The sequence below is a fragment of the Vanacampus margaritifer genome, chromosome 3 (genome assembly GCF_051991255.1).
Source record: "Vanacampus margaritifer isolate UIUO_Vmar chromosome 3, RoL_Vmar_1.0, whole genome shotgun sequence".
In the NCBI taxonomy this organism is placed as follows: Eukaryota; Metazoa; Chordata; class Actinopteri; order Syngnathiformes; family Syngnathidae; genus Vanacampus; species Vanacampus margaritifer.
Window position 1 is genome coordinate 874,299 of NC_135434.1, and position 215,515 is coordinate 1,089,813.

At 41.6% G+C, this 215,515-nt stretch overlaps 4 protein-coding genes across 5 annotated transcripts; 3 read left to right on the forward strand and 1 right to left on the reverse strand.

The window, feature by feature from the left end:
• Positions 1-1,611: 1,611 nt before the first annotated feature.
• LOC144048876 (uncharacterized) lies at positions 1,612-8,549 on the forward strand. Its single transcript, XM_077561311.1, has 6 exons — positions 1,612-1,755; positions 5,096-5,347; positions 6,489-7,472; positions 7,544-7,624; positions 7,709-7,795; positions 7,975-8,549. Exons 1-5 carry the CDS (start codon positions 1,711-1,713, stop codon positions 7,769-7,771), a joined length of 1,425 nt encoding a protein of 474 aa, XP_077417437.1. The 5' UTR covers positions 1,612-1,710; the 3' UTR covers positions 7,772-7,795; positions 7,975-8,549.
• Positions 8,550-8,887: 338 nt separating this feature from the next.
• Positions 8,888-33,645, reverse strand: gak (cyclin G associated kinase). The gene is made up of 29 exons (XM_077561309.1): positions 33,147-33,645; positions 31,386-31,447; positions 31,225-31,284; positions 31,021-31,135; positions 30,209-30,351; positions 29,422-29,547; positions 27,873-27,962; positions 26,763-26,898; positions 26,575-26,687; positions 24,682-24,805; positions 24,125-24,242; positions 21,773-21,822; positions 21,529-21,677; positions 20,751-20,873; positions 20,536-20,669; positions 20,238-20,432; positions 19,355-19,472; positions 19,004-19,083; positions 18,067-18,260; positions 17,753-17,920; positions 17,023-17,189; positions 16,219-16,417; positions 14,853-15,026; positions 14,651-14,788; positions 14,482-14,568; positions 12,949-13,227; positions 12,717-12,865; positions 11,638-11,814; positions 8,888-10,840 (listed from the first exon to the last, which is right to left on the reverse strand). Exons 1-29 carry the CDS (start codon positions 33,286-33,288, stop codon positions 10,739-10,741), a joined length of 3,912 nt encoding a protein of 1,303 aa, XP_077417435.1. The 5' UTR covers positions 33,289-33,645; the 3' UTR covers positions 8,888-10,738.
• A 3,098-nt stretch (positions 33,646-36,743) lies between these two features.
• aacs (acetoacetyl-CoA synthetase) lies at positions 36,744-66,750 on the forward strand. Its single transcript, XM_077561503.1, has 18 exons — positions 36,744-37,007; positions 38,006-38,109; positions 38,353-38,473; positions 40,202-40,315; positions 42,142-42,239; positions 42,542-42,656; positions 42,820-42,901; positions 43,901-44,054; positions 44,709-44,789; positions 44,859-44,983; positions 50,287-50,351; positions 53,465-53,587; positions 60,668-60,781; positions 61,165-61,290; positions 62,593-62,662; positions 63,668-63,726; positions 64,017-64,219; positions 65,218-66,750. The coding sequence occupies exons 1-18, from the start codon at positions 36,881-36,883 to the stop codon at positions 65,353-65,355; spliced, it is 2,019 nt and encodes a 672-aa protein (XP_077417629.1). The 5' UTR covers positions 36,744-36,880; the 3' UTR covers positions 65,356-66,750.
• An 18,904-nt stretch (positions 66,751-85,654) lies between these two features.
• Positions 85,655-212,368, forward strand: LOC144048811 (transmembrane protein 132B). 2 transcript variants are annotated; one of them, XM_077561191.1, is made up of 16 exons: positions 85,655-86,205; positions 137,022-137,437; positions 138,131-138,699; positions 158,837-158,980; positions 185,649-185,835; positions 194,881-195,024; positions 202,201-202,418; positions 203,790-203,853; positions 204,168-204,299; positions 204,890-204,967; positions 205,250-205,312; positions 206,582-206,719; positions 209,495-209,623; positions 210,011-210,307; positions 210,519-210,787; positions 211,767-212,368. In XM_077561191.1, the coding sequence occupies exons 1-16, from the start codon at positions 86,121-86,123 to the stop codon at positions 212,365-212,367; spliced, it is 3,534 nt and encodes a 1,177-aa protein (XP_077417317.1). In that variant the 5' UTR covers positions 85,655-86,120; the 3' UTR covers position 212,368. The 2 variants fall into 2 exon arrangements, with proteins under 2 accessions (XP_077417317.1, XP_077417318.1); XM_077561192.1 differs by having other exon boundaries at positions 210,014-210,307.
• The last annotated feature ends 3,147 nt before the right edge of the window (positions 212,369-215,515 follow it).

Sequence of the window (215,515 nt, forward strand, 5' to 3'; positions counted from 1 at the left end):
CTGGAAACTCGGAAAGTAACGATATCCAAACATCACAATACGATAATTATCACGATATTGCAGAGAGGTTGGCGATATAAAAAAAAAAAAAGGTTACAATATTGTAAAAAAAAAAAAGCTCATACTAAAAAGAAGCATAATACGGTGCTTTTGTGCATAACGGCAACGCATATCCAAACCATCTACAATCCGGAATAAGACTTAATATTGAGGCCGCTTCACTTGCTATTATTGCACGCACACACATTGAGTTCTTCCACATATCGACTGGCTTCACAAGCAGATGACGTTCCCGTAATCTGACCACGAACGTGGATTGGAAACGTAAACATCGCTTGTGAAAATTAAACCGCACAAAAAAAAAAATAGCCACCAGAGGGTGCTAGATCTGCACAAATGGAAATCAACTTGACTTTTGAACAGATGTGCTGCTTTTAATGTCGCCACGTGACGATATCGTGGCAGTTTTAATATCGCGATATTGCCGTTATTCTTTCATCCCTACCGGAAACGCACCAAAAGGAGGCCGAGGCGATCGGCGGCAGTTTTTTCCTCTTTCTTATTCCCAAATGATGTTCAAGACAAAAGTGGAAATGGCACTGAAATGGGCCAATATTATTCAAACGGCTTCTAGCTTTCAACATTTATGTAGGAAAGGAAATATTTGCAGCGACCTTGTCATGCAGATTGGGCGGTTTCATCGACCTTCGCCGCCACAGAACTCTTTTGCCGGCAAAAACGCTTCATGACTAAAATGTGAATTGACGTTTACAAAAAAAAATTCCCCCTCAATGGTCAGTGCAACGTGTTTGTGAAATCACAAACAGCCACTAACTATGGCCAGCAGATGGCAGTATTGTATCTCTTTTCAATGGGCTCCTGGTAGTATGAAATTACAATGAAACATGACGAATCTGATGAAATTGAACGTTTTCAAGGATGACGTGAATGATCAAAGCCTTTGTCACATTAAATCGAATTCACAGAGCTTTAGTGAACAAAAATTATTCATGTCAAAGTCACTGTTGTGCAGAAAACAGCTTGTTTTCTTCTTATCTTTTCAATTTTCAAATGTAATTAGTAAAGAACGGAAAAAGGTAGAAATGTACTTTTTTTTCTAATGAAAGAATGAAATGCGCTGTCACTGTCAAGGTTGTTTTTTGGATAATGTGTGGCAGTCAAGATAATAAAGCCCCCCCAAAAAGGGACAGCAACAAAGCCAAGAGCGCTTTCAAAGCATCCAAGACGATTTTGAAGACGATTTAGCTGTCAAATGAGCATCGCATACGTTTTCGGAGCCATCCAAGACAATTGAGCGCGTTCAACGTACGTTATTTCTCGAAAACACTTTGAGTAAACATCAGTCACCATTTAGACTAACCTACTTTTTTTTTTTTTTGTAAATCATGCGACTTATTGGTGTTTTCAGAATACAATCGAGTTTTTCCCAAAAACGTCAAGAAAAATCACAAGCTTTGTTGTCGCCACGTGCAAGCGCGCATGCACGGCCCGAAGGAGAGAAAGAGTGTGTGCCACTTTCACACACGCACACACATTTGGGCCCTATGTAAGAAGCGGAGAATGTGTGTGCGCGCGGTGGGGGAAGGGGGGCTTGGGGAAGGGGGGGGGGGGGGTCATTGTATAAAGAGTGTGCTCTCTGAGGCACTGCTTTCACTCGATCATCTTCGGCGATCGTCGCACGCTCACGACATGCCCAGCAGGAGGAAGAAGAACCAACGTCGCAGGAGGCGAGTGGTGAGTCAGCGCAAACACGCCGCGTTTGCGCTCGCAACCATTCGTGGCGCCGACGTTGACCATCGTTTGGCAGTTGTGATGTGGGAAAGAAAAAATCTTTTTTCAGCTTGTTGTTTGATGCTTTTATGCAAATTGCGCAACGACACTTTCCTCTAATATAGTTTGCATATTTCAAAAATATTTGTGAAAGTTCTATTAAAGAACGTTTGCGCTTAAGTCAAGTCGTCCGTCACAAAGCGCTTGCCTCAAAACATGAACAATAAGAATCATAACAAAGCAACAAATGTTTGTTTTTTCTTTCTTTCCTACACAAATTTGATGCCGCGTTGTAGAAGGGAAAGGAGAGATCGAATCTTCTTGCAAACGTTGTTTCGAAACGTCTCGATGTCGGCCCAAACATGCGCGATGTCACCCCTAAAAATAGCATTTGTGTGAGCATAAAACATTCTTGTTATTTTTAAGGAGACCCGCAGAAGCAAGTCGGCGACTTTCTATTTTGATGGTGGAGAAAAAACAAAACGTGCCGGCTTAAGCGGAGAATGTGAGTGCGGTTTAAATAGCCTGACATTCAGGAGGCTCGCCAGGCCATGCTTTTTTTTTCTCCTCCGCTAAACCCGGGTGCGAATTCCTGCCATACGAGAGCTTCCACGCTGAGTCACGACGCCAAATCAGACGCCAGCGATTGACCCGTGACCAACGACGGATGAACTCAATTGCAGACATTTCGTTGCTTACAATTTAGTTTCCGTCGGGCTTCACAAACATTACAAATTAAAATAAGTCTTCACCAAAAAACCGACGGACGTGTTTTTCAGAACTGACTTTGTCAACCCAACAAGAGGGCTTTGTGATTTCTCTGGGCGTCCCAATACTTTTGACTACATAGCTCCCGTGGTGAACACGACCAAATATGGTCGCGTGTCCAAACGGATCGGACGTCTGCACAGCGTCGTCGTCTTCTACGGGCGCGACAGCGGGGCTGACGCGCCGGCAAAAAAAAAAAAAAAAAAAAGTCTTCTTCAGTTATCAGCCGGCGATTTGACGGCGCTGCGACGTTGTTGAAGGCCGCGGACAAAAACGCTTCCCAAATTCAATAAAGACGATTCAGAGAAAACAATTCACTACTCGATTCGACTAGCGTACGTTTAGAAAGCAGTAAAAACTATTTAGACACTTTGACTAAACGATACTACGTGTTTTATAAACATTGTCGTCAACATTGTTACATTTTTGTAAACAAAGACAATTTCGAGAATTTGGCAATCTACAAAGCTAGCGTTTTGTTTTTATAAACATCGAAACGATTTCGATTTTGACAAAGCTCAAACATTTCGTCACTATTTCGTTTCCAACAAACTTAAGCTACATTTAACATTCCGTCTGACATAGCTAGCGAATGTGTTCTTGTAAACATCGTGAACGGTTTGGTTTCAACAAACCAAAAGTACATTTTTTGTAAACGTTTAAACAATTTAACGGACGTGTTTGTGAAAACATCGGAAACTAACGTACATTTTTTTTGCTAACATTAAAGACAATTTAGAGACGTTGGTGAAGCGAACACGTTTTGTAAGCATTGTGAATTTGGACAAACATACTATTTTTTTTTTAACAGTAAATATAATTTGTGAATGTTGACAAAACTAATGTACATGTTTTTGTAAACATCACAAACAATTTAGCCTTTGTCAGAGCTAATGAATGTGTTTTGTCGAACATATCCAAGTTGGTCTTTAGCACAGCAAAAACGGTCTTTTTGTAAACATCGGAATCGATATGTGGTTGTTTTTGCGAAACATTTGAACCCGTTTCGAGTCACTTACAAACCTGAGGAAAGTTTTGCGAAACATTAAAGACAGTTTGAAGTCAAACATTGTGATCCATTTGGCGCCGTCCGGCCACGTTTGGACGTTTTGGTGAGCGAAGGTTTTGTTTGGACGGCGGCCAACAAAAGCATTTTTGCCACCCGCGATTGTGTTGCGGTCAGCACGCGGCGGTGATGCGATTAGGCTGGCGTGCCGACGGGCTGGCGGGGGCCCGGGGGGCGGGCGGGGGCCCGGGGGGCTGGCGGGGGGCCGACGGGCCGGCGTCTATGCAGCTTCTGCTGACGGTCACGCTTTCACGCTCATCGCACCCGGCACGACGCTTCGGGTACTGACCGCTGCCGTTGCTCCAGTCACGTAACTGGTGGGCTCGGTTGATGTTTTTGTCACATTTGATGGCTAACCAGCGAAGGGGACGATGCGACTTCCAGCACACTTTACGATGAATATGCGGGTTTTCGGAAAATACCATTTAGCCTATTTTTTCTTTCTTTTTTTTTTATAATTTGAAACAATTCAGTCAAAAAATGCGCTTTTGTAAACAACTAAAACTGTCGAGGACAAACTGGCCATTTGGGGGTGAAAAACTTTGTAAAACAAATTGCAAGCAATTTTGTCTTTGATTTAAGTATTTTTTGTAAGCAGTTAACAAAAAATGTTGGCACTGCCAACGTACGCGCTGGTAAATATAAGGTGTGTAACAAACTGATTTGAATCGGAAAATCGGTTTATACAATCATATTTTTATAGAGATGGACACACCAACTAAATAACCAATTTGCTCCCAAAAACATATAAATACGTTCTATTTTAAATGTTTTAATGTTTCATACAGAAGGTTTTGATGCAGCCTCTCAACTGCAAAGAACGGTTGAAGAAAGGGTAGTTATTACAAAAACGGCCAACAGGTGGCAGCAGAGCAAAAGAGATCAACCAGGGCCGTGTAGAAAAAAAGCTCAATTACTCACAATTCTAAATAGATTCGTGAATAATGATGAAACTTAGCTATATTCTAATGCTAATTGAAGCAAAACGGAAACTGATATAAAACGAGACTTTTTTTTTTTTTTTTTTGGGCCTTTTAAAATCAGTCCAAATCCAGTAAAACAGCCGGGAGCGAAGGGTGTTGCTTCAGTCAAAATGAGTTTAAAAAACATTTCAGTAAAGTCAATTTTGTTATTGTTGAATATTCAGTCAGTCGCAGAGCGATTATACGGCACACATTTTCGTAAACATCGTTGACATTTTAGTCGCCAAAACTTATGTACATAATTTTGTCAACATTGTAGACAATCGAGCCATCAACAAAACTATCATCCAAGTTTTTGCAGTCAATGTTGGCGATTTAGTCTTCAACAAAGCGAACGTATACGCTTTGTAAAAATCATAAACTATTGAGAGACTGAAATCTGTTTTTTTTTCTCGAGCTATCGTAGACAATTTCGTCATCTCGGATGCCACCGTGCAAGTTTTGTTTGTTGTAAACGTCACATTTGCGTTTGTTGTTCCATTTGCAGCAGAAGCTGCGGCGAGCGCTGGAGGAACACGACAGCTGCGGCGAGCCCGCAAAAGCCTCGCCCGCAAAAGCCTCGCCCGCAAAAGCCTCGCCCGCAAAAGCCTCGCCCGCAAAAGCCTCGCCCGCAATCGCCCCCAAAGAACAAAAGAGCAAAAGGAGCGCCGAGGTCCAACCTGAACCGCCGGCCCGGGTTGGCCCGGAGTTGCCGGAACCGGTCCCCACTGAGAAGACGCATGGAAAAGCAACAAGTCAGGTCAGAAACCAGCACAGGTGATGTTGATTTGCAACGTCACGCAGTGAAGCGTCAGAGACAATCTGTCATTTCTCATACTTTTCACACAAAACCCCGCAAAGGCGGTCAATCTCTACTTACATACAAAGATACACCAAAAAAAAAAAAAAAAACTGAAAGAAAGGAAAAAAAATTTGTCAGCGAAATCCGTCAAATCAGGAAATCTTCACTCTTACGCAGAGATCCTGTAAAATGACCACATCAGAATCAAAGTCCAAGATCCGGCATCGCGCATTTGTTTACAGAGCCCAGGAAATGCGCAATGCTATTTTCCCGCAAAGATCCTGCAAAACTACAGCATTAGAGTCAACATTGAAGTCCAGCATTTCATAACTTTTAAACAGATGCCAGCGACAGGCGTCAATTCCCGACAGAAAATTGTAGCGTCGCAGCCAACATCTGGTAAAAGTCCACTTTTCAGAGAGATGTGAAAAATCAGAAGACCAACATTCACACAGAGGTTCTTTTTTTTTTTTTTTTTTTTTTTTTACACAGCAGAAGGGCTACATTTCTGTTTTCACGCAGGGACCCCATAAAATTCACAACTGGTCATATATAATGGAATATATAGATTTTTTTGTAAAGCAGTTTCTTCCTTTCAAGATGAACACCAGCCCCGCACCCGTACCCCCCCCCCCCACCTGCTCTGCTTTTTCGGCATCCATTTTGGGACGTGAAGCTTAGCTAGCCTGAATTAAAGATGAATGGCAGTAAAATGGATGAATTATTGAATGACAGACTGTGCGAGGCTTGCAATTATTCATGTGGCCTCAAACACTTGCCCGGGTGGGAGGATGTGGGGTTTGGGGGGGGGGGGGGGGGGGGTTGGGGGTCCTACCTAAGTAACAAGTATCCTTCTTTGGTTTGCGTTCCAAATCCATCTTTCTCATTTCCCAGTTAACAACCTTCATTTTTGGTGTCTGTCTACCAACAAACGGATTTTTTTGGCACTCATCTACCTCCCTGGCATCGAACCTTCGTTCGTACCGATCTGCCCAACACACCTAATCCACGATGCAAGTCAGCGGTTTGGTTCCCAACTGGAACCCAAGACAATCCAAATTTTGGACTGGATGGCTCACGTTTGTCTTCTTCTCGACAGGTCAAGGCCAAAGTCTTGGCGCCGGAGCCCGTGGCAGAAGCAAGTGAGCCCGTTTCTGCCACTGCACCTGAACCTGAACCAAAAGCAAAAGCAAAAGCAGCTGCCAGAAAGAAAGTAGAACCCAAATCAATGCAGCAAGTGGTTTCCCCTGCACCAGAACCACAAACTGTAACCAAGGAAAGAAAGTCAGATGAGCAAGTTGTCACTAGCGTACCAGAACTGGTCAGCTGCACCTTCGACCCACAACCAATCCCTGAAACACAACCGGCCGCTCAAGGGGAACCCAAAGCAGATCCGGCTGTTAAGGTGGAACCACATTTGGTAGAGGAGGTCATCGTTAGTGTACCAAAGCTGGTCAGTTGCACCTCCAAGCCAGAACCAGGAATCAAAGCAGAGCCGGTTGTTCAGGTGGGACCACAATCAATTCAACGGGTCGCAACCAGCGGACCAGAACTTGTCAAGTCCACCATCGACCCAGAACCAGCACAAGTGGCAATCCAAAAGGTGGCAGAGGAGGTCATCTGTTGCACCTTTGACCCACAACCAGTCATCGAAGCAGAACTGGTCGTGAAGGTGGAATCAGAGTCGGTCGGACAGGTTGTTGCCAGTCCACCAAAACTGATCAGTTGCACGTGTGACCCAGAACTGCTAGAACCATCTGCTGCAACTGAAAAAGAACAGGTGAAACCCAAGAAGATCCCTGAAGCAGAACCCAAGGAGAAACCTGAAGCAGAACCCAAGGAGAAACCTGAAGCAGAACCCAAGGAGAAACCTGAAGCTGAACCAGTTGCTGGAGGAGAACAGACAGTCGGCTGCTCCCTCAATCCAGAACCGGAAGCAGTGCAGGTTGTCCTCGTACAGGAACCAGAACCGGAGGTTGCTTCTTGTAAACCTCAAGCAGAACCACAAGCAAAGGCTGCAGCAGAACCGGTTGCTGTTCAGGTAGAATCCGAATCAGTAGAGCAGCTTGTTGAAATCCAAGAGGTGCGTACCAAACACGTTGAGGTCCGTCTACGATCTTGCTGGGAGACAAATGGTTTTTTTTTCCCCCCCAGGACGGCGTCTCCGCCAACCCGAAATGTCCCTCGGAAGGGAGCAGCACGCCGTCGCGGCAGATGCACGCGGGATCGACGAAGGTGAGAAGGAACACGCGCGCGCGCCATGTGTGAAAAACACTTTTGTTTCCTGGTACGTCGATTCAAGACTTTCTGTGTGGTCAGGAAACAACGTTGGAGTCGGCGATGAAAGGTCACGTCGGACCCGAGGTCACCATGGAGGGATAGACGCTCAACACACTCCTCGTCTTGGTACATTTTCTTCATCCATCTTGACCCGTCTCGCTTTCTGGCTAACAAACATCCTTCCCGGGTTTTCTCAACTTTTCTTCCTGGGTGACAAACTCCAATCTTGCTATCGACTTCACTTCCTGGGTGAAGTTTTGCCTCCATCCATATTTTGCACCGTCTCCTCTTTTGTCTTCCTTCAGATGCTTCACCGTCATTTGGTGGCCTGGAGGACTTGCGGCAGATGGACCAGATGACTTTGGTTTTGTTTTATATTCAGGGCTTAGAGCAGGAAATGGAAGGGACATCCACATTTTAAAGTGCCTTGGTTTCCTGTCCAGACTCCCCTGACCCGACCCCACCCCGGTCCCTCCCCTCGTCCTTGTTTCAGTGCACACCCTCCAAACCGCCAAAGGCCAAGTGTGCCCAAGTAGAACCACATTGCGGATCTTTTGGCGTGACAAACATGCGGCTCTGGTGTGTCCTCGAAAGACTCGGAGGGACATTCAAGCCTGGGTTCTACCGAGCATGACAGCTCGGTCCACTTACAATTTCGAGGTTTACATCAACATCCACCAATGATTTACCGATGAATGCCAATCTCAACCGGACCGATTGGCGGAACCGAAGCTAACGAGGATCACTTTGATGGTCGACGATCCCATTTCTTTCTCCACCTTTTCTACTTCCTTTTGTATCACGTGATGTGTTCTGTTGTTGGGGGCGAGGCGTTGAGTGCACCCGAGCACCACATATTAAATAAAGCTGTAAAAAGGTGGAGATGCTTTCTTTTCGGTGTTGCACATTCAACATGCTCACTCAGAGATGGCGCTAGCAGCAGATGTGGACAATCCATTTTTTTTTCTCTCTCATGAGGCTCGCAGTTAATCCATCGTTGGATGATGATTAGACGTAATGACTTTTGGACGGTACCACGTTCAATTAGCTTCATTTTGGGAGGTAGCTAACCGAATGCTCTCACTATTTCATGAATAGGTTCAGGAAGTGCAGTCTGTTAGCTAATTAGTGATATAGCATGAAGCTAAAGCCACTTGCCTGAAAATCTTTGTGCTCTCAGTAAAAAAAAAAAAAAAAAAAAGAAGAAAAAAAGACATATTCCCCTCAGAACTTTTAATCGTGCTTTTTCTACATTCATATTCATTAGTGATGACAATTTGTTTTCCATCCTTATGATCATACTGTCAACTCAAATTAGGAAATAGCACAAAAAAGCAAGTAAAAAAAAAAAAAAAGAGACAAAGATGTATAACAAGATAGAAGGATATATATATTTATATATTTGTAAAAAGCACATTCATATTAATAACGACCTTTGGAATGAAATCAAAGAGGTCCGCCCCCCCCACACACAATATATTATGTGAAAATTTTACTTCTTTTTTCCTTCAAATTCATATTGTTTTGAATCAGGCATGAAGGGAATGTCAAAGAAAAACTGATAATAATAAATAAGAAGATGATGATTGGCCCATGAGGTAAAAATGTGAACTAAAATGACGTCAATTAACAGCAGCGCGTGATGTTATTCTTAGAAAACACACACACACACGCACACGCACACACGCGCACACAAGGACCTGTTACTCAAATGTCATCGTCACAAAGTCACTTGATGGATGTTTTGTATTTACAAGAATTACGCACACAATGGACCCCGCCTTCCTGAAATACGAAAAGCCAATCGATACACGCACCCTGTTCCGGTTAATAGATGTCAATCCAAAAAAAAAAACATTAGCCTCACCCACTCGCAAGTTAGCAAGCGATACTAACAAGTGTGAGCTCGTGCCCGACATTCAGTGTGTGTGGTTAGCATTAAACTATGCTAGTTTGCCAACTTCACACGGTCTTTGTCGGGTGGTTAGCGTCATAGCGTAGCATTAGCCTAACTCAATGCTTTGCCTCATCAAAACTAGCCTGACTGTTAGCGTGGATGTGGCTGGCGAGTTAGCACAGCATAACGCTAACTGACAACGCTCCCGTCAACATTAACTGCTTCATAGTCGGAGTGCATCGAGTTAGCGACAGAGCATAGCATGAGGCTAAATTGTTGGGGTGCATGATGTTAGCGGGCTAGCATAGCGTGATGCTAACCACATGCACACCCCTAAGTAATTAGCATGGATTGCCATCCTCCTTCTTTAAGAGCCTTATTTTTTGCGGTTAGACACGGATTACAGCACGAGTGGACGGCCATAATAATAACAATAATAATAAAAAAGAGCACTTTTGCTTATGTGGGAGTTGCTTTTTTGTCAGAAATTAGCACAAGGCTAAAAAGGGCATGCACAGGGATGGGGAATCCAGGACCAGAATGTAAAAACCCTGAAACAGTTTGACTTTTAGCCAAAGGTGCTTCGACTCAAATGGCAGGTAAACGAGCTCGTCGCCACCTGTTGAGTGGACGTCGTACCCGCGGCTAAAAGCGAAAACTGGTTCAGGGTTTTTACATTCTGGTCCTGGATTCCCCATCTCGGCATATGTACGAGTGTGAATGTCACAATAGTACCCGACAGACGCATCACATTAAACGTTTGGCAGCCATTTTGGATGCTTGTCTGCAATACTGACAGCATTTGAGACTTTGTTTTGTTTGTAAAATTCATGACAATTTCTCAGTATTTGAGAATTCTTCGTTCTCTCCTCGATTGTCACACCTTGAACGTTTGCAGTGTCAACAGTAGAGTTTTTGTTTTTCCTTTCGCGAACGTAGCAAGGACGTGGAACGACAGTGAAGGGAGTGAAAGAGGGGACACCTCCCAGAGGTGTGCAACGCCGTCCATCCTCGCCCCCACCCAAAAGAAAACAAGGCCCAATGTGGGCTCCGTCCTGTCCAATCAGGCCCCAGGGAGCTCGATATTAGTTCAGATGCAGCCTAGATCCAGACCGTCTCTTTTTGTGTGTGTGTGTGTGTGTGTGTGTGTGTCATTGTTGTTGTTTGTCCTACTAAAAGAGCGCTTTGGATCCCTGATTCTCAAACTCTGACCAGGCGTCGTTCAGCTCCATGAAGATCATCTTTGCGTAGTCCTCGTAAGGCTTCCCTGTTGCCTGAAGTCGAAAACAGGGAGGAGAATTAATTTGCTCCCAAAAACGGATAAATACGTTCTATTTAAAATATTACAATGCTCCCAAATACGTATTTATACGTTTTTTATGTTTGTTTTTTTAATGCTAGAGCATACAGAAGGCTTTGATGCAGCCTCTGAACTCAAGAGATTGCTTGAAGCAATGGTAATTATCAGAAAAACGGCCAGCAGGTGGCAGCAGGGGGAGATCAACCAGGGCCATGTTGCAAAAAGCTCTTTCTCCCAGTGTTTTAAACAGATTTGTGAATAATTGCTGCAAAATGGAAACAGATAGAAATATTCATTTTCCCTGATGAAAGAAGAGACTAATCTTTCTTTTGGTAGGTTCCATGTTTTTATAGGAATAGAACACAATATTCCGTGGGCCTTGAAAAATCAGTCAAAATCCAGTAAAACAGCTGGGAGCAAAGGGGGTTGCTTCAGTGAAAATGGCTGCGAGTGAATATGTTTAAAGAGTGGCTGTCAGAGAACTAATCATACATGAAATTAACTGTTGAAATGAAGATGAATCTGCCTTGTTAAATTTAAAATGGTCCAAATCCTCAGATTCTCAGCTTTTCAAAAGTAAATATTCATAGATTTCATAGATTTGTAGTCCTCCATTAAAGCAGACTGATTGTTTTTTTGTTTTTTAAAATAAGATGTTCGCAAAAATCATCATTATTTAGTCTGGTTAGCATTACGCTACCTTATTGAGGCAACTGCGTGATGTGCACGCGGTTGGCAATGTAGCATAAAGCAAGCGTGTCCCGAGCGCACCTTATCTGGATGGACCACCAGGACGGCCTTTCTGTAGAACTTCTTGACCTGCTCGGGCGTCACCAAGTCGGCCATGCCCACCGGCCTCCAGCGGCTCTCGCCTTCCCACAGCACCGTGTGCAGCGTCGACAGCAGCGCGCGGATGTTCCGCTCCTTGCCCTCGATCCAGTCCAAGATCTAACGGGACGGAGGACAAAATGCTATCGGAATGCACGTGGCCAAAGCAAAGCCAAGAGTTACAAGCTACTACAGCAAACAACAGCATTTCTGCAGGTATCAGCAAGTCTAATTTAATGCAACAAATGCAATGCCCACGTCGTACTTTATACACACACACATGTATTGTACATACATGCTTATATATTAGGGTTGTCAGTCGATTACAATTTTTAACCGTAAATAAGTGCATGATTTTCATACTTAACGTGCGATTAATCGCAAATTAGTTGCACATATAACATGTTTTGAATGTACTGAAAATATTTGTTCACACTCTTGTTAATTAACATTAAAGTGGACAAATTTGATTACCAAATGAAAATCTGGTTGTATCTTTTCAAACACTGTTAGAGTAAATTTATAGTAAGTCATTCAGTTATTTGAAGTTAAAAAGTCATTGGAGTGTAAAACATTAAGTCACGCATTTGTGTTGAGATCATTTTTCTGCCACTCGATGGCATTAGTGTTTCATGCTGGACATTGGTGACAGGATCAGTACATTTTTCCTTTCATGCCTCTTTTCGACCAAAAGTCACTTAGAGGAAAAAAAAGAGATCACCAGTAGAAAATGTGATACTTTCAAAAATAAATAAATAATTTTTTTTTTAACTCAATGACAGTCAAATTTATTTCTAGTTTTTAAAGTAATCAGCAGTAGAACATGGGCTTGTTTCATCAAAAGCACCGTTTTTTTTTTGGACTAAAAGAGATGAAAATGAGCCGTTTGAGGCATACTGTATTTTTTGTTCCCCTCAAACTCTAAAACCACAGAAGCAAGACCGAGAAAGGGATTTGGTGGCAAAATAAAAACATCCCCGATTGAATGAGTCAACCGAGCGCATCCCGGCTGGGTCGCATACCTGCAGTTTGAGGGGATCCATTTCCTTTGTGATCTCCTGCCTCCTCATTTCCGCAATGGTCCTCTGCTCTTTTTTATCCGTCTTGGAGGAAAAGCCCTGAGTGGACAGCAGGTCCCCAAAGTCGTCCTCCTTGACTTTAGGCTTGGGGCCTGCGTCGAGACAACACAAAGTGTGAGAAACAAACATCTTCAAACGGCATTTGCGACACATAAACGCGACGTCGGGGAAATACCGAATCCTGGAGCTCGAACGCCTCTTTCCTCGCGGCCTCCGATGACGCTGGGGAAGTTGAGGTTGTAGTTGGGCTTGGTGGCCTGAGCGCCGGCGGACTGGGGGGCCGACGACGCTTTGGGCGCAGACCCGGGTCCGGACTGCCAGGGCTTGGTGTGGCCCTGGGGGGCTTTGCCGGATTGCCAGGACGACGGGCATTGAGGCTTAGTCGAACACGAAGAGGACGAAGAGGAGGACGCTGGAGCCTTGGTAGGCCCGGAGACGTTAGTGTTGGCAGAACCTGCAACAAACAAGTTGGAGCACTTGAGCTTCATTTCAAGGTATTCACTTCAACAGTGTACCTGTGTTGTATCAACTCATATTGAGATTCAGTTTTAGCATTAGAATTGCAGTGAATCGTAATCATCCTTTAATTAAGAGTGAATTGTACTGCATTAAAATTGGAGTGAATCATATTCTTTACAAATTAAATTGAAACATACAAAATCATGATGAACTCATTTGCTCCCAAAAACATATCAATACGCTCTATTAAAAATATTACCATGTTTCCAAAAATATATTTGTACGTTTAAAAAAAAGAAAAGTTTTTTTATATGCTAGAGCAGTTGTCCTCAACCCTGATCCTCAGGGACCGGTATCCTGCCTGTTTTCCATGGCTCCCACAGCCAACACAGGTGGAGATCGTTATCAGCCTTCTCCAGAGATTGCTGATTAGCTGATGATATGAATCACCTGTGTTGGCTGTGGGAGGCATGGAAAACAGGCGGGATACCGGTCCTCGAGGACCAGGGTTGAGGACACTGTGCTAGAGCATACAGAAGAATTTGATGCAGCCTAAGAACTGAAGAGAATGCTTGAAGCAATGGTAGTTACGGTCAGTAGAGTATAAGAAATCAACCAGGGCCATATTGCAAAAATCTCTTTCCCCCAGTTTTAAACAGATTTTTTAATAATGATGAAACTTATTTTAATGCTAATTGCTGCAAAACGGAAACAGATGGAAATATACCTTTTTTCCTGATGAAAGAAGAGACTCTAATCTTTCTTTTGGTAGGTTCCATGTTTTTAGAACAATAGAACACAATATTCTGCGGGGCTTGCAAAATCAGTCAAAATCCAGAAACCGGGAGCGAAGGGGGTTGCTTCAGTATAAATGGCTTTGGGTGAATGAGTTAATAGTATTGAATATTAATTGTAATTAATTACTTTGAATCATAATTGTAGTGAATCACATTGATTTGAAATTAAATTGCATCATACTGAACTGTATCATAATTGTGAATCGCATTTTGTCAGTGATTAAAATTGTATCGTAATGATTGTGAATCGTATCGGAACATAGTGTAATTGAAATATTAAACAACTGAAGTGAATCAAACGCTGTTCAACTGAATCATACAGTACGGTAACACGGGTCAATTGTGTCAATTTGGAGTTAATCCTTTTTAAATTGGTGTGAACTGCATCGCGCCGCAGTTCAGAATTTCAGACATCATCAGTATGAAATTCAAGCGGACATGTTGACACTTACTTGGTAAATTTGAGCCCAAGTTTCCCAAATCAGCGAAGGGATCAAAGGTCTGAGACTTTGCCTTGGACATTGATGACATGCTAGAAGCTACGAGTACACAAATACGAAAGTGAGCCAGAAAACAAACAATCGTGTTTCAGTATTTTTAAATATGTAATCCCATTGTCACCTGCGCTGATGTATGCGGGCCTGCTGGCAGCGGCGTTCATACCCGCAGACGTGCTCGGCGCCCAGCTGTCCCACCCGCCCAGGAGGTCCGGGTGACTGGCCGACGATGTCATCTTGGGAGCGTTGTTCACTAGCTTATCTGAGAGCGACAACAAATATGAACACGCCCGCATCGGCGCAATAACGCAACCGCGGTAACTCACTGAGGTTAAAAAGGCTGGCGTTGGACGTCGGAGCGGCTTTGCTCGGCGCCGAATTCTCGGACCCCATCAAATCTCCGAACAGGTCGGGCCCGGAGGCCTGCCGGGACGAGCCCACGCTGGAGCCCACGCCGGAGCTGGAGCCCATCCCGAATGGGTCAAATGGGTCGCTAATGGCTGCCCCACCCCCCCAACATTTTTTTTGGTCAAACATAGAGTACAATTTCAACAAACAGAATGACCAGAAACTGTGAACAAGCTTTCGTTCTTTCTTTTCTTCAAATTTCTCACCTTTACCCTCCTGTTAGGTTGGCTTCTCAAGAATTATGTTCGCGGGTCAATTTGACCCAGGCTATATTTAATAATAAAAACGCTTCTCAATAAACATTATTCACAGCTTTCATTACAAATATTTCAAATTAATCTTTTTTTTAAAGTTTCATCTTAAAATAATACGATTTGTAGTTCTTTAACTTTAAAGCAGATCATTTTGACTCGGGCTATGTTTAATGTTCCAATAGTGACCTAATAATTTATTATAGCTTATAGTTTTCAAGGCAAATATGTCAAAATGAACCATTTTAATTGACGAGAAGTTTCATAGGGAAAAACTACTCATTTGTATCTTCGACGTAAAAAAATGGGTCAGTTTGACCCGGGCTACGTTTAATATTCCAAAAGCATTGTGACAAAAATGTAAGATTTTAATTGGCAGTAAAAAAAAAAAAAAAACATTTCATAACAAAAAAACTATTTATTATGTAATGGGTCAATTTCACCCAAAATGTTTAACATAAAAAAACGTGTTAAACCAGCTAATTATCAACCACTTTCATGCATCCAAATTAAAAGTCTCTTGATTTGAATGTTGGGTCAGCTTGACCCCATTACATGCTTAATGTTCCTTTGAAATATCTACAGTTTTTTCAATTGACTGTTGGTGACACGTTTGATGGCGAAAAGCTAACATTTGTTCTTTAAATTGAAAGTGGATCATTTTGAGCCACAACATAACAGGAAGGTTTAAGTATCGTGACTGGAATCAACAGACTTCACAAGCAACTGAACATTGGAAATGAGGCCGATATCAGCCCAGTACTAATAGCTGGTATCAATTCTTGCACATTCCCAAAAAATCGCCAAAATATTTCCAACCACTGTCATGCAAGTCAATTAAAATGACTTTGAACACATGATGTTTTGTTAAATATCATTGTGCGGCTCTAGATCTCCAACCAGGGAGCATCAGTAAAATGGCCTTTGAGTTGCACAATTCAGAGTTGAACCCAAATTTCCTGGAAAATACACATTTCAAGACCCATAAAAACTGGAGTTGGAATCACACTTCAACACGAATCTTCTTGCTTACGTTTGGAGCCGCCAAAGAATAAGTCCTCCTGGGTCGCCGGCGCGGGTCCGGCAGGCGGGGCAAACAGGTCGTTGAGGAGGTCGCTGTGGCTGGACGACGCCTTCAGGCCAGCGGAGGACGACGCTTGGGGTTCCGAGTTCAAACCTAACAGATCGGCTGTGTTGTCGGCGGGGGAATCCTCGGCGGTGGGGGGCGGAGTCTTGTTGGAGGGAGAGGGGGACGGTGTTGCGTCAGACAGCAATATGCAAATACGGCTATGCACAGTTCACAACTATTTTGTTCTGTCTCCTGTTTATTTGGGGTGTAATTCCACTGTGGACCTCTAGATGGCAGCACACTATTTAGTTTGACCTTGAGGCTTAAACTAGGAAATTCAGTATTTCAGGCTGAAGATGATTAAATGTTAAATCCACTGCGATCCTGCTTTCTACGCCTACAGAAAACAACGGCTGCACCTTCATTTTAGAGTGTACAGTGCTTCCTCACTTTTCGATGCTGATACATCCCATTACTTGTGAATTTTTAGTGACAAGATTCATGCTGCCAGTAGATTCACAGATTCAAATTCTTGAAGACGTCACAGTCTGACAGCCTGAGTCCACCCTCAATCGAAACAGTCCTATCAGCGTCGTTCAGAGGGAAACAAAATGTTTAACCTAAACTGGCTCCATGCCAAAGTGTTAACCGTAAAGTGTTAAAAACAAAATAAATCTAGAAATACCAACGGGTATCAAATGACTTGGGCACGAGCTCAATGGTAAATCTGCCTGGCGAGGAAACAGCCACATGTTATTCTTGGCATACCTGGAAGTCGGCGTCAAAGAGTTGCTCGCTGGTGTCCCGCGACAGAGGCTCCCCGCTGGGGGCCGAGTACGAGTAGGATTCTCCTTCCGACTGGTCGCTCAGTTCTTCCTGTTCATTGGAGGAGCCTCCCGTTTGGACAGCCGACGCGTCCTGAGGCCCGCCAACATCTGAAAACAAAAAAAAGACAAGAGGCTCCATGGAATCCATGTCATCGGTTCTTGAAAGGGTTCGGTTTCCATTGGAAGTGAAGTTTGGGAATTTTGGAAAGATTCCAAATTGATGTCATTTAACTGGTAATACGAAGTCAACCATGCAAAACTGATGACTTTTTCTTTGCCTACAGAATCCAGCTGTTTAATTCCACTGGCTGGTTTTTCAAAGGGTCATGTGGAAGAGCGTCTCGCCAAACTTATCTGCGAAATTCAGGGTTGGAAACAACTGGAAGTGGAAATCTGGGTCATGTTCTCCAAAATCTTGAACTTGCACTGAAAGTTCTGTTAGTAATTTTAGTCACCGTTTATGTACTTTTTATTTCTTTACTTTGCTTTAAAATTTCTTTTACTCTTTGGTTTTCAAATGCTGAACTTGTTCTAATTATGTGAAGCACGTTGAGCTGCCAGGTGTATGAAATTCGCTATTTCAATAAATTTGCCTATGTAGGAACGGAGAAATAGATTTTGTTGATTTTTGTGGGTCGCACAAAATCCGTCAGGACTGAATGAATTTGTACCTTCCCAATCCAGTGTCTGGAAGAAGTTGTTTGCATTGGTATCGCTGCTCACGGGAGATTCCGTTTCCGAGGCGGTCGAGCTTTCCGACGTTTGCGCAGGCTGCTGTGCCGGTAAACTGGAGTCATAGAATGCTGACGACCCCGGTTGACGAGGCAGTTCCGGTTTACCTAGAGGTCAGAAAAGGTCAACGAACCCTCCGGCATTCTTCTACTTTCAAACTTAAAAAAAAAAAATGGTTCAAAAATGGCCAGCAGAAAGCCCACAGAGTTGAAAATGGAGATTGCTCCTAAAATGTGCAAGTGGTGCCACCTACCAAACTTGCTGAGGATCTCCTGCTGCTCGTCGCGAGACGAAAAGAGGATCTTGGGGTTGAGGCCCTTGGTTTGGAAGCCGTCCCACGGCGGGGTTTTGGCGCTGGGTCGGTCCCGAGGCTCCACGTCGATGTCCAGGTTGACCTGGAACAAGTCTGGATATTTCTCCTGGATGTCGCAGGCGTCCAAGTCGTACCTGCCCATAAGAAGGGCAGTGGTTTTTGAGAAATTTTCCAAAGGACGACTTCATACAAAACTAAACAACCAGCACAAGTAATGGGAAAAGTGCTGTATAAATCAGATTTATTATTATTATTTTTTGTGTAGCCCGAATGTCACAGGAAGCCAAAAGTAAACTATTTCCCCCCAAAATAAGACGTAAATATATTATGACGCTAGGAAAAAAGAAAAAAAAAATTTAAACTGGAAATCTGTTTTAAATTGCTGAGATTAAAGTACTGTAGTATATTTACAAGAAAAAAAAATCTAATTTCTTTATAAGCGTAAAAATCTATTTTGTTAAGATAAAAAAAAAACTAACTTTTTTTGAGGATATAGAAATTTTTCCGGGTACAAAATTGCAGCAAATTGATACTTTTGTCGAATTTTGTGACTTTGAAAAACAAAATATTCTTGTATTTTGATTTATGACTTCTACTGGAATAGATGGTTTTGTTCTATTAAAAATAATAATAATAAAAGCTAGGACTAAATTATTTTTTTTATTTTTATTTTTTTTAAATAAAATGGTACTTTATTCCTCTAAGGGAATATTTATTAGTTATATATGATTTATTTTATTGCCGCATAGGTAACCTTATATGTATGCAAAAATAATAATAATAATAATAATAATAATAAACTAAGCTTGATAGCATTTTGCAACCAACGATTTTTGCTTCTAAGCCGAGAGCGAATTCTTTATCGTTGAATACTTACTTGGCAAACTTCACAGTGGTGGCATTTCTGGGGACGAAGCCCGTGTGGAACTGGATCTGAAACATTTTCATGGAGGCCATCTGAAACAGCAAAGAGAGAGGAGAGCAGTCAATGTGTTACTCCACCAAGGAAAGGAAGACAGAATTCTTCAGAAATTCAGCGCCTGGAAGGTTGTTTCAACAAGGAACATTACAATTAGTAGGCAAGTCTATCATGAGTAGACGCACACAAAAAATACATCATTGCTTGGAAGTGGACATTTTTGGGACATTAACTGTTAGAAGAGCTTGAGCAAACATTGTCAACTTTTCTTTCTTCATTTTCTTTAAAAGTTTGCGTATCCTAATAGACCTTAGCCTGCAGACGACCTCCCAGTGTCGACCTGGCGTGGTAGATAACAACCAGCACGTCTCCTTGGACGGTGACGTTCAGGGGAATCTCTGCTCTTCCGTCCTCCATCTTGAAATCCCTGCAGACGGAAGACAAAGCGATATACAGCGTGGGGCAAAAGTAGGTATGCACTACTCAAATATTTCATTAGAATTATATTTCATAAACAGAGCTTAAGAATGGAAATGCTCAAAAAGTGCCCTTTCAAAAGAGCACCACTCTTAAAACTTCTCCAGAACACTGCAGGAAAGGATAACACTGTCCCAAGCAAAGGTGAAGTCACACAAGCTTCGCAGGAGGACATGGATCAATATTGGAGCAGCGTTAATATTGGAGTAGGTGGAAAAACCGAAGAGGATGAAACGGGACCCACAGCTTGCTTTCTTCTTGCTAAAACGGTAAGACCTCGTCACCAAAATGCAATAGGGTCTATTTATGATAAGCAATGCACAATAAAACCACCACTAACTAACGTCTCGGCACTCTGGCCGCGTGCACGTCGCTGGCTTCCATTCCGCTTTTCGCCAGAGGGGTCGCAAATCCACAAAAACTCTGTGACTTGCGACATGGACCTTTAAACTTTCACATTTCTTTGTTTTAATGTTGAAGGAAAAAAATGTTTCAGGGTCCCAGAGTCATCGCTGATAAAGTTAACTGAAAATTTAAGTAAATAGTTCACCGAGATTAAAGTGGTTTTAGATTTATCTTTTATTGGCTGTCAGATAAAAAAAATATTTGTCAAAATGCCTCTCCCTAACATTTACATTTATAACGTGTTTTGCATCTTGACATTTTTGAATCAAGAGGAAGTTGCCAGAAGTTCTGAAAAGAAAAGCAAGCCTACTTCATCCTATCGTACTCCTGCGAGGTTGTCAGGACTCGCTCGTCGCCGACGTAGACCTCACAGAAGGGACGGCAGCCGTTGCGCTGCTTGTTAAACAGCGGCACAGGCGTCATGGTGATGGCGCGGATGACCACGGGCTTGCAGTGCGGGGTGATGGGTTCCTCCGCCATCATGTCACACATGTACTCGATGTACCTGCATTTAAAAAAAATAAATAAATAAATAAATCACACACACAGATGAGAAAGTGACTGCGGTGTGATTTAAAAGAGCCACAAATGCGGGGAGGTGTCGGCACCTCTTGTGTGATGGGGCTATGCCAGGCGGGCATCGTTTCATGGAGAACATGTAGACCGCCGCTTCGGCCGTGGTGAAAAGGCGGCAGAAGCACAGGAAGGAGCAAACGGCCACCGCGGACGCTGCTCTGCCGTCCTGCGGCAAAAACGGACAACGTGAAGCCGCGCGCTCAAACTGAGCGCGGCCAGCGCCGCCACACTCGTCTGCTTTTCGTACCAGGCAGTGGACCACGCAGATGTTCCTCTGGTCCTGCTTCAGCCACTGGTGCATGTTCTTGCACACGCTGTAGAGACTGCGCAGGTTGGGAGAACGACGCACCTGCCAGTTGCATTCGGACACCTGGGCCATAACAGACGCACGAAGAAACAGCACAGCAAACGCAGGCGCTGATGTTAGCGAGTCAGAGTGGACGTTCGTGAGAGGCGACAATGGAGGCGAGTGACGGGAAGCAGATGTTTGCGTGACAAAGCACGTGGATCCCAATACGCCAATTTGAATCAAGTACGGGTGTTCCATATCGTACCTTCTACGATATTACCGGTGTATTTTTGGGGGTGATAAAGACACTATCTAGTGATTTTTATGTGGCGGTTTTCAAACACCACACACACAACTGGTCTATGACGTTTGCGCTTCTTTTTAATACGATCACTTTAATAAAAGTGTCAAAGCAACTACTGTCAACCGAACGTCATCTTGACGAATCATATCATGTTTACATTCATCTTCCCATGTCACACACCCGTAAAATTGCCGTTGTAAAGCACCGGATTGAAATCGGTCACATAACATTGCGTGGTTGACCACAGATCTTCGGTCGCAATGACCAAAAAAGTCTGCAAGCGAGCGGTGGACGTTAGCGAGTCAAAGGATGCGAGTCGCAGTGTATGTTTTCAGAGTCGGAGAATATGCTTAAGCGTCACAGTGCACTTTTGATGAGTCATATTAGATACTAGCAAGTCTGAGTCATCAAGCTGCCCACACTCACTCGTACCCGGTTGTGGAAGCGGGACGGCCTGTAGGCGCGTCTGGAGAGGTTGTAGACGGCGTAGTGTCCCGGGTGACGCGAATCCAGAAATAGGCGCACGTCCTCGATATTGTTCTTTATGGCCGACTCCACCCCTTCCGCCGGGAATGACATGACTGCACACAAAAAGACGCATTCAAATCTTTCCACATTGACGGCACTTGTGAAGGACGGAACAAAAATGGTGGACAGTTGCGGTTGAGATGCTCACCTGCTATTCTGGACGTGATGTAGGATAAATCCAGGTCACCTTTGGCGTAGCTGCAAAAGAAATTGCAGGTCAGAAAAACATGCTCTACATATGACGGCAAGCATATTTAATAACCCTCCCGATATGTTGCTGGTCAAATTGACCTGTTTGGAAAAATTCAAATGAAGAATGTGTATAAGTGCAGTGGCAGAAACCTCCTGTTATGTTTTCTCTAGAGTAGAAAAAAAAATCATATTTCAATCTGTTTCTAAAGAAACAATCCAAATAACCACTGTTTATTTCCTATAGTTATTATCATTATTTAAAGCTGCAAAGATATGAAATTACATGTTGTCATTGTCTGAGCTGTTTTAACTGATTATGGTAAGCCGAGGTTTTATACTGACAAAATGTCTTAATATGTGTAATCAACATATGAATTGAAAACAGTTCCTGTAAATCCCACAAATCCACAATAATGTCTTGGTTTCCATTTGGTCGAATGATTTGACCCAGAAAATAAGTGCTGTGTAGAAGGTGCGTGTTTTATGTCTTTCATGCTCAAAAGTTTTAACAAGCTTCTTTATCATCCGCTAAACTAATTGATGCTCTGTTAGCGAGCATGTGACGCTGGTTAGAACGCTGCTTAGTTAACAATCAGTCATGCAATGACAAACTTCTCTGATTCGTTTTTTAAAAGGGGACACATTATGACGTTTCATTTCAAACACAGCATTTAAATGATTGGCGCTCATTATTATGATTGCCATGATTAAATTTTTTCCAAAATATTTCATCTTGGAAAAACAACAAGATACATATGCAGTGGATTCAATAAACAAAATTCAGGAAAAAATATATACTGCAAATAACATGGAATGGGTTCACTGTACACTGCTTATTAAGAGATGAGGTACATTAACAGCTTCTTTCTTTCTTTTTAGGAAAGGCCAAGTTAGTTAGTCTTCTTCAGTAAAATGCAACAGCAGCAGTTGCCTTTTTATTAAAGGTTCAAATTCAGGGTTTAAAAAATGCAACCGTAGCAGTTTGTCTTTTTAAAATTCTTTATCGGAAAGTGTGTCAGGAATCTTCCTGTCCTTTATGCAATAAGGCCTGTGTGAGAACTTGCTTCTGGAAAAAAATAACTACGGTACTTGTAACGTTTCACCAACTTATTACAAGTGTTGATGCATCTGATGGTAAAGCTGAGATCACTGCTAGCTTTTTGGCTTTTGAAAGAATAGCGCACCTTCGAGCAGGCAGCTTTCCATAATATGTCCCCTTTAATTCAACGGCAGGTGCCATATTGAAAACAAGCGTATTAAATGACGTGTATGCAATTATGCTCGTGTGGGAATTCAAGCGAGGATGGAACACGTGATGTTAGCACAAATCAGAAGTTATTTTGCAGACAAAACAAACGCAGCAGAGTTGAACTCCTCTAAATCAAACACAGAAACTACAGGAGCTTGGCCGAGGCTCATTGTTTACCTTGGGTTGCTAGGAGATGGAGACAAAGTGAGGGATTGGACACAGAGGAGAAAAGAAAAACAAAATGACCAAAACAAATACAAAACAATGAATACACCCAAACACATGGAAAAAAATGGAAGACTCCAACACCTCCACTGTCATTTTTAGACTTTTTTTTTTTTTAGGTAGAAATCTTCAATGGGAATTACCAAGAATTTATGGGAATAAATGGTTAGGAAATTTGCAAAACTGAATATTTGCAACACTGACTGACCGCATGGCTCCAATTGAATGTCGGCGGGCGGCTTTATTTATTTACATGCGCTCATCATTCACTCTGAACCTCTCTCACGATTGCGAAAGTACAAGGCAACATGAAGAACCTCACAATTTGATTTCATTCTGATTCTTTACATTGCAATATCATTTAATTTTGACTATTTAGGTTGTGATTTGATTCAGCATTGATTTAAATGCTTTGATATCAATTCAGGAAGATGAATTTATTTCCATGCCCATGTGAACATGGGGCATAATGTTATGTCACATTTTTGGACTAAAACATCTACAAAAAATGTACAACAATAACCCACTTGTGCTTATGAATTACAAAAAGAAAAAGAAAGTCAGTCCTGTTCAAACACACAAAAAAAACTGCATGTAATGTCAAATAATATTTCTGTCTTCCAGTAAATTGAAAATAGTTAATTTATCGATAACGCTCCATTCATTTGGAACCCCGGTCCTTTTCAAATGGCTCACAATGCAATTGCAATCAAAAGAGATCATAACACAGTACAAGACAGTGACAAGAGTGTTAATGTTGGTCGATATAAGACTTAATTAGGACTGACGGAAAAGAGACGGAACTGCATACTATGTGGAAAACAAGCATCTTACCTGGCTACAGACTGGATGACCTTGGAGGAGGTATCCTTGATGTTGGTCAGGAAGCGCTCCGTTCCTCCCTTCAGGATGTCCAGGAAGCCGCTGCCTGACTGCTCGGGATCGTAGATGCCTTTAGAATATGATTTTTAAAGAAAAAATTGTGAGGATTTTTTTTTTTTTTTAATTAAAAGAAATATTTTGTTACCGTTAATATGGAAATGGGGAGGTACATTTAGTTTTACTTTATAAATGTATTTTCATTTTTTCATTAAATGCATACACATTTCATTGAGGTTGGTTTTATTCTTAAATCAATTAACAGTTAATAAAAAATATATAGAATTATTTTGACCATTTATTTGAAATTCATTCAAGTAAACAAGTAATATTGTTTTAAGTCTTTTAGAAATTAGTAGTTGTAGCGCAAAAACCAGCAAGCCCCATTAAACCGAAATAGGGCCACGCCTAACAGCAGACTGAGCATCCTCGTCATGATCAGCCGTCATTTGGGGACCTTTTTCAAAATAAGGGAATCGGTTCATAGATAACAACAAAAAAAGGTCACTCACCGGCATTGCTGTGAACATTGTGTTGAATGTGCACAGGTGCCGCCGCCACCGCCGCCACCGCCGTGGTTGTCGTCGCCGCCGCCACCGCCCCGTTACTTCCGAAGCCTCCGTTCTGCTCCAGGAGCTGCAGACATTCATAGCCGTCATACACGGGACGCCAGCAGTAGTACGCGGTCAACATCATTCCCTTGAAAAATGTTTTTCAAATAACAAAATCCCAAAAAGAGGACCCGCATTATCTACTCCGTTTTCCGTCCGGTCATGCCTGAGGTCGGTGGACGTCTGCGGAGGAAGTTCAGAAGGAGGCGGAGGACAATAATCTTCTTACGGCCAGCAGGGAAACCCCTTCTTAATGCTAATCAGATTAGCCTTCTTCCCCTCGACACACACTCGCCGCCCTTATTATGGAAAGCAGTTGCTGTTCAAACTGGGGAGCCTCCGCTTGGGGATTCCTCAAAACAATGCGGTGTCTTGAGATACAAGTGACCCCAATTTTTCCACTTATCAGCGGACGTTGACCCTCAAACAAACTCAACAATTACTCGTATATTTAAAACAACCCCATAGCTTTGCTTTAGGTAAATCTGTTTAGCTTAATGCTAACAAACAATGCAAAACGCCATAGACGGGCTAAGCAATAGCATCAGTCTTAAGTTATTATGGTAACTCTTTAGGGAGCTGATATTGGAACACAATATGTTGAGTAACACATGTAGAGAGACAATTTTACAATACACACTAAGCATATATTCTTTATCTTCTATGAAGAAAAACACAACTGTAGCTGACTGAGAAGTATTGGCCATCTCCATGTATATCTGTTTGTCTGTCTGTGCAAACACCAGAAGGAGATGCCCTATGTCCATAGAATCACAGCAAAAAATGTGGGGAAAACGGTTTAATTCTTTACATCCTAGTTAATCGCTTAATTAGTATATACTTTAATAAAGTAACACTGTCTATTAGAGTCATAAGTAATATTTCTCTTATTAAAAACTCAGTGTAATTTATTTATTTGTGGGAGGGTGGCGGGAACGGGTTGATTACATTTCCATTCATTTCAATGGGCAAAGATGATTTGAGATATGACCATTTTGATGAGTGTATTAAAAAGTACATCATTTCTAAATGCATACACTAGGAATCGCTGACCCAATAAAACCATTCAATAAGTTTAAATGTGTTTTAATGAGTTAAAATGTGTTGCAAGCATGTGGGATAGCAAATGAATTCTGGGCTCTCTCATTTGCTGATTTTCATTGGTCATGGGAGCCACCGCTGTAAAGTCATTTATTCTGATGGCAACATCCAAGCAGACGACTGTGGATATAATGGCTACAAAATGGCAGCTTTTTCACCTTGAAATCAGCTTTGAATAACTCGCAACTTCGGAGGAAGATTTGCTCATTAGTGGCATTATTGGGGATAAGGATTGGGACTTAACTGCTCAATGTGAGGCAGCGTGCCAGGGGGGGCGCCAAGGCGGGGGCTCAAGTGCTGATTTGCTTTCATTTCGGTCTGTCTGGCTAACGCGGTTAAGTCAATAATTCCACGCTGGTGACAAATGACTCCGCTCACATGCTGGTGCAGCGCCATAACGTGACAGAACAAGTCAATCCAAACATGCTAAACTACGCTTGCCCCCAGCGCAAAAATCTAAATGTGCCAGTTTTGACGGCGAACGACGTGAGGTCTTTATATAAAAAAATAAAAATAAAAAAAAGAGCCAAATGTGTATTCTGTATTCCACTGGATCTCGATTTATACGTGCAAATGTTTATTTTTTGTTGTGAAAGGTCATGTGATATGATGTGGTCTCGGATTGGATATCCCAAGTGCAATTTAAAAGTATCGTCCACTCACAGGGCGGAGAATGCAAAAGGTGACACCAACCTCAGTGATGGGAGACTTGGGGTTGACGTTCCGCGCCGCCGCTATTTCCTGAAGCTGGTTGACCAACTCAGTGATGGAGAGACGCTCCACGGGGTTCACCTTCAACATGGAGCCTGCAAAGAACGAAGGATGACGAACACAATACGTCCACGCATTGGCGGTATTGGCTGCGGACGTGCCGCGCTTACGGATGAGCTCGTGGTAGACCGTGTACTTGGTGTCGTTCTGCGGCATAGAGTACTTCCCGTTGACGATCTGCAGCTTGGCGCCTTCCTCGAAAGGGTGCTGCTTGAAACACAGCAGGTAGAGGATGCAGCCCAGGGCCTGCGGAGGACGGGACAGATTTAGGGACGGGAATTCATTGGCGGCTCATCAACCCGATTCCTCAACGATTTTTATTGGGTGAGGATATAAATATATATATATATCTGTTGTATATAGATATATATATAAACACAAATGGGTTTGTATGCGTTAATATTAGCGACGAACGATTATGGAATATAGTCTAATTGCGATTCCCCCCCCCCAAAAAATTGCGATTGTGATATCATATGCGATTATTTTTTTCAAGGTCATTTTCAAATTATAATAAACAAGATCAGATCTATTATACATTACAGGACCTTAAAATAAAGGCAAATGAAGCCATATATACATCACAGTTTTTTTCTACTACAATTACAGTTATAGTTACAATTTACCACTTCAACATGTCCAACTTTTCATGTCGCATGAAACATGGCATGCAAACACAAATCAGTAAAGAAATTCAATATACATATCAAAAAAATAAAACGTAGTAAGCAAAATTATACCTGCTTATATGACGTAACATTTTCCGAGTTGATTTAAAAAAACTACTAGCATTCTGTAGCAATCGTTGTGGGTGAGTCGCGGGTTGCGTAGTTTCCCATGGTCTGGACGGTCCGTGAACGCAACACAGACTTTTGCCTAAGCGGATTCGAAGCTGTTGTGTTCTGGCCGACAGTTACTTGCAAATTGTCATTAAAGAGTTGTTGTTTGTTCGCCGCTTGGCCTGATTAGTTCACCAACGCTACAATACATGTAGACTACGGCAGCGGCTCCTAAATGACGGTGAGTAATGACGAGCAATAATCATTTCGTTCGTCCTAATTTTCATTCATGAAATCGGGCGACGCAACATATGGCTTCATACAGACCAAACGTTTTGAGTTTAGCAAATATTGGTATCAAGCCAAACATCAGCATCTACTAGTATTGTGCTAAGCTAAGCTAATTAGACACTACATAGTACAGTGAAGCGGAGGTCGAACCCAGATGTCTTGCTTCTCATTGATTGGGTAGTTGGAGTAGAGGTCGATCATTTCTGGGGTCCGGTATGCTGGAGTGGTGTTCCTTGTGATCTATATAAAAAAAAGGGGGGGGGGGGGCAGAGAGACTTCTACAATGTTAACAGAAGCTATGCCATCACATAAATCATAACATGTACATAGATAGGGGATTAGTTTGGTGAATTTGGTCTTGGAAAATCTGAACGTGATCATTTGGGGGCTGTGAAAAATAATAGCTAGATGTCATTAATGAGCTAAATGTGGACAGAATAGCAACAACGGTAAAATAAATAAATAAATAATTGGCCTAATTTGGGAATTTCGTCTTGGCAAATTTGGAAATGTGACAATTCAGAGAATGTAAAAAAAAAAAAAAAAGTTTTATAGGTGTTCTGAAAAGGGTGACTTTAAAATTGGAATGGTTTGAATCGGTCAAGAATTGTGGATAGATTAGGTACAAATGTATAGTTTTGGAATGTGAGAATTATTTCCTGAATGAACTGAAGAGTCTGAAGTTGGAAGGATTTGAACAAGATGAGAAATGTGGAAGGATGAGGTCATTTTTTTATTGGGATATTTTTCATGGAAATGTTGGGAAAGAGTAAAAGTAGAATAAATGATGACACTTTTAGGATGGGCAGAATGGGCACGTGAACATCCAATAAAATAGGCGTTGTAATACACGTGGTGGTCATTAGCGTGACGGAGGTGATCGGGTTTACGAGGCCAATCTCTGGGGCGCATCTCATTGGAGTCAAAGCCCAACAAAACATCCTGGACTGCCGCTTGATTATTTAATCAAAAGCGTCTGGTGTCTGTCAAAGTCATTTGCCAACCGGATGCAGTCATGAAAAAGGCAGAAGAAGAAAAAAAAGGCTTAATGGCCTTTTAATGGGAACGAAGCCTTGAAAGAAAGGCCTTATCTTGGCGTATGTATTTCAACACTATAAATCGGGGGGGAAATCTATTTACATCCTTTTTGTTACATTGTTTGTTATGTATATTCAAATATTAATACTTTAGATTACAACACTAAGAAATGGAATCAAATCAAATAAAAATAGAGTGAGGAATTAGAATACATAGCTTGAATTTCAAAGAATAAAATCAAAGGTACCTCATTATAATCATGACATAATTAGATTTTGATTTCTAAAATAAAATCATATTTAAAGTATTAGGAATTTAGAAGGAAATACAATACACTATAATAAAACATGATAAAATACAAAGTAGACAGTCAATATTTATAATTATGCAATTCATTCTGAATTAAGCAATATCTATATTTTAATGCGTGCATAAAATGGCATATTAACAATTTCATATTTGAATCAATATTTCCCTCAATCCAGGATTGTTGTCATTGATGCCTTTTTGTGTTCGCTTCTAGCGCCACCTGTTGCTTGAGCCTTTTCAATTGGACTTTTCTTCTTTGGAATTCATTTGACAGCCTCCCCAAAAGACAAGCGTCAATTCTGAAAAGGCCCCTTTTTTTTTGCGCCTAAGAAACGTGATGTTGCGCACGTACCTCGTCCTCCACCATGGACCGCTTCTGTGCCGACCAGCTGTAATCGGGGTAATGAGCCACAGTGGTGGCGCTGCCAAAGTCGCACAGTTTGATGGTGCCTTGGTTACTAATCAGCAGGTTCTCAATCTGTAAGCCAGAGATAGCGGCACAAACGTCAGCTCAACCTTTTTGCTGCACCACCACAATTACGTAGCATGCAAAGCGGTCAACATCCATCGATTGGCTGCGTTGAGCAAAAATGGGGACTACTTGACTGTGCACATGTGATTTCTTACTTTTTCTTTAACGAATACGTTTGCAGAAATTACGATTTTTTTTTTTTCATGTTGTCAATATGGAGGCATAGTGTGTACAATTTTGAGGCAAACAAAAAAAAAAGTATTTAATTAGAGCTGTCACTATCGTACGGAAGAGGATTAGGGCCAGTGAAGAGAGAAAAAAAAGGTTAGCAGGATTCTGAATTTATTCTCAGAATTCTTACTTTAAAGTCTGAATTCCGACATAAAGTGAGAATTCTGCCTTTAAGCTCAGAATTCTAATTTTAATCACAGAATTCTTACTTTATTCTCACATTTTTAAGATACATCGCCCGTGATCCTTGTTGGTGTTTATGCCGCTAATTCAGCTACATTAAAACACACAGCAGATTGGCATTTTAATAATCAAGTGCCATGTTTACATTTTTGGGATTTCACAAAAACGAGTCCTTTTGGAGCTGCGTGACGTTTTGCATGCAAACATGATGTGGTTCTTGCTAAAAAAAAAGAAAAGAAAACGTGTGGCCCACCTTGAGGTCTCTGTGTATGATGTGTGGCTTCTGCTTGTGCAGGTGCTGCACGGCGCGGCACGTCTGGTAGAAGACCTTCAGCACTGTGTCGCAGGACACGGGGGCGCGCTGCTCCACCCGCCGCAGGAAGTCCACCAGCTGACCTGAGGGTGAGAGGAAACGTTTGCGGGGTCCGCATCGACCCCATCACAACCCGTACTCAAAACTGCCTTAGAACTTCGAGATGTATTCTTTATCCTCTGCAAAAAACAACCAGCTAATCACTTGCTTGATTTAATTGGACAATAGCAACCCTTTTCACATCAGCAAAAATCAACAGATTTTTTTGCCAATGACATTATTATTATTATTTTTTTTTTTTACACATTACTAAGACAAAAATGACAACATTCAAACAACCATTATAAACAATCTGAAGACAAAGGAACAGTTTTTGCTGATTTTTCTCTGTTGTAAACAAATACTAGAAGACAAAGTATTGGTAAATCAGCCAAATGTGTTGCCTGTAATTTACAACATTATTGTTAGATGTGTTAAGTAGGACCCAACCGATTAATCGGCAAACGAGCACAATGTGGGCGCTGCTCTATATTCGTGGTGTGTTCAATTCATTTCAAACAGAAAAAAGAAAAGAAAATGTTGCCCAAGTACAAGCCTTGAAAGCAGTCGTAGTAAAACACCCGAGTGAGCAGACAGGAAGTGGGTGAAGGTTCAGCGAGTCCGTAGACGGACAGGAAATGGTTTTGTCACCGTTGCCTCTGAGCAAAAAGGCACGACTCAGCGCTAACTACGCGCCGCCGCCATGAACGTACCTTTGCAGAGTTCCGTGAGGATGAGGAACTCGGCCTGTCCCGTGTCCGACTCCTCTTTGCCGATGGAGGCGGCCGAGCAGAACTGGACCACGTTGGGATGTCCCGACAGCTTTTTCTGCATAGGTGGCACGAGGGCGAACGTTTTTGAAAAAATACCAAATTAACACAGAAAGACGGTGTCAAATGAAAACGGGCAAAATGTACCATGAAGCAAACTTCCTGGATTATTTCCTTGTTCTTCTCATCCTCGTTGGACAAAAGTCGCTGGAAGCAAACCAAAAGAGAAGAATCTGATGTGTTGTGCTCACACACAAAAGCTGAAGGAATAATAATTAAAGCATCCAATTAAACAAGTTTCCTCTTACCTTGAGAGCGTAATCTTTTCCATTGCTGATGTCCTGGGCTTCGTAGACAAAGGCAAAGCCACCTGAGGTAAACACAACGTTAACGATTCTCCCCACGTTCTTATTTGTTACTTAAATTCTTATCATTTCTCAGTTACATTTGTTCTGCAAGGGAGAAATCCAGCCGAAAAATGTTGTTCTTGCTAAATCTCTTCTTTGTTGCTTTAATTCTTATTGTCACCTGGCCGTTTGTTTCTCAACACTAACTTCATCTTTATTATCACTTTAATTCTTACCATTACTCTGCTTGCTGTGCTTGTTCCTCAAGGAAAAAAATCTAACCTTTTTCCTGCTTTAATTCTTGGATTTTGGTTGTTTCGCGCCTCTCGTCTTTTTAGTTGCTCTAATTCTTACCGTTACCTGGGTGTTTGTTTCTCCCATCTTCTTCTTCACTATTGCTTTAATTCTCACCTTTACTATTGCATTTGTGCAAAGACAAAGTACACCATTAACACCGACATTAACTCAGTGCAATAAGATATATACATATGGTGCAATGTTGTGTACATACCCATGTGTGTGTATATATATATATATAGAAGTGTGTATATGGATGTGTGCAATGTACTTCTCTACACATGTATACTCCTGTGAAGACTTCTGGGAAGTCTTCTACTTATTGCTGCACTTCTTATTTATTTAATTTTAATTTCATCTCTTTCTATTCTGTTGTTCTCTTTACTGTAAACTGCAGCTGGACGGAGTCCAGGAAAAAGTTCCCCACGGGGAAAATAAAAGTATATCGTATCGTATCGTATAAAACGGTGTCGCTGACTTATTTTTTTTCAACTTTCTTTGTATTTTTGGTTATTGGTTATGTTTGTTTCTCCCCTCTATCTTCTATGTTGTTTTAATTCTTATTGCTATTCGACATATGGTTGCCCAAGAGGGGATAATTACTCAAAAGATGTTTACAACCTTGTTGCTTTATTTCCTATAGTTTTTTTTTTTTTGCCCTGTAAGGAGAGCTTCATCGTTGTCTCCTTGTTTGTCTTGCAAGTAAAGGACCAGTTGAGAAACTTTTTTGTCTCTGTTAGTTTGTCACTTTATTTCTCATAAATACTGTTGACTTTGCGCCAAGGAGACTCCACCCACTTTTTTCTTTACTGCTTTATTTCTTATCTTTTATTACTCAGTTGCGTTTGCCCTGCAAGGAATAAATACAGTCGAAAAAACTTGTTTGATGCTGTTTCTTCTTCGTTGTTGCTTTAGTTTATATTGCAGGTGCAACGATTAATCGACAATTAATTATCAAATTGATGGCTTATTACGCTTAATAACTAATTAATTGTTTAGATAGTCATTTTTATTTAAAATTGTCCAACTGCTCGGAATTTCAGCTTCTACTTTGTTGCTTTTTTTGCCCTTCTTTCTTCTTCAGTTCCTTGGCACAAGATTGCACGAGATGGTGTCAAAAGCAATACTTTACTCTACGCTAACCACATAAGCAGCGACTGCTTGAGTTTTGCACCGAAATACAGATTAATTCATCTTCTTGCAAAGCGCAACAACATTATCTTTAGTTTGGAGATTAACGTAGCCATCCAGTCGCACTCCTGCTTGAAAATATAGTGAAAGCAGTGGAATTGCACCAGAATGTAATTGATTGATAAATATCGTGTTAAGTGTTTCTGTCATTGGATAACTGTTAGCAAGTTAGCTTCCCCGCTGCTAGTTAGCACCAGCTCCTTGTCACCGAACATGAATCTGTCGCCCTTTTACCTTCCGCAATCACCCTCTTGATCCGCAGTTTCATGTCGCCCAGCTCGACCATCTGCCCCACAAAGTCGTTCTGGTCCCGGCTTGCCGCTCCGACAGAACCGGGCCCGGCGAGGAAATCCAGCGCCGATTGGAACAGCGACATTTTTGAACGTTTTTTTGGGGGGGTTGTTTTTTACTTGCTTCTTCTTCCTTCTAGCCTGGCCTAACGGACGTTGGCAGCTCCGACCGGGATCCGAGTGGACTCGTTGGTAGTTCGCTTAGAAGAGTTGCAAATGTTCTAACATTTTCTTCCTGTTGTCGGGATGACGACGAGAGGCCGCAACCATCATTTCATTCCAGCTAGCTAGTGCCTACTTCCGAGTTGTGTGGTGACGTCACGGCACCAGCTGATCACGTGAGAGGAGCCGGCGCAATAAAAAAAAAATACAAATAAAAAAAAGGAGCCGGTGTACTGTCAGATCAGCATACCCGTATAGTAAACTGAGCTCTATCTATTTGTAAACACACCGCATCCTAAACTCAAGCTAACAGCCAACCTGTTCTTACTCCGCGTGACCTGTTCTCTACAGCGCATGCACGGAAGTGCAAGGTATGCTACTCTGACGGGAATGCTGTTTTGTCGAGACACCGGTGCTAACAGAAATTATTTCAAAGTGTTTTAATGTTTTCAAGATGCAAATACCTCAAGGCAAAGCCACACATCAACAGTTGGAAGAACAATCTCAAACTATACAAAAAAATAAAAAATAAAAATAATGCTTGTATTTCATGACATGCAAAAATGCCCAGAGACTATTTTCTTTAGTTGACCTTTTTGCTCTTTTAGAAAGACATTCTAACAATTTTATTTTATTTTATATACTTTTTCTTTCCTTATATTTTATTTTCTTCCTTATTATTTTATGTTTGTACTGTATATTGAAATTGTGATTACAAAAAAAAAAAACAGTTGCAGTGTTTTCTTTTTCTGAGTGGTTTATAAAAGTAAAAAAAAAAACGGGATCCGGCACTGGTTTCTGGGACAGACTGTGGCGTCAAAGTGATGTGACCGGAAGTAGGACAAATAATCCATCCATCCATTTTCTTAAATGCTTGTCTATAGCAGATTGACAATAGCTAGGTTATGACTTTATGCTTCTGAACTGGCCCTTGGATCCAACCAAGCACTGAGATCTTGCTGATCGCAATGGAGTCCACCAGATAACAGTCAGCCGGATCGCAACACAGATGTGTCATTGATCGGAAGTATGTCTCATTAAAATCTGGCACATTTTTGTGTAATTTAGTCACATGGAAATAAAAGAATATGAGATGTGTGTCAACCAGTTATCATTGTGCTATCATATTGCAATAAAAATAAGTTATATCTCACAGGGAAGGTGCAACGCTATCATTCCACACCGATTTTGAGTCCACATGTCACATGACCTGCAAGGTATTGAGCTAAAATGCTCATTGCTCATCAACGTAAAAACTCATAAAAAATATTGAAAGATGTGAAATTGAAAAACAGGAGGCGTATTTCATGCGGGAGGCCCAGCAATACTCTCCCACACTGATTTTAAGTCCACAGGTCACATGATCTGGATGCTATTGAGCTAAAATGCTAAATTTTACATATAAAAATTCATAGAAAATATTGAGACATGTGAAATTGAAAAACAAGAGGCGTATCTCATGCGAGAGGCCCAGCACTACTCTCCCACACTGATTTTGAGTCCACAGAACACATGACCTGGAAGCTATTGAGGTAAAATTCAAATTTTATGTATAAAAATTCATTAAAAAATATTGAAAGATGTGAAATCGAAAAACAAGCGGCATATCTCAGGCGAGAGGCCCAGCACTACTATGCCACACGAATCTTGAGTGCATAGGTCACATGACCCTGAGGCTATTGAGCTAAAATGCTTATTTTCATGTTTAAAAATTCATAAAAAATATTGAAAGATGTGAAATTGAAAAGCAAAAGGTGTATCTCAGTATCTCATGCGGCAGGCTCAGCACTATTATGCCACACAAATTTTGAGTCCACAGGCCACATTACCTGGAAGCTATTGCACTAAAATGCTATTTTTTATATATATACTATTGTTCAGTCCACACGTGTTTCTACAAATTATTTACCAAGCTAAAGTGCTGAAAATGGCTTGTTGTCTTGGATGATGCATCGTTAATGGCTGAACAAACACGCTGTTTTGGGGGTCTCCTGAAAAGTGACAACGTGCAATGTTTAGGTCTGACCAGCCGACACCAGCTATAATTGAGTATCAAGGGATCTAAGATGATCTCAAATGTTCTTTTTGATGTGGCAAAAGTGAATTTCAGATAGCAACAAATATCCAGTCTGGCTGTTAAATATGGAGAGCGCTACATTACAGCAGGCCACATGAGGCGGCTTTGTCTCCTTGCCTCCTGATAGGGCACACCCCTTCAGCGGCACGTCCTCCTCGTTCTCCGATTGGCTGCCACCGGGGAAACATGGCCCGAGCTGGAAGACCTCCCGCCCCCGGCTCCGCCCCCAGTCTCCCTCTCCTCCCCAAGAATGAAGCCATCTGTCGGCTGATGTGGAACCAGAGCCGCGAGGACCAATCCTAGCCCAGCTCTCTTCTGACAAGCAGGTTGGGCGGCGTGCGCGTCAAGGCTGGCGTGCGCGTGCACGTTGGGGAGACGTTCAAGACATCAAGCTGTAGGATTAGTAAACATTTCAAATCAGTGCATCTGCCTAAAAACAATACATGTGTAAAATAAAATAAAAAATCGTTCATACTGTGTTGCTACTTTTCTAATTTACTATATATCTAAAACAAGGTAATATTTTAGAAAGTAAAGTCAATCAATTTCATGTGTTTAATTTGCAACAAGTCATTTTTATATAAATGTGCATAAACAACAATGTATATATATATCTTTTGGAAACATCTACAGGAGGTATTTACCTTCAACAATTATATATATAGTTTTATGCATAAATACACAATATGCAGTTGAGGTGCATATTTTTTTGTCTAATGTAGTTTGAATGTGTGTGGCTTAAAAAGGCGGGGCCTGGTCTGGTGAGTGATGTGGGTTGACACGTTCCACATCTTCTTTTATTTTTCTGTGTGAAATGAGCCCAAACTTTGGACATTGTCTGTCTTTTATGCACTCGTAGTGCGAACTTATGTCTATGTGGAAATGCTGCAAAATATCATGATGTAGCTTAAACCATGTGACAAATAATGCAATTGTCAATACCGGGGGTATTGTACATGTGAATGTGAAGAGCCCACAACAAATGATTAGGTCCGGTCGACCAGTGCTGTTCAACATTGTTCCCAAGAATAAATAAATACATGAATAAAAAAAAAAGCGAAAATAGTCAATCTTTGGAAACATCTACAGAATTTTACATGCTATTATTTATAATGAGTACGATTATGAGTAGAGCTAAATAAATGAATTACAACGTAGTATAAATTAATAAAACACGGATTAGCGTTGCAAGAATGGAAACGTTGCTAAAACAGGAGCTGCTCTTGAAGATGCCGCATTTCGTGACGTCGCATCACACGCAGCTGTCGTCTCCTTCCAGGCCCCGCCCCGCCCCACGGACACACTTCCTTGACAGCCTCGCACACGCGCGAGGTTCCCACTGGAGTTCACGGACGAGGCGGCCAGCTGACTGTTAGCTTAGCTTTGTAGCATTTAGCGCGAACGAGCGAGTCAAGTGAGTGAAGGGAAAAGACGCCAACATGTCCAAAGACAAGAGCGACACGATCATGGAGACCAACAAGGTGCTATGGTACCCGGACTCCAAGAGGGACACGCGGATGGACCAATTTAGGCGGCAGGTGAACCGCGAGCACGGGATCGAACTGGGTGAGTCGGTCAGTCAGTCTTGTGGATCGAATTGTCTTAAGTGGCTTTAACTTCGCTCTCATCGTTGTGGGATTACTGGCCGGAACGAAGCATGCAGGACAAGTGAGCGCTCTGTACCTCTGCCATGGCCGGCCAGTGGCAATGTAAAGGAACAGGTTTTTCCAGCATCCCAGCAAAAACAGACAAGCATTCATTGCTTTCGGTTTATATATAATAACTTCCTTTTATGAATGACAATAACATATATCAGGTAATGATCCGTTACCATAAAAACGTGCATGAATTTGTACTCTGGTCAAAGCCATGGACACCCAGTTTTCAAAAATGTCTGAAAATGTTCAACTTTTACCTTTCTTAGTTGTAATTTGTACAGAGTTCCCATAGTCAGCAGTATCTCTTAGCTCAAGTCAACTGAAAAATTGAAGAAATATTTCCCTGAAGTTAACACTTTTTTTAAATTGTCGGCCAAATGATTCTTCAAAAAGGCCGATATTCGTCAAAATGCTGAATATTGGCACCGATAATGAGCCTGGCCGATCACCAGTCTATCCGTACACTTGTCAGCAGCATATACCTGCTTTTTCAATAATTTTTGTGGCTAACATAAAAAATCCTACATTTTTTTTTATATCACCGCACTGCAGTTATAATGTGCATCAATTATATGCAGATTTTACCAATTGGGAGGCTGCCCCCACGAAAAGCACGGTCCACTCACTGTATATTACAACTTTTGGCATTTTGGTTGCCAAGGAAATAAAAAAAAAGTGCTTTGTCACTATTTTGTGGCATCAACAGCAAGTACTGTGTCACGATATGTTTGAATATTTTCCCATTTGATAGAAGTGCAGACCAGAAGTGCACGGTAGCCGTTAGCATGTAGCATCATTAGCCTTCACAAAACCTTTACAAGTGTGAACTGTGAAGTAGCGAGGGGGCAATTATGCAGTTGCGATTTTTACCGTTTGACCCGGGATGTTTGTGTCTCTTACCGCAAGTCAACTATGGGGACTTGTACCAGTGGTCGGTGGACAGGTACGCTGACTTCTGGTCTCATGTGTGGAGCTTCTGTGGCGTGGTGAGCTCCCAACCCTACCACCAGGTGAGTGGCGCTAACTCTCCTTTAAAAAAAAAAAAAAATCCTCATTTTGAAAAAGGATATGACAATATTTATATTATATTGCAACTGTGTGTGCCATTGCGACTTACCATATTTAGTTAAAACAACCGTAGTGGGCAATCTAGTTTTGTCTTGTTGCTTTCAAATGATCAGTGTATGTGTGTGCGTGTGTGTCCATGTGTTTACGTCTGTTTTTGTGTATGTGTTTGTGCTTGTGTATTCCAGGTAGTGGACGTATCCAAGCGTATTTCGGACGTTCCCGAGTGGTTTTCTGGTGCCCGCCTGAACTACGCGGAGAACCTGCTCAAACACGCCGAGCAGGACAAAGTTGCCCTTTATGCCGCAAGTGAGTTACTACACACACTGGAGAGACACATTTCATTAGAATTTTTTATTTTTTTTGGCTGGGTGGTGTCATTTTTAATATTCATGCACGACTCGGTCCGAGGAACACTATTTATTTATTTTTTTTAAATTGCAGAATTTATTTTATTATTATTATTTTTAATGATTTTGCATTTTTCATTATCTGTTGTTTCTAGTGTTTCACATTTTACCATTGCTTTTCTATTGAGGATTTAAAAATAAAAGTAATTATTAATTTGTATTATCTGCCAGTGCTTTTAGGCTACGCGATCGATGTACGTCACCTTTATTACATGACCTCACTCTGGAATGAATATGCGTGAGTGCATGTGTGTGCGGGCCGACTAAAGATAGCTAGCACGAGTGCCCTCCCTGTGAAGCTCTAATGTAATTATGGTTCCATCAATTGTCCGCTGTTACCCACCAGTGCCGTCCTGCCGCACTTGCTTGCTGTCTGTTTGTGTTGTTGCCGGCAATACTTGGCTTGTATAAACAGTGCAATAATGGTTGATGCTTTTGTGTCAGCTACTCTTTCGTCTGCACTTTCATCAAATACTGTATCTGCAAATATGAATTTTTAACTAACAACCAATTTTTAACTAACAACAGGGATGTGATTTTTCCGCTAATTCGCGGAATTCCGCTTTTTTTATCTCCCCCCCCAAAAAAAAAAATTCGATTTTTTTTATTTTTTATTTTTTTTTAGTAGTTCATTGTGTATGCACATGACTCCGACAGATAACATCTTCTGCTATAACAAAGACATTTGTGGTATGCTCTAATATGAGTTACTTTTCATTTGGTCATGATACAATTATTTGTTCATGAAATTTGAACTCTTCAACATTATTTATGTGTTAACTTAGTAATCACATTAGTTAGATATGATGATATTCTCAGTGATAGTTTTTAAAAGCAAAGGCAGTCCAATGTTTTTGAATGTGACTGATTTTGAGTTGACTAAAACTGCCATTTTATATGGGATAGTTCAATATACATTGAAAATTGATGCTCTTGTTTTGTCTATTTCTTTGTCATGTGAGTGCATTGAAAGTACTTAAAAACACAGAAAACCCATGAGCTCCGGCCCTTGTCCCCCCACCAGGGCACAGCCCTGGACCTAGCTGGGTGCCAGCGGCCCCCAGACCCCCGGCTAAATTTTCAGATAATTTCACTTTGGTCAAATCACATCCCTGTAACAACCAAAACTGATGTAGAACTGATGGGCTTCATGTTGGAAAATTCTAAGCTAACTGAATGAGGGTGACAATATACCCCCAAAAAAGAGGACCTTGAAATTGTTGTACCAGTCGCGGTTAGTTACACAGTGCACTTCACCTCCTATTAGTCACACAATGCCAACCTGACATTTTCATGAATTTATAAAACCCCTGGACGCCCGAACAGGACGTAAGAAAATGATCTGTCCTTCTAACTGTCCTCCCAAAGGAGAACTTTTGGTCACCCTAACTCGGGGGTAGGCAAGTTCGGTCCTAGAGAGCCGCAGTCCTCCATGTTTTTGATGTCTCCCTCCTCGAACACAGCTGAGAGGCTCCTGCAGAACATAATTATGAGCTGATGATTTGAAACACCTGCGTTGGAGGCAGGAGACACTGAAAACATGCAGGACTGCGACTCTCTAGGACCAAATTTGCCTGTCCCTGCCCTAACTGAATGATTCATGGGGAACAATTTTTTTTTTTCCCAGCCGAGGCTAACGAAGAGATTGTGAAAGTCACCTTCCGGGAACTGAGGCGTGATGTGGCGTTGTTTGCTGCAGCCATGAGGAAGATGGGTGTCCAGACGGGAGACCGAGTTGTGGGTGAGTTTCCAGAATGCTAATGCTGACGCGAAAAACAACACAAACAAAAAGAACAACTGATGCTGTCATTGACAAAATGTGTTAACAGTGCTAAAAATGTGTCCGGCAGATATAGCCTACGCGTGGGGTCAATTGATCCTGAGGTCCAAATAAGTTGAGAAGAAGCTAACTTTTAATGCTAATGCTAAAAACAAAACGAAAACAATCAATTGAATTTTTGACAAAATGTCCGCCATGTTTGAAGTTGATCTTCAAACACATTGAGAAGAATCTAACTCTGAATGCTAATAATACTAGTAAAAAGAATCAATGCAGACAAAATTGACAAAACAAAAACCGTCAAATGAAGGAGGGGCCATTTGAAACAACAAAGACGATGACTTTGTATGCTAATGTTCAAAATAAACCAAGCAAAAACAGTGTTGTCCTTGAAAAAATGTCGGACACACTCAAAATGTATCCGACAGATGTACGACGGGTCATCTGAAAAACAAACAAATTAAGATGGAGCTGACTCAGAATGCTACTGCTAATGCTAAACGCAAAACACAAAACAAAGCTAATGTCCAACACAGTAGAAATATATCCGGAAGTTCTCTGAGCTCTCATGTGAAACAACAAACAGCCAAACAAATTAGGGTGATGATTCGTTATGCTAATACTAATGCTAATGCTAAAAACAAACCCATCAGTGTTGATGATGAGATTGACTAAATATATGACATGCTAAATTGTGCACGACATATCAATGAGCGGTCATCTCAGAAAGCTAATGCAAAAAACTAAACCAAAACAATTTTGTGGTTAACAAAATGTCTGACGCAAATATTTCAGACGACGCGATCACGTACACAACAAATAAAAAAGAAGCAGATTTGAATTGCTAATGTTAAAAACAATGCTAACAAAAATGTGGCTCTGTGATGTGAGTCAGTTTTGTTGTTGGCACATGTTTCAGCGCACTTCTCGACGTGGCCGTTAATATTTGTGTTGGGTGGGATTTCTATGGCTGGCTTAACGCATCCGGTACGAAAGGAAAGTTGCACCCTGCACTGCCGGACGGTGAGCAAATACCATAAACGTGACATCAAAGCAAAAGCAAGAATTAGAACAGGAGAATGACACAAAAGCTGTTAAAAAAGTTGTGTAAAGGTATAAGAAATAAAAAAATATATATATAAGAAATTAAAAAAATCTTGAGTGTTTATCTTTATGATTTTATGCAGTGATGGAATCCTCTGAATAACAGGGGGGGGGAAATGTGCTCATGTAGGAAGCGTTGTCTGCAATGTCCTTGTCCTTCCTGGTTACTATGGAGACGATATATATGAGCACTTAGCTGATAAGCTAGCGCACACAGACACGAGGGTGCGTGCGCTATTAATTGTGTCCGTAAATCATTTATGACTCCACCTAGCAGAATGGTGGCATTTTCATTCCATGCAGTAGCACTTCGCTCGCATGGCGTTACATTTGGCGTTGGGACACCCCAGAAACTGGTTGGAAACGGTTGTTTGTCAATGTAGATAAAATCAAGTAAGATAAGATAGACGCCATGGAACAGAAGCTAAGCTGCTTCTGTTAGACGGACCCGACTGAATCACCCTCACCCATAAAAAAACAACAAAAAACAAAATGGAAAACCCCCCCGAAAGAGGCAGGGTTATAATAAAAGAAAGAAACCTTGTTTAAAATATGCAACATCGATGAAACCCCTAAGCATAACTTCTGTTTTGAAACATCAACTGCTTTGTATGAAGCGCAAATAACGTTGTTCTTGTTTTTACTTACTTGTTTTTTGTATTGATGTCAATGTGTGCTTGTAGGCTACCTTCCCAACGGCGTGCACGCGGTGGAAGCCATGTTGGCAGCTGCCAGCATCGGAGCCATTTGGAGCTCCACCTCTGTCGACTTTGGAGTCAATGTAAGCAAGTACCATTTTTTAAAAATCATTTCTTTTTTAACAAACAAAAATTGTCCTAGCATTTTAACGGGCACCATGGGTGCTAGCTAGCTAGCTAGCTAGCTTCCTAGCAGGTAAACGAGCACCATGGGAGCTAGCTAACTAGCTAGCTAGCTTCCTAGCAGGTAAACGAGCACCATGGGAGCTAGCTAACTAGCACCTGAGGCTAAAGCCAAACTGTGGCAGGATTTTTACTTTCTGGTCCTGTATTTGGCACGTCTGAGCCCCGACACACCCTACCCTCCTCATTGTGGTGTTGTCAGGGCGTTCTGGACCGGTTCTCGCAAATCCAGCCCAAGCTCTTGCTGTCTGTCGCCGCTGTGGTTTATAACGGGAAAACTCACGACCACCTGGAAAAGCTCACCTGCGTCGTTAAAGGTTTGGAACACCAATTTGAAGCCCTAATCCTGACTCTCACCTTTCAGTTCCTGCTTTGAAACCCTAACCCTGTTTTATAGTTAAAAAGTAAAAAAATGCCTCGCACGCAATGCTGCGTGTGTGTGTGTGTGTATGTGTTGACGTGCGTGTGTGTGTCCCGTAGGTCTTCCTGACCTGCAGAAGGTGGTGGTAATTCCATACGCTCGTGACCAACAAGACGTCGACCTCTCCAAGATCCCCAACAGGTTTGCTCACATATAGTCGCAAAATACAGACTACGTTGTAACATCAATGCAAATTTCTACTAGACTAAGTGCAATTTCGGCATAAATTGCGTGGGAATGCTGAAAGCTGAATGCTAATAGCTGAATGCCAAGCTCAATGCTCATGAAGCAAATTGAAAGATACATTTTGTGAAAATTACAAAGTATTAATTGTAGTTGAAAGATAAATGAATAAAAAGAACACTTAAACCCGGGTGGCGTGAATTTTTGAAGCAAGTTGAAATTTGAACGGTGTAAATCATAAGGATCATGTGGGAGTTGTTTCGCGGCCAAAAATTGTGGAGAATAAAAATTACAATAACATACAGTATGTGGGAATGCTACAGTACATGTTAGCATTAAGCTAATGGACTTCAATTGAATATGTTGGTGTTTGTATACACCTGTGTGTGTAAAGTAGCAGTTGTTTGAAGGTTTATAACGACTGTCACTTTGATGCTAATTCCCTTAGCGGCTAAAACAGCATTATATGTTAGCATTAAGCTAGTGGACTTTTTTTAATTATAATTTTTGGGTGAACACTTTGGTGTGTAAATGTACAATTTCTAAGTGGCTATTTTTTGTATGTGTTGCTGCTCTGTGTGGGTAAAGTAGCAGTTGTTTGAAGGTTCCGAATTATCGTGACACTTATGCAAACTTCCATGAGCCCTCTCCATGGTGTTTAGCATTGTAGCTTGCATTAAGCTAGCAGACTTTTAAAGGGATAGTTTGGTTGAACTTTTTGGTGTTTGAGAAATTCTCTTTCGTTGTACAGTTTACTTTTTGCATTTATTGCTGCTCCTGTGACATCTACGCTAGTTTCCTTTAGCCTGTCGATGGCACTTCACATTATATGTTAGCATTTAGCCAGTGAGCTTTTGTTTTGAGACATGGTTTGGTTGACTAATAAGCTGAAGTGTGTTTCAATAATCACTAAACTGTATCTATTTTGTGTGTATTTATTTGTATTGTTCGGTCTAGTGTGTTCATCGGCGACTTCCTGGTGTCCGGTCGCGGCGATGGTGATCAGCTCCCCCAGCTGGAGTTTGAGCAGCTGCCCTTCAGCCACCCGCTTTTTATTATGTACTCATCAGGAACCACAGGAGCTCCCAAGTGTATGGTCCACTCGGCCGGGGTGAGAAAAACACAATTGACACACCAACAAACACCCCAACTATGGCTTCAAACCCTACTTTGACACTCTAAACCAGAGGTGGGCATCGAGGGCCGGAGTCCTGCAGGTTTTGCATGTTGCCCTTCTCCAACACAGCTGAAATATGAACAGCTCATCAGCAAGCTCTGCTTGCGCCTGAGAACGATCCTGTTGTTTGGAATCAGCTTGTGTCGGAAGTGAGAAACCTCCAAAACTTGCAGAACTCCGGCCCTCGAGGACCCAGATTGCCCACCTCCGCTGTAAACCAAGCTTTATGGCGCTGGAGCGTCTGTGTGGAATTTTACTGCCATTCTGACATCTTCCACCAGAGGGCAGCAGAGTTCTATCAGCACATGGGAGGAGGGTTGAATAAGTGACTACATAGCCTAGCTTAGCCACACACAGACACACACACACACATTTGAAACTTCACAAACGGCCCACAAAGTTCATTTTGTGGCTACATTTTGTGTTGTAAAATTGGATTACTTCAAAGTACAAGCGGTATCGGTATGCGGTATCAGTGAGCACTCAGAGTGACTACACATCTTGGTATCAGCCAGAAAAAAGTGTTTATCAAACAAACCTGATTATAAAATTTGGTGTGTGTGTGTATGTTTCCATTTCTGTGTGCAGGGCACCCTCATCCAGCACCTTAAAGAACACATTCTGCACAGCAACATGTGCAGCAGTGATGTCATCATCTACTACACCACCGTAGGTTGCCACGACGACGGGGCCTCATTGCCATGTTGTGTTTTTAAACGAGTGTATGTGTGTCATCAGACGGGCTGGATGATGTGGAACTGGCTGGTGTCATCCCTGGCGGTGGGCGCCTCGGTGGTCCTGTATGACGGCTCGCCCCTCATGCCGACCCCCAACGTCCTGTGGAACCTGACCGAGACTCTGGGGTGAGTGAGTGAGCAATCCAGCCACCTCACTTTGACGTTCGGGGTGTAACTGGAAGACATGGAGTCATGTGGGCGGGGCCAATGAAAAAACGGGGGAATGGCTCGAATGATGCTTGGTGGCTCGCTTCGTCAGTTGAAATGAAATGATGTCACTGATTAACCAACAAAAGATGGAAGTAGAAACCAACTTTTTTTTTACATTGAAGGAAAACATTCTACTTTGTTAGGTTGAGTGTTTATAGTCTCACTGAAACCTGAATACTATGTGGGTCAAAATGCTTTTAGAACAGCTGGCGATATGGAGGGGCCCTCTGCTTTCCTACATTTTTTTTAGAGCCTGACCAATTAATCGGCCAACTATTGCCCTATTTTCCCGTTAAAACGTAGAAACCTAGAATAAAGACGAAGTTTCCGATGCTGTGAAATGACCCTGAATGCACCATTTTGCTTGCGTTGCATTAGCAACTAGCAAGTGTGTAGCATATCTTGTGCTGGTTATTCTGTTGTTCCTAAGCGTCCTTTAAGCTGTTGGAGTAAAACTAAACACATGACGATAAGAATTACATCCACCGTATATTTAAATGCAAAACATGCTTCGTTTTTAAAACATCGCTAGCCTAGTGCTAATGCTAAAAGCGAAGGGAAGATCCCATTTAAATGCTAACAGGAAGTTAGCATCGACTGTTTTTCTTTCAAATAACGAATATTCCCACACAAATGCTGTTGGAACACAATTTTATACATCAAATATATGTTTTAATCGACAGATTCTAATTGGTATAATTGGTATTTTTTGCTGCCAAAAATCGGCATCGACCTAAAAAAATGCATATCAGTCAGGCCCAATATTTTTCGATTGCTGTGATCAGTGTTTTTTCCCACCTTATTAGACCACAACATCACAATCAAGATGTTAAAGGGGAAATCAACCCCCCCCCCCCCAAAAAAAAAATTCTTGACAAAAACATGTTCTATGCAGTCTAAATATGGTATTCTGGTTATTATTGTGAAAGTGGAATATGAGTTAAGCAGCAAAATCCAGCAGTTTTTATCAGTATCAGAAGGCGGCCATTTTGCCACTTTTGCCACAGGGAAATGACATCACAGTTGCTCATGTCTCAGGTAACAACCACAGCTCAACTTCAGAAAACAGTTGAGCTGTGATTGGTCGTTGCCTGAGCCCTGAACAGCTGTGATGTCATCTTCAGTCGACAGCAAGTGTCAAAATGGCCGCTCCCTAAAATGAATTAAAAAAAAAAAAACTCATATTCCCCAAATGTAACATATATCAGAATGTCATGTTTAGACTAGTGAGGTAACATATACCGTATTATTGTCAAGAAATGCTTAAGGTTGACTTCCCTAGTTGACTGTTGTTGCTGAATAAATTTTGACAAATTACGGAACAGAAAGCTCATATCTGTTTTAACATGCAGAAAATAAGAGTAAAAAATCAACAGAAAAACAAATATGGTACAGAAAACTGAAAAATGTACTTGAGCTTAGTAACAAAGTATTCCTTTGTACTTGGGCCCACTCAGGGGCGGGTGTCTGCTCAGTGCACTTGTTTAAATACGAGGTGAGGCGTGACCGGGACGCGCTCGCTGGAGCGTCGGGCGGAGAAAGACCAAAAGAAAACAAAAAAGCCAATCGGGGCCATCGGCTGTGGCGCCGAGCAAACAATGTAAAGTCAAAGATAATGCCGCTTGCGTAATGCCTCCTCTGATCATCCGGAGCAGCTTCGATCGCTATGGTAACCACTAATGCCCCCCCCCCCCCCCACCGCTTAAAAAAAAAAAGACGAGACATGCGTCCCTTGGGGGAGGCAAACAGCAGTGTGGACGCGGAGTGATGAGATTGACTCTGTAGGTTCAAATCGATCCATTTTTATCTGAGCTGTTGATGGGGTGAGAGTGCAAAGGTCACCACGAGTTCCATCACAAAGTGAAATACAGTCGAAGTGAACACAATCTGGTCAGGGACGCTGGACCGAGCATCCATTTTTCAGGAAAATTGCTACATTTATCCCAGGTGAGTCCTACAAATGGATTTTCTAGAGGAATATTTAGATTTTCAGACCCCCAAGGCAGCATTCGGTCGGCATGTCTATTAAGAGTAGAAAGTCTCTAGAAGCCGTGCCTGAAAACGGAAAACGATGTCAGCCATTTTAGTTCAATGTGAGCATTTTAGAATCATTTTGAAAAAATGTGGCCAGTTCCGCTTGGCAACGTGACATTTTCCAACAGCAAGTCAGCCATTGAATTTTTGGCGGCCATTTCAGAGTTATTTCCAGCGGTTATTCAAAGACAAACTCCTCTTCTAGACATTTTTAAATTTCAACCCCTGAAGCCAGTTCCCGTTAACACCATGTCATTTTGTAAGTACAGTATATCTTTCATGAGTCGACTAACCAAAAGGTCTCAACAAGCCTGAAAACACACAGGAAGTCAGACATTTTAGTCCAAAGTGAGCACTTTAGAACAATTTGGGACATTTCAACGGGTCCTTTGAATTGAAAAATGTGGCCAACATGAAATTTGCTAGATATGTTTTAATTATTTATTTTTTTATCATGAGTCAACCCCCCCGCCCCCCCCCCCAAAAAAATGTTTCAATAATCCAGGCTTAAAATGCACAGGAAATTCGCCATTCTGGTTTGAAGTGGCCATTTTGAAGTCATTTCCAGGCGTCTTACGAAGTTGAACTGAAAAATTCAGCCCTCACTTTACTCAAGCAATGGAAACCTTTACCATGGGCAGGCCTCGCAAAAAGTCTCAAGAAGCCCTGCCAGAAAATGTACACAAAGCCACCATGAGAGTCTTTCATTTTGGTTTCAAGCAACCAGTAGAATCATTTTGGCCATTTCCAGATGGATGACATCAAATTCCCGATCACGGCCGAGCGTGGCGGCCAAAGTTGACGACTGGCCATGAAACAGATCTCGACCCAACGTTTCTCGTGTGATGAAGATCGCGCTATGTTTATGTTAAAGATTTTGACGTTAAGAGATTCCCATCTACATGCGTGGCAAAAAGAAACGGCGAGTAGCTGCAAATGCCAATTATAGGACGTAATAAGGCGAGCGGACCGGTGCAAGTCCAAATCAAAAGCCAGGAAGCTTCACTGTGAGTTTAAGCCTCTCGGAGACTCTGACAGATTTAGCCCCAATTAAACGCTCCAGCCTGCCTTCGCAGGACCAGGGTGTAAAAAATGTTCTTGTCAGCCGCTCCCACAGGGCTTTACCCCCCCACCCCCGTGGCGGCACTGCGATGTGGGAAATGTGTCCTAATTGGTTAAAAAAAAAGAAAAGAGTCTCTCCCGCTTTAAAAGCTCCAATCTGTCTTGGTGCCGCGGCAGCAGCTTCTCTCCGTGGCCGAAAAGCCCAAAAGTCCGCACACCTTCACCTCCCGTCGAGTTAAAGTTCTGTCATCGTCGTAATCAATTAAAGCAGCAGCAGCTTTTTGAACAAGTCGCTTGCGATCCTATCAAGATCCAGTACCGTAAATCCAGAAATTCATATTTCCTGGTGAGATGTGAAAGGAGCTCAATAGTCAGCAATTTTCATTCTCCCGCCACAGTTTGCCGTCGGCGTCAAAAAGACGGCGACGTTCTTTTGCTGACGGCGACGTGCCATTTGGAGCGCGCCACCTTAAATCGTCACACTTTTGCTGACCGCAGCGCACATTTTAGTCGCGATTCGGAAGCTGAGGTGACACCATCGAGATGAGGCTCTTCTGGGGAGGGGGGGGGGCTGACACAATCCGCAATAGTATCCCTCCCCCCCCCCAAAAAAAAGAGCGGAATTTATTTTTAAAATTTTATAAGTGTTGAAAAACTGAAACAAATAGAACAACTTATTTTTTCCTGATGAAAGAAGAGAATCGAATCTTTCTTTTAGTGGGTTCCATGTTTTATAGCAATAGAACACAACCTTCTCTGGGCCTTGCAAAATTTGACAAAATCCAGTAAACCAGCTAGGTGCGAAGGGGCTTGCTTCTGTGAAAATAGCTGGGCGTGAATGAGTTAAATAAAGATTTAAAAAAAATTCAGCTCCTGAAACGGTTTTCCCCAAGAAGTCTCAAGATGCTCTGCCAGAAAAGACACAGGAAGTTTGAAGTCGCCGTTTTATGCTTATTTTACAGTGGAAAGTAAAAAAAAATGAACTCCTTTCGAAGTGTTTTTCAGAATTCGTCCCGTTTCGCTTAGCAATGTGACATTTGGTCGACATGTCGATCATGAGGAGATCCTGAAAAAAAAAAAGCCTCCGCCTCAGAAACAGGCGGTTGGTTTTAAGTCGTCATTTTGAAAATCCACCGCGCGAAGGCACTTTCAGTTGTCAAATGTGACTTTGGAGCCACAAAAAAAGTCTTTGTCTAAAAAGTCACATGACGTCGGCCATTCTGGTTTGAAGTGACCGTTCTAAGTCGTTTCCAGGCAAAGATGCCGCAAGAATCTTTTGAAAATTCAGCCGCTGAAGCGCATGCCGCTGAGCAGTAAGAAATTTGGTCGGCATGTCAATCATGAGCAGACCCACAAAAACTTCTCCAAGCCTGCACACAGACAGGAAGGCAGCCATTTTGATGAGGATCACAACCCATAATTTCCGTCTTATTGAAGCTGTTTGCAGGGTTTCTTCAACCACAAACTCTGCCTCGAGGTTTTGCTACCAAATTTTAAGCTCGTGTCCTTGAGCGCTGGACGAGGCTCGACCCCGATGAGTTGGAAAAGGGGCACCTCTGAAGATGGAGCAAAAAAGAAAAGGCGCATTTGGAACATCATTGCCGCGTTTGATTCTTCTGATAAGCGTTAAGGAAACTGATAAACATCCTGGGAGAGATCATTTGTCTTAAATGTTAAGAGTCCATCCAAGTGAAAAAGTTGAAAGTGTCGTCGCGACGCTTTGAAAGGCTGAAATCGGCAACATCAATGTCAGCTCTCACGCCTCGTTTGCGGCTTTCATCGCCGCTCGTTGATGTGAAGTTCACGTTTGGGAGATTTCAAGAGACAAAATGGCAGATCAGGTGCAGAAAAGGCGGTTAAATAAGGTTAGGGTTTCAAAGTAGTTTTCCAAATGAGGGATCCGCTTTTCAGTTCATTTAAGCCAAGGTTATGAAAACTCGAGCTTTGAAATGTATTGTTGCAAATCAAAACTGAGTTAAGGCATGTTATGCTTTCAAATCCAGGTGGATGCGGTTGACAGTTGGTGTCACAAGTGGGATGCTTTCAGTTGGTATTTTTACTGCGTGACCAATTTTAGAAAATGTCACCTAATTGAATCTTTTTTCTGTCCTCTTGTTATTCAGCATCAGCATCTTCGGCACCGGAGCCAAGTGGCTGTCGGTGCTGCAGGAGAGGAACCTCAAACCTGGTCAGTTGCACGCACGCACACAAGTAAAAATATGGGTTGTTTGTACACCCTAGATTCCTGGTGTCAGAAGTGGGACGGTTGGCCGTAAGGGCAAGATGTGATCATCAACCCATTGTGTCAAAAAGCCTGGCCTTTTTGGTGTCGTCATCTATAGAGCCAGCTTTTGATCGAGGTTGTACGTACGACTTCACAGATGTCTCTGGCATTTAGTGTAAGAAGTGGGATGCATTGTTTCCATGATCATATAGATGCAAGGTGTTTGGCGTAGGCAAGGGGCCCGCCTGAAGGTGTGCTGAGGTGACTCGCGCTCAGCCTCCTGGTGTCAGAAGTTGGAAGTTCAGTCTCGGTTAGTTACGATCATGCAGACCATGCAGTTACGACAGTTAAGTGTACGAAACCTGCTGACTTTAATCCCCCCCCAAAAAAAAACCGCTACCGCTCCTCATCCATGTTGTGACCAGTTCTTCAAATGGGTTGAGCACTTTCATTTCCTCATCAGCAGCAATGAAAATGAAAGAATGGGTTGTGCGAAGTGGGACACCACTAGCCTGTCTCAAATCTCTTGTGTAATGAGGAAGGCGGAGCTTGTTTCCTGGCCGCCCCAGCGGAGGGGCCCTTTTCCCCGGGCTGACATTTGGACTGGACACCTGGTGGCACCGTGGGGGGGGGTGGGGGGGGGGGGGGAGCAAGTCTTCCCGCTCTGCGCTTCTCTCCCACTGTGTGTGTGTGTGTGTGTGTGTGTGTGTGTGTTTTTCCAGGTTTAACTACCATTGTGGGGACCGACTTGAAATTGGGGGACATTTTGGCGGTTCCCAAAAGTTCAGACCTCTTTTTAAGGGTCAAGACTTGGTTTTAGAGTTAAGGTTTGAATTGGGTTATGCTTGAGGTAAGGAATGAGGTTAGGCAATCATTTTTCATGGTTGGGGTTGGGAAATGCATCATGTCAATGAGATGTCCCCACGATGATATAAAGGCAAAAGTGTGTGTGTGTGTGTGTGTGTGTGTGTGTGTGTGTGTGTGTGTGTGTGTGTGTGTGTGTGTGTGTGTGTGTGTGTGTGTGTGTGTGTGTGTGTGTGTGTGTGTGTGTGTTTTTCCAGGTTTAACTACCATCGTGGGGACCGACTTGAAATTGGGGGACATTTTGGCGGTTCCCAAAAGTTCAGACCTCTTTTTAAGGGTCAAGACTTGGTTTTAGAGTTAAGGTTTGAATTGGGTTATGCTTGAGGTAAGGAATGAGGTTAGGCAATCATTTTTCCATGGTTGGGGTTAGGAAATGCATCATGTCAATGAGATGTCCCCATGATGATATAAAGGCAAAAATGTGTGTGTGTGTGTGTGTGTGTGTGTGTGTGTGTGTGTGTGTGTGTGTGTGTGTGTGTGTGTGTGTGTGTGTGTGTGTGTGTGTGTGTAGTGGTTTTCTGACACCACAAATCCCTGCAGTCGTCGCCACAACCACAAATTTATTGTTTCCACCCACGTCCCACATTGGAGCCAATTTCACAATCCATTCAATGAACATCCAACTTCTGACACCGTTTTGAGTCGCTTACACCCGTAGTGACGGTCACACTTTTAACTTCCAGCCTGGAGCACGTCATTTTGTTCATCTGTTTGAATCAAGCGCAACTCAAACCGCCCTCGTCAAGAGGCACCGGTGACTCATTACGCCCCTGACGGTTTATGTAACCAATTTGCCGCATTTATGCTGATTTGTATTTTTTTTTTGCTGGCAAAACAAGGGCAACGACGCGGCCGTTGGCGGAGAACGAGGACTGCACGTCAGGCTAGGCAAGCGGGGGGGCAAAGGTCGTAAGATTAGCGGGCCGGCTAATAAGCAGCGACGGCGCTCCCATTACGAGCGCCGGCCCGCTTTCCACCTCGAGAGAGCCGCAACACTAAAAGCAATTAGCCGGCGCTCCCGGTGACTCGTGTGAAGACGCGTAACGGGCCCTTTTATGGCCGTGATTTAGTGTCAAGCGCGGCTAACTGTTGCTTTCGCCGCCTAAACGGCCGAAATGACATTAGCCGGCCGTGCCCCTCGCCGTCGCCGTCGTTAGCGTTATCGTGCCCATCTGCTCTTTTGTACAAGCGCAAATTTACTGCCGACGGCCGTCGACTGCTGCGTGTGGGCGCGCATTCAGGAGTGGCTCAGTGAGTACTTTTGTGTATTTGTGTATGTTTGTGTTGCTTAGCAGGGTTGAGGTTCCTCTTTGCTGGACAGCACAACCTCTCTGTGCAAGTGTGCACGTTGCCCGTCTTCTAGATTTGTTTCTGTTATAAAATGTATTTTTTTATTAATATACAAGTGCAGGCCAAACGTTTGGACACGCCTTCTCGTTCAATACATTTGCTTTATTTTCATGACTATGTACATTGCAGATTCTCACCGAAGGCATCAAAACTATGAACACATTTGGAGTTTATGTACTTAACCAAAAAAAGGTGAAAATAAATACATACATAAATAGCCTGCCTTTTCTCTGACCACTTTTTTGCACTTTCTTGGCACCTGAAAGGGTTTCCCAACAGTTTTTAAGGCGTTCCCACACGTAAGAATGAGAAAAAAGTAACCAGAGCAAAGGATGGCTATTTTGAAAAAGCTATAATATAAAACATGTTTTCAGTTATTTAACGCACAAAGGTTCATTTTGGCTGCAGATAATTCTTTAGCTGACAGCGGATGGTTACGTTAAAGCTTGTACAAGTTGCGTTAGAGCAACAAACATAACTACATGCATTTAATAAATGTTTGTGAATGACATCCACAATATTTGTTTATGTGAAAATATTGGGGCCATTTTCCCCCCATTCTGAATTATTTAACTGATTAGAAAAAGAGGAAGATGTGAGCGTGCAGTGAATCCCAAAAATGTTGAAGACGTCCTCATAACATGAGATGTCGCAAGAATGAACACATCACGGGTGCTCGTCAACATTGGCGTGCAAAAAATGTTGATAAAAAAAACTTTGGAATGAAGTGATTAATGAAAATTCTAATATGTAATGAATCTGATTTAAAAAATGGAATCGTTTGACAGCTCTGATAGATTCCGTCTTAATTTCTCAATTGAATCCGAATATCTTGTCATCTTTTTTTTTTTTTTTTTTTGCAGTGGAAAGCCACAACCTTCAGTCTGTGCACACCATCCTGTCCACGGGCTCGCCCCTCAAGCCCCAAAGCTACGACTACGTGTACCGCTGCATCAAGAGCGACGTGCTGCTGGGCTCCATCTCGGGTGATTTTTCTTTTTCTCTTTAAATCTCTTTTATTCCCCTCCCGAGTGGTTCCCCACACACCAGCTTACAAAAAGGATTGACACATAAAGGCAAAGATGTATAGAGATGTACATTTTTGCACACACGCACCCACCCAGGCCCTTTCAGCCCCATTGTTGTGTTGACAGGGCGGCAGAATGCTATCTGTCTCCCAGTGTAAGCTCTGAAACGTTTAACATTTACTGACTGGCACATTACACACGCACACACGCACACACACACACACACACACACACACACACACACATTGAATGGCGGAGACGTGAAAAGAGTAAAAGGCTCTTACACATCCATAAATAGATTTTCCCTTGGACCAAATACTGCACCGAGACATTTTCGATGTGCTATTTACAGTTTTTTACACTTGACTTTACAATAGAGCGTTTTTGAACAATTCAGCCCCGAAAGTGAGTTTCACTTAGCAACATGGAATTTGCTAAACTTGTCGTTAATCGGTAGACTAGCAAAAAAAATTGAAGCAGCCTTTCAGGACCATTTTTTTTTGCCATGTTTGCCATTTGCACGGATCCCTCCAATTGTTGAAAATTCAGTCTCACTTAGCCACATGAAATTTGGTAGTCATGTCTGTTATTAGAATAGACGTAACAATTCTCAAGAAGCGTTTCCTGAAAAGTTACAGAAAGTCTACTTGTTTATTTGATTTGTTTACAGCAGTCACTTCAGGACTTTTTTTTTTTTTTTTGCCATTTCCAAAGGTCCCTCCAATTGTTGAAAATTTCGACCCCAGAAGTCTTTCTCACTTAACTACGTGGAATTTGGTTGCTATGTCTATCATGAGCAGATCAAAAAAATCTCAAGCCAGAAGACAAAACAAGTCTGCCATTTTGGTATGAAAACACAATTTCAAGGCCACACCCAAGCTTCCGTCAAGCCCTCAAATATGAACTAAAAATACAGGAAGGCCACTATTTTGGTTTGCAGCAACCATTTCAGCGCCATTTTTGCTATTTCCAAGGCTCCCTCCATTTTTCGGTTCACTTTTTTGCCCAACTTCATTTTGCCCAATTTTGTTGCGATCCACTCACCGCTCACATGTTCATTTGTACCCATTTCAACAGTGAGCCGCACCCCGTTTGCTTTTCCTCCTCGTTGTCAAGGGCAACAGCAGGCTGCGATGCTATTGGCTGCCAGCCCACCTAACCTTGACCCCCGAGGCCATGACTGTGTATGTGTGTGAGGATTTATCCCGGCATATGTGGCCGACCGGTGGTCGCTGTGACATATGCCACGGGACCCCTTTGCCCATTTCACCCTGACAACACACCCTCTCTGCATAAGTGTGTGCGTGTCGCACTGTGTGCCTGAGAGAGAGAGAGAGAAATCATTTCAGCAGGTGATGTGAGACCCCCATGGCTTCTCACTGGGGGGTTTTAACACTGACTGCTGGGTTCACCCCATCCTGGTTTCAGATTGTTTGACTTGCCATATGTCACTCTCTCACTCTGCTTTCGTCTTGTTTTGACATACCGTTATTGTTTTTGAAAATTCAGCCCCTCAAACCGATTTAAGTTGGCAAAATGAAATTTGGTAGACATGTTCATCATGGGTTGACCCACAAAAAAGTCTCAAGAATCCATGTCCGAAAAGCAACAGGAAGTCTGCCACGTTGGATCAAAGTGGCCAGTTTAGCGGTAAACACGACTGCTCCTTTGACCCTTTGTAATCTCTGAAAATTCAGCCCCCAAAGCCGCTTTGACATAGAAACATGACATTTGGTAGACATGTTCATCATGAGTTGACCCACAAAAAAGTCTCAAGAATCCATGTCCGAAAAGCAACAGGAAGTCTGCCACGTTGGATCGAAGTGGCCAGTTTAGCGGTAAACACGACTGCTCCTTTGACCCTTTGTAATCTCTGAAAATTCAGCCCCCAAAGCCGCTTTGACATAGAAACATGACATTTGGTAGACATGTTCATCATGAGTTGACCCACAAAAAAGTCTCAAGAATCCATGTCCGAAAAGCAACAGGAAGTCTGCCACGTTGGATCGAAGTGGCCAGTTTAGCGGTAAACACGACTGCTCCTTTGACCCTTTGTAATCTCTGAAAATTTAGCCCCCAAAGCCGGTTTGACATAGAAACATGACATTTGGTAGGCATGTTCGTCATGAGTAGACCTACAAAAAAGTCTCCAGAATCGATGTCCGAAAAGCAACAGGAAGTCTGCCACGTTGGATCGAAGTGGCCAGTTTAGATCAATGTAACAGCGGTAAACACGACTGCTCCTTTGACCCTTTGTAATCTCTGAAAATTGACCCCCCAAAGCCGGTTTGACATAGAAACATGACATTTGGTAGACATGTTCATCATGAGTTGACCCACAAAAAAGTCTCAAGAATCCATGTCCGAAAAGCAACAGGAAGTCTGCCACTTTGGATCGAAGTGGCCAGTTCAGCGGTAAACACGACTGCTCCTTTGACCCTTTGTAATCTCTGAAAATTCAGCCCCCAAAGCCGCTTTGACATAGAAACATGACATTTGGTAGACATGTTCATCATGAGTTGACCCACAAAAAAGTCTCAAGAATCCATGTCCGAAAAGCAACAGGAAGTCTGCCACGTTGGATCGAAGTGGCCAGTTCAGCGGTAAACACGACTGCTCCTTTGACCCTTTGTAATCTCTGAAAATTCAGCCCCCAAAGCCGCTTTGACATAGAAACATGACATTTGGTAGACATGTTCATCATGAGCTGACCCACAAAAAAGTCTCAAGAATCCATGTCCGAAAAGCAACAGGAAGTCTGCCACGTTCGATCGAAGTGGCCAGTTTAGCGGTAAACACGACTGCTCCTTTGACCCTTTGTAATCTCTGAAAATTCAGCCCCCAAAGCCGCTTTGACATAGAAACATGACATTTGGTAGACATGTTCATCATGAGTTGACCCACAAAAAAGTCTCAAGAATCCATGTCCAAAAAGTAACAGGAAGTCTGCCACGTTGGATCGAAGTGGCCAGTTACTGCTCCTTTGACCCTTTGTAATCTCTGAAAATTGAGCCCCCAAAGCCGCTTTGACATAGAAACATGACATTTGGTAGGCATGCTCGTCATGAGTAGACCTACGAAAAAGTCTCACGCATGCATGCCTGCAAACACACAGGAAGTCTGACATTTTAGTTCATAGTGGCCATTTTAGGCTGAATTTTGCCATTTCAAGAGGTTTTGAAAATGCAGGCTCCAATTCCAGTTAAACCTGAAATTTGGTAGACAGGTCTACCGTGACCCACAAAATGGCTGAAGGCTTTACACTGTACTGCTTGGATTGTCCCGTCCTTTGTGTTTTGTGCACATCTTATTATCGGCTGTAATGTTCTGATTCGCCGATCTGATCCATTTGAAATCGACATTACAGCCAGACCGTATCTGTGGCTAACCACCACAAACGTATCCTGGCAGCCACCTACAGGTTTTGGCACTTTCTTTGATTATTTATTTCTTAACTTGAATTGATCCACGGAGAAGCTTTTTTTTGCTCATCGTGTGCTCTTTGCGTGGCTCTGCCAATCGATGCCAGTCGCGCTTTGCTTTGTGGTTAAGATACTGCAAATACGGTACCTTTAAATGACTGAGTATCAAACGTATCATGATACAAGGTTGAGAATCCATCTGGGTGGCATCAACAGCGCAAATAGTTTTTCCATCCATCCGCGCCACTCGAGCAGGCGTCATGGCCGTCTCCTCGTCACCGTCGCAGCACATTTGTTTTTTTTTGGCTGGGAAAAAACAACTCAAATATTTGCCGGGATATTCTTAGTTTGGAATTCCGTTTTGTGAAGCAAAGCAGTCACAAGCGCGACTCAGAAATCCACGAGTTACTGTAAGTTCTTTGTTAAAATACTTTTGAAAAGGTTCCAACTAAAGTCTTAAGTCGTATTTATTTTCTTGATTCCATGTTTTGAAAGCAGCTATATTGTGACTAAAAATCAAGATCTGTTCATGTGTTAATGAAAAAATGTTTTACATTCAAGTGACACTCGTTTTTTTTTTCCCACCTTGCGGCATTTTAAAGATGACTAAACATTGAAAATGCTCAAGAGCACTTCTGTTTATAAGCAAACGCTGCACAAGTATGTGCAGTAATGAAACATTTTATTTGGACATTTTTGCTCCATCTTGTCGGTGATCAGTTGTCACTGATTTTGATTGGCTGCCATTTTGGATGAAGTGGCCATTTAATGGTCATTTCGGAAGTCTTTCATAGAGGACTGCCTCCTTAGAGATTTTATCCAACTGCTACCGATTTGGACTATGCGTACCAGTAGAGCTGTCGAAATTAATCCATGACTCAACAAGTCATCGATTATTAAATCAGGGATGTGATTTTTCCGCTAATTCGCGGAATTCCGCTTTTTTTATCTCCCCCCCCCAAAAAAAAATCAAATTTTTTTTTTTTTTTTTTGTATTTCATTGTGTATGCACATGACTCCGACAGATAACATCTTCTGCTATAACAAAGACATTTGTGGTATGCTCTAATATGAGTTACTTTTCATTTGGTCATGATACAATTATTTGTTCATGAAATTTGAACTCTTCAACATTATTTATGTGTTAACTTAGTAATCACATGAGTTAGATATGATGATATTCTCAGTGATAGTTTTTAAAAGCAAAGGCAGTCCAATGTTTTTGAATGTGACTGATTTTGAGTTGACTAAAACTGCCATTTTATATGGGATAGTTCAATATACATTGAAAATTGATGCTGTTGTTTTGTCTATTTCTTTGTCATGTGAGTGCATTGAAAGTACTTAAAAACACGGAAAACCCATGAGCTCCCTGGACCTAGCTGGGTGCCAGCGGCCCCCAGACCCCCGGCTAAATTTTCAGATAATTTCACTTTGGTCAAATCACATCCCTGTTAAATTAATCAACTAATTTAATAATAGAGCAATTGTTTGGAGCCATTTTTTAATAAAATTGTTTTTCAAATCCTAAATGAATCCGATGAATGGGTTAAATAATCAGTAGATTAATTGATTCTAAAAATAGTCCATAGTGACAGCACTGCATGCTAGACAAATGGGCATGCAAAAATCCTAAAATAAAAATGAAGAATCCCATGGATTTTGTCCGTTTTCAGTTTTTCTCTTATTTTCACCTTCTGTAATTCAAATGAAGCCTCTGCCTCGGGACATGGCCGCCGACTCTTCACGCAGGTTGTCAAAAGTTCTCTCACATGAGAAACATTGAGATAAATGCAATACACACATGGGAGGATCTGCCACATTCTCAACTTTCACCTGCACACGACACCAAAGAAAGCAACAGCGCCTAAAATACTCTGCGTGTGCGTGCGCCCGCCCATACAAGTCGGCACAATAATGAAATAATTGCGCATCTTCCCACTCGTGAGCTTTTCGCGTTTAATCAGAAGTTTTCGGTTGGGCCCCCGTGGGATCTCATTAAAGCGCTCTACGAGAGCCTGATATCATAAAAGTGAGGCCCAGGGATTGATGAGAAGAAGAAGAGGAAGAAGAAGAGATAGAAGGGAAGCAAGGAAGGGCAGAGAGCAGCAAACAAGATGGATGACGGCGGCTGCCATGCATACCAGGTAGACGCCGAACAATGGCAAGAAAGGAGATGAATGGGAGACGTCAGGAACAGCACATTATTGCAAAGTACAAAGAGACAAATGGGAAAAAAAATCTGCCCCCGAAGCCATTTTCACTCAGCAGCATGAAATTTGGTGGGCATCAGTAGACCCGCAAAAAAAAAAAAAAAAAAAGTCTCAAGAAGCCACACCTGAAAAAAGACACAGGATTTCTGTCATTTGAGTTTGCGGTTGCTTATTTTGGGGTCACCGTCATCATTTCCAAGAGGTCAAACAAACACAAACTTGTTAAAGAGTTTTAAGGTTAAACCCCGGATGACCGCTTCGCTTCCAAAGGCCCCGGAGCCGGTCCGTTTGGAAGTCCCCATTTTTAAGGGTCGTTTTTGGCCTTGAGATTTTCCACAAATTCAGTTTCACTTCGTAACAGCAAATTTAGTAGCCTCGTCATGCCCGAAAAGTCACAGGAAATCTGCCATTTTGTTTCCAAGAGGTCTGCAATGACAAACCCGGCAAATAGATTGAACCCGTTAAGGCCTAAAGCGCCCGGCAGAACATGTGTCCAAAAAGATATCTCAGCCCCTGAAGCAGATGGAAACATCGTTTCAAAAACATTTCTGAGCTCACACGTGTGGCGTTCACACAAACATAAGTTTACCTTCAATATAAAAAAAAATATCAACAAACAAATGTCGCATCTGCGGGTATATAACGCCAAATATATTGACCTTTAACACTGGAGCGCATAGTTGGAATAAGCTCGGGGAATCCAGTGGTAATTATTCGTCGTCCATTCCGTTACAAATCCGTCAACATTTTCAACATCCTCATTGGCTACAAACATATTTCTTACCAGTATGTCACGGTCCACTCGTTACACTGATTGGAAGTCCCCCCGCGTCGTCGTCCATCGCGTCGTTTATTTCATAACTCCCACCAAAATGCTCAAATCAAATTCCCGGACATGCTACGAGGCCCACGTCGCCCTCTGGTGTATATTCGGATGCATTTCATCGGCTAAGAGCCTCAAGAAGGAGTCACAACAAAACAAAAGGACTTATCCGCTCTCCCGGCCTTAATGTGGAAACAGAAGAGCCAAAAAAGTTGACATGGCGGTCAAGTTGGATGACTTAAAACCATAAACCCTGAAAGTCAACTAATACAAGCGCAAGATTTGATTTGGAGCTTCCGGAAGTTCCCTGGAAGCAGTTTCACTTGGCAGCGTTCTGTTTTCTCGGCAACTCACGAAGATCGAGATGATTTAGAATGAAATGTGGTAAATGTCTGTCATAAGGAGACCCACAAAAAGTCTCAAGAAGCCACGCCCTAAAACACAGCAAATGTCCCGTTTTGCTTTTAAAAACGGGACATTTAGGATCCATTTGCCAAACTTCCAGATATTTTCTCTGAACCGTCCATCTTAATGAACAATTTACTGTTCAAACTGACTTTTTTGTGTTGTCTGTCCACAGGCGGCACAGACATCGTGTCATGTTTCATGGGTCAGAACCCAACCGTTCCGGTGTATCGGGGCGAGATCCAGACCAGAAACCTGGGCATGGCCGTGGAAGCCTGGAACTTTGAGGGTGAGCAGTCGGAGCGGGTGAACAAACGATTGTTTTCGGGGGGCCGGCGTGAAAAGTTCACCTTGGGCGAGTTGCTGTCACAACATCGCACACTCGTTCTCCCGAGTGGACTTTTTAATCCAAGAGTAATTAGGCGGAACATTCCCAGGGTAAACTCGGCGGGGAAAAAAAACACAAGCCAATTTTTTCATGAGTTTTTATCTCGCTTTAAAGCGCTTCTTGTTTTTTTTCCCCCCACCCAAGTGCCCTGCTGGCCAGTGGATCTTTTAAAGACACTTTCTGTAAGGAAAACGCTCACTAAGCCCCTTTCACACCGTCCTGAGGGAGAAGACGTGCGGGATATGCCAGCAGGTGTGTGTTGAATGTGTGTGCGTGTTGCGCAGGTAAGCCCGTTTGGGGAGAAAGCGGCGAGCTGGTGTGTTTGAAACCCGTCCCGTGCCAGCCCACGCATTTCTGGAACGACGACAACGGCAGCAAGTACCGCAAAGCCTACTTCTCCACTTTCCCGGGTCAGTAGAAAGTTGACGTCGCCTCATTGTCACGCTTTGAAATGCCACAGCTCGTTTGGTTTTTGGAAACGTGGCACGAAGGGTACGAATGACGCACACCGTCATGAGTTTGCTCGCTGCTGTGCAAATGATTTGCCACTAGTCGTAACATTGACAAATATTCAATGGAAACAAACATGGATATTAGGAAAAATGCAAAATATTAGACTAAAAAAACTTTTTTAATACAAAAATACTAAAACATTAGAAATTAGAAATGTGTTCACTAATATTACAAAACTAGAGTTGTCAGGGATGTGATTTTTCCGCTAATTCGCGGAATTCCGCTTTTTTTTTATCCCCCCCCCAAAAAAAAAAAAATCCGAATTTTTATTTTTATTTTTTTAGTAGTTCATTGTGTATGCACATGACTCCGACAGATAACATCTTCTGCTATAACAAAGACATTTGTGGTATGCTCTAATATGAGTTACTTTTCATTTGGTCATGATACAATTATTTGTTCATGAAATTTGAACTCTTCAACATTATTTATGTGTTAACTTAGTAATCACATTAGTTAGATATGATATGATATTCTCAGTGTTAGTTTTTAAAAGCAAAGGCAGTCCAATGTTTTTGAATGTGACTGATTTTGAGTTGACTAAAACTGCCATTTTATATGGGATAGTTCAATATACATTGAAAATTTATGCTGTTGTTTTGTCTATTTCTTTGTCATGTGAGTGCATTGAAAGTACTTCAAAACACGGAAAACCCATGAGCTCCGGGGTGCCAGGCCCCCCTTGTCCCCCCACCAGGGCACTGCCCTGGACCTAGCTGGGTGCCAGCGGCCCCCAGACCCCCGGCTAAATTTTCAGATAATTTCACTTTGGTCAAATCACATCCCTGAGTTGTCCAAGTATAACAATTTCTAAAGAAGACACACTAATGTTAAAAACATCGAAACATAATGAATTCTAATACAATGAATACCAATTTTAGAAACAAAGTATTAGTAGCAAAATAGAATGTATTATTAGCAAAATACACTAATATCAAAATACCACAATATTAATGGTAAAAAAAGAAAAGCTTGTTTTTTGAGGGGTGCTGTCGGAGCTGGTCCGGTGTCACACGGTAGAATCAGGAAAAAGCGCCAAGTGCAATAAAGGGCTGCCAAATTGGAGCTAAATATTGATTTTGAGTACTATTGAACAATGTGCGAATTGAACTAAAAAAAAAAAAAAAAGAAGAGGTTTGCCCACCCTGGTCCATTTGCAAGAATACCCATTTGTGTGCTTGTGTTGGTGTTTTTTTTAGGCGTGTGGGCTCACGGCGACTACTGCAAAATCAATCCCAAGACGGGCGGCATCGTCATGCTCGGCAGAAGGTCAGTGAAGTGCGCCGGCCGCTCGTCTCCCTTTTTAAAGGGGCCGCCTCACCCAAGCATTTATGCTTCAATTCCACTTTGAACGAGTGTCCAGCGCCACACCTGGACTTTCGGCTGTTTTCTTACTCGGCACTATGTTAGAAACCACACTTGGAAGGTCACTAACCTGAAAAGAACCTCCACAGAATTTTTGGTTCAAAACATGCTAGTGACATTTTTTTGCAGCCTTAAAATTAGGCTTATGGTATGTTTAATGAAAAACACTCAAAAAAGTGAAAGTTAAAGTTGCGTTTTTTTCTTTTTAGGAAAGTCGTGTCTTGTACGCACGAAATGAAGGTAACAAAATATTTTTTGGGGGAAAAAGAAAATAAAAATCTTGTATCATTGTTAGAAAATAGTTCAAAAATCGAGGATAAATATATACAAAGGCTTACAGAAACTACCAAAAATGGTCCGAAAGCAAATAGTAAAAAAAAATTGGGGGAAATGCAACAATAATATGTATGAAACACTATGGAAATGTTAATATTACACACAGATGATGCACTCCATAGAAGTATTAAAATTACTCAAATATTAGAAGAAATGGAAAACTATTAAAATAAATAATTTCATAAATGCATAATAACATTCAAAAACAAAGGGAGAAAATAATAATGTACTAAGAGCAATTTAATATTAACATACATTTTGTATTATACTATTAGGTACATGTTACTAAGATGGTAGACTTAAAAAGAAAATATTTTTAAATATTACTACATAATTGAAAAAACAAACCAAAAAGAAATTAGGGCCTTCAAACATTGCAAATGATTACACAAACACATTAGATAAAAAAAATAAATAAAAATAATGGACAAAAAAAGACTCAATTGTCACATATTGGAAAAAAGAATATGAACTTCTTTGATCAAGAAAACAATGGCGGCTTGTCTTGACAGTATTTTTAGCCCCTCCTCCAAATAAACTAATCATGATTCTTGTGCCGTATTTGCCCCGCAGTGACGGAACGTTGAACCCCAACGGCGTTCGCTTCGGCAGCTCGGAGATCTACAACATCGGTGAGCCTCGAGGAGAATCAACTTTGACGTTGATAAAAAAAAAAGAAAAAAAAAAAGGGCAGTCCTTTGGCAGGTGGTTGCTTCCTGAAAGTTAAACACAATCGAATCAAAAGAAAAAAGTGCAATGTGAGATGACTGCAGGAATTGCAATTGTTGCCTACAAGAAGAGCAGGACTTAGTTTGGGGTACTTTTACATGGTCGCCAGTTTGTGCACATTTTTGGGGACAAGTGAAGAGGGGTGTGTAGACTTTTTCTAGGCAGTGTCGTCTGACTTTTGCATGCATGTCAGTGGAGGCCTTCGAGGAGGTGTCGGACAGCCTGTGCGTGCCTCAGTACAACGCCGATGGTGAGGAGAGGGTGGTCCTCTTCCTCAAGATGGCGCCCGGGAAGCCCTTCACCGCTCAGCTGGTGGCCGACGTGAAGGCGGCCGTTCGGAAGGCGCTGTCCGCTCGCCACGTGCCCGCCGTCCTGCTCCAGACCGCCGACATTCCCGTAAGTCAAAAAGCAGACCCGTCGGTCGCTGCGACGTTTATGCACAGTTTGAACATGAACACGAACAATCCTGAAATGTAGAAAACTCATTGGAATTTGACCAATGTCACAATGAAGTTCAAATATATTCAATGTAAAAGAAAAAAAATCACCGTGATGAAATGCAAAAGTTTTGGACTTAAATGGTAAATAAAACGCAACTGCATTTTTAATTGATTTACATTTGAAGAAATGTTAAAAATGGAACCCTGCGGAACACCATACTCCGATATGCAGGTCAATTCATATTGCACATACTTGTCCCACCACTTTTTTTTTTGTTTTTGCAAGTTAATATGAAGGGATTACAATCATAAAGGAATCACACCACGACGTACCGTCACAACAGCCACAAGTCGACTAGTGAGCGCACCAAATTCCCCGCAGCACCGATTTATTTGCCAAGCGATGAATTACTGAGGCGGACTCACGGAACCCCACGTTAAGAATCGCTGCAATAGTTAGTGACCTTTTTTTGTTTGTCTTGAACTTGACAAATACAATCAAATATATATTTAAAAAAAACTCATATTAACTCTTTGACTGCCAGACGTTTTCAGAAACGGGATGCCGTGGGTGCCAGCCGATTTAAGCATTTTTGACTGATCTTTCAAGGTCCGCAGAAAATTATGTGTTTGGACTATGGAAACACACATACTACCAAATGAAAGATTGGACTCTCATCTTTCATCAGAAAAAAAAGTTTGTTTCTACCTTATTCCGTTCTTCAGTAATCAACAATAGAAAATGGTTAGTTTCACCTCTGTTTTGAAAAAAAAAAAAAAACGTCTTTTAACGTCTTTGGCACTCCTCCATGGGATTTTACTAAACGTTATTTAACGTTTTTGGCAGTCAAAGAGTTAACTTAACAAAACAAACCAAAATCAAACAACAATCAGAATTGGTGACAACACCGCCATCTTGTTGTCTGCGTTCTTCTCCATCTTGTCGTCGTTTAGTACACGCTGAGCGGGAAGAAGGTGGAGCTGGCGGTCAAGCAGGTCCTGGCGGGCCGCGAGGTTCCCCAGCGAGGGGCTTTCTCCAACCCCGACTCTCTCGACCTCTACAAGAACATTCCGGAACTGCAAAACTTCTGAGCCACGAGGAAGTCGCAAAAGACAATCCCGTTCAGCTGCTCAATTAAGCGCAGAGCCGCCAACGACCGCCGCCGCCGCCAACCAACAAAGGAGGTACTCTTAGCTTTGACATTAGCATTAGCACTTTGGTTTGACATCAGCGGCCATTTTTTCACCCGCTTTGAACTTACAGAATCACGCTAAACATTCTAGATGGATGGTACAGCAGTTAACGATGAACTTGAATTCTTATTGTTGTGGTCTGATAAGACAAGATGGACAAAAGTATGTGGACAGTTTCTATTTTCTATAGACCGTATGCACAGAAGTATTGGGATATCTTTCGCTCTTCTGGGAAATCCTGGCGAAAACTGAATGCTTAACATTTGAATGGGTAATATTGGACTGGCTTTGAACTTTAATTCTTATTGTTGCGGTCCCATGAGATGAAGTTGACTAAAGTATTGGAACAACTACAACTTGTTGGGGTGGGAGACATGTTCAATCATATTTGATTAAGATTTGGCTACAATGGATGATGCAGCAGCTGGCTTTGTGCTTTAATACTTATTATTACAGTCTGGTGAGACTATGAATAAAGTTATTGGGACGGCTTCTATACTGTGAAATGCCAGGCTAACAAAAATCTTGTTTCACATTCGAATGATTTCCAGTGATGGACAATTGGCTTTGAACTTTAATTCTTACTAATGCGCCTCATAAATACATGATTGGGACTCAAAGTGTTGGGACAGCGTCCAATCTTGTAGGACATGTTGATTTACATTGTAGTGGTTAACAACAATGGATACGTGGCTTTTAACTTTAATTCTTATTATTGCGCTTTAGAAATAGACTATTTAGACACAAAGTATTGGGACAGCGTCCACTTTTTTTCCTATGAATTGCTGGATAGGAAAACTTGAATTTAACATTGTAACAGCTACCAGCAATAAAGTTGAGTGGCTTTGAACTTTAATTCATACTACTTTTGTCAATATGGTGAAAAGAAAGGTTTGGACATTTAAATGTCAACTTTTTAAAATATACATTTTTTTAACAAAGGTCGTGGTGTGACTTTGGCCATTTGGTTCCATGAACCAGACAAGGTACCCACTTAGTGTCAACCAAACAAAAAGTGTGTACATATTTGTGTCCCAAAATGTGAAAATATGAGCATAAATATAGCATTTTTTATTTTTTTGGTCCATTCCATGCAGACATGTCAGTCAAGTCCAAACGTCAGACATTTCTTGTATATTGATGTTGAATATTTGTTAAAAGGCTTGGGACAAACTCCATTTTCTTAAATCTGGATTATGAATGTTGTCCTTTTGCATGCAAGTGGAAACAATATTTATATTGAGCTCACGATATGTCAATGTCCAAAATAAAACAAAATATGGGGGACAATTATTTAATTTAATGACAGTGTGTTTATTTTAATGTATTTGATTTATAACATGCTTATTCATAGAAATTGTTTGTTTTTGTTCATTACCATTTTACCAATTTATTCAATTTAAAACACACAATTTAGTATCCATTTGATTTATTTTGTTGTTTTAAATGAATAAGATTTAAGTATACAGTTCAAATATGACATTTAGAATGTAGTTACATAATAGTTGTTATTGATGTGCAATTAAAGTCATTTAAATAATTCATTTACTTCAGTCTATGAAATTTGTAATAAATAATGATTGTATTATTCAAATATGTAATATTTATAATAGTAATGTCATAATTAGTATTTTTTTATTTTTGTAATATTTTTTAAAATGGTTCGATTCCTTTGAATTGATTACATTTTGCCTTCATTAACTATTATGATTCATGAGAATGTCTAATACTTCAATTTTGTAATCCTGTACATACATTGAATATGTATCGGACTTATTAAAAAACAAAAAACTTTCAGTAGAATGCATTGAAGAAAAATGACATTGATCCTATTCAAATCCTATCAAGATCTACATCACGTTATGATATTAAAGTAGGAAATAATGGGATCAATCATTTTTATTAAAGTTGGATTTTTATACATATCCAGTTATTGTACATTTAGAACAGATCCAAAGTGTGTGATTGATTTGCGATTCATCGCAATGACAACATCGAATTGACGAACACTCCGAATTAAAACGCATATTTGGTTTTGTTTGGATAGAAAACTTTGCATTCAAATAAAAACAGTAGAAACAAATGTATTGGAAGAAGACATTTTGTGTGCGTGCCAGCCTGTCCTTTTGATGGACATGTGGTTTGGTTTGCCTTCAATCGGGCTCTGACAAACTCCCGCTAAAATCAGCGAGGGAACCCAAAAAACGAAACCCAAAAAGTTGCACACCAACTTGAAATTGTTTGCATTTTGTTGAGGAAATGAAAGGAGCTCATGTTGAAAGTTCTTCACGAGTGCAGTTCTTTTCAAACAATAAGCACTTTATGAGACTGAGCGCATTAAATGATACAATAATCACTAATGACGCCCTCGGTCGTATGTTGGGAATCGAGAGGCTCGTGTGAGCGCCTTCATTACGCCGTAATCGCAAGACAAATTCCTACGGTGGCACTTTTGCCCATAGATTGTTTTGGCAATTGCTAAATAGTGAGGTGAACATTTTCTTGTGCTTTTGGGCTGGCAAGTCGAGCATACATACATCGTCCAATATGTAAAAATCCCGATGTGGTTGTTTAAGGAATGGTTTCCGCCCTTGACTCGACTATACAGTATAACCCGTCGTTTTAACCGTAAAGTCAACTATATAATGTACACTATTAAAATCCCTATTCAAGAGTACAGGTATACAATTAATCGCTCAACTATAGTCCACTACATACATGAGTATTCAATGAATTGTTTTTACTTGAGACTCAACTACAGTATGCTCCACTATTGTAAAATCCCTTTTGTACTAATTAGGGAATATTCGATTCATCATTTCTACCCTCGAGTGCGGTACATTATGTAGTCCACAATAAAAAATAAAAAAAATCATATATAGCTATCTAATTAATTAGCCAGTCAGTCAGTTTCTGTAGCAAATTAGTGCAATAGGTTGACTAACTAGTGAACCGGTGTGATACTCTGTACAGTCTTTAGCTAACTAGTCTAGTTAGTTAATTATGAAGTTGTTGCAGTCAATTAGCTTGTGTGTTCTTGTCAGTAAATTGTGTGTGTTTTTAAGTTTTGTCAGTTTTCAGAGTTGTTGACAATTATCAGAGTAAAATTTGTACTGTTTTTTAACTCTTTGACCGCCAAAAACGTTAAATAACGTTTAGTAAAATCCTATGGAGGGGTGCCAAAGACGTTAAAAGACGTTTTTTTCCAAAACAGAGGTGAAACTAACCATTTTCTATTGTTGGTTACTGAAAAACGGAATTAGGTAGAAACAAACTTTTTTTTTCTGATGAAAGATGAGAGTCCAATCTTCATCTATCATTTGGTAGTATGTGTGTTTCCATAGTCCAAACACATAATTTTCTATGGACCTTGAAAGATCAGTCAAAATGCTTAAATGGGCTGGCACCCACGGCATCCCTTTTCTGAAAACGTCTGGCAGTCAAAGAGTTAAACATTTTTTTTTTAGGGCAATTAGTTCTCTACTTTGCGTGTCAGATGGCTAGCTAGTACATTTGACTTTTTTACACGGTGCTTGCTTGCTATCTAGCTCGCTAGTTGTTGTGGTTTTCTTTGTTGTGTTTAATCAGTTTCCTAACTAGGCTGCTTGCTTGAGAGTTCAATTGGGATGTTCGTTTGCTAGCGAGTTAGTGTAGTTAGCAAAAGAAGATATGATCGTGATAGCAGGAGAGCCGAACGATGTGATTATCTCGCTAGTAACAGCGATGGCGGCCACGTCTTCTCCTGTGTTTGTCACACACTTTACTGCCCCCTACTGGACTGCAGTGCAAATTTCACAGCTTAAGATTCCGTTGTATTCGTTTCAAACTGCGAATGGTGCAACCGTTTCTGGCGTTGGAGTGGAGTGCAAATGTCAAATCTATAAATAAAAACACTTCAGCAACACTTTTTTGTTTGTATTTACCAATTCCACGTGTCAATCACATGCTTCTTTTTGTGGATTATGTCTCAGCAGGAGGCGCCATCTCGCACTTCCACCGTCACAGCTTGATTTGTGTCCTGTTTGCGTTCTTTCTCTGCCAAACCTGAAAGTTGACTGTTGCCGACAAAAAAAAAAAAAAAGCATCAAAAAGAAACTTCTTTCATTCACACTCTTTCAGGGATTGAAATACCGAATCCAGTTGAAATGAAATGCTAACAAGAGGAGCAGTTTTAGAATATGGAGAAAAACAATAAATATTTAAATAATTGGTTAATTAGTAAGTTTGCCTCTTAGTCAGTCAATGAACAGCTTCAATGGGGAAAAAAAAGAAAAACAATATTTATGGCTATTTAAAGGAAAGTTGTTAGCTAGCTAGCTAGCGCTAGCAGGGGTTGGCCACAACAATAGTTTTACGAGTGCCAAGAAATTCAATAGTTATTTTTACGGAAAGTTCTCCGGAGGACGCTTGCTTGCTTGCTTAGTTAACAAAATCTAACAATAACAAGAAATGAAGTATTCACTGACATTTTATGGAAAGTTTGTAGGAGGTTGCTTGCTTAATTAGTGAGTAAGTTAGTTAGCAAAATGCAAGAATAACAACTTTACAAGTGCCAATCAATTCATTATGTAATGCTGTTTTAATAAAAAGAAAGTTCTTTGTTAATTCCTTGGCACAAGCTAACGAGGGTAGCTACAAAAAACACATTGAGGGACACTTAAATACTTTTAGCTAGCTAACAAGAATAACCGCTTGAGAAATGTTTAGAAACTCAATATTTAATGACATTTTAAGGAGGGTGCTAGCTAGTTAGTTAGTGAATAAAATGCAACAAGAGCAACGTTACAAGCTAACAAGTGTAGCAACCCAAAAAACATTTAGTAACAACTTTTAGTTAGAGTTAATAACAGTTTTAAAAGTGTTTGGAAATCCAATATGTAATTATATTTTTAGGAATTGATTAGTTAGTTAGTTAGCAAGCTAGCTGACTTGGGAAGGATTGGCTAACACTACTTGCTTCAATATTGGCAGAGCTAATTGATGAGCCTAGAAGATAAACATTGTCACTTGTTCAAGAGTCGTTCCAATTCTGACGCCAACTCTTTTCACTTGAAATGTCAAACGGCGTACGTTCGCGAACATGTTTTTAACCTGCAGCTGGTCAACACTTTTCAGCGCTGTTGCAGTTTGCTGGCGCCAGAACTTGATTGATTTCGGACGGCCGGTGGACTTTCAGCGTGTTTATTCAAACAAGACGTGCGCCCTTGACAAAATCAAATCCTCCTCCTCGCTCTCTTTACTTCTTATGACTTCTTCTTGCTTACTTCAATCTTTCCCACGCTCGCGCTCCATTAGCGCGCTAACGCATCGATCCGCACAAGCGCACACGCGGATATATACGCGCAAGCTGGGCTTCCACTCTTGCTATTGACCCACTGACTAAACTAAACAGACACGCACTCCAAATTTGCTTGCTACTGTGTACACACGCACACGCAAACAAATACAGAGTGGCCAGTTTCTATCTATACACACACACACAAACACACACAAGCTTGTGTGACGTGTCCTTGCGTGACCTCCGATTTTGTCCGCTTGCGTACGCCCACTGGCCACTTCATTAGGTACACATCCTCATCAAACTGCCAGAGAGGGATGAAGATAAAATTGGGAAACAATTGCAATTGTGTTTGCGTTTCATTTCTTCTCAATTTTATTTCTGTGTTTGTGAAAATAATTTAAAAGGCATTGACTTTGTTATTTAAGGAAATTAAAATATCTACAACAATGTCAATCAAAACTGAGCATCTTTGTTGTGGCAGATTTATTCTTCATATAATTCAATATTTTGTTGTATTTGAATTTTTTTCCCATTCAAATTTCTTGTATGTAATATGTATATTAGAACAAATCCATCTAGTTCAATAATACACTCGTTTAATATAGACTTAAAAATGTTTAATATGTGATTTAGATCATATATGATGTAAACTGTATGTTGAGATTTACCATAGATTTAATTGGATTTAAAGCATTTGATTGAATTTCAAGTTATTATAATTGGTTTATTTTACAGAGGAAAAATTACAGTGCATTACAAAGGATATCATGAATTGATTGACAAAACAGCATTTTTCAATTTGTTTTCCATTTGAACGTTCATATTTAAAAAAGTACAGAATCTCACAAATATTTGATTTGATCTTTTTATGCGGCAACACAAAATGAATGGCAACAAAAGTGCGTACACCCCTTAGTGAAAATGTCCAACTTGGGCCCAATTAGTCAACGACGTCATTGTCATGACATTGCAGCAAAGGTTTGTTTCTTCTGTGAAAATATAGAATCAAATATTTCCAAAAGTGTGACGGGGTGTGCACACTTTTGTGAACATGCAGCAGACAATCTTCTTGCCATTTGAAAGCAGACAGTCTGGTAATAAGAAATGAATCCATACGTGATAATAACATCGTGATCCCTCTTGTGGGAGTTTTTCCCAAACGAGGCGCAGAAATCATTAGCGCACGCGCGCGGCTAAATATGTCGGCCATATTAATCCGCTCGGCATTGTGGGAAGATTTTCAACTGGCCCATCGACCGTCTGCGAAATGAGAACGCGTCACCTCTCCCGGGACCTTTTGTCTACCAAGCTTTTTCTTCTCAAACTTATTAACAATAACGCGCAATAAACGACTGCAGCGCCGAGTTTTAATTTGGCCAAATGAGTCCGTGCATTCTTATTACTGACGAGATTATTTTGTCACTTTTTATTTTATCTTTCACGGGGATGTCAAGGCAAAGATAATATGTTCTAATTGCCCCGGTTAGTCGAACTCGAACCGTGCTATTCTGATGAGAAGTGCGTTTGTGAAGTATGAATTAAGCAAGAACAACTTAGCTGTCATCTCAAGGGGCGGCCATTTTGCGGCATGCCGTCGACTGATGATGACATCACAGTTGCGAGAGTCCGTCAGACACGTTGGCGCCACTATATAAAATCAGTAATCGCACCTGGACTCATTTCCTCATTCTCGTCCTCGTCGGCTTCGACCTGCGGCGGCCGCACGCTCCGATTGGACGCGGCCACAAAGAATGGCCGGATGGAAGGATGTCCCTTTAACTCTTTGACTGCCAAAAAACGTTAAATAACGTTTAGTAAAATCCTATGGAGTGCCAAAGACGTTAAAAGACGTTTTTTTTTCAAAACAGAGGTGAAACTAACCATTTTCTATTGTTGATTACTGAAAAACGGAATAAGGTAGAAACAAACTTTTTTTTTCTGATGAAAGATGAGAGTCCAATCTTTTCATTTGTAGTATGTGTGTTTCCATAGTCCAAACACATACTTTTCTGTGGACCTTGAAAGATCAGTCAAAAATGCTTAAATCGGTTGGCACCCACGGCATTCCTTTTCTGAAAACGTCTGGCAGTCAAACAGTTAAGTGGGCCGGGAATTTTTTTGACAGGAGCAGGAAGGAGGATGTTAGTTGAACGGAAGTTCTCATGCCTGTCGTGTTCAGACCAACAACGACGCTATCTGAACAACTGTGGATTGAGTTGGTTCTAATATTTTTATTGTTATGATAATAATAATAATCAGGGCAGGGTTATTGTAGTTTTGGAATTTTCATGTTAGTTAGTTTTTATTTCGTTTGGAGTCTTTTTTTTAAATTATTATTTAGTTCGTTTTAATTAGTTTTCAGGGTGCTTCTGTTAGTTTTTATTAGTTTTAGTTATTTAAAAAAAATGCTTCGTTTTAGTTTAGTTTAGGGTTAGTTTCAGTAAAAGTTTTTGTTTTTTCACCCGTTTTTTAAAAATTGTTATAAAGTGTGTTACTTGTGCGTAATATTTAATAAACATCCTGGTAAAATGAAAAAAGTACCCCATTTCTGAGCTGAGCCATTGGCAGGCAAATTTATCGCCTCGGAGTGACGTCATCTGCTTTTCTATTGGCTGCTGCTTGATGATGTCACTTCCGTGTAACACACTTTCAAATGTTCTTATTTCGGTTAATATTGAAATAAAAATACTTAAAATCACATTTAAAATCCACCCCGAAGGCACGTGCATTAAATTAATTACCAAAGACCCAAATGAAGGACAATTTTGCTATAATTATAGTTACAAAAACATAAAATTTAGTTTTTGTTTATTTATTTATTTTGTTTTTATTTTATTTAGTTAACGAAATTGTTTTTTGAATTAGATTTTTAGTTTTTTTGTTAGTTTTCGTGAACTAAAATAACCTTGGCCTCTCGCCCATTGACAACTGGGATAGGCTCCAGCATGCCCGCCACCCTGGTGAGTATAAGCGGTTCGCAAAATGGATGTATAATAATTCTTATTATCGGCTGTGCTATTATGAATGTTGCCGTTGGTCACAATGCTATTGAATTCTGCTGCTGCTGCGTTGTTAGCATTAGCACGATTTCTCCCATTGGTCTTTGGATTCACTGAGAATTGTTAGCATTGTTAGCGCTCTTCACAGTTTTCATTTCAGACGAACAACTTGACTCCACACGAGGTCAAGATGAGAGTTGCTTCTAATGCATTTATTGTTATTTTTAGTTTTAGCATGCGGGATGGCCCAGTACCGATTCCAGGTAACAGTATCGGGCCCATATCGACTTTTATTTTAAGGTATCGAGCGATCATTGAGGCTGCAGATACCAAACAAAAAATAAATAAGTCCTCCTTAGAACTACACTGCGGCAGATTGACGCATCAGCAAATCATCATCGGCGGAAATGTTTTTTTGTCAGAAGGTTGACAAATTGTGGAATTGACAAATGTTGATGCTGTTCGCAGTCGTTTTGTTTTTTGGCAGTAAAACGAATTGATGCGATTTAGAATGTCAATGAAATATGTGCTGGAAATTCAACAAATGAATTGTTAGTCTCGTTATAGAAATGTTTGCATTGAATTGATCACATTTTAATTTGTTTGATCAATTAAATCATGAAATATATTCTTATCATTAAAACACATTACATTTTTAAAATGCTTTTTTTTTAACATTAAAAAAAAAAAACATCTTACAGTAAATCAACTTTTAAAGTTAACTCGCCAGATTTGATTTGGTCTGTCTTGCACACGTCTCTGGATTTTTACAATTTGATTAAATTAAATTTTTGTGGCTTTAACTTCATTCGCTTAACGTGCGTGCGTGCGTGCGTGCGTGCGTGCGTGCGTGCGTGTGTCCAGTGAGTGGTGAGATTAAAGCAGAATAATGACTTTGCTGTTTATTTTCTAATTTATGTCACACACACACTCACACACACGCACACACACTCACGGTTTGATCCAGGCCAGGAGTGCAACAGCTTGCTATGAATATTCAGAGAAGGTGTGTGCGTGTGCATATGTGTGTGTGTCTTTCCATTTGTGTAATCCTACTCAACAGGAAACATACACTCCTGGGACGGGACATTTTGTTTGCCGCGTGTGTGTGTTTGTATGTGCCTCAGGGACACACAAGGGTGGGAATTAAGCAGGAAATGAGTGTGGCATCATAACACTTGCACGCACGCACTCACACACTTAGAAATCATCGTGTGTGTGTTAGCACGTCCCCTCAGTTATTGTCTTTTGTTTTTGACAAGCTGCTACAAGACAAATGCCTTACATCTGTGTGTGTGCGTGTGTGTGTGTGTGTGTGTGTCTCGCAACTTGAACACACGCTGCATGCATCTGAGCAAAAAGTTTTAAAATGACACTTTATTTTGGGGGGAAATGTCCTGACACGGTGCCCGAAGCAACGTAAAAAGTATACGACAAGAAATAAACACGTACTGTTGATAATTTAGCTTGTATGCTAACATGCTAACATAATATAAGTGCCAAGCCTTGACGTCATTTGCGTGTTGTCATTTTCCAATTTGGAATTGTGAAATGACAAACGCTAACAGGGCTAATGCTGTGAATTTTACCTTTTAAAATGTTGTCAACCCAAAACATCGGACTTTTTCCCCGCCAAAAGAAAAAGACCAAAATGTGCAATCGTGGACTGAAAAGCGATGATGTCGCCAGAAGATCGAGATTTAAAACTCAATGTAGTTTTTTCATCTTGTTTTCACTGCAAGATGAAATTGTTGATGTTTAGCTTAGCATGCTAACCTACTAAGACTTACTGTATGTTTAATACTATTAAAATATAACAACAGGTTTAAGTTGATATTTTTGTCCAGAATGAATTTGATAGCTTCAGTATTTTTCATTCCCTTAAAAGCAAATGTTTGCATTTTCTGTCGACTGAAGATGACGTCACCTGTGCTGACAAAATAGGTCACGAGCATCATATTTCCTCATCACCGGCGATTTCATCTTCAGTCGACAGCAAGTGGCAAAATGTGTTTTTAAAGGTTTGATTGTACAAATTAATTCTGCACAAAAGATGAACTTTTTACTGCCGAGTCAAGCATCCCTTAAACGTGTTGTCATATTTAAATGTTGATATTCAACTGACGTGCTGTTTTATATCTTGTTTGATTACATGTCATTTTTAAACCTTGTCTAAATTGTTGTTCTGCAATAACAAAATGGCAACTGTGCTAACAATGCTAATGCTATTTCCTTTGAATTTTTATGGGCTGTTTTTCTCCACCCAAAAAAGTTCAACTCTAAAAACATTTCTGTGTACCACTAATGCCATTCATTTTTATTTTTTATTTTAATTTCTATTCATCCTGAAATATATTTCATTTCATTTTTTTTATATGTTTTTTTTTTTCAAGCAGACACGAACCGCCAGTCTATGTATATGTCTTTGTTCCGCGTGTTCTTCGAGGCGGCAGCTTGACGGCCACAGCTGTGGCGGTTTAGCCGTTCTTTGCCGGAGGATTAGCGGCGACTTGACGGCAGCAGGCAGATGACGGCAAATAATCAGACCCCCAAAAACAAGACCAAAAAAAAAGAACCCTACAGTAGAGTTGTTCAGACTCAACGCCAAGTTTTAAACTGCAAACTTTTTTGCCCACCTCTGGCGCTAGCTGCGTTAGCAAATACAGTAACTAGCATGACATCATCGCTTAGCCACTTATTGCTCACAAAATAAAATAACAAAAGGGAATTAATACAATAAACAAAATAAGAATTTAGTAGTTAGTATATTAAAAATATTTTTGATTATTATATAGTTATGACCAATTTCAAACCACTAAATATTTTTCCAAAAATAAATAAGTCCAGTAATAAAAATAATAGGATTGTGTGGGATTAGTAAAATAAAATAAAAATGGAAATAATATACAACAAGCAGAAACAATTCAAAAAAGTGTAAATGCTGAACAGTAATTAGACATTTCTCTTCCCACGTTTCGCTTTCTGTTGGTGGAATGTAAAAAGAAAATTGTTAGCCTAGCATAGCTGACTAGCTAGCATAATTGCATAAAAATGTCCTTTTATTTCAATTTAAACTTACTGTCACAATATTAATAAGAAATGTAATTCTGAAAAAATTCTGTCTGGACACTCAGTCATCTGCTTTTGCTATCAACTTTTTTTTTTTTTCCTATTTTCTGAATAACGTTTAAAAAAAAACAGCATAGCCGACTACGCTAGTTGGCTACCAAAATATATCCGTCTTTTTTTTTGGTCAAGCGAGCGCAATGGACTCTCAACTTGTCGTTGACGTGTGAGCTGGGATGTAAATAAATCGGCAAAGGAGGATTTAATAGCAGCGCAGAGCTTGTTAGCCTCCACGATGGCGAACGTGCACGCTAACGGCCTGCGTGACTTTGTTGTCCTTCAGCATTATTTGCGCGCGCACTCTGCGATGGTGCGTGTGTGTGTGCATGAACGTCAGTTTCCACTTTGATTGTGTTCACAGTGTCAAGCGCTCAGTCTGTAATTAGCACACAGCAGCCATCTGTCCAAACAAACGGCGTCCCGCTCGCTTCGCCGCCATCATCCGCGACGCCGACGCGACGCTATTTGCTGTTCGCTCGCTCGCTCTCGTCGTCTCCATCTGCCCGTCTGCCTCTGTTTACAAGCACATGCGCCGCCATCTTTTACCTTTTTTTTTTTTACACGTACACCTCACTTTTTATTGCCATCTGTGTGCCGCCTTTGCACATTTTTTATGATTTTTTTGTCCTTATTTAGATTTAGTTTTTAAAACATTATTCAGAAATATATTTTTATTTTATTTTGATGTATTATTAATTTTATTTGTGTTTGTAAATTATTTTTGTAATGTTTATTTGTTTTTATATATTATTATTATTAATTTTCATTCATTTTTAATTTTTATGTTGTTTATTTTTATTGTTGTATTTTGTCAAATAATTTACTTTTTAAAAAATATGTTTTTAGTCTGTTTTTTTTTTCATATTTTTCCACATTTTTAATCTGATTGCGTTTATAAAATATTTTTTTTTTTACAATTTTATTTTTCTTACATGTACTGTATGTTTTCATTTACTTTAATTTTGTAGTATTTTTTTTAATTATTATTATTTTTTTATTGTATTTTATTTCCACATTTAAAAAAAAAACAAAAAAAATTGTTACCAGTTTTGTTGGTGTGTGTGTGTTTTTAATACTTGGAATTTAATGGATTTGTGTAGTTTTTTTTGTGTGCAAAAAATCACAAAAGTGGGCTAACAGTAATTTAGTAGTAGTTTAGATTAGTAGTATTTGTTTTTGTAATTGTTATCCTCTTATTCGTAACGTTTTTCTTATTTTCTAATTTTGTTAGTATTTTGTGTGCATGTTTTAAGCACTGCTTCCTTCATTTAGATGCTCACCTTCCTTTCTTTTATATTTTTACAATATATTTTTGTATTGCTTTTTTTTTTTTGTTAATTTAAAAAAAATGCTATTTTTTTTTACTTGATTTAATTTTTCAATATTTTTTTGATTTCAATAGTATTCAAAAATGACACTTAACAGTCCTGTACTGCAAAAACAAAAAACAAACAGTTTTGTCTAACCTGCAAACTGTTTTTGGCCCATTTTTTGCTTTTGTTTTATGGACGTTGTGCTGCTTCTTGCAATGTGGGCCTTGGCCAGCAGGGGGCCTCGGCTCTTAAGTAAGACACTGTCATTTTTGTCATTCTTGGCAGAGGATAAAGAATATATACAGAGTCCCTGCAGTTTAAGGCTTGCATTCAAGACATTTTAAGATTCTTGATGTGATTTTTTTTTTTTTTTCATATACAAGACCATCTTCCCATTGCTCCATGTTGTCCAAAGTTGCTACAGTGCTCTTAAGAGTCCTGACTAAAGTGACTGTTATGCTATCACAATTGCATGATAGTACTGCAAAAGTCATTCTGTAATTATTTTTATTTTTTTTTAAAGGTTGTTGATTTATTTTGACATTTGAGACTGTTCACAATCACAACATTTTCAAAGACTAAAGCGTTATTCTGTGACACAACCGGAGCTACACATTAGCCTGCCTATGGTGTTTCTTATTATGAGTTAGCATTTAGCTAGCAGACTTCAAGGCAAAATGTGGTGCTTTTTAAAGCCACGTTGTTGTTTTTTGGGGGGGGACATTTACCATCAACAGGAAGTTGCAAGAGATGGCTTCTGAAGCCTCTTTTTTTGTTTTTGAAGAATTGTTTTCAAGTTTTATCTGTGGGCGTGTACCTCATGTTTGCGGCTGGACGAGCGCAAAATTGCAAATGCGAAGATGACATCTGCAACAGCGACTCAATGATTAGCTGCGACGACTAATTGCCGCCTTTGGTCCTAACGGGGGAAATGATCCGCCATGACAATATTCTTAATTCAGCATTTGGGCCGAAGAACGCTTATTATGTGTGTGCTCGCGTTTGTGTATCAAAGCGTGTGCGCTGGCGTTTGCGGTTTTTGCACTCCTGTGGGGCACAATCACATTGAAATTAGTGTAATTAAGTTGCCGGTCGCAACGGGCTTCTGTGGAGAATTAATATTTACGGCGGCGCTCGCTCGCGCGTGTGTGTGTGTGTGTGTGTGTAAATGTATTATTCTTTTTTTTTTATTAGCATCTCGCTGATGAGTCGCCTCCCACCTCCTCTCAGCGGGGTAATCGTCCCGGCAAATTGGATGTTTGTTGGAATCGTTATCCAGCCCAGGACGCTTTGTATGCGAGCGCGTTGGTAATAAAGACAGATTGACGAACGCTCTTTGGTGATTAGTTTTACTTTTACAGGGGAACGCGTCGGGAAGAAAACGGCACCCCGATGTATAAAGTGTTTATTTAATGTCATCGCGGAGTCTATTATGTTTATTTGGATTTGTTTATCGATTCAAGAAGCTATCAGGAACAACACGCCTAATTCAAATAAATCTTCCGGGAGAATATTTAGGAGATGAAACGGACTCGGACGCATTTTGTCAAACTTTCCGAAACGAGCCTTTCCACCAGCAGGGGGAGGAGCCGCCATTTTCACCTCCTAATTTTGCTTGGCCATCAGAATTCACCACGCGGATCGGATGTAAAAAAAAAAAAGAATAAATGCGTAGCTAACGCACAAACCCGATTCCAACAAAATTGTGTTAAAGAGAAATAAAAACACAATACAATGATTTGAAAATGATCTTCAGTCTATATTTGAATACAAAGACAAGACATTTCATGTTCAAACTGATCAACATTCCAAAAAAGATGACACAAGGTCTTGTTTACATCACTTTTTCGTTTAACAACATTTGGAAAGCGAGGACACGAATTGGTGAAGATTTCTCGTCAATACGACGAAGTCGGAATGGGTACCAAAGACGGTACTTTTTGCGGTATGGACCGATTTGGGTCGGTACTTCCTAGCACCGATTCACGGCAAATTAAACGGTGCCAAGTTTTGGTTCCGAAGCACGTCTTTCAAAGTTGAGACCGTGCGGGAGTAGAAGAGTTGAGGATTTTCCATGTCGCGCTTGAAGGTGACACGCACCCGCGTACTGACGTCACCCCCCCCCCCCTCGCTCAGGATTTCACGTGCGAAGAACGAGGCCGGTTGAGTACCGGTATGGATTCCAAGGTACCGAGTCTTGGAACAGAACCAGTTCAAATGTTCCCTAACGCCAAGTATTTTCTGCTCCCCACATTTTTAATGGCTGCAGGTCAGGACTGCGGGCAGGCCAGTCTCGTACCCGCACACTCTTACTACGAAGCTTCTCCAAAACCTGCAAGTACCTTTCAGCCGCCATCACGTGTATAATGTAGGCTGAATCCTAATTATGGGGAAAAAAATGCTCTTTTTTTGTAACATATTCGTTTGAATGTCGTCACAAACACATTCGAACCGACGTATTGTTTACTCCACATTGGCAGTTCCACACTTGTTCACACAGTGAAGGCAGATTCATTTGATTTTGCAACACTTTGAGGCTGAAATCTGATTGGACAAAGAAAAAATGGCGTCATTGGCTTGAAATTGAAGGAATGCAGTCACCAAACAAACACAATTTGGGACGACGTGAACATCAGTTCAATTTCGAATATTGCAATTTTGGTGTTTAGGCCAACAGATGTTGGTGTGACTGGAAATAAATCCTTGGTGGAGGTTCTCCCCGTGGACGTTTGCCCTGCGGTCTCGCTCATGCACGCGATGTCATAATCTCCGCAGATTCCCCTTTCACAGCTCGCAGCCTCTCAGCCACGTTTGACATTCCCGGCAAAAACCTTGCGGGGCAGCTCGAACCGAGCCTCCACCTGTGCGAGACCCCCCCCCCATCGAAGACCTCCATCGTCTGCCTTGTGATGATGACCTGAGGAAGTCGGCCATTTTGCTTGGATTTTATTGTCGGCCTACTATACAATTTTCTAAGATTTGTTTCTATCGTGTTTACTTTCCGTTCTCGATTTCCACATTTGCTGTCAATCATTTTTGTCAAGCTTGTTCTCAATCCAATCTCTTCCCCCGTCGACCCCCCTCCCCCCCCACCCATCCACGCGCTCCTGTCGACAAAATGGCCTCTGACGCAACCAATATGGAAATCTGCATCAGCGGGGGCAAGACTTATGGCCAACACCACCGCTTTGTGTGTGCGTGTGTGTGTGTGTGTGTGTGTGTGTGTGCGTGTGCGTGTGTGTGTGTGTGTGTGTTGCCTCTCCCTCAGATTCCTCGCCCGCGTGTAATAAAGTGACGTGCGTCCGATCATTAAGTGTTGCCGTGTCTGCGTTTGGCGAAGGAGTCGATGCCAAATTGACATGAAATGGTCCAAATTAGCCCCACTTGTTTGCATTGATTTCCGAGCGGCCCAGTAAATCGCACTACGGGCGGCGGCGGCGGCGGCGGCGGCGGCGGCGGCGGCGGCGGCGGCGGCCAGCGTCTCCGTCATTGATCTCCGGTGGTCGATTGGGACGACGAGCGCGCCTTGTCCAACATGGCCGCTCGCCGCTCGTGTGTCCACAGTGTGGTTTGATCCGCATCAGGCAAAGTCAAGAGTGATGTCGAAACGGCACGCCGCGTTTGCTCGCACGCGCAATCTGCCGCTAGGAATGAACGCAAGTTGGGAGTGGAACAATTTCCGTGATGGCTGCGAAGGCGTCCATTCATTTCATTGGTCTCCATCACGTTTTGACATCGTGACACCGGGACGACGCATAACAATCGACGAAGTGGACGAGCTTGCGGACGAGAAGTGGCCGCCGATCGTAGCATGTCATCAGCGGGTTGTAACGAAGATCCAGAGGGACTGGAAGAGTCACAGAAAGGCATAGAAGTGGATGCTGTTTGTTGCTTTAGAACAGCGAGTTGCAAAAAAAAAATCATCAAATCAACATCAAAAGAATTTGTCTCCGCTAGTTTGAGCTGCACAAAAATCGCAGAAACAAGCAACTACGACACGACACGACACGTCGCAACCGCCGGCTGTGAACGTCACCTTTTCTCTCTTCGGGCCCGCGCGCGAGTACGTTTAACGCAACGGAAGAATCCTGCCAGGGCAGAGCGGCCATTTTGGAATCCCTGAACAGATTTCATAATTTGAAGCGCGTGTGCCAGACAGAAAAGCCAAAAAGCCAAATGGCGAAGAAGTCGACTTTTCATGCTTGCGTGTTTTGGCGGGTCGGCAAAATTGGATGACTTGCCACAAATCAAGAAACGGTCGCAGCTCGACTACCGTCGTTTTGGACAATTCCCGACCCTCGAGTCAGTTCCACTTAGCAGCGTGAAATTTGATCAGCGTGTCCATCGTGAGTGGACCCGCCAAAAAAGTTTACAAAGGTAGTCAGCCATTTTTGTTTGAAGTTGTCATTTTCGAGTTGTTTTGGTCATTTCCAGTGGACAAACTCCCTCTGGAGTTTTTTTTTTTTTTTTCCAAATTCAGCCCTCGAGGCCAGTTCTGTTTAAAAAAAAAAAACTGCCAGCATGTCTATTTTAAGTCGAGCCACAAGAAAGTCTCAAGAAGCCAAGCCTGAAAAGGGACACAAAATCAGCCATTTTGGTTTTCAAGTCGCCATTTTATTGACGTTTTCCCGGAGTCCCTCGAAGATGAATTCGTCCCAGAGATGTTGTTGAATTGCGACCAAATGTGAAGTGGACGATCGACAGCAACGAACCCAGAAGAATTTGAAACCCAAAATGACCATTTCAAAGCAAAATGGCAGACTTCACATGTCTTTTGGGTTTGGTTGTTTACGACTTTTTTTGTGGGTCCGCTCATGCTCGATGAGTCTACCAAATTGTATGTTTCAATGTCAAACTGGTTTTGGGGGCTGAATTTTCAAAAACTCTGTAATTAGCGTTTTTTTGGACCTGACAAAACGACCCAAATGATCTTGGAGTGGCTTTTTGAAACCACAATGGCTGACATCCGGTGTCATTTTGTGTGTGACTTCTTGAGACTTTTTTTGTGGGTCCGCTCATGTTCGATGAGTCTACCAAATGTCGTCTTTCGAAGTCCTGCTGAATGATTAAAAACTGTGCCAAATCACTTGTGAATAGTCGTCGTAATCGTTGGAATAGCTTGTTGTTTGTTTATTTCAACTGCTGTATTAATATCAAAAAACGAATGAATTACATCATTAAAAATAAAAACCTCAACTCCAGTGATCAATCTGAGTACTTGATAGCGATTTGCATAATGCTCATTCATTACGCATTGGAAAAAGAAGTCATCCATCACCGTCGTTGGTCATAACCCGGCATAGATTTGTGATAAGAGATGACGACGCACTTTTCAAGTCGTCCGTAAGCCAAACTCAAAATGGCCGCCCTCCTCTTTACTGTCGCCCCGCAGTGTAAGGTTGACCGTTTGAGGCACAAATTGAAACGAAAATGGTGGCAGAAACCTCCGGCAAGGTCCAAGTTTTTATTTGAATGACAGACGCTCCAGCTCGGTCCTGCCAGTCATTCGGAGGCGTTCCTGTTGCTACGGTAACGGATCAAAGAATAAATCATCTCAAATAATAAAATATACGTCCTATACGATAACAAAGTCTTTCCAGAGAGTTTTTGAAAATTCTGCCTCTGAAACACGTTTCACTGATGAAATGTGGTTGACATGGCAATCGTGAGCAGACCCACAAAAAAGTTTCAATAAACCAAACTCACAGGAAGTCGGCCATTTTAGCCATTTGCAGGTGCCTTTTTTTTTTCCCATCCAGCCTCTGAGGCCATAAAGAAAAACATTTAAAAAATGTTTGCCCTCCTCCCACATGCTTACAACACTTTTAAACTCATTAAAGCACACCTTTCAAGTATTTTTCTGTCTTTATTCCTAAAAATGAAAAGGAGACTTGAAATGAAAACACTGGCAAGAAGAAGACACTCTTACTTAGATGGCCAGCCAACTGGACTCACTTGGCCACGCCCCTTAAAGGCACAAGTCAAACACGTGGATACTACAGTAGGCTGTTAACCCCCCCCCCCCCAAAAAAAAACAACAACACACAAAACAAATAAACACTTTCCTTCTGTGACTAATTAAACAAGACGAAGATTGCTTGCACACCCGATGGCCACCAGGGGGCGCGCTCGCTCCTCTCAAAAAGATTCCCCAGAGTCAACCCACATGCGTGCGCGCGTGCACACGCGAGTGCGAGTCAATTGAAAGTGGATGCGTTTTATTACAAAGTGGTTCTCCGGAGCGCGGCCACGTGGTGCGCGTGCGGCAGGGGAGTCTATCGATTACACGGAGAACAGGTGTCGCGCGTGTCAGTGGATGAATAATACACGGAGGGCACGCACGCCACTCGTGCACGCGCACGCATTCCTGAAGACTCGATTGTCTTATTGATCTTTAATGGACGCGTGACTGGGGACGTGTTTAGACTTTTCAAATTAATGATTTAAAGAGATCTTCCAAAAATATGACCACAAATTACATGTTATTGGTAAAATATAAAATTAGAAATGTAACACATAGCTTTGCTAAACATTTATTTATAATTAAAGAATGATAAAAAAATATATAACATTTATTTCTAATTAAAGAATGATTAAAAAAAAAAGAAAAAAAAAAAGAAAAACCTATAGGCCCTATACTACCAATAGAAAAAAGAATGTTAAAATAAAATAATAAAAAAATAAATTTAAAATAAAATTCCTGCATCTATGATAAAATTGTAATACATTTCAAGTGTCAATTAAAATACAAGTAAAATCAATTAAAACATAATAATAAAAAATACATAAATTAAAATCGTTTTTTAAAAGAATTTTAACTAAATAGTATTACAAAATGTTTTTTATTTTGAAATGAAATACCTAAATATAACATACATGTTAAAAACTACCAATCAAAATTATAAAAATAAAACCCATATATGTATATTCATAATAATATAGAGAACTATATAGGACCATTACATAAATATGAGTGCAATTAAGCATAATACAAAGATGACAGAGAATACAATAAAACGATGATGAAGATAATTGAATGTTAATTAAATATAATACAGAAGCCAAACGTTATACGTGTCGAACACAAAATACTGTACACGTATACTAATCACAATTCTTGAATATTAAACAATGAGCATGCTGCATATACTATTACTATGGAATGCGTATAAACAAATATATGAAATATTGCTGAGTAAGCAAGTAACCCCTTCGCCCCCCCTTCGCCCCCCCAGTCTTAAATGTCAGTCAAATTGCCAAATCCCGCCCCACTCATCACCACATGCACCCTCCTCTTCCTCCCCCTCTTCCTCCTCCTGCTTCCCTCGTCCGATCCACTCTCAACTTGATACCCCGACCCCCCCCCCCCCCCCCAACACACTCACGCACACACACTCACACGCACACTCACACACAGTCTCTCCCTCTTACACACGCGCACAGAGTTATAGTCAGAGCCCCGCGCTGGAGCAGCGCAGTGTCTGCTGGGTGGCGAGGAGGAGCGCATCATCTTCATCATCATCATCATCACCATCACCACCGAGAACCCCTTTGGATTTATTCAAATCACGTGACTCACTTTTTTTTGCGGGAGTTGAAGACTGGACTTGCTTTATTTATGTATTATTATTATTATTATTATTTGTCATCTAAACTTGCTCGCAGGTGTTGAAACTTGGGATCGTAAGAGCAAAGAATGAGCAATTGACGCGCCTTCCCTGTTCCACTTTCCCCGCCCCCCGATTTCGGATCCTAATCACTTGCACTTCGAGTCCGCCATGAGGTCGCTGACGTCGCCTTGCAGCTCGCCGTAGTCGCCGCTCGGGTCACGAGCCAGCGACGAGACGAGGCGAGGCGAGGCGAGGCGAGGCGCGTTTCCTTCCCTCACCCCGGAATCGGGCGCCCTCGCCGGGGGTGAATCGCGTGGCCTCGGCCCGAGGCAGGATGGAGGCTCCCCGGGCGACTGGAGCGGCAGCAGCCGGAGGACGCGCGCGCTTGTGGGGGACGCTGCTGCTCGTCCTGTGGGGAGGTACGAAAAGTTTTTCTTCTTCTTCTTTTGAAAAGAACAAAACGTCTTTATTGTTGTGCGTTTGAATGCTTAGCGAGTCGTTGCGTTGAAGTGAAGCCTCCATATGCAACACGTGCCACTTTGGGATGAATTTCACAAGTTTTGTCGAGTCATCTGTGGGCTTTTGCTGCCTTTTGAAAACGTTTCTGTGTAAAAATCAAGCAGAAAAAGCTTTTACTTCAGCTGTCACAGTCCCAAAAGTAAATGCGCAAATGCCGACATTGACTTTGACTCTGCTGTTTCTCAGGAACAACAATGAGGTTCCCGGGGGCTAAATGATAAAAACACATGGCAGATATTTCAAATGAATCTTGAAAAAATAAAATAAATAATCATGAAACGCTACTATTTATACTTCTTGCAATGTCCCATGAGTAGCTCGGGTTAAAGTTAAATGTTCCAAAAGCATTCCAATAAACAATAGTAACCATTTGTCATTGAAAATATGGCAAAAGTGAACCATTTTAATTGCTGAGAAGTTTCATAGCAAAAAAAACTACTCATCATTTGTATCTTTAAAATTTTAAATGGGTCAAATTGACCCACGCTCTGTAAAATTTTCTAAAAGTAGTACAATAAACATTTACCGTTTAATCGAAAATATGTCAAACATAAAACATTTTATTTGTCCACCAATGAGAGGTCTCATACTAATATTTATACTGTTTCACTCACCAAATGGGTCAATTTGACCCGGAATGTTTAATATTCCAAAACCAACCCCAATACATATTGTTAAGCATTTTCATTACACATAAATCAAATGTAACCGTCTCTTATTCTGTTGATCTGAGGTTTTATAGCAAAAACAATAAATAATGTTGGGTCAATTTGACCCGGTTTTTGCTCAACGTTTTGAAAGCATCTTAACTGCTTTCATTGCAAATGTGTCGAAATTCAGCGTTTTTTTTTTCCATTCTCTGTTGGTGCCAAGTTTGCTGGCTAAAAGCTAACATTTGATCTTTAACTTGAAAGTGGGTCATTTGGACCGAGCCACGACGTACCACAAGGCTTTTTATCACGTCAGTGATTGAAATGCACACAAAAGCACGATTACGGCAAATTGGTACGAGCTCAGGCCACTGACGTCGTTGTTGTCACGTGGTCCCATGTGACGTTTGTGTGTATTTGTGTGCGTTTGGCAGAGATTTTTGCATGTGCCGTTTGTGAGGTTCTTGTGCGTGGATTGTGGGAAGTAATCAAGTACATTTACTTTGTTATTGTACTTGCATACAATTTTTCAGGTGTCTTTCTCGTACTTGAATATTTATTTTTTACTTTTGCTCCCTGCATTTGAAAATATAAAAAATATGGAAATATATAATATATACTTTGTCCAGTGTTTTTTTTTTTATCTTGAAAATGGAGATTTTATACATTTGGGAGTAAAAACAAACCAAAAGACTTTAGTCCTTGGCAGCTGTGGACGTTTCTATTTATCATTCCAAGCGTCCACCAGCGAAGAACCCTCTGATGCTAAACGGCGTTTCCTGCTTGCAAATAGATGACAAGTTGGACATAAAAAGTCTTGTTTTTGTTCTTTCCTCGTTTGAGGTTTCCCAAAAGCAAAATGTTTGAATCAAAGTCGCTATTCTTTATTTTTTTGGTCCAAAACGAGTGTTTGCGGTGAAACTAACGAAACCACGTCGGACTGCTGATTACTAAACAACAAGAAAAAGCTCCAAGCAAATGTTTGTTTTCTGGTCTTTGTCTTTTTTGTATTTTTGATGCTCATTTTGTTCGATCTCGACTCGATATCCTGCGGGTGGCGAGAGATCAGCCAAATTGCTTTTTTTTTTTTCTTCCCTTTTTTTTTAATTTTATTTTTTTTACACAAGTACTGCATCTGCACTGCTACCTCGATACAAAGACTGCTTTTGCCACCCCTCATAACTGACAGTAAAAGTTCAGTTTTATTTTTGTACTTGTGTACATTTCAATTTTAAAAGCTTTTACTGAAGTCCAAAAAGTATGTTTTTATCGGTTTCCATTTTGCAGTTCCAAAGTTATTCACATTGCTGTTGACAACACTGGCAAAAAGAGCTTGTTTGGCCCTGGTTGATTTCTTATACTCTGCTGCCACCTGCTGGCCATTTAAAAAATAAATAATTACCATTGCTTGGCTGCAACAAAGCCTTCTGTGTGCTCTAGCATTAACAAACATATAAATACGCCCCCCCCCCCCAAAAAAAAAAAAGTTTTTCTTTTGTCCATTAATACATTTCTTTACTTTCACTTAAAGGTGCACGTCGCAATATTGAGGCAAATTGTTAAAATCACCCTATTTTGCACCCACACATGTTTTAAGAATTGTATAATGGACACGACTGCGGCTCAACGGCGGCTGCCCGCATTTTTCTGTACAGCGAAATAATGACGGGGTGTTCAGGAAGGAAACTTCTTCCGTCTCACTCTCGCTCCGCGGACGCGCTGGCAAAGCGGAAGTGTTCGGGGGGGGTGCGGACGAGACCGTGGAAGGACGTGTGTGTGCGCGCGACAGCGGATATAAAAGTGTGTCAAAATCATAATAAATCGACCGCTAACGTACGTCTCTGGCTTCCATTCTGCTTTTGGCCAGAGGGGGCGCAAATGTGCAGAAACTCGCTAATTTGCATTTGCTACCTTTTAAGCATAAGAGTTCAAATCAACGCAAATATTTTTACCCGATTGTTTTAGTCACAAATATTTGTACTTCAAACAAAGAGTAAGAAAGAGTACTTTTGTACTTTTCTGCTGTCCTTTTAGTACATTTCAAGGTCTGCACGTTTTACTTTTAATTCATTATTTACTCGCGTACTCGTACTTGAATGCAGAGCGCGAGCGTTTCCGCCACCTCTGTTGTGTGCGTGTGCGCACATGTGCAAGCGTGTTAATCAAACCCGGCTCACGGTCCGGTGAAGACTTAACGGGACGTGCTGATGTTCGCTGGCTCGAGACAGGAAAAGAGTGCAGCGATTACACGGGGGGAAGGGAGGGGGGGGGGGGTCTTTGGACACTGAGGTTTAGTCGGGGGGGGGGGGGGGGGGGCGCACTGAACAGCTGGGGCTGAGTTGGCACAAAAAAAATAAGTTGAGTCACCAAATATAAAATCAGGAACATCTGAGGTCCATTTTGGCTCGGCTGCTCGTTTGAATTGGCTAATTTGTCTTCGTCTAATTGACTCGAACCTGTTTGGATTTGCAGAATTGCTTTGCTTTGTAATCTTTACAGTTTTTACAGTTTCAAAAAAATCTTGGTGGATTCAAAATCAATTTCTGCCCAATCCTTATGAAGGGAAACTTCATTTGGTTTCCATCTACATTATTGTGCCTCGCTTGCAGTGTAAACATGACGTCAAGTTGAATCCAGTTTGGAAGCAGATTCGCTTTGTGCAGCAATGTAAACATGACAAGTAATTAGGATCAAATCAAGTTGAATTCAGTTTGTAACCAGATTCGCTTTTGACAGGCGTGTGAATGTGGCAACCAATTTCGCAGGTTTACACACTTCAATCCTCATTTGCATTTCATTGATTTCTAGTCTTTATGTAGCATCCTATTAGCCACAAGCTAATTCTGGTGTGGTAAAGGATTTCGCAGGTGACCAATCTGTACATTTTTGTGTGCTATAAGTGCGTGCAAAATTGAATTCGGTTCTGATCTGGATTCCGCATTTGGCAAGCAGCAATTTTACTTCTACTTCTTTCCCAGGTTGGGGTGTTTTTTTTTTTGAGGTGTTGTCACCTCCTGTTTTGTGTGTGTGTGCGCGTGCGTGCGTGTGCACGGTGCATCATTATCACGACAAGATGACTCAGATGGGACTCATAATGGATTAACATTGAATTTTAATCTGACATCATTTGTCAGCGTGTGCGAGTAATGACCACGCGCGCGCACGTATGCGCGCGCGCGTGTTTTAGTGATTTAAAAGCTACGTTGATGAAATGTTGCTGGCCGCACAATCTCTCAATTTTATTGCGTTTGTTTCAAGAACAACAACAACAACAACATCAACAACAACAAACAGCTGCACGACAGAATTTCAACGTGACATTTGGAATGACGTCCTGGTACGTTTTAATGTCGCCGTCGTGCATGGAACACAAACAGGGCAGCAACAACTTGCACGTCGAACCCTGCACGTGGCCATTTGCAGGTTGGCATATGTTTCCAAATCACTAAATGGCGCCTTGATTTCAGAGATGAGGAAGGAAAAAGGCAATTCCCAAACGATGTTCCTATTGGGGCGGGGGTGGGGGTGGGGGTGGGGGGGGTCCAGATACCCTGTCCGCAGCACACCTAAACTGTCAACAAAAGGGGCGGGGATAATAAGGTGTGTGCGATCATAGTGTGTATGCGTACGTCTGTGTCGTCTGGCACACCAAAAACGTTCTTCTTATTGCCACAAAAGACTTGTAGTGAATGTTGATCAGTGTTTTGTTTTTTAAACATTTTTTGAGGTTTCATTTTGTAATTGTTTTAAATTATGATTTTTTTTTTTTTTTTTTAAATATATATAAAGATTTTTTGGGGATTTATTTTATAGTTTGAAGAATTGAAAAAAAGGGATAAGTCATTTTTATTATAATTTTAAAGTGTTTTAAAAGATTGTTTCAGGGTTAATTTTATCGTTTTTAAAATCAGAATTTTAAATGATTTTTTAAAAAGATTTTTGGGGATTCATTTTATAATTTATTGATATTTATTTTTAAATGTTTAAAAGATTTTTGGGGGGCATGGCATATATATATATATATATATATATATATATATATATATATATATATATATATATAATTTTTTTTTAAATAAAAATTTTGGAAGTGCTTTCCCCTAAAAAAATTTTTTTTGGGGGGGGTTAAGTTATCATATAGGCTCCAGTGCCCCCCCGCAACCCTTGTGAGGACAAGCAGTTAAGAAAATGGATGGATGGATGGATATTATCATGTTAATTTTTTTCCCCACCCTATGAATTTCAATTGGCACAATTATTCACCGATTTTTTTTATTAGTGCCGTACTGATGTGCTGGAGAGGAGTTGATATGTTTTTTAGGATTCCCACGCTTTGCGATGTGATTGGAGCAGCCAATCATTTTGCAGCAGGCAGGAGATGTCGTGGGCCCCAAATTCAGCTCAGGAATGTCCACAACGTTGTGTTCCTCCAACCACGTGGCACATTGCCGTGCTGGCAATCTGCTTCTGTAGGGCGTCAATTCTTCATGGAGGTTTGTTTGCGGCGGTCCGACCCGGTCCCGAACACCCCCGTCGATCGCGGCACTTATTTCTATTTCCATTATCTGCTATGGGAAGAAATCAGAGCGCCTCAGATTGGACACTTGTTTACGATGACCGCAAAACGGCAGACTATTGATTTTTACACGCGCGTACGTGAACGCTCGCATAAAAGCGAGAAGCGCTTTCAGGGTTGCAAGGCCAGATGAAGGTTTTCAATTTGATTAGCGTCATCAAATGGAAACGCTGTTAACAGACGCAGGCGCTAATAGAAAATCATTTAGATCTCGCTCTCTCACACGAATGTTTTTTTTCTCCCGCGAGAGGGGGAGGACGGTGGCAGGCGGACGAATGTCTGCGAGAGGCGGACACAAAATGGATGAATGAGAAAAAGCGGGATGAAGGCTTTTTTTTTTTTCCCCATCTGATGAGAAAAACATGAAGATAAAAGACGAGATGGCAAAAAGCGCAAGATAAAGACGGATAACCTTTTCCTCCTCAACGTCAGCCACAAACGTTAACATGCAAGTATACAAAAGGTGCAACACAGATGTAGCGACCCCCCCCCCCCCCCAAAAAAAAACATGCATTTGAGACAAATTGAAAAAATTCCCAAAATAAATTCAATACAAAAATAATTGACAAAACTACTTAAATAATAAAATAAGACACAATGTTAGCCTGAAATACAAAATATATTGGCTTAAAAATGACAATAAAAGCAAAAATTGAAGTACAAAAATGTTGGAAAAATTAACATAATAAAAACAATTTAGACAAAAAAACGTTTCTGCAATATTATTCCATATTACACAAAAATAAAATTTACAACATAAATATTTTAAACACAAAATAAATAAAAAAAGTAAAACAAAACGACAAAAAATAATAAACACTGATGGAAAAGACACAAGCGTCCCTTAACAAGCAAGCCATTGTCCCCCCACCCTCCCGGAAGTCTCGTTTTCCTCCCCGGAAGTCACAAATGACGCTTCTGCCGTTGCCAAACGTGCGCTGGCTTCGTCCCCGGGTTCAGCACGTCCGCAAATGTGAAAAATGCGCAAGGGTGGCACAATCTAATCCCATTTGGGGAAGTGTCCACGCTGTGGTATGAATGTGTGTGTGATGTCATTCAGCTCCTTGTATTTAAGCGAAGGGGTTGGGGGGGCAGGGGGTGGGGGGGGGGGCTGTTGCCGGGGGACACGGGACAACACTCGACGGCATCCGCTACATTCCCACAGCGGCGAGGGAGGAGAAGAAGGAGAGTGTGCGGGGGCCATTAAAAGGCCAGACGAGGCCAACGAGAGCAAGAAGGAAAAAAATCGGGATGAAGCGAGATGATGTTGTGGTGTGAAATGAGAATTGGGGCGGCGGAGGAGACCAGTCAAAAAGAGAGAGAGAGAAAAAGAAAGAAGATTGAGGAGGAGGACCGAATGGGAAGCGAGGAGGATGCGTAAAAACAAAAGCAATGAGAGCAGCAGCCCGCAGGCCTCGTGTTTAAACACACGTCATCTCCGCCGTTTACACACGCTCGCCTTGCGGACAACGAGGCGCACGCGCACGCGCACGCGCACGCGCGCACGGTGGAGGAACGGGATGAAAGAAGACTTGAAATGAGCCACAAAGTCAGGAACGTTTCGGGATTGCTGCGATGCATTAGGTCAGCAACTTGCTCGGGAGAAACGCGCGCTTAGTTATGAATGACAGCGGTTGTCTTGCACAATAGAAATGACGACCTAACATTCCATCAAAAGCACCACCGTCACAATAGAAATGCATCACCAGCTATTAGTAACCACCATGCAGTTCAAAATCTGCGCTCCGTTATTGATAACAGCCACGTTGCACAATAGAAATGCATACCCAGGTATTAATGATAACCATCAACTTGCACAATAGAAATGATCTGTTAGGTAACAATACATGTACCTAGTTAGTCTCAATCAGCACTTTTCACAATAGAAATGCACCAGGTTAATAGCTTAACCACCATGCACAAAAGAAACGAGTGCCCAGCTGTTAATTATGGTCTTGCACAATAGAAATGCGACCCGCCTTTAGAAAATATTACACTGCTACTAACACTCACCACCTTGCACAAAGGAAATGATCTGTTAACTAACAATACCTACCACCCTGTACAATGCAAATTTGTAGTCAGTTATCAATAATTAGCATTATGCACAATAGAAATAAGTTCCCACTGCCCAGCTATTAACTCCCACCTTGCACAATAGAAATGCATACTCAGCTACTAATACCACCAATGATGTACAGAAGAAATGCATACAAAGTTACCAATGATAACCACCACTGTGCACAATAGAAATGCGTACCCACCTGTTAATAATCACCGTCTTGCACAATAGAAATGATTACACAGTTACTAAGACCCATCACCTTGCACAATAGAAAAGATCCATTTATTCATGATCATGCACAATAGAAATAAGTTATGAATAACTCCCACCTTGCACACTCAGCTACTAATGCCCCCAACGTTGCACAGTAGAAATGCATCCCTAGTTACTGATAACCATCACTGTACACAATAGAAATGACAATAAAACAAATAAATCTCCCACTTGCATAGCCACCGCCTTGCACAATAGAGGTTCTCATCCTGTTTCCATTAACGGCACTCTTGCCTAATAGAAATGCATAGCCATGTATTAGTAGTGACTGCCGTGCACAATAGAAATGTGCTTCGTTTTGATTACCGCCAATTTGTACAATCAAAATTCTGGCTGCGCACACCACATTTTACATGAGAAATTCCAACCCAGTTTTTACGAAGCTAACTTGCACAATTGAAATGATTTCCAATTCCTAAATGCTAATGGCTACCTTACACAGTGGAAATGCACAGCCAGTTCTGAAGGATATTGATGACTGTGCACAACAGAAATGCGTACCCACGGGCGGTTTTCCTTCCCGCCCGTCTTCCTGCGCTCGTTTGTCAAGGAAGCCAGAAAGTGATTAGCATCCCGCTAACCGTGCGCACGTCCTCCTTAACCAATTAATGAAGCCCGAGGGCACGCCGGCCGCGGCCTCCTAATTAGATGCGCAAATAGGGGAGCTCGTTATGCAAATAGGGGAGGGAGCTCGTTATGCAAAACGCTGGCGGCTTTACCTGAGACGGCGGCAAGTTGGAGCGCTTAGCGCGCCGGCTAAAAATAAACAAAGTGGACTTTGGCGGGTCGTCCAGAGGTTCGTTGTCAAGTGTGTGTTTGTGCTGTGTGTTTGTGTGTGTGTGTGTGTGTGTGCGCGTGCGCCCGTGTGCGTGTGGTCCTGGCAGCACCGGCTGAGTTTGATGGTTTTGACCTCGCCGCGGCAACTGATGGATCGCCGTGCGCTCTCCACCACGCACGCTAACACACACACACACACAAACACGCACGAGATATACTGCACGTGCCGTGTTGTACGGTGCGTTCCTGAAGTTGGCAAATTGTACACTTTTTTTAAATGAACAGAGGAGGAAGATGAACAAAGATGGTGCGAATGTAAGGAAGGAATCAAGGTTAGAATGAAAGGATGGAAAAAAGGGAGGAAGCAAAGAAGGAAGGAAGAAATGGATGCAAGGAAATGGAAAAAGGACGGCATAAAAGGGAGGGAGGAAGGAAGGAAGGGATCAAGGATGATCAAGGAAGGAGATGAGAAAAGAAGGGTGAAAGGATGAAATTGAAGGCAGAAGTGGCAAATCCAGGTCCGGAAAGTAAAAACCCTGCCGCACTTTGGCTTTAGCACCCGATGCTAACTAGCGCCCCAGCAGGTAAACGAGCACCGTGATAGCTAGCTAGGGAGTTAGCTAGCTAGGGAGTTAGCTAGCCAGCCAGCAAGTGAAAGTAAAAACCCTGCCGCAGTTTGGTTTTAGCCCCCGATGCTAACTAGCGCCCCAGCAGGTAAACGAGCACCGTGATAGCTAGCTAGGGAGTTAGCTAGCCAGCCAGCAAGTGAAAGTAAAAACCCTGCCGCAGTTTGGTTTTAGCCCCCGATGCTAGCTAGCACCCTAGCAGCTAAACGAGAACCATGGGAGCTAGCTCCCTAGCTAGCACCTGGAGCTAAAGCCAAACTGTGGCCAGGTTTTTACTTTCTGGACTCGCCGCCTGATTGAAGGAATGAAAGGAAGGAAACAAGGATGTATGGAAGGAAGGAAGAGGAAGGAATAAAAGAAGAAATATAATGTTAACGGAAGCAGAAAAGAGCTGTGTGAAGGAAGGAAGGAAGGAAGGACACAAGGACGTACGGAAAGAGTGAAGGGAGGGAGGGAGGGCAGCGGTAGGGAGGAGAGATAGATGGAAGGAAGGAGGGAAGGAATGTGGAAGATAAAATTGTATAAGGTAAGACGGTACCTAGTTTTGCACACGCGCGTTTTCATTGTCAAGTTAAAGAAAGAACGAATGTGTTGAAAATGTCCACGTTTTCCTTAAAGAAGTTACATTTGTTCCGCATGTCAAAAAGTCTTTAGTTGCCAGTCGTGAAAAAAGAAAAGGTAAGCAGAAGAAAGCAAGAAAGTGTTGTTAAAAAGGCGTTTTGTGTCATGGCTGCCATTTTGACGAACAGCTGACCTTTGCCTCTTCCCTCCATCAGATGCATTACTAACCTCTGACATTTTCACACGTGTGTGTGCGTGCGTGAGTGTGTGTGTGTGCGCGTTTGGGCAGTGGTCCTCCTCCCAGCTGACATTTTGTTGGCTGCAAATGCTTTTTCAAATGCCTCAAAATGGCACCTGTTGCTCACCTGTGTGTGTGCGTGTGCGTGTGCGTGTGTGTGAGTGAGTGAGTGCATTTGTTTTGCTATTTGTTGACGACACGGGTGGGCGGAGCGGGGACTGGTATTTTTGGTCTACAAAAAGAATATTTCACAGTTTGTTTGTTTTTTAATCTGCATTTCCCCAAAATTTGACATGATTTGACCAATTGAATTTGATTGTTCTGCATTTATAAGAATGATTAAACAAAAAAAAAGACAACTTTTCTTTGATTTGGTTTATTTATGTTTTACAAGAAATTACACAAGAACATTCATGTTTTGTTTTTTTAACTCACAAAATGGTAATTTAATTATACTGTACTTGGATTTTTTTTTTTTTGCAAACGAATATTTTTTTCTCATAAGCTTAAATTTGAAAATATTTTTGTTTACAAAAATAGGAAATTTGACCATTTTCTTTTCTTGTACAAACAATTAAATTCAACAGATTTTTTTTTTTTGGGGTGGGGGGGCAGACATGCTAACAGAAATGTGTTTAAATCGTAAACTTAAACCTTCAAACAACTGCTACTTTACACACACATGGAACAGCAACACACACAAACAGCATGAATGGAAAAAGACATAAAAAATTATATTTATAAACACATTTTTGTTAATGAAAGTCTGCTAGCTTAATGCTAAAAATGTGCCATAGACAGGCTAAAGGAAATGATTTTCGATGTTACTTTTCACTTGGAGCATCGACACATACAAACGCTGCAGGCTTCTTCTACGTGTGTGCTCAGTGCTGCCCCACATATTGTGGCACATAGCAGTACTGCGCTGATGGCTTGTACATGTCCCAATACTTTTGTCTTGGGTTTAGTGACGTTTGTTATGTTATTATGTAGCTAATGGCTAACGCTCAATAGCGTCATGCTGATGAATTTGTGTGTGTGTGTGTGTGTGTGTGCGTGTGCGTGTGTGTGTACGCGCGCGCGTCTGCGTGCACGTGTGACTGGAGGGCAGGCAGATAAAGGTGTCTGCTTTTTTCCGATAAGGACTCCCACCTCCACCTCTTCATCACGTCGGTGTTCTTCCCTCCTTCGTCTTCCTCGTCTTCACCCGCCGCCATTTGCTTTTCAAGCTTCACCTTCACTTTTTCCTTTTTTAATTACATGATGTAGTATTTTAATTGATTTTATTTATTTTTATTAGTATGAGTTCACGTTCAATATCAAAGATTTTTTTAAATTGTATTTAAATACTTACAAAAATTAAATAGTTGCTTATTAATTTTTTAAAATCAAACTTTTGGGGGTTTAAATTCTATTATTATTATTATTAATTTTATTATCATTATTTTGTTCACACAAACAACACAATACACATGAAATAAAATATTATTGAAAAAAACATTCAAATACGAAAAATATAAATAATGAATGAAAGTTAAATTAATTTATATTAGAAAATTTTTACCATGTCAGACAAATTTTTATTCTGTAATTTCATTTTATGTTCTTGATAAAAAAAATATGCAAAAATTTATTTTTAGCATAAAACTAAAACATTTTTTTTAAATTGATGTAGTTAGTAGTTTTATTTTATTTCAATATAAATACAGTACTTTTTTTTCAAATACACATACTAATATTTATTTATTTATTTGTTTGTTTGTTTACATATTTATTCATCACTACTAATTGCTGAGCTCAGGGATTACTGCTCTACTCAACTGCAGAGGGTATAAGAAGTCCACACTATCTTCTATCCTACTTTTCTTTCCATTTTTAAGGTTTCTCTCTGTTCGTTCCTTCCTTCCTTCCTTCCTTCCTTCCCGCATCCTTCCTCATCCTCCTCTTCCTCCCAGCTGGCTGTTTAAGAGCGCTTTGTCATCTGATGTTCTTGGGAGAGGCAATTCAAGCCTGACTCACGCACACGTGTGTTCTTCTAGTTTCCCTTTTTTTTTTTTTTGCGTGCGGTGAGGTTAACGACTTTGTTGCGTCGCCGTTCTCCAAGACGCTCAAAGAGGTCTTGATCACATGGCACAATTGCTTCTTGTCTTGTCCGCCTGCCGCCACGCTTGTTGTTGTCATTAGTCGTGTTCCAGCCACGCAGACGCTCGTCCATCACAGGCGCGTGCGTGCGTGCGATTGTCTTTTCATCTGTTCTCCTGCTGCTGCTACGGTTTGTTGTGCCGAGATGAGAAAGCAAAAAAAAAAAAAAGAACCCAAAAAGAGACAATTTCTTATGCTAGCATTAGCAACTCTGTTGGGTAATGTCACTTTGCAATGCTTTCCTTTCCAGACAAAGATCAAAATACAGTTAGAAAGCAGGCCGGCACGCAAAAAGTGAAGATTTGAATTCTTGTATTCGCAGGAAGATGCTACCAATAAGTGTTTTCCACAAAAAAATGGGGGTTGACTCACAAATTCCAAAAAACAATGAAAAAAATCTGTGAAAATGTAAATCTGTGAATGCCAAACAGCGACGATGCTCTCCACTCTCTGTTCATCTGAGATTAGAAACTGGCTCTGATTTATTAAGAAAAACTAAAATGTTTACCAAAAAAAACCCTAATAAATTTTTGACACAAAAGTTCATTATTTATCTCTCTAAATTCAATATAATTATTAAATACTATAAACTCAGAAATTTGTGTTTTCAATGCAAGTGCGAAATCAGTTGTGTTAATGTCAGTTGACAGCAGAGGGCGATATTTCCCAAAACGGCTGCCTCCTCAAATATATGAAATTGTTGAATTAATATGTTTAATTCTTGTTCCACGAACGCAATATTCATCAAAATACAGTTTTATCTGGCACATAGTGTGTATTTTTACCCCCCAAAATCAAGTCTTTTCTTCTCCATCGCTAGATTTAGTTGTATTATTAGTAATTTGGGTTCTTTTTGGGAAACGATGCATTCAAGATGAGTGCAGCAGCCTGCAAAAAAACACAATTTAGCAGCAAAATTCTTCTTAAAAATGCCCAAAACCTCGAAACAAACAACATGGCGTCTGTAGACCATGTGACACAAACTTAATTTATGCGCAGCAGTGGGCTCAATACAGAGTATCCAGAATGACCTGCGTTACCTTCTTGCCTACCTACCTATATAAGCTTGCTACCTACCTAGTTATCCACCTAGCTAGTTAGCTAGCTAGAAAGCTATCTACTGACATATCTATATACCCAGTTGCCTCGTAGCTAACTACTTTGCTATCTGAATGCCTCTATAGCCATCTTCATCTTCTTCCTAGCTAACTAGCTAGAAAGCTGTCTACTGATTTAACCAGTTAGCATCCCACCTAGCTACCTCGCTTGCTATCTAGCGACCTCTCTAGCCATCTTCTTAGCGACTAACCTACTTACAGTACATCCTACGCTTAGTCTTAGTCTTTCATAGTGTTGTATACAAAACCACACCAATCGAGACCAAGACATTATCGGGACTGGAGTGTTCGTTCTTCCTTTGTGACGATGACGATAAATAAATATTCGGAGCAATTCTGAGGGTATCGAGACTGAGACGAGACCCAAATTGTGTATATCAAAGAACACAAAGACGACTATCTTTTTTTCCTTATTACATTTGCAAAAAAACAAAAAAAACAAAACCAAAAATTCTGGTATGTTGTTTTTAAAAAAGGGCAATAAAACAAACTTGAAATCAGCACTCCAGGCGATGACAGGAAGGCAGCAAAGCGTCGGCATTCTGCGTTTCTCACTGATCACAGTATTACTGGCTGGGTCTCGACCGGACTTGACCCCAAAAATCCACCCTGTCCGAGAGCCAGTAAAAATGCCTTTGATTCGGAGAAACGGCGACCTTTAAAAAGCGGTACCATCTCGACTCCCAGAACTCTTGACGTTACCTTGGTCTTGCCGAGTTCTGGTCTCAGTCGAGTCTTGGTCCGAGATAGCCTTGTAGTAGTGGAGAGTTTCAGCATGTCTGGCTGAAGACGGCGCTGTGCAGCGGATGCTACGAATTGTAAACGGTTGATTGCAATGTTGCCCTCCGTCTTTGCTCACGTGAACCCGGCGGAGCCTCCGGCAGAACCTCCGGCAGAGCCGCGCTGCTACAGTAGAGTGCCGAGTTCACTTCCCCCACCAAGACCAGATGAGCCGCGAGGTGCCAGTGGTTGTCACCGTGCAGATTGGAGAAATGAAACGGCTAACAAGAAGAATGGCGCCAGCGATATTAGCCGGGGTGAGCGCGGGGACGAGCGCTTCTTCATTTCTTTTCTTCTTTTTTTTTCTATCCGCGCTTCTGTTGCCGCCTTGGCAGGCTGCGTCGCCGCTCGTCTTTTTTATTTTGTCTTCCTCTTCATTGCTTGTGTTAGCGTTAGCCTTCAAAAGCACCTGCGCTAGCTAATCCTCCCGCATGATGACATCTGTTGATTAGCATTCCGAGTGTGTAAGACAAAGTGGCAGCTTAACCCGCTTGAAAGGTTCATCGCGTAATGCTGGTGTAACGCGAGCCACAAAAAAAGAAAATGGACTCTTGGATTCACGCGACTGGATTGGACTCATTTGTCAACAACAAAAGTTATTGCGTCTTTCTGCCAAGAGCTCAGTTGAAGTTTCAAAGTAGAGGAAGCAGTTTGTTTTCGACATTTTTTGATTCAAATACAAGATAATCTGATTTGGTGACTTTTGGCCAACTTGGATCTCAGTTCAAGTCACTACTGATTCGCGCTTTATTTGGTACGACGGTCACCGATTTGTTTCTAATGAATAAAAAAGGGAATCAAATGTATTCTATAATTTGAAATGTTTGGCTAATTTTATATAATCAGGCAGTGCTTTTAATTAATTAATTTTTTTACATTGATTATTAATTTAAAGTTAAATGAAATACAATAATAAAATAAAATTCATTGAAAATTTTTTTGGGCTTAAATAATAACAAACATTTTAAATCACCAAATGATAAAATTGTATATTAAATATAAATATGACAAATTAATTGAAAAAAAAATACTGAATACAACAATATGATCAAATAACAAACTGAAGGAAATTAAATTATTTAAAGAATCCTATTCAAATCAAATTTCTTCTAGTTAGAAAAGTGATGACTTTATTTAAAAGTTTACATTAAAAATGAACAAAATGTATATTAAAACAATGCACATGAAAAATTATGAAAAACATTTTTAAAAATTCAGTGGCATGTAACAATATTTTGTAGATCATTGTTCAAATAAAAATAGCATTAAAACAAAATACAAAAAGCGAAAATTAGAAAAAATATAACAAAGTGTAAATAAAAATTCTGTACTGTATATTTTCTTTTTTTTAAATGATTCATTTTAGACAGAATGAGATGTAATAATATCTCATAAAAGCAAAATAAAATGTAAATAAAACAAAAATATTTTGTGGGGATTGAATTAAAATAAAAGATCAAATTCTAGTTTCAATTAAAATACATTTTCCTTGGCAATTTCAGCGATATCAAATATAAAATTCTTGTTGAGCTGGAAAAAAAAAGCTCTCATGGCGCGTGAGTAGAAGAAAAAAGTCAATTTGCTGAAACGGTCGTCCTCGCCGCCGAATCAACATCAAGGCACGTTGTCGCCACGAGTGCGCGCCTGCCTGCGTGCGTGCGTGTGTTTGGACAGGAAACATCTGGCGCGGGTCGTCGCTGGCGGGCCCGACGACCCGTTTATGACGCGTCATGAATTCTTCATGTGCCCAAATTTCAAGAGGACCGTCGGCGGCTTTTTGCGGCCGCCGTAATCCTTTTAGCAACTGTCAGACCGCTAATGCGGCGTGGCGCTTTTGCAAAGTGCTCCTTGAAATGATTTCTACAACCTTCACACACACACGCACACACACGCACACACACACACACACACACACACACACACACGCACACACACACACACACACACACACACACACACACACACACACACACGCGTTAGCTAGAAAAAAAGATGGAGACGCTACACTGGTTTTGATTACAATCGTCAAAGTGTGGCACGACATCAGCGTCAGGACATCTGTTGACAGTCGCAACTGGTAGAAAGATGAGCAACTTTTAGAGAGCAAAAAAAAGTTCATACTAATAAAAATTGCGTAGCTGATTGCACACTGACTCGTGGACCATTCGCGTCAAATAAATACACACACAATCAAATTCAATCCAAACTGTCCTACCTTTTTGCTAGCAAATGACAAGCACATGGCAGCTAGCATGACAAGCTAAGTGCGCTAACAGATGAACTCAAATTGCAGCGTAGCCGTCATAGCCCTTTGTTTACAAAAAGTGGCTAACATGACATCATCTACAACGCGGACAAAAGTATTTGGACACCTGCAAGTGGTTTCCGCTCGGCGAGCGTGTCACTACTTTTACCTTTTGTAGCACGTTTGACGGCCATTTTTCTGCGCATTCAGCAGCTGCCAGGCTGAATTGTTCTGCCTGCTGTCAGACGCTGACACTTTACTAGGAACATGTCGAGATACGCTCTCTGTGTGTGTGTGCGTGCGCGCGCGCGTGTTTTGTGTGTAAGTCCGAGCGAGAGAGAAAGTAAATCTGTCTTCCCGCTTCTGCCGACAGCCCGGGGAGAGGATGAAATAGATTTAATACCTCTGCCAAGGTGATGCCCTACAGTGCTGCCTGTCTCTCACATGCTCGCGCACGCACACGCACGCACGCGCACGCACGCACGCACGCACGCACAGTTCCTCCTCCTGTGGCAAAGTACAACACAGTCCACTAGCAGACATTCCGAACTGTCAAGCAAAGTACACACGCACGCACACACTCGTTTGACAGTATGAATCTGTGTGTCAAAGACATCCAGTCAGATAATTGGGATAGCCAAATTACATTGAATCATTTTTTTTCCAAATAAAACTGACCACCTTCAAACATTTTGCTAGGGTTGTTTGATACAACTTTTTTTTTTTGTTCAGACCGATACCAGTACGAGAACTCAACTCTTGATACCAAGTACTGATACCACTCATACTTTTGCTACATGAATTTCCCCCCAAAAAGCAATGATAGAAAATTTGAAGGAGAGACTCTTTTATCCCTTAAAATTGCATGAAATTAATGGCATTTTTTTTTTTTTTTTGCTCTAATTTCTAGTTCCTGATTGTAAAACGACCACAAGGAGGCGCTAGTCCTGATACCTTGAAATATAAGACCAGTTATAGGCCAAATACGATTACCTGGTATCATATTCGCTCATCAATACCTAAAAAAAAAATAAAATAAAAATTTGTTACGAACTTCTGCTAAATGACAACAAAATGTTTTTGTTTTTTTGTTTTTCAAAAAAAAGTGACATTTGAAAATTGTCTTTTCTGTTAACATGTTATAATATTGTGCTGTACAAAAACAACATTTCTTTCATTATCACATTTTAAATTTTTTTTATTATTAAAGCAAAAAATTGATCTTTGACCCCAATTTAATTTTTTTACTAACTCAAAATCGAAATTTGACCTTTTTTTGTGAGTCGGAGCTTCTTTTTTAGCATTTAAAATAAATAAAAATAATAATATATGTATGTTTGTATGTATATTTTTTTTTTTTGGGGGGGGGGGAGGGGGGTCAAAAGGTGACATTTGAAAATTATTTGTGCGAATATAATTTTGAAGTTTTTTAAGATTTTTTACAAAAGATAACATTACGCTGCATAAAAAAAAAAATTGAGAAAATGTCTTCAACAAGTTTACAGTATACCCGATTATGGCGTGTGTGTGTGTGCGTGCGCGCGTGCATGTTTGTATACACTTTCAGGCACTTTGAAAGAGGAGTTTGAGTGTGTGGGTGTGTTTTGGTGTGCATTTTTTTCAGTGATGAGCCAACTGTGCGCTGCCATCTTTTATCCACAATTAGGAAACTTCTCTGACAGACTGGATGTTCGCACGCACGCACACAATGATACATTGGCATCATTACTCGCCATCCCCTCCCTCGACAGCTGTGCAACACGCGTGTATGCACGCACACACCGGCGCGCACACTCCCTGACACCCTGCTGAGCGTGCAGACGCAACACGTTCGAGGTGAAAGTCACGAGAAGAAAAAGAAAAAGTGAGCAGGTGGCGAGGCGCCTTGGAGGCCATCTTGCTTCCCTGTGACCTCTGTGTGACCTTCCTGTGAAACCGACTCAATTCAGTTCATTTAAACACCAAAATGTTGCACCAAATGTTTTTTTTTTTTTTTCCAACGGATGCCTGCTAGCTCGACGGGAACGCATATTGCGAAATGCCAGAAATGAGCATCGATGCTTCGGTAATTCCAAACCTTCAAACAACTGCGAGTTTCATTCGTGCAGTTGCAGCAACACGTACAAACGACACCATATAGTGCTCGTAACTCCAATATTTGCCCACAAAAAAACCATAAAAGTGGCCAAATGACTGCTGGAAAAAGTTGTTGGAGCGCTCCCAAGTCGTACAAGTACGTAAAACCAAAAACTCTATATGTATATATGCATATATAAACAACTTGTTTCACCAAATAAGCTACCACTAGCTTAATGCTAACACATATTGCAAAATGCCATAGACGAGCGAACAGAAATTAGCACCTATGTTTTATTAAAAAATAAATAAATTTGTCACATCTTTTTGTGGTTGGGGGGGTCTTTTTTTTCCAGCTAAGTAATTTGTATTTTTTTCTAGTTAGCATGCGGGTTAGCATTATGTTGATTAAAAAAATAAATAAAAATCCTGTCAATTAAAAAAAATAATAATTTGATTTGTCAAATTTATGTATATATATATAAATATATATATATATATATATATATATATATATATATATATATATAATTGTGCCTGATATGTTTTATTTGAGATTAATTAAATATGGTCATGTCAATTAAAAAAAAAATCTGACATCTAATACAATGTCAACTTTGTAAGCAACATTTGGCTCAACATTAGCCACCCTCGTCTCACAAAATTCTCTTAGCTTAATGCTAACATAGAAAGCAAAACACGATAGACGTGCTAATGGAAATGAGCATCGATACTAATTGACATTTTTTTTCCTCTTTGCCATTTAAAAAAAAATCGCCATCAATTGTGACGTTTTCGTGAGCTCGTTGTCGAAGTCTAAATGCGGCATAACAGCCACAAGACGTTGCGTACTGCATTCCGTGCGTCTCATGGCAATGTCGCCGCTTTCTTGCAAGCGCAATGTCACCTCTTGCTGTTTTCCGGCGTTTATTGCAGCGCCGTGGAACAAATTGCGGGTCGATTGCGACGTTTGGCGTTTTTTGCAGCTAGTGGGCGAGGAAGACGAGGAGGAAGATGAAAGGAAAGCGTCTTCCACCTGCTGGGCTCCGTCGTCCCTTATCAAAGCTCCTGGCTTTCTTCATTTCTTCCTCATTTCCTCTGGTGGCCGGCTGGCCGCCTCTCCTTCATTGACTCTCATTTCCTCGCGTTATTGTGGCGGCGGGCTCGGCTTTTTTGGCTCCCTCGCGCTTTCCCCTCCCCGAGCGGCAAAAGGGAACAAAGAAGGTGGAGGATGTTCGTGAAAAACAGCATCTGACGCCGCGTCTGCTCCGTCACTTAGCCAAATGCTAGCTTGTTAGCCGACGCCGCGTGCGCCTGCTAGCCTGGCCAAACGGCAATTTGCCTGTCGTGTCAGCTGAGATAGATATATATTTAAAAAACACGCTTCGAGTTTGTGCAGAAAAATTTCAGAATTGTCATCATATTTGATGCATTGTTACATATCTATTTTTTTATGTTACTGATTTGTCACTGCTATCAAAATGTCAAAAAGATGAACAAATTGAACATCAAGTTGAGTGAACTTTTTTTTTTTTAAGACAATTAAAGAAATGTAGTAGAATGCTATTTCATTTACTAAAAGATGTTCTCAAAAACAAAATGATAAAAACAAAGTTGTTGCCAAATTAAACTAAAACATTGTCAAATGTTTGGCAAAAAAAAGTCATATTTTTAAAAAAAATTTGATTATTTTTTTCTTAACTCTTTGACTGCCAGACGTTTTCAGAAACGGGAAGTCGCCACTGCCAGCCGATTTAAGCATTTTGAGTGATCTTTCAAGGTCCACAGAAAATGTTGTGTTTGGACTATGGAAACACACATACTACCAAATGAAAGATTGGACTCTCATCTTTCATCAGAAAAAAAAGCTTGTTTCTACCTTATTCCGTTCTTCAGTAATCAACAATAGAAAATGGTTAGTTTCACCAAAATGCTCTGTTTTGAAACAAAAAGCGGAGAAAAAGAGCTTTTTGTGAAACGATGTTATTTCATGCACTCTAGTGCATTTAGGTGTTTGTGATGCCACAAACACCAAAATAGTGCTTTACTTCTGTAAAACGCTTTCACCAACAATGAAAAAGTGTTTTTGGATTGCAAAATACGTTTATTTCCATTCAACAGTGTAACAATTTGACAAAACAATTTCGCAAACTATTTACAAATGTGTGCAACTGTGGTACTACTTACAATTATGTGGATGTTTCAAATACAGTTTTTCTTTTTGTAACACTGCCCTGCGTGCAAGGAGACGCAGCAGGATTTGCACAACAGATACGTTTCACTTCGATTGTCCGTTTCGCGTGCAGACGTTACACTTTCTTGACGGCCTTTTTTTCCGGGGAATAAAAAGCAAGTAGCAGACTGTACACACTTCCTCCGATGAATATGCATTGGACTCGGGGCACTCTTCGTCGTCCGATCGAACGTCCGCCTGTGCAGAAGTGCTCGGTTGTGCTCCGCGTTTTCCGGTGTTAGCATCGCTAGCCCGTGAACCTTTATGACGTCGTCATAGCCGCCGCGTCAGCGCTTCCAACTTCGGCGTCAACCTCGGAGTCACCGTCATCATCATCGATGATGATCATCGTCGTCATCAATGTGCTCTTTAGCATTGGTCGATGCTTTTCGTCTTGTTGCTCGAGCGTGAGCTGCTTGCAACCGGTCGCCATGTTCTCTTCCCTTCCCCAGCCATTGTCCCCTCTAGCGCCGCCTCACGTCTTCTACTGACGCCTACCCAATCTTGTCAAAAGAGAGTCATTGCTGCCATCTAGGGGCCAAAAATAGTCATTAGGCTAACTAGATCTGCTTGAAACTTTCACCACAGCTGGCCAAGGCTTTCCTCCACCCGTTTCCAAAAAAATAAAAATAAAAATTAGATGACGTCTTTTAATGTCATTGGCGGCCCTCCGTAGGTTTTTACTTGACGTCTTTTAACGTCCATGGCAGTGAAAAAGTTCAACACAAACTTTGTCAAATCATTTTCCCTATAAAATGACATATTTTTGGTGAAAACAAAACTTCTTAAGAAAGAAAATAAAATTATTATTGTTAATTATTTTAAAAATGGTGTTAAGATTTGTTAAAGAGACTGTAGACTTTAGTGCCATCTAGTGGAGAACTAATAATTCATTCGTTTTGATAACCCACCATTAATTTCAAGAAATTAATAATAAATGTAAAAAAAGTGTTATCACATGAATGTACATTTCCTTGATGTAATCGTAGGTCTAGTAATCGCTAATTGTATAATTGTATAATTGTACAATTGTACAATTGTACAATTTTAGTGAACGTAATAATTGACAAGTGTGGTCTCTCTGAAGCGCATGCTTCCCATGTAGGTCACTGCATTCTGTTAGTTCACCACTAGATGGCCTTAAATTATTCACACTGTAGCTTTAAATGTCCCTTTCCCTAAAATTGAAAGTACTTTTTTTTGTACGCAAGTCAGAGGTCCGTTTTCCTTTAATAAAATAAACGTTCTATTTTTGTTCAAGTCAAATATCTACTTGTGAAATAATCCATTTTGTGCAAGTGGTGTGTTGTAAATGCGAGGTCGCCACCGGTGAGGCGTGTTCTTAGCATGTCTCGCGATTAGGCCACGCGTGTGCACGGATATTTTTAGCTGTGGCGACCAAGCCCGGCGCATCTGGTACCCCTGGCCCGAGGGAGGCCACGCGCACGCACACCCTGGGCCGAGCGCACTCCAAACGCGTCCAACAATAAAACGTCAAAGCGTCTCGTCATTTCACTCGATTGGCATTTTTTGTGTGCTTGTTGTTCATTTGGATGTCTTCTCGCCGCCGCCGCCGCCGCGTCAACTCGGGCTGAACTTTCCCGCCAGAAAGTGTCGGCAAAAGTTGTCAGCGTCGGATGTGATAAAAATAAGACGAGGAGTAGTTCACAGGAAGTGGTTTTGAAAGCACACGCCGCCGACTCCTCCTTGTTAGCGCAGAAGAAGCAGCTGTCGATTTTTTTTTTTTTGAAACCATAACAAGAAATTTGTCGCGTCTTCTCCTCCCTGTTCTATTTTTCCGGATTTTGTTGCTGTGATTGACAGCAGAGAAAACTTTGTGTTGATGCTGATTGGATTTTTGTAACCTGATTTCCATCACACAAGCTTTAGAGGCTGTTTGCATTTTAACAAAACAGGAAGTGAAGTTGTCTCCTCAACTGAAAAAGGAGTTCTCAATTATTTTTCGTTACCCCTCCCAGAAGAAGAAAATATTTTGCTGTTTGCTATTAGCCGATCACAATGGGTACTCCCGCAAGCCTCTGGCTAAAAGTTTTCAGACTGGATTGTCTTGCGTTGTGCATGTGTGTGTGCAGTTTCATTTTTCAGCCACAGGTGGCAGTAGCAATTCGAAGTTCAATGTTCTGCATTCAGCAGCTTTAAATGTTCAGTAAAAAAAATGTCAACTGAAAGAAGAAATTAAAGCACTTAACTTTTGGATCATTTTCTTTTTGCCGTACATTTAGCTCAATGTATTTAATAATTTATGTTTTTGTGATAAAAAAAATCCAACTTTTAGTCATCAAATGTACCCAACCTCCCCCCCAACCCAATTATTTAAAGGTGCATTGTGCCATTTAAAAAAAGACATCATGCATGCTCCACCAATGCCAGATGAGTACGAAGAGCCCTGACTGTTTTACTCTGACTGCATCTATCAGCTGAAATCTTTATAGTAGAGTGCGCAGACCCTCAACACTCCACAGTTTCTTTGGGGAGGGAAGGGGCGGAGTTTTTCTTACCTCATTTGAAGTCATCTTTTCGTTTGTCATCTGTGGCTGTCGCTTTAAGAAGGCGCACGTACTCGCACGCGCGCCACGAACGAGCCTGACACGGATGCTGCAGTTACGCTTTGGGCCAGAGGGGGCAGTCGTGAGTCCAAAAAAAAAAAAGTCACAAACTGCGCAAAGATCCTTTAAATCTTTTAATGAGAATTTTTACAAAATTAAAGTGTATATATATATATATATATATAAATAAAATTATTGTAGAACAAAGTCAAATTCACAAGCTTCGTAGTCAAATGTCACTTTTCTTTCTCAGGATAAAACTTATTTAATTGTGTTTTAAGTTTGATTTTGCATTTTGTAAAATGGTTGACATTTTGAATTTGAAAAAAAAAAAAACACCAACAGCACAACTTTGGAAAAAGTCCTTTAGATTTACATTTGCTCAAATGTAATGTTATTTTCAGAGAAAAAAAAGGACAAGTTCTTATTTCGGATCAAATTATAAAAAAAAAAATAAAAAAAAATCCACGTCGTCAATGGCCACGCTAAATATAGCACAGTTAGCATGACCAGCTAACAGTCACCAAACAGGAAGTGACAAGGAGAGATTGACTTCCTTCCTCGGCAGCCATGTTGAAATGCGTGGCTGTCAATCAAACCGTCGATGAGGTCGTTTAAGAACATTTTTCCTTTCTTGCTCCCTGCATTCTTGGTTCCTCGTTTTTTTTTCCTTCCCGTCCTGGTTTTGCCACCTCCGCCTCCCTTTGCAGCTTGCGTGTCGGCATGTCTGTGTTTTGGCTGCGTGGGCACCATCCTGTCAAAGCCCTGCTGTGCGTGTGTGTGTGCGTGCGCGCGCGTGTGTGTGCGTGCGTGGCTGTCAGGTTTGATAAAAAGCCTCTTGGTCGTCTTCTTTTTCTTAAATAAACAGCTTTTCCCGCCGCATGCGACGATGTCCCTTTGATGGATTGCCTTCCTCCAATCCCGTCTTTGATTGCGTGGCGTGCTGATCAATGGCTGCTCGTACGTTTTGTGGAGCACTTCAAACGGCGCAAAAGTCAAGTGGCGGCGCGCCGGGTTTCCCTCAGCGGGCGGGAGAGAAAGTAACTGAGTAAAAATCCTTGGATGAGCTTGCGTTTGCGTGCGGCGCACATTTTTTGGCACGCACGCCGCCGCCGACAATTAGGGCAACGTTGATGCTAGCTTTGTTAGCACGTCCCGACGTTGGAACGAGGTCTGAGAATTTGCTTCACGTTCATGCAACTCAGATGTGAAGCAACTTTGATGAAGTGCTCTTCTTGTACACGGAAATATTTATTGGGCGAGTGTGCGGCAGTTTGCGCGGGTTTCAGACCGAGTTTCAGACCGTTTGGCATCCGGCGCTGTGAAAACGCAGCCAGAGTGCGAATGAACGAAAGAACGGCGGAGCGGAAACGCGTGAACGGGATTAAGTGTGTGCGTGTTTTAATCAGCTTATTTGAGACCACCAGGCTTTGCTCGTCTCTCAAACAGGAAGTGAAGGAAAGGACGAGAGCAAGCGAGAGCACAATGAAGACATGTCTCAGCATTCTTCCACGTTGAGCGCTTGATGTCCCAGCACCGACTTTTCGGCGCCTCGGTATCTCGGCAACTTTGAATTTGAGCGTTTGGGGGCCTTGACGTCGTCCCGCAACATCTTTGCATCTCCACATCGTGGTATCGTCGAATCTTAAGCGTGTGCCCGCTTCTATTGACATCGCCGCATCTCAGCGTGTTTTCATCTCAGCATCTTCGCATTTGTTTCTCAGCTTCTTACACTCTTAGCACGTGTCCATATTTTTGTTTCAGCTTCTTAGCGTCTTTGTATCTCTGAAACGGGACATTCGCATCTCAGCATCTTAACATCTTTCCAACTTTGTCTCTCGGAATCTCCAACTCCATCTTTCAACGTCCGTTTGCGTTTCCGCATCATGTTTTGTGCTTCGCAGGCTTTCCGCTGGTCATTAAAAGTCATGATATGGATTTTGCTCAAATTAAGACCTTAAATGACATAACGAAGCATTACATAAAAACATTCAAATACTTGCTCATGCTTTATTTTGTATCGAATGTTGTGGAAAGGAGTCGTCGTGACACGAATTAGCATTCATTTGTGGGATTAAAATGTGTGTTTGAGGGTTCTGGTAACTTGTTGTAAATTTGGAAATGGCCACGAGTTGCTTCACGTTCCAAATATCAATTGCTCTGAATTTGAAAAGAAAAATGTCACGTTGCTGTCACCAACGTTCGACAAGAGACAAACGCCACCGAGTGGCAGGTTATTACAAACACCGCAAATCGATGACTCAATGTTTAAACGCTGCTTTCAACCGCAAACTGTAACTTCACGAATGGCCTACAAAACGATTGCGTCGATGAACTACACGACGCAAAAGCATTTGTATTTGGTAGCCTTATTTGTCCACTTTTATGTTCATTAACAAGAGTATGAAAAACAAAAGTATTTAGTTATCGTGTTCATTTGCAATTCATGACAAATTGACTGGAAGTCATACGATTCCTTCCGATCATCGTAATCGACGGACAGCCCTCGTTTAGAAGCAGCGAAATATGCATCTGTAACGAGAGCGTTCGTTGGCGGTTAATGGAACGCTTTTCATGAAATGAGAAAGCAGGATGGAGATGCATTTCTCCTGCAACGACGCTGTTTACTAGTCACACAAGCAGCTGCAGCGACCAATCATCAGCTGACCAGCACCAGCCAACCGGGAGCTTGCGAACTTTAGGTCAACGCAAGTGAATTATCGCAGCATCTTTGCACCCTGGCAACTCGGCGTGGTCCTGTCTGGGTAGAAAATGCGTGTGTCTATAAATAGATCCAGCTGAGCAATTAAAGGAAGCTAACGAGGGGAAGTGCAGCTAACGACAGTCACTGGCCTTATTTGTGTGTGCGCATGAGTGTGTGAGTGTGTGTGTGTGTGTGTTTGTGTATTCAGTAGTGGGGAGTCTTTTAAAAGGCATATTAGCGAGCGCCTTGAAAGCCGAGTGGCAGCTTTAATACTCCCTCGTAACCGCACACACGCGCAGTTTTAATCACACACACTGTGTGTGTGTGTGTGTGTGTGTGTGTGTGTGTGTGCGTGTGAAAGGCTGCTTGATGTTGATAATAACAGCAGCGTAATAGATGTGTCATTCTGCACAATTAAAGCAGCACACTGACTATACAATTTCAAGAAGCTGTATAAGCGCGCGCACGCACACACACACACACACACACACACACACACACACACACACACACCCCGTTTATTTGGAGTTGTAAAAAGTGTGGTGCATTAATGAAGGATTAGGTCACTGCCTGTCACATTTGCTCCTCTCTTGTAATTAAGCCTGACGTGATGTGAGACACGCACACACACACACACCGCACACACACACACACACAAAGTGTCCAACCAATCCATGCAACCAATAAAGTCCTGTAGCTTAATGCTAACATATATTTTGGAACCTCATAGACAGGCTAATGGAAATTAGCATCACATTGTTCCAACGGCTGCTAGCACACAAACGCGCGCGTAAACACACGTACGTGCGCACACACACTTGAACACACTAATACAAGTACATACACAGGTATACACACACACGATTATGCACACGCTTTTTATACACACGCACGCACACACACGAACAAAACTACACACTTGTACTTACATGTACACACTTCGGTACATTAAATGCACACCCATTTAAACACACAAATACAAGTACACACATATACACAAAAACGACATGCACGTTTATAGGCACACACACACACACGCACACAAATACACGTTGGCACTAGTGTTTACGTGTATAAGTAGCGCACATACCCAATTATACACAAAAACAACAAACACACATTACACACACGTGCGCTCGTGACGCAGCCAATCAGATGACGAGATTTGGGATTTTTGTGATTGGCTGTGAAATGCGAGCCGGCAGCCCCAAAAATTGCAATTTGAAACTGCGTTCAAATCTGTGTGTGTGTGTTAGAAAGACGGAAAGACGCAACGCGGTCCGCCTCCAGGCGAAAGAAAGTTGTTGAATTATTGAGGTGACGCCCGCAAACGAGACGTTACGCACACGCGCGTGTTGTCGTGGGCGGCCATTTTTGCTTTTAAGAGCAACGTTGGCAGCCAAAGATCTTTCACGAGAAAGATGAGCCCATTGGAGAACAATTTTACATTTTTAAAAACAACATTAACTACTTATCTGAAAAAAAATGCATTTTTCTGCTGTCATGTTTGGCTTCTGTGGGTTTTTGTTTATGGGAGTTCTTGTTTTTTTTTCTTTTTCTGGGGTTGGTGTTTTTTGTCTTGTGTTCCTGGTTTCATCCCGTTTTGTTATGTTGAACCACGTCCACCTGTGTGTGTGTCTTCCCTTGCCCAGGTGTGTCTCATTAGTGTTGGCGTATTTAGGCCCCGCCCACACCAAAGCCAGTTTCAATATATCCTCACAAGTTTCTTAGCATTGAGGCCTTTCGTCCACAGGGTGGCGCCGTTTCGAAAGCTTGAAAGCGATGACTTTTTTGAAAGCGGGCTCCGGAGTGGAAAGATTTCAAAAGGCGTCCGTCTGGACGCCATATGCAGGACGCTCCTCCAGTGATGGCGTCACGGTCGCAGCTCCATGACCACGCATTGTCGCAGATTGATGACGTATGCGCCAATTCTCGCGGGACTGCGCGCGGACCGTCAGTCTGTCAACAACGGTGTCGTAGTCATTTTGCGCAAAATATTTTGCTTTTTTATTCCCACGATCAACAAACGGTGATTCAAGTGTTGTACTTGAATGACCCGCCATTGTCACTTCTCCTGCGTTTTTCCTTTTTGTGTTGTTTCGATACATGCAAAGCCATGTTTTTTCTATAGATTGCAATAAAGTTAGAAAAAAAAAGTCTAGTCTAGTCACGTCCCGTCCAGTCATCGCCACAACCAAGTCAACATCGCCACAGTTGGCCAAGTCGTCACAGCCAAGAAGCCGAAGCTCCAGCCAAGTCAAGGCAAATCAGGTCCTGCCACGTCACGCTCGTTCCAGTCATGGCGACCGGTCTACTCATGTCCTCTCCAGTCACGGAGACCCGTCCAGCTAGCAAAGTCATCATCGCCACAGTTAGCCAAGTCGTCACAGCCAAGAAGCCGAAGCTCCAGCCAAGTCAAGGCAAATCAGGTCCTGTCACGTCACGCTCGTTCCAGTCATGGCGACCAGTCTACTCACGTCCTCTCCAGTCATGGAGACCCGTCCAGCTAGCAAAGTCATCATCGCCACAGTTAGCCAAGTCGTCACAGCCAAGAAGCCGAAGCTCCAGCCAAGTCAAGGCAAATCAGGTTCTGTCACGTCACGCTCGTTCCAGTCATGGCGACCAGTCTACTCACGTCCTCTCCAGTCATGGAGACCCGTCCAGCTAGCAAAGTCATCATCGCCACAGTTAGCCAAGTCGTCACAGCCAAGAAGCCGAAGCTCCAGCCAAGTCAAGGCAAATCAGGTTCTGTCACGTCACGCTCGTTCCAGTCATGGCGACCGGTCTACTCACGTCCTCTCCAGTCATGGAGACCCGTCCAGCTAGCAAAGTCATCATCGCCACAGTTAGCCAAGTCGTCACAGCCAAGAAGCCGAAGCTCCAGCCAAGTCAAGGCAAATCAGGTCCTGCCACGTCACGCTCGTTCCAGTCATGGCGACCGGTCTACTCACGTCCTCTCCAGTCACGGAGACCCATCCAGCTAGCAAAGTCTTCATCGTCACAGTTAGCCAAGTTGTCAAGAAGCCTCAGCCAAGCCAAGCCAAGTCAAGTCAAGGCAAATCAGGTCCCGTCTGTCACGTCCAGTCATGGCGACCAGTCCGGTTACGTCCCATCCAGTCATGACTGTCTGCTCACCTTTCCCCCTACAAGTTCCTCATATCGCACCTCATTCCTGTCTGACTTCCCTGCATTTGGGTCCCTCAACCACTCGCGTCCACCCTGGCATGTGCCGTGAAAATGTTGCATTTGGCCAAAATGTTCGACTTGATTGAAGCGGATTTTCGACCTCGCGGTCGCTGAAGCCGACTTTGCCATGCAAACTTTTTTTTTTTTTTTTCCATCTGATGACTCGTTTGTCCTGCCAACGCTCGTCTGCCAGGTCAGCAACTGTTTGTGTGTGCGTGTGTTCATGCGCGTGTTGATGCGAGGTTAGCGGCGTAGAGGACGGCCAATATCAACGTTGCAGGAGACCCCCCACCCCCCCCACCCCAAAAAATACGCACTGAGCCAGAATCAGTTTGGCCTGCGAGCAATTTTTTCCCCCCTTCTTTAAAAAAATAAAATAAAAAGAATAATCCAAGGAGGTCTACTTTAAAAAAGCGCTTTTTGATTTGTAGCAAGAAAGACAAATAAGCAAGCTTTTGAATCATTTAGGCGAAACAAAGGCTAAGCGTTCTTTTCTCGCAGCCTCGCTCTCAATAATTTAGTACCGTGCGTGTGTGCGTGCGCGTGTGCGCGATCTTCTTTGGATTTGGCGTCAAAGATCAAACAAAGTTCCAAACGTATCGACGATGATGAACGCATCACAACGTTACAAATATGAATGGACTGACAAAACCTCTTACTTGCCGTAGCGAGAAGTGAAGCCAGTGGCGGCCATCTTGCATTGCCACTCGCTTAGCGCACCGAAGTTGAATACATTGATTGTTTTTTCGCATCCAGTGTTTGATTCACGTCACTTTGTGAGGTTTTGGCCCAGCGTTGTTGCGCTGACCAATGCGGAAATGCGCCCGAAACTCAATAAACCTCCATTATTAGACCGGTATTTTTTTCTCTCCCGCCATTTCCATTTCTTGAAAGCGACAATAACGGAGTTAACCCACTGTTGTTGCTGGAGGCCGAATCTGTTTGGGTGTTTATTTCGTCATCCGCACCAAACCACGTCGGCCTTTCTTCGTCATCTTACAACATTTCAAGAGCTCATTAAAAGCCTCAAAATATCCGCCATTCACTTCAATAGGCTCCATTTGCTATTGTTGCACGTGCACGTGTGCGTGCGTGTGTGTGTGTGTGCGTGCGCCCCTCAGCATGCCACTGTGTGCTTTTGTTTGCATGTGTGTGCGTGGAGGAAAGGTAGGATTACCGTCTTGTTGTTGTGAGATAGGCTCGGATTACGCGAGGGTAGCGACACACGGGAAGGAGGCGGGAAGTGCGACACAAGTAATACGCACACACGCACGCACGCACACACAGAGGAAGCGGAGATGTGAGGTGCGAGTGAAAGGACGACAAGATGAGGTCGGCAGAGGTCGTCCGAGTCGTCTTCGAGACCAAAGCACTGAAGGGTCGGATGGCAAAGAGCGCAACGCGCCATCTTGCTTTCTGGATAGTTGCACCTTAAACGACACACACTTGAAAATAGGCAGGCTACTTTATGGTTGGTTGGTTACCTAGTCAGTTCATTTGAACTTTTTTTTCCAGGTTATTGCAAGCCAAGATCAAAGCAGTGGGTTTTGTAAGGATCTGTGATTCGTTGGTTCGTTAGCTAGTTGGTTGGTTGGTTTCTGGGTTTGGAAGTTGGTTTGACTTCTTTCCTAGTGTAATCATCAGTAGTCAAGAGCAAAGAGGAGGGTTTTGGTTGGTAGTTAGCTTGTTTTCTAGTTGTTGTGTTTTTGTTTGTTTTGTTTTTTAAGATTGTTGGTTAGCTTGGTAGTTATCCAAGAGATTTTGCAGAAGGAGGTTTTGCATGGATCTCCGGCTTGGATAGTTAGCAAGTTGCTTAGTTATATTGTTTGTTATACTGTTGGATAATTAGGTGGTTGCTTGGTTAGTTCTCCGATTTTGATCACAATTAATCGTAAGTAAAGATCAAGGCAGGTTTTGCAAGTTTCTCTGGTCGATTGGTTAGTTAGACATCGGCTAGTTAGCAAGTCGCTTAGTTATATTGTTTGTTATACTGTTGGTTAATTAGGTGGTCGCTTGGTTAGTTCTCCGATTTTGATCACAATTAATCGTAAGTAAAGATCAAGGCAGGTTTTGCAAGTTTCTCTGGTCGATTGGTTAGTTAGACATCGGCTAGTTAGCAAGTTGCTTAGTTATATTGTTTGTTATACTGTTGGTTAATTAGGTGGTCGCTTGGTTAGTTCTCCGATTTTGATCACAATTAATCGTAAGTAAAGATCAAGGCAGGTTTTGCAAGTTTCTCTGGTCGATTGGTTAGTTAGACATCGGCTAGTTAGCAAGTTGCTTGGTTATATTGTTTGTTATACTGTTGGTTAATTAGGTGGTCGCTTGGTTAGTTCTCCGATTTTGATCACAATTAATCGTAAGTAAAGATCAAGGCAGGTTTTGCAAGTTTCTCTGGTCGATTGGTTAGTTAGACATCGGCTAGTTAGCAAGTTGCTTAGTTATATTGTTTGTTATACTGTTGGTTAATTAGGTGGACGCTTGGTTAGTTCTCCGATTTTGATCACAATTAATCGTAAGTAAAGTGGTTGATCACTTAATTATTGCTAATGTATATCCTCATTGATTGTTCAGTTAGTCGTCCGGTGAGTTGGTAGTGAATAAGTTGGTTTATTGAGTGGGCTAGTTAGACGGTAAGTGGACAAGTTTCGCATTTGTGTGAGTCCACGGGACGTTCGCAGTCTTGCGGCAGACGGAAGCTTCCCTGCGAACAACGTCATTATGAAAATGAGGCAGCCTGCAGCTTCTTATTAATGTTTGTTTATATTTGGCTGCAAAGTGACACGAATGCGGAGCCTGGCGCTAAAGGTGCGCCGCGGGTCGCCGCGCTGCTATGCTAATACGCGCATGCACGCACACGCACACGCACACACACACACACACACTGGCTGTTCAATGTCATCCAAAAACGTACACTTTTTTTTTTCACATTCCGCAGGAACTTAAATAATCACCAATAATCAATATGTTTATACAACGTATTAAAAAGTCACAACAGTTATGAGTATTGAATACTGATATTGTTTTTACAGTTTGACGTTTCACTAATGACAATGTCTGTGTTTTGAGCCTTAATGTTTGTTTAGTCAGCTCATTGGTTAGTATGCAGTTTGCTAGGTCAGTTAGTCAGTTTGTTGGTTTGTTAGATGACGGTTGTCTAGATGATCAGTTTGTTTGTTGTTTGGTGGGATTTTAAGCTGGTCAGTCATTTGGTAAGTTAGTAGGTTTGTTGGCTGGTATTGGGTTAGCTAGTTGGCTGGTTTGTTAGCTAGTTAGTTGATTAATAAAAAACTCTGGCTTGCCTGGCTTGCTTGATGGGTTGGTTAGTCAGTCTGCCAGTGAAACTATTAGTTGGTTGGTTGATTTTTTCTGGCTGGTCATTTGGTTGCATAGATGATGCTAAGCTTGGTTGATCATGCTAAGCTTGTTTCTGAGTTGGTTGGCTCGTCGTGTGGTTGTTAATCAATTAGTCAATCAGTTGTCAGAGTTGTTAGGCAGTTGCTTGGTTTGTTTGCTTGAATAGTCTGGAAATGAGTTGGTTCGATCAGTGTTTGTGTGGCTATTTGGTTGTTTGGTGCATTGTTAAGCAATTTGGGGACTTATTTGTTGATTTTCAAGACTTTATGAAGTAGTGCCACATTCCAATGAAAGATAAAATGATTCCTTTTAATGTGGATTTTTCCTTTTGTTGCCATTTGAGCGACAAAGACGACAAAAGCTCATCTCGCTCGATTGCATGACTAATTCCTTGTTTTTAACGTGACGATGCTGTCACCTAGTTTGTGTTTTTACCGTAACCATGGAAACAAGGAAGCGTTAGCATTTCACGCGCACCAAATTTAACAGCACCAGTGTGTCATTGCATGTTTTTTTTTTTGGTGGGGGGGTTAAGATACGCACACACATGTATGCACACGCACAGTCACTCACATGTCACACCTGCAGGTGACACACAGACGTGACAAGCGAGTGATCCCAGCCTCTGTTGCAGTTTGGGAAAGGTGAGATTTGGGAAAAAACAAAAAGAGCAACGTGTGACTAAAAGTGTTTGTGTGTGTGCTCACGGTTTATGCATTGTTTGGAATTGGAATACGATAAGCACCCCCCCCCCGCCCCCCATAGGAAATAATAGAAATCGAAAATGAGTCCGGAAGCAGCAAGATGGGACAGAATCATTTGTTTTTGACATTGCATCACTGCTCTGTATGAAATGTAAAGAATGTATCACAGTACGTCACAGCTGTGATGTTTAACACATTCACTGGCGGCCATTTTGTCTGACCTTTCCGTTCTGTGACAACACGAGCCTGCATTGTAAAACTTCACATTTCAGAACTTCAAGGCTCAAAGCACCCAATAAATATTTGTAAAAGAAATCAGCTTTAGCGGGACCGTTTTTTCGCCTGTAAAAGGGTGGGACGCTTTATTGCCGTGGCAACCTTGCGTCCTCGCACCCTCCTGGCCCGTTTAAAGACACACGCGTGTATTTTTAACAGCCTTTATGTGAGGGCGTGTGCTGACTACTGTAAAGTCCAAGTGGCACCCCATCTTTCACACCAACCCCCATCCTACGTACACACACACACACACACACACACACACACACACTTCTGCGTAAGCACTAACTGTCCCGTTAATGAAGTTTAATGAGCACAATGTCGGACGTATTTTTCTTTTTCTTTTTTTTTTATCCAAGCAAAGATGCTCACCTGCCTCGCACTCACAAGCCGCTATTACTTACAAGCCAGTGCAGCAAAGACACGACAATGATTTCCCTTGTACCTTGGCTGAAAAATTGTGAAGAAGCCGCCATCGCTGCTGCACTCAAGACCGCTGGGATTATGGTGTAATATGAGTTATTGGAGTTTCCTGCTTTACGGTGAATCATCACATTTTGCCGCTGTGCTCTGCTTACTCGCAGTGACTAAAACCGCTTTTTTATTTTTTTTTATTTGGCATGGTCCATCTGTTTAGTAGATGAGAATAAGCAATCAGGCACTTTTGTCTTTGAAGGACCCCTTGAGAAGGGGCAGATTGACCCCAAAACGGTAAATGGTAGACATGCTGTGTCTTTTCTCGCATGACTTCTTAAGACGTTTTTGTGGGTCTACTCATGTTAAACATGTCTACCACATTTCCTGTTTGTAAGTCAAACCGGTTTTTGGGGCTGCATTTTCAACAAACAAATTCTTCATCTTGGTGCCAAGAGAATCAAATGTCCTCTTGACTGTCTTTGGGCATGCTGTCCCAAGACTTTTTTTGTGCGTCTCCTCATGATAAACTTGCCTCCTAAATGTAATGTTGTTCAGTAAATCAGGCCTTGGGTGCTGAATAAAAAAAAAAATATATATATATATTAATAACAATTTGCGCTTGAGAGACTAAAATTGTCAGGTTCAGTCAACCCAGAACATTTAATAAACAACAGACAAAGAAGGAAGACAAAAGACTTTTGATTATTTTTGCTCGCGAGGAGAACGGACAGAGATGTGCACAGATTACAATCTCCTACCCGTTCTGAAGAACCCTCCGCCGAACCCTCTCTTTTATTGGTTAGTCTCTGGTTTACGTAGCCTATTGCTGCTGCTAAAGGGTTTGGGGAAGCAGCAGCAACGTGACAATCATCCTGGGTATGAGTCGTTGCGCAGACAATAATGCCGACGTTTTTCTTCAGCGCTGAAATTTTCAGTCAAAGTTCAACAGTTTAACCGCAAAATGTTCCAGCCACTATCTTGTAATTATGTCACAGTTCCTGTTTTGCAGCTGCAAGAGCTTTGCAATACTAAAAGAGTAAATATATAGATACAAATAAAATAAAACTTATTTACATTTATTCTAACAAAAATTACCCTAAAACCGCCACTTTAAACCAAAATGGCCTTCCTGTATCTTTTCAGGTTTGGCGACTTTTTTGTGGGTCTCCTCATTATAAACACACCTACAAAATTGAATTTTCAAAAAGTCTCATAGTGAAGTTGATCTTTGGGGAGAAGTGAGCCCAAAATATCTGCTTCAAAGTAAAATGGAAACCATGTCGCAAGATGCGGTTTGAATTTCAATCAGGCGGAGTTTGTCTTCGAATGGTAAACAAAATTCAAATGGCTTCTTCAAACCAAAATGGCGGAATTCCTTTCTGATTTTGGAGCTCATCACTTGATTGGTCGACTCATGATCGGCAGCCCCACCAAATTTGAGATGGCCTGGCGACGTTAAGAGTGTGCAGAAACTCTCGGAGGAGTTTGTCTTTGTCCAACCTCAGGAAATTTACTTTAAACAACAACAACAAAAACAACAACAGAGCCCTTTGATGCATGCTGATTTGGATTTTTTTATTTATTTATTTTTTTGCTTTCAGAAAAAAGACAAATCGCGCCACATCATCAGCATCTCTTTAGGGACTCGCTGACTCTGACGCTAATTAACGTTCCTGCCGTGGTTGAAATCATCCATCAACATCAGCGCTGCCTAGCGTCACGTCTCGGCCATTTTTGAGGGATTAGTCGAACATTAGCGTGCGAGCGCGCGCTCGCGCACACACACACACACACACACACACACACACACACACACATAGTCATGCTGTGCATTCACAAGTGTGACGCGACTGTGTGACTACAAATCACAACCTCTGTTTCTACTTCTCAAACACTTGAAGACCCCCCCCCCCCTCCACCCCACCAAAATAAATGGACTGCAATACAATGTATATTTTGTATTTAATACAGGGTAAGTGATTGGACTTTTTGGAGCGATTTCCTCAGCTTCATTTTAGGGGCTAAATGAAGCCTAGAAACACGTGACCATGAAAATAATTTGGTTCAATTGATCTGGGCTAGTGCATGTTTTATATTTAATACAGAATAGTGATTAAGTTATGAAATGATCTTTATTTAAATTTTTTTTGGGTGTCATTTCTTTATTATTTGTATGCCTGTCGTCAAGTGATTGAACAAGATTGTTTGATTTTAATCTTTACCTTGGTAGGATTTCTGCCTAGCAACAAGTGACTGTGAAAATTGTTAAATGTTATTGTTTTGCATTAATACAAAGTAGTGGTTCAAATCAGGACTCCGTTTATCAAACTTGTCTCATCTGAATTGCGATTTATTTGGAATAATTTCCTTGATATGATTTCTACCTAGCAACACGTGACTCCAATCAAAATTTGAGCGATTCTGTTGGACGACGTTGATGAATCATTTATATTTAATACAAAGTAGTGATTCGGATGTGTCAAAGCACCTTTATTGTGATTCAAAACAAAACAAAAACATATTTGATTTGCTGCATGGCAACAAGTTATTCAGCAATTCTGTTGGTTTGCGTTGATTTTTTACTCCTACAAAGAAGTGATTTGTGGACTTGTCTAGTAATATTTTTGGGGAATAATTTCCTTGGTATGACCCTGATAATAATTTGAGCAGTTGTCTTGGTTACTTGTTTTATATTTAATACAGAGTTGTAACTTGGAGGCATGGTATTAATTCTGCCTAGCAACAAGGAGCCATCAAGCGATTTAAAAAAAATATATTTTGATCAGTTTTAATGCTCATTTGATATTTTCAGGCTATGATTGCATCCTAATAAGTCGAGCTGAACTACATCACACATCCAACTTGTATTTCTGCTCACACTGTCAATCAGCCGGCTAATTATAAGTGCGTCCTATCATGTCCGTTTAGTCGCCGTGCCGCTCGAAGGGGAGGCAAACAAATCAACGCGAGCCGTGGCTAATGTGACGTGTTAGCTCACACCTCGTGTGTTGACGTTGCCCCCGGGCCACGCATGTCATTGTGATGCATAAAAATATGTCTTTTTTTTTTTCCCAGGCTATGTGAAATCGTTAAATCCATGCTGCAGATTTCTTTTGGATGAGGTAAAGGTTATGATTGATCGGGTATGAATGGTGTTGTCGGGGCAAATGTCAACTTGTAGAAGTCGATGCAAGGTCCTCCGTGTACTTTTGCAAATACGCTGACAAAAAGGGCATGTCGAGCAATTGCGAGTCAAATAGACTTCCTTGCTTAGATGGGCTGCATGGAATGCATGTTACCACCACCGACAGGACGCCAGTGGAACAGGAAGTATCGCCTGCTACTTCATGATTGGTCAATCAAACAGACATGTTATGCTGAACAGAAACTAAGGTGACATTTTGAGTGAGTCACATGCTATGTCGAAGTGTCGGGCTGCGTGCAATATATTTGACGGCCACCTAGAGGACTGGAATGGAACGGTATCGCCTGCTATGTTGTGATTTGTCAGTCAAACAAATCAAACGGATGTATTGCTAACCTAAACATGAATATAATCTACCCGCTTAGATGGACTGCATAAAGTCTGATTTACTGCTACTGTACCTAGATGAATGGAAAGGATGAGTATCGCATGGTTTGTCTGCTTAGACGGGCTGCCTCTGATGCACGTTGCTGCCACCTGCCAAAGTGGACTGGAACACAATCGCCTGCTAGGTCAATCAAGCAAGTCCAGCAGACATGTTTAGCCAAGATGGCATTTTAAATGACATGCGCGCTTAGACGGGCTGCAATTAATCAGAGTTATCACTACCTGCAAGACTGTAATGGGAATGTGTTGTCTTCCACGGCGTGATTTGTCAATCAAATGGCCCGGTTTTGGTAAGCAGACGCTAAGCTGACATTTTAAGGGATGTAACCACTTTAGACGGGCTGCGTTTGATGCACATAACTGCTACCTGCAGGACACAAGTGGAACGGTATTGCTTACAGCATTTTTTGTTCATCAAACAAGGCAAACTGACATATTTAGCAGTGACGATAAAAATGTGACCTCTCAACTGACATACGCGCTTAGACGGGGTGCGTTTAATGCACATTAGCGTCACCTGCTAATGTACGTTGCAATTTTTCAAGCTAACGGACATGTTTTGCCAAGCCAATGTGAAGTTGATATTTGAAATGTTGTACGTGCTTAAGACGGGTCTGCCTTTCATGTGCATTGCCTGTAAAACCTGTAAAACTGCAACGGAGCAATAAGTCTTGATTTGTCGATCAAACGGACGCGTTTTGCTAAGCGGACAGCAAGCTTACTTGTGTACGATGGACCCGCTTAGACGGGTTGCCAAAACATGCAGGAACACAAATTTCTTCGGCAGCATTTTGCGGATTTTCTTTGAAAATTCTGCCCTGCAAGCCAGATTCAGTTAGCAACGTTGGTAGCCACGTTTCTCATAAGTCGACCCACAAAAAAGTCGACGGATGCGATGCGATGAAAATGCACCGCAAGTCTGCCTTTTTTTTTTTGCCTTTTCACTTTTTTTCAGGAGTTGCAAAATGAATTCCTCCTTGACAGTGAAAATTCAGCCCCTTTAGCCAGTTTAACTTAGCAATATGACATTTGGTGGAAAATGTCTATTATAAGCAAATCCACAAAAAAAAAGCCTCAGGAAGCCGCGCCCAAAAAGACACCCAATCTTGGTGCCAAGAGAATCAAATGTCCTCTTGACTGTTTTTGGTAATGCTGTCCCAAGACTTTCTTTGTGCGTCTCCTCATGATAAAATAAAATAAATAAATAATATTAATAACAATTTGCGCTTGAGAGACTAAAATTGTCAGGTTCAGTCAACCCAGAACATTTAATAGACAGACAAAGAAGGGGAAGACAAAAGACTTTGATTATTTTTGCTCGCGAGGAGAACGGACAGAGATGTGCACAGATTACAATCTCCTACCCGTTCTGAAGAACCCTCTGCCGAACCCTCTCTTTTATTGCTTAGTCTCTGGTTACGTAGCCTACAAAAAAAAAAGTTGACGGATGCGATGCATGAAAATGCACCGCAAGTCTGCCTTTTTTTTTTTTTTGCCTTTTCACGTTTTTTTCAGGAGTTGCAAAATGAATTCCTCCTTGACAGTGTTTGAAAATTCAGCCCCTTTAGCCAGTTTAACTTAGCAATATGACATTTGGTGGAAAATGTCTATTATAAGCAAATCCACAAAAAAAAAAGCCTCAGGAATCCGCGCCCAAAAAGACACCCAACATCTGCAATTTTGGTTCAAAGTGGCCCTTTCAGGGTTATTTCCAGGGGACTCGGATTCCAGAGTTTGTGACAATGCAGATCCCGGAGCCACTTTCACGTAGTCACATGAAACTTGGTAGACATGTCTTTAATGAGACACAGATAAAAAATTCAGGAAGTGATGCACGAAAACGCACCTTTCTGGCTCAAAGCGGTTATTTTCAGGAGTCCTCATTTAGATGGTTTGAAAATTCAGCCCATTTAGCCGGTTTAACTGAGCAACATGACATTCGGAAGACATGTTTATTATAAGTCGACTCACAAAAAATTCTCAAGAAGCCATGTCAAAAAAGGACACAGGAAGTCGGGTTGAATGTGAGTTATTGCCAACGAGAGACTTTTTGAAAACGCGGCTCCCGGAGCCGCTTTCCCGTAGCAACATGAAACCTGCTGATGAGGAGACCCACAAAAAAAGTCTGAAGAAACGATATCTGAAAAAAGTCGGCCATTTTGGGGGCTTTTTGGCCCTTTTTTTTCTGGTGCTTCAGAGACAAACTCCAATTTTGTCTGAATTGCTATCAAACAAGACAGAAGGCCCCAAAATAAATTGGGAAGAATTTCCATCCTTCGTGGACTTTCCTGCTATCTTTCATCTGAATGTGATTGTGGTACATTAATTGGATTATTGTGACCGGATTAGGGTTGTAATACAATAAATGCGGGATTACGGCTTGGATTTGCATAACGCTGGCAAGAATTTTGTCGATTCTGCTCTTTCAACATCTCGGTGGTCGTGAATGCTTGAGTGGTGGCCATCACTTCCTCCTCTTCCTGGCTCGCTTCCTGTTGGTCCATTAAGTAGCTCCAGGCTGCGGGAACCTTTTTTTAATTTTTTATTTTTTTTAACAAGCAACTTTTACAAGTTGGCTCTCGCCAGTGGAGATGAATGCTGGGTGTTTTTTTGTTTTTTTCCCATGTGATTCACAGCCAGCCAGGTGATCCCGGGCCCGACCCACTCTGCTCAGCTTGAGAGGTTCTCTCTCGAGCCGCCGCGTCGGCTGCCGTGTTTGTTGGGGCCTGAGACGCTGTTGGCTCCGTTTATGACACTTTCTCCCGCCGCGGCAGAAATCCTCCCGAGCATCCCGGCGAGCTTGTTTCCAAAATGCGGCCCCTGAAGCCTTCCGGATGTGGCAACATGACAGCCGGTGAGCGCGTCTGTCATGTGCACACTCACCAAAACGTCTCAAGAAGCCTCGACATGGCGCGGGAAGCCTGACCTTTTGGTTCCAAGCGAAGCCATTTTAGGTCATTTTTTGACATTAATCAGCACTTGCTTTATTAAAACAAAGTAATGACTATTTTGTCAGCGAAATGAAGGAAGCAGCGAGTTGTGAGTTACATTGAGATTTGGTCTGCATGGGTTGTTCGGGTTGTCATGTTGATCATATGTTACCCAACATTGTCAGCACACTTGGTTTGCTAAAACAAAGTAACGTCTGTCTTTGAACAAAGTTCACACAGATCAAAACAATAACTTCATTGATTTACATTTGGTCTTTGGTGATACTTGAAAATGTTGAGCTGCCCAAATTTGCCAGCAATTGGTTTGTTAAAACAAAGTAATGACACGCTTGTGATGAAGTTCAAAAGAGTGGATAAAAATGCATGATAAAAAGTCCACAAACATTTCATTCCAAATCAAATTTTGCGGAGGAAGTAACTGGTTCAACCATTTAGTGTTATAATCATTTAAGTATTACGCAAACATTGGCATCAGCAAGGATGAGATGGAATATTTTCATAGTTCTAATTCAATAATTTAAATAAATAAATAATAAATTAATGTAAGAAAATATAGGAGAAAAAGAACTATTTTCTTCTAAATTTATGGGAAAAAGAGATATTAAAATCAATTCATGGTTTTATGAATCAATATCAGGCTCGAAAGGAAAATCGATTCGATATCGATGATTCGATTTTTTAAAACCCAACCCTATTCACAATCATTTGTCCAAAATTTGGTTAATTCAAACAAAGTAGCATCAATCTTGTAAAGAAAAAAAACACAATGTGATAAATGTAGTCTTTCTTGTTCAAAGTTGTCACCACTCGATTCATTAAAACAAAGTAATGACATCTCAAAACGAATTGTGCTCTATTGTTCATGTTATATAATCAATACACGCGCCGCCTTGTTTGGATGCGTAAAAGAAACCTGTGAGGATTTTGTGCATTCAATTTGATGAAACTACGATTTTGTGTCGCGCTGACTCTTGGGCGACACTCATTTTGTCACCCTGCGGCCGCGCTCCGTCTCTCGCTCTCGTATGGCGAGCGAGTCGCCGACATGACACTTAAGTGATGGCTCGTGTGATTGCTGATGACACCTCACACCCCCTCGCCGCACACACACATTAAGGCGCAGCCATGTAAAGGTGCTGCCGGGGCACACTGGGAAGCTGCGTGTGTGTGTGTGTGTGTGTGTGTGTGTGTGTGTGTGTGTGTGTGTGTGTGTGTGTGTGTGTGTGTGTGTGTGTGTGTGCGTGTGTGTGTGTGTGTGTGTGTGTGTGTGTGTGTGTGTGTGTGTGCGTGTGTAGGTAGCCGGACCGTGTCTGGGGAAATGTGACTGCGCTGACCCACTGACAGGCGCATCAATCAACAAATGTAGTGTGTGCACGCAGCAAGTAGATAAACATAAACGACTCGGGTCGGACACTCACGCTGCATTTTAATTGTTGACATGTTGCCCACCTTGTCTCTCACACTCTCATCTTTGGGTTTTAGTTAAAAATAGCATTTTATAGTAGTCATCGTCACAGCTAACCAATTCACGGCTAACAAAGTCGTCCTCGTCACAGCTAACCAAGTAGTTATCATCACAGCTAACCAAGTCGTCATCGTCACAGCTAATCAAATTGTCATCGTCACAGCTAACCAAGTCGTCAACATCACAGCTAACCAAGTCACAGCTAACCAAGTCGTCATCGTCACAGCTAATCAAATTGTCATCGTCACAGCTAACCAAGTCGTCAACATCACAGCTAACCAAGTCACAGCTAACCAAGTCGTCATCATCACAGCTAATCAAGTTGTCATCGTCACAGCTAACCAAGTCGTCAACATCACAGCTAACCAAGTCACAGCTAACCAAGTCGTCATCGTCACAGCTAATCAAATTGTCATCGTCACAGCTAACCAAGTCGTCAACATCACAGCTAACCAAGTCACAGCTAACCAAGTCGTCATCATCACAGCTAATCAAGTTGTCATTGTCACAGCTAACCAAGTCGTCAACATCACAGCTAACCAAGTCACAGCTAACCAAGTCGTCAACATCACAGCTAACCAAGTCACAGCTAACCAAGTCGTCATCGTCACAGCTAATAAAGTTGTCATCGTCACAGCTAACCAAGTCGTCAACATCACAGCTAACCAAGTCACAGCTAACCAAGTCGTCAACATCACAGCTAACCAAGTCACAGGTAACCAAGTCGTCATCGTCACAGCTAATAAAGTTGTCATCGTCACAGCTAACCAAGTCGTCAACATCACAGCTAACCAAGTCACAGCTAACCAAGTCTTTAATGTCACAGCTAACCAAGTCGTCAACATCACGGCTAACCAAGTCATCATTGTCACAGCTAACCAAGTCTTTAATGTCACAGCTAATCAAGTCGTCATCGTCACAGCTAACCAAGTCACAGCTAACCAAGTCTTTAATGTCACAGCTAACCAAGTCGTCAACATCACGGCTAACCAAGTCATCATTGTCACAGCTAACCAAGTCTTTAATGTCACAGCTAATCAAGTCGTCATCGTCACAGCTAACCAAGTCACAGCTAACCAAGTCTTTAATGTCACAGCTAACCAAGTGGTCCTCGTCACAGCCCCAGCCAAGTCCTGTCACGTCACGCTCCGTTCCAGTCATGGCGTCCAGTCTACTCACCTCCCGTCCAGTCATGGTTGTCACCTTTCTGTCTGTCTGCTATGGTTACTAAAATAGCGCATTGCACTTGATTCCTGTTTCAATGCATTTCGGTCCTCCCACCCTCGACCACTCACGTTCCGCCTCTGCCAATGTGTGCTTATATTCGCATCCAAGCCGATTCTTCTGGCGACTCCGCGTGAACCCTCCTAATGTAAGGTCTTATTTCCTATCGGCCGCTTCCGCAGGATAACATTTCGCTTCCTCTTTGACGTTTTGCCATCTTTCACGTGAGTCGAGAGCGTAAAGAGAGAACGAGGACGGCAAAGGAGACGGCCAAAATAAACCCCCTGATAAATGCCGGGCTCCGAAATAGAAAGTCCATCCTTCTCTCCATCGCTCTATTATCTTTTTTGCCTTCCTCTCACGTGGAACGCCGTCGCAACCGCCGCCGCCGTCTCCGCCGCGGTGGGAAGTTTTGCAGACAGCGCGGCATCTGCGTGATCAATGGACTTCATTCTTTCAAAGAACATCGGGCCGTGATGGATCTTTTCATTGGCCGTTCCCAGTGCGGCGCAAACTCTTCTTTCCCGGGCCAAGGTGATGCTCTATTGGGCCATATTTGACCCCAAAACACACATTTGCGCATCGTTACAGGACATTTCCGTCATCCTTCATCAACCAACCGTTGAAATCAAATAAACCTAAAAAATGAGAGCAATTTGAGTAGGTCAACTTTGACTGCATTGTTTTTAATATTGTGACTTGTTACCTGAACCCGGCACCAGATACCGAACCCAACAATTGTAAAGAAGGGAACCGAATGATTTGAGAATCTAATTGCGTCATTTCCCTTCAATTGTTGCTGCAGTTTGATGTTGTTTTTCCTTTTTCGCCCTCCGAAAGCGCCTATGACATGATTATTTTCAATAATAAGACAATCAATCACTGAGAGTGAAGTGAATCGAGCTGATCCATTTGCCACTTGCAAATGTTTCCTCCAACGCCAGGTCCGGACCAAACGAGAATAGAAAATAGAAGTAAACGTTTGTAGGAAGTATGTCAAATTTTCCACAATATTGTGGCTTGATATACAATTTCAAACTGTTGCTTGTTTTTTTTCTATTCCCACTTTGATCATACTTCAGAAATCTCAGACTTACCTTTTCTCTAAATCCGGCACACCGTTGTAACCAAACATCAAAAAGGAAATTATTGTAAAATTGGGCAGAATTAAAAAAAATATTTTTTTTAAATAAAATAATTGCAATTTTGTGATTTTGGAAATGTCATAATCCTTGATTTTCCTGAATCCAGCATAAAATCCATTAAAATAGATGTTTATCTATATGTGTGATTTAAAAATTATTATAATTTTTTTTCCATTTTATCCTGTCCAACTATCCAACAACACTTAAAAATTGCCAGTTTCATCAACCACAAGATCCCCCAAACTATGGAAATAAATTCAAATTCATGTTATTTTTGCATTTGATTTTTAGTTTTACATTTATTCTTATTTCCGCAACATCTATAAAATTCCAAACTTCCAATTTTTCAGAATCTGGCACAGGGTCCCAGCAAAATCTGAGTAATAAATACAAATTCATGCACAATATCATTTTAAATGGTAACGTTTCATTTCATCCTGTTTTGTAACAATAACACATACGAATACTTCGACCAGCGGTTTACTCGAATCCGGCACATGATCCCAACTAAACGTGTGTGATTTCAATTTTAAATTGTGTCATCTCAGACTTCCCACTTTTCCTGAATTTGGCACAAAATCAACCATGTTAACAAATATACTTTATGATATCAAATTATATTGTTTATCCCAATTTCCCCCCCATGACTGAACGTATACAAATGTCCGACTTCGCAGTTGACCTGAATTTGGCACCGGACCACAACCTGCAATGCACGCAAACGTGTGCAATTCACAAAACTGTATTTATTTATTTTTGTTCACACCCATAAAAATCTCTCACTTCCAGTATTTACCTGAATTCGGCACCAGATTCCAACCAAGCATCTGAATAGAAGTCAACGTAGATCAAAAACTGATAAACATGTTGTTAAATGGATCTCATTAGATAGATAGGGCGAGAGTGTGTGCGTGTGTGTGTGTGTGCGTGTGTGTGTGTGTGTGTGTGAGCGCTCGCAAAATTGGACAGGAACACAGCCAGATGTACAGATACGACTCGGCCCATCTGCCATTCTTCTTTTCTTCTCTACACCCCCAACACGCGCACAAATGTCCATTCTGTTCCATTTCCCAAGGATACACACACACACACACACACACACACACACACACACACACACACACGCACACAAGCAGCCGATAGCGAGAGTAAGCACAAAGTGATACTCGATGCTGTGTTGGTTAAATATTGGCACTTGGTTCTTTTACATTACATTACACGCAAACACAAGCAAGCCTTGGGGGAGGTATGTTTTTTTTTTACATGCACACACATACACACGCTAATAATATACAAGTGACAGGAAAACCAGAAGGAATATTATATTCATTGATTTTTTTTTTCTTTTTCTTTTTTTTTTTTTTGCACGCCAACAATCAACAGCCGCCATCTGTCGACGTCCTCGCGCTTGGTTTGTTTTTTTTTGGCGGGAAAGTAGGCCCGATGCAGCAGACGCCATCTTGTGCATCCAAACCAATCATCTGCCTCAGGGAACGGACGATAAGAACGATTCTTATACTAATACGGTTCCGATTCAGAAAACGTTCTCGCTCAGCATTTCGTTTGCTTGTTGGACGCGTCGCCGGCCGCTTCTGGAATTTGATTGGACGAATGCTTTGTATGGAGGTGGAAATTCCGCCTGACGACAACATAACATAACCAGGCCAAGACACGCTTAGGACCGCTCGCTCATTTGACAAAACAAAGGAATACAAAGATGCAAAAAAAAAAAATGCTTAAATAATTTAAAATAAAACAAAAAAGGGAAAAGCAAATCTTGTAGTTTCGCTTTTCTTTTCTTTCCTTTTTTTTTTTTTTTTTTTTTCTTCTGGGAGATCTCAGTATTGATCATTTGACATGTCATCATCACCGCTCTCCCTTTTTTTTTTTTTTTTGTATGTGTGTTTGTGCGTGCGTGCGTGCGTGAGAAAGAAAAAAAAAAAAAAAAAAGAATTCCCATACCGTTCACCCAAACCGAACACCCCAAAATCCAGCCAGAGTCGCGGGGCCGCCAGGAGACCCGAAGGGTTTTTTCCCGCTTTTCTTTCCTATTTTTTTTTTTGGGCCATTGCTTGTCCACCAGAAAAAGATCAAATAAAACCCAAAAAAGTAAAAAAAAAAAAAAAAAAGATGAAAGAAAACACCCCCAAATCCTTGACAAAGCCCGAAAGTGTTTGTGTGGCAAATCCTTGCATGGCCGCCACCAAAGCGAAATCTCACAAGATTTGTGGCTCTCTTGCGAGCTATGCAGCCTCAAAAAAGAGATTAGAGGAGATGATCGCGCTCACACATTCCGTTGCGTACGTTTCGACCAGTGGGACCCGTACGGGCACATGGTCCGAGTTCTCAGTGTCGAACCCCTTGCAGACCAACAAAGAACAATTTACAAAACGTGAGCAGCGACTTGTTTCCAAACGCCACCCAAAAAAAAAAAGGACACCTTTCCGCACTGGTGGATCCAAACCACTAATACACGCACGCACACACACACACAAACATCTGTGTGTGTGCGCGCGCGTGTGCTTCCTTTGCAATGTGCGAGCGTAGCAGAGTGTGAAAATATAATGAGGGTGGGACGGTGCGGCGCTGTCTGGGGCTCGCCATCGCGACGCATCACGCACACGCATACGTACACACAAATAATAATAATAGCAGTGATACCTCAGAGCGGCGCAGGGCGGGTGCACGGGCGCGGATGGCGCGCGGGCGGGGCGGGGGGGACTTGTATTGACGGCGCAAGATGAGAAACAAGCCGGGAGGAGATTCTGATGTTTTTTCATGACATCCGACGCGGCTGAATACAAATGACACTCAAAGAGTTTGTCTCGCGTCGTGCTTGGAATTTGCCGGCAAGGCCACAAAATCTCCAGGACAATTTTGGCTTCCAAGGACCCGTGAAGGAGCCAAACTGACCCCAGGATGGCCACGTTGGACCAAAATGGCCGACGGCCACGTGTCTGTCTTTTTCGTGGGTCTGCTCGTGACAGACGTGACCTCCGCGTTTCATATTGCGAAAAAACTGCATTTTCAAAAACTTGCTGTCCTTGACGGTCCACCGGAAGGTCTCAAGGACTGGGACATGACTGCCCCAAACCAAAATGGCGGCCCTCCTGTACATTTGTGGTCATGGCTTTTTGAGACTCTTTTTGTTGGCCTATTCATGGCTGACATGTCTGGCAACTTTCATGTTGCCAAGTGAAACAGGCTTTGGGGGCTGAGTTTTCTTGAAGTGGTGATTGTGGTTGCAGCTTGCCAAAAATGGACCTTGAGATTGCCGTTTCAAACCAAAATGGCCGACTTCCTGTACATTTTTGGTCATGGCTCCTTGAGACTTTTTGGTTGGTCTACTCATGATTGACATGTACGGCAAATTTCATGTCGCTGAGCGAAATTGCTGCGGGGGCTCCATTTTGAATCCCTGCGCTTTAATCGGAAGAGTTTTGCTTTTCTGTGATGAGTCCCAAATCTTCGCCACCCGTGCTCATAACCAACACTCAACCCGTCACAATTTACCATCATCCATCTGTCTGTGTAGTATCGGAGGTAGGAATCGGAAAAAGAGGAGTTTTTGTCTTTGAAGGACTCCTCGAAACGGCCAAAATGACCCTAAAATGGCTGCTTCCGACCAAAAGCTAGCATGTGTGTGCGCATGCGCGCTCGTGCGTGCGTGTGTCGGCAGGAATTTCATGAAGCATATGTCGTACTCCCGTACAGGGATTGAGAGCAGATGACACACACGCACACACACGCACACACACACACACACTGTGACCCTTGATGGAAGCGTTAGCGCAACCGAGCTACGGAAAAAACCCGCCATTTTGACGGTCATTTGGCGCCGCGCATAAATATGAACTTATTTTGGGGACTTTCGAGCGCACGGCGGAGCAGATTGCCGTCACCTCAGCAGGTGGCGCCGCGCCCGATGTCACATCTTTGCGAGCTGGCAGCGTGATTGGCCGCCCATTGGAACCGGCATCAAGCGCCGTCATTGGCACCGGAACAGCTCCAGCAAAAGCCCGCTGCGGTAGACAAGCGCGTATGAGTTGAAAGGGGAAGACCGATTTTGACGACCGATGATACTGAATGGGCGTATCAATCGATCATTCAATCGATAATGAAATCCAGTAATCAATCATTTTTGGGCTCATTTGGACCAATTCGCTGGAATTCACATTCGCTTCAAGCCAAAATGGCCGACTTTCTGTGGCCATGACTTTTTTGTGTGCGTACTAACTTATGATCGACGTTTCCTCTCGTTTTGGTGTCGATTAGGAAACTCGTGTGCTGTTTTCTCCTCCCCCGATTTTCCAGGGGGGGTGACGGAGTCCGTTTGGGGCGCTAATACATTTTCACGCAAGCGATATACGCACATCATTTAATAATAATAATAAATTACAAGTAGAACATTTGCATATTGATAACAAAAGAAACATTTGTAAAATAATGTAAGTAAAAATATTTAACAATCATTTTCAGAAGCCTCCTTTGTAGGATTCAATCATGTTGGAAAAAAAGTCGATGGATTGATTGGCATCAATTAGTCTATTAAATAGAATAATGCACTGATTTTATTTGTACAAGATTAAAAAAAAAAAATGCTAACATTTGAACTGCATTTAATACATTGAACATAATAATAAATAAATAAAAATCTAATCAAAACATGCACTTAAAATATGTTTGGAGACAACAAAATTCACTTGATGAATAATTATATAAATAAATAAATAACTAAAATATCATGAGTGCATCCATAAATGTGCATTTCCAGTGTTTATCGTGTGAACCCTCAAAAAAAGCCTCTCGGCTCTTCACTGACCAACAAATGGAAAGAAACAAAGCGTAAAATAGTTTCATGTCGTCAAGCAGTAATTAACGGCAGCTTGCGCATATTTGGCAAGCGCACGGAACACGTCTGCCGATTTGAACGAAGAGGCTCCAGAAAAGATCCAAAGTTGCTCTCCTGGCGGAACGCTGTCACCTTGTCTTCTTTTGATAAGAAATAGGCCAGAAAAAGCCGCAGTAATCCTCCCTCGCAACCTCCCTGAATTGTATCGTAAATACTGCTGGAATTGGATCATAAAGTGCGCGGGAATATATTGTGCGCGAGCACTGTGTGTCATTTGGGCCGCGCGCTGCTGTAAATCCTTTTGGAATTGGGGATGGAGGAAGCCACGCGTCAGTTGCATCCCCGTGCGACGCCGAGAACCGACGCGCTCGGGTCCAAATGGGAATAATTCCCGGGATGTGGCGTGACGCGGCTAAATGACGCCAAATGTGTGTGGGTTCATGCATTATTCCACCACAAGCGCAAACAGCGCTAAAAAGGACAATGTGACCATTTTACCGAGTGCCGGATCTGCATTAAAAATTCATGTTTTTTTTTTGTCTTTGCTCGTCACGCAACATGAGAAAGGTTCTTCGGGATCGGACGTTTTTGCATAAAACTGCCAATAATAAACACGGGAGGGCGAAAACATCCCCGTTGAAGCTCGTTCCAAAAAGCTCAAATGAGCTAATATATTGCTATGGCTAAGTTAGCTTGACAGTTTCAAACCAAAATGGCTGACTTCCTGTTTGTTTTCAGGCATAAGATTGTGGCTCTCCTCATGTTGGGCACGCCCAGCAAATTCTATTTTGCGACATGAAACAAGCTTCAGGGTTTCATTTTTCAAAAGCTTTTTGGAAGTCTTGTTCCAACCCCTGGAAAAATCGCCAATACAAAATGTCTTTCATTTAAATACGTTTAATTAAATGTCGTCCTTTCAAGCTGATTGCTGATGCGCTAATGCTAATGCTAATGCTAATGCTAATGCTAATGTCCCTCTTCACACTGCTTCTGTGTACAAGTGTTTGGTGTTTCTGAATTTCACGTCACTGCTTTATGAAACATTTGGTCAAAATGTGATCTTGTGGCGTGATGAGTGAATTTTGCCGCCATAAACTGCCCACAACTGGCACTTTGTCACATACATCTTACTAGTAAATGCAAATACGATTTTTGCAGCAATCCCACAAAATCTCTCTGATGCATTTCTTTTTGTAGGACATCTGGACGATGATCCTAAATTGGCCGTCCTCAACCAAAATGTCTGCCTTGCTGTGTTTTTTTCAGCCATGGCTTGTTTTTGTTGGTCTACTTATGAAGTCGAATCCAAACGAAACCTCACGTTGGCTTTAAAGTCATCATTTGCAAACAATTTTGTTTGATTATTTGAGTTTTGGGCTTCATGATGAGTCAAACTCAGAATCTTAGCATCGTCCTTGTGTCTTGGGCAAGCTTCTTCTTCTTCTTCTTTTTTTTGTAGATCTACTCCTAATAAACACGTCTGCCAAATTTGGTCTTGCAAAGTGAAGCAGGTTTTTGGGGCAGAATTTTCAACCCATTCCAACGGCGCCTGGAAATGACCAACGTGATCCTAAAATGGCCGATTCAAACCAAAATGGAAGACTTGGGGCGCCGTTTCAGACATTGCTTCGAGAGACTTTTTTTGCGTGTCTAGTCATGATAAACATGTCTAGCAAATTTCATATTGCAAAGTAAAGGTTTTTGGAGCTGAATTGTCTAAAAATGTAAACGGCTAAATGAGCACAAGATGGCGACTTCAAATCAAATTGCAAAACTTCCTGATTTCCCTTCAGGCATAACTTATTTTATCGGCCAACTCAAGAAAAACGCGCCGACCAAATTTGACGTCAAACTATTTAGTAACGATTGGACTTCCTGCATTTGTGTTCGCTGACCTCATGTTCTTCTCCTTTCAGTATGCGGCGGTCACTCTGGACCATCCGGTCCCAGCCAAGCAGGACCGGACTCGGCCCCGCCTCACTTCTCCGCCTCTCTGCCCGCCTACCTGCCGGCGCAGTGCCGGCTCAGCGGCGTGGACTCCGCTTTCTTCCTGCGCGACGCCAACCAGGACGGGACGCGCAACTGGAGCCTGGCGTCGCGCGCCGAGCCGTTCTTGCTCCACCGGCTGGAAGCGGGCGTGGCCGCGCCGCACGCCCCGCCCCTGGTGGCGTGCGGCTACGGCAACCTGAGCGCCGAGCAGCAGATCCCCGTGGAGCTGCTGCAGGGGCCGCCGCCCAGTTTGCAGCCCGTCGCCAGTCACATCACCCTCAATTGGAAGGTGAAAGGTCACGTGGTGGTGCCCAAGGTGGGATCCACGCAGCCCTGGATTCAGGTATTTCTTTTCACAAGTGGACAGTTGGAGGCTTTTCCGCTTAGCAACAGGACATTTGGTTGGGATGTCTATCATGAGTAGATCCCCAAAAAAAGTCTTTAAGCTATGCCTGGAAAGAAACAGGAAGTCAGCCATTTTGGTTTTAAGTGGTCATTTTAGAATCCTCATGGCCAATTTGAAACAGTTCATTTAACATTCTAAAATTTGGTTGGCACAGAAAAAAAGTCTTAAGGACGTCTGACCCAAACAAATAGTAGGTCAGCCATTTTGGTTCGAAGCAGCCTTTTTTGGGTTCTGCTTACCTTTGATTGTTTTTTAAATTCAATCCCCAAAGCTACTTGGCAACATCAAACTTGGCAGGCGTGCCAATCACGAGTAGACGAACAAACAGGAAATGTCATACTTGGCTTTAAAACCGCAGTTTTCCAGTCAGGCAACCAACAAAAACGAATTCGATGGACAAATTCAGCACCAAAGCCGGTTTTGTTTAGCAACACAAATGAGTCAATAGAAGCCATGCCTGAAAAGGAAGTCTGCCATTTTCGTTTGATGTGGCCATGTTGGGCTCATCCTACTCATTTGCATACGACACACGCGACGAATGTGACATGACAAAGTTTGTCTTCTCTCAGATGTTGTTGCAGCCTCGCCGGTGCAATTTTTTTTCATGATGTTTCTCCATTTGGCTCGCAGGTTCTGTTTTACTTGGTGGGCCGCCGTTGGGACGAACTCGACCCGCCTCCCCCAGGCCTCCTCCCGTGCGTCCGAGCCTTGGCGGTGCGAGACCCCAGCGAGGCGGCCCCCTCGGCCGGCTGCCGACTGGCGGGACCATCGGGTGTTTGCGTGGTCCGCTTGGAAATCCCCCCCGCCTGGTTCGTACCCTTGCAGGCCAAAAGACGGCCGGCGGAGGGCGTGCTGCCCTCCCTGGATGTGTACTACTCCATTATTCCAGTGGAGGGAGCAGGACTGGAGTGTCCTTCTTTTGTGAATGAACCGTGGAAGGGTCCGAATGTGAACACCGGGCCTCTCGGAGGTCTGGGCATGAGCCCGTGGAGCCCCCTGGTGGAAGGAGGACTTCAGGACATGCAGAAAGCCGGCTCGGTGGCCATGAGCGTGGGCCCGGTGGCACCCAAAGGGGAGATGCTGACTCTGGACCACAACGTGGACGTCCTGGTGCCACCCAGTCCGGTCCGGCTGGGGAAGACGGTGGCGTTCGCGGTCTACATGAAGACAGAGTCGCACGTTGAGCAGTTCATCCTCAGGTAGGTTTGCAAAGTCTTCCCTTCTGTTTTTTCATTTAACAAACATGTCTATCATGAGTAGACCCACAAAAAGTCTCAAGTCAAGCCTGAAAAGACAAAGGAAGCCATTTTGCTTTTGAAGCGGCCAGAATCGGATCATTTTCGCTATTTTCAGCGTCCTTCGAAGTTTTTTTTCTTAAAACTTCAGCATCCGAATTGTACTTCAAATTTAGGAGCCCCGTCTATCATGAGTAGACCCACCCAAAAATCTATAGAAGCCATGCCTGAAAAGAAACAGGAAGTCGTCCAATTAGCTTTGAAGTTTTAGCCATTTTAGGATCAATAACATGAGCCGTTGAAAATGTTTGCAATTAAATTTAGCGTCTATTCGTCCACGCTAGGTTTGTTTCTTTCCCCTAGCGTTGGCGCGGGCTTCCTGGTTTCGTCACAGCTGAGCTGCATATCCCGCCCCCAAACACAATGTGGCTCTGCGATTGGTCCGAACCATCGGTGGAAATCAACAAGCTCGTTACAAGATGCATTCTCGGGAGTTTGGGAACTCACAAATACCGCCGGAATTAAAAGTTAACATTTAGTAGCCACGTCTAGCACGAAAAGACCCACAAGACATTCGGCCCAAAAAACACAGGAAGGAAATTGACCGTTTTGTTTGAGTGGCCGTTTTATGATTATTTTGCCTCATTTGAGGGCTCCTTCAAATGGTTGGCCAATTTCTCTTACAAGAACAACAACAAAAAATCCTGCTAGCGTCCCTGCAAAGAAACCGAATGAAAGCGCCTTTTTCATTGAGTTCATTTTGCCTTTTTCAAGGGTTCTTCAAAGGGGAAAATTGAGTTCAACCCGAGGAAGGAATGCAAATCTTCCATCTCCGCTGGCTTTTTTTCCCCTCCCGTTGTTTTGACTTCTTTGCTCGACTCCCCCATCCACCTTTTTCCTGTCATCGCTCAACGCCGCCGCCGCCGCCGCCTCCTGAGCTTGATGGCTGTCACCTTTGTGTACTCAGCCTCTTTTCAGGAGCCGGCAATGCAAATAACACGCTCATGAATATGCATGCGGCGTGCCGGGAGAGTGCGAAAACACAAAATGAGATGTCGGCAAAGGAGTCGCTGACACCGGGAACGTTTTGCGACAGCAACTTCTCCTACGGGACAATGCAAACATTTAAAAAGGTAGCGGTCCGGTTTGCTTTGCTGACCAATCAACTCAAGTCGACCCAAGTCACGTTTCTACAGCAAAAAAAAGTAGGACTGCTCAGAAACGCTACTTTGTGGACCACCTCTGTTGGAAATGTCAGAAAATGCGGACTGTACCATATGAAAAGTTTGTTATACAATATGTGATGTCAATAGAGGAAAAATTGAGGGAAAAACAACAACAAAACGGCGCAGAAACTCACAAAGTAATGACAGACTTATTTTTTCACCTGAATTTTTTGGTGCATTTTCTATACAGCAAATATTGAAGTCAGGAAAAATACAGGAAAAAAAAGTAATACAGCAAATATAAGGAAACGTGTAGAATATGTAAAAGTAAAGCAGATGAAAATTTAAAAAAAAAATTGACTTTCAAATGTATAAATATACGTAAATGGAGTAACTACTTAAAAGTACACATACTGAAATGGAAAAAATATATAGCAAATACCATAAAAAACATAAAATACACAGAGAAAATACGGGAAAAACTGAATGAAGAAAATATTGCAAAATAAATACAGAAAAGAAAGACACTGCAGAAAATAAATCTAAAAACAAACAAAACAATTGTTTCATTCAAAAATACAATTAACACATTAAAAATAAAGAAAAACACAAAGAACGTTAATTAGTAACTACAGAACATCAAATAAAAGCAAAGCCAGAAGCAAACCTCCAAAATAGGAAAATGAATTCAAATTGAAAATGTCGAGAAATTGTTCTATTTTAAATACTTTGTATACATAAAATAGTGAGAGAAAAAGACTCAGAAAATATTCAAACTGCAGACAAAGTAAACAGAAAATATAAAAAAAAATTGACTGAATAAACCAAAAAAAAAAAAACACACATTTGAAAATTAGCAAAACAAATACTCATGTAAAAATGTCCAATTAAACTCGTCATCCCCAACTAGTGGTCGGGCGTGCACACGCCACGTGTCCTCTTCTGACTTTGTGCTCATGTCAGCTAACCCTTGGAAAGGGAGCCATTTTGTAAAAAAAAAAAAAAGGGCCTCAAATGGAGGCTACACAAAATTGGTTGTCAGGTGTGTTTTGGAGGGTTCGACGCCGCGCTTCCCACCCGCCTTTTATCCCCACAAACAAATGCGTTGTCGCTTGGCCGGCTGAAAGGAATTCATTCTGGGCGGTGCGTCGGTGTCTGCCTCGTTGTCGTATCGGCGTGACAAAAGACGCCGGTGCAAACAAACCGCCAAAGAGCATTTCCATAACAATCAAGCCTCTTGCAGGAGAGGGCTTTTTTTTTTTTCTCATAATTTTGGTGGTTCTCCGTCTAAAAGTTTCTGCTTGGGTCACGGGAGGTCAGCATCATTATCCAAGTGGAATCGGTTCCTTCAGAGTACTTTTTTTTGATGGGCTAGGCTGAAAGAAGTTTAGTTTGATGTCAAAAGGTAATTGCCAAGTATAACGATTCATTGTTTCATTCCAAATACGTACAAAACAATGGACAAGAATGCAGAAGGTATGTAGTGAAAATACTGAAACAATTATGACAAATATGCAATAGATTATTGACTGAATAAAAACAAGTGAGAAAAAGTTCCAGATTATAAAAACAGAAAAAAAACATACAGAAATAATACAGCAAATAAGAAAATGAAGAAAAAAATACATTCAATGTACGTTCAATAGGCTGAAATACAAACATAGAAATTACTGAAAAGCACACAGACAATTCAGATAAAAATGAATAAATATAATCATAATAATAATACAGAAATAATTGCAGAAAAACGTTAGACAGTAAAAACAATTCTTTGAATTCAGCTAAAAAACAAACAAACAGCAAATGCAGTTAAATATACCGAAAAGAACAAAATAAAAATTTTCCCGGAGAAGAACTACGAAAATCCCAAAATTTGAGAGAGCAAATCAAGAAACAAAAATGTATGGGTTATAAAAAAATTGAGTAAAAGTTGAAAAAATACTGCAAAAAGATAAACAATCATACCCCCCCCCCCCCCCCAAAAAAAATTAAACACATACAGACAATGTTGTTTAAAAAAAAAAAAAAAAAAAACTCCAGATAATTCAATTATAAATACAGGCAACAAACAAATAAATATGAAATCAGAAAAATAGACAATAAATCCAGGATAAACAGGAAAACATTTTGAAAAAATAAATCTACAAAATCAATTAACCAAATACATCAAAAAGAATGCAGACAATACAGATAAAAAAAAATTGAAAAATGAATTGAGATGAAAATACTTCACAAAAGACAAAATCCTCAAGAATAAACTCTAAAAAAGCAAGAGAAAGGCAGTGACACATCAACAAACACATCAACTTGACACCTCAGTCTCCACTTTTCTGCGCTTTGACTTCATTTTGTTCTCAACAATGCTGCGCTCGACCACATGGGACAAAAGTCAACATGCATGCTAGCTTTAGCTCGGCCGTCGGCGCCCTAGCATCGGACGCCGCGCCATGCGCCGCCTCCCCTTTGCCCTCAGTCTCCTCTTGGATAATAGCGAGCCTTGTCACAATGTTGTAATCTTTCCCGCTGATGCCGTCGCTCTTTGCGCACGCGTCCGCGTCGGCTCCACAAGTGGATAATCGCACATGTTAGAAACACAGTCAGACATGTAATAAAGCTTAAGTGGCGCCCAGCGTGCGTGCGTGCGTGCGTGCGTGCGTGCGTGCGTGCGTGCGTGCGTGCGTGCGTGCGTGCGTGCGTGCGTTGGTGTGTCCTAATCAGGCCTAAGTGTGCTCCATCACAGCGATGTGGATGCGATTATGCTAAAGTGCTGAGGAGATGGAAGAGCACGTTTGTGGAAAATGGAGGGCCATGAAAGAGTAAAAAAACAACAAGCAACACCTCCCATTCTTGTTTTGATCACTTTCAATCACACACATGCAAGGTTCAGGACGTGTAAGATGCTCTTGCAAAATGACATCAAATTGTTGAAATTGTTGACATTTGAAAATTCAACACAAGATTGTTTGATGTTAATCTGTTCGATCGAAACAAACATGTTCCATGAATTAAAAAAACTTTTTTACTATTATAATAGTAGATCATATTGTTTGGTAATATTGTTTGTGCTCTGTATAACATATTAGGAAATGTGCAATATGTGGTTTGGCATGAATATGCAAAATAGAGAAATTAAACTAATAAATCTAATAAAATGTAGAAAAAAATGTAGAAAATACAGGATGCATGCAGAAATTACTGGCAAACAAAATAGAAATACACAAAAATAAAGGGAAATACGGAAATGTTTTAGGGCGGGGGACCATGAAAAAAAAAGAAAGAAAATTCATACTAAAAATTAAGAAAACTAAAGAAAAGAAAACAAAAAATATAAAATATACCTTAGATAGAACAGAAAATACCAAAGCATAAATGTAGAAAATAGAGATAAATAAGCAAATACAAAAAAAGCAAAGAAGAAAAAAACAAGTTTGGAAAATAAAAAAGAAATGAAGGAATAGATCAACATACTAAATTGCACAAAATACAGAGTTTGTATAGAAAAAATTAAGAAAATGTAAAAAATACAGAAAAATATATTCAGAAAATGCAACACAAAAACTGACAATATTGACAATAAGAACATTCTGGAAATGTACATTTAGACAAACACTTACTGAAAAATGAAATGCAAACAAAAAAAAGAAAAAGAAATAAGTTAAATATAGAAAATTCAGAAACAACAATCCAGAACATACAAAGAAAACAGTATTTTTGTTTGTTTGTGGAGTTTAGCCTTTCTTGCGTTACCTTTTCATTGTGTGTGTGCGTGCGTGCGTGTGTGCGTGCGTGCGTGTTGGAAGAGCTTAGTCGATTTTTTCTTCTTCTCGGGATCAGAGAAGAGATCAACTTGTGAGGAAGCGGTGGAGTCCCCCGGTGGCCACTTTGCCGGCGTTTATTTGTCCAAAGCCCCCCGCATTGATTTGACTCGCTGGCGTCCGCACAAAACAAAGCAAAGCAAAACATGCCAGCGAGAAGACGCGCGACACTGAGTTCATGTAAAACATGACAAAAAAGATTGATTAGAAGAAAACAACAACGCGACTGTCGACTATAAACGGGACTCCATAAATCGTCCGTCCTAGCTTGTTAAGGCCTTAAGTGAGGCCCGGGAGACGCCTGAAAGCCCGTCTTTGTTTCTCCGCGTAATCCCGCGCTTCCGTCACGTTAGCCGTAAATGAAGGAATATTCATGACGCCGTTATTTGCCTGGCAAGCGGACAAAAAGAGCAAAATGAGCGGGCGGCAGGCAGGCAAAAATGCAACATTCCAGCCCGAAACCGCTCTTTCATACCCAAGTTTCTTTTCTGGCGTGAACTCTTGCGAAAGTGACCTTTGATGAGAACACCTGGGAAGAAGTGCAAAATGGCGGCTTCAATTCAAAATGGAAGACTTCCTCTTTTTAGGCTTCTGGAGACTTTTTTTGTGGCTCTACTCATGATAGACGTGCGTACCAAAGTTGATATTTCCACATGAAACCGACTTGAAGGACCGCATTTTAAGACGATTCTAAGAAGGAGAAGTTATAGCCTAAGTAAGTAAGTAAGTAAGATAAGTAATAAGCCTAAAAAGTGCCGCTCGGAACCCAAATGACCGTCTTCCTGTATCAGAATCGGAATGCCTTTATTTTAATTGCAAATCAATAAATACAAGGAAATTAGAATACCACTCCAGTAAAGTGCTTCATCGTATCCTTAAAAACCAAAAATTAAAAACCTTAAAACACTCATTCTCTGTACCTGCTGGTCCTGGTTTTAAGATATCTTTTGAGGGTCGGATTCCTGAGACTTTCTGGTCAAGCTTCTCATAATAGACATGCTTATTAAATAGCATGTTGCGAAGCGAAAAGGAGTGCTGGGACCTGAATTTTCAAACTTTGAAATTATTACGGTTACTTGTGACGGCGAGACGCCAAACTTCAAAACTCAAATTTTGTTTTAGTTTGACTTGACATGTTCTGATTATATCCATCGTGTTAGAAGGCTGGAGTTGAAGCCTGGAAGGGGGTTGGGGGGGTTGGGGGGGGGGGCGTCACGGGGGCTCCCCGTCATGTCGAGCAAACGGCGAAATGCACAAAAACGAGAACATTTACTTTTTTCCCCCTCTGCCGTGAATTAAAGCGGAAAGAAGGCAATTGTGAAGAAATGGAACGGAAAGAAAAGAGCAAAAAAAAACATGTGGACGCCTGCAAGCAGATAAAAGCTCGACTTATAGAAACGCGGCTGATGGAGATGAGCAAAAAGCCTCCAGCGCTTTTTTTATATCCTGCAGGGGCCGCTTTCCGCATTTGGCTGCAGTCAACCATCAAGACGCTCAAGACGCTCAACGGAATGTGCGCTGAGCTCCATCATGATCACGTGCATGTCCGGAAAATACTGACCTAACGTGGTTTGGTGACCTTTTGTGCCAAACACATTTAGAGGCTCCAAAAAAAGGATTCAAAAATCGTCTGATTTAAGCATTTCATTTCGGAAGGTTTCGTGTATTATTTGAGTGTATTTCCCCTAAAAACTTTTTTGTGGCTTCATTTTGTATGCTTTTGTGAGACACGAGATGTGTATTTCGTGCACAAAAAAAAAAAAGAATAGGCAAAAGTTGGGAGTCATTTTGAATGACTTGCAAGGCATATTTTTTCCTCAAACATTTTGGAAAATGTGGCTTTGCATTGCACTGCTTGGGCACATTTGGTAGTTGTGAAGTCCCAAATGGTTGCGATGACTTTGTTGCTTTTGCAAATTTTGGGGTGACTTGTGCTCCAAAAATACGGAGCGTTTTGGTAGTTTTTGTAAGAATTCCTCCGTGTGTTTTCGACAAACATTTTTGCCAACTCTTTCAAATTTGGGGTGGATTTTATAGTCCGAACTCTGACATTTCTTTTTGGCTGAAAATTGTTATGACATAATTCAATAATTTGGATCCCTACAGACATCAATGATAACATTTGACATATTTCATTCCCTCATCCAATGATAATTAAGAATTGATAAGGAATCTGATTAATAAACGCTATGGATAATGGAATGGGAATGGCTAAACTCTTATTCCCATCCCTGCCTGGCTTGGTGACGCAGCATGTGGCTCTTTCCTGTTCCGTTCAACCTGTTCAGGGTGCGTTGAACCGTCTTGGTGAGGTGATTTCAGTTTGCATGTTGCTGGCAGCCGGAGCACAGAAAAAAAAAAAAAAATAACTGAGATGGCGGCCCGGCTTTAAACAAACTTGCATTCAGCCGCTTTGGGCCTTTTGTGGCGCTTTCAAGAGGACTTAAATCGGCGGGGGAACTGACGACGAGCCTTGGTCCAAACTGCTTGCGTCACCCCCCCTGCGTTGGCTCACTTTTCTTTCTTTTTTTAACAATAAAAGAAAAAACGGGCACGATGAAGGCACGTATGTGACGGCGCCGGAGCGGGTCGGCAGTAAATTGCAGCCCGCACAATGGCGGAAATATTTCCACAGGCTGAATCCCGATCATGAAAGGGAGCAAATTGGGACTCGAGCTGCAAAAATGCCGTAGAAAGATTATGAAGACGTGTTTTCAAAAGTCATTTTTTTCAACATCATTTACAAAATAATATGTATTTGACCATGTTAAAAACATTAAAAATATTCTGTAAATCTCGGTTTAGGAAGGAAAAAGATTAGATATTGACAAAATCATTACTTGACTATTTCATATGAATATATTTTATCCATACATATAAACAATGACAAATAATAAACATTTGTAATATATTTTTTGAATGATAAAATTACTAGAACACATTTTGAAACATTTTCACGTTTTCAAAATATATGATGTATTTATGCTTTTTAAAAATTTTTTTTTTAATATGAATGTTTTTTTTTGTTTTTTTTTAAAGAACCCTAATTATTAAATTACCTTCAATAATTTCATGGGAAAATATTTTTAGAATAAAATTATAAATTTTTTAAAAATACGCAAAGTATTTAAAGATGATAAATTATTTTAAAATATTAGAAACACATTTTCAAATATTTTATAAAATTCTTTGAACATATTTATTAACTTGAATGAAACATTTGATGCATCATTATATTTAAAAAATAATAAATCTATACAGTAATTATTTCATCTCTTTAAACCAATTTTTCTACGTAACCTGGGAAATGATTTGAAACATATTTTCAGAGATATGTTGTGGGGTGGGGGGAATATCCAAATCCCCAAAGTGTTTCCTAGCTGCTGGGGTAACTTGGAGGTAAGTGCGGAATAAAAGAACACGCAGACGACGCAAAGAGTAAAGCGTGGCACGGCTTCAAGCAGCCGCAGCCTTCCCGGTACAAAAAAAGGACGGGGGCACAGAGGCACGCCTGTGTCTAAATGGAGCGCTCCTCTGTAGTGCTACAAGCAGCCAGGCGCGCACACAATCCAAAGCGGCCACACATTTGCATTTCAAGGGCACCCCAAACAAGCACAAGCATTCTCGAAAAGCACGAGGCAGCCACCGGCCGACACGCACACGCGTGACGACACGCACACGCGTGACGCGTGACGACACGCACACACGTGACGACACAACGTGCGCAGCACTGTGGAGTGGCGCGACCAATCGGCTGCATGCTGTTTATTGCCCCTCCCACCTGAATTAAGACTCAACAAAAACAAAAGAACACGCTGTGTTTTTTTCTGACAAGCGTCCACTAGCTTAATGCTAACGCACAAGGCAAAATGCCATAGACGGGCTAATGAAACTAGCATTGTGTTGTAACCCGTTATTTAAACAAAGCAGCAGACTATACGTCAATAATCATTGGAAGATATTCTTTATTCTTTATTTAGATACAATAATAAACACTTTTCTAAAATCATGCTGGTGTGGCTACTCTTGCGTTTAAAAAGAAAAGTAATTCCAAAAGCGTAAGAGAGGGAGGATGTTTTCGACTCACTCAACAATAAGCACTCGCGGGGATATTTTCATAATCAACTAAGGTTTTCTATTCACAAAACATCTCCGTGGTTGACTTTAAAAGCAAAAAGCAAATCAAAACTTGAACATGAAACTATTGATCTCGTAGCATTTGAGTGGTTGACGAACGGTGTCGCTCGTCACTCCTCAAAAGTCCCGCACATCAGCCCCAAGCAGCTGAAATCTGAAATCAGCAGGATGGCTGGAGGACGACTTCAAATAAATAATGATGATCACAAAAGCTATTTCACTGGCATCCGACGCACTTTGCTAACCCGTTAAACTTTCACTCTTTTGCTTCTTCTTCCCGCGTGAGCGTCTTGCAGCGTCGTGGACGTTCCTTGGCGACGATTCGCCCGCCGCCAAACTCCATCCCGCTCGTCGTCGGCGCCGATCACAGTCAAACCTTAGTGAGTGACGCTAATTAGCGCGTTGAAGACAAGACTGCGAGTGCCTGGAGGGTGTGAAGTGTGTGTGTGTGTGGAGTGTGTGTGTTGAGAAGAGTGTGTCAAGCGCTTCTTTGCCTTTGTGTAGTTTGTGTGGACTTTTTCGTTTTCGTTTTTGATGCCGTACAGGCCTCCAATAATTGTAACGCGTGGCGGCGCCAAACCCATTGTTTTTTTCCTTTTGTTTTAATAAAGTGAATCCGTGGATTGTTAATCTTTCGAAGCACTCCCGTTTTTTTCGGCCTGCGCGCGTTAGTGTGCACCTTTTAGGAGATGGAAAACCTACAAACCTTACAAACAGTGGCCTTATGGGGTACCTGCTAAAGATCCCTGAGGGATGCCAATATCCAGCATTTTGTCGAACATCACCATCAGCCAATTTGAAGAATCATATGGCTGATAATAGATCCATTAAAAAAAGAAGTGTTAACTTCAGGAAATTCATTCATATTATTATTAATTTTTCATTTTTATTTTCAGAGATGCTTCTGCCCCTGGGAACTCTCTGCACCTTCAGTTTTTTCCTTTTTTAAAACAAAGATTTCTATTGATTAAGATTTTTTATTTTTTTTTAACTCCAATATTTTATGAACCCTAAAAGTTGTTCAATAAACATAAACGGCTTTAAAAATGAATATCGGTTATCGGTCTATCTCGACACTTTTGGCGTGCACATCTTTTGCAAGTTGTCACAGGTGCTCATGTTTCTATTTATTTTCATTACCAGCTTTATTTCCTTCGCCAAGAGAGGCGTAAAACCGTTGATCTTGAACCAGAAGCTTATTTGAAACAGTCGCTCGTCTCGCCCTCCATGACCGAGCGAGTGACCGGCCACCTCGATTCCCGCTGGCCGCTTCGTTGAAGCTAATTAGCCGCACTAATCTGCCCATTAGGCTCGGCAAGGACATTAGCTCGGCTGTTATGACTGACTAACGAACCTGGACGAGAACAAAAAATGCTCTTACGCTTTGTTTGTGTTTCGTCTTCATTCTTTCCTTTTCTGTCTTTTTATCAGATGTCTGCTGCTAAAATGGGAACAATAGGCTAAGGCTAGCCTTATTCGCTACTAGCTTAACTCCACTATGTAAAATATTGATCGCGCTCATCTATCATCCACATACATGGTAACGGTAATGGTGGGCGTGCCTAATGAAGCGCATAAAATGGCGGCGCGCTAACATCAAAGCAACACGAGAGGCCGTGACGGTTGTGTTTGCGGGGGACGATGACAACTCGCCGTTTGATGCTCCGATGCTACGCCTTTTGTTTTGGCCAACGCGTGTTTACAGGCGTGAAACACTCGCGCCTACCTCTGGTGTGCTAATCTTAGATTCCCGCGTCGAGTCCTTTCACGCCGTCTTCGTGGTCCTTTGTGTTGAGAGAACATGGCTGGTGGCTATTGTCCGGGTCTATATGCGCCACTAAGCTCATTTATTCCGTCTTTATTTCACTTTTCGCACTCTTTGCTTCTGCGGTCTCCATCCCAACCCCCCCCCCCAGATTCCCCCCCACCCCCGCACACCCGCCCCGCCTCCCAATTAGCATTTATTAGGCAAGCGGCTAATTCACTAAAGTAAGTAGTGCACTGTAGTCATCTGGTGATTAGTAGGAAGAACATAATCCGGATACCTTACACGCACACGCACGCACATTCTTATTCGCACGCAATCACATACAAGCACAAAAACATAAACGTACACAAACAGATTAAGCAGAGATGGGAACTAAGGAAGTACAAGTACTTTTGTTACTTTACTTGAGTAGTTTTTTTCTGTACTTTGTACTTTGCTGATTTTTTATTTTTTACACTACTTTTTGCTTTTATCCGTTACATTTCAACATGAGTGTCTGTACTTTTTACTTGACCTGGAAGAAGAAATCAGCCGTCAATGTCTCCTGGCTCTGCCAATCATAAGAAGCATTTCACACGGTTCCATCACAACCCAGCCTGCGATTGGCTCTACGACACGCGATCACACGACGTGCGATTGGCTCGATTCGAACAACCCGTAAACATGAGGGTCATTTTTGCTCCATTCGCTAAATATCTTTCGAATTGAGGTCGCAGGGAACATCCATCCGGCACGGCTGAGCTTTAGCGTTCGCCAGCTCGCCAATGGCAACTCAAAAATGCGTCGACGGTGCCATTCGACCTGAAAGTGATCGCAAGTGGAAGAGTCAGGACATAAAAAAACACGTTCATTTGAAACCGTGATTTCTCGACGAGTATCGTGAAACTTCTTCCATTCTTCTGTTTTTGCCATTCGAGTGTGCGACGAGTGCGCTATTAGCTTGCGTTCACTGTGGCCGTTAGCATAGCCTGTAACTTCTTTGCAACTCAATCACGGCAGATAAAAGCCATAAATAGTCTTAAATTGCAAGGGGGTCGTTGTCTGTGCTTGTAGCGGACTTTGGGTTCGATTATCTGTGCAGCATTCTTAGCAATCAGTCTTCTATTCATATTTAAGCAGTCAGTACACGATGCTAACATCCAGTGATCATCCGTGACTTTCTTCTTCAGCTGTCTCAGTGAAGTACGTCATTACGTGGGGGGCGCCCAGTGCCGCCACCCGGTGTTCAAAGTGTGTGTTGAGCTCCAGATAAATGTGAGCTATTGTACTCCTAAACGTACTGGAAGCGCTTACTGTTGTATCGAATGTAATTTAATTCCTTGCACTTGCCTTGAGAAAAAAAAGCTTCTACAACCACGACTATAAAGAAAGCAGGCGTTTTTTAAAGGGAAGATGAAAACGCTTGACGAATGACGAGAGCACGACGTCGGCGAGGGCGACTCTATGTCGTTTCTTTCGGAACGCTACTTTCGGCTGAACTCCTTTTCTTTACACGCGTGTCACTTCGCTCGGCAGAGAGGCAGCCGCCATTCGCCGTCACTGCGTACGGAATGCGTCGCGACCTCAATAACAATGGCGGCGTATTTCCAAAATAAAGTTCCTACAGAATGTATTGAACTGGAAATGTTTTTTGAAAAGGATTCTCATAGTTATGTTAGCAAAAACCAAATAAATAATATTGAGCAAACTTGTCATTACATTCGGGGTTCCTTTAAACGTAGAGCCCTGCATTAGGGTCAAAGGGTCAAAGGGTCAAAGGGTCAAAGGGTCAAAGGGTCGGGCTACCCGGAAAATTGTCCGGCGACCTCAATTTCCCACGTTAGGAGCCCGACTGGCTCAGCCTGGCTGGCTAAATCTCAGGCCTGATCCGGTAAAAATACTTAAAAAAAATATATACTTTTTTTTGTATTAAAATAAAAAACTTTTACTTGAGTAATTATTTGAGTTTTGAGATTTAAGTTTTTTTTTTTTTTTTTTTTTACACAAGTAACTGTACTTTTACTCAAGTAGAGAATGTCAGTCTCCGACATTAACACATATACACAATCACACGCCCACACAAACACACACAAACTATATTATGCTCATTCACCCCCAAACAAACGGACACACGCATTATTTCTATTCGTGAGCGACTTGTGGATAATCTTCCAGCATGACAACTTTTCAACAGGATGAGGTTATTTCCTGCCATCACTCTTCTTCTTCTTCTTCTTCTTCTTCTTCTTCTTCTACTCGTCGTCCTTCCAGCCCAGCAGGTGCGTCGTCACGCTGTCGTCGCGTCTAATCAGAGTCCGCGAAATGTTTTCGCTTTTGGCCACCGAGACGACAAAACGGAGGATTGATGTGGCCGCACAGCTGTGCGCGTTACCGCGTGTGCGTTAGCGAGTGCGTGTGCGAGTGTGTGTGCTATTAGGCAGAGATTAGAGCTGAAGAAGAAGAAGAAGAAGAAGAATGTGGTAATGAGTCCTCCAGTGGAGAGCGCTGAGAGGCAGGCCGCATTAATGAGCCGCCCGGCATTGCGGGACGCCGCAACGCGCGACTGGACGACATCGCACGCCCTAAACGGGAACATTGAATCACAAGCCACAGGAGAGATTTCTTGTCTTTCTTTTTTTCTGGCTCAAAAGCTCATAACTTGGCTTACAGCTGCAGTATTAGGCTCCAGAGTCTCCACTTTGCTCCCGAGCCCCGTTTCCTTCCCGCCATGGGCCTCCTCTTGGGGCTCTTCGCCGTTCACGTTTGTTGTGATGCATGCTAATGTTAGCTTAGCGTGCCATCAGCAGTATTGTGCTCCACAGTCTCCACTTTGCTGCATTACTCTAGTTCGTGATTGCCCTTAGTCTCCACTAGCGGAAAAAAAAAAATCAGCAGACACTTGTTCTATTGTCTCTTGTTGTGTTTCAGCCCGCTTAACTTACTGCTGCATTTTATACGCCACAGTCATCACTCTGTCAGCATTTTTCTTCTTGCCCTCAGTCTCCTCTTTAGTAAAACTCAAGAGATCCTAGTTCTATTCCTCTGAGGGGGCTTGTTTGGATACATGCTTACGCTATTTTGCCACGGTATCAGCAATATTGTGCACCGCAGTCCCCACTTTGCTAAGGCGTTCTGTTCCCTTGCTGCCCATAGTCTCATTTTTTAAATCAAATTTAGAATACCCTCATTCTCCTCCATAGCATATTTTTCTACTGCATTTAGTCCTAATGTTTTCTTACAGATGTAGCAATATGCTGTAGTGCTCCTCACTGCCCTAAGTCTCCTTGTTGGTAAAACTCAGGAAACCCTCATTCTTCCCTCCATTGTTGTTCATATGTTGCCATGTTTTGCTGTGACACGTGATATAGATGGTCTACCCTGTTAGCTGCAGTGTTTACTCCACAGTCTCCTCCTTGCTCTTGGGTAAATCTCCGCAACATATCAATCGCCAAAACAAGCTAATGTTGGTTGACCCCAAGCGGTTGCAGTGTTAATACTCCACAGTCTCCACTTTGCTGCAGCGTTCTTATCTGCCCTTCGTCTCCTCTCAGATCACTCAGGAGATTCTCATGCCCCTCCACTGTTGCTGTTTTCAGTACGTCTCATGGTTAAAATGAGCACAGTTGAGGCCCTGGTATCGGCTCAGCGTGAAAATCTGAATGCGTCCGGAAAACCCGCATCAGGAAAGCCATTTCTTTGTCAGCCGTCGAAATCGGGAAGCATTTGTGTGGCGGTTGCGTAAGAGCGGCACAGCGGGAGGAAGCGAGAGTTACGGGGGAAGAAGAAGAAGACGATGCAGACTCGGAGGGACGGGCGAGAGAAAGAAGGTGCGAGCGGGATGAGAGCAGCGAGTAGGTGTATGTTGAAAGCATTCCGGGGGAGCGCTGAGGGGACGCCAAGCGCACCTTCCAGGAGGAGACGGCGCCGATGTCTGGAGACGCAACACTGTGCCTCAAGTCTTTTCAGCGACATCTTGAATTCGATATGTTACGATGAACAGGATCCGATTTTGGAAACGTGTCCAACAAATGACAACAGATCTGAGCCAGGTTCGAATGTCACTTCAAGGCAATTGTCGCTGCAGTCCCAAAATGGCTTCAAAAGAGGCGTCCGAAGGGCTTTGATGGATTACAGTTTAGTACTGGGATGTCCCGATCACACTTTTTAGGACCCGAGTCGGACGATTCCGAGTCCCCATCTGATGCCTCGGCACTTTATCAAGGAGAAAAAAGGGTTTTTGGCATATCTAGGAGTGAGCCAAAGGGCTGTTATTGGCCAGTATATTCATTTTTCACAAGGGTTTTATTTTTGACAACCTACTGTGGCCGTTGCAAAGCGTGCGACTTTACACAAATTGATGGGCTAACCTAATGTTTTACTTTAAAAAGAAAAAATAGTGTCTAAATGTGTGTGGGAAACAAACCAACTTCACAACAAACAAAAAAAATGTGTGGGAAAAGGAAGTCTCACTCTGTGCCACCGCGCAACTCCAGATCGAATAAAAAGTTACAAAAAAGAGTCCTGATAGGGAGACAAGGTCCAATTCCGATCGAGTCAGCAACCTCGTGATCGGGCCCGATTTCCGATCACAAGATCGGATCAGGACATCCCTAGTTTATTCGTTTGTTTAGATTTAGGAGTTAGTGAAATTTCTGGGCTGGAGGTTGTAGTTCGTGTCTGGTTTTAGGGTTAGGCTTAAAGATCTGAGTTTGCGGGTTTGTTCGGTCTTAGGGGTAGAGGTTAGAATTTGGGATGGGGTTAAGGTCAGGGGTTCGGTTTATGGCTTGAGGTTTAGTGATAGAGTCATGGGTTAAAAGCGTTAGAGTTGAATTTGGGATTTGAGTTGGCGTTAATCCAAAATAATCAATTTGGGATTCAGCAGTTGGGATTACGGGTCGAGGAAGCGTTGTGAGTTTGGATTAGGGTTTACAATTTGTTACAGGGGAGGTTTGGTAAGATGTTTAGGAGTTTCTCGTTGACAGTGTTGGAGTCGGGTTTAGGGTGAGAGCTAGAGTTCAGGTGAGTTAGGTTAAGATTAAAGTCATAGGTTTGGGTTTTAGTACAGTTTTTAGGGGTAGTGGTTAAAAATAGAGTTTAAGTTTAGGGTTAAATCGAGGAATAAAAATGATGGTTAGGGGTTGAGAATTTGAGTCAAGGTTGGCATTGGAGTTAGGTCTGGGTTCGATTTTGAGTGAAGGATTTTGGGTGACTGTTAGAGTAAGGGTTATGTGTTGGATAGGGATTAGCGGTTGGAGTTAGGGTTTGTGGTTTTAGTTAAGGTTTGGGGGGTTATGGTCAAGGTTGGTGCTTGTTTTTGACTTTAGGATAGGATTACCCTTTGCTAGAGTTGGGATTATTTTTGAATGCGGTGTTTTTAGAGAATCCATTTAAGAAACAAATGTTGGCTCTATTAAGGTCACCATTTAGCATTTAGCTTTCCAACCATGTACCAAACGTGCGGTTAACTGACTGAAAAGGTCCGCTGGTGGTCACCTACTTTTCTATATTTCTAGTAATAGAATGAAAAAAAATGTTTGTTATCACGGCACAGCACCTGGAACGGGAGACGGACGGACAGACGGCGGGAGGAGGGGCCGACCTGTCCGTCAAACACAATCGGCGGCGTGCAGAGAGAAAAGCAGCGAGTCAATTTGTTTAGCCGCCGCTCGTGCATCTGGGAAAGGTCGCCGCCACCGTCCTGTCATTTTCTCTTCTGTCTCCATTCGTCTCGCTGTCACTTGCCGCCCTCTTCACGCCCTCACTCAAGATGGCTTCTTTTTCTTCAAAAAGTGCTTCGTGGCGGCGGTGCGGGCACACGCGTGGCAAGCAAGCTAATGTTGTCTCTTCCTTTGGCTAAAACTCAACAAATCGGCATTGTCTTCACTGTGTCTGTCTCACAATGCTAGTAGTCGTACTGCGCATTCTCCACTTTCTGTGCTGCTCCGTTGGCCTGCCCTCAGTCTCCTCTTGGATAAAACTGAAGGGCTCCTCATGTACTGCTATGACGTGTTGTTATAAGTTGCAGTATTATACTGTGCAGTCTCACCATTGCTGCACCACTCCGTTGTCTTACTGCCCTCAGTCTCCTCATGGATAAAATCTTTCTTGCCAACTGCGGATTTTTGTTAGGGCATCTATATTGCTTCCGCTTTAAGATACAATATTATACTTCACAGTCTCTGTTTTGCTGAAGTGCTCTATTTCTTTGCTGCCCTTATTCTCTTCCTGGATAAATCTGAGAGGAACCTCATACTCCAGTGGTGTTGATATCTTTCGCCAATGTCTGAAAAACTTTGCTTACCCTGTTAGCAGTAGCATTATACCCCACTTTCATTATGCCATTTTCTTGTCGTTTTGCCCTTGATCTCAACTTGGATAAAAACATTGTGGGATGCTCTTTTTTTTCACCACATGCAGATTTTTGTTTTGTTTTGTATGTGCCATTTACATTTCTATCTCATGCCGACATATGCTAATGTTTGCTGCAATATTATACTCCGCAGTCTCCTTTTCGCCCGAGCTCGTCCTACTGCTCCTAATCTCCTTTTGGATATAAATCTTCAGACCTGGTTGTTCTCCATTGTTAGTATTCATTTAGTATCTTGCTTTCAACCTGATGTCTTGGCTGAGGTGTGGCTTCAGCGGTTGGTGAGGCGTTATTTCCACGTGAGCGTCCAATCAGATTGCTCTAATCTTTGGCGCTTTCTGGGCACAGCCCTGAAGTGTTATGTTGTTGTCAGCGGCGTTCTTGCGGCGTTTGCTGCCACGGCGATGCTTTTGTCTTTGCATGGTAACGTGGATGTGTTATTTCCAACGGCTGCGTCTTCCTGCAGCTTTTTCAAGTGCGCCACTTGCGCACGTGTTGCGCATGAAGAGCGGGATCGTCGGCAGCTGCCGGGCGACGTGTGCGAGCGCATAAACAAGTTTCGAGTGTTGTTGAAAAACAGCCAGCGAGTGAGAGAATTCAGAGCTTTTTTTAAAAAAAAAAAACCTTTTTTTTTTTTTAATGACAGTAATGGAACCCCGACGCGCCACATCTTTTCCCGCAGCAGGCGACTGTTTTAACCTTTGAGCCTTGAGCCGCGCTTTAGATTAGCGGTGCGCTATTAGCATACAGAGCAACTCACAAAGACACACGCTTTTATCATTTTTTTCTTTTCTTTTAATACCACGGAGAGCTCTTGGTACGACACGTGAGAATAATCTGCAACCGCAGTAGTAAAGTTGACATAACTGCTCAGTCTTTGTCATTTAAAACTGGAGACGAGCAGATTATTCGCCAAAGCTCCTTGCCAGGCTCGGCCACAGAAGCTCGGCAATTTGGCGTTGTACTCCCGCTCGGACGTTTTTGAGAGCTTTTGCGAGAAGCCTGGAACCCGCACAAAACAAAAAAGCTTGTGTTGGTGTCTTCTCCAACTCTAATTCTTCATAATTCACATTTCAAACCACATATCAAATGCGTTATATTAAATATGAGATTCATTTTAAACTGTATAGCAGTCATTATATTATATTTTAAAACGACATTTTATAATACATATTATGCTCTTATACTGTGCGTAAAATACATACTACACGTAAACACCTATTATACTTTATTTAACTCTTTGACTGCCAGACGTTTTCAGAAAAGGGATGCCGTCGATTTAAGCATTTTGACTGATCTTTCAAGGTCCACAGAAAATTATGTGTTTGGACTATGGAAACACACATACTACCAAATGAAAGATTGGACTCTCATCTTTCATCAGAAAAAAAAGTTTGTTTCTACCTTATTCCGTTCTTCAGTAATCAACAATAGAAAATGGTTAGTTTCACCTCTGTTTTGAAACAAACGTCTTTTAACGTCTTTGGCACTCCTCCATAGGATTTTACTAAACGTTATTTAACGTTTTTGGCAGTCAAAGAGTTTTTAAAAACATACCACATGCAAAACAAATGTTATCCTGTTTAAAAGAGGTTATTCTATGTATAAATCATGTTTTACGATATATAAAACATGCGGCTGCCGGCTTGCGTACCTTTTTTGTTCCGATAAGAATGATCTCGCGGGCTTGACTTTTTTTTTTTTACATTGAAGGCCTTTAAAGTGAGCAAAACAGCCTCTTTTTTCCCTTTTGTAAGACATTTTGAAGGAGGCGCGTGCGTGCTTGTGTGTGTTGGAAGCTGCAGGAAGTTGATTAACCACCTCAAGAGCACGTTTTTTTTTTTGTTGTTGTCCATCAAAGAAATTGTGTTTTCTTTGCACTAATGAGTCATTTTTGAAACGCATTCCTTGACATGCATGAGAGTGATGTTGAATGTTAGGCTTTCACATCCGGTGTAGGAAAGGATGGAAGTGGAAGCGGGAGGAGGCGCGCGCGCGCGTGTGATGCGTTTGGCAAGACTTGAATCAACACGCGCACAAAAATAACAACAAGCGGAAGAATAATGATGACATTGTTTTGCTTCTTCTCGTGTCTTGAATCCAAATCAACTCAAGAATCCGGGGAGACGTTTCGTTTGCCAACGCGCGCACGTGCGACGTCCAAGTGCATGTTTCAAGCAGATATATTGTATCAAGATACTTTCATCTTGATTTGAACCTCAATTTCAAACCCGAATTCTATGTTAAAACCTCACCTTTTATTTTGTCTTCAAAGCCCCAATGGAAAATGTCTTTCCTTGAAACTCCTTATTTTGAATTCTTACTTTGTCACCCGACCCTTGCTTGAAATCCTCATTTGGACCTCGAACCCTACCTTTAACCCTTACTTTGAAACCGTAACCATCGCTTAAAACCCTTAAGTCCCGCCTTGAAAAGCTCCTTGGAAACTCCTACCTTGGCTGAAAATCCCCACTCTGCCTTGAAATCATAATTTGGAACCCTAATCTTTGCTTGAAACCCTTGTTTGAAGGCCGAACCCTTCTTGAAACCTTATTTTTGGTTTTATATCATAATTTGGAACCCTAAACCCGTCTGTCTTCAAATCTGAATCTGGGTTTGAAACCCCTCAATTGGAACCAGACCTCTTACTTTGAACCCCCAACCCTAGCTTATAAACCTGACCCTGTCCTGAAAGCATCATTTAGAAAGCTTATATGTGCTGGAAGCTCTTATTTTGAAACCCCAATCCCGCCTTAAAAGCCATCTTTGAAAGCCTAACCCTGACCTGCGACGCTAATTTGGAAGCCTGCCGCGTTAGCATTGCATTAGCATTAGCGCTGACCAGCGTGCGTTTTGTGGGCATTTTCAGGGTGTGGTTCCAGTCGGGCATCAGCTTCCTGGCGGTGAAGCCCAGCGACCTGGTGGCCTGGGAGATCAAACAGGAAATGGCGCCCGGCGGAGGCTCGCTGGCCGTCATGTGCCAGAGGAAGTCGTCGTCCACCGCCAGCGCCAGGTAGGAGACGGACGGACGCGCACGTTTCATTATTTTCCAACAAGGTGTCGCTCAAAATTGTCAACGAGTTGCTTGGATCTTCAGCGGAGAATCCGAGGATGTTCGAACGCGTACGCTAGATGTCGGAGGCAAATCTCACGAATGCGGATCTGGAATGGGAATCCGTGAATCTAGGAAAATAGTTCTGCCTTGTGGGTTAGATCGATCCAAGATGTGAATCTAGGATGAGGACCTTGGGTGCAAATCTAGAATGTAGATCTCAGGATGAGGATCGAGCATGGAGGTCTCGGTTTTGGATCAGGAATGTGTCCAGGACGCTTTGACCTGAATCTCAAGTCAAGTTCAAGTCTGTGGCGCTGCAAGATCTAGAATGCAGAGAGGCTTGAGATGTGTTCGGATCCAGGATTTCGCTCTCGAATGTTGACGTGTAAACTATGGAGGAGGTCGAGGATGGAGATTAGTGAGGAGGGTTTAGTATGCAGATCTAAAATGTGACTCGTGGATTTGGATCTTGCATGCAAATCTCAGATGTTGATCAAGCAACGAGGATCTAGAATGCAGAGCGAGGATCTGAACCTCAGCTGTTGATCTTGGGTGAGAATCCAGCATGCACACTTAGGCTGCGACTAGAATACAAATCTGGGAAAGTCGATCTAAAGGTGCGAAGGATTTGACGACATGTAAATCCGGGATCTGGATCTGGGATTTAGATGTGAATCCAGGATTTGGATGGACAATGCGATTCAAGTATGAAACTTGGATGGCAATTTAAGATGTGAGCCTTTCAAGCGCTTCCAGATGGACACGTTCCACGTCCACATCGAGTCTACGTCCGGATCACCCTCGATCCGCATTCTCGCGAGGACTGTCGGTCCCGACAATCCAAAATAGGTGCATACTCGCAACACAAAAGAACAAGAAGAGCTTGATGACAAGGTGGGTGGAACACACGCACACACACGCGCGCACACACACAAGAACGCACACATACACACGCGCGCTCACACACGACAGACCAGATACGCGTTCCCAATTATTACGAGAGCTTGACGACGAGGTGGGAGTGAAACACGCACACACACACGCACACACACACGCACACACACACGCACACACACTCTGAGCGAGTGCGATAGTGTGGGCTGGCTGGCTAATTAAAAGGATCTGATGGGTATTAATCTCTAATGAGATATTAGCACATTTTTTTATGAATGAGCGTGGGAATTGATCACATGCCTTCATCCCCGCTCGGAACAAAACCTTCGATACAAAATGACTTGTTGACGGGGCCACCGTATGCTAATTACTCTTACGTGTAGGCTACATATATATATATATATATATATATATATATATATATATACGCGATAAGATTGCTTTAAAGCTGACAAATGTGCATAAAGCAAACCCACAGTTTTTTTTTCCCCGTCACGTGAATAAGTTCTGCTAAATCCATGCAAGATCTCTGAAACGTTTGACAGGACGGGACGAGTAAGCCGCGTCGTCAACATTAAGCCGAAGACGTCATGTTGGTTTGGGGACGGTGTTAGAAAAATATTTGTTTGTGCTTATAGAATGTATTCTATTTTGTATATTGTAACATTTTATGAACTCTCTAAAAAAAAAAATCTTGTTGCAATTTATTTCAATTTTTTTCATGGTCCTCTTTTGCCGTTTACAAACACAAGCAATCAATTCATCTGCATTACAATAAAAACAATATTCGATGTACAATACATAAATGTTTTGTTCTTTTCAGTTAGAATAAAAGAACCATTAATTAATATTAATATCGATGCCGATTAATTCTTAACACTTGACACCTGCAGTCTTTTAAGCGTTCAGTCCAACAATTTCCCAAAATGCTTCCAAACGTGTCTCGTGTCTTGTCGAGCGGCAGTTTGAATTCAGGTTTCACAAATCTGTTGCTTGATCACGTCAACTTTTCACGGCACTTTTTTCCGACCCATGCGCTGTTCAAGTCATTCTGACGAGACAGACGGGAGGGTCCCTGAAGGCAGCACTTGATGCCTCCGTCTCAACGCACCCCGGGGGTTCGAATGCACATTTCTCGGGAGTGCGGCGTTAACTCTTTGACTGCCAAAAACGTTAAATAACGTTTAGTAAAATCCTATGGAGGAGTGCCAAAGACGTTAAAAGACGTTTGTTTCAAAACAGAGGTGAAACTAACCATTTTCTATTGTTGATTACTGAAAAACGGAATAAGGTAGAAACAAACTTTTTTTTTCTGATGAAAGATGAGAGTCCAATCTTTCATTTGGTAGTATGTGTGTTTCCATAGTCCAAACACATAATTTTCTGTGGACCTTGAAAGATCAGTCAAAATGCTTAAATCGGCTGGCACCCACGGCATCCCTTTTCTGAAAACGTCTGGCAGTCAAAGAGTTAATGCCTTCGACTCCCAGAAGTAAAAATGCTGAGGCTGGACGCGTTCGTCTTCAGGGACGCGTCGCCTTCAACTTCCTGTCATTCTAAGTGACGTCCGTCACCTCGTCTCAAGTTCACATTCACGACACTTTTTGGCATATGCGATGAATGCCTCGCCCTCCAATAGATCAGGCCAGGCGTCGATGGAAATACAAATACGAATGTGGAGGCAGACAAACGTGGGGGGAATTAGTTCCCGATTGAGTAAATAGTTCCGTATTTCCACATAAAGCCACAAAGTCTCGATTCATCGTCTATTTAAATAAATAAATGCCTCAAATATATATCAAAATACGTGCAGATGATAAACGCTGCTCTTACTTTTGTTCATGCAGACTCTCGATGCCTTATGGAGCCAAATAGTGGTCTTAAGTCCATGAGTCGGCATACACTTGAACAAATAAATGCCTCTCCACGTATATCAAAATGTGTCTGCCACACTCAAACAAATGGGCCGTTAGCTAAGCCTTTAACGAACCCGATTATTGATCAGAAACAACAAGAAGTGATGACACAAATAGTATCTGCCCAATCGTGTGAAAAGTGCCTCCCTCAAATAAATACCTGAATTCATTCTGGTATGATTTGAAATATATCAAGTACACATTTTGACGTTTCATCATGTAGGGAAATATTACCTGTGTCTCAATTAGTAACCGTGTACCGTCGTCCATTTGAAAAAATAAACTCCTCTGCAAATATCGAAATGTGAGGAAACGATCAACTCATTTGATCCACTATAATATGTGCCATATTATTGAGAGTTAATCAAATAAACCCAACATTGTAATATTTCTGTAGTTCCTCAAATTGTGGCTGCGTCTGAATCGGTTGGAGTGCGTCATCCAACTGAATAAATGAATGCCTCTCCCTAAATATCAAAATGTGAGGTGAGGAAACAAGCGGGTCATTTGTTCCGCCAATGACTTGTGCTGCGTGCACTATTAAAAGATGAAATAAACCCAATAGTCAGGCATTAAGGTAGAACAAGACTATTGGGTTTATTTCACTTTTCACTACTTTTTTTTTTTTTAAATGCCTCTCCCCAAATATCAAAATTTGAATGGCAAGGAAACGCGGGCAATTTGTTCCCCATTAATATTATTACTTACTAGAATACACTCAGGAGTCTTTTTCAAGCTTTACTCATGCATTGACGAATAATAAACGCCTCCCTCAACTAGAAATGTGTTTTATTAAATGATGTACACATTTATGTAAATGAACACATGACATACAAAGTCACAGTCGCGCCCTCCCTCCCCATACAAGCTGATCCCCCTCGACGCTAGCCCCGAGCTCTGACCCGCGTCGGCTAATTAGCGCTCTCCGGTAGGCGAGGCGTTCGCTAGCTTAGCATCATTCTGTCGCTCAGTGCAATGACCTCGGCCACCTGCGCACGCTCCATCACACGCGTGGGATAACGTCACGACGCAAATATCCACGCAGCCAACATACTCCTTTTTTCTTTTCTTTTTTTTTCTAGGTCACACTTTAAATAACCCTCATGCCAGCCGGTCCCGTGGCGCTAATACCCCCATTCCTCAACGCCTCGCTCCCGACGTCCCCCACCCTGTTAAACACCCCCCGGGAGCGGGGCGTCGCAGCATGTGGCGGGTAATTAAGCGTGGGACCCGCCATGTTGCCGCCACCGTCCTCACAGGACTAGCGAGGTGTCGCGCTCTGCGAGCTAACGCTAATTCTTGCCCCCCCCCATACGAGCCTCCCCCAGCGCGGGCTTCAGGTGTAAAAATGAGATTCCACTCCTTGCCTGTCCTCCTTTTATATTGCACCGTTATACTGTATGCTCTTGTACTAACATTTAATACCTCCCTTAAATAAATGGTTGTGCTTGGAAATTGCGTCATTATTTTCATATTTCCTTTGGTCACTTGCACTTAAACAAATAAACACCTCTCCTTAAATATCCAAACATGTGCCAATGATCAAAACCTCCTTTCAGTCGATGCTTGGAATTTCTAACAATTTACTGCAAATGTTCACGTCTACAAATAGCAGCCATGTTTAAATCATTTACTTCAATAAATGCCTCTCCCCAAATATATCAAGGTGTACTCATAATAAACCTTCTTAACTCTTAAACTCTTCTGCTTAAGTCTATTTCATCATTCACACACAACAGCCGTCTTCCCGAGGGATTCCTCTCTCCAAATATCCAAATGTACTCTATTATTAACGTTTCAATTTTCTACTTTGAAAAAAAATAAAAATAAATGCCTCTCTCCAAGTATCAAAACCTAATAATGGGAAGCAGGTAACGAGTTGTACCGCGTCACACAGTCACATGACTGATGCAGTAGTTAATGAAACGAATTCAAGATCCTTGTTGTAATTTTAGGCATGCATTTGTGCGCATAATAAACGCCTCCTTCAATAAGGCGCCTTCATTCAAATCGATATTTTGTACATTTGGCAACATTTCCGGGTGCATTGTCCGCTTTAGCAAATGAAATCCTGGTCAGCCTGGAAATATATGAATGAAATATGAATATACAAGATATTTCCCTCGTTCCTCATACAGACAAAAAGCCTCTCCTCAATTAACAAATTCGATTGGGGTCAACGACTTCCACTTTGAAATACAACAAATTATTGATCTGAACGAAAGTATGCAAAATGTGACGCAAGTCGTCTACTGTACGCTCGCATGTGGATTCAAACTATCAAAATAAATGCCTCCCTCAAATATCAACGTATCACGACAAGGAAACAAACTGGTCAATTCGATGTGCCGATAAGGTCCGAGAATAAAATGCAACTCAAATGAGTCTCTACCCTCACAGGCATTTAAACTATTCATCTAAACGCCTCCCTCAAATATCAAAATCTTATGACAAGGAAACAAACTCGGAAATTAGCGTTGCCTTTAACTGCGGTGAAAGAAACTGAAGAATCGAATAAAATCGTACTCAGGCGGTCTCGACCCTCGCATATGCGTTTTTAATGTAAGCGTCTCCCTCAAATATCAAAACCGTGAGAAATGAAAGCGGTTATGCTTTAACTGGATAACATTAGTAAGAATAAAATGATACTCAAATAATCTTTACTCTCATTTGTACTTTTGTGCAAATTCAAATAAATGCCTCTGACAAATATCGAAATGTGACTGCAAGCAAAGATTGAAAGGGGTCATCAGTTGCGCCTTTGACCTTTGACCACATTGATCTCAACCCAGAATAAAAGAAAATGCAAATGTCTACCCTGGTGTTCATTGGGACGATGAAAACCAACGCCTCCCTCAAACAAATTCCCTCTTGTTTTCCCGTAGCACTTTTTGCTCATCCTTCTTTTGTGCCCCCCCCCCCCCCACCTCGGCTTCTCCGGCTTTCTCGCCGGCGAAGTCCCGCAAGTGCTGTTTAATTGATTCTTTTCATCGCGTTAATCAAAAAGCCGAGCGCTGCCGTCCTTGAGTGGCGAGCGAGCGCCTCGACATGCATGAACGGCGGCAAACAAGCCAGCCGGCTTCTCCCGGGACGGCGGCCGCCTAAAAGGCTCAAAAGGGGGAAAACGCCGGTAAAAAGAGCGGAAAAACAAAGTTGCGGCGCTCGGCTGGAGGGCGGCGAGAGGGCGGCGATGGCGGCCGGCGCGACAATTCCGATTTTCCAGCGCAAGACGGCATGTCATGCACGATCGCTGACTGTGTTTGTCGTCACACTTACAGAAATGTTTCTGTTTCACAGGAAGAAAAAACTGATCGGTCGAAGTCGTAACGGCAGCCGCATATCATGCACATTCGCACAACTGAGATTTGCATTGCTTTGTTTTATTTGTTTTTGACTTTCAAAGTCTTGTGAGGCGTAACAGTCGACTGAGATTTTTGTTTTTTTTAAACCAATCTTACATTTGATGGCAGTTTGATTTTCAGTCAAAAAAAGCTCAGTTTGTTTCACGTCTGATCGTTTCATTTCTTACTAATCTCCCGAATTGAGTGAAGCACGGCAGCATATCATGTACTAGCGTGACTGCCGTATTTCATTTCAATGACAACAAAGTGTATCCATCCCATTTTTTGCAACATGTCTTGCACAATCACATTGCATCGACACGCATATCATGCACGGTCTCAATGAAACATGTTTCTCTGATTGTTCCTGCAGCAACAAATTATGATTTGATCCACTACAGCAGTGCTGGTTTACGTAGAAGCATAACATGCACTTTCACTTGTCCCGGTTTGTTAGCAGATTTGTCCAAATTTTGGGCATGATGTCGATTTTTGTCTCTCCGCTGTTGATCTGCACATGACAACAAGCAGCATATCATGTACTCTCTTGACTGCCTCAGATGAAATCTGAAGTGCAAAAAAACAAAAAAACAAAAAAACAAACGGAGGCATAGCAGCATATCATGCACAATCACCTCATTTTGTGTACACTGTTGTTTAGATGAGCTTGCCATGGCTGCAAGCAGCATATCATGCGCGATCATAAATGTATTTCTTTAATCATTTTTGTAGCACCCAAGTAGGATTTGCTCTACTAGAGCAGTACTGGGTGGCATTTTTGCGATATCACCGGATATTGCCTCAGTTTTTCAGTGCAGCATGTCATGCACTGTCTTGACTAAAACAAATGTATATCTATTTTTATTCTAATTATTTTTATGATTATTTCAGTGACACTGGCATTATTAGAGGTTTAGCAAGCAGCAGCATATCATGCACGCTCACCGGCATATTATCAGCCAATTTGTAAGCATTTTGGGTCTGTTTTTGGTCTTCCTGAGGAGAGTGGCAGCATTTCATGCACTTTCTTGACGACAGCCGCTTATTTCTTTGCTTACAAAAGCCCGCCCCGTGCAACTGTCACTTGTTGGTGGCTGGCGTCAGTAAAATGTGGCGTTGGAGGCTGTCGACAACACCTGCGCTCATGTCTGATTCTCCTCCCGTCTCCTGGTCGACGCCCCCACCCCCCCCCCCCTCCCGGGACGTCATCCCTCCATTTCCATTTCATTTCTTGCTGTTTATACGCCGTCTCTCTCATTATCTATTTGCATCTCCGCTTGGCTCTCCTAACAAGCCGCTTCCTGTGTGTCTGTCTGCCGCATCTGTTGATTACCTAATTACCTCACAAAAGCACACACACACACACACACGCGCAACAAGATGGATGAGGCTTCATTACATATCTACTGTTTGCAGTCAGTAGCCTGCTATGATGTGCCATCGTTTTAATATCTATTTTATGCCAAGCGAAAAAATAATTCTCTCATGAGATCTGCCAAAGGCTCTTTAAAGGTCTCCTTAACTCCCGTTTGGTCGTCGTCACACTTTTGCTAACCGGAATACAAAGAAAAAGGGCCGGGTTTAAAGAATCGAATCATCAATATTGAATCGATTGTTCTTTTCGAGTCCAATATTGATTCATGGTTTTATGAATCGATATTGGACTCCCCCCAATAAATTCTTAAGAAAATAGAATTTTAAAGGCCAGTTTTCTTGAAATTTACTGTTCAAACCAATTTAAAAGTATTTTCTTAAATTTATGAAAGATCTGACTTATAGCACTTTAAGATAATTCAGAGTATTTTAAGTTTATATTTACAATTATTAAATTAGAATTAGGAAACTATTTTCATCTCATCCTTGCTGATGTCAACACCGAAGTGATTGTAACACACGTTACTTTCATTAAAAAACTAAATCAACCAGTTACTGCAAAATTTACATTGGAACTTAATATTTGGAGATTTTTTTTATCATGTCTTTGACATTTAAAAATAATTGATGTTCCATAAATAACCTCGGATTCGGATTGAAATGAAGTGAATCAAATTGAATCGGGAAACTCAAAATCGAATCGAACGGCACTCTTGTGAATCGAAATCAAATCGATTGAGGAAATTAGAATCAATACTTGCAGCCCTAATGTCACTTTTTTACATTTCTCCATCACAAAGTGTATTTTTTCCCTCCAATGTTGTTTTATTTTCATGTCTTCCCTGTTTGCCATCACTTGTTGTTTTGTGACGCCAAAAAAGCTCAAGCAAAAATGATCCGTGTTGTAAAGTTTGTACTTTATGCTGTTTGTTCTTCCGCGCTCTTAAAACAAGCTCATTGTGGCTTTTAGCATCTTTTCTTTGAGCAGCTTTAAGGTGTCATAAAATTGATCTGGGAGCCTCGCGTGTAAAAAAAAAATTGGCAAAAGCATCCAGCTGCGGATTCCACGTGACGTTGGCTGACGACGCGTAAAATCCAGCTTTTTTTTTTTTTTAAGTCTTGTGTAAGGTGAGGCAAGGAGGCTCATCGCGTGCGTGTGCGTGTGTGTGTGTGGGTGCGTTGATGTGGGTCGCCCATTAAACACGCTGACTGATGTGTCCCATTTTAGCCTTTTGGACCGCTATTGACTTTTTTTTTAAAAGCGGGCGCGGCGCGAACCGCCGGTGATTAACGGCGTGATTATGTGTGCCAGGATGCCCATTAGCTTACACGCACGCACACACGGGCGGCGCTTTGCATGCGTGTGTGTTGACAGCCAAAACGCTCCCGAGACTAATTATCCGTCAGGTGTGTCATCTTGCGTTTATTTGGGCCGCTGGGGCGCTAACAAGCGTTTCCGCTGCCTTCCGTTTTTCCTTTCTTTTCCCCCCCCTTTCTGTGTTTTGCCATCTGTCTGCCGTCTTTTGGTGTGGCGACGGCGTCGGATGAGCGCGTGCGAGCGCGTGTGTGCGTGCGTGCGAGCGAGCGCGTGCTGGCTGAGGGTGGCCAAGTTGCAAAGAGGTGTCGCGGCGCATTGCGATGAGGAGGGACAGAGGTGGTGTTTTGTTTGCGGCAAACAAAGAGGCCGAGGGCGGCGCGAGGAACATGAATAAGCAACAAGTTCCGCGTCAAGCGCCTTCCTCGTCAACGTTTGATTTAGTCGCCACGAGCCGCGCGTGGCCTGGCTTGTTGCTAGGCGACCGCGTCACCTGACAAACTCGCGTGTGAGCGTCATTTTATTCTCTTCTGCTTCTTTTCTTGACGTCTATTGTTTCCAATAGGTTTTTTTTGGTCAAATTTTTTTTTTTAATCACATTTTAATATTTTTTTCTTCACTTCAACATTATTATTATAGTTTGTATTTTAATTGTAAATGTCTATTTTTTTTTTTACAGCCATTACAATCTCCTCATTTGAAAACCCGACCGAAAAGTAACGTCACAGACATCCGAGTAGTATTTCTCGTAAATTTTTCTTGTAAATTTTTCTTGTAAATTTTTCTCGTAAATTTGCCACTTTATTAAAGTGGCACATTTGCAAGTTTTTTTTCTCTGAATATTGCCCCCACCTTCTAATAAATATATTTATACCTGGCCATAATACGCCATCGTATGAAGATTTTGTAATACATTTTACATATAAATTTTAAATTTTATACATCGTAGAGTCTATTTTTTTTCAGCCATTACAATCTCCTTATTTGAAAACCCGACCGAAAAGTAACGTCACAGACATCCGAGTAGTATTTCTCGTAAATTTTTCTTGTAAATTTTTCTTGTAAATTTTTCTCGTAAATTTGCCACTTTATTAAAGTGGCAAATTTACATGTTTTTGGTGGCACATTTGCAAGTTTTTTTCTCTCTGAATATTGCCCCCACCTTCTAATAAATATATTTATACCTGGCCATAATACGCCATCGTATGAGGATTTTGTAAGACATTTTACATATAAATTTTAAATTTTATACATCGTAGAATCTATTTCAGTTTAGTCTTTTCTATTTTTTAAAATACATTTTGCATTCATTATTATTATATATTACTGTTATAGTTTTTGCATAATTTTTTGGGATACATTTGTAGATTACTTTGAATTATTTTCATATATATATGTCTTAACTATTTTTTTTAAAATAGATTTTGTTTGTATTGCAATATTTTTGGTACCTTTCCAAATAATTGTGTTCACAGACGACCCTCGTGTTGTGCTCTGGGAACACAAAGCATTTCCTGCTCCCACTTGTTTGTTTGACGCGCGCATCCATCAAACTTCACGCGCTCCATTGATTTTGCTTGCGCGCAAATGTTTACGTGAGAGCAACCAGATGTGCAATGCAAGTATCTTAACAACGAGGTCATTTATTGTTAACCCTCCGGTGTCCACATCGCTTCCGTGTCACAACACAGTGCGTGTGTGTGCGTGCGTGTGCGTGTGTGGGCACGCGACCCACGAGATGCGCTGGTGCACAGATGTGCGCACGTACATGCATCATTTTGCAAAGACGAGCCATCGACGTAGCCGAGATGTCAGGCGAAGTTCTGACCTGATGAAATGGACTTATTAGAGATTCGTGTTTGATGGCGAGGCGTCAAACTTCGCCGCCATTTCCCGCCCAGCTCAATTGATGGAAAATCCTATTCCTCACAATTAAGCTTCGACCATCTGTCGAGTGTGCTTGGTTAAATTTGGTCAGAATTGGAGAAAATCTACAGGAGGCATTCACCTGGAAATGGACAAATTGACTCTAAATTGGCCTCTACAAAACAAAATTGTGTTTTTTCAGGCTCTTAGAAAACCTTTCAAGGAGCACTTTGGAAATGACCCGAAAATGGTTTTCAACCAAAATAGCAAAATGTTGTTGTTTTTCCAGGCATGGTTTCTAGTCATGTTTATGTCTACTAAATTTCACATTGTAAGTGAAATGGGATTCAATTTTCAAGAAATCTGAATTTGTCATTCTGGACCCCTAAAATGGTGTCTTTTAGTTTACTGAGACTTTTTTTCTTGCTCTATTCATTGCAAAGCAAAATGGGCTTTAGGGGCTGAATCGATTATTTAAAAAAACATTTTTTTTTATACAATTTTATCCTTGTAGGACGCCTGAAAATAAAGCTAAAATGCTCATTTCAAAATGTCCTGGCTTTTCAAGAAGGCGTCATAAGACATTTTTTGTTTTTGGCTCTACTTGTAATTTTGACATGCCTACAAAATTCTACATTGCTAAATAAATGGGCTAAAGCGGTTCCATTTTCAAAAGCACCGGCCACGGCCCCTTCACACCAAAATGGCGGACTTTTTGTACCTTTTCAGGTACGTCTCTTTGAGACTTTTTGGTCCGTCTATTTGCAACGGACATGCCTACCACATTTCATGTTGCTAAGTGACTCTGGCTTCCGGGCTGAATTTCCCCCCAAAATGCAAAGACAATTTTTGTACCCTAGTGTAATTTAAGGTCTTACTGTAGCCGCCTCCCCCCACCCCCCTCCGCCCCTCCTCTCCCCCTTGATGACATTGTGTGTGTGAAGGCCCATTAAAATGTATGACCGGTGCTAGCTCGCCGCCAGTCAGAGCGGGGCCAAAACGCGAGACCCCAAGGCTCAACGTCGCTTACGCTCTGATTAGCAAATTAGCATGTCCCGACAAATGGCCGGGGACATTAGCATGGGAGCTAACGGAAGAAGGCCATCGAGCGGGGGCCACTTGGCGACATTTTGTGCCGCCTCATCGTAAATCAATGCGATGCTAAGCGTTGCTAAGTGGCTGCTAATGTGCTTTTAGGGAGGCGCCCCCCCCCCCCAGGTCAGACAGGAAGCAGGTCACGGGTGCGTGGGGGGGGTGCAACAACACTGGGGATGACCTTCGCATTTGACGTGATGCTCCACTTTTCACTTTGTGTCTTCTAAACTGTGTTGTCGATGCACGCACGCACTTTATGGTGCGTCAGTGAAACTTTTATGATGTGTGATTTGAATTAGCATCTTGACATGCCTCCACATGAAGCTTTTATTGGTTTTAAATGGCTACAATTTGATTATTATTTTTTGACTATATGTGTGGGAGGGGAGGGGGTGTGCCAACCTGCCAACCCTTCACCGAGGAGATGATAGCGGTGCGCGACTAATCTGATTGTTTTCACGAAATATCAAGTCCTGAAAATGTACTCAAGCGAGCGCACCTCCGGGCGAGGAAGTGAAACTCTAATGTGGCGTTTTGGTTGATTTCATCTTTACATGAATCAAAGTGATGGTAAAAACATTTAGTTTTTCACCAAATTAAAAGGTTTCTGGCTAAAAAAGATTTTTTTTTACGGTGCATTTGCCGGTTAGGGGGTGCGCCAAACTGTGGGGCAGCAGGTGCATCCCTTGCAATTTCTCCAAAACTCATTTATTTGACCTTTTCTACTCATTTTCTCTTGCCGTCATCCCACTTTGGCTTCCCGCCGACATTCATTTCTCATCACCGACTAATAGCCTGCGTGTGTGTGCGTGTGTGTATTTTTATTTCATTCCAAGCTAAAACATATTGAGCCCCCCCCCCCCCCCCAATGAGTCAGATGGCACACAGTTGATTTTCTTGGTAATGTGTCTTTAAACAATTTTTTTTCTAAAAATGAAAGTAGTCTAATCTTTGTGAGTTGTCAAAATTCAATGAGAGTGATTAGTGCGCCAATGTTCCCTTTGGTTGGTGATTGCTGGCGGTGTCATTCCGACTTTCTGGGAACGCAGACGAGCCAGGATGCACGGACGTTACGTAAGAATTAGCCTGGACTCACCTGGCGTGACATCAAAAATAAGTTGTACAATTAAACTAAATAGAAAGAACATGTTCCAGAAGTTAACCTGACGGCCATCGATATTTACTTATTTCTCTAAAATGCAACCACTTTGTCAACACGTGGTCAGCCAAACAGCAGGGGGCGAACAAGTGCTTACTGCCTGAGTGAGATGCTAGCAGATTCATTCAGTTAGCCCTTGCTAATGTTTTTTTTTCTTCTTATCATTTATTCGAATCCATTCATTTTAAAGTGCAAAAGAATGATGAATAAATATGAATAATCATCGATAAATCAGTGATTAGAATTTTGGCCATAAGTGCCTTACTCTCAATTTAACAAAAGTTTACGTTGTCTATTCAAAACAACCGCATGCATTTGCCGTAATCTGCTAGCATAACGCTAACACGTAATGCGGAACGCTTAGGCGGGCTTACGGACAGTAAAAGTTATCATGCTTTAGGCAACAGATATTTGAAAAGTCGTTCAAAGTCCCGTTTACGGCGTCCGTTGTGATGTTCCATGCTGTGTGTGTGTCTGTGTTAGACTGCCCCCAGGTGGCCAAAGTGCACACACCACAAGGAGCAGCATGATGCCCGTTGAAATGAAGCAGAAAATATAGCAATAACTGCACAAATTCTTCACATTATTTTAAATTCTCATTATATAAGTTTTTTTTTATTTTATTTAAATAAAGTACACTTGTAGAGACTTGAGATTATAAACGTTCAAAAAACTGCAACATGTACGAGCTGTGCCTGCGGCTGCTTGTATGCTGTGCTCGTAAACACCTTTAAAAACAAACAACAAGAAAAAGATGTCCGTGTCCGCTGGTTTCCCGCCAGCTTCCTTCTGGCGTCGTTTCTTATCTCGGATTCCCGTCACTTGTGTGGAATGACCCCAGCGCAAATCACAATTCCAGTCTTGTTGTAGAAAACATCCCGGCGGGCCGCGGCGGGCAGTATTAAAAGCCCGTTTACGGTCTCGGCTGGCCCTCGTAAACGGATGTACGGTAAAGTTTTATGGACATGCGGCGGGCACGCGTTCATTAGCCGCCGGGATTCTTTGCATTTAAAGACTGGGAAAAGAATGTCTTGTTGTTGAAGGGCGACTCCTTCCTGTAAGACTTCAACCAGGGAAGCGCAAACGAGGAATGTTGACACATGCGGCGGCGGCGGCGGATCGACAACAACGGGGCAAATGGCGGGACATCACGGCGGAGGAATGTAACGTTTATGACCTCAGCGAAGGAAGGACGCAAAAGCGAGATCACTCAAATCAATATTTGACAAGATTGAGATGAAAGTCACGTTAGCATTTTAAGTATTTGACCATTTTGAATCATCAACAAACTTTGTTACCATTTGACAAATACACGTTTTTTGTCATCTTTTGCATCGCGAAGCTAAAGTTTTGCCCTCAAACCGACTTGGACTTTCTTGTTCTCTTTTTGCTTCTTTTTGGCTCTTTGTGGTCGGAATCCTCTCGCCACGCGCCCTCGATTGCCGTGATTGACGGGGTCACTGGCGCTTCACACGGCGACCGCTCCACTTACCATTTGACATGAGCGCTTCTTGAGGGGCTTTACGGGGGAATGTCGGGGCGTGTTCCCAGCTCGCCGTGTTTCCTCCCAAGCTCCCTGAGCCGGGCATTAGCATCAAGGTAGCAAACTCCGCCTCCCTCTTTGCTGTCAAGCGGCGGGCGAACGAGCGATCGAGGCAGGCAGCGCCGAGCCTGCTGGGACTTGGACTTGATTTATTTATCTTTTTAACGGTGCGGCCGGCCAGCCGGGCGGTCGTCGTGGCTGACAGGCCGGTCTTGATACCTGGCCTGATTCAGTCACTCCGGCCCAGCGCGGCGCTCTGCGCGGCGCTCTGCGCTATTAGTGGCTAAATATACGCCGGGCCAAGTCCCGGCGCTTCTAAGGTTGCTACGCAGGCGAGGAAACTTGAATGTTATAAACATCAAAAGCACCCCGAAAGACCAAAATTATGTACCTTGACTTACAAGCGTCCCGACTTACAAGTTTTTAGTTTCACATTCTGTCGATATATTACAGAAGCGTCGTACTGTCGATGTCGAGTAAACATGAGTGGTGCAACGGATCGCAAAAGTCAGGTTCGAATCGGATCACGGATTTGAATCACGGATTGGATCGTTTTTTGGGATCAAGAAAAAGAAAAAAGATAAATAGTACTTTGTTTTCGTTTATTTTGTAAAACCCTTTTCCCCATTAAATAACAATCAATAAAAAAAGTCTAATATAGCCGATTTAGTGTCTTCATTTGTCTTGTAAAACGTTTTTTTCCCCATTAAATTAAAAGGGGAAAAAATCCATTCAAAATGTCAAATTTAGCCGTCACAACTTTAAGTGCAATATGAGGCAGAAAGATTCTTATTTTATCCATGTGGAAAATAACGAACTGTTGATGGCTTCCAGTTGTGCTCCTAAAACGGCTATTTTTGACATTTTGAGTTGAATGTTTTTCTTTTTTAATGGGCAAAAGTGTTTTATAAAATAAATGAAGACAAAGTTCTATTTATTTTTTGTTTATTTATTTGTTAACTCTTTGACTGCCAAAATTCTATTGTTGATTACTGAAAAACGGAATAAGGTAGAAACAAACTTTTTTTTCTGATGAAAGATGAGAGTCCAATCTTTCATTTGGTAGTATGTGTGTTTCCATAGTCCAAACACAACATTTTCTGTGGACCTTGAAAAACCAGTCAAAAATGCTTAAATCGGCTGGCACCCTTTTCTGAAAACGTCTGGCAGTCAAAGAGTTAATAATGAAAAGACCTCAAAGGGCAATTTAATGCACATTCCCTTCTTTTAAACATGGCGAGTGAATTACAAAGTAGTCTTTGTCCAAGAATTCAAGGCGGCTGTCAAACCGATTTGTAACCTGCAGCCGGGCACTTGTTGGCAATGCTAACCGCTAGCTGCTAGCCACTTGCGTCACGTACTTCTGCCGTATCATGCAATGACGGCGTCATTAAATCGCGTTTTCTTAGCATCCTAAATTAGTTTGGGATGACGCTGTGTTGATGTTGGACGCAACTTTAAAGTCAATCAAAGCTACGATAAAGAACTCCCGGACGTCGAAAAGTGAAGTCAAGCTCGCCGTCGCGCAACGACTTCAACTTCCAAATAAAAGTCCACGAAGGCTGTTTGCATTGTCGTCAATGTATCATTTGGTCAAATTGATTTCGAAGCGAGCCTTCGCGTCGACGTTTACGTGGCGTACGTTTCAGCTTCCCTGACGTGTCGGAATTTTCTTTTCTTTTCTTTTTTTCTTTCCCGTAACCACAACCCGCGGATCATGCGCAATCCGAACAATCGGTCCTGGTCGGAACCGATCACGGATCGATGATGATCCGTTGCATCACAAGTAAACATTGATCCGGGATATATCGTAAAGTTGGGACAAACGCGTCCTACCTAAGAAAGTCAAATTTATATAAAAAATCTGCACATGCATCAAAACTGATCACGCTTAAAAAGTTAAAGTAGGAATTGCATATAAGCACGTATATATGTAGCGTATAATGCTGTCCTTTCGTTTCTTTTTGAAGGGTGCCTTAAAAGCTGTTCGTTGCTCCCTCGAGAAGCTCCTAATTGTCTCCCGTGGATGCTCGTCTTCACATCTTTAGCATATTTGAATTATATTTTAATAATGTGCTGCCGTTGACTCTTTTGTGTGCAAAGCGCTTCTTGGCTAACTGCTGTTTTTCACTCTATTTGTTGTGATAAATGACTGTTAGATGTAATTTCCCCAGGATCGTATCTCTCTCTCAGGGAAGCGCGCGCGCACGCACGTACGCGCACGCACGCACACACACGAAACACACCATAATTAGACTGCCTGATTAATAATTCATTATTACCTTCTTTTTTTGACGCCTTTGGAATCATTCTGTGTGTGGGGGTAGAAAAAAATACTGAAAGTGATTTTTTCCCCCCCCAAGCATATATCCAATAGTAAACTAGTGTCAAAAGTAAAGTGAAAAACTCAAATAATTGATTATGCTGGTGAGACGAATTTACAATTTTGTAGGTGTTCATCCTGGTGAAAATCAACATTTGCTGGGTTGGTCGGCTCAAAATTCAAGGAAATTTAGCGTCCCAAGCCAGTTTCACTTAGCAACATAAAAACGTCGCAAGAGGCAATACGGAAAAAGAAAAAAAAACAATTGGACATTTTGGTATTAGTTTGAAGGAGTTGTTTGTTTTGTTTGAAAATTTTGATTTAGGAGAATAAATATTTGGTAGACGTGTGTCATAAGGAGTAAACTAACAAAAAAAGTCGTGCTCGAGTCGATAAAGGAAGTCTGCCATTTTGATTTGAAGCAAATGTGAACATCATGCGTAGACCAACAACAAAGTTTCAAGTGGTTGTGCCTTAAAGGACACAGGAAGTCAGCCATTTTGGATTTAAGTGGACATTTTGGGTCCAATTTGGCCATTTGCGGGGCCGTTGGAATTCTTTGAAAATCCCGCCCCCAATCCTAGATTCATTCAGGACATGTCCATCCTGAGTAATCCAACAAAAAAAGTCACAAGAGTCTGTGCCTGAAAAGCCCCAGGAAGTCAGCCATTTTGGGTCCAGTTTGGCCATTTGCAGGGCCGTTGGAATTCTTTGAAAATCCCGCCCCCAATTCTAGATTCGGAAGCACAAGATTTGGTCGACATGTCCGTCCTGAGTAATCCAACAAAAAAAGTCTCAAGAGTCTGTGCCTGAAAAGCCACCAGGAAGTCAGCCATTTTGGGTCCAGTTTGGCCATTTGCAGGGGTTGTTTGAATTCTTTGAAAATCCCGCCCCCAATGCCAGTTTGATTCAGGAGCACAAGATTTGGTCGACATGTCAATCATGAGTAATCCAACAAAAAAAGTCACAAGAGTCTGTGCCTGAAAAGCCACCAGGAAGTCAGCCATTTTGGGTCCAGTTTGGCCATTTGCAGGGCCGTTGGAATTCTTTGAAAATCCCGCCCCCAATGCCAGTTTGATTCAGGAGCACAAGATTTGGTCGACATGTCAATCATGAGTAATCCAACAAAAAAGTCTCAAGAAGCTATTCACAAGATGGCGGCCTTTTTGGTTCGAAGCAGACGTTCTGGGATGAGTTTGTCCATTTCCGGGGCTACCATTTGAACCCTCGTCCTGAGCCTCCAATTTGATTTAAACTCAACTTGTATATAATAATAGTCAGTGTAGCTATCCGTGACAGTGCCGGTGCTGGAGGACATTGCTGATAATAAAAAATATACATTTATAGGGAATGGTAGGTAAGTAAATGTGTTCCCAGCAGCAAGGCCAACAAAAAATGATAAAAATGAAATGGAATCATCTGAGAACAAGCGCAGCAGTAAAAAGCTGCTTCTCATCTCACCGTAATGACCTTTTCCCCGCTCGCAGGTGTCGCCGTCGCCGTCGCCGCCGTCGTGTGTGTCCTGGAAAGAACACGTTGATAAAGACGGCAAAACAACAAAAAAAAAAGGGCCTGGAAAGCGTCTTCTTGTTTTGTTGTTTTTTTTTTTTCCAGACGGCAGCCGTGAATGTGTGACGCTCACTCAAAAATAGATTTCAACAAAAAAATGAGAGACGAGAACGGGGTGGAGTGGAAAGACAGCTCGCACAACTTTTGGATTTGTTTACAACTTTTGAACACAAAACTAGCCTGTCATGCAAAGTCTACCGGGGAAAAAAATGTTTCCGTGAGAAATGGTCGTTACGGCCATTTGGTGTAAGCTTTTTGTTCCTTTTCACGCGAGCCTCAGCCATGATGCTTTTAGCTCCAAGCTATTTGTCAGCGTGCGCTCTGGGAAAATATTCAGTCATGTAGTAGATTTAATGCCAGGGACTTTCGACTTCCGCAAGTCACACAGCGACGCTGTTTGCATCAAATAGGGCCCCGTCCCAATACTCGCACTTGCACCTTTGTGCCCCCCAGGCGACATTCCGCGCACTTCCGCCGAAAGGGGTGTGTCGTGTCCACGTCACTTTCGCCGGAAGTGCGTGGACACGACACGAACAACTCTTTGACTGCCAAAAACGTTAAATAACGTTTAGTAAAATCCTATGGAGGAGTGCCAAAGACGTTAAAAGACGTTTGTTTCAAAACAGAGGTGAAACTAACCATTTTCTATTGTTGATTACTGAAAAACCGAATAAGGTAGAAACAAACTTTTTTTTTCTGATGAAAGATGAGAGTCCAATCTTTCATTTGGTAGTATGTGTGTTTCCATAGTCCAAACACATAATTTTCCGTGGACCTTGAAAGATCAGTCAAAAGATCAGTCAAAATGCTTAAATCGGCTGGCACCCACGGCATCCCTTTTCTGAAAACGTCTGGCAGTCAAAGAGTTAACCGGAAACAGCGAGGGGGTGGGGGACTTTTTAAAAACAATATTCTGGAAATGACATATAACACATAACTTTTTCATTAAACAAAAATTGAGGAAGGAAGAAAAAAATATATTTTCAACAAAGCATCAAACTTTTCTTCATGACCGTTTTTGAAACAATAAAGCATGGTTTTCGAGAAAATATCTGATATTGTAAAAAATATATATATTTTTACATTTTTGCCTGGATATAAAAAAAAAGTTCATTTTATTTTCCAAAAAAGTTGAATTAATCATCTTTATTTGGATCAATTCCAACTAATTAGAAAAATGTATGCTTAACGCTACTCCCCCCCCCCCCCCCCCCATAATGCCACGTTGGAACGACTTTCCCAACTCGCTTGAACGTGCTAGCCCAGTCCAAAATGTGGACGGTTCCACACTTGCGTACATTCTGACGCTATCGTCGCAAAAACATGACTTAGCAACGCGCATCGTGCAACGCAGTTTGCTCACCAAATACGCTTGCTTTGCTTCCTTTTGAAGCGCCTGCGCTCTCCTTGGGACTTTTCCTCTTTGCCGGCACTGCAACTTGTCTGTGGTGGCACAAATATGCTGCAAATCCACATTAGCATCCCCCAGCACACACACACACACGCACGCGCACGCACACACACAGGTAAACTGTAGCGCCCCCTTTCAGCTCGTCTCAGTGCGTGTAATCAGATATTGATTTAATGCGCCACTCGCTGTGACATCCATCTCTGCTTTTCCTCCATCTTCTCTGATGCCTCCCTGCTTTTATGATATGACGCGCACGCGCACGCACACGCACGCACGCACACACAAACACGCAGAGCGTGAGATATGGGCTTCTGGTCGGGACAAAAAATGGGATTTCTTTCTTTAATTTATTTGAACAAAGGCCGTTTCTCCTGGAAGGAAAATGCTTGTCTATTGAAGGCGCGCGGGGATGCGGGCCATCGCGCCGCCGGGCTGCGGTGTCATATCCGCCCGGCGCCGCTGCTTTTGACCCTCGTTCCAAAGGTCGCGTGTGGAAATAGGCTCGCCGAAGCGTGTTTGGGACGGCACATTGCAAATTTTATTCTGTAGGGAATTAATGTAGCATCAAGACTGCCTCCATGTACAGTGCAACGCCACAAATCCGCATTACGTTTTATTTCATTTGAAAAAAATTGCATGAAAAAGGCTCAAGGGGAAAAAAAAGTTTAAAACGTTTTTTTTTTTTTTTTATTTAAAAGGTCTTGTAAAAAAAATATATATTTTTTTAAGATCCCCCCCAAAAAAAGACATTTCCTCTTTCACGACAAAGACTTATTTTATTTTATTTTAAAACAAGGCTTGGTTTCTTATTTTTAAAGTCAAAATATGTTAGGGAATTCTTTTCAACAAAATACAGTTTAAAAAAATATTGAAGATAATTCTTAATTTTTGTTCCCAAAAATGCAATTTACCCCCCTCATGAGGACAACAATTCTGAGAATAAAATAATTGTAGTGGAGGTCAAATAGTTCAGATTTTCTTGGAAATAGATCTTTTTTTCTTTTCTTTTTTTTTTTTACTTTTTGCAAAATGTAATTCAAATAGATTCTTTCGAGAAAAAGTCTTAAAAAAAGTCAAAAATGTTTCCAGAACAAAACTTAACACGTAAACCCGTGCATGTTTTTTTTAACGCGTCCTCCATTTCCTTTCATTGTTTGTCTGCCATTTTTTTCCTCCGACATTTTCATCTTAGCTCTGCCGGCACCCCGTCGCGCCTGCGAAAGCTTTCGGCTGCATTTAAAGAAAAAATAAAGAATTTAAAAAAAAAAAAACCCGCAGTGGGAGATGTTTGATGCATGCGCACGCACACGGCGGCGTCCCCCTAAAAGCATTTACATGTTGCATGTCGGGGGGCTGCGCGCGTGTTCATGTGTGATTGAGTGAGGGGGTGCTTGTACATGGGGGGGGGGGGGGGGGATGCAAGGAGACAACGCGTGCGTGCGTTTGGGGGTCTCTGCGGGGCGGGGGGGGCGCGCATGTCGTAGCATGTCTGATGTGCAATAAGTGCATGCGCGGATGCTGAGTAGGACATTAGTTGGCCTCCCGCGACTACGTTGACTCGCTCGTCCTCGTCGCAAAAGAAGAAGAAGAAGAAGCAGCGAGCGGAGGCCGGCAAACACAACAAAGGCGACACAACACACGTTGCAAACCAGTGCAATTGCGAGCCATTTGTTTCTTTTCTTTTTTTAGATAGTTTATTAATACAATGGGTCATTTAGGTCAAAATAACCCCTTTTTTTTGGGGGGGGGGGGGGGTTGTTAATTTGGTAATCTTACTGATTCGACATGTCATCATCATTGCCCTCTCTCTTTTTTTTTATCTTGTCCTTTTTTTTGTAAGTTTATTTTACAATTCATTCTTCAGTTAGTTTGTTGTTGACTTTGTTAGTTGGGTAGGTAGTTATAGTTGTTTGACAAGTTAGCTAAGTGATTAATTTGGTAAATTGGTTGGTTAGTAGATTAGTTAATTGGGGTATACATAGGTATGTAGGTGTCTCTTCAGTCAGTTGCATGGCTAGTTGTTTGGCAGGTAGCTAGGTAGGTAGCCAAGTCGGTAGGTGGCTAGCTGCTTTATATATGAGTTGGTTGGTAGGTAGGTTGATAGTTATGTGATTAGCTAGTTGGTCAATGAGATAGGTAATCATGTAGTTAGCTGACTAGATGCTTAGTACATTAGTTGGTTAGGAGTTTAGTTGGCAGGAATAGGTAAGGTAGGGATGTAGGCAGGCAGGCAGCCAGTTGGTTAGTTGCTTAGCTAGTGGATGAGCAGTTCTTGCTAGGTTGGTAGGTGGGTGGCAAACAGGTTAGTAGCCAATATTAATTGCTTAGTAGGTCAGTACATGCTAGATTGATAGTAGGTAATTTGTTATTCAACTCGTTGACAAGGTAGGTGATTAATATGTTAGTTGATTAATGGGGTAGTTGATTGGTTAGGTTGGTAAGTAGTTGGGTGCCAAATTGCTTAGCACATTACTTGGTTAGTAGGTTTGTATATTATTTAGTAGATAATTAGGTCGGTCAGTAGCCTGTTAGTAAATGAGTTGACTAGTTAGGCTGATCAGTAGCAAGGTAAGTCATGAGCGAGTTGCTTAGTCGTTTTGCTCTACTCAGTGATGTTCTAGTGTGTGTGCGTGTGTCAGCATGTGTGTGTGTCCTTCATTTTCTGCAAGATCATTCCCCCGAGTCCACGTCCACATTGTCCTTCATGTCCGAGCTGACAGACAGCTTAGGAACCCCCCCCCCCCCCCACACACACACACACACACACACCCTTACACTCATACACAGTGTAATAATGTACTGTATGCATGTATATGTTTCCCATCCACGTTGGCTTGATTTCCTGCGACATTCCGCCACGTATGAAGCGACCCAACACAACACGACGTCAGCCATTCTGTTGTTACAGGATGCACAACTTTGTATGTGAGTCCTTCCACTCTGACACGCTTGTGTTAGCGCAAACTGACAGGAGGCCCGGCGTGGCTGCAACCAGCTGTGTCGCGCGCACACGCTCAAACGCACACACACACGTACACACATACACACACGCTGTTGTGTGGCAGTGTTGTCAACTTGTGGTCCCGCTTGATGTCGTTTTACCTTCTTGTCTTTTTCTTGTCACCAACACACTTCTGACAGCCCCGGTGTGTGCGCGCGCGCGTGCATGTGTGTGTGACAGGTAGATGGACGGGCCCTTGGTTCGAACTCCTGCTAGCCCAAGGCTACCCAGTGTGCATATGAGCTTGTGTGTGTGTGTCGGCCCTTTTGTAGTGATTCTTGTAGTTTTATTTGCGTGCCACATCATTTTTAATCATCTGTTAATATTTCATTTTCAAATTTTGTGTTTCAAGTTTTATTTTTCTGAAATCTTTTTCTCTTTATTGCTTTCTTTTTACATTTGTCGGATTGCTATTTCATTTTTTATTTGTCTCTTTTTTGTTTCCATTCTTCTTGTTCATATTTGACTATTTATTGGTACTTTGATCTATTTACAATTCTCAATTTGCCGTTTGTTTTCTGTATTTATTTGCCAAATGTTGCATAAATATGTAGTTTTATTTTATTTTTTTTGTATTGTATTACAATAACAATAAATATAATTGTAATTTTTGTACTAATTAAATGCTCATAAATTGGGAGGGAGTGCATTTAATTTATAGTTTTATTGTTGTTTGTTTTTTAATAGCTAGCATTATCCTCTGAGAGTCCATTTTGTGAGTTTTTAATCATCGGGATGCTTTTCTGAGTCATTAAACAAGTGATGGAAATGCTGAAAAACTATTAACATGAACATTTTCTAAATGCCACCAGCCCCTTTGCTCATTACGATGACAATATATTAAAAAACATTTTATTTGTGACATTAAAGTGAATATTTCTGCCATCTGATCATCTGGGAGGAAAGTCCTAATCATCAAGGCAAATTGCCTCCATCAATGTGAGCCGTAATCATCTTCCAAAAATATAAATTTGTGCTAATGGAGCATATGCCTTTGCTGTTATGTCGGAATGTGAAGTTTCTGCGTGCTAAACAAATGTATATATTCTGCCTCGTTTGTTATTATGGAGATGGGAAGGTAAATTAAAGGCATCAAAAAGGTATTAAAATGTAAATTGTCATCCGCTGTCGGAGCTTTCAATCACAAATTATCATAACTCGTGGACACAAACGCCAATCATTTTCGGTTCTGAATAATAAGCTTAGAATTTTTTTTCTTCTTGTGTAGATAACAATGCTAGGCTAACCACTGAGTGCTAGATGTGCATGCTATGCCGGACCGTGTGCTAACAATTGTACGCCGCTAACAGTTGTGAGCACGCAGGCTCGTACGCTGTTGTTGGCATAGCATTGATCGTAACGTTGCAGGCGTGCAGTGCACACGCACCCGAGCATTGCCTGCAATCGATTACTTAGATTTTGTTGTAGCACTGTTAGCTCGCGGTCTAGTACACAGACGTTAGCGTAGCATACTTTGTCACGCGGTCCAGTAAACAATACATTTAGCTTCCAAACCAGATGACAGTAATCTCTCATGTAATGACATTCTATTGGTCGACTATTTCCTCGCTAAAGCTTAGCCTCTATGCTAAACATTGACGGTATCACTTTAAGGTACTGGCAGCTAATGACTTTTGACTTTGGTGCACAGTATTTTGTTGCAGATTGTTTAATAAAGCAATAGAAAGAGCACACACCTCCACATCGCTTGTTATGGATTATGTATTTTTTCTAACTAGGCTATATTTCGTTATCCAACAACATTTACTTTACTAAAGACGTGCAGTTGAATACAGTACAAACACAATCTGTGACACAATGAGTCCGCAATAAGTGAAGTGAAATATAGCGAGGGACAACTGTACTATACAATTGGTGCTGATTGTATGCCCACCTGTGAGCTAGCAATGCTATGCTAACAACTGAGTACGAGACTCCGTTTCTCATAACATTTTATGCAACTGCGAGGTAACGATGCTATGCTAACAGCTGTGTATGAAGCTGTGTTTCCTTGAAGAAATGGTTTTGTTCTTTTGCAAAAGTGTTGTTTTGTAGACACGGCTAACACTTGGATGCAGCTGTCAGCGTGGACTCATTCCTTTTTCACTCCAGCGATTACACACACCGACCCCCCCCCCCCCCACCAGATGCACGTTTAACACTCTGGCTCTCTGTTTTCTTATGTGTGGAAATGACAGGGACAGATATCAGCCATCTTCCTTTGTTTTTTTATATTTAACTATAAATGTATTATTCTTTTGATCATTTGTCATATAATTTCCTTCTTTCATTTGAGTGCAGTAATTTTCTTCGTATAGTCGAGACAAAATGCATGGATTAAAAAAAAATGTTTTGTTAAACTGTTATATATATATATATTTTTTTAAATATATGTATTTTTAAGTAATTTAATTCAAAATAATTTGTAATTGTGTAATATAATTTTCTTTATTATGCAGAGCTTTTTAAAAAAAAATTGTTTATTACTATTAGAATACATAATTATCTATTGGTGCAATCAATATGCTATTCTGACTTATTTTATAATCGGGCCTAAATGAATGCACCTTACGGCATCAAATATTTAATCATTTTTTTATTTTTTGTGTATAATACTTTTGGATCATTTTCATCCATCCATCCTCTTAATCGCATTTAATTCATAAAAATATTCACTAATGTTACACATTTCCTTATATTTAGGCATCGTGTCTAAAAATCTAGCCAATAATGGGATATACTTTTTAAAATTTGTCTTACGGTACATCATTTTTTTTTTTTTTTAAATGAAAGTATGATAAGGATATATGTCGGTTGTGTCGTTTTGGCGGCAGGAACGGCGTCTCGTAGTGCAGTCATTTCTATCTATGGCATGGATTTTAGCTGATAATAATAAGGCGTAAAGTGACAGTTAAAGCGGAACGTTTCAATCCCGCTTGTTTTGTGCTATCGATGTAACAATAAAGGCTGTGATTACGCTCGTGAAGCCGTTAAAATGTGCCGTTAAGTTATTGGACTCCTACTCCTGCCATGTACACACACACACACACACACACACTATATGGATATCCAGCTGTGTTATCATCAATGTTCTTGTCACTTTATGAATAAGTTGAGTTGACTTGAGGCGGCGGAGCACTGAGGCACAGCTGCGAGAACAAATCAATGAAAGAGTTTACTGTCTTTATTTTCCTCCTTAGATTTAATGACTCAAGAAGAAAAAAAGTGGAGGAAAGTGTTTGCAAGATGTCTAAAAAGTGTTTTTTAAAAAAAAAGGGAAAAGATGTCACTTGTCTGTCAGAAGACCTGAGATTGACAGGACTGTACCATTTTTCATGCTTTCAATGAGACAAAGTGAAAAGACATATTGTAGAACGTTGCAATTGTGTTTGTACCTTTAACTGTTTGTTTGTTAGTTTTGATGTTAGCTAACAGGCTACTTCCTGGATCTGAAGGTGTCTTAGTGTTTGTTTGTTCATATGTTTGTTAGTAGGCTACTTCCTGGTTGTTGGGATTTTTTTATGTTTCTTTTTTAAATTTATTATTCATTTTTCTTAATTCTTGGACAGGATTAACGATATGAACCTCATGATACAATAATTATGGCGATGAGTCTTAAACGTAGGTGGCCAAAACATGCCTAATTCAAATTAAACGGCACTAATAAACTAGCCACTAGAGGGTGCTGGAAGTAATGAGTATGGAGACATGAAGACGACAATATTGTGGCAGCATTAATATCGCGATTTTGCCGTTACCAGGCAGCTTCCAGGTTGTTGCTAATTGCTAATCGGACTCATACCATTTTCCATCCTCCAGGCTGGAGAGTCCGTCTTATGAGGTGATGCAGTTGGACTTTGAGGTGGACAACGTGATCACCTTGGCCCCCACCCAAACCTTCCACTGGAGCACGGAGTACGCGTCGGGGTCGCCGGCCTCAGCCGAGAGGGTTTCGCACCTCTACGTCAGCAACGCCGACGTCCAGGGCATCGTCCCACTCGCGCAGGTGAAATCGTTCTCATCCCATCTTCGCTCTACCTTTCTCTTCCTTTTCTTCTTCCTCTATCGCTAGTTCATCCCCTTCTTCCTCGTTATCTGGCAACAGCATTTCAATAAATGACAAGATGTGACGTTTGTAATCGTAACAAATGAATCGTTACGTTCTCATGAATTAAAACAGACATTTGCCGTCTGCCCGAAGCCCAAATTGTTACGGAGAGCTACAAAAAAAAAAAAAAAAAATGGCGCATCCAGCTGCTCCAGATGCTTTTGAAAGCTCTCTGGCTTCCATTAGCGGCGAGCTAATCTGGTCTGATAGCCGCTCCTTCAGAAAGCAAAGCCCTGGTGAGAAAAGCCAATTTGGCGTGGTTGGGCATCTGCCTTCGCCGCACACCAGACAAACAAAAACACGACTGCCGTCTGCACTCCGAAACAATCAGGGACATCGATCGCATTTTTTGCTGCTATTTATTCATTTATGTAATTCTTTTTTGAAAGTTATTGTTTAAATGTGAATACCAAAATGTGATCGCGCTTCAAATGACAATTGAAGTACATTCGTACATCATCATCGTGTTCATCACGGCACTCGTCCATCCGTCCAACCGTCCGTCCAAACGTCCGACCGTCCTCCCATCCTCGTTCATCATTCATGACTTTTTTATGTCATTAAAAAAAAATCATCCATCTATAGCTGAATATGCTAAACATTCATCATTTTCTTTGATATCAATTTGCTGGCGTGCCGGGCAGTTGGTTTGCCAATTTGCATGTCGGTCGCTTGATGGATTTATTGCTAAGTCTGCCTGTCACGGCTCCGTCTGCGTGACGCTGAATTTGTTGTCTGTCTTTTGGTCAAGGCAAGGCCACTTTATTTATAAAGCACATTTCATAAATAAGGCCATCAATGAGAGCAAATGGAGTGATGTGCTCGGATCTGTTCGTTCTGGTCAGAACAAAAGAGCTTGTTTGAGGGAGGCTTCAATCTGGAGAGGTTTTTCAGCTGGTAAAAAAAAAACGATTTCAGTCTGTTGGTCCGCCTCATTTTGTCCATCTGTCTCTTGACCGTGCTGTCGGTCCGTCTGATCCGTCAGTAGGGTTGTCTGCCGATCTGCAGGTCAGTCAGTAAGACTGTTGCTCGCTCGGTCTGTTGCTGGGTGTGTCGGCCTCGCCGTCAGTTGACCAGTCTGTCCGTCGGTCTCATCTTTCCACCGTATGTGTTCCATTTTGGGTTTTTGACGTCATTTCCCCACAGGAAATAGATCACCAAAATAAGAATAGCCTATTGGAAATCTTCTGGAAAAGCAATGGTCTCTCTCAGTGACTGAAGCTAAAACAAGATAAAGAGCTGCCCACTTGTTAGGAGGGGGGGCTGGGGGGGGGGGGGGGGGTGTCATGGCAGGGGGGCTATGCTACATCAAAGCCAAGGGAGGTCAGGAAAGGATGTGCTGATGTTTCAGCGCATAAATTGGATCAGTAATAATGTTGTGTGATGTCTGTGACCGCCGCCATTACGCGTCCTCGCTCGCTCCCTGCCGCTAAAAGTAAAAGCCCAAGCGTCCCACAGGGTCTGAGGGGGAAGGAATAAATGCTGTTCTTGTCGGCCATCTTTTATTTATTCAACGTCATCCGGTGCTTGTTCGTGCTTCTTTGCTGTGCTTCAAACAAAAGTGCCCTCGCAAAAGCTGGAGTCTAATTTTGCTCTTAATATACGGCTCGCAAAAAGTTTGTGAAATTGGGCTTTTGCCTGGAATTTACAACGTCCTGAATGACAAAAAAGGAGCGCTGCTTCATTAGCTTCTTGCACGAGCCGCCCACTGGCACGAGCCGCTACGTGTTAGTCACTTGTGAGCAAAAAGTCGTTTTGACATTTTACGAGAGATCCGTGGTTGACTTCATGCTAGAATTATGCCAACATTTCTTTGCCCATGAAAGTTTTGTATGGGCATTTATCCAACTTTTTGTCAGCAAAACGCTTTGATTCAGATGTTTGTTATTTAGCATTTAGCAAAAATATATATATATATTACAACGTAGAAATGACCAACGTTTTGTGAAATGACTTTGTATTCTGCACCGGGTGCAGTGAAATTGAGACGTAGCACAGAACGTAGCGGTAAAATGTAGACCACAACATTATTATTGTTTTTACGCTAGCTACAACAAAGAGCTTGTACTCGGATTTCCATTTGACTCCCTAACCCGAACCCTTGTTGTTAGCCGCAATACATGACCATTTACATGGGATACTTGACTTCTACGTGAGCCTCTTATGCTAGCCGCTAGCTAATTTCAGTATGCTTGTTTTCTCATCTTTTTTTTTTCCGTCTTTGTGTCCGTTTGCTACCTGTCACTGACCCTTTACCAATGAATCCACATGGGCGACTACGTGGGTCAAATACGCTTGCTCACGTTCATTTCCATAGCCAGCGTATATGTCCACCGCCAATTAGTCCTGGAGAAGAAGAAGTAGTGTGGAGTGTTAACCGAGTGGGTGATGTTCGCTAGTGACCGAGGATCAAACATTTGGGAAACATTTGTCCCGCTTTGGATTTATTTATCAAATGAGACATGACATTTCTGACCTGCCGGGTGGACTCACCAGTCTTAGATAAGCTGAGTTCACAAAAAGAGGGTTAATACCACGCAGTTAACGTTAGTAACTAGTGCGAAAATGTAATTTAGCAAGTGTCAAGTACCTGGTAGCGACCGCAAGAAGCTAGCAAGCTCGTACACTACAATGAATACACTCGCATCTTACAGCCTACCTTTTGTTCACGATTGAAAAATCAGTGGCTAGCTCGCAATGCTAACTTAGCTAATGCGCCACGATAGTCCCGCGAGATCGAAATCATTTGTTTACAAAAGGTCGCTCAATGTCTTCGAGTGACGCCGTCAACAAAAGTTCTCGAACGCCTCCCAGTCTTTTTGGCTTAGTAAGTGTCCCGTTACTTTTGTCCAAGTGGCGATGATTCATCGGGAGTCTGACAGATCACAAGCAGGCAGCGTGTCACTGTTTGCTCCAAGTAATTACTCTGGCCAACAACACACTTGTTGACAGCGCGCGCACACACACACACACACACACACACACACACGCACACACGCACACACACACACACACACACACACACACACACACACACACACACACCGCTGGCAACTCAACATGCCTGAGGTTTATTAATCTGACTGTAATGAACATTGTCATCGTGATAATAGGCATTTATCGCTGACATATCGCGCACGCACGCACGCACACACGCACGCACGCACGCACGCACGCGCGCTGTGAATTTTCTGGCATTTTCCTGCTATGTCGTCGTTGTGTATGTAAAATCCAACAAAGAAATTGCGTAAAATGCCAATTTTCAGTTTCTTGTTTACAGTGAATCCTCACTCTGCCGTGGTTTATCGTTCATGGCCCTGCTTGTTGTGTAGAATTTTAACCAATATAAAAACTTTTCTTTTTTTTTTTTTAAGTTACAGACAAGTCCGAAGTTTTATGTTTCCAGAGGGTGACCAAACATCCCGTTTTGGGTCCTGGCAGATTTCGCCAACCTCATTTTGTATGTCAGATCACAGAGTTGGGACTGATTACATTCATTTCTGGACTACAAGCCGCTACTTTTGTCACTTGCATTCGACCCTGCGGCCAATACAAAGGTGCGGCTTATCCATCAGATCGCAAGGGGGCGGACTATAAAGGAAGCGCAAGAGCGTCGGGCAGAGCAAAACAAACCAAGTGAGCCCGAATACAGTAGGAGAGACAGAACAGGAAGGAAAAAAAAAAAGGAAAAAAAGTAGCGGGAACCCGGTGCGGTAACATTAAAACACCTGCGGCTTACAGTCGGGTGCGACTTATATGTGGCGCAAACTCCAGTATTCCCCAAATCTAGTTAGTGCGGCTTATAGACCGTCAATTACTGTAGAAAAGGTTGGATAACGGTAAGTGCACTGCAGTGACTTGTTTAGCATTATTGAAGATTCCAACAAGATAGCATTTAGCATTAGCCATTAATGCGGATGTCTGCTGTTTTTTTGTTTGTTTTGCTTTGTTTTCTGTAAATGTTCAAATATGACTTAGGAAACTTCATCATTACGCAAATTTTGCTCTGTTGGACGAAGACTCTGCATCTTCTTCTTGTGTTTAATTATGTTTCATCTCTTCCAGTAGAGCTCAGCACTGCCGGTCATGTTGTGGCAACATTTGGTATTACACTGAAGGCCCGCAAGTGTATGAATTCCCTAAATTTCAAATAGCCTAAAAACCCACTAAAAAATAGATTGCCTGCCATTACTTGACATGTCAAATCACTCTTTTGAAACCTTTATTTGACCAAATCAATTCGTTTAGATGCATGAATTTCTATTGTTAACCTTTTTCTTTTCTTTTTTTAACAAAACAATTTAAGGTTTAGTTAATAGGACATTTCATCCAGCAATAAAATTACATTAGATCGTATTATTTAATTTAATTGATTTTTCTAACCCAAATGTGATCCAATCCAGCGCGAGAACTGTCAGACGAGGAGCATAACAGTCCTCCATGCTGATTGGCTACTTTCTGCATCAGTCACACTAGTCATAAAATATGCTGTTAATGAACCTCTCTGGAAAACATTCTTGGGAACGGCTCTTGAACTGGTGTACCTAATGAAGCGGCCGCGAATGTGTGTGCGTGTCCGCACATGAATCACTTGTTTGACGTCTCAACATTTCCGCGCTCATAAAAAAATTGCTCCTTTAACAAGCTGCACATCAGATTTGCACACGCGTGCACCTCCACTGACTTTACTGCTTATTAATGCCGTGTCATGCCATAAACAACACACACACACACACACACGCACACACACACACGGGAAGAGGAGGCGTGAGGCGCCATATGTTCAGATGGCTTCACATCTCTCCGCATGGCCACACACAAATTAAAGCCTCTTTGATTTGATTCTTATTATTGTCCTTTTACGAGCGACTCGACTTGTTTGAGTGGCGAATATGAGAGAGGAGGAGCGAGAGAGAGCGCGGCAAATTGACAGTAAATCACGCAAGCCAATCGACGGGATAAAAGGCCGTGAGACGTGACGGGTGCGAAATGTCTCACAGTTGTGTGATAAAACAACGTTTAATAAGATCCTTTTGTATGTGGACTACTGGAAGACCAAACAGTTACATTTGTATGCATATCAAAAGTCTACACACCCCTGTTCGAATTCCAGGTTTTTGAAATTTAAATTAGGAAAAAAAAATTGATTAAATTAGGAAAAAAATGAGACCAATCGTGATCGTGTGACTTGTATTGTGATTTACAACTAGACTGAAAAAGAAGATAACGGGGGAATTATGAACAGTTCTAAACAGCAGTCAGGGTTAGCAAAAACCTTCAGGCTTGTGCAAGATGGTTAAAAAAAAAAGCAGTTTGTTCTGTTGAAAAAAAAAATGGAATTATGAACAGTTCAAAATAGAAGTCAGCGTTAGCTCAAAGCTTCTGCTAGAAAGCAAAAAGTATTTTTCTATAAATAAATAAATAAATAATTATGAATTATGAACAGTTTCAAATAGCCGCTGGTGCAAAACTGTCAGTCCTTTAAAAAAATAAAAAATCTGACCTAGTAATAAATGGGGGAATTATCAACGGTTCAAAAATAAAAAAAATATAATAAAATGTAGACTTATGCTAAAAATCGAAATAGTATTTTGTGATTAAATCTTTTTAGTTATTTTATTTTTTTATGTAATTACATTTTTCATTATCATGTATTTTAAAACATTTTGTTGTTTTATTGAGTATTTTTTAATATTTGTAAGTTACATTTTTAGTTTAGTTACATATTTATCTTTAAAATGTTTGTTTTTTTTCCTCACCTAAGTTTGTGTTTTTTGTTTTGTTTTAAATTTTATAAACTTTTATTAAAATATTTTATTGGCTTTATTTTATATTTAATGCATTTTATTTGGTGTTATTGTATTTTAAACATTAGTTTTTCTCTATTTGACCAATTTAGCTGTGGTCAATCGAACCTTTCGTCCAATAATTACTTGCCATTCGGACCGAAGTTTGTACAATTAACGAGACCTTGAAAGTCTTTTAATTGGAAGTAAATTCATTTGGATTTTCACCCTTAACCAATCAAGCTCCACTCATTACTAGCAGAGCACACACCGGTGCATGCTAACGTGTGCGTGTGCGCTGTCTGTCTTCTTTCTCTATGATTCGCTCAAGTACACACACACACACACACACACACACACACACACACACACACACACACACACACACAAACACAGACTCGTTCATTCATACAAACAAACCTCTGTCGTCATGGTGACCAAGCATCTTGTCCGATCTGCCGTGGAAGTTCTTTGGGCACAATATCAAACTTATCTTGCAATTTCCCCCCCCAAAAAAACAAACAAAATATTGGCTGAAATGTCGACATTGTGGACGCAAACAATAGTGAGTTCCACTTCCTGTTTATGTGTCTCAATATTTTTTCCTGTTTGAGTTTTTTTCCTGAAGAAACAAAAGTGACATTGTGGAAGAAGTGGACATATTGAAGTGGTACAACTTCCTGTGCGTGTGTCCCAATACTTTTGTCTATGCGAGACTGTTCATTAATCCTCCATTTTGATGATTTCAACTCCCTGCCAGTGGAACGTGTCCCAATACTTTTGCCTTTATTCTGTTCTGGCAAAGAAAACCTGTTGAGCGATTTACATATTAAAAAAAAGATCATATCAACTTCAAGCAGTGATTTTGTCCCAATACTTTTACGCAGGCAACAATGCAGAATTGTGTGTGTGTGTGTGTGTGTGTGTGTGTGTGTGTGTGCATGAGACTGCGTGTGTGTGTGTGTGCGTGTGTGTGTGTGTGTGTGGACACGACGACAACAACAACAGCAACAGGAAGACTTTACTGGACTCTGTCTGACATCAGAGTCCACTTGCAGCCTGCAGTCAGGATAGCGACAATGTGGATGCGATCTTATCTACTGTACGCATTTCATCACATGGAAAACACACACACACACACACACACACACATATATGCACACGCACACAAGGCGGGTAAACATCTCTCTTCCCACTCGGCCTGCAGGCAGAATCTTTTCCTTGATATCTCCTTTCATCACTGTGTGCTTTTTCTATTGTCTTTGTCATGCTTTTAATCCTGTGGATTCGCTCCTGGCCGCCTCCTCCTCGTCTTCCTCCTCCTCGTCTTCCTCCTCCTCGTCTTCCTCCTCCTCGTCTTCCTCCTCCTCGTCTTCCTCCTCCTCGTCCTCCTCACCTGCTTCTCACCCTCCACCTGCCTCTTGCCTCGACATTCCAGATATGCAGGAAACGTCTTCCGTCGTGTGCTTTTGGGGTCTTTGAATGACTGCATCATCTTTGAAGTCTGCAAAAACACAATTGGGGGGTCTTTGAGTTGTTCTTTACATACTCGAGTGTCTTTGAAGACTAAATTGTTTTTAACTCATTCACTGCCATTGACGGCTATTGACGTCAAAAATTCATTTGAACTATTCCTATTAGTTAAAAAAAAATCCACTTTTGTTAACAAAATAATGAAAACCTAGAATTTTTTATTGTACATTTAGAACAGATATAACATTTTTGATTAATCGTGCGTTAACTATTGAAGTCATGCGATTAATTACATTTAAAAATTGTAATCGCCTGACGCGATTAAAGAAAAGCAACTATTCATTGATTAATGAACAACTAATCGCTTATTGATAAGTATTTTGATAGATTAATCACTGAGAGCAAAATTGTCTAAATCCTGGAAATTTCAGCCATTCAACAGAAAATCTGATCGGATTTCGGTTGTTATCGTCAAAGCAGACAAATTATCTCTGTAGCTTCTGTTTTTCATAATAAAACATTTGCAAACATTTGCTTTTACTCTGAAAAAAATAGCAACATTTTTGCTGATTATGCTAACATATTACACCAATTTGATAATTGAATCATAATCCATTTTCTTTAACAGCCTATTCAACAACAATTGGGCAAAATAGATAGAAAAAAAGAAAAAGTGAGCTGCAGCTCTAATTAAGTCTCGCCATGCAAGCCGGCGAGACTTTCTTGCTCGCCGATCCGCTCACTCGAGACAGTTTGCAACACGCTTAGGCCCGCCCCCTCATTTGCATAACATTTCAACCTGACGGAACGTCTGCAGCGTGAAATAAATAAATGTGAGCGCAAAATGTTTTCCTTTTTTGATTGATATTTAATTGTATCTATGTATTTATTTTTGTATTTATTTCAACATTTAGTTTTAGATTTATCTTTATTTTTTGAATCTCGTTTTTTATTTTTGTATTTATTTTTACTTTTATTTATTTATTTAGGGATATATATATATATATTGTTTATATTTCCTTTTATGTTTATTTTTTTGTATTTAATTTTTGAATTATATTTTTTATATCCGTTTTTATTTCCATTTATATTTATTCATTTAGTCCATCCATCCATCCATTTTCTTGGCCGCTTTTCCTCACAAGGGTCGCGGGGTTGCTGGAGCCTATCCCAGCTGTCTTCGGGCAGTAGGCGGGGCACACCCTGAACTGGTTGCCAGCCAATCGCACGGCACACAGAGACCAACAACCACACTCACAATCACACCTACGGACAATTTTGGAGTGTTCAATGAACCTGCCACGCATGTCTTTGGAATGTGGGAGGAAACCGGAGAACCCGGAGAAAACCCACGCAAGCACGGGGAGAACATGCAAACTCCACCCGGGTAGGCCGAAGCCCGGACTCGATCTCACGTCCTCTGCACTGGGAGGCGGACGTGCTAACCAGTTAGCCACCGCGCTGTCATTTAGTCATTGATTTATTTTAAATGTGGTCAGTTTGTGTCCTCTATACACCAAACGTGCCTTGACTTGACGAGCGATCACTACCAAATTCGGAGCTTTCAATTTTCCAGCTTCAGCTCGAGTAAAGTGGAAAAAAATATGGAGCAGGGATTTGCAAAATGAGTGCACTCTCAAGGAGCAATGTGTGATTGCGATGTGTGTCGTGTGTGTCGGGACAGGACACGGAGGTGTTGAACACGGCCATCCTGACCGGTCGCCGGGTGTCCCTGCCCGTCAAGCTGGTGACGGTGGGGACGGACGGGCAGGTGAGGGAAGTGGACGACTCGCTCAGCTGCACCTCAGCCGACGTCCACGTGCTGAAAGTAAGTGTCTTTGATGAAAATGCGCGTGAGCTTCGTCAATGTTCTTTGACGATGAATTGTGGGATGTTTACAAAAATACGTTAGCTTGACGGAGACTGTTTTGCTTTGATGTTTATAAAATGAATATTGGGTTCTTTGATATTCCAAACTGTCTTTGATGATTTCCAAAATACACGATAGGATCATCAAACACTACATTTTCTTCAGCAGTTACAAAAATGTATGTTTGATAATTTGATGACTACATTTTCTTAGATATTTACAAACACACATTTTGATGTGTTGTCATTTTTAAACCCGCTGTAAATTTATGAGTAGCGTTGTTTTGTTTTCAGCTAATTTTTGTTTGCCGGCGGCTCCCCACCGCCCCCCATTTAACGACAAATCCGATGAAGAATTAGAGCGTGCACAAGTGCAACAAAGTTAAATCTATTCGGGCTATAAAGCCGTAATGTTTATGACGCACAAATGTGGCAAATTCAGACGGCTGTAAAAACTTTAAAGTAGCGGCGTGCGACGCTAACGCGCGCTAGCCGTCACCGCTGCCGAAACGCTAAATGAATCAAGCGGAGGAATGTGCTCACGCGGCCGAAGATGGAAGATTGATTCCTCCGGCGCGGCGTCGCCTTTGTCCTCGGGAAGCGCAAATGAAACGCACCCTCGCTGTGACACTTTCAATATGGAAACAATTTCCTTTCGCCGGCCGACAGGAGCCACGCTGTTTAAGCGTGATCAATAACACCCACAACGGAGGCTACTCATTTTAATGTGTGTGTGCGTGTCTTTGAGCGTGTCTTTCAGGGTGTGTTTGTTGCCCAAGAATGAGTCGTCATTTTCCACACTCACAAAAACATTTCTTACGCTCTAAATCCAAATTAGACGGCGGCTCATTTGAAGGAGCAAAATAGACTTTCATTTTGACAAACTGTCGCAGATAGACATGCCTGAAATTCTTCCCTCATACACACATTTTTATTTTTTTTATTTTTTTTATTTTTTAGGCTTTACATGATCAGGATTATTTGGCCGATCACTGATCAGCGATCAAGTTTGACGAAAACGATAACCGATGGCCAATTTGATCAAATATCAATTTTCAAAACTCTACTTTCCAGTTGACGGCTGCTATTGGACAGGGAAGGACTGGCCTGGCTCACAAATTGCGAAAAATAAAAACACACGTTCATATCATTGACATCAATTGAAATGCATGAAAAAAAAAATCATCCAAAAATGCTAATAAACGTCAACTCTTTTCCTGCCGTCAACGTTAAATTACGTGATTGGAAATCCCAACGAATACCGCCATCAACATTAATTGACGTCAACTACGGTTTTTTTTTTTGTTTTTTTCAATGAGCAGCTCTGGTTTCATGAATAAGCTGAAAAATCAAAAACAGCCACTAACTATGGCCAGCAGATGGCAGCATTGTATATCTTTGTGTTTTCAAATGGTTATCACTAAAGAACGGAATAAGGTAGAAGCATACAAAAAAAATTCCGATGGAATCTAATCTTTCATATGGTGTCCACCATGTTTATGTTGTCATAGCACACAATATTCGGTTTGCCTTGAAATATGAGTGAAAATACTCGAAATCAGCTGGCACTGTCGGAGTTGTCTTTTTGTATAATGTTTGGCAGTAAAAGTGCTAAATATAACATGAAAATGTTACATTTCATGGAGCCGATCAATGACGTCATTGATTGATCAGGCAAATTAAAACATTACATCACCAATTTTGTGTACAATGCAAAATATCGATCGATCTCAATGCAGCCAATCAGATCGGTTTAAAGTCGAGTATTTTTTTTAAACTCGAAAATATTTGATTTATGCAAAAACATGTCAATTTTTCCCTGAAAAGCTCTAATTTGTGTGTTTTTTAAAAAAAATAAAAATCGCCACATTAGTTTTTGGGGCTCTCAAAAATTTGTGACGTTTGCATTGAAAAAAAAAAAAAAAAGCCGCTGCTCATGTTTGTTTATTTGCAAGTCAAACCGAATTGCGACGCGAACGCGGCGCCTTTTGAGCGTCCTTGTGCTAATGACTCGATCGCTCGCGCTTCCTCTCGCGTTGCGGCCACTAATTTGATTGGCTGAAGTTTGTGCGCGTTTTGGGAGCGCTGTTTGTACGCGGATGGACACAAGCGGGATTAAGAATTGATCCGAGCGACATTTAATAAAGCACTCGCCCGCTTTGACACGCGTGATCTTTACACACACACGCGCGCACGCACACACAGCGTCCTTGGAAAGTGTGTGCGTGCGCACACCTTTGCTGACTAGTCCAGTATTAATCATTTGCTATGCATGCCCCCCCCCCCCTCAAAAAAAAAAGTGAAGTAGAAGTTGAAAGGAAGCTTGATCATAATCATCTCTTCTGACTTGCACTTTTTGTGTGTTTTTGCTGAATCTTTGACTTCATTTTGTTTTGTTTTGGGGTCGTAAAAGACTCATGAAAGGTTATTGAAAATGTTCAGTCCCCCCCCTTCGAATAACGGCAAGCGATACGTCATTTAAAAAATCCTATCAAATCTAGATGCCGATATCTATATCTAATTTCTATTGTGCAAGGTGAGCACAGCCTCGGGCCCGCCTTCGTCCCCAGCTAAAAGTTCCCGTGTGACTTTTGCAGCCCCGCCCCCTATTGAACATTTTGACTTTGTTTTGTCTGCCGCCGGCTGAAGTCGTAACTCGTGCGTGCGTGCGTGCGTGCGTGCGTGCTGACAGCTTTTTAAAACGCACATCAAAGGTGGCTTTTAAGCCGGCCGAGCGGACGGACGCAATGTCAGGCTGGTCGCCGCCTGTCACCGCCACCCAAAAGTTGCACTCCCGACGGTGCGCACTGTAGTGCGCACGCACACGCACACCGTTCTCACAGATGAATGGAAATGTGCTACAGTCGAGGTATACGCAACACAAAATATAATAAACATTATGCGGGTACATTCGAGATCGTAGACCATTTGAAGTGAAAATAAATGTCTTTTTTTTGGAATGATCGAGTATATATACTGTAGTAAGATGATGCTTGTAAACGGCAAAAAAATTCAGCGGTTTTCTCCATTCCCAAAGATGCGTTGAAACCACGCCCACGTTGCATCTTTCTTTCATTTTGTAAATGCACTTGCACCCCATTATTTAATAAGGTGAAAGATGCACAACGGCTTCCCACTTCAAGCTAGCGGCGAGCTCGTTGTCATCTGTAACAGTGGACTCTCATTTGCTGGTAGAGTTGATATATATATATATATATATATATATATATATATACAGTATACGTACACAGCATATTTGAAGTGAATCATAGTTTGAATCCGAAGCGGGAGCGAGCGTTACCCGAGCAAGTCGGCGTGCACGCAAGAGCGCGCCCTTCAACTTTCCCAACTTGTGCGACTAGAAAGTCCGCTTTAACTCCAAATATTATTTCGTATTCTTTGATCTCTTTGTCTCATTTGAATAACGCCGCGTGACAAATCAACACACACACACACACACACACGCTCAAATGTGTAATGTTAAAACTTAACACGCACACACACACACGCGCTGAGGCCACGCGAGCAGACATATTGGGGCCAGCGTTGACTTATATCCCTATGCTAATAAGGCTGCTAATTCACACACACACACGCAGGCACGCACGCACACACACACCTTTTTTATTTAAGCCCAACAGACGGGCCTGACAAAGAGCCAAAAGAGAGGAAGTGTTTGAAGCTAATACCAAGAAGTAGATTGTATTTTTGCCGACTTCAACACAAAAGAAGGAGAGTTGAAGGCGATTTTTTTTTTTTCTCCCAAAATGCAACAGTGCAGCAAAATCCCCAAGAAAGTCCACCGAGCACACTTACAGTCAACTTTGGATGAGAGTTGATGTTATAGGCTCCAGCGACCCCAGCGACCCCCAGCGACCCTTGTGAGGACGAAGCGGTTAAGAAAATGGATGGATGGATTTTTTATTTATTTATTTATTTATTTTTTTTTTTTTTAATGCAATGCAAATATAAAAACAGTGTTTTTTCCTTTTTGTTATTCTGGAGAAAAAAAGTTTTGTGTCAGTTTTTTGTTTTGTGTCAGAAGTGGGACTCAAAACCCCCACACATCCTTTATTCTGAAATAAAGTAAGTTTAATAATAATGATGACAATAAATAATAAAATAAATACAAATAAAAATAATAAAATATTACGTTTTAGTTATTACACAAAAAAGGCATCGTGTGAGAAGTGGGTTAATTATTTATTTATTTGTTTGTTTATTTATTGTTGGAAAAAAAGTTTGGCACATTTTTGGTGACAGAAGTGGGATTTACACATAACACATGGAAAACTCCTGTGTGTCGGAAGGGGGGGTTATAATTTCTTTGGTGTCAGAAGTGTGAATCATAATTTAGTCCCGTTTTGCCCACTGATTAAAGAAAATTGTTTCTCTCTTTCTGTGTGTGTGTGGCGGGGATTGTTTTTTGTTTTGTTTTAGGAAATAATTTGGTGTAAGAAGAGGGATTAAAACCTCACACACAGTTTGAATTGTTTTAAATGTGTAACGATGAAAAAGCAATTACGTTTTGGCATTTTTGTGATGGCTGCCTCAAGGATATTTGGTGTCAGAAGTAGGATTCACATTTTACACCACGGTTTTGTTCTCTTTTTTATGGTGAAAAACACAGTGAGAAGAGTCTATTTGAAGCAATTCTGTGGCGGATGCCTCAAGGGTCAAGCTATTTGGTATCAGAAGTAGGACTGATCTATTCTTCTCTTTGAATACGACACAACGGCTGGGAGGCGATTGGCCCCGGCGTGGCCCCTCTCGAATGACGGGCGGGTGGGAGGCGTAATCCCATTAGCGGACCCGTTAGCCGGCCCCCTCGGGGACCACCCCGCCGAGCGACGGAGCCCCCTGATTGGATGAGAGCCTCCCCAAAGTCTGATGGATGGGCTTTGCCGCCAGCGGCAGCCAAATGCGTCAGCGCAAATGCAGACGGATGTGCGGCCTCGTGGGGGCGACCCGAGTCAAAGAAGTGGGGATTGAAAAAAAAAAAAATGTTTTTTTTTTAATAAAACACCCACGTTGAGGTGAGATGGGCCGGCCCGATTTTGCCGACTTTTTGGGAACATTTCACGGGGAAAAGTCAACCAATGCTTGACTCAAATTCTGTGCTGTCAACAACGCACCTTCGGAAGTGTTTCGTTGCCGTACCAGAAAGAAAAGAAAAAAAGTTCAATATCTAGTTTTAGAAATGAGCATAGAACATTTCACCAAATAACTTCAGTTCCATGTTTTTTACTTTTGACCTATTTTCAGGTCACCAAAAGTCAAATTGATCATTTGCTCCGCACAAATCTCAAATCCGAACCTGATAGGTGATCGTGTTAAAACGTGAAAACGTTTAAACGTGAAACTTTACGTAAAATGTACAAAGACTATCATGTTGAAGCATGGAAATAAATGATCATGTAAAAATGTCACATTTTAAATTGAAATGTGTTCACACTTTCACCTGATGCATTATCAGGTTAGAATGCGGTATCGTTACCGTATCGTTACCGTATCGTTAAACACGAAACATTATGTGACGATGTGAAAATCATCACGTAAATGTGAAATGTTCTCACAGAAAAACGGAAACGGGATCGTCTCAATGTTCTAATGTGGGACAGCATCGTGCTAGAACGTCAAATGTATAACCTTTTAACAAGCATGTTTTTATAAAAACGTGAAGCTTATCATATTTAAAAGATTGGTCACCTTTGACTCAAGGCAAAACCCGTAAATCAACAACTAAGAACTGAAGAAGAAATGTGAAAATATAATTTCTGGAAAAATAAATAAAATTAAAAGAAACTCAAAATGCACATTTGAAACATAATTTAAAATTTTAATAAATAAAATTGGTTGTATTTGACAGATGTTTTCCTATTTACTTTCTTTTTTGATAAGTTTGATTCATTAAAAAATATTTTGTAATGCATAAAATGCTTGAAAATTAATTACATCTTTGACTGCCAAAAACGTTAAATAACGTTTAGTAAAATCCTATGGAGGAGTGCCAAAGACGTTAAAAGACGTTTGTTTCAAAACAGAGGTGAAACTAACCATTTTCTATTGTTGATTACTGAAAAACGGAATAAGGTAGAAACAAACTTTTTTTTTCTGATGAAAGATGAGAGTCCAATCTTTCATTTGGTAGTATGTGTGTTTCCATAGTCTAAACACATCATTTTCTGTGGACCTTGAAAGATCAGTCAAAATGTTTAAAATCGGCTGGCAGTCAAAGAGTTAGACACTTGTATTCCTATATACTATGTTTATGTTTTTTTTTCAAATGGAGTTTAATTATTGCTCTTATGAAAACTGATCATCAGGCACATTGTAAGGTGTTCTGATGTGGTGCGTGTGTGCCTAATGAAGTGGCCCCCCCACCCAGTAAGCATATTTAGCCCGAGCCTGTATTATGTCTAATTAGCATCTAGCGCTAATTGTATAGTGTGTCACAAGACCAACCCACGCGCGTGATTGGACGTTTCTATTTCAACTCAATGACGGTAAATTAACATTTCTGTAAAATGAGAAGGAACGCAAAGCTGTTGTTGCTGTTCCGGAGTGGTTGAGAAAGTTTGGTGAAAGTTTTCCCGTGATTGCTTTTGTGGCGCCGCTGGATGAAGTTTGACAGTTTTGTGTGGGTTTTTTTCTTCCTCCTCCACCGCACACTTGTTGAAGTGCTGAGGCCGTCGCTTTTCGCCTCCCAATTCCTCGCGTCTGGCTTTTGTCGTCGTGGTCGGTGTGGCAAAGCAACCCAGATTAAATCCATTCTTCAGTGTCCTCGAGGCTCACACTCAGCAACGCACGCACGCACACACAAACACACACACACACACAATACACTCGTTCACTTTGTGTCTATTATTGGACGGATGTTTTAAGTTTATTTCTTTTCACTTTGTTAACGCTGACTCGGCAAAAAGTCCCTCAACCTGCTTAGTCTAAAACTACTGATACAAGTTGAGATAGCGATTGTTTGTGTGTCTGTTGGCGACTTTCTTTGTTTAAGTTTATCATCAAACATCTTCAGTCGACCTATTTTAAAAGTTTTTAACCCAAACCAAAGTCTGCTGAATTCATATTCCATAAAACACAATATGAACGCCTTGTTCTTATTTTGACATCTTCTCAGGTGTCCCGGGACTGCGACGAGGTCCTGGTGAACGGCAAGGAGATGCGCGGACGCCAGCAGGCGTCGGTGACCTTCTCGTACCTGCACCTGACGGCCCGCCTGTCACTCAACGTTTGGGTGCCCAAACTGCCGCTGCAGATCCACGTGTCCGACACCGAGCTCAGCCAGGTCAAAGGCTGGCGCGTGCCCGTCGCCCCCAACGTCGCCAGCAGCAAGAGGTGAGAGCCCGCCCACGCCTGGCCCGCCCACGCCTGGCCCGCGCGATTCCGCGTCTGGAGATGTTTCATATTCCAAAATCGCTGTTTTCGATGCTGTTTTTAATGTCAAAATATTCCAATTCTGACTTTGGTCAAAAATGTGCCCTTTTAGCTCATACAAATCTCAGTTTTTAAAAGTTGCAATTTTCATGAGAAAACAAATCTGGAAAAATAAAAGTCGCCGTTTTGTGAGAATACATTTTTTTTCATGTCTTGATTTTTTTTTTTTTTTCACAAGCGGACAACAAATGCATTTGTCGTTTGAAATAAGTTTTTTTGTGAAAAATATTTCTCAGTGGGAAAAATACTCTTCCTATACTTGTGAAGAATTAATACATTACTTATTTATTTAAAAAAAATATATTCCAGGTAAGGGTTTTTATTTGTTTTTCATTAAACTTTTTTTTCTTCCAAAATTGCCTCTTTTTTTAAGAAGAAAATTCTCATCTTCAATAATAATAATAATAACAATAATAATTCATTGAATTCATATAGCGCTTATTTGGACACTGTAAGATGCTTTACCCAGCAGAGAAACATCTTTATTTTCTTTATAATTTGTTCATCGGAATATATTATGTTTCTTTAAAAAAAAAAAGTCTTGCTAATTAAACATCAAATCTTGAAAATTAAGGCCAAATTGTTTTTTCTATATTTGCACCAAAAAAAATCGCATAAATTTTTTTTTTTTGTACAAATTGTTTTGTTAAAAATCTCATGTCTTTAGAAAATAATATTTTTGTGAAGAATTTTAAAAATATATATTATTTATCCAAGTAAGGCATTTTTCACTGTTCATTAAATATTCTCCCAAAAAGTGAAATGGACTTTTTTTGTAATTTCTTTTTCCCCACAATTTGCTCATGAGAATAAATGATGTTACTGAGAGAGAAAAAACGCAACACAACTAACACAAAATCTTAAATTAAATTTTGGTACATAATTGCAATAAATGTTTTCATTAAAAATAATAATAATACAAACTATTTTGTTCAAAAAAATACAATAAAATTTTTTTTGTTAAAAAAAAACTTTATTGAAAAAAATATCCATGTAAAAAAAAATTGACACAATCTTTGCACATCAATAAATGTTTGTGCGAAAATATTTGTTTTGCTTTTTCTATTTAAAAAAAAAAAATACAAGTTGTCATAAAAAAATGTGAGAACAATTTATCACATAACATAAAATTTGTTAAGTGTTGCTAAAAACAGTCACTGATCGCTGACCATTAAGTATGTTAGCATGTTAGCTTACAGGACCGCAGAAATTGCAATGATTTTTGATTTGTATTTTTTAACATGAACTCCACCTGCGTCGTTTTTTGGTCAGACCGACGAGAGACAGCGAAGACGACGAGGACGACGAGAAGAAGGGCAAAGGCTGCACCCTGCAGGTTCTTTTGTTTGCTTGGGTTTGGCGTCAACTTTGCGTTACATGAAGACAACAGAATTTGAACTTTGACAGAGGGGGCAAATCCAGGTTCAGGAAGTCAAAAACCTGCCACATTTTGGCTTTAGCCCCTTGCGCTAGCTAGATAGCTCCCTAGCTAGCTCCCATGGTGCTCCTTTGCCTGCTAGGGAGCGAGCGAGCGAGCTAGCTAGCTAGCTAGCACGAGGGGCTAAAGCCAAACTGTGGCAGGTTTTTGACTTCCTGGATTTGCCACCTCTGGACTTTGTGAAGCGCTGACGCGTGCGTTTCCCCCCTCAGTACCAGTACGCCTTGGTGAGGGTCCTCACGCACTTTGTGGCTGAGCCATCTGACCCGGGCGGGGAGGTGGTCCGCATGCTGGGCGCCGACTGGCAGGCCGACATCACTCACCTGGTCTTGGATCAGCTCAAGGTATCTGCCACTTTTGAATATTGTATTAAAGAATTTTTTTGCTATTTGACTTTTTTTATTTACACTTAAACATATATATATTTTTATTTTTTTTTATTTGTGTGTAGTTTTATGTTTCATTCATAACAAAAAGTTTCAAATCGGTTTTGTATGTTTTTGATTTGAAAGTAATTTTATTTTCACAATATATATAGTATGCAGTATACATACAATATGTCTACATCATAAAAACTGTGAAAAATGTGCGATTTTATTGAATGTTGATTTAATTGTTGATTTTTTTAAATTATGTTTATTGTTTTTGTAAGATTGTTTAGTATTATTTTGGTTTCCTTTTTCTAATTTGTTTATTTATTTTTAATGATGAAAAGTAGCATTTTTTATTTCGGATTGATATTTACAAAAAGTAATTGATGTCTGGTATTAATTAACCATTTTATTATATATTTTACAGATTGTAGCTATAAACGGCAGATTTCTTTCTGAGAATAAAAAAATACAAATCTGTCAACGTACACTCACTGCCCACTTGATGAATTATTATTATCTCATCAGGATGTACCTAATAAAGTGGCCATTGTTGAACACAGGTGGAAGATGAACGCATCGCCAGGCTGGTCGACGGACGCATTCTGATTGGACGTGACCTCGGCATCACCACCATACAAGTACGTGGCACGCACGCACAAACACACCAAAAAGTATCCAGCATTTCTCGCGGACGTCCCAGTCGGCGTTTGTGTGACTTTTCTATTTTTGCCTCAACAATCTTTCCTTTCACACGTTGGCTCTTGTGTCACTCTTTGCTCGACCCGTTGAGTTGTGAAGATGCGAATCACACTTCTCGCCATTCCGGGACGTTTGGCCTTTGGGATTGAATGGAAGTGAATGGAAAGGCCCACAAAATCTGTCCCCCCCCCCCAAAAGTTTTCCTGTCTTTTGCTCGGCAGGTGTTGTCGCCGCTGTCCGACTCCATCCTCGCGGAGAAGACGGTGACCGTGTTGGACGACAAGGTAACAAAAACAGTCGAAGGCGTTTATCGCAAAGGAAATGTTCGCGATGCGCCGCGATCGCTCAGGATCTCTGATATTGAGTAAGAATTTCAATTTAAAAACAAAACAAAGCTCGTTCGCATCATGAATGTATGGAATCGTTCGCGGCAAGTCCAAATTGAAGATTGAGTGAAATCATATTGAATATTGAATCATAACTATTGTGATTTATATTGTAATTGGAGTGAATCTTATTGGAATCAGGATGAATCCTTACTACCATTAATCATATTGTAATTTGTGTTACAGATGAAATCATAACTTCCTTGAATCATGTTGTAATTCGAGGGTTATCATGATAGTGAATTGTATTTCATATCAAATCATTGCCATCGTAAATTTTGTTAATTATATTCAGTGCAAATCAAACCAAATATTTTTGGGAACAAAACAAGAAAGTTTATTTTATTAAGACAAAGAAAATTATTTGAAACAATAACTATGCAAGTTCCTTTTGGATGAAACCAAATTGATTAAATTAGTGATTTTAAAATTTATAAACAACTCAAAATTACTATTAACTCATTTGCTCTCAAAAAACGTATAAAAACGTTCTATTTTAAATAGTGCCATTGTCCCAAAAATGTAGTTATAGCTTTTTATATGCTAGCGCAAACAGAAGGCTTTGATGCAGCCTCTGAGATCGTTTAAAGCAATTGTATTTATTACAAAAAACGGCCAGCAGGTGACAACAGAGTATAAGAGATCTGCTTCTGTTTTCAACAGATTTGTGAAGAATGATGAAACTTAAATGTATTCAAATGCTAATTGCTGCGAAACGGAAACAGATACAAAGACTTTCATCTTTCTTTTGGTAGGTTTTATGTTTTTCTAGCACTAAAACCTTGCAAAATGAGTCAAAATCCAGTAAAACAGCCGGAAGGGAAGGGGGTCGCTTCAGTGAAAATGGCTGCCAGTCAATGAGTTAATAATTGGATTTTTCTAATTGTTGTGTAAAAACTGAAATAGAAATTTCTGTGAATTCAATTTGGGGTATGTGGATTGGCCCGCTAAGCCCCGATGCCTCACCTCCTACCGACTGCTCGTCTTGCGTTCGCCTGCCACTAATTGACAGCGGGAAAGCCGCCCGCGTGCTCAACAAGTCAACTGGACGCCACCGCCACGACGGCGTCACAACCGGTCGTCTGCGTGACCTCCCAGCCTACAGAAATAAAAATAGAAGGCTTGCTTTGGGCGGTCCGAATAAGCGCCGGGTCCTCATGTGCGCAGGTGACCATCGTCGACATGGGGGTCCAGCTGGTCGCCTCGCTGTCGCTCAGCCTGGCGCCCGCCGCAAGCGCTGGCGGGGATTACCAAGCTGCCCTGATGACCGCCACCGCCAGCGAGCTCATGCGGGCGCCCAAACAGGTAGCAGGACACAAACCACACAATCACTTCATTTTCATCACTTTGATTTATTTATTTATTTATTTTGAAATGTTCTCATCTTTTTTTTTTTATTTATTTATTTTTTTTAAACCAAAAATAGTTTTAAAAAAAATCCCCAAGCAATGAAAGGTGTATTTCTCTGGAAAGGCAAATTATACATATATATAATTTATTTATTTATTGCAACACAGTCACGTATTTATGCAAGGAAAATGAAATGAGAAATGTTCTCATCTTTTTTATTTTTTTTATTTTATTTTTTTTAACCAAAAACAGTTTTAAAAAAAATCCCCAAGCAATAAAAGGTGTATTTCTCTGGAAAGGCAAATTATACATATATATAATTTATTTATTTATTGCAACACAGTCACGTATTTATGCAAGGAAAATGAAATGAGAAATGTTCTCATCTTTTTTATTTTTTTTATTTTATTTTTTTTAACCAAAAACAGTTTTAAAAAAAATCCCCAAGCAATAAAAGGTGTATTTCTCTGGAAAGGCAAATTATACATATATATAATTTATTTATTTATTGCAACACAGTCACGTATTTATGCAAGGAAAATGAAATGAGAAATGTTCTCATCTTTTTTATTTTTTTTATTTTATTTTTTTTAACCAAAAACAGTTTTAAAAAAAATCCCCAAGCAATAAAAGGTGTATTTCTCTGGAAAGGCAAATTATACATATATATAATTTATTTATTTATTGCAACACAGTCACGTATTTATGCAAGGAAAATGAAATGAGAAATGTTCTCATCTTTTTTATTTTTTTTATTTTATTTTTTTTAACCAAAAACAGTTTTAAAAAAAATCCCCAAGCAATAAAAGGTGTATTTCTCTGGAAAGGCAAATTATACATATATATAATTTATTTATTTATTGCAACACAGTCACGTATTTATGCAAGGAAAATGAAATGAGAAATGTTCTCATCTTTTTTATTTTTTTTATTTTATTTTTTTTAACCAAAAACAGTTTTAAAAAAAATCCCCAAGCAATAAAAGGTGTATTTCTCTGGAAAGGCAAATTATACATATATATAATTTATTTATTTATTGCAACACAGTCACGTATCTATGCAAGGAAAATGAAATGAGAAATGTTCTCATCAAGACAAGAACGTTTCTCATCCTAACAAGAAATGTTCTTGTTACGATGAGAAGTAGTAAAAAATGTAAAGTGAGTTTGTTTGCCCCTGCCTCTTTTTTAACCTTTTTTTTTTCTTATTTTTTTTAAATAGAACCACTTTTAGTCATATGTAAAATGAAAAAAACTGATTGTCTTAATGGCAATCACAAGTAAAATAATTTAAGTTAGCACTTTTTAAAAGTAAGCTAGCTGTATTATTTTTAAAAGTTGGACTTCACACACGTGGCCTAAAATTGCTAAAATTCTCATGATGGCTTTATTGCTTTATTTCGGTTATTTCATACGTGGGGACAAGTCGGAAATCTGAGAGTTGACTTGTCCTGCGGGGCTCTTCATATCTTTCCAAGGAAACTTGAGAAACACACACACACACACACACACACACACACACACACACACACACACGAGTAGATGTCAGGTCGGCGTGGAATGAAGAAGGCCCGAGGTCGTAGTCGTAATCCCCGGCTGTGAACATCTCACGCTGCTTATCTGCCTTACATGATAATCACTTCCTAATTAGCTGCAGCCACTAACACACTCCGCTAACGTGTATGTACATATTTTGCGTGTGCGTGTGTGTGTGCGCGCGCGCGTGTGTTTACGCAAAGCCAGATATGCGCCGCTATCTTGTTCCCACCTGTGCTGTGATTTGAGGCTACAAGTGCTTACCTTAATTAGAGACAGGAATGAACTTGTCGCCATGACAAAACACACGTTTTGATTATTACTGGTAAATTAGTTCGTTATTTAGTTTGTCACAATTTGCCAGTATTTTGGTAGGTTTGTTACTCAGTCAAGCACTTATTCTGTTGGTAGGTAAGTCAGTCGCTCGTCAGTCAGTCAATGAATTACTAAATTGGCTGTTTTATCAGTCACATGGTTAGTCAGCGAATTAGTTAGTTATCCAATTAATTAGTCAGTCAGTGTATCTAGTTTGTTTCTCATATAGTCGGTCTGTCAGTGACTCGGTCAGTTATCTGTTAGTGAGTCAGTCAGTTAGTTAGTTCAATAGTTAGATAGATAGTCAGGCAGTCAGTGAATTAGTTACTGAGTTGTTTTTTTTACTTTAATCTGTCAGTCATACAGTTAGACATCCAGTTGGCCAATTGCCCAATTAGTTAGTCACTCAATAGGTTAGTCAGTCAGTCAGTTAGTTAGTTGGTTATCTTGTTAGTTTCATAGTCTGTCAGTTGGTTGCTTAGTTACTCAGTAAGTTGGTTAGTGAGCTGGTTGGTTAATTTGATAGTTTGACAGTTAGTTATCCATTAGTTTGTCCCTCAGTTAGCTGGCCAGTCAGTCAGTCATTCAGAATTGTAAATGGAATTAGTTGGATGGTCAGTTCTTACTAACTAGTTAGTTAGTTTGTCAGGGAGCCACTTCATCAATCAGTTAGTTTGATATTAGGATATTTTTTTAAGTTAGTAACTAGTCAGTTTGTCAGAGTTAAACTACAAGACCAATTTTCGTACACACTGGCGGCATAGTGGTCCACTTGGAACTGTTACAGTCTGCTTGCATTGGGTCCAAGTGGCGCCATGAAGTGGTACCTCCAGGAGATAAAAAGGCAAATGTGTTTAAAGTGCTTGTGATTCCGTTTCAGGAAGCAGCCATCAGCGCCTGGATCCACTACAGTGACGGCTCCGTTACGCCGCTCGACATCTACAACCCCAAAGACTTTCTGCTGTCTGCCGTGTCATTGGACGACAATGTCATCTCGGTAACCAATCAGGTGGGAGCTTCCATTTGCGTTTTGCACTTTGCCCTCCTCTTGGAAAGATTGTTGCAATCAGCAGCAACATGAGCTGGCCAAGTTAGTTAGTGAGTTATTTAGTTAGGTAGTCACACAAGTTAATTAGTAGGTCAGTGAGGTCGTTAGCAAGCTAACTAGTCATTAGTTAATTTGTTCAGTCTGCGGGGTATTACGTTAGTAGCTGGCTAGTTTCTTAGTCAATGAGTAAGTCAACCAATTAGTTATTTAGTTAGCAAGTTGATATTAGTCATTCACTTAGTTAGAAAACAAGTCATATAGTTAGTTAGCTAATTCGTCAATTATCAGTTTCGTCAGTAAGTTAATCAATTCTTAGTGCGCTGCTCTCTGATTGTTGGTTTGCTCCAGCAGGAGCAACAATGGCCCGTGGTAGTGGCAGAAGGTGAAGGCCAGGGGGCGCTGGTGCGCGTGGAGATGGTCATCTCTGAGACGTGCCAGAAGTCCAAGAGGAAGAGCGTGTTGGCATCAGGCGTCGGCAACGTGGCCGTCAAGTTTGGCGTCGCTCGGAGCGGCGGAGGCGGCGTACCAGAGGAAGGAGGCGGGGCAAACAACGACACCGAGCAGCTCAGAGCCGGAGACGGAGATAATTGGGAGTCCAAAAGTGTGGCGGTGGCGGCGGACCGCGAGGAAGGCGCCATGAGGAAGGTGGGACAACCGGAACAACGCAGATCTCCTTACATGAAATGCGATTTTAGACTTGCAGAAAATAATGAAAGAAACAAATTTGATGTTCGTAAAAAAAAAAATCTTGAAAATGTCTCAACATGGCCAACAATGGCAAAACAACCTCAAAGAGTTGTCGTATTGAATAAGGATAATCAATGCGGTTCTTGCCGATTATCCGTCCAATCGTCAGGTGAGCTTAACGACCAAGAGCACCGTGACCCATCGGGCGGCGGCCGGCAAAGCAGGCAGCGGCGGCCGGGTCGGCGGCGGGGGTCCGAGCCGGGCGGGGGACTACGCCGGCTATCCTGCGCAAGTGGAGGTGCCCGGACCCTCGGACGGCGAGCTGACCCAAACCGCCAGGGGACTGTCGGACCTGGAAATCGGAATGTACGCCCTCCTGGGAGTCTTCTGTCTGGCCATCCTCGTCTTCCTCATCAACTGTGTCAGCTTTGCCTTCAGGTAACTTTTTCCACAAGCAAAAACCAAACAAAAGTCAGTGTTGAGGTACACAAGATAGTTCCGAAGGTGACACAACTCACTGTCGAAGGTACCTGAGATTAATTAATTAATCAAATCAATTTCTGAGACTAAATTCAGGTGTTAAACAATGGTTTGGGTTTCAAATCAGGGTTCGAAACTAATATTAGTGTTTCAAAGGGTTTGAAACTAGGGTTAAGGTTTTACAATGTACTGCTTAAAAATTGGGGTTATGGTTTCAAAATAAGGTTTGAAACAAGTGTTATGTTTTAATTGTATACTTTAAAACCAGGGTTAGGATTTCAAAATAGGGTTTCCAACAAGGGTTGGAAAGTAGGTAAGTAGTAGTATTTCAAAGTAGGGTTTCAAATTAAAGTTTGGGTTCAATAAGGGAATCAAACTAAGATTCGTGTTTCAAACTAGGGTTTCAAACTCGGACTAGGTTTTCAAAGCAGGGTTTGAAACTAGGTTCAGGTTTTCAAAGTAGGATTAAAAAATTGGGTTGGGAGTTCAAACTAGGATTAGGGTTTCAAAGTAGAGTTTAAACTAGATGAGAATTTATCTGTTACAAAACAAGGTAGGTACCAAAATCCAGACAACTTTAAGGTACCCAAAACGTTTCTGCAGAGGTACCAAATCCAGGTCCAGAAAGTAAAAACTCTGCCACAGTTTGGCTTTCGCCTCAGGTGCTAGTTAGCTAGCGCATTAGCTTCTCTCACGGTGCTTGTTTACCTGCTAGGGAGCTAGCTAGCTAGCTAGCACTAGGGGCTAAAGCCAAACTGTAGCAGGGTTTTTACTTTCTGGACCTGGATTTGCCACCTCTGCAGTTCAGGGTACCATAGAATGCGCATCTCATTGTTTAGGTACCAAAGACAAAATAAGTTGTGGTTAAGGTACTAAAAACGACGTAATTCCTGCTCAAAGGTGTCCAAGAAGACAAAGTGTTGCATGTAATCCTCAGGTACCGCCACAAGCAGGTGCCCGTGCTGGAGACGGGCGGCAACATGAACCACGCCCACGACTGGGTTTGGCTGGGCAACGAGGCCGACCTCCTGGCGGACCACCCGGAGCACGCCGACCCGTGTCCGGGGGCGCTGCACGACGAGTGCACCACCATCATCGACCGCGGCGAGGACGCCTACGAGGAGAGCAAGTACCTCCTGAACGGGGCGGGTACCACCGTGACCGTGGCCGCCAACAACAGGACCGGCGTGGGCGGCGGCGGGCACCGGGGGGTCTCCCACAGCCAGACCTTACCCCGGGCCCTCTCGGACCCCCACCAGTGCCTTTCCGCCATCACCGCCGCCCGACATGACGCAGAGCATCTCAACAACTCCCCCAGGGCGTCCGCCAAACGCAAGCGAGTCAAATTCACCTCGTTTGCCACTGTGCTGCCCAACGACCACCAGCAGGGCGGTGCCGGGGGCGGCGGACCCTACGTCAACCCCTCGGTCCTGCTGGGTAAGGGCGGCGAGGACGACATCAAGTGGGTCTGCCACGATGTGGACATGGGCCAGTCGGAAATCAGGAGCTACATGGAGAGGCTACAAGACAATTTGTGACTTTGGGGCGGGGCGGGGGGAAGGGGGGGGGGCTTGCAAGGGGGGGGGGGTTGCCCAAGAAAGACTGCCACCATTTGGACATGGGCCAATTCAGAGAAATCAGGTAGAGGAATGAAGCGTCAGACAAGAGGACCGAGGGGTCGCACGATGGCCAGTGAGAAGACTACTTTAGTGGTGTCCGGGTTGTGGGGGTCCGGGGTTGGAACCAGGCATGTGGGTCTGGGTGAACCCATGAAGACAATTCACCTGTGATGCCTTTTGGATGGTAGGCAGCAAGGACGGACGCAAAGGGAAGCACGGCGAGCACTGGTCAAGAATGTTGCGCAACACTAACAGGAAGTTAATGCAATAAAAGACAAGAATTCCAAATGAGGGAGCAAAAAAAAAAAACATTTGGCGCTTGCCATTTGTAGGCCGTGCCGAGATGAGTGTACAAAGCGACCAAGTCGGCACGTTTGTTGCCGTTACCAGGAAACCATTGTGCTTTTCACAATAAGAGTTGTCATTTGCATTTAAAAAAAAGTTGTAGATTTATTTATTCTCACATACAAAAGGTCACTTTTGGGATCTATTTTTTAATATTCTCAATTTTTTTTTTGCCATTTCTGTCTACAAAATTGTTTGATATAGTCATTTCCTGTCTAGAAGGTGAAAGCCTTTGGCGTCAAAAATTGGGAGATTGCGACACAACAGGCAATCAAACTTGCACAAGTAGTGACAGGAAGTGAAAATAAAACAAAATCATTAAGCGCTTTTACTTTAGAGGGCGTGCTGGGAAGTGTTTGTTGCTAGAAAAGAGTTGCCACTCGCATTCAAATGTCTTATTTTGTCATTTTATTTACAGTTACAGACGAGGTCGGGTTTAGGATCTATTTTTAATATTCTCAAAGTGTTGCTTTTGTCATTTCCTGTCTGCGAAATTGTTTAATGGAGTCACTTTTGTCTACAAAGTAAAAGACTTTGGCATCAGAAGTCGGAAGAAAATGAGCCTGGACTCAAACTTGCACAATCAACAACAGGAAGTGACCTCACTTCCTGTTGTTTGAAACAAAAAAAAAACTTCCAGCCAATGATGGCTCTCTCTGTTGACTCCTCCCCCCTCCTCTCATTGAGCGAAATGACTTTCAACTTCCTCTAGGGAGACAATGGACCATTTACGGAAAGTAGATTTCAATTCTTTTCACTTTTATTTTGAAATATAGTCAGTTTTTTTCCTGTATTCTTTGCAAGTGTGTTCGATTTTTATTTCAGAATCGATTTATGATTATTTATTTAAATTAAGCACTGAAGTGGGTGAGGTCGGAGGGGGTAGCACACGAAGGGGTGGGGGGGGGGGGCTCGCCTTCGTTGTTTTGTGTTAAAAGCTCAGGTGATGACGCGGAGCACGACGACGATGATGAGAGACGACCACATTGTTAGGACGACAATATTTATTATTTGTAAACGTTAGTGAGTCAGAGTGCCATGTAATCGAATATTGTAAATAAATAAACATCATCTACAACAAGGGATCACGGCTCTGGACTTTTTCCACGCAGATGAAATATTTTTTCCTCCCAACGCTTTTTCTCCCTGAACTTGTTTTGTTGATAAAATATAAAATTAAAAAAAAAATTACAAATCCTCTTGAGTATATTGTGTGTATATATATATATATATATATATATATATATATATATATATATATATATATATATATACATGTGTATATATGTATATATATATATGTATATATGTAATATGTAATATCCATCAATATTACTATATATATATATATATATAATATAATATAATATATTATCACAAGAAAATGTGATACATTTTTGCCACCTGATTATTTTTCACCAAATTTATGTTTCTCCCTCCCCATCCATTAAAAAAACTGTATGAAAACATTTTTTTTAGTGTGACAAAAATGACTTTTTTGTCATTTAAAACAAAACTTCATGTGACAACCCCCCCCCCCCCCACACACACACACACCTCGACCCCCCAATGTTTTTTTGTTGTCATAATAATTTTCTCTTTGACATTAAAAAAGCCTTAACGGGAAAGACACAGACAACAAAAGAGACTTATGCATATGTACATTTATATTTAAACACAAAATGTTCAAACAAAGTATTATAAAACTACAGTCGACTAGCTATATGCTAACATATAATGTGAAACGCAATAGACGAGCTAATGGAAATGAGCCAAAGCATCACAGTAATTACAAACCTAAAAACAACTGCTTCTTTTCAGCAGCGGCGCAAGCGGAGCGTCGAACAACTTCTTCTTGCTCTTCACGGCGCTTCATGTTTTACAGTGGAGCTCAGTGCTGCCGGTCGTGTTGTGGCACAACGTGGTACTGCATTACAAGCGTGCAACTCGAATTTGGGATTCTCCTGAAAAGCCTTGAAAAAAACTATATATTTTTTTTAAATGTGCGACATAGTGGTTTGACTGTACACCAACTGCAGTAAAGAAAATCGGAAAAAGTAGTGCCCTGGCGCTTTAAGAGCACCCTTAGACCCCCGCCTGACAGCGCAATGATGTTCCGGTAATTGCCGCTGTGCCGGTGTCGGTCCCAGGAAAAAGAAAAAAATAATTTGTCTTAAAGCAGCCAAAGTACTTTTCTGGATGCAAGCACTGGAACTGATGGAAAACACCCCCCCCCCCCCCCCCAAACCACCACCACCACCACAACGAGACATCGACCCCCACCCTTCAGTTCTTTGACTTTCTACACCAGCGCTATCAACCGCGTTTTGTTTTGTACACGCCACATTTGGACTGCGGCTGTTTTTCCACCTAATTGCAGCATAAGTGCGCAGGTGCGGCCGCCTTACATGAGCACTCGCCCGCCGCGGGTCGGGTCAAATTGACCCGACGTGTTGCGTTCAACCCACCAGGAACAAAATGGAGTCAAGAGTTTGTCTGTCTGAACAACAAGTTGCAGTTCTACACACAAAAACGTACTTTTACGCTGCGGAGGCTTTTCGATTCTTGCTCACTTCCACAAAAGATGTTTTTTTTTTGTGAGTCAGATTTTTGAAGGCAGTTAAGACTAATAAAGCAGTAAGTAAGTGAATAAGTAAATAAAATGAATATCAAGTAAATTACCACAAAATTCTCCATAAAACAATGAAAAATGTTGAGTCAA

Excerpts from the sequence above, each read along its gene's own strand:
- LOC144048876 (XM_077561311.1), top strand. The coding sequence starts at position 1,711 with ATGCCCAGCAGGAGGAAGAAGAACCAACGTCGCAGGAGGCGAGTG. Across the intron at positions 1,756-5,095 it reads AACGTCGCAGGAGGCGAGTG|CAGAAGCTGCGGCGAGCGCT; the intron begins GTGAGTCAGCGC and ends TTCCATTTGCAG. Across the intron at positions 7,625-7,708 it reads TGCACGCGGGATCGACGAAG|GAAACAACGTTGGAGTCGGC; the intron begins GTGAGAAGGAAC and ends CTGTGTGGTCAG.
- aacs (XM_077561503.1), top strand. The coding sequence starts at position 36,881 with ATGTCCAAAGACAAGAGCGACACGATCATGGAGACCAACAAGGTGCTA. Across the intron at positions 38,474-40,201 it reads AGTTGCCCTTTATGCCGCAA|CCGAGGCTAACGAAGAGATT; the intron begins GTGAGTTACTAC and ends TTTTTTTCCCAG. Across the intron at positions 50,352-53,464 it reads GGAGAGGAACCTCAAACCTG|TGGAAAGCCACAACCTTCAG; the intron begins GTCAGTTGCACG and ends TTTTTTTTGCAG.
- gak (XM_077561309.1), bottom strand. The coding sequence starts at position 33,288 with ATGTCGCTGTTCCAATCGGCGCTGGATTTCCTCGCCGGGCCCGGTTCT. Across the intron at positions 19,473-20,237 it reads CAGGAGTACGATAGGATGAA|GGATTTCAAGATGGAGGACG; the intron begins GTAGGCTTGCTT and ends TTCCGTCTGCAG. Across the intron at positions 10,841-11,637 it reads TGGTGGTCCATCCAGATAAG|GCAACAGGGAAGCCTTACGA; the intron begins GTGCGCTCGGGA and ends TTTCGACTTCAG.
- LOC144048811 (XM_077561191.1), top strand. The coding sequence starts at position 86,121 with ATGGAGGCTCCCCGGGCGACTGGAGCGGCAGCAGCCGGAGGACGCGCG. Across the intron at positions 185,836-194,880 it reads GCATCGTCCCACTCGCGCAG|GACACGGAGGTGTTGAACAC; the intron begins GTGAAATCGTTC and ends GTGTCGGGACAG. Across the intron at positions 203,854-204,167 it reads GCAAAGGCTGCACCCTGCAG|TACCAGTACGCCTTGGTGAG; the intron begins GTTCTTTTGTTT and ends TTCCCCCCTCAG.